Source organism: Sturnus vulgaris, chromosome Z, assembly GCF_052056855.1.
Source record: "Sturnus vulgaris isolate bStuVul1 chromosome Z, bStuVul1.hap1, whole genome shotgun sequence".
NCBI lineage: Eukaryota > Metazoa > Chordata > Aves > Passeriformes > Sturnidae > Sturnus > Sturnus vulgaris.
In genome coordinates this window covers 47,838,942-48,127,299 of record NC_142283.1, presented here as the reverse complement: position 1 = coordinate 48,127,299, position 288,358 = coordinate 47,838,942, and the positions used below count along the sequence as shown (strand labels likewise).

Below are 288,358 nucleotides of genomic sequence, written 5' to 3'. Positions count from 1 at the left end.
ACCTATATAAAATATGCTACTATTTAGTAGTAAAACATATGGCTTTGTAGTAAATCAGCTGAGTGTCAATGAGAGCCTTCAGCTCTTCACCAGTTGAACTAAAATGAAAACAATATTTTGTACTTCATATCTTATAGCACTTCTATTATATTAGTTGCCTAGACAGAGGAGAGTGTATAATAGCATCAAATTGCAATAGTCTCGCCTCTAATTATATTTTTTATAAGACATTGGCAAGCAGCCCAAAAAAATATTGATGTGAAGTCTGATTTGCCAGTATTGTGCAGTTTCTTCTGTGTTGGAATACAGCTGGGAGGTTTGAAAGTGTTAGGCAGCTGTTCTAAATTCAGGAGCTGGAGGCAAGGAGTAATTCCTATAGAGGAACCCAGAAGTTAATAGGTTATATCCTTAGACAGACCATGCTATCTTCTGTATATGCATGCATGTATGACCAGTATCTGTTCCTCACTGATTCAGACACACAAGAATTTAATTTCATCTAAAGTCAATAAAATGAATGCCTTAAGCCAAAAAGTTTCACCTTTACTATGTTATTTTTAATGAGACTTTGCAGTGACACCACTTAATATTCTAAAATAAAATAATTCAGTAAGAAAAAAATGATACTCCTAAATCCCATTATACACTCCTTCATCCGAAGAAGTGCATGATTTAAAATCTTAAAGCAAGATTTACCATGTCATGTAGTCATTTGCAAGTTCAGTCTCTAGCAAATCACTGGAAGATATAGCTAAAAAAACATGGAATGTATTTCTGCCAGTAGCCTCCTTTTTAGTAAAAGGAACAATTGATGTGGATTGGTGTGGATCATCTGATCTCAGTTGTGGTGTTGTCATGTGGGAGAATAGCGTCTGAGGCAAAAAGTACAATTTCTGAAGTAGTAAAACTTGTATCCTGACTGGAGACAGTGCTTAAACTTCAGAGGTGTATAGGGTGGCATCTGCACCACTCCATGAGATGCAAGTTGCAAGAGCATTTATTTAAAAGGACCATAAATAAAAGATTTTACACAGAAGAATCACAGAATCAAGGCTGGAAGAGATCTTTAAGATCATCAAGTCCAACCATCAACACAGCATCACCATAGTCACCCTTAAACCATATCACTATGACTGAACTTGCAAATGACTACATGACATGGTAAATCTTGCTTTAAGGTTTTAAATCATATCCAGATGCTTCTAGAACACTTCCAGAAAGAGTAAGTCTACCACCTCCCTGGAAAACTTATCCCAATACCTAACCACTCTTTCAGTGAAAACAAATTCTAACATCTGATCTGAACCTCTCGTGGTGCAACTTAAGGCCATTTCCTCTTGTCCTTTCACTTGAAACATGGCAGAAAAGGCTGACCTCCTTTCAGGTAGTTGTAGAGAGCTGTAGAGAGTGATAGGGTCTCTCGTGAGGCTCCTCTTCATTGATTCAAGCATTTGCTCTGGGGTGATGAGCCGCCTGTTTAGACCTACAAAATATATAGCAGTGATTTTACTCTCAAAGAAACTTTCCCCACAAGTTGGCAAAGTTAGCAAGGACAGAAATGCAGGAAAAGTTGTCACTGCTGCCATGGCATGAGATTTTCACTGTTGGCTTTCAACTTTGTGCATAAGTGTAATGTCCAGCATTGAATTACTCTGCCAATCCTGAAATTTCAGTCTGAAATCAAACTACCTTTGACTAAATATGTCAATCAGTCCATAATAACAGCAGCTGTAGAGAAGAAATCTTAAGTTTGTTGCTGAAAGGAACATTATAGGTCTGTTTATTTTTGTTGCACTGTTGGGCCTGATTGACAGTTTTAAATGATTGAAGTTTTATTTTCAGAAACTTCACCAAGAATTTTTCAGAAAAACATCCAGAAACTAAACAATTTAAATAAGACTATCTCCACAGGCTTCAATCTGACAGCTAAACCCTTTAGAAAAACTAATAACTTAGCCTGCTCTTTTTCTGATTGATTTCAAAGCATCAGGGAAGAGAAGCTTTTGTTTTTAGCAGGATGACCAAGTAATAAAATTTAAGACATCTTTTATTTTGAGAAGTCATTTATTGTTATGGTAAAAGAGTTGTGGGTTTTTTTTTTCCTACATTTTTAATCAAGCTTTGTACTCTTGCAGCAGAAAAGACCAACAGCTTTCTGGTCAGCACAAAGTGAAATGTTGCCAGCAGGGCAATGGAGATGATTCTTGTACTCTGCTCTGCTGCACTCTGGTGAAAAAACCATGATGCAGATGTGCCTGAGAAAAAACATCTGGCAAAACAACGGCCCCAGTTAACTGCTCTGCACAGACATTACCTTCAGAGATGGGGTGAGGAAGACTAATATGGGAACGTACATGTAGGATATAATACCTTTTCGTATGCAACTGCACTGCAAAACACAAATGTAGTAATAAAGAAAAGAGGAATGGGTTAGTGACTTCTTTGATATAAGCTGCTTTTATTTTGTCACTTTACCTGCAACATAAGCAGTCACTAAAAATGTTAAGTTCATCTTGAAATTTTTCAAAAGCCCTAACCCCAGCTGCTAATTCTACCAGTTGAGAAGAGCCATGAACTACTTTTATGTCCTGTAGCCACTGCCTGTTACTTTGCTGCACTATCACAGATCTATCAGTCTTTCCAGAGCCATGTGTAAACACCATGCAGTCATCGCAATTGGAATTGGCAACAGTAAGAGTTTTCAATAAAATTAAGATAAAAATTGACAGGGATAGCATCAACTTTTCTACAAGCCTGTCGAGCACTTAACACCTGTGATCTGTTGTAAAGCTCCTGTTGCTCTGGGTGTCAGGGTGCAAGGGTGCAAGGGAGGTAAGAGTTCCCTTTCAATAACTGGAAAAGGGTATAGATTTGTTCAGTTGTAACACCCAATAAAGGGCACACCCAATTAATTGTACCGGAGAGCTTTTGCAAATCATCAAACGTGAACGCTCAAGATAATGGAAGGCACAGAAAATGCGAATCAAGGGGGATTGTGTCACAAAGTCGTCCAGTAAAAATACGCAATCTTTTAAGTAGCTACGAGGGTCCAGAATTAACATAGGCACAGTAACATTATTGATTTTTTTTTAATTGTGCAGCAATCACCATGCTCCACTCTTTTCTGAATAACAATACCAGGAGAAATCCATGGGCTAGTTGTGGGAATGATATGGCCAGATGGCAGCTGTTGTATAAGTACAAGCTTTGCAGCTTTTCCTGAGATAAGGGCCATTGTTCCACCCACACAGGACTATCTGTTGTCCAGGTGAGGGCTGGGACATGCTGCTCAGCAGTGGCTCCTGTGATAAATTTGTTGCCAACATGAGACCCCATTAGCTAAGGCAGTCTCCTCCCCACAAAGTAACAAAGAGTGATAGTACATAGGGTTTCACAGTGGGAGGGTGACCTTCAGGGCCCTCTATTGTGACAAAATTTACACTCTCTTTTGGAATAGAGGTGCCTCCAAGCTGATGCTTGGGTCAGGGGCCAATGACTGGTGCAGCAAAATCAGCACCATCAAGTATACCAGTAATTGGCATAATTTTGATGCCAAAAATCACATTTGAGAGTGTTTCTATGACTAGAAAGTGGTTCTGCCCAAGATCTGTAACTGCCCAGCGAAATGAAAGCCACTGTTACCTGTAACTCACAGAAAACTAGTAGGGGGATTAACATGGGAATAAACAACTTGCGCAATTTGTACCCCTTCAGAAATTTGACACGGGGGTACAGAGGTCCAAACCATTATCTGAATCTCCCCAGTAAAATCCCCGTCTATGAGTCTAGGCAGAATAAAAAATCCTACTTTGAGATCAACACTCAAACAATCCCAAGTGCACTGCACCCCCGGCCCAGCGGACCCCAGACATCTGAAGGTGAACAGTCACATCCCCAAGTTACGGGGACAGTAGAGGCCAGTGCCAGTGCTGCCTGCTGTCCAGCTTGCAAGACGTTTGTGGGGATGAGAGCAGCCAGGTTTGATTTTGTATCCACACGTGGCTCCTCCCTGCACTCTGCTGGTGGTTTCCCAGAGGGCCCATACATGTAGCTGGGAGTGGCCCCTCTTCCTTATTAAATCTAGGCCAGCATTGTTTTACATGGCGCTGTCCCTTCCAGCAATGTGCGCATACGCCTGAGTCCCTGGAACCTCTTTTGTTCCTAAGGTATTTGCATCTCATGTGACCTGGCTTCCTGCATGAAAAACAAGCACTTGATCCAGAGTGAGCGCTCATCATAGCAAGAGTATCAGCAAGCAAAGTCGTGTTATGACCAGCAGTGCCAATTCCTTGACAAGCTTTAAGCGTTTCTATAACACTGGAGGCTCTCAGGGGCCATAAAAACTTTTCACAGTCAGGGTTTGTGTTTTCCACTGCTAACTGCTTCAGCTGTTTCTCACGTGGTGACATTGTCTCTTTGCATATCTAGGGTGGCTTTTAATTTATCTAGAAATTCAATAAAAGGTTCATCAGCTCCATGTCTTATGTTAACAAATGATGTTGCAACAAAACCACCATCTAGCGCTTTACAAAAAGCCCTCATAGTGAGCTCCTTTGACTGCTGAAGGGCTTCTGCAGGAGCCCAGCCTGTACTGTGGCCAGCAAGTATTGGACCTCCCCCATAAAAGCTTCAGCACTGATAGGTCACAAAACGTGCCCCAGGAATTGTTGTAAATTGTCCATGGCTTGAACAGTGCACAGCTCTCTCCACTCTGACATGCAGACAGTGAATTGTATACTCATCAGCATACTCCCTGCTATTTGCTTAAAGTCATGCAGTATGCAGTGCCAAGTTAAATGAGTTCACCATAGTTTCCAAGAGGCTAGTTGTGAAAGGGGTGCTGATGCCATTGTGTATGGCTGGGTGATGCAGCTGTTTTATGACACCATGAGGCAAGATTTCCCATCTAGGTAGTTGGTGGGACTGGTAGATAACTGGAAAATCATGTAATAAATCCACATCTCCTTCTGTGACAGCCTGTTTTCTCACCTCTGCCCACTGATTGGGAGAGAAAATATCGGGCTACCTTCCAGGGGCAAATGGATCAGGGGACCCTCTGGTTCTCCTCCCATAGCCCTGAGACACATAGGTCAAAGTCTTGTGACTCGTGCAGCAGCAGTGCGGAAGGATGGGGTAGGGCAGGAGCGAGTGCTGAAGAAGAGGGCACCTGAAGAGCCAGCGTGGCTGTGACAGTGCCATGAGCATCCTTCTTTTTCCAGCTATCTGGTGCCACCATGGGCGAGGCACACAGTCTGCTGTGAACACTAAAGCTCTACCAGCACTATGCCACCTTGCCTAAAGCTATCCTTCAAAGCATTCCCTGAAGTGTCTGTGTCCAAGGGTCAAAAATATTGGTACTATTCAAAGTTGGATCACAGTTTTTCAAATCTGTAGATTCAACTTTCCTGCCATGTTTCTGCAAAATCTGTTTCAACATCTCCACCACGTGTTTTTGTTCCTGGGAAACACCACTCACCATCGTTCTTGTCTGCTACCCTCTGTCCTGTAGAAAAGTTGATTGGGATCACGAGCTTTGTTTCAGCTGATGGGCTTCATTTCAGTCCTTGGGCTTTGTTTCAGTGCCTCTGTAAAGTTCAGCCGAGTTGTCATCACTGGTGCAATCACTAGTTGCCTTTCAATCCTTGATGCAGGGTGCCATATGTGAACAGCTGAGGCATGTGGACTCAGACCAGAAGGGAGTCTGAATTGTTTGTGTAAAGAAACAAGCTGGTTTTCCCATCTCTTCCAATAAAAGGGTTTTTTCTTAATATATAACCTGGATTTCCTCTCTTTCAATTTATACCCATTCTTCCTTGTCCTCGTACTACAGCTCCTCTCCAGCTTCCCTGCAGCTCCTCTCAGGTACTGTAAGGTTACGATGAGGTCTCTGCAAAACCTTCTCAAGGCTGAACAGTCCCAGGTCTCTCATCCTGTTTTCACAGGGAAGGTGTTCCAGTCCCCTTTTCAATGTTGTGGACCACCTCTGGATTTGCTCCAGGAGTTTAATTTCCTTTCTATGCCGAGACCCCAGAGCTGGATGCAGCACTGCAGCTGGGGTCTCACCAGGGCAGAGCAGAGGGGCAGAATCCCTCCCCGGCCCTGCTGGCCATGCTGCTTTGGATGCAGCCCAGGATACAACTGGCTTTCTGGGCTGCAAGTGCACATTACCAGCTCATGTTGAGTTATTCATCAACCATCCCTCCCAAATCCTTCTCAGCAGTGCTACTCTCAATTACTTCTCCACCCAACCTGTAGGTGTTAAAGAAATCAGTATTACTTTAATGTACTATTTCAGGAAATGAAATCCAAATGTATCAAAAAAAGCTCAAAGTGAAGCCTTCAAGAAGTCTCCAGGGCCAGGTTATCAAAAAAGTCTTAGCTTGAAGATATCCTGAAGAAACATGACATGATCTGAAGCTCTAATAGCTGCTAAATAGGAAGCCAAATGTTAAGTCAAAGACAGAAATGGATATATTAATATTATACTTTGAATTTTGGAAGCAGGCAGGTGCAAAGGAGAGCCACTTTATCGCAGAAACCCAGCTTTGTAAGGTTAGCCCTGGTTTTACAAGGCCTCTCTTTTATGATGCTTCACTTGTTGGCAACAATTAGTAACCTTCATTGTTTCCAGTAGTTCATCATAACACTATAAGGGTTAATCTGATACTGAAATTATAAATTTGTTTTATGAAAAATCAAGTAAGAGCCATTAATAACTTTCTGGTTGTTTTCCCCTAATTTAAAAATTATCTCGGTGTTGATGAAGACAAGTGTACAAGCAAGACCATTTATTTAATTGGGTAGTTAATTATGAAGTGATGTAAGACAGAAATAAGCACAGGGACAAGACTATTATTCAAATTAGAGGACACAAAACAAAGACTGTAGTTTGAAGTTCCTCAAATAGTCTTTCAGTGTGGCATACTGAGCAAGTAACATGTTGGAACTACAAACTTCTCTAGAGGGCTTAGGGTCAGCTTAATATCCAGCATGAGTGCATCTTTCCGAGTCTTATTCCACTCAAATTTTCTTTTGTTACATTTAAGAACCATTCTTCTCTTACTATTCTTAATTTGCTCTGTCTCCCATCCCCAATTCATTACTTGAAATGATACTTCCTTTTCCTAGATCCTTGCCTAAGCAGTGATAAATGAAGTGAGCATTAATTGAGGGTTGTAGCTAACAGGAGCCAGTTTGGCTTCAAGTCAACCTCCCTTGTCAAACCAGGGAAATATATAATGCTGACTGATTACTCCCAGAGAATATTTTTACCATTTTCAGGGTATATATTTGATTTTCAGTTGTTCATTTTCCCCTAAGGTTTTCTCCCTTAACATTACAAAATGGAGGGGAAAAAGGGCTAGAGATGAAAGCTTGGATTCTAGATGTGCAGAAGTAGGAAAATACCATCCAGGCTGTGGATAGAGATGAGCCTAGATTCTATTTTATGTGGAATAATAGGACGTGATATGGCAACCTGGCTCAAAACATTTATGCTTTCGAAGTATCAGTTGTTTTGTTCTTTGGGAAGATGCTAACATTTACTAAACAACCAATCTGAAAATGCTTCAGATGTTGACAAGACTAACGTTCATCAGGATCACTGATCTCTCAGGAAGGAAGAGTGAATTCTCATTTTGAAAATCCTTGTATATAAATCCTGTTACTTAATATAATCCTACACAGTAATTATATTTATATTATATTATATTATATATAATCCCATATATTAATATAATTCTATGTAGCTAATAATAAAACGAGATACATTGATATGAAATAATGAAATTAATACAATACATAGTTATTAATTAGTATATTACTATCCAAAAGACCAGAGTCTACCACAGCACGAGAGCATCTCAAGCAAGAATGTTGCCACTAGCCATACAAGACTTAGCCCTTGAACTTGACACAGTGATGATGAGATCTGGTATTTAGGAAAAAACTGTGTTAAAAGAGTCCTTTGCAATACTTCAGTTACAACAGGAGCTAAATACATGGACTGAAACCACACACAGTCTTCCTCAAAACTGAGGACTACACTGCAGAGTTCAGGTGTAGCCAGTCCCTGTGCAATTTTGAAGTCTTGTTATTCAGCATTTGTGCTGGTCCCATAATTAAAAGTTAGAACACAGAGCATGATGGCAAGCAGAATTGGACTATGTCTCCTCAGGAAATTGTGCCTACCTTCTTCCAAATGTGGGTGAACATTAATGAAATTATGCAGAAGAAGATTAATGCATAAGCCTAGAAGTGTTATTTTTTTAGTATTCTTTTCTGCAAAATCTTACTTACCTGTTTTGTCACTAGATGCCTTGAAGAATTCTTCCAAGATCTGTATATTTCCCTTAGGTAAAAATTATCTTTTCTTATAAACTTTTTCTTTTACACAGTTCAATGATAAAATGCTTTAGAAAAATAAATACCATTAAACTGCGAATTAAGTTAATAAATCAGATTTTAAAAATTGAGCAAAAAGATTGTTGATTTATGTGGGAATAAAGAAGCAAAGAATACAGGAGTACTCCAGAATGCCCATTCTTTAAAATGAGAGTCACTTTTTTACCATTGTCCTGTGTAATATGAATTTTCTGCAGGAGGCAAGTGGCCATCATTAGTCTGTCCTGAGGTTAATGACATACTTCAGAAGCCTTACACAGCTCTTGTCAACATGGAGGAGTTGACAAGAGTTAATAATTCAGTATTTTGTAAGTTCTATTAAAAAGCCCACAGGACTGAGTAGTAAATTAATCTTCATTTAAAATTTTCTTATGCTATTATCTGTGTTTAAAAGCCAGAAAAAAAAGGCAAACCAAATACTCATAATTTTAATTTTTATTTTTGTCTCTTATTTAGTCATTATGACTGAACATTAATAAGATACTTGACAAATCAATGCTTTCTGACATTCTAAATAAAGATATTTTGGTCATTTGATTCACTTTACTCTGTTAAGTGCTTTAATTTGAGGGGAAAAAAAGAAAAATATGCATTAAAATCTAAAAAAAAATACTTTGTACTTCTGATTGGGAATTGCAGTTTAAATAAGTTTGTTTTTTTTTTTAATTGAAAATATACTTTTAGGAGAATGTGCACTTGAAATTTTACCATGCTATTCTGGAGTATTTTATATGCACCTTTCTTTTATGTCTTTGGGGAGTTTTCCGTATGTTTTTGGCTTTCCATGTGTTTCTTCAACAATGGACATTTCAGGAATTCTGTTTCCACTTTGTTTTGTTGTGTTTTGTTTTGTTTTGCTTTGCTTTGCTTTGTTTTGTTTTATTTTGTTTTGTTTTAATTTGCTTTGCTTTGCTTTGCTTTCTTTGTTTGCCAAGACTACTCTCTGTGGTTTTATTTAGCAGTCAGATTACCCATCCATATGGGTTCCTCTCTCTGCTGATCGGCATATGAGCTCCAGACTGTCAATTGATTTTCCTTATAGAAAGGAAAAACTGATAGCTGTATTCAAAATTTAATTCCTAAACCTATTACTGAAGTAATGGTATGTTTTGTTTCTGAAGACTGGCTGATCCCAGGTAAAAGGCTTCCTCTGCTTCACCCTTCCCTTAAAATGGACAAACAAGTTTAGTGGAGAGGATCTTATACCATCTATATCACATTATGCTTAGCTACCTAATTAAGTCATCTTGCAGGCAAAGCCCAGAGCTGCTGGTGGCAGAATGACTTACTGTGTGGAAGTTGTGCATTATCACTGTGTCGTGTGACTGTAGCAAGTGAAAGCTTTATCCGTCTTCAGTGGAATAATTGCTTGAATCAGCTGTGTTCTTCCCCCCTCTTTTTTTTGTACAGAGAAATTATGCATTTCATAATGCTTTGGAAAAAGGTGTGCTGACAGCCTCCTAAAGATGTGCATATTGTTGGATTTCACAGTCCTGCTGTAAAGAAAATGGTATATTGTTCTTAGTTTTTCAATTATTAACAGGATAGCTGTTAATAGAAAATACTTCTATTCAGCTGTGGATGGACATCCCTGGAAACTCCTACAGGGTTCCACTGGCACTATCTTCTGTCACATGGTGTTACTTGCCATTCATCTTGGTTTTAATATTCATTGTAAAATTTAGGAAGTTTATAGACTATAGAGGAACATTTCCTATATTGTCACTGGGCACAGACTCAGGAGCAAAACTCTTGCCTGCTGAAAGTTGCTGGGAAAATTCTTACTTCATTGCATTGTCAATGTATGGACTTTATCCACTGAGAGCTGTGGTAGCTTTGCATGAGTGGGTTGATTTTTGCCTTCCCAATCTGGCAGAAAGCTTAGGCAACATTATAAAGTACTTCCTTTCTGCAGATCACAAAGCACTTTCCAAAGGGAGTAAGTTTTTAGGCATCAACTAATAAAATTATTACTCCATGTTCACAAATCAGGTAACCTAAATAAACAGAAAAAATGTATTTGATCAACATTGTTCTATGCAAAAAACCAAACCAAATCAAACGACATCAAAATACCCCACACCAAGAAACTCAAACTTCCTGACTGAATTTCTGTTTCTGCTGACTTGTGCCATCAATTCTGATGTTTTATAATTGCCAAACTTTCTTCATTCTTAGACGCTCTTAATAAGTATGCTTGGGAGGATGGAGAGACAAAATAAAAGGACATATTAAAAAAGCTGAAATGAAGGACCTAGGTCAGCACTGTAATTCTTAACTGTAACATATTTACAGGCTCCCCAGAGAAATGGTCACAGCAGCAGCCTGACAGAGTTCAAGAAACATTTGAACAATACTCTCAGGCACATGGAGTGACCATTGGGGATGGTTCTGCGAAGGGCCAGCAGTTGGACTTGATGATCCTTGTGGGTGCCTTCCACCCACAGTGTATTCTGTGATACCTGGCATGACTGTAATTCTCTGGATATTGTTATACAATTCACAAGTTACTTCTGACTACAAAGTTTTGCTTCAGAAAACATAGTCATTGATACATCACTATTTGTGTTCGCCTCATATAGTCCTTGGAATTCAAGACAGATGCATTATAGGAATAAGGTGCTCAAGGACACTGTGTTTGGAATCAGAACCTGAAGTGACTTAAAACAAGATTTGCCAGTATCTTCTTTAAGGGTTAGCAATGGCATGGGAGATGGACAGGAAATAAGCAAAGTTCCCAGCCTTTTGCTGTCATCAGGATGATTCTCTACTTTCTTATATAAAAGAACCATGTCTTTTCCTTTCTGACTTTGCAATTTTCAGTTGACCGTACTTGCAATTTTTAGTTGCTTTTGCTGCTGAATAGGCTGAATGAGAGGAAAGCCCAGGAAGCCAGCATGGAAGTTCATATAAATGTGTAATTATGAATTATCTCTATAAATTTCACAGTAAATACCGCAAACATAACAAATGTTATTCAAAGTATTAGCAGGTTACACTGGAGTTACGTGTATGGTTTCTGAAATAAGTTTTTTATTATGTTATACTTTTTTAATTCACAAAAAGAACTTAATTATCTTCAGTTTGTCAAAATCTTCTGGCTTATATTTTAAAAATCATAATCTTTCTTTGCTTTATTTTAGTTTTGTTTTACAGTTTTTTTGTTTTTTACCAGCCAAGTCCTGGTTCATCTACAGGCCATTTTCAGGTGATCAGCTGCTGTCATCATCAATTCTCTGTGTTGCTCAGAGTGTGATGCTTGTCAAGATCAGACACCTGTGTATTGTTCTCTGCAAAATAAACTTTGCATTCCGATTAAAAGTCTTTTCTGCACCAAAAAGGATCAGCCACTTTCTTGTTTTCTTTAAAAATAAGAACTAGACTATGATAATGGATAGTGTTTGAAGTTCCAGTTTTCATCTTTAGAATTTGGGAAAAAAAGATACGTTAGGAGGAAAGGTTAACAGAGTTGCTTCTGATTTAGTATCTCTGGTATTCCTACCATTAACATGGACAAAGAATAGTACGCGTCCCAGAGTTTATTAAAGTCCAGTTTTAGAGTTTGGTTTAAGCATTATGCTGAGACAATCTCTGAGTGGGGGCTTTGTGCCCTTGCCAAGTGAAGAAAGGCATGGGACTTGTGCAAGAAATGGCTAGAATGTTGACCAGGCACTCTCTCAGTAAGACTTAAAAAGTACAGATATTTTTCTCCCAGGGCTGAGGTACAGGTGCTGAATGCAGTAAGAAGTGCTTGCCTGCATTCCACAGAGTCTCAGGCATGTCACTCGTAATGGACCTGAGCTCCAGTTTTCATGCTTCTGCCATCGAAGTGCCATGGTCTATGCTGTTTTCTGGGGCAAATGGAGAGAGAAGGAAACAGCTGGTGCCTGGGCAGAGAGGGAGCCCCTTTACTTGTCTTTGCCATCAGACCACAAGAAGTATCGGATTCTGGCACTGAAACATGAGTAGCAAAGCAATTCAAATTCTTCCAGTAGCTAGAGTAAGACTCAGGAGGTCTGGGGAAGTTCTGTGTTAATCTACGTATTTTACATGTCTGCACCAGCAGTAACCCTCTTCCAGCCTTGTCATCACTGATCAGTCCTGCAGGATGTGTTAGTACTTTCTTATGTCGATTGATATTGCCATTAAACATCTGACTAACATTTTCTCACCCAGCCTTGTACTCCTTGCTGTCTTTTTCACAGCCTCATTGTTATTGTGATACTTGGTCATTTCTTTTGCATGATCTCAGTAAGAGCTAGGCAACCCTAGATAATCTTGTTGTTGCATCAAACAGCTTCCCAGAAACTTACCAAGACTGATAGTGTTCCAGAATGCAAATGTGACAGTGGTGTGGCAGAGAGTCAAAAGTAGTAGTTAGCCATGCAGACTTGGGCAACGAACCCAGAAAACAAAGGAGATAAAAAGAAACATACCATCAGAAGGCCAAATGGGTAATGGAAAATAACATTTTACATATGAATGGCCTTTAACCTGAAGATTTGCTGTTTAAGATCTTTTTGCTTTTCTGCCAGTAACATAGTTGAATAATCCTGTAGTTCTTTTTCTGTGACATAGTTTTCATTATAAGTGGAGCAAAAATAAAATGAGAATTAAAAATAAGGCTGAGATTTTTTTTCAGGGTTCTTTCCTATTTAAAAATTTATCAATTACCTAAGTAATTGCTACCGTTGTCATGAAGATAATGGAAAAAATGAAAATGCAGTATTGTTGTTATTATTAAGTAATAGGTTATTTTGGTTTTCCTTCTTCCAAACAATTTTAGAGGCCTGTACCAATAAATGTTAGCTAGATAGGTGATAGTTTGATTTCACATCATATCACAAAGACTTCTCCCACTGAATGTCTCAAATGGGAGGGACACAGCAGAAACATAAAACTGATTCCATTTGTTGTGTGGAAGGTTCTGGTTTGGGATTCAAATATTTTGGAAGTGAAAAAAAAAGAAAAAAATACTCCAAAGCATTTGTAGTTTTGTGAGAAAAGTAATGAATACAAGCCTACATAAACTTGTGGTCTCAGCTGAGTTTCTAGCAAACTCTAGCCTTCACTTCAAATTCATCAAGAACAATTATATGTAATTTGGTACAATTGTCGGCTTATACTCGGAGGCCCTTTATACTGAGCTGCAGGAGAGACTGTTTTATTTCCCATATCTAATGGGTGCATTAATCCTTGCTCAAGGGCATATCATGAATACAGCCACTGCTCTCAGATCCTCACAAAGCAAATACCGACCCTTATGGTGAACTTTGAGGAGATAGTTTGTGCTGATATTCGGGAATCAGACTATCTTCCTTACAGCAGGTATATTTTCTTGACTTTGATGTCTGGCTGTAATGCCCAGATGTAGCTCTAAGAGCTTGTGTTTAAGATGTATGCATGTATGTATGTTGTCCTTCAAATCTTACATTTCTAGATTGCAATTTTCAGGGGAGTAAAGGGCAAATAGGTGTTAAAGTGTAATGAAAACTAATTAGTGTCTTAGCCTTAATGTATAAAACCACCTATGTAGCAGCCATATAAAGTGAAGTTAAAGTTGTGATTGGTTGGCATTCCCCAGGAAGACCAGGACTTGAAATTTAAGGGTTTGGAAAGACTCATGTGTATAATCTATGTTATGCTATCTCAGGAACTTGTACTCAGTAGAAGAAACAGAAATTCACCTTCTTTGAATATTAAGTTATTTTAAGAAGAGAGGGTGTCTTATGTACTCTGTTCTTTGAGGTCCTTTAATGCCATATAAGTGTTACAGGCTTTAAGAGATAACACAATAGACCAAGATCCTGAGTGAAATAGAACGGAATTTTGAATAAACCTTTTAGAGAAGTTGGATTTCTATTCCATGCAAATTCACTGCATTTTGTTCAGTCTTTACATTATTATTCCTTGAAATCCAGGATGGTCTTCTCTGGTTAGCTTCAGAAAGCTGCAGATAGCAGCAAGATTGAAAAACCATAGTCACATTTACATTTCTGTCCCCAAACAGAGAAAATAGTAAACTTGCAATTAGATTTTCAAACTACTGTATGTTTAAAGAAGTAGCAGTGTGATGTAGATATGCAAAACATGAAAATAAATATTAACAAGTTCCTCAATAAATAAATATTGACAAATTTCAAATTTATGATATACATGTAAGTGTGAGAAAAATATTATGAGCCAGGAATACATTTATTATCTTACAAAATCACTAAAAAAATCTTCATACTTTGAGAGTCAGACTGCCTTATTCATCCTGTTTCTACTTCGCTTTTTTATTGTGACTTCTGTAAGGATGAAAAAGATTTGTACTGAGAGAGACAAAATGCATCTTTAAGGTGCCTTGAGCTGACCATGCTGTTAACCCAAACAACCTTGGTAACAAAGTTCTTCTGCAAGGCCCCCATATGTCTTTCCTTGTGCCAATAAAAACTATCTTCTTGTAATGAAATAACAGGCCAAATCACAGTAGTAAGATTTCATTTATATTCTCTCTATTTCTTTTCTGAGGCTTTAAGTTATTATCTGCTTCTTTCTTAAAGGAATTTTTAGTGTCGTTGTGTCCTATTAGTTGTGGTCATCAAAAGAACTGTGCATTCCTATGTCACAAAATGTCAGTATCATAGACTCATATATAGAGTCTATAGAATGGCTTGGGTTGTAAGGCGTCTTAAAGATCATCTAATTCCAGTTCTTATGCTGTGGGCAGAAACATATTCCAGTTGGTCAGGCTGCTCAGAGTGCTATCCAACCTGGCCTTAAGCCCTGCCATTTAAGGGATGGGGCATCCACAACTTATCTGGGCAGCCTGTGCCAGTGCCTCACCACCCTCACAGTAAAGACTTTCATCCTAATATCTAATTGAAGCTTACTTTCCTTCAGTTTGAAGCCATTCCTCCTCATCGTGTCACTATGTGTTCTCATAGTGTGTCTGCATCTTTCTTGTAGGCTTCTTTCAGATACTGGAAGGCCCCAGTTCTAAAGCCTTCTCTTTTCCAGGCTGAACAATCCCAGTTCTCTCAGCCTCCCCTCACACCAGAGCTGCTCCATCCCTCTGATCATTTTGGTGGCCTCCTCTGGACTCTCTCCAGCAGGTCCATGTCCTTCCTGTGCTGGGACCCCAGGGCTGGATGCAGCCCTGCAGGTGGGGTCTCACAGAGCAGAGCAGAGCAGAGCAGAGCAGAGGGGCAGAATCCCCTCCCTTGTAGTGGCCAGACTGCTTTGGATGTAGCCCAGAACAACATTGGTTGTCTGGGCTCCAAGGACACATTGCTGGGTCATGTCCAGCATCTTCTCCACCAGCACCCTCAAGTCTTTCTCAGCAGGGCTGCTCTCAATTTCAGTTCATCCCCGAGGCTGTGCTGATACCAGGGGTTGCCCTGACCCAGGTGCAGCATTTTGCTCTTGGTCTTGGTAAATCATCACAGACACAGGCACCCTCTTGAGTAGGTCCTTCTGGAAGGATATGGCAGGATTTTGTGTTTTTCTGTCCCTGAACAGGCATTTTGCTTTTTAACACTTGTGAAATTTCTTTATTGTCACCCTGTGCTGTTTCTCACTACCTTCTGTGTGCACAGTCCCATGCATTCTTTTCCCTTGAATATATTAGGTCTTCTAAGTTTTTAGAAAGTGCACTGCTATGTCCTGCAGATTTAGAAGGTCTGAAAGCAGATAAATATAAGATCATCAAAATACACAGTGATAAATCACAGAAAAATAGCCAGACTTTTATAACTAGATCAAAGAAATTTTTAATGTTTAATGTTTTAGAAGAAAAATTACCAAGGAAGAGGAAAAAGGCTTTTAAGTATCTGCAATAGAAATATGCTGAAGACTGCACATTAGGTTAACTTACTGTTGCTTATGAGATTTCCCAAAAAAACTTAGTTGTAAATTTGTTGCAAGGCTCTAATAAATGCTTCTTTTCCGTGTTGTGTAATTAACTGCACAAGTGTGCTGTGCTGAGACATAAATATTCATTGACACCATCGAAAAGCAGCAAGCAGTGCTCTCATGAGGGAATCTGAGCTGGGAGCAGATGGTGACTCCAACACAGACCCTGCTTGCAATGACAGGCACAGCTCTTCAGGGCTGGACCACAATAGGCAGCTAGATACTGATAACAGGCTCTATCAGCAGCCCAGGCATGGCAAGGGGATGAATCAAGGTCTGAGTACAATCAGTGGCTCCTAGATGTAGCCCAGCAAAAGCCTTAAATAGCAGCTTTGATCTTGCTGTACTGCTAACTCCAGCTCCTGACAGGTAGTGAGACCTTGTGGTAGCTTGTGATAGGCTTACAAGTGTTGGTAGATGAGGGATTTATCATGTGAATATTTCCAAGGCCTGTAAATATGGATGTAGCACATCTACACGGTAGTCCCTTCTACTTTGCCATTTTGTAGTTTGAGAAACACAAGCACACTCATTTCATTGTTCTGCTCAAGGTCCCTAAAGCTTGTTGCCATATCAGATGTAAAAGTTGAGCCACTGTAACAATCTGTATGGAGGGATTATGAGAAAATATTTGTTGGATTAGAACAACTCACAACACGCCTGATTTAGGAGAAAACAGGTTACAAAGGCTTCAAATGTCAAGCCAATAAAAGGCAAGAGGCATTGTACATCAGCTTGTGGTGCAACAAGATCAGTGTGAGATGACCTCAAGAACTACTGAAAGAAACACTCAAAGCTGTGGCAAAAAGCCAGAGCACTCTGGTGCATAAGGCTCCAGTCTCCTAGCACTCCAGTTGCTGGCAGAGAAGCTACAAAATTATAATTGGTCAGTTGGAAATACAATGTCAGTACAGGGGTTTGGCAGTATCCTGCAGCTCCATTGCCATGAAGTATCAATGGTGGTTTTCAGACTGTGACTGATGTCTGCAGTACATACAAAGCGGTAGTGCTATCATTTGTACATGCTTAATGTTAATTTTCCATTGCCATCGCAAATTAAAATTTCCCAATAAAAGAAGAATTTTATTCCAACAGTGAATATGCCCATTTTTGTGCAGTAAAAGCCAGTAGCTGCCAACTAAAAATGCCTCTGCCATCTTCTTCCTCTGAGCCAAAATTAGATATTTAAGCCAGAACCATTTGGCAATACAAGGTACAAGAGAGAAGTAAACTAAGTCTCTGTCAATTGCTTTCATACAACTAGTACCGAAGATTTTTGTAAGAAATTGTGTCTCATTTTGTGGGCTCTGTTTGGATTTTATTTTAAATCACTGTGGTAATTATTTTAATTAAATAAAGTTGAAAAATGCACATTTACTATTTTATCTCAATCTTAATATCTTCCCATTCAATCACTTTACAGCCTTTTCTTACTATGCAGATTTAATATTCTTTCCTATAGATAGGGGATGTGCTTTTAATCTAAACTTAGCAATTAATTGCCCATTACTTGCAAAAGCCAAATTTAGCCAGGCACAGTGCCTGTGCCTGACAAGGCTTCTTGTACAATTTCTGAGAAATGTGGTCTGCAATGAGATGAAGTCTCTCCTTTTAATACATAAAGAACACTAAAAGCTGGGTGAGAACTGACAGTCCATGCATGATCAACTTGAGTTGTCCAAAGAAAAATCCTGAATTTCAGTCATCTTAAGAGATGGCACAAAGAGATAGACAAAATTTATTACAATATCCTTTACTTCAGGTTTGTTAAAGCCAGGGAGTTTGAATAATCATGGGGTAACAGAAGTTTGTGCAATAACCAGCAAGATGAATGGGGGCAAACATTTTGTAAGTTTATTTGTTTGTTCCATTGGCTGAGTTATAAAAATACACTTTGACATGTGTTCAGTTTTTTGGATACAGCACAACGCACCAGTATCCTATTGAAAGAAATTGCCTTTTCAGATATTTTTCTAGGGTTTTTTTCTTTTCTTCTAATTTCGAGTGTGCAGTTGCTACTATGCTAGGCATAGCTTTTCTGTTCTCTCTTGCTTTCTACTGAAGAATAGACTCAGAGCCAAGACCCTCCAAAGCCTCAGCCAGTTCCAATGGCCAATGAGACATTTAAACTACTGAATCAGATCCTAAGATTCTGTTTTGTTTTTTACTTTGATGTTCATGTTGTATTTGTCTTCATGGTTCAGGCTTATATCATGAGCTAGTAAGGAAATATGCGAGATCTATTGTTGAATACTATACAATGCCATGCCTCCATACAATCTTGTTATTGGTTATTTATGCAGCCATTATGATTTGAGTTGGTGCTTTTCTGTCAAATGGAAGGTCTCTTCTGAACTACTGACACATGGAACTCTTAGCCCAGTGTCAGGGAAAGTAAGGATGAATTTCACAGTCTTGTGTCTCCTGATTTTGGATTATGTGTGGAGAGATGAACTTGGTTCAGCTGTGTGTACCCTGCAGTCTGTCTCCCAGAATGATCTCTACTAATTTATGTGGTACACTCCTTGTGAAAAAATTAATGAATAATAATGAAAAACTTGTAGATTATTCCTTATGTTTAAACTGGAAGTATTCTATCCTGACCAAACAAAGAGTTTTTAGATGCCCTTTATCCGGCTTTATTTTATGTAAAAAACTGGTAAAAAGGAAGAATTCATGAGTAGACATAATATGTTATCTTCTAAAACTGTATTGAAATCAGCATGTTGAACGTCATTGTCTCCCATTTGGGAATTGCAACCTTCCATAATAGTACTGGTCCTCTGCTTCTTGCATATTTCATGGCGTTGTGGTTTGTAATTGCTTTGCAATCTGAGCTCAAACTTTTGTGGTAAATCCAGCTCAGGAAAAAAAGTGGGGTTTCTGCTTTAGTATGTTGTTTGTATACTAAAAACAATTTAAATTTTTTTATTATTCAGGCAAGTTTTGATTTAACTGATAAACTTAGATCATACCTTAATAAAACCACATTCATGTACAAAAATAAGCTCTTTGTTTATGTAGGATGGTTTGTTGTTGACTTAGGCATTTTTTACAAGGTATTTGCATTTTGGGGATGAGTACTGTTATTTCTTGGATCCATTACCTGGATTAAGGTATAGCTAGCTTAAACCATGATGTGAAACTGCTTTGCTTTCCCTCTTTGATGCATTTTAGAGAGAAAGAAAAGAATCTACTACTACTTCATTTTCCTTCATTTTTCATTTAAATTTTGCAGCCAGAATTAATATTAGCTTCAGAATTTAAATGAAACATTTCATAAGTTGTTTTCTAAAGCAGAAGCTCTTTTGGTTTGAGGGCACTGCAGATCAAGTAAGGCCAAGGGATTTTAACGAAAAGCAGTCCATATCTTTAGAACTTCACTTACATTTTGCATCAGACTTGTCTCAGTGAAGATTCTATTTTAATGTCATGGTTACTCAAAGGGAAATTCAGTCTGAACAGACTGAGCGCTGTTTTCTTTTTTTTGCATTAAAAAGTTAAGTATATTGCCCTTAAAATATTCATTCTATAGGTAGATAATATACACCATTCTATATCAAAAGTTACTTTCTCTTGAAGGGATAATGGCTAATCTCAGTTTTCTGCTAAGTTTGAAAAGAGCTGTGCTTTTTACAGGAGAAAGAACAATTTCATAATTCATCATTTTTGACCAGAGCAAAAAAAGAGATTTTTAAGGTAAGAAATATGTCAAGCTATAGACTTGCTCAAGATTTCACACAGCTGTGACTTGGCCTCATTTATACTGTGGATTCTTAGAACTGAGGCAGCTGTAGCAAGTATCACACTTTTTCTTTATTTGAAAGCTTTATAGGAAGTTGTGCTGTGCCTAAGGAACCAAGGGAACAGATGCTGGAGATTAAAGATGGGAATGTGAGGGGAGAGGCAACCAAAAGAGCAGAGAAAGTTCTGGAGAGCAGATAAATGTTTGTCTCTCCTCACCACGCCTTTTGCTGTCACTGATGCTTAAGGAGGGTGATACCTATGTCTTGTTTTTTCCTGATAATCTCCTGTGAGTTTAAGATGCACTGCACTTCTTCCTTGTTTGCTGAGTAGTTGCTGATGGTTTCACATGTAAAGGTTTTTAGACCTACCGTGCCTGAGCTTATACATGGATAATACATTTTAGAATATAACCTTTGCAATTAATTTTGTACAGGAAATTCCAAGCATCTAAAGCATTATCTTTTTCATGTGAATTTAGCCTAAAAAAATATAGGGAAAATGTCAGATGAGAATTTACTGTTCAACCAACCAATTTCCCAAGCCAGAAATATAACAAAGGTTTATTTAAGTCAAAACATGGGCAACCTCCTGTGCATGGAATCATACTAGTTACAGTTGTGTTCTACCAGGGGTTGCACAGCAGAAATTCTTATAGTATTTATAGTATTCTTGTAGTATTTATTATTCAACTGCTGTTTTTCTGGGTAGATTTGCTTGAGAAATAAGTTCTAGTTCTTCTTGTTTTGTCCTTTGCTCCAGAATAGAAGGAAAAGTAAATGAAACCAAAGATACAACATCAAATCAGTTATAAGAAGTATATGAACCAGGGTGCAGTGAGAATTAAAAATAATTTCTTACCCAAGGTCTATGTGTCTGTAGTCAGAGATAATCTTCTGCACACTGCTGAAAGATGTATAAAAATTTCCTCTTTTAACTAGCTTTTAATGCATTGATAAGTTCTTCTGTATCATCCTTTGTGATTAATGGAAATTGCCTGATCAGATTTTTACTGGAGTGGGGATTGATGTGTGGAAAATGTTATTTTATGGGATACAGCAGTGAAGAAAAATTGAATAGGTACAATTTTTCTAATATCACTTATCACCTACATTTAATATTTTCCATGTATTTTGAAGCTGACCATTTTTTGAAGGTCCTATATGATAAACGTATAAGCAAAAACCTAAATGGCCCACTTTGTAGAGAACATTTTTAGCTTTAAATATCTATATTTGGGGTATAAATCAGAACATCCTTCTGAGGTGATAACTCAGTCTTTCTCTCTCTATCTCTCTCTGACATTATTACTTTGCTGTCAAAACACCAATGGTGTTTATGAACTGATTATTTAGTATTGCTTTTCACTGGTCTTTGTACAATACGGAAGACTGGGATGGAATCACATTGTATGTGATATGCAGCCTGAGAGTTTGTCGTCCACATGTGATTGTGGTCCGAGTACCTTCAGCTTGTTAGGTTAACTGCCCCAGAGAAGACTTCTGAAGATTTTTTAATGGCAATTTGTAACAGAGATAGAATAGGTGAAGTCTCAACAGGGGGAGAGAATTGCAGTGATTTTTCACTCCACTTCTATAAATTTGGTTGTGACTGAAATAGAGTAAAGGTTTTTGCCTCACTCTAACATGTGGAAGTGCTCAAATGTCATCTATGTATTCTTCCATCCTGTGAAGCATATTTGCTTTTCAAACCAATAACAAATAAGATTTCTGACTGTTTTCAGTTCATAGTTTTCTCTTTGGAGCTGAGACTCTCTCAGCTTCTTGAAAATTGTAGAATGCCTTTGAAAATCAGAAAGATGCTGCCATCGTGGGCTCTCTCCCACACCTATTAGTTATATGCTATATTGTTAGCTTGTTATTTTTGTAATATGCACTTCCTTTCTCCACCCTTCTCTTGTCTTTAAATCTTTATGTGGGTAATTGCTTAAAGTTAGCTTCCAGTTTTCACTGTTTGCAGGTGTTAATTCTTCACTATGGGAGCAAGTGGGCATTATTGAAAAGTCTGGAATTTAGCCCCTCTGTCTGCTCTCAGACTTCAAGAACTGATCAGAGCTATTAAAAGCCACAGGATCTCTTGTGGCTATGGGAACATTTTCTGGGTTATTGTGGACATATTGAAGGGACAATGATCAGAGGCACGTGAGTACATAAAAGATGAATAAAGAAAACTATTTCCTTGATTGGTGAGGTATTAACATCCTATTTGCCAAACCCGTTGCTACACAGAGCATACAGCACATGTTGACTTCTTTCCCCTCTCCCCCTCTTCCCCTGCTCCCAATTATTTTCAAGACTATTATTTGTAAATCTAAATTCCAGTGTGGGGTGAGTCTGGAATGAGATCTGCACCCAAAATTCACACCCAAGATAATTCTGAACTATTTTATTTTCTCTTACCTATGGACACATGCAGCTCCACTGTTGTTCAACATATGTCTACTTTCTTGTGCTTTGCTTCAAAAAGTCAGCACAAACTAATTAGGCAGGTGGGTCTGCATTTTGTTGCTGTAGAAGGAGAAAACTCACTTATAACTGCAAATCTGACTCTTTGATTCCACTCACATGGAAAAAAATAATCAGAATATGTATCAAATTAAGAGAGAATCTAGAGCACATGTGGAGCCTTTGCAGTACTGTAATGAATGACAACTGTTTCATTGGTTTGAATGGATGCAAAATGAATTCCCAGGGCAAACGATCCTTCGTTTATGTCAGAGCACATAAAAAATAACTTTTTTTTTTTTACATACCTTTTTGTTTTGGCGGGGATAACATAGCATCTCTTAGAACAATCAGTCTGTGACTATGCCTCTGTAGTAGTTTGGAAAGGAGTATTTGAACCAATACCCAGGAGAAAGGACATTAGAGTGTTACACAGCATAAAGTGTTCTGTGGTTCTTATTATGCAAGAACAGTATCGTGTTATGTCACATAAAGGCATAATTTTGTTGATTTAATGGGATTATTTAAAGTAATTTTTTTATAAATATCATAGAAATTTGTTTTCATGTTTGTTTGGATTGCAGTTTCAATTGGTGTTTTGAAGTGGCATTTTGAGTAACTTTCATGCTGACCTATATTTGTAAAGCATAGTACATTTCTGCATCTATTCGATGTCTTTGTAATTGATTCTACTAAATGCTTTTCAAGGTCCAATATTGTTTTCTACTTAGACACAATTTTTTTTACCACCCACATTTCTCATAATGTATGTCATGCATACTATATACCAGGTAATAAAGATTGCAGAAAATAGCAGATGCAATTCTTAGAGGTATTTAAGTTCATTTGAAGAGTTTGACTTTGTATTACATAAAGAACATGAAGTTTCCTCTGCTAAAGTTTTAACAGTATGAAGTCATTCGGTTATCTAACCCCAAAATCAGACTCCTAGTTTTCTTAACAAGATTAATGGTGTTACACAAGCTGTATCAAGAAGGCGAGTCTCTTGGGGTGGCAGGAGCAGTTTTGCTTGAGTTTTAAAAGCCAGAGAATTATCCCTAATATACTTTGTTCCATTTTTCTTATAATATGGGAGAAACATAGTACCATTCTGTGCATGTAACAGCTTCTTTGCTGAAGAGCCTCAGGGTGCCTCAAAAACTAAAATGAGTTGCTAAGACATTATTGTAATGAGAATTGATCTAGGACTGTCAGTCCTTTTAAAGAAGTATAACTTCTTTAATCACTGGCTGCAATTCTTGGAGTAAACAGAAAATTATTAGGTTTAAAACAATCAACAGCTAGCTTCTAAGAATGCCATTTTCATTTTTCTTTTGACTTTACCACTAAGCAGAACTTGTCTGACAATCTGCTTTTTCTAGTGCTTGCTACAATCAGAGCAGCTAACTAGCAACACATGGCATGAGAGAGAAGACCTAGGAAAACAGTGGCAGGGATTTTGCCTTAATGGTTTGGGAACGTCTGTCACTTTGCATATTTTTGACTTTAACATTTTCTGTTAGCTGTCCCACATCTCTCTTTCTCTCTCCTACAAGCATGTACACCCCCAGGCTGAAATAAATGCCCTCATATGCTCAGATGAGTTGCCATTCATATACTTGCAGAAAATAACAGAGCACTAATATAGTGCCCAATTCTTAATGAAGTAATCAGCTTGCTTACTAGTCCAAGGGAAAGCTGATACTGCCATGAAGCCCAGCTTCATATGAACACAGGGAATTTACTTTGACTACAGTGCAAATAGAATTAACCCAGAATGAAGGAGTGCAGTATCAGCCTGAAGATCACTAATCCTGTCCTAAAGATTTTGATATTTTGTATATGTCTTTGCTTGGGAAAGAAAAAAAATATATATATCACAATTTCAGCACTTCTGCCACCTCCTTGGTGTTATTGCAGTCTCCCCTAAGTTTTAACAGGACACATTGGAATTTATAACATGGAGCTTTTCTTAGATATCATTTTTCTTAGTGGTGCTGGAGGCACAACACAGGACTTTGGGATGACTAAATGTTAGACAGATGAGTGTATAATTAGTCTGGTACTTTGACTAAAAAAAGCATTCACCAAGTTCCTGTCCTCCAGACTCCTTTTGAAAAGTAAATGTATTTCTTGAGTATGTCTTTCAGTGTGTATGAAAAAAATCCCCAACACTGCAGTAAATTTTCTAAAGAGGTCTACTGTATATCTCTTAGAAACATGTTGAACTGCAGTAGTTCCCAGGAGTCTCGATGGGATGGTAGTATCAGTTGAGCCAGGAGAGCTGACCATACTGGGGGGTCTGGGCTATAAAATTGCATTTTCTTTCTAAGACACTCCATAATTTCTTAGATGTGGGCTTAATTCCTCTAGGATTGGTTGCTGCTAAATATTAGTTTCTTTTACTACAATTTAGAAGCAAAGAAATCATTTGAAGGGATCAAAATATATAATATAAAATATATTAATTACTCCTACTTACTTAATCAGTTTCTAAAAACAGACACTGAGTCAGATAAACCATGAGAATGAAGCACACCAGCTCACTTCTAAGTTGTTCTCAATGCCACTAATGGTTCTCAAACCTTTTTTCCCCCTTGATTTGTTTATACCAAGTTGGTGTTGAAATATAATACAAAATATTATATTAAAAAAGTCTTTAGTTACAAATCCGCATTCTCAAAATTAGAATACATTATGTCCTGTTTTAAAGTTGATGTGGTAGAAGTTAAGGGAAAACAGCCCCTGCATACTAGTTGTATAACATTTTGACTTTATGGTCAAACTGATCGTCACTTCTGCCACTCAGAAGTTAACCACTCCATCTATTTTCCTGAATTCCCAAACCAGTCAAATTCTGTGCAAAAGTTGGTTCAGTGAATGTGCAGATTACATGGAAGTAAGAAAACAACTGAGTCTTGCAGGATTTCCAGAATTTGTTAAATCAATCAGAGAAGGGGAGGTGAGTAAATATTACTTCACATAAGTTGCTGCAGTGCACTGCATTTTATTGTATTAGGGCGGAATTTCAAGTATTTTTTGTAGTACAGGATGAGGAAGAGGCAAGAAAGCCCATGCAGGGGGTGTCCATGTGTATGCTTTCTATGTGATAAGTGCAGATGGTGGTAATGAAACTGGGCAACGTTTCTGATTTACTTGTGCATTCACCACTCTCATTTCTGTCAGCAATTTAATATTCTATTGTGAATTAATATAGAAAACTCCCCAGCTAACTCAAGTTAATGAGAGATTCTGTTGTCTTACCCTGGAGAGAAGAAGGAGCTGAAGTTAAGTGGGAATAGGAGAAGGAAGACTTCCCAAAAAAGGAGAAAAAATGGAGGATTTCAAGCCTGAACCAAGTTTCAATTAAATAGTTGTATTCTGTTTACTAGTAAAAAGTTCTGAAGTTTGGGTAAACCTGAAATTGAGCACCTGCTACTTCTTCTGTTCTAATGTGAGATTGTTCTTTTACCTTTAGCTGTCATGAACCTTTTTTTCAGTGGTCAATAAAAATATAGGGGCATTTTTTAAATGTTATGCTGTTCCCAGTGTTAGAATGTGGAATGGAGAGTTTTGGCCCGTCTGTTTTATTCACCTTGGTACTGCTGAGCATTCCTGGAGGAATAAATAGTGGCCTAAGCTCATTCACTTACCAGTTCTCAATTGCTGGGCTGATGCCAAAGGACAGGCTTTTTGTGTTTTTATTCTGTAAATACAGCTACCTTGCTGTGATAAAGCTAAGGAATAAGCCCTTTTTACATTGGCTCAGAAATCCCCTCTTGTTTGTCCAGTGCCCAAGTTTAAATGTTGGAGGGCTGATATCTCTGGTTTGATTGACGTCAAGGCACAGACTCTTTACAAAGTTTTGGCTGAATAATTACTAACTGGGACGATGTCACAACCCTTTTAACTCATTGGATCATCAGAGCCTCATTTTAGTAGCCTGATGTCAAGGGACATGTGATTTAAACATAGGAACTGTTTTGCACTGGTAATCTGGTTTGCTGTCAACAGCCAGACTGCTATACAGGTTCCCATCTCATAAAAAGGAGCTGCTACCAGAGCATTTCTGTATTTTTTTCTGTTACTGGCTCAGCATTTCCCACATGTCACTTTAATTTCTATGGTTAGGCCTCTCCTTGTAGGATTACTGGCTCTGTAACCTGAATTTATTCAGCTGGTGTCAAGATCTAGTGAACCAAAAATCTCAGTTGCCCCCAGTATGACAGAACTGGCCTCAAGTCACACGTTTCACTGCTTGATGTTCTATGTTAGCACACTTGGACACAGACATTTTCAGCTGCACAGGACAAGAGTTCTTCAATTGTTCTATAGTTCACATATTACAGAGAGCTTTATCAGATCCTGAGGCTTATTACACCACTGCTTTTAAGACTTCATACCACCACTAACCAGCCAATTCTGTTGCTAACTGTGCATTTGGAATAAATCTAATATTTTCAGTTGCAAGACCAACAGATGGATTCTGTACCTAGAGTTAGATCTTTCTTCTCTATTTTCATGATTTCACATTCTTTGCAACTCTACAACATAAAGTTTAGTGTTCAAATGGATCTAAATGCTCTGACACTATCTGTACCCACAGCGCATCATATAAGGATGCAAATATGAAATTTGATCTGTGGAAGAGACATAGGTTTTAAAATAAATCTAATTTAAAATGGTCTGGTTACTGTGGTAGTGGTGTGTGGGAAATAACACATGATAAAGCTGGAAGAAGACAGCAGGTAAGATGTTTGGCTCTTGCAGTATTAGTGAGCAAAAAGCTTACCTCAGTGTATTGTAATTACATCATTCCCTTTGATTCAGTACAGGTTGTACATGTACAAACAAAAGAGCTGACATAATTCCATTTGGTCAGAAAACGAACAGACACCTTGTTTGAAGAAAGCATTATTTGCATCATGTTATTAAATTGAACACTTAATCAGCTTCTTTGCCAAAAGAAAGCTTCCCATTATATTTATTATATATAAACTATTTTAGAAGAAAAACATAGAAGAAAACTGAAGTGCTGTAATGCTGAATATAATGTCCACGGCTCATCTATATGCTAGTCTAAGGTACAAAGAGCAGACTGAACCTTAAGTTTAGGGCTATGTGTTCTGGTAGGTTTTAGTTTCAGCTTTTATAAACAATTCAAGCAATTCCCTGAATGGTTTTGTCACTTGCACTTTTTCTGAGCTTTTTCCAGGTTTAGTGTTATTTCATCCAAAACAAATTACATCATGGAAAATAAGTACTGTCCCATGAAGCTGGTTTCAAAACATAGTTCACATCAATTTTGTATGAAATTATATAGGATTAATATAAATCTGTTCTAGATCTTACTATCTAAGTCTGCTTGGATCTTTCCAAGTCTGCTTTGCTCAAAGGAGGCAGAAAGACTGGGAAAATTTTACATCAGTCTAGTTAGAGCCAACTAAACTCTGGTTTGCCTTCAGAGACACATAAAAAACCAAGTACTGCATGCTATCCTTTGTTTTACCCAAAAGCACTTTTATGGTACTATTATTTTTATACACTTACTCTAAGCAGAACATCTACTTGATTTTCTGTGTCAATCAAAATGGTAGTAAGACAGATCTTCAGCAGTGTTAACTAACTTTTTGGTAAGTTAGTGGAACTTACTACTGATTTACTCTAGCCAAGGATCTGACCTTTGCCACCTTGCTGCATCAAAGAGAAAACATTCAGGCTGTGAGATGTTGGGACTAAGATACCTCAAAACCAAATGGCTAATGCTGTAAAGACTAAACTCTGACTTCTCTGGCATCAGCTCTTCGTGTAGTCATTCTCTCTGTTGTGTAAATAATTTCTAAGAGGAGAATCATCTTCCTAACAACAAATCTGTGAAGTTTGCTCTGGGCTTGGAGTAGAAATGCACAAGAATTTGGATTGAATTTGCTAAAATAATCAGTGTTTCTAATAGATCAGAGAACATATGGCATGTTTGGGTGGCATAATGTAACAGAGGTGAGAGGGACCATAAATATACACTTTTAAATAGCTAATGAAATTGTTTCTGCTGAGGCAGTGGTAGCATTTATTTTGGGTATAAAGAAAGTATAGCTGTAGTATTTATGTTTAACCTTTCAAATAAATGCTTTTTTCTTAGTGTTTTCTAAAATTTTCAGTTGCTCCCTTTTAGTCATTCTGTAAGCACAACTTATTAGCATTTGGCAGCAAAGGAAATAGTACAGTAATAGCCTACATGTGCAAAATACCATCTTCCCCTCCCTTTCCCAGAGGAATTAGAGACTAATGTAATTCCTCACACATGCAAGCTATATATTATAGTATATTTATTCATGCAAGCTGTATATAATATTCGTGTATTTATGAGTACCCTGTGGGCACACCTTTGCCAGCATAAAATCAATCCCAGTGCCATTACATTTGGGGGATACAGCTTTTGTCATTTCAGGGGGTGTGTGGTAGCCTGATGGAAGTTCAGAAAGTTTTGGTGCTTAGCATGTGATAGGATTGTTCAGTCTGACTGTGGAGAAAGGAACAGAGCAAGTAGAGAAAGTAAGCATGTCATATTTAAAATTACAGTTTATGCCTATTAAGACAAATATTTTGGTGTAGAAAGAAAAGGACATTTGCCAAAAGGCAGAAAATACTTCTTCAGCAATAGCTTGCAAAAAACTGCATAGTGCTCATAGATTTGCATGCTAAGGTGCTGTTGAAGTACCTAAACTCACATATGCATGCAGAACATACCCAACCTCTACCCCTTCTGTAGTTTGGAAAGCTCTTAAAGGATCCCAGTCATAATGGGACTTTGTTCATACGTTTCAAATAAATGCAATCACACTTGAAATCAAACACTCAAGGGCATGTAAGGAACTACTCCTGCACTGTTGTTGAAACAGGCAACAACAAAGGTTTCTTTTATTTCCTGATAATTAATTTTCCTACAACAAGTAAGCAACATATGTACATTTTAAATGAGTATCCATTTAAAAAAGGAAGTCAGGAATAGCTGAAACTTGTAAGCAAGGCAATATCTGCTAGAGATTATCCAATTCAACAGAAATAATCTTTCCCGTTTTTACAGTATATATTTTATGGTTGAAGGCTTTCCTTAAGGTCAAGTAATGTGCATTCTGACTGATTTTTTTTTTCCTGATCTTGGATATTCAAAGCATAGAGTTAGCACACGTTTGGAAGCAGGGTCTAGAAAAATAATTTGATTTGTCAAGCTCATCCCATGTAATTTTTGGCGGCGGAACAGAAGATATTTAACGAAAAAGATCCACAGAACAGCCATGTACTAGAAGGCATCAGGTGGAAGCACTCTCCCAACAGACAGTGTTGTCTTCATTGCCTCTGCCCTTACTTCTTTTGATCCTAAATAACTACACTTTAGTTCTTTACATGCCTATCAGTTCACTCTGCCCCATGATAGTCTTTTGATAGGTTCTTTGTGTTCTGTATGAGAATTCGACCTCCTCTGGTTCTGTTGCTCAGGAGTCCTGAATTGACAAGACAAAATATTTTGACTTCTCTCAAAAGAAGATGGGAAAATTTATTACTATATGTAAAAACAAAACCTGGAGATTATTTGATGGAAAGATTACATGTTTTGATGTAATACATTATATGAAAAATAAGAAATGCTACCCTTATGTCCAGAATAGAGGCCTTTCTCATCTTGTACAATCTATGTGTTGCAATTTATGTAATATTAAACTTGGCCTATGTTTCTGTTGATCCTCTCGGAAAAAACCTTTTCATATTTGGAGAAAAGTCAAGGAACATACCAAGGCAAACAAGACTATTCCTGCCCTCTGTTTCTGAGATTTTAGTGGATGATGATGCGTTCAAGATTGTTTTGTTTGGGATTAAGAGGACAAGACTTGATCCATTCTCTCTTCAGGCAAAAGCTATATGGCAGAGAATATCTTTATACTTGTGCCATAGTTGGTTTGGGATTTTTTTTGTTCCCTGTGTCGTGAACAGTTCAGTAATACTAAATTATCCTTAAAAATTAGTTCACTCTATAATATACAGATTTCGAGAGACAAGCAATGATACTTCATGAGTAGCAAATCTCACTATTGAGAAGTATGTTTGCTAATGAATTTTAATTGAAAGAAAGCCTAGCAGAAACGCTCCTACCTTCTATCTTGTTTTGAAACTTGTTGCTACGCATTTTCTAACCACTCTGTTTCATGCTTTTAAAATGCAATTTGTAGTTGAAAATATGAGAATCTCTGCAGCTGCTGCTTGCCCTCTCAATTTTGAAGGTGACTCTCGGTGTTTATTCTTGGCATATAATTCAGAATTCATATGGACATCTCAAGAGACTAATCCTCAAGGGTTTCATTGGTAGGTAGGATTCATTGGTCATCTACAATATTGGAGCACATTGTCATCCAAAAACAGAAAAGGAGTTCAGAAAATGGAGCATGAGGTAGCCCACCACTGTAAATTGTACAATCCTGCTGCATACTCTAGGCTGTCCAAAAGTCTCGAGTTACTTTGGCATTTAACACTGCACCCCACTCAGAGCTGGTGGACATCAGTTTTGAAAGGAAGATTCTGTTGGGGTAAGGTGTATTTAATGTTAATATGGTGTAACTTGGTTAAGTGCTAAATTTCTTGCTTGTACTCCGTAATGATGTGTTCATTTCAGTGTAAGCAAAGACCAGTTAAGAGTCATAGAATTATAGAATCATAGAATAATTATGTTGGAAGGGACGCACGAAAATCAAGTCCAACTCCTGGCCCTGCACAGGATACCCCAAGAGTTATACCAAGTGCCTGAGAACACTGTCCAAATTCTTCTTAAATTCAGCCAGGCTGGTGTTGTGGCCACTTCCCTAGGGAGCCTGCTCCAGTGCCCAAACCCCTCTAGGTGAAGAACCTTTTTCTATTATCTAACATAAACCTCTTTTGATTAATGAGAATGCTATGCTTTGTCTCCTAACAAGCAATCTTTACATGTAGCTGTTTTTTTTGGAGCAGGCACTAATTAAGGATCAGGCACTAGATCCACTGCTCAGTTCATGCAATCTTGTGTATTTGTGTAGACTGATTTATATATTTGATAGTTCGGTCTTGAAGTTTTCTTTTACAGTTATGTTCTTTGAGAATCAGGCCACTCAAAACCCAGTCTATTCTTTTCCCCCTAAAACTTGGGTTAAACTCAGCCCTTATAGAGACGGGTTTGAGGCAGTCACTTAATAACTGCCTCCCCTTATGCGTAATTATATACAGTGACTAGAAGCTTTCAAATCCTTGCTTTGTGCTGAGAAACAAGATCTGTATCATCTAATGTTTAATATAAACTTAAATAATAACTTAAATAACTTAAAGTTATTTTTGCTTTTGTTTCAAATTTTGTATTTGTAAATTATTATTGGCATTTGCACAGGCACTTTGAGAAGTCTTCTTGGTTGTAACATTGAAGGAATAAATTTAAAAGATAAAGAAGCAGCAAGAAGAATATCAGATGAAAAGTATCACGAATCTCTGATTTGCAACCAAAAGAAATTAGTCAGTCATGTCCACACTAGATGTGTTCCAACTGGAAAATACTCTATTTTCTGCTCTGTCTTCAAAAAGTCACAAATTTGAGTTATCCACAAAGCTCTGTGTCAGTTTTTTGGCTCAGATATAGCCTGTAAAAATATTGCTTGAGTACTTTTTATTGTGTTTTAATTTTGTGTTGATGAGGGAAACAAGGGAAGATACATTATAAAAATTTAGAAATTCATAATCTGTATTGATTATGAGTACTAGTTATATTTGTGGCATGCTTCAGTAAGGAGCACATACATGTACACTTACATTTGTTCCTGTATTAATCTCTTCTTCTAGACAGTCACTATTGGCTGCTTTTGGAGGCAGGACAGTAAAGAAGACCTTTGTTTTGGCCCAGATAATTTTTACAGGAACAAATCTGCTAATGAAGTACTGGATACCTAGGAAGACTTTAAAAATATTTGGCAATAATATTATGAAGGTAAAAATAGGCCAAAAAATGCACATGCATGTGTGTTCATTATTGTATTGCAAATGGACTGATGACTTGATATTCTGCATGATTAAATGTACATTCAGACAAAATACCCTTGTGAGGTTTGTACTGTTTTAAAAGAAAAATGTGACTAGTAAACAGCAGCTTATAATTTGTAACTTCCAGATTAATTTCTAAGATACTGTAAGTTATGTTTTGTTATTATAGCCTAATCAAGGAAAAAGTACTCAAAACTTCATTCAGATAATTTTTAAAATTCAATACAAGGATCTATTTTGATTTTTTATTTAAAAATTATCTTAAATTAGACACCTCGGAAAGCAATTTTTTTTAAGTTGTTAGTGAGTAACTAAAAGAGTGCAATAATTTTCTATTATTAAAACGGGGAAAAAAAGTTATCCCAAAAACTGATCAGTAAAAAAGTAAACGGAATATCAACTATGATACATGTAACATGTACCCGCAGCTAGAGGGATACATTCCTGTATATCACACTTCACAAAAAGGAAAAACATGACTACAAGACAAATAAATATTCTGTAAACTTTTGCCCTTCAGTATTGAAAGGAAATGCCCCTGTAACTTGATATTTTACCCATAATTATTGATTAGCCTACTCAAATATGGCTTCTAATCTCTTTACTCAGTGCATTCTTGTATCTCAGGAAGTAGAGTAAGACTATTCCTTACTTAAAATAAACCATTATAGGAAATGAATAATATCATATAGAAATTTTATAGATAAAGTGTACATATATGCCCCGATTTGAAATAAGTGGCTTGGTTTTTTTATTCAATTTTTTAAAAATTGTTTGTAATGTTAATGTTTCCTTTGAGAAAAGACAGGAAGTAATTAATGGGAAGAAAGCTGTGCTGCAGGATAAATACCAGCTATCTGTTACTGGTTATGCTACTGCTTGCATAGTATGAGGGTTAATTAACCAACCATCATTTGTGCAAGACATTGGCATCTCATACCTGTAAGATCCTTATAAGTCAAGTCTGTCTCTCTTATTTCATGGTGGCTAGCTGGATCAGCTCCCCAGTTCTTCCTGGAACCCACTTTTACTAATTTCTCCAGGGTGTTTCACTTACATCCTGAAGGTCTACTGGCTTTTTGTGTTGTAGAAAAAAATCTGGCTACACGCCCAATTTTCATGGTGTTTTTATTCCCTCATAGAGATAAATTGCTTTCTCTTTAATTTAAACATGAATCCACATTTCTACTTTGATTCTGGAGAAGGGAGATAATATCAAAGAAAAAAAAAGTTTTTAAATAACAACCGAAGTGAACTCAATGGTATCCTCCTCTGGTCTCACCCTACTTTTTAGTCTGATCCTTTTCTTTAGGAGTCCCCAAGTCTGGAGATGTTTTTCCTGTCATTTGGAGAGGACAATCAGGATGTCAAGGCAAGACTATAGGTGATATCAAAAGACAGAAGATTTTCATTTTGTACTGTCTTGACCCTTTTGGGATAATTTTGGTTCATCTTTCTTCACATGCTGATCTGTCATTTGATGAGCTGTGTTGGTGAGATATCAGAAAAGTGCAGGGCTTTGCTTTCTTTTCTCAACACACTCTCTCACTGTCATCTCTTTCTGTCCACCTCTGTTATCTGATCTTCTTTTACCTGCCTCTCTGAATAACCTGGAATTTTTCCAGTAAAATGTGGATTTTAGTCTCCCTGTATAACCACTGTCCTCCTAATGGGTCTGTGTTAGTGTCAAGAGCCCTATATTTCCACTTTCTCCAGCTTAATGAGAGTAATTATCCACAACTGAAGAGTTTTCTTAAAATAACATCCATTAAAAGCAGAAAGCAGTTACAAAAGGAGTCACAGTCAAAATACCAAACACGCTAATGAACAAATCAGTATAAAAAAATAGTTCATAGTTTGCATGCCAGCCAGATTTCCAGGAAAAACTACTCTCTTCACAAGCTGCCTGAATATAACTCCAGAAGATCTTCAGGCACAATAAAGGTGACCTGGTGATTGGAATATGCTATGGACCTCCTGGTTGGGGTGAGGAAGTCAGCAAAATGTTTTTTGATTAACCCAAAGACTGGTCACAGGCTGTAGGCAAGGTGACCTGTCAGGGTGACCTGAATTTGATGCCCAGGAACAAGCTGAAAATGTGCAAGGATGTAATGGGGCTTTGGTTGCAGCAGACATGAAGGAGTAGATCCCACTGTGGGTGAGGAAAACAAATAGCAGCATATGGATCCTTTACTCATAGGGAGCAGATTTGGACATACTTTGGAAATATTAGAAAAGAGTTCAGGAAAGCTTGCAGGACAGCCTCCTGCAAGCACAGGAATATTCTGCCCCGGCATGCCAACTAAGAGATCAGTTTGTCTAAGCAGAATAGTTGGGAGGGTGGACATGGGGAAAAGATACAGAAGAGAAGTAGTAAAGCATTACCTGGCGTGCAGCTTACCAGTTGGCTTTGGCTTTACTGAGGCAAAAACCAGCTCCATAAGAAAAAGCTTCACAGCCTTAAGTGAAATTACAATATTTGAACCAGATCTCTGAACCTGGTCAGTGCACCACTGTATTGTTCTATCTGTGCATCTATTGCATTCCTGTACAGTCATATTTTTGAGACTTTTTTTAGCAGTTTAATAAAATTGTTACAACATGAGGCTTAAGGACATTTCTATAGTATCTTGTTGAGGAGGAGTGTCAGGAAAGATGCTCAGCAGTAAAGGACTGGGGAGTGCTGGTCAACAGCTGGCCAAACATGAACCAGTGCATGCCCAGGTATCCAAGAAAGCCAATGGCATCCTGGCCACTGGCCTGGCCAGAAATCGTGTGGCCAGCAGGACCAGGGCAGTGATTGTCTCTCTGTATTCAGCACTGGTGAGGCCACACCTCAAGTACTGTGTTTGCTTTTGGATTTCTTACTCCAAGAAAGACATTGAAGTGTTGGAATATGTCCAGAGAAGGACAACAAAGCTGGTCTGGATCATGCATCTTTTAAGAAGTGGCTGAGGGAGTTGCAGAGGTTTAGTATGGTGAAAAGGCAGCTCAAGGGAGACTCTACTGCTCTCTACTGCTATTTGACAGAAGGCTGTAGTGGTTAATCTTTTTTAATCAAGTAAAAAGTGATAGGACAGAGGAAACAGCCTCAAATTGTGCCAGAGAAGGTTTAGATTGAATATTGGGAAAAATATTTTCACTGAGATGGATGTCAGGCATTGAAACAGGCTTCCCATTTAAATGACACATAGATGTGACACAATGCCATGGTTTAATGGTGGACTTGGCTTTGCTGGTCTAATGGCTGGACATAATCTTGATGATCTTAAACATCTTTTTCAATCAAAATGATTCTATGGTTATATGAGTCTCATCTCTTGCAGATAAATGTTTAGTTAAAATTTTGTAATTTTGCTAAAACCTGGGTATCCCCTGGCTGGCAAGGTCTAGTCTTTCTGCCCTGTATTATTAATTCTCCCTTACACTACATGTAACACTTCAGTCTCCTCTGAGCACATAATTGCTTTTTCTAGCTTTTTCTCCAAAACTGGTGAGAAATACATAGTAACAAGAAGCCTACATCAGCCTAGCTGTTTCAGAAATGCAGGGCACAGCTCAGAAATTTTCAGTAGGATCATGTTAAACTGATGACAAGTGAAGTTCAGAATCACACAATACTTCTCTGTGAGCTGCTTTTTAGATTTGGGGCTATGGAAACTGTATGCCTTTATAATATGTGAGCACAAACCTACTGTGCTTCTCAGGTATAGTATACTCATTTTAAAAGTGTTTTTCCTATGCATCTGAGTTATATTTAATACACAGTGAAAGAACTTATCTTTTTAAAAAGTGTTTGGGTACATAGCACTGACATTTTAAAACAAACATTTTAACTGCTGCAGAACGGGGTAGTATTATGACTTCAGCGAGCACAAAAAGATGAAAGGAATGCTAACATTTTAATGTAGAGAAATTATGTGAGTTTAATTTCTTCAAAAAGAAATGGAAAACAGTCTTTTGTCAGTACAACATTTGCTGCTTTTTCTTGTATAGGCAAATTATTAGATACGTGAAATCAAGCTCTAATGTGATTTCTGAATATCCTGCATCTCAATAATTTTTGACATTCTTATCAGTGGAGTTTGATGTCAGGCTAGACAGCAATCGCTAAAGTAGATGCAACTAGTATGGAAGAAAGCACATCTAATCTATTACAGTATTTTCAAGAAAAAACATTATCTAAAATAATGACTGAACTAACATAAATGGGAAAAAAATAACCTGAATTAATGAGCACATGTGTGTATAAGACACTGATGTTTGTCTTTTCAAATGTGTAAGCTGAATGAGGGGAGCAACCATAAAACACTGGCTGCAGAAGAATTAGCTGGATTTTTGACACTCCTTAGACAGCTTTAGACTTGTGAAAGTGAATGGATTACCTGGAGAAATGGATATAACATTTCCCTATGTGACAGATATAAGATGGTCATAAGATGTCAGAGAAAACCATATTCATCTTCCTCAAAAAACAAACACTTCTATATCTCAAGTGATAAAGGGCACTTCAAAGCAGACATAAACTAAGAAATATTCATGACGCTTAATCTCTCATAATCTTTTAAGGCTGTATGTAAGAGCAGAGTGGGTGCTGTTTTATATTTATGATTTTACAGAACCATGTGTGGGCAAAAAATGCAGGATTTTACTTATTCAAAGTCATAGATTAATTTCCCAAATGTTACAGCATGTCTTGCACGTAACATTTAAAATATGTGTCACAACGAAGTAAGTGGCATCCACAAAATAATTAATCAATGGAGAACAATTTGCCAAAATTATTAGACAACCGTCTTTTCCCTCAGCATCACGTCTGACTTCACTGCTGTTCAGAATTACATGGTGACATAATTAGAACATGCACAGGAAACTCTAACCCTTTTTTACCTATCTTTTTTTGTTGCCTTGATCTGCCAGGGCAGCTGTTGATACAAACGTGGGTCACTCTTGGGCAAGTGAGAAGTGCCCATTCAAGGCCAGTGCCTGTGGTGGGACTGTCTGGAGTCAGGCTTTATCAAACCTACGATCTTCAGTGCTCAGGTGTGGATGGCAGAAATTTCTCCAAGGCAAAATTTTAGCAGTCCAATCTGCTGCCTGGTCTGTGGGATAAGCTAGAAGAACCAAAGTTTCAGCTGGCCATTCCTGGTACATGACTGCATACACCATTTCTGGTGAAGATATTTTTAGCTGATATTTTCTTATTGATAAATTTCCAGATGTCAATATATGCATTTCCCCCTGCCCCAGCATCGTAGTGGTGTTTATAAAAAAATGTTATTTTATGTTGTGTTTTGCTGAATTGTACTTAGATTTGTTGTTTTTGCTTGGACTTAGTAGTTGCATATAATATGTGAAACCTTATAGTGCCCGCTGTTAGTCCTCCAAACACAACTGAAAGCATTAGTTCAAAAAATTCATTATTCAGACACTATTTTTCTGTGCTAGCTCTGTAATATGCAGTTCTTTGAGCCTTAAAACTCTGTCAAAATAAATCAGAAGCAGTATACTAAATTTAGGGGTTGGCCAATATTTTATACTTAGTATGTGTTGCACATCAGATTCCAATCTCATAAAATTGTAAACAAGTTTACTGGAAGATTTTTTTCATTTTCCTATAAGTAGATGAATTTTATCTCCGTTGCTGCCAGAGTGCTCTAACTGTTTTGGGCAATATTACACAACTGTACTTTGAATCCACAAGTTTAGGTTTTCTAAATTTGTCTAAATGGATTTTATCATTTCCACCACATATTATATTACATTTTGCACAAACTTTGCTTTCCTTGTTTAATAAATGACCACGTTGTGGTGTAATAGAAATCTCTATCATCTTTAAAAAAAGCAGTTTACATTCTCCCTTTGGAGGAATTTTTATAAGACAGGAGTAGGAAAAAGGGATTTTGAATTGGGCCGTGGAGGGGGAGGGGGGAGAGGGAAGGCTGGAGCACAAGTGATGAATTTAAATTAAACGACATTTCTGGATTCCTAGTTCTCTGGCAAGTATTTTGATTAAAGTTGAATCACACTTACAGAAGCTTTCAGGGTAGCTCTCTATTTCATGAAGTAAGCTAAATGCTTCAGGTTTCACATTAAAAAAAAAATCTACTGCTTTTACATGCCCTTTTGGATTTGCTTCTGTGAGCCTTTTATACACTGAACTCCAGCTGATGCGGATGGAAATTCCACATATGGAGGACCTGGAGAGTCAAACCCCTTGCTTTTCGCATGTTTTTCTCTCTCTTTCAAATATGCAGGAATGCAGTCATTGTACTGGTGTTTTATAAATTTTATTACTATTTCCAGAGCTAGCTTCAGACTTCTCAGCAGCAAATGCAAAACCCTGTCTTCCCACCCTCCCATCCCTCAGGAGTAAAGGCAGAATGACTTTTTTCTCAGTCTTAGGTCAGAAAAATTTGACTATCTCATGAGAGATAATCAGCTGAGTGGTTTCTGGAGGAGGCAGAGAACCAGCCTGGGTCACTTAGGGGACAAGGGGCAGTGAAAGGTCAGTGGGTCCATGCCTTATTCTCCCTTTTTTTTTTCCTCTTCTCATTCTCCCTCAGCTGCTACTCTGTTACCTTCTCAAACCTCTTAACTCTACTGTATCTATAAAAAAATTGCTATGAAATCTCTTTAATTTGAGACACAGCAAAAGGTGTAAGAAAAATAACCATAATAAAAGCCATCTAATGAGGAAACATTTATCTTAATTTTTTTTTCTTTTTAATTTTTTTAGCAGACAAGTGACAGAATCTGTGAAACTGTCAAAAAGAAAAGATAATGCAGACACTCTAGTTCTGGACATTTTTTTTTACATGTTTTTAAATCATAAGAGTGTAAAACCTGCAGGCGTTGAGAAAGGATGTTCACCTTAAAATTTTTATTTTAAAAAAATTGCAATTCTGATTTACAGTGCTGTATGTCGCAGTCATAAGTCAATACAACTGATGACTTGGACATGACTGAAGACAGGGAAATTTTTTAATTTTAAAATTTTTGCCTGGATGATATTTTCACTTTTTCTTCTCATACTGTCCCATGTTAAGTTGTTTAGACAGTCAGTACACATGTCCCCTCTTTTTTTTATTAAGATGAATGTTTTGCAATAATGCCTTTGTAACTAACATTTTGAGAAATTTCAAACAAAACCTGGCCAGTATAATTTTTGTTTGCAGTTAATGCCTGCAATCTGTAAACTTGCAGTCTGTATGCTTGGCAGTGCCAGCAAAGAATAAAAAGTGCTGTGCTCAAGAGTGTATTTGATATGCAGTGCCTCAGGTCTCAAGTGATTTGCAATATGTAAGCCATCAGAGCTGAAAAAGCGTCTGTAAGGAAAGCTGTTCCTGATTCTACAAACATTTTCAAACTCTTCAGTGTTCCACAGAGGAGGATTTCTAAGCAGGAAAATCGCTTCTCTGATGTGCATGCAGGTCTTGTCCTGCTGTGGGACTTCAACCACCCCAGCATCTGCTGGAAAAGTAGCACAGCAATCTGTAGGCAATCCAGGAGACTCCTGGAATGCATGGGGGATAACTTTGTAAGGCAAGTGATAGAAAAACTCACCAGAGGAAATGCAATACTAGATACCATAGTCGCCAACATCCGTGAGCTAATCGGGGATGTCAGTGTTGGAGGCAGCCCAGGCTGCAGCGATCACACACTGGTGCAGTTTGCAGTAAGGAAGGCAAGAGACAGCATGACTGAGTAGGGAATTGCTGGTCAAACTAAAGAAAGAGAAGAAAATGCACAGAGAGTGGAAAAAAGGACAGATGGCCTGGGGAAGGCATATACATGAACCACAATTGTGTAAGGAGGGGGAGAGGAAAGCCAAAGCAAAACTGGAACTGAACATGGCAAGGGACACAAAGAATCACAAGAACTTCTACAAGTATGTCAGTCAGAAAAGGAGGTTCAAAAAGAAGGTGTGCTCCCTCTGATAAATAGCACCGTGAACAAGTAACAGCTAATCAGGAGAAGGCTGAGGTACTCACAAACTTTTGCCCTGTTTTCAGTGGCAGCTCCTTTCTCACACCTCTCGAGGAGATGGCCAGCAGGATGGGACTGGGGGCTCAAAGTGCTCCCAATTTTAAGTAAATATCAGGTTCTTGACCATCTGAGAAATTTGAATTTGCACAAGTCTATGATGGGCTGCTTCCCAGAGTTCTGAGGAAATTCCCTGATGTAATTGCCAAGACTTATCTTTATGATATTTGAAAAATCTTGGCAGTCATGCAAAATCTCAGGGGACTGGAAAATTGAAAACATTGTACTCATCTTTACAAAGGGAAGAAAGGCTGTAGTTCATCCTATGAGCCTGCCCTCTGTGCCTGGGAAGATCATGGAACAGAAGCTGTGCTAAGGCACATGGAGGATAGGGAGGTGATTCAGGACAGCCAGCATGCCTTCAGTAAGGTCCTGCCTGACCAACCCACTGGCTTTCTGTGATGGAGTGATTGCATAAGTGGGCAAGGGAAGAACTACAAATGCCATTTATCTGGACTTTTGTAAAACCTTTGACACAGTTTCTCTCCAAATTGGAGAGCAATGGATTCAATAGGTTGGTAGATTAGGAATTCGTTGGATAATTGCATCCAGAGGGCTGTGATAATGCCTGAGTCCCAATGGGTGTCAGTGACAAGTGATGTCTCTGGCTCCATATTTGGACTAATGTTATTTTATATCTTCATTAATTACATAGATAGAATGATTGAGTATGAATTTGAACCCTCAGCAAGTTTGCAGATGACATCAAGCTGAGTGATGCTGTTGCCACACCTGAAAGATGTGCTGCCATCCAGGGGGACCTGGACAAGCTCAAGCAGCGAGCCCATGGTAAGGAGGCTTACCAAGACTGAGTACAAGGTGCTGCACCTGGGTCGGGGCAATGCCCGGCACCAGCACAGACTGGGGGATGAAGAGATCAGAGCTGTCTGGCCCAGAAGGACTTGGGGGTGCTGGTGGGTGAGAGGCTGGACATGACCCAGCCATGAGCATTCACAGCCCATGCCTGGGCTGCATCCAAAGCAGCGTGGGCAGCAGGGCCAGAGAGGGAATTCTGTCCCTCTGCTCTGCTCTGTGATATCCCAGCTGGAACCCTGCATCCAGCTCTGGGCTCCCAGCACAGGAATGACATGGAACTGTTGGAGTGAGTCAGGAGGCGGCCACCAAACTGAGCAGAGGGAGAAATCACCTCTCCTGTGAAGGTAGTCATTTTCTCATTATTGGGGCTGATAGAATTGGAATTGCTCACACTGACAAACAAAAGGCTTTGGGATGAATTAATTATGACTGTCCAGTACCTGAAGAGAATTTACAGGGAAGATAAGGCAAGACTATTTACAGGAGCACATAGTGACAGGACAAGGAGGAATGGGTGGAAATTGAAGGAGAGTAGTTTAGATTAGGTATTTAGGAAGACAGTCTTTACTGTGAAGGTCGTGAGGTGCTGGAACAAGTTGCCCTGGGAACAGCTGTGGATGTCCCATCCCCAGAGATGTTCAAGGCCAGGTTGCATATCAGATTCTGAGCAACCAGGTCTAGCTCCAACCCCATATGGCAAGGGTTTTGGAACTAGATGATCTTCAAGGTCCCTTCCCAACCCAAACCAGTCTATGATTCTATAATTCTATTCATCTATTTTGAAACCAAATCTTGTGTGCCTTTTCCTCTTGACTTTATAAGGTTCATTTGAAGGCAAAATCTAGCCTAGTGCATATTACAGCATCAATTACAATTATTTTGCTAAATAAGGACACTTTTAGTATCTGTCCTGTACATACTTTGAAGTAAGTTTGAAGAACGTCTAAAGAAGTTTTTTCACTTCTATTGGTATGACTTCATGTGAACACCTAATTTATTTGTTTTTTTAAAAGCAAATTGAATTCAAGTGCCACCCAGTTAAAGACATGTAATTAGTAGTGCTATATTGAGAATCTGACATAGTTATTTTTTCCCTGGCTACTGAGAAGTTTCATGAAAAGAAGTGAATAGCCCATGTTGAAAGGTTGGTAAAGTGGCACATAGTACTTCTTCTCATTGTTATTCTCAGAAGAAATCTTTTAATAAAAACACAGCTATTGACCAAACAATGCAATGAGAGGCATGTTAATACCAGAGGACCATGTGACATTTGTGTTGCTCGGTGCTGCTTAGAAAGCAGCATCCATGTGAAACTCATGCTACTCTGAGCACTGAAAATTGCCACAGAAAGTTGTGTACCCTCACTATTATTTTTGCTCCTTCCTCAGAGAAGGGGAATACGTCATTTTCAGGATGCTTCACCAGCTTCTCTGGATTCTTGAATTCTTTAAGAAAGGAAAATGACAAGACCTCATTAAGGAGCCCATTATAGAAGTTTAACTGTCTATTTTGTAACTTGAACACTTTTGCTCTTTTCACCTGGGAAAGCAAATGTGCTACCCTCATAGAGAAAACCACCTTTGGCTAGCACAGCAGCTTGCCACTCATTTCAAACAGCTGGGAGTAAATATTTCAGTTCAGTAAAAGTAAATTAATATAGCTATTTTCACATTCCTGTGGTGGGGATACTTTCTTCTACTGCTTGCTGTCTTTCAGCTCTCTGATCTCATTTTCACTCTGTGACAGCCCTGGCCCTTCCTGGGTTGCCAAGGGGACATTTTGGGGGGGGGGGGGGGGGGGGGGTGGGCCTTGACTGCCAATTATACCTGAGGGTGCTCCTTTTTGGAAGGGTGAGTTTTTCTTTATGTACAATAGAATTTTGGGGGTTCGTTCATGGCTGGTCTGTTAGTTTTTCTTCCTTATATTTACTCCAAGTTGTTTCTGATACTGCTGCTAGGCCCTGTCAGAACTTTTAGGCAGAGCCTAAAGGGGGCTGCTGCACTACTGGCATCTCCACAGCAGTCAGCTGCTAATCTGAGTACTAAATCAGTCTATCACCATCTTCAAATTCTTGCACTTTCCTCTGACATACACTTCACATACCTGCATTTATATGCCTGCATGCAGAGGTGCAGGATTAATCCCTGACTGACTTCTAGTGGCCTGTCTTGAGACCATTTTGGGAATGAGCAAGTAGAAGACAAACTGCAGTGACATTATCATTCAAAATTTATACAAATAAACTACTCCTTGAAAAACAATTATCGTGCCTGAAAGTGTGAGCAATGTGTATGAGAGAGAGCATGCAGCAACATTTAATGGAGTTCGTTTCAACAGCAATTTCTACATAACAAAATAACAGATACTGTAAAAATGATGAAAGCAATCACCATAATGACTTCTTGCCACAACTCTGCCCCATTCTCTGGGCCCCTCATTGTCAATGAGGAATGTGGTTTCTTACAGGCATAGATTAAATATTCAGTCTGGGTTTAAACTGTTCGGCCCACAAAGTTTAATATGCAGGCTTGATGGCACTAAAAATACTGATGATTTGGTTTGCAGATTACTGGTTGTTGTGGTTGTAAGTCTGTTGTCATGCAAATGCCCAGATGATCCTGTTTATGAAGGCAGCTACTTTTTCATTTTCTCTGGGGCTGTATTTCAAAGATGAGACATTCTTCTCAAATAAGCTTATAAGTGGAAATGCTTAGCAGGAGTATAGAAAGTATATAAAGTCTGATCCTAATGCTGTTCTGTGGGTTTTCAGAAGACATCAGTTGTCTTGTATACAGGCTTTTAGGCAGACAGGTTAATGTGAAAAGCAAACTGTGCAAACACAGTCCACCACCCCTTGACAAATCCACTTTTTGCAAAAGTGCTCCAATGAATATATATTTGCAATATATATTTTCTGGGTCAGAAAAAACACATGTTATTGACTACTTATGTGCCTTATATCTTTGGCTTAGGACCTTGGCAGGGAATATGACTTAGGACCTTATTGGGAAATATGTCTTGCTATGTTCCCTGAGACTGTATTAGTTGCTCCAGTCATGATACAGGAAGGAGCAGGATAAATCACAGCCAGTGTTGACACATACACACATTGAAGGAGCATGTATTCATGCGTTTTCAGAAAAAACCCATGAGAATATTTTAATTACACAAGGCACTTCAAAAATCTTGTGATGCAGAAGCCAGAAACTGCGTGTCTAGTGCTGGAAAATCTGGCACTATTTATTCCAAGATGTATTTTTCTCTGTTTGCCAGCTACATGCAACTGAATCCTTCCTCTCTGTACTGCTCTACCTCCTGTGTTGTCTTCATGAGACCAGTGAGCTCAAGAAGAGGTCAAAATTACCCAAATTGCTGTTTTTAGTTGATTATCATTGGCATAGCCTTATGTCTTGTTCTTACTTAGAATCAAAAAAGGATTTTCTGAAATGCAATCAACCACCCATGTTCCTGAACCACAGATTCATTTAAAACCACTGCTTGAAAAATGCTCATTGTAATGGAAACAGAAAGAAATTATTAAGAGATAGGAAACAAAAGTATAAAAAACTTTGTACAAAATATTATTAGGAATCCAACTATATACTGTTTACTTAAACTCATAATTACTTCTCCCCTATGAATCTTCACTTAAATTGCCAATAGCCTTAAATAACATGTAAGATTTTTTGACCTGGAGTGTAGTAGTTTATAAATTGGAGAAATGGCAAGCTCTCTGCTTGCCTAGTGATTTGTGGAACAGTAGCAGTACAGTCCACATGTTACATGGTGATGCCATAGTAAAACATTCATACTTAGTGTTCCCCAGAAGAATAAAAGAAAACATACAATGAGCGGAAGAAAAATATAGCTAGAAAAGGATGTCTTTTTCCTCCAGTACTGAAACTCAGCTGTAGAGTTTGACTCTGCTCTTAACAACACTCCATTCTTACTGGAATCACTAGGCTGTTTGTCAGGCCAGAGTGAACTGCTATTTTTTATTATGTGGTAAAGAGCTCCTTTTTAACTCTTTTTACAACATTAAAATGCATAAGGGAGCCTGAAGTCAGCTCTGTCTCTCACAATTTAAGTGGTGGAGCTACTGCTACATTCATAATTCAGGAGAGGGGTATAAAAAGCCTAGGCTGAGAAAATTCAAACCAGTAATGTACCTAGTGTTTTATAAAATGCTAAAATGCTATCCTTGGATTTCCGAAAGGAACCTCTGTGTGCCCCTTAACAATATGGGGGAAGAGGGCTCAAAAATATATCTTCATCTTACATGCACATAACATTAACTAGTTTTATTTTATCCCACCACATCCAATCACTATAGAGGATGGAATAGTAGGTTTTACCTTCTTGGACATCAAATAATAGGTAATCAAATTTGTTTAATTAAAGTAGCCCTGAGCAGCATTTATTCGAACACAAAGCTCATGACATGTGGGCATATGCTTAGAAGAATTTTCTTTATTTACCACTGAGCCAGTGTTGTAAATGCTTATAAATGGCAAAACCTCTGTTTATTGTCACACCAAAGAAACTGGCTGATTTTGTAGTTAGTTAGACACCCGGCACAGTGATCCTGGCACATGCAGGATACTCACCAGGCAACCTCATCGGTGTGTGGCAACTTTGTCACTGAGGTGGCTGTCTCAGGAAGGGCTGCTCTACTGTGAGCAGTACTGGGACAGCAGGATTAATGGCATACAGCTCGCTTCCCTACCTGCATTTTAAAGATTCCAAGCAAAGAGTGCCTGTCAGTCAGTGGAAACAGGGCCTTATTGGACAGAAAGGCCTTAGAAATGTAAAGCCTCATGATTACAGATGGCACTGAAGGAAGTGTATCCAAAACTCCTGGTGTTACAGTGTGGTTTCTGTGCTGCAGAGAGGGGGAAAAGACAGCAACACACACGGACCTCTTTGGGGGAAAAAAGGCCAACTTTATTGTACAGACATTCCGTATTTAAAGTGTGTTACATGCAGCTAGGACAGGACAGTAGCTCATTGGACAATTGGGAAAAACATCTCTTGGGACAGCATGTCCGGATGTCCCATGGGAAAGACACCAGGTGTTAATCTTTATTATGAATTCCTTTCTGTTTTTCACCAAGTTATCACTCTGGGAGACTGCCTCCCTAACTGAAGCTGCAGTCAGCCTTGTCAGCCTGGGAATGGACCTGAGAGTCAGGAGAAATCCAGGCATGAAAAGAATTTCCAAGCTGTAATTCCCTAGCTCTCTAAATGTGTGTGTCTGCATTACAGCCTCTCCTGCTATGTGATGCTACAAAACTATAAATCTCTAACCTTACCCACTGCTGTTGCACAGCATTTCTGAGCAGTTTTCTTCTGCCTACCAGGTAAGAGGTTTTTAAATAGCACATATATTTCCACCTACATACAGATTTTAGAAAGCTGAGCCTTTAGATAAAGAAATCCATATTATAATAAACTGTAATAAGCATAAATTTTATAGCTCTGCCAGTATGAAAGCTCTTATTTAATCTCTAGCTTCTTCCACCCTACCTGCATTAGTTTTTGAATTGTTGATGACTTGATAGGAAGTTATTGGAAAGCTGACAGTATTCTAGAATGCAGTGAATGCCATTTTCTCTCTCCATATAGTGAAGATCTGTGTTCATAAATCTTAAAACATTACAAAAAAAAAAAAAAAAAAAAAAACGCCAAACTGCTGCCTCTGTTCACAAAGATACAATGTAGACCTAGAATACAAACACGCTGGTTCTGCTTTATCTTTTACTCTGGACTTTGGCAGAAGAACAAGACAATATACTTGTTATACAAAGCCAGGAGGGAAGTGAGGAGAAGGAAGAAGTAATATGGTAATATGTAGCAGGGAAATGTAAATCTTAACATATAAATAATGATCTAAAATCACAGTAAGCAATCAGGATTGCTTAGGTAATCTCCTCCATAGCCTTTCATGGTTTAAATACAGTTCTTATTATATCAAAGCTTTTTTTTTCAGAGCAAAGACTTCCAATCAGTAGCCCTCTTATACTTTCACTTCACAAAGACACAGTACAGCACAAAAATATTTCATATTATCTTCAATGATGCTGAATAGAAATTTCAAATAGAATTACAAACCTAAGTGGTCAGAACAACTGTTAATGCCAAAGAGATATAAAAGAAAATTTTATAAATTAGGATTCGAATAACAGAAAGAAGGTTAACCCAAAACTGCATTAAGATAGCCCCATGAAAGTCTTTATAAGTTAAGCATAGGAGAGATTATGCATCACAAAGGACTAGCTTTTGAAAATAAGTATGCATGAAATACAATACCCATTTCAGTGGATAAAGTGCTTAAATAAAACAAATGGCATCTGATTACAGACAAAGTATAATGATTACTCTGAGAGGTTTTTTTAAAATATATATATGAAGATATCTTTGTTACAGCTATGACTTCGGGCAAGAAAGAAGATGTTGCAAAAATAAAGGTCAGTCTGTCATAGACTGTCAAGTGAGGTAGCTGAAAAGACACTGTAAAAAGATCTCAGAGAATTTGTGACATACAACGATTGTGGGACTTTAAGCTTCTCTTGTATAGATAAAGGAAGTTCTTTCATTGTCTTACATTTCTCATAATTTTCTTGATTAAAACATACATAATGCAATAAGATACCTGGAAAGAGAAGATCCTCATGAGAATTCATCTGGTAAATGGCCTTTGTGGTTAAAGCTCTGAATTACAGGATTCAGAACTCAGTCTTATCTGCTTTTCCCATGTAAAAATGGTGGCATAGCAGGCTTTGACATGCTGACTGTGTAAATGAATGATGGTTCTAAATAACCTAGTCTGAAATTCAGTTAGAGATCAACTGCTCCCTGATATGCTGGAAAAGTTAATATAAATCAAAGTACTACAGAACTAGAGCATTTGACTTCTGACTTTGAGTAACCCCAGCCAGAAAAGTCCAGTTTGCTCATCCATGCAGCATTATCTGCTGTCCTTTCAGCGTGTCCTTTAATACATCTTGATAATATATATTGATCAGTTTGACAAAAGCTGACAGATAGGAAGTTCTTGTATGACTGAAGGGGTTACTTTTTCATTACTAAAACTAGTGATGTTTATTTGCAAATACTCCCTGCATTGCTCAGAAATTTGTGTCTACTTCAGCAATTGATTCGACTGGAAAATCACATCTTTCTCAGAGGGAAGGTTTCATTCTCTTACTCGAGATGATTTTCTTCAGTTCCTGGTATTTGCATACTTAGTGCCCTGATCATCTTTATTTTCAACTACTACATGAAAGGCTTTTACTTTTGAAACTCAGATTCTATGAGCACACATTACATGATAAAATAAATTATAATGCAGACTAAATATCAAAAAAATTAGGATTTTACTTCAATTTTTACCTGTTTTGGTTTGCAAAAGACCCTACTGAGTTCCTTTACATTATTCCTGATTTCTTCCTTGAATAAGAGAAGTTTTAAGCACCTTAAGGTTCTGTCATCTACTCGCATGCCTGGCTCAGTACAAGCTAGTCAGATAAATCTACCACTCACAATCATTGTTTAAATATATTTTAAAAGTTTTTCTGTGATTATTCAGTCCACATATGGATTTGAATTTTGAGTTGGCAACTGCCATTAATTCAAATTAGAAGGTCACCAGATCCTACCAGTTGTAAACCCAAGAAATAAAAATAATTACATTTTTTCACCTGTTTCTCTGATAGTGAGAATATTTTCTGCCTTGCTTGAAAGGAAAATACTATCTGTCTTGTTTCACTGATTCCTGTATTTCTACCATTTTGCAACTGTTTAATCCATCAAGTAGAAACGGCTGCTCTTTGCATAGTGAGCTGCAATGCTGAGAAATTTAAGATGGAACATGATAGCCTCCTAGTTATTAACATTATAATCTCTTCCAGTATTTTACTGGTTGCTTAAAAATGCATTTCTGTTACAACATAATAGTGCATTCATGGTCATAACTGTATACAGGTAGGAGTTGTTCTCTTTTCTCAAATATTTGCAAGAAACATAAACAAAAAACATATGTTTCAAATATTTCACTGAATACCTTTTTCCACTCCTATGTATACGTTGCAGCCATTTGAATACTCTGCTGTTTCAAAATCCTATCATTTACTCTCATGATTTATAACATATTCCTTATCTTTCTATATTTTAAAATGTATTTTGTGCCCTAACCTGAAGATTTTCTTTCCTCAACCCTGACTGTCATATCTTCTCCATCTCTACAATTGTCATAAGAACAATTCCAGTTTTCAAATATGCCATTAAGTGTCTTTGTGCCATAATCCTTGCTGTTTGTCTGTATTGCTAATCTTTATGAACTTGGCCAACTTGAGGGTAAGCAGTCTGTACCTTTTGCTCAGAAAAACACATTGTGACTGAGTGGGTGTTTCATCCATGGGGCATCTTCACTATTGTTTTGATATTCAAAACCCTCTTGCTAAGAAAGAAATTTCTCCAATACTCAAATGTCTTGCTGGCTCAACATTTCAGAGTATGCTTTGTGCTGTCCTGGCATTTTCATTAACTGCTAGCACAAGAGATGGGCCAAAACCCAAAGACTTTGAAACCAACTCCTCTCCTTCCTCCACACCTCCTCTTGTGGAAACTTTGGAAAGCTGAATCCAGACATAGAGCTGAGTAGTGCAAACTGGCCAAACATAAACCCCACCTCCATCTTAGGGGTTTTCCAAATCCTGATCCAAAATGTACTTCCTAGTCTTATTTTTTGTCTCATTTCTTTGTAAGATTCTTAAAACTTGCATATTCTTTCCTTCATTATATTTTGGCAGTTTCATATTACTAGTTTTAAGTCCACTCATTGTGGTCTAGGCTTGCTTATAGAATCTGTTTTGATAAGGAAGAAATGGAAATGTAATTGAATCCCATTTGCATTACAAAAAGCAATATAAGTAATTACCTATGTTTTACTTCCATAGAAGAGAAAATGAGACAAGACAACAGCCTTCTAAATTATGGATCCAAAGGTGCTGAAAACCCTATGATTTTTTTGTTTGTTTGTTTGATTTGGGTTTGGTTTTATTGGTAAAGAAACTTATAACTCATGCATCCTCAACTGACTTCCAGACACAAAAATATAAGCTTTGCTTCTTCAGTATTCAAAAGCAATATCATCTGCCCCAAGTGTTGCTGTGCAATCTCTCTAAAATCACAGGCTTGACAGTTTGAATAATGAGGCTTCTCATCAATTACATGTGGTCTGTTTGTATCTTCTGTCAGTATCTGCTTTCTGGTTAATTTTTGCAAACAGTGTGCCTAGAAACTTTCACAAAAAACAAAACTCACATACTGACTTGACATCTGAAGTCAGGCCTATGATTTAAAAACCATGGCTATCAAACTGTTAATGGATTTTTAAGAGTTATTGACACAGAACAAGTCTCTTACTTGCTTGAAGTTCATTGCAAGGTCTGGATGTTCTGTAAGTCAATGGAAATGTTCTGCAATTAATGTCACTTTGCCATACATATTTAAATCAGATTTACTTTCATGTGATTTCTCGTGAAACTTAAGGTGCATATGGGTCCATATAGCTAAGGCTGCTAGTTTGCAATTTCAGAAATGTTGTACAATTCTGTCCTCTGTTAGTGCCTTCATGTAAAATCATGGATAAATTCCTTAATCTCACTTAATCTTACTGTATTTACAGTGGCCTGTTTGTAAAACAGAAACTGATTATTTTCTGTGTTTTATGGGCTGCTCAAAGAGTAGGGCAAGTTAAGTTTCAGAGCAAGCTGAGATACAGCACTGGCTGGGAGGAGAAAGACATGGAAATAGTGGAGATAAATAAGGTTTCTTGAAAAAGCTTCTGAAAGGAGACTTCAAAAGGAGCATACAGCAGCACAACAATACAGGAAAATGTCTTTTGAGAAGAAATAAGCCTGAGAGAGAGAAATTATGTTGGAAGAATGATATATAAGTGGTTATCTTTCTCACCTGGAATTCTCTATCAAAACAGGAGAAGGAAGCAATTTTGCATCTCCTGTTGTAGAATTTCCCTATTTTGTTGTTGTAATTTAGGTTCTCAAGCATGTCAGTTCAAGATGTTTGGCTCATCCACTAAACTGCCACACCCTTACAATGAAAAAATGTGAACACAATGTTAAATTGTTGTGAAAAACCCTGCAGGAGTCTATAACGGTTTAAGTATTTTGATGAAATTTCGGTTTAGATTTTACTGCTGCTGAAGGTCTAGGGCTATTATTGAAATATAGCAGATATCATCATTTGTAAGGTAAATGGTAATAAACTTGCAAGGAAGGGAGGAGTTCTCTATAGCTCATTACTTCAATAAGTACAGTTAAATTTCAAGAAAGAAGCAGTCTCCATATAGGAATTCACTCCAAGTTTTTCCATCATTCCCATGGAGGGAGCAACTGTTCAGCTTCAATATTGAAAGCTCAAAATGTTTCATGTGGAAGAATCTCATTCAGCCAAACAAAATGGATTTAGCAATGTTACATATCATCCCTTTCTTGAGACCTTGCCTCACATTAGATGTGAGTGTTGAACGCAGAGAGATCACAGCACACCTGTTCCAAAGTGACATCATTTCAGTCCACTGCTCATGGCAACCCATTTCTTGTAAAGGGCAAAGACCTGGTGAGTCTGAAGGCTGAACTATGTATCTATTTCCCTGCTAGATGTGAATAAGGAATGTCTTACTACTCAGAGCTGTATTGTTCCTCCTATCATATTGTGAGTTTTATCTGAAGTTAGAGGTCTAGGCAAAGGTGCTTTCATATTCTCACATCACGTATATCTAAATGACCTGTACCTAGATACTGCAGTATATTACAGTCCCTATAACTTTCATTCTAGTTTCTTTCTTAGCTTTGGAAGGCACACAGAGACACACACACGTAAATGAAAAACCTGTCTATATCTCCTTATAAAGCACTGCCTCCCTCCCGCTTCTCACTTTCCATATTTGCACAAGCTTCCAGGTTCCCAGAAATCAATCCAGGCTTAAGAGCAAAAAGGGAAAAAAAAATCTAAGAACAACTGCTAACTGAAAAAGTAGAAAAAAAATTTAAAATTCTGGTTGCTACAGACTGTATGGCAAAAAAGAGGTCCAGCTACCAGGAAGAGACAGGTGTCTTCTGAGTGACGATGGTAACATATTCTCTCCAGGGAGATCAGCTCCAAAGCTGAGTTCACTCTTTCCTGCTATAAAGACTATTGATGTTAACAGTTTTCTTCTGCCCACACGTGTGTTTTTCAAATTAAGTGTTGCTAAATATGTGAAGCTTAAAATACTGCTTCAGACACCCGCCTTGGCTTCTACTTCCATTTCATATAATATGTAATAGGTAGAGTACAGTGTTGATAAGCAATTCTATTTCTCTCAAAGAGATGCAAACGGATTTAATTTAATGCTGTCAGGGGTGAAGGAAAACTGGAGTGAATAAACGCTTCAGAAAGTGGAATAATTTTCAGTACACAGAGTAGCATGTATTTGTGCACTCTCCCTTGAGCTGGTGAAGGGCATGCATTTGTAAGGTCAGGGTATGGAGGTGACATACTTGCATAAGTATACTCTGAAAGTGATGCTGAATGCAGTCCTAGATTCACCAAACTCCAGTATCAGTTTTTGCAAATGATTTTGAGTGTCTCAGCATTTCATCTGTAGCATCAAGGTTTTGCTAAAAACAACCTCTGTCTTCCTGGAGAAACAATGGTGCTGGGCACATCAGGCACCATCTGCATTGGCTATTAGATCTATTAAAGTTTCAGCTATTACTTCTGCTGCAGATAACAGTCTTCTATTGCTCTGAATTCTTGTATTCACTTGGGATATACAACAAAGAAAATCTGGACATGAACTGGGCCTGAGTTTTTGCACTCTTCAGGCAGTGTTATTTTGTTTAGAGCATATTTTCCTTTGTAGTGTAGGCTTTATTTTTTATATATATGCATCCAAAGAAGAAATACCACACTCCATACTCCCAAACTAGTGTTCCCTATATAGAATGAAATTTCAGCAAGACAAATAAATTAACTTCATACAAATGCATATATGCAGTATTATAAAGTCCTGGACCTAAACAGCAGGATATGGAGATGTTCGGAGCACTTTCAGGCACTTGATGCCTTTAAGTAATTTTTCAGTAAATCTACACTTATATCTAAGGGGTTTTTTTCCTTTTTCTTTTTTTTTTTTCTCCCCAGTCAAGAATAATTCAAATGAGCCTTTAAGTAGATGCAATACTGCTCTGTAAAATTGGCAGATATTGTGCATGACTGCTCATTAAAGCTATATGCAATAATTTGAGTAGACCTTTCCCTTGGACTTGATTCATGTGAGTTTCCATTCCCTGAATTTCACTTTGATTTCTAAGTTCAACTATGTGCAGAAAACTGAAAGCCAAACTGCTGGAAGAATGTGGGTTTTTATTTATAGTGGTTTTTATTAAGAATATTTATGTGGTTTCATGAAAAAATTACACGGTTTGCATGAGTTCGTTGTGAAAACAAAATTCAAGCTGCATTTTAGACTCTGGTCTAAATTTTAAATATGCAACAAAGTATCAGTCCGGGTGAATTTCATACATATTGCAATGCTATTATGAATATTGTGCTGCTGTGCTAGCGATTAAACACATATCTTGAATAAACAAACCTCTTTAAAGCTAAGTCACCTTTTCAACATGTCTGAACATTGCAGACCACATAATTTTTTAAGACATTCAACTTACTACAAGAAAGAAGTTGAAGTTCTGGAGCACATCCAAAAAGGAGCAAGGGAGTTGGTGAAGAGTCGGGAGCACAAGTCCCGTGAGGAGTGGCTGAGGGAGCTGGGGTTGTTTAGCCTGGAGAAAAGGAGACTGGGGAGACCTCATCACTCTCTGCAACTTTGAGTGGGTGGTCAGTCACTTCTCTCAAGAAACAAGTGGTAGGAGAAGAAGAAACAGCCTCAAGCTCAAACAGCAGATGTTCACGTTGGATATTGGGAACTGAGATGATTGTCAGGCTCTCCAGGGAAGTGGTTGAGTCACCGTCCCTGGAGGTATTTAAAAGATACGTAGATGTGGTGCTTAGGGTGCTATGATTTATTGGTAGACTTGACAGTGTAACATTTGGACTTAGTGATCTTAAAGGTTTTATCCAACTTAATGATTCTACGATTTTATTGTATAATAAACTCCTATCTCCCACCATCATTCTTCGTGGAACATTCCCATCAGCTGCAATGGAGTTCCATGATCAGAACACTGACAGAATATATTGAACACAAATATAATTCCAAAAATATTACTCCATCTTAGATGATACAGTTATCTATTGAGCCTTCTGTATATCCTATACTTCCTTTTAAAAAAGCCAAACTTGAACAAGAAATACCCAAAATGAGGCATTCAGAAATGGGTTTGCATAATGTTAGTGCAACATCTCCAGTTTAAAGTCAGACTAAGAGAAAGAAAGAAAATAAAAACAAACTACACAACAAAAAACCCCAAGCACATGGTTATGAAAACATCTTTGTTAGTTTTTCCATCCATTGTAAATCATGTAATCATAATTATAATGGTCTTTTTGTTTTGTTATTTTTAATAAAGCAGTCATGATTCATCTATTCAATATTACAAATCTTGCTGTTTACATTTTAAAGATTGTCTTGAGAATTTCATTTACAGGAATTTCAGGAACTACTGTAAGTACTTTCCAATGACATTAGTCTTGTAGAAAAGGAAAAGAGTATGGTGGAAAACATAGAACTGTAGCTAGAAGATGTGTGGACAAAATCCTTTTGTGCTGCTCTCAGTGTGTGTGTTGACACTGCTGGTGAAGCAAAAGATATGAGAGCTTTACTCTGGGGGGATAATGGTGTTATTTGTTTAAGGTACACTAGATTCTTAGTAGATTTATATGTTTAATTTCCTGAGTTTTTGAGGGCAATAGGAGAAGTCATAATTTCTCCATTGATGTCATCCTGTGGTTGCTTTCTTGCTTCTGATGGTGCAAAATGGTTCCATCAATCTCCTTTCCTCCATGAAGAAGTCACTGAAGTTGCTGTAGAGATACATTAAAATGTACTAGAGGAATCTTAGAACCTGTTTCAGACCTTGTCCTGTCCCTGCTATGTTCAGTCCAGCTGGTGCATTTTCCATCATAGCCCCTTCTTACTGAGCCTTTTCAGTCTTTCTGACCCTGCTTCCTTGCCTGCCAAGTCCAAAGGTACCCAACCAAATGACTGCTGGGGAGTGAAGGCTGAGTTTCTCCCACTGTTCCTAATTATTTTATTATTTAAATTTCTTCTTCAGCCTCATTTCCTAAAGCCCATCACCATCTAGTTGATATATTTTCTATTTTGACCTTCAGATGTCTTCAGTGTTTATATTTATGTTTCAAAGCCAGACTCTTCTATCCTCCTATCTGACTTCTCAACATCTGTGACTCTTTTTTTATTTTTCCACCCAGTTCCTTTTGTTTTACAAAGCCAGTATCACTCTCCATCTGTTCATCCAGCTTTTCCTCCAGGCTGGTTTTAATTTCTACTGATGTGCAGTTCTCTTAAGTTGTCTATAGTCTACCCTTGCTCCTTTTTCCTGTCTGTCCACAGTCAGAAAGACTTCTGGCCCTTGGCAGAGTTTCCTTTTCCTTTGCTAACTTCTGACTTCAGTCACTTTTAAGACTCATGGCTAGCATACTCTTCTCCATCCCTAACACACACACGTACCTTACTTTTCTCCATTGTCTGAGCTTGCTGACATACCAGAATCATGACTTTACTGGGCTTTCTAAATGCCCATGTGGATGTGATGTGCCCTGCAGCACCAAAATGTTGTAACTGCAAAGCATCCAGCTCAGTCCCATGTGGGAGAATACCTACTGCTTTTAGAGAATTCTTGGATCCAGTTTGCAATTTCTCCTTCAGAAAATAAAATAAACTAAACAGATAGTTAAAAAAAAAAATTAAAAATAAAAAATGCTGGAGAATTCAGGCGATACAGGAGCATAGGCAGGCAAACTAAATGAACTCTAGACGGAGTGAGAGCAGTTATTTGAAACTCCTATCTGCCAAATTAATACTTAAAAGGCAGAGTTCCCAACTCTCCTGAGGTGCATTAGTCTTTGCCTTTCTGTACAGAATTCTTCCTCCAATAATCTCTCTTTCCAATTCAAAATAGGTTAGGTTTTAAATTTCCTCAACGAAGAAAAATGTAGTTACAGAAAGACTGTCACTCAGTCCTGTTAAAAACATTTTTGCTTTACAGTTTTAAAGCGGAGTCAGACCCCTTTATTGCCGAGCAAACGGTGTAAAAGCGAGCACTTTTCTGAAAAGAACACAAGGCTTTAGCAAACTGTGCATTCTCCCTGGAGGATGTAAGCATTTTCCGATCGGTGCTCTTTATGGCATGCGTTATGTATGGACACAGACTGAGTTTCCCTCCTGCCTGGAACAATGCTCGCTCAGGAGAGCTGCTGCCCCAGCAATAAGCGGGAGCCGCTGGTGGCCAGCGCTGCAGCGGAGCTCCGGGAGCCGCCGGCAGAGCGCTCCGCTCAGCTCTGCCATTCTGCCTCTCTCCTCCTCCTACTCCTCCTCTCCCGCTCTCCTCTTCCGTCCCCTCTGTCTTGAGCTGCTACGCTCTCCCCAGACCTCTTGGCTTTGTTGTGCTGCACGTCTGAATAGCAGGAGGGGGTTTGGCCGAGCGCCGGCTCGGGAAGCGCTTCCCCGCAGCTCACGCCAACCCACCCACCCACGCCTGGGTCAGGAAATGTGATCGGAGCTGATGGAGGCGGAGAAGCAGGGCTGAAGGCTTGCACCAGCGCTGGATGTGACAGCAGGCAGCCCAGCGCTGCGCAGCTTGCGCCTGTCCCGCCGCAGGTCCGGCTCCGGCCCGACAATGGAGTGCTGCCGCTGCGCGACCGCTGGCACCCTGCTGCTGGCTGCCCTCATCCTGGTAAATGCCATTGCTTTCCTACAATATCTACCGCCGGTAGCTGATACTGTATCGGTGTGAGTATATACATGTGGGCATGTTTTTAATCTCTTAAGATCGCAGTTGGAGAGCGTTTGTTCCGAACAAGTCGTTTGAGTCTTCCCCTCTCTACAGCACTGCAGACTTGGAGCCGTGATACTGTGGGTTGCTGCAGGTAGAACCAAGAAGCTGATGTTGGCATCAGCTTTCTAAACTTGGAGAGCAATGACCTGCGAATGGTGATTTAACTGCTTGGGGTTTCGAGAGGAGCTGTTTCTCTGCTCCTTAAATCAAACTATATAACACTATAATGCTCCTGGAATTTTCTTCCTTAAAAAAAGAAAATAAAAGTATGATTCAGTTTTGCACATGCAGAGAAAACAGAGAAAACAGCATGTACTGAACTTTTTCCTGAAACCAACTTAAATGAGTTCTCGTTATTTCTGTACTCCATTACAGAGTCAAGTTTATGCCAACCTTTGAAAGTTACATTCTGTGATATCTGGTATACTTCAGGGCAGTAAACTTGATCATTGCTATATTATTTTCTTGCATACTTCCCGTTTATCCTGATAGGATGCTTACAGCTGAGAGATGTACCTATGCTGTTTGATTGACATTTTATGTTCCATTTTGACTCATACTTAATTTTATGAGTGGTATGTTGGCAATCGGAAAATCTGCAGAAAGGATATTAATATGCATAAGCTTTTGATACCAGAGTCATCCTGTCATATATATGTTGCCTTTTTCTTAGAGTCTGATTGAATGTTCAAATAGCAAAACATCTTTTAGAAATACATGTATTTTATAGCACCTTCCATCTCATTTATCTGTGTCAACCAGTCTGTAGTAATCATTGCAAAATAATCTTAACACAATAGCCACATGCAGACTTAAATATTAGGATAACCCTGTTCAAAATGCTTATTTTAAATGACTGTATTATTTTTAAAAATTGAACAGCCTTTTGGACATAGAGTCACAAAATACTGTTTGAGCATTAGAAATAAGAATACTATCTGGACTGATCTAAAAGTCTTACTTTGTTTAAAAGTCTATTTTCCATTTATAGTACTGAATCCACACAAAATGACACAAAGCATAGATTCTCCTTCATTTATGAAAATGAGATGTTTATAACCTGATGACTGTAATAAGTAATGACTGAGAATCCTGCAGGACTAATTTAAGGAAGATCAACAGGAGATATGACCCAACAAGAATATGTAAAGACTAGAATTAAGCCCAATGTTAAGATCAAACTCGTAATATTTGTACATCACTCTGCTGCTTGTGAATTAAATTTTCAGTCCCTGATTCATGAAAATAAATAGTGCAGTCTGCTGCCAACTATTATGCATTATACTCGTTTTTATTTGTATGACTTACCCTGTCTCTAGAGATTTCCCCCCACCTCCCACCAAATCTCTTTGTACCTTAAGAATAGTGATGTGAAGCAAGCTTAACTTTCTTTTTTGAATCAGACCATTCTTTTGCTCCTTCCATAGTCAGGAAAATCTCTCACTTGCTTTCAGCAGGAGATTAGGTAAACATTCCAGTATTTGACTTACAGCTTGGCTACAGATAGGGATAAGTTGTAGGATACCTTGCTATATTCGTTTCTACAGTAGTTTATTGCAGCACGAGTTCACCAAAGGCATGGTAGAAAGCTCATAGATGTTTTTTGAGAAAAAAACAAGAAGTCATTAAATCAGGCTGTGACCTGGCTGTTAGCATCCTGAATGTTAGCCTTTAGCCAAGTAGATAGAATGAGTTTGAAATCTATGACAATCTGCATTTGGACTTACATGTATCACCTTGCATCTCTTCTAAAGGCCCTATCTTTTCTACAATAACCAACACCAGCAGCTTCTTGTTGTGTGGCACTCTAGTAACATCAGCAAAAGTTCACAGTTGTAATCACTAATGTTACTCAATACATGCTTACAGGATTGGTCTTAGAATAATTTATCACACTTTCCTAAATTTCAGTACAACACAGTAGAGCAAGGTATCAACTAAATTCTTCATTCAGCATGCTCACCTCAGGAAGGAGGTTGCACAGCTCAGGATTGTGTACAGCCTGTGTACATGTGATGCTAATCGAGCCTTAGCAGCCTCACAGGCTGTGACAAGTCCACGGGCTGCAACAGAAATAACCCCTCCTCTTTCTCTCGCCAGCGGCTGCCTGGAGCGGTGTAGCAGTGAGTGCAACTCACTACTCGGTTGGGGTTCTTAACCTTCTTCTGAAGGAATTGTATTCCTTTTCAGTTGAGTCATGCTTGAGTAAGGTCACTGGGGGTCCCTAGTGTGTTTTGTTAATTGTCCTGAGACTTGCTCCTTACTCAGAGAATCAGTTTCTCTGGCATTTATGTGGACTAAGTATTTTCATGGCTACTCTTGAGAATCTGAGCCATAACACTAAGGTGCTTGTCTTGAAAAAGCAGTATGAAAAGTTTCTCTTTCCAGAGAAAGACCAGATATTTGTAGAATTTTGCTTATTGTTCCATGAACTTTTGCATGCTAAGGAAATACTACTTTAAAGAGCAACAAAAGAAAGCAGACATTTTTTCCCAGAGATTTGCCTTTATGTTAGTTTAAAAATAAAAGCCTAGCACAAGCAAATCACAGTGGTCTAACTCAAAGGAATGTGGCCAAAACCATAACCAGCCATGAGCTCAGCCAAACTAGAAGTCAAATCACGTCATGTCAGAAGGACATTTAAGCACATTTGCATTTGTTATTTGCATCTTTTCAGCAGCTTTTTTTTAGCTCTTTGTTGCTGTTGTGATACTTGCAGAAGTAACACTAGTGACTCCAATAAAGTACATGTGTTTTTCTTCAGAATTTCTTTATTTTGCTGTGCTAATTTGTACATGGAAAATAGTCAAATACAATAGTGCATTCCTTCCAGGCTCTTTGGCATTACACTCCCCTATTATCTAACTGGGTCTGTCTTGGATGACCACAAGCGCAATTAGCCAGTGAAATGAATATGTTTCTTGTTTACATCTGAATGTATAAAGCTTGATGGTTTTTCCTTTCATATGTAGATAGGTCTACCTATTGCTATGTCTGCTTGTCTGTCTCTATAATTGTAGGTATATTAAAGGGTTTTTTTCCAGTATGAGATCCAAAGAACATATACTTTCATGCAGGATCATATATACATACAGACTAGCATTTGCTCGCATCGGTTGGGTGAGGATGAACTGAAATGCAGAGTTCAGTTATACAAAGCTGAGATTTAGTTATACTAAAGTGAAAATATCTCACCATTGTGGTTTGTGACCCACGCTGCCACACTTCAGATATGTCATGTCTATAAAACAAAACCATTTCTTATAGGAAGGACTAAATGCTACTGTTACTAAGTATGTATGATTATAATTTCTTCCTATATTAGAATTCTGTATTAGAACATATTTTACTAGCCTCTTCCTTCAGATTCTTGAAGTATAAAACTTATTTATTTTTCTACTTTTTCAAGGTGCAGAAGCTTGCATGAGCTAAACTAAGGTTGTGTGATGAGGGTTTTTTTGATTTTGGATTTTAGTGAAAGAAAGTCAGCACTTAATGTAGGTTGTTGAGCTACTGTTCTGCTTCACCAGTGCCACTAAAGTTTAATGTGTTCTTTCGATGACTTTGCTAGATTCATAGGGCTGAAAAAGAATAATGAAAGAAGGTATGACAATAGAACACTGTGGAGAGGCTGAAGATTGGAATGTGGTCACCTGTAGTCATGGATCTGTCAGCTGGACAACTTTCAATACTCAGAAGGTTCATGAGTCAATGCAAAGTCTGAGAAGGGCGCATGACCAAATAAATAATTCTTCAGAAGAGGAATATCAATCTCTGCATGACTAAATTTTAACTGAAGCAAATGACACCTTAATCCCTTATAACTGAGATGTCCAAATAAAACCTCGTGGTTTCTGTTTTATTGTCAAATCTGCTGACAGCAGTGTTGCTTCTATTGCTTTTCTGTAGCTATTTTCTTAACCTTGTAAGAAAACTCAGAATTGTATGGGAAACGATGGGAGAAAAATGGGAAATTGCAGTTGGAGGAAGGAAAGAGAATGATAAAATCATCCTTATGGAAACAATTAAAAAGCTAAAGGTATTGAAAAAAAGAGTGAAGACCTACCAACCACCAGGTGCTATAATAACATGATAGGGAGCAGGAAAAAGAAAATGAAATTATTTGCCTCAGCCCCAGCCAAGGACAGTTCTAAAATAAGTCTTCTTATCTGGTGGACAACAGCTAATCCAAAAATTGACATGAAGTGTTTATTTCATCAGAATATTGTACTTGGGTATGAACCACGACTTCTTCCTAACTCTTGTGCAGAAATAGCTAGTTTCTGCTGTTGGCTTCTCTATCTTTTTGCATCACCCTATGGACAGCAGGCTTGTCTTAACAGATGGCTGACCAGTTTTGCATACTCAAGGTGTTACAACATGTTCTAATTCTTAGATGTCTGTTTAGGCAAACTGGGGGAAGTAAGCGAGGGATATATATTTCACAGAGTGAGATCTTCTCTTAGGTCCTTAACCCTGCATAGTGTTGAACACAGACCAATAATAGTCAAAGCTTAGTAAAATCAGGTCCCTTAGATGTCCTTCTGTCTCAGAGAATGTAAATAATTTCATCATAGGTCTAAGATTTTTTATCATCCGTCTTTTAAGCACCCTGTTTAGAATTTCATTCTATGTGTGACCACTTTTTTCTTTTTTTTCTGTAACAACTGAACTTTTCCAAACTTCTTATAAAAGTAGCTAAAGTTGGGTCAAATTGGAAGGGGAAGGAAAGCAGTGTGTGGATTTGTGAGATTTGATTTTCTTACAAAGCCAGCATATGTAGAAGTTTTGCCACCTGTGGATTTTTTGGTACAGGGGCAGTCCTCCTAGCTGTGCAGAGAAATAAGTGGTATTTTCACTGATTCTACTGTAGATTAATTTTCACATTGTTCCCACTTTAGTCTTCACTACTTTTATGAGATCTCTTCCAAAGTTTCAACCGTTAAAATTTCTGCTTTCCAGGGACTTCTCATAGAGGAAGTTGAGTAGAGAGGGTGTCAGGGCAGAGGGAAGGGTTGTGTGATAATGTAAGACATCCTGAAATAAATTCCAAGAGTGCTCAAGAAATGAGACAGGAAATTATATGCAACTTATAATAAATTCAAACTGTCGCATAAAATAAATATATTCATTTTGTTTCCATATGAATATACTGTGTGGGTGTCGAATTTCCCCTTCTAGCTTTGTTGGACATAATCTCAGTCCCTGTTTGAAGTTTGCTAGTGTATAGTTCACATTCTGCACTGTATCAAAAGAGGCAGATATGAAAGAAAATAAAGGAAATAATAAGGTCTCCTACTGTTTTGATGCTGGCATCAGGTGGGTGAATTATTTATTTACTTACTTACTGGTTTATTGAAATCCTGTATTTATTTCAGTCTGAATTGTTAAACGTGTGAGTTGCTCAGGGTAAATCTAATGGCCCTTAAAAAGCTCAAGGGTGTCTTATTTTATTGTAAATGTCTTTTGAGTATTTTTTGGATAGTATTTGGATAGCATTTTTCATACTTCCTTAACTTTTTAACGGACAGAGGATTCAAGTTCCTGTGGTATGTCTGATATTCCCTTAAAGGTCCAGCCATGTTTTAAAAATGAAATATCTGAATTATCTGAAGGGGAGAGGGAAGTATTGTAACAGAAATATATGAAACAAAAAACTTGAGTTGTTATGGCTTTATTCTCCAAAGGGCTCATCCAGCCATCAGTGCTGGTAAGCACCATGTCAAGAGGGAGTGTCCTATCGCCTTACTAGAGCTGCAGACTGACATAGAGAGAAATGCATGTCCTTTCTGTGTAACAAACTGGTTAAAAATGTGGATGTGTCAATTCTGTGATTTGAGTACAGTAAGGCAAAAAAAATATTTTGATCACACGGGATTAGAGGGCAGCATGAGAGGAGTGGCAGCAGTTTATATCCTGGTAAGTGTTTAGACACTTCCATGCTGGCAGTTCAATGTAAATTCATGGGAAGGGGAAAACAAAACAAAGCAAAACAAGAGCAAAAACAAACAAAAAAGCAAACAAAACCAAAAAACGGAGGGGGGGGAAATACCCTTGGTCCTTCCTTCCTGTCTTCCTGCCTGCATTCCTGCCTTCCTTCTTTCTGACTTCTGCCTGCGTGCCTTCCTGCTTCTCTCCCTCCCTGTTTTTTGCATAAATATTTCTCTTTTGGTTTTCATGCCTCCACCAAGGCTTAATGTTTCAACTCTTTATAGGGCTTTTTGTTGTTAAAATAAACACATACATATCTCCAGGAGGTAACTGAGGGGGATGGCAGACCATCAGAAGAACAAGAGGCTTCTTTTGTTTGGAATAAAGCTCATAATTGCAGATGTTGTCTGAAATGGCACAAGTCTTTGGAAAATTCTCTTCCTTTCTGTCATCCTACATCCAGTGTCATCCTGCTGTTGCAACCTATGTCACCTTGCCTTAGTGCTGTCATCTGCTTCAGCAGAGGCTGGGCTGTCCTAGGTCTGAGTAAAATCTATGCTGATCAAAATCTGTGCTGATGCAGCAATGTTTTCTAGTTCAGAACCAGGGTTTCTAAAGCCAGATGTCATGGTGTTTTGTGAGGGGACTCCTGTGGAACATTGTGATCTCTACAGAGAGTGAGGTTAGGAGGGTGAATATATGAAGAGTAAGGTCACTTTACTGAACAGGAAAATTGCCAATATAAATTTCTTCAATATAAATATCTTCCTTCTTGGGAGACGTGGTGCTTTCAGTGTCAGGTGTAAATTAGCCATTTTCTCTTAAAGCTGATGAGCACAGCACAGCTAGAGCATGCTTGCATTTCTCACCACTTAGAAAACACTTGGCATGCAATAGGCCTCATCACAGGTTACAATTCTACTTTTTTCTCATCTGCTCTCTGTGTGCCTTGTGGGCTTTTTCCCTGCACACAGCTCTTGCTACATGGAAGACAAACCTAAAGTCCTAGAGTGCGAGATGCACTTTTGAACCCGTGCTCTTGGGTGGGTTCCGAATTCTGAAAAGTGATTTCACCTATCCTGTATCTGAACCAGTCCTAGCCTTAAAAACCCTGAGTCAATAAGGCGACAAGTCTGAGGCTGAGCCAGCTTGGACTTGCTCTGTATTGGATCACCCATGCCTGGTGTTTACACAAGCACGGCAGGATTTAAATACAACAAAATGTTACAACTTCAATCTATGAGAACAAGAAAGAGAATTCTTGCATTCACCTTGCTCTCCTGGCGTGTTTTTACATATGGGTAAGAGGGGCGAGAGATAGGACTGATCTGAGGTTTATAAGGCACTACTATAAAATGTTGCACAGAGCTCAGTGTGCACACGTAGAAGCGATATGGTGTCAGCTCCATCCTCTGCCAGCAGCCCCCTTCCCCGCCCCTCCAGCTGGCTGCTGCCCTTCCATGAGAAGAAATGAGCTCACATTTGGCACATTTCTCCTGGGATACAACTTCCAGTCCAGGTTTAGGAATGGCTGTTTAGCTCTTAATGTCCTGAGATGTCTGTTAATCGATTCCTCCCGATGTTGTTGCATACGGGAAGCTGTGTCCTCCCATATACACAGCACAGCTCCATGGTTTGCTTCAGGGCATTAGGAATCCCTCGGGACTATGAGGACGGCACTGACAGTGTTCTTATCCTTCTGAGATTAATTGATGCGTGGACATATTGATGTAAGAGATATTGTGCAGCCGTGTACAACACTGAGTAGACTACCGACACAGTGTTTTCTGGAGTTCAGTGTGACACTTCATCCTATTACTTGTGCAAGAGCCATTTCAGGTCATGGTTAGGAATGAGGTTATTGCCCTCTCAATAAAACTTTGCTTTCCTGTGCAAAAAGGAGAACATGTATTTTATCTTTTTCTTCCCCCTTAGTAATGAGTCTGTCAAGGATAAGAGAAGACAAAAAGAAACACAGCACTGAAAGGACTAACACAGCAAATTTTTACTAATGTCCCTGAACCAAGCTAGCTGTATGTATATCAGGTGTTTTCCTTTAGGGTAAAGAAAAATCTACCTATTGTTCTTTCCCTTTGTTCACAGGAGCAGAATAAGCACTGGGAAACTGCAAGAATATCTTGTTGAGATTTCCTCTTCAATCCTCATCAAGGTGTCTTGCCTTGTTTCTTTTAAGTGATGGATGATTTGGGGCAAGAAGAAAGAGTTAATAAAAAACTATCCAGAAAGAGATTTGGATTTTTTTTGTTGTTGTTGTTTATTCCCTTTTAAGAGACTGAAAAATTAATTCCTGGCCCATTTATCTGCACTAGCAAAAGCTGAGCATAATTACCCAAAGTCCAGAATACATGCTCACTTGCCTGTGCTCCTGTGCCAGTGCCTTCTTGGGGTTTAGAGACACTCAGATCAAGGATTCCCTGTGCCAGGGGTTTTCCGTAGGAAATACTCCCTTGATCCCCTCAGAAGCCTTTTGCTTTGACTTGCAAGTGAAAAGGAGGCAAAAATTCCTAAGTTAATTTCCAAGACTGTGGAGCCTGGGGCAAATGTGATGATGCTGTTCAGCTCACTGTTGCATCCCCAGTAGAAGGGAGCCACTAGTCTCTCCCAGGGAACTGAATAGACAGTGTTTGAGGAATAGCCACTTTAACCTCAAGATGTCTGATACTCATTGCAGCTGCTTTTCTTTCCACATTGTTTGCCAGGGAAAACAGTGTTGTAGGAGTATTTTGAACAGTTCCATAGGCATCCTTTTGATCTGGCCATATGGAACAGCATGCAGTTGTTCATGGCAGCAATGGCACTTGTAGCCACTCAGCACCTCAGGTGCAGCAAACAACACAGGCAGATTGCGTACAAGGGCATTTTCTCTTTCCATCTTTTAACTTCTGTGAGAGCAGAACTTCCATTACTTTGGTGAACATATGAGGTAGGTGGGATTTTCTGGTCTGTGTGGCCCTTCTGGAGGCTGGCTGGGGGTCAGGTCTGATGGCAAAAATCCTTTTTTCGCTTTTACATGGGATACAGACAAGACAATGGGAAGACAGTGTTCATGTGTCCTGACCCTGAATCTGACCTTTGGGAAAAGAAAATAGGTTGAAGTCATTGGTTGCTAAAGCTCACTTAGTCACCTCTGGTTTCACGAGGTGCATGAAATGGAAAGATACCTGCTTGGAACTGAAGAACTATTGTCATGGGAAATCCTAGTGCTTCCAGGGAATCATGATCCTCAGAAGGATAAGGTTTACTTTCATAAGCCCTTTCTTCAGTATGGTAGGTTATTCTGGAAGAGTCAATGAGTTTTGGTCATATTGTACCATTTAAAATGATGTGCAACTCTTTGCCTAGATGATTAAACATTTTCTTTCTTGTGCATTCAAACTTGATATTTCAGAATATTTTACGTATTAAATTTTCATGATACTCACTTTGAAAACTTTCAACAGTTAGTCAGAAATGTCTTGAATGTTAACTTTTTTTTTAATGGTAACTACCAATATTAATTCAACTGGCTATGAATTTGTTCTGCCTTGCCTTTTTTCCAAAGCCAGAGATTTCCAAACAGTTTCCCACGTGGACTTTAATCCAACTGTTAACTCTCATGGAATGCAATAAAAACACATGACATTGTGCAAATGAAATCGTATAAACCATATATTTACATTGGTTGAAGCTTTGAAATGCATGGTTTTTGTGAAGAGTTGAGGTCACTGGCCTTGTCCCCTTCCTTTACACACCTAGGGAAGTGCTGATAGCAGTTTCTTCCTGGTTTCACTGCAGACAGCATTTCAGTGCTGTGTGAAGTATATATTTAATCTCAGTGACAAACTAACATCAAAGGATCACTCGAATAAGAATGTGTGGCTTATCAAGAATTCATATAGGGATGCATTTAAACTTATCTGAAAAGTCTGGACAGAAAGACCATTATAGAAGAAAAAATACTAATTTTCTGTCCCTAACATAATTTTTACAGTAGCTAAAGGCAAGTTTAGGCAGTGGCCTCAGAGGAGCCTTGCATATTGTCACTGACACTTCATCATACCCTGAAACAGTGGGGATATGATAAGAACCAGATGATATAAATTTATTAACCAAACTCGGTGGTTCATATTATCTGGGAAACAACTGGCCTAAACTCTGTATCAATGCTGTAGTCCAACAAGAGTTTAACTGCATTTTTCACTATCTGTATTGCTGTTTAATCTAGGAAACACATTGGGTGCTTGAAAAAAGGACTTCAGCAGCATTTTGCTGAATGAGGAGGAAGAATGGATGCCTCAGAATCAGAGGAGAAATGAAACCACATGATCTGCATTTATACACAGACTCTTCTGTGTGACACTGAGAAATGGTTGGATTCTGTAGGGGTAGGACTCTTCTGAACAAAATTTTAAATTAAATTCAAATATGCAACTCAGATTTATTTTCTTAAGCTTGAACTTCTTTTATAGACTTCAGGACATGAACAGAGGTCTTGCTGCTCTCCATTTTTCTCCCTCTATGCATCCACACACATGTGTACACATATGCTTTTAAAAGAAACCTGGTTCTTATCAGAGATGCAACTCCTAGATGCCCATGTAGCTGTTGTGATTTAAGGATGTTGTGAGCATTTCTGTGTACTGTAAGCAGAAAGGGTAGGAAACACTGCTGAATATAACATGAATGCCTGACAACTCTTTAGTAAATTCAAAAATTACTATTAAACACTGAAACTGGATTTTTTGAAGAATCAGATTGGATACCTAGCTTTATAAGTCTTATTTGATTACTTTTGTTTGTATTATGAAAAGGCCTTTTTTGATTTGTAGTTTAAAGGATTTTTTTTTTTTTTTTTTTTACTTCTGTAAGCATCTTCACCTGACTACCCTCTCTACTGACAGTAATTTCATTTTTAACACATGATCTTTTTGCTTTCTGGTCCAATAGCACAAGGTGTTCTTCATGTTTCTCATTAGACAACTCTTTGAGCTGAATGTCCTCCTGCACATTCCCACAGAAGCCAAGGTCTGGGGTGGTAGATGCAGAATCACTGTCAGATTGAGAAAGTAAGAGATTAAGGAAGATCTGGTTTTTATTAGTACTAGGTGATTTATTTGTTTATATAGGTCATCAATAAGCAAATTTCTTAAGGTTGCCATTTCTGACTTGATACTTCTGACGTCAGGGCATCCTGAGCTTGTCTGGACAAAGCAATGGGTTTTTCCCAGGAAGTTCAGGCTGACATCCACTTTGAATGGACAGAAGGGATAAGGAAGGCGTTCTGATGCCAGCAACAGGGCATGATGAGCCTTGATGATTGCATTTTGCTTCTTTGAAATACACTGGCATTTTGAGAACCACCAACCTGGAGTGTTGCTGGCACAGGTAAAAGAGTTTTTCTGCAATGGAACTGTTACTTAAAGAAAAATTTAAGTGGTTGCAATTTTACTGATTTCAGCTTTAAAGACATGTACTCCCCTCTGCATTTTTTTTGCATTTTTTGTTCCTTCTCTTTACTCTTTATGACAGGAACTTCAGGGCTTTAAAGAAGTATTGTAGGAGGTCTTGCACTGCAGAACTCTTGACTGCTACTTTAATGTAAGATCTTTAGTTCATTTTGTCAAAAGTGGGTAGAAATTATTAGCTACCAGTATAAGCTACTTTTGAAAAATCTATGCTAGACAATGAATTTTTAGCTAGTAATTGTATATATATCCTTTGAAGCTGGAATAAATCTGTATGAACAGTTGTCTTCCAATTTGAAATGGCTTTTTGGGTATTGCTAGAATTTCAAGCTCAGGCTTAACCATGTAGCTCACAGGAAAGAAAACACTCTATTTTCTTTAACATTAAACATGGATGGCCTTGAAATTAATTATGTTTATTCCACTTGTTAAAAGAAAACTCAGAGCCTGTTCCAGGTTGAGATCACATGTTTTTTGGGAATGAATAGGTCTTACAGCAAATTTTGGAATGCAATAATAGGCTCACAGATCTCCTCTGGGTGGGATTACAATTTATGACAGAAAAACTTGGACCCATTGAATGTGTAGTTGTGCTGATGCTTATAATTTGTGATGGGGTAAGAGTACTTGTTTCATGTGAATCTACCTTGCAACTTTTTTAAATTATGTCTTTGGGCTTTCAGCCAGGGCTGAATGATCAGGTCATGCACACATCTGCAGTTCAAAGATGTTTGTTTTCCTTTAAACTGGAAGCACAGACATGTATTATAATTTAAGTGAATAAAACTGCAAATATTCATTTTCATTTCATAAGAATTACTCTTCAAAAAGCAGTCAGGTGAAATAACCTCAGTAAGTTGTCATGTCTTCCCCTATCTGAAACGTAAATCTGGAGACTGAGTCACATGTAGGCATAATCAGAATGTAATCACTTCTGAAACTTTAATTTTTACATTTACCCTTGCAATTGCTGTAGTTTGTGGGGGGAGAGAGGTTGTGGTTTTGGGGTTTTTTTTGTGGTTTTTTTTGTTTGTTTGTTTGGTTGGTTGGTTGGTTTTTTGTGGTTTATTTTTGGTTTTGTTTTTGGGGTTTTTTTTTGTATTTTAATAAAGGTAAGATAAAATGAATGTGTCAAATAATTGTTACACACTCATTAGACAGGCCCCATATTATCTCTCACAAACTGAATTAATTCTCTTTTTTACTCATGAATAACAATATGCAAGCCTGGTATATTTCACCATATTTCATTACTACTACTCAGCTTCACTGAAGGTAAAATTATTTCAGTGTTGAGTTATCCCTTTGTCTCAAATAATCCTTTAGTGTTGCCAGCAATCAGGAGGTCCCAGTTGATGGCACAGCATCACAGCCAGGCAAGGGAGGGGATTGTCCTGCTGTGCTCTGAGCTGGGGCAGCCTCACCTCCAGTGCTGGGGGCTGGTCTGGGTGCCACAATATAAGACAATAAATTATTAGAAAGTTTCAAAAGAGGACGACAAAGACAATGAAGGGCCTTGAGGGTAAGGTGTACGAGGAGCAGCTGAGGTCACTTGATCTGTTCAGCCTGGAGAAGAGGACACTAAGGACAGACCTCACTGCTGTTACAATTTTCTCGTGAGGGGAAAAGGAGGGGCAGGCACTGATCTCTACTCTGTGATGACCACTGACAGAACCTGAGAAATGGCCTGAAGCTGAGTCAGGAGGAGGTTTGGGCTGGATATCAAGAAAAGGTTTTCACTGAGAGTTTAGTTGAACACTCTAACAGGTTTCCTAGGGCAGTGGTCACAGCACCACCCTGACAGAGTTCAAAAAGTGTTTGGACAGTGCTCTCAGGAACATGGTGTGACTCCTGGGGTGTCCTGTGCAGAGCCAAGAGTTGGATTTGATGATTCTGATGGGTACCTTCCAACTCAGTATCTTCTACAATGCTATGAAAGCTGAAGCTGACTGCTGTAACATGGGCCAGCAGTGATGCTTGCCAATGTCTCTCCGTTTAAGGTGTACCTTTAAAGTCTCCCTCATATCATTGTTGCCTTCTCATTAATTTCAAGTGCAGTTAGAACTGCTAGGTCATGACCCACAGCACAAGTCAAGCTTTGAAGGAGAGCACTGCCTATCTCCATCAGACACAGGCATTTTTGGTGCAATTTTGCAAGGTTAGTCAGTTTTTCCAGCAAAACCACATCGTCCACTGGGGACAGCATCTATCTAAATGGTTAAATCATTTGTGTCCTTTCGAATCTATGTTTCTGCGATGCATTTGCATGAATGAAAATGAAATCCTGAATACTGGTATGACTGCTTTATTTGAGGCAGGTACTGCTGTACGTTTATGACTTAATCCTCAAAGAGATGAGCATTTCTGAATCCTCCAGTGCTGCTTCTCTATGAAGTTATTTGAGCATAGCCACTGGCATTAACAATAGCACTGTCTATGTCTGCACCTGATGTTGGTAACTCCTGCTCTTCAGGGAATGTGCATTTTCTTTTTAAAGTTGGCAAACAGTAGGGATGAAACAGTTAGGGAAACTTTGTCCAGCAAGTTTCATAGATCTTTAGACAGAGGAGCAATGATAGTTCAAATTCTTTATGATAAGTGCATGAAAGTGATTATATTGAATGCCTTTTTAGCACATTGATTCACTATTTTGTGTTTCAATTTTTCCTTAGGAGCATTTTGGAAGGCACCTTTTCATATATGCCTTTTCATAGCTTCTAACAGAGCAGCAAAACTTCAGAGCACAAGGTCTATAATACACCATTTCTTAATCAGAAAAAATCCTTTGTCTGTTGTTCAAAGAGCTGTCTAAGAGCAGTCTTCACTAGCCTCAAACTGAGACAAAGTAGGATATTCAAAAGATGAAAGTGAATTCATACACCATTCACTACTAAGGATCTGGTTGTCAACCAGTAGGCGCATGCCAGAGAGGAACAGATTTATTCAATTTATTCAGTGCTTTCAATAACCAGGATGATATCCAGTAAAAAGAGAGGTTAAACTAGCAACAGTAATTATGATGCCTAAATGTTTTTATATGATTTTTTTTTTCCTTTTCCCTCTCCTCAGAGCTCCAGAACAGCTCGCTCGGAGGAAGACCGGGACTCACAGTGGGATGCCTGGGGCTCGTGGAGCGAATGCTCACGCACCTGTGGAGGAGGAGCCTCCTACTCGCTGAGACGCTGCCTGAGCAGCAAGTAGGTGGCTGAACGTTTTTTTACTTCATTGGTGGAAAAATTCAACCTACTCGTACGTGTCAGACCGTAAGAAGTAACCAGTGGGGGTCTTGACCTACATTGACCAAATCTTGACCAAAATTTCCATCTCGGTGTCAAAAAATTACGGTGGTGGTTGTTTTTCTGTTTGGACAAGCAGCCGACATGCTTGATAAGGCAACACCCTTTAAAATATAGCAAGAACCCATAGACATAAAAAAGTCGTCTAGACAGCTTGAAAGGCTGCCATCTTCTGAAGCTGAGGCTTCCCTCCACTTTCACCCTATAAGCAGTAAGAGTTGTCATGTACTCATACCAGAATACAGATAATTCACTACATTTAGTACTCCATAGCATCACCCACACTGACTATAAAAGCAACACATGAATCAAATGTGGCATCCCGAGCTATATAAGAAAGACTAACAATTCTACAAAGGCCATTTTAGAAATTAAATTTCAGGTAGGAAGTCTTCAATACCAGCAAGGCCCCTCCCAACAAACAGAAATAAAATGGTCTGGTATAAGGGTGAATTCTAGGTACCCTGTCAGGCACCTGAGATTTTATTCCTACCCAATTACTAGCTTGCAATGGACATCTTTTCCACTCTGTATTTTATGTAAGTTTTACCAGCAAAATATTTCTAGCAAATATTATTTCTATCTACTTTAGGAAAAAATTTACCTGCAGTAAACATGGTATATGTTATATGGTGATAAATATTAAGAGATTTCTGATAAAAGATATGAAGGGAAACTCCAGACCCAAACTTTATGGCTTATTGCCATCTCTGATATGTTATATATTGTAGGATAAAAGAAATATAATACAATTTTCCATCCTGCATACTTTCTTCCATATTTTTATTCATGTGCTTGTAAAACTGATGTTAATATAACAAACAGCGGCCATACAGTGCAAATAATTTCCTCTGTCTGACATTTTAATATGTGCTGTTGTTTAGTGAAGACCGGAAACAGCATAAGGCATTGAACCATAACACCAGAATAGGATATTGTGTATTTTAGCTTTATCTGTGAACAGTCTCCTAGCAGCCCCATTTATTGAGTTGACTGTGTGCAAAAGTCTGCTGGAAGAAAAGATAGGCAAAGGTGACTGTTGAAATAAGTAGAAAACAAGTATTTTGCTATTCCATTCCCATACATTAAAAAAAAAAAAAAACAACCAACAAAAAAAAAAAACCCCAACCAAACAAGTTTTAAACGTGAGACCAGATTCTAATACCTTGTTAGTTTCATGGCTGGTTGTGATTCTGAATTCACCTCAAAATCTGAAATTTGAGAGACAGAAACTTAATTTTGATCACAGTATATCATTTTCCATACTTAAAAAAAAAAGTGACCTTCAATACGTTGCTTTAATGTTAACATGAACCCAGACATATCAGGAGATCTGGAGAATCTGAGAAATAGATTCTGCATTCTCTCCTCCCTCATGAGAACTGTCTCTGTAGGTTCTAGAGGGTGAATCTCAGTGTTACAAATCGTAGTAGTTGTTGTCATAGTCTTCTCCAATATGTGAGTAATAACCATTTCTTCTGGACACTCTTTGATTATTGTGCTATTCAGGACGACCCTGAAGCTCCACCAGTGGAACAGGGAATAACCTCATAAATCACATGGAATTGTGTTTCATACACTACCTTACTACTCTTTTCAGCAGACAAGCAATGCTTCCTGCCTTAAGAAACCAAGCACAAACTATGACCCATTCAGACATGGAAACCTCCAATTTTTGGGATAGAAAGCAAGGAGTTAATTAGATGTGTGGCTTTTGGCAGCCACTAGCAATAAATCATAAATAGTAATATTTGTCCTGGAATTAGCACTCCATCAAATTTGTGATGGTTTTTCGTTTTTCCTGATCTATGTGTAATTGTTAATTAAGTAAATGGTTGAAATTATTAATTTTCCTGCTAAGCAAGCATTTTAAGCTGCTAAGTCAGAGAGGGAGCAGGGTAAAGAAACTTATCAAAGGTTTCCAATAAGCCTGTTCCCAAGAGAACTTCAAAGCTGACAAGGCTTGATCAAAATGTCTGTCTCTGAGGGACAATTTCTTGGTCAGTACAGTTTATCTCATGTATTTGTTGTTTGTTATTTCACTGCAGCTTGAAGGAGGATACTAGATTATTCTGGAATATGAAAACTGGCAACATATTTAGAACAAATTGGAAAAAATTAATCCTAAATATTTCTCATCCTGGAAGGAATGTTTATAACGCCTAGTATCTTTTTGTTCTGTATGAGATGACTTTCAGACCATCACATGAATAGAGAGAACCTAGTGCATCTGCTTTAAAGAATGCAAAGACTAATTGCCCATTCTTAAACACCATTCATATATATAGCTAAATAAAGGAAACCAGCTTTCTTTCTAGCTTTTATTTGCCAAAGATATGTTCGTGCTTGTGTTGTTTGTTTTGGGAACATGTTTTGTGTTAGGCCTTCACAGCTGTGGTGAAAGAATGGAAAGTGTTAGTGAAAAATTCTGTATTCTTGTGTTTTAAATAGCAAAAATTTCGGGGTAGTGGCTGTTTAACAGTACATTTCATTAGAACAACTGGTTCTGATTATGCTAAGCACATTATGATAGTGATATAAATACATATGCCAGTCAGGGCATATGTAAATACATATAAATACAAGCAGACAGAGTTGTCAGCCCAAGTCAAATGTATGTCCTGGTATCCCAAGCTGACAGCAAGCATTGGGTCACTACATGGGCAGAATATACCCCAGGAAAATTAAGTTTTAGTAATTAAAGTACCAAAATTCAAAGGATTGCACTTTTCATGCTCTTTATGCACATTAACTCTATAACTTCTGATATTGTTGTTATTTACACAAAAGGACAGACACCCTTTAAATGTTACTGGGTTTTGCCTCAACTCACTTGAAAGTAAACCTTGCAGACTAATTATATATTAGGTGGAGGGGTAAGTATTTTTTGTCATTTTATCATCCTAGAGTGTTTTGCCCTTCAGTTTTCCTGTTTGTTTTTTTGTTTGTTTGTTTATTTGTTGTTTTTTTTTTTTCATTAACTGCCAAGCAGCACTACTCATGAAAACCTGTATAAAGGAGAACCACAGACCACTTCTGTTTTTCTTGAGGGCCAAACTACCAGCACTGGAGCTTCTATAGAGAAGCAAATTTTATTAGCTATTGGCTGCTTTGGGTACAGGGCTTATGAAAATACAGGTAGAGAGGCACTGCAATATGGACTTTGCCCTCTTGCTTGGAATCCAACTCTTATCTGTTGCAATCTGTTGATTGTGCAGCACTGCTGGCATTTGTCATGTAGCATAACAATTGATAATAACTGAAATACCTTCCATTCAGGTTTTAATAAGTGTCTATATGGATTCAAGCAAACTCAAACAAAGTAAAAGTAAATAGCTAAATTAAATATCTGAAATTCATATGCATTTATTTCCTATACTGAGGTACAGATTCAAATTGTAAAAGAAATTATAAATTCTTCTATTCATTTGTTCACCCATTCTGATCTAAAAATATTCTCTTTTCTGGAATTGTACTTTACATATTGATGAGTACTACAGTGGTAGTGATACCATTTCACTCTGTCTAGGCTTGGCAAGAAGATAATTGTGGGGTTTTTTCCTATCATCTTCCAAAATTACTATCACTTTCTTTTAAAGTTAGGCTTCATGTAGCAGAATATAAGCATGTCCTAGAGACTTGAAAATTATTTTTGCTCATAGTAGATATATAGTCTATTCTTCAAACTGCTTAGAAACCCTTCATGTTACTCTTGCTTCTGTTTATGAAAAAACATGAGAATAGTTTCAGTGTACAGCAGAGTGCTAAGCTAGTTAGGGAGTCCCAAGGTTACAGAATCTGAGCTAAAGGGCCAAAATTTCAGATCATAAGGGAAATAAGGTGTAAATTTCTGAATAGAATGGAGGTTCTCCACCACTGAATGAGGGTTTTATATATATCAGGTAGCAGAAGAAAGCCAACATTAACATTTTCCTGACAAATTTCCCTCAGTATAAAATTGTCCAAGATTTTAAAAAGTCAAAACAAAACTAAAAAACATTAATAGGACAAAACAAACAAACAAAGAAAGAAAAGCACACATTTAAAAAAAAAAAAAGATGGAACAAATGCGAAAGGGTTAATCCCAGGATTATTCATGCGCTTCCTACTGGCTGTGTTACTTACTGGAACATATTTTTCTCTCCTTTTGAAATATCTCCCTTTCTTTCTTCCCCTAATGTCTGCCTTTTGGTAATGCAAGTGAACTATAAATAAGAAATTGCCTTTCTGCTAGCTCAGGCTGCTAAATTAGCTGAAGTGATTCACTGCTTGTTGTTCAGCCCATTGCCATTGCGTTCTGCAGAGTGAAAACAATAGATCTGCAAAAATAACTCTCTATAAAAAGACATACCTTTGAAGGTTAGGTTTCATAAACCAGCTAAAATAGCTAAAATTAGGTCAACTTTATGATATGTGCATTTTTAATAAGACAGAAAGGGCCTAAAATAAATCATATTTTTTTCATTAAGTAATAATGTTTTCTAATTTTGATCACACATATTATTGATTTACAAATCAAACATCCAATAATTTCTGTTTGTCAGACAATGATGGAATAGATGCATGTCATTCATGTTAGTTCGAAGTTAAATAAGAGAATAAGAAACTATAAATAACATTTCTGACTGGCATTGAAAACAGGATACATCAAATACTGGATATTTGAAGAAATATTGTTTTAAGTTTCGTCTGTATACGAATTTGCTGCCAAAATATTGGCTACTGTTGCTGCTTCACAAATGAATTTAGAATGCAGTCCCAGCGTCTTTGACCCTTATTTTCAGACTGCATTCACAGAGTCATCTGTCTCAGATGTGAAAAACTTCAGAATCTCCAGGAATCAAAGCCCCTAACACTGATAAAAAGTCTTTTAAAATTTCTGAGTGAAAATTACAATGGTGCTGTTATGTAGGTTGGGAGTTGCTTCTTCAGATAGAAGCTGACATATATTACTGTAATTGTTGTGTAATGATTGACATAAATGCAGTTTGCTCTATTCTGGCAGTACTAAATAAGCCAGGTTAGGCTTTTAAACATTTATGAAATGTTCCTATACTGGTCAAAATAATAATTTTAAGTACTGTGGAGTTTTATGACTTTGAGAATAAGCCCTTTTCTAGTTTAAGGTCTGCAGAACAAAGAGCTAAATATTTGTGCACAAATGCTTTCAAAGTTGAATGCATCCCCAAAAATAAATGGCATTCTTTTGAAGCATATCACATCACTCATACAAAGTACAGCCAATGTCATAAAATTCTTAGGTGACCTGCACTATGAAATCGTTTAGGAGGCTATTTCTCATTCCCTTGTTTAGAACTGTATCTGTATACTAGTGTAGTATGTATAAGGACCTTCAGGATACCTGAATTGCTGGGGTTTTTTCTGCTTCAGTTGATAATTCTAGATGGTTTCCTCTGTAAAGGACATCCGCCATGATATAGTGTATGATACCAAATAGCTGGAAGAAATTTTTAATTTCTTTAGTTTATAAGTGCCTCTAGCTAAGTGCCACCTAGCAGCATTTTAAAAAGGAATTTATCATTCTCTTTACACCGCGATTAGTGAAATCTGTAATTATGAGAAGTTTGAAACCATTTTCTGATTTCATTTGATGGAAAAATCTTTCCAAATTTTTGGGAGAGACTACAGGTCTCTTTCTAATGGCAGAAGCAGCAGGCAACATATCTGAGTCAACATGTCAGTGGTATAAGAAACTGCACATTTCATGCAATGTAAATCAGCATTGTAATCTGTGGAGTGACTGCAGGTGGTCTTCAGAAAACCAGTTAGACACACTGTGATGGCTGTCCTAATTTCTGGCTTCAGTGACTTACTGAAATTATATCTAAAATTATAGAAAATGGTTTCCTAGTGTTGTTTTCCTGTGGAATCCCTTGCTAGAACGGACACAGAGATGTTATGTATTGGTGTTTTGGGTGAGAAACTGGTGTGTAGTAGAATGAACAGCACTCATCGTTGTACATACAGGTGAGTGATGGATGTGGTCTCCATAAATGCACCTCTCTGTTGAGAAGTAGCCTACCAAACAAAAATGTCTGTGAAGCCCTCATTCAGATGACATACTGTTCATATGTCCAGGATCACTGGAAGAGCTCTCGACTATTCAATAAATCTGTTCCTGGGCTCAAATTTAAAAGAATTAAATCAGTGAGGCCTTTGCATGATGTAGAGTTTTTGTAAGCCTTAATTCCTATAAGAAACTGAAGATGTGATTCTTTAAAGACCCAAGCATTAGAATGTAAATAAGAAATTTCAGTGGAGGTAAGCTAACACACATGATTTAGATGTTGGTGCAAACTTCCTCAGAGAATGGAATCCTGTTCAGTGTGTTTGTTTTATAAAGACCAGCTGCAAAACCTGGATTCTGCTCTAATTTCTAGAATGTTCAGATTTGGGGTGCTGGTACCATTGGGCCTGTGTTACAGTCTATATGGTATATTTGTAATACACTACAAGAGGTGAGATTTTGTACTGTAGCTCTTTCCACTTGGCTTGTGACAAGACGTCTCATCCTTGTTTTTCTGAAAGGCTTTTTTTAAAATTTATTTTTGCTTTTATGCCTTTCTTGCATAGTGAAAAACATTCACACTTAACAATTCACAATGTAATTGCTTTCTGTATATCTGCAACATATGTTGTATGTGCAAATCTAAATACACTTCTTAAAATATTCCTATGAAAATAAAAAATACTGCAGTGATGAAAACATATATAAGACTGCTCAAAATAAACAGTACCCTGAAAGCATTATGGCAGGTTTTCTTTTGTATTTTCCATTTTTTTCTTAAATTGGATCTTTATTATTCTAAGTGGACTAGCCAGTCTTATTTTTCTGAGTTTAGGGAGTGTTATTTAATGCCAGATGTTACTTAGAAAACAACAATAAGTGACTTAGAATGACAAAAAGAAAAACTTAGAAATAAAAATTTACCAGCATGATAGTGTGAAAACTATATTTAAAACTTTGCTAAATTCTATTTAAAATACACTTACTAGTCAATGAGATGGCTGGCCTTGTTATATAAGGAAATTTAGTTAAACATTACTTTCCCCTTGTGAGCCCATCTGTAACCATCACATTCCCAGTCTTTCTTCACAGGAGAGGTGTTTCACCCCACTAATTATTTTTGTGACCTGGATCTGCTTGCACAGCTCAGGTTCTGCCTGTTGCTGGGGACACAGACCTGAGCACAACATTCCAGATGGAGTCTCATGAGAGCATAGTGGAGGGAGAGAATCATCTCTCTTGACTGGTGGCTGTGCTTCCCTTTATGCAGCCCAGGATAAAATTGTCTTTCTGGACTGTAAGTGCACACGGTCAGCTCATATTTAATTTTTCATCCACCAGTACCCCCAAGCCCTTCTCTGCTCTTGGTCAATTCATCACTCTGTATTTATAGTAGAGATTCCTCCCGTGCAGGATCTTGTGCTTGGCCTTGTTGAGCTTCATAAAGTGCATATGGGGCCATTGATGCCAAGTATAATAACATCATTTACATCAGAATTACTGATTGTCTAATACCACGGTTGTGAAAAATGTTATTTATTTTAAAAGTTGGCCTTTCGTGGCCCCAGATCAGTACACATATTTTTATTTACCTTGCTGGTTTTCTTCATGTACTGACTGAAGTTAGTATTTTACCTCCTGGTTGTTTATTTTTTTGACAGCAGAAGAAAGAATATTCCTATGATCTGTAACTAAACTTGCCAGGAAAATTTGGCTTGTGCATCCATGCCCACTTTTCTTGTCTCAAAGTTAACTATTTATGTAACTCTTCTGGTGTTTCACATTTCAACAACATGCAGGAACTTGTAGGACACAGTCTTCTAAACACAGAGAATAAAAGATTGCTACAAACGCATGGCAAAACATACCAGTGGATGTCAACAACCCACGGTGGCAGGCAAAGTGCTTGTGAACAAAAGGGTATGGAAAAATATTTTTAAATCTTTGCAAATTATTGTTGATTTAATGATTTAGACATGAGTTTAGCAGATCCAACAAAATAGTTTCAAAAAGTGAACTCCTTAAAGTCAATACAGTCCTGATGCATCTTTTTGTTCATAACAATTTGGCATTCAGGGCCTTCCTTCTCATTTCCTTTACAGGAGAAGGAAAGGGTAAAAGAGACAGGTTATTCCTCAGAGAAGCAGAAACACAGAAATTGTTGCATTGAGGATGACAGGGGTTCATAACACTGTGCCACGTTTGGGAAAGAAGTGGGAGCACCAGTGTGAAGAAAGGGCGATGCAAGAGGGTGTTATGGCTGTGTGTGCAGCCTGGCTTCACCCACAGCCTCCCTAAGGTCCCATGGGGAAAGACAGACCCACAGCATACTTATCTCACAGGTACAATGCAGAAACCAGAATCTGTCCCATAAAAGTGGCTATCAAGGGGTGTGAAAATAAAATAAAATTATTCAACATTGCCTCAACTTCCAAACCCTGTAGTGAACAGCTGCATCAAAATTCATATGCACAAAAATAACCCACCCGTGGTTCATAGTTGCTTATTTATGTGCAGGCTTGTTTCTTAAGAAAAGCAATTCAAATTGTGATGACTGCTGAGAGTGGCAGGAATTGATGAGGTCCTCCTCTGAAAATCTCTTTGATAGTCTTTGGTAATTACAGATAAAGGCAACTTTGGCAGGAGGTTGCTATTCTTTCTGGCATCGATTTTTGCAAGGCTTCTAACTCTAGCTGAGCACAAATACACATCTACTTGAGACCTTGGAGGAGGGGGGACTAGAACTAAGTCCCTCTATAAACTGGAGCCTGGAGAAATAAATACCAGGGGTTTGGGTTGTTTACATTAAGAGAAGTGAATATTTTAATATATTAGAAGTTGTTAACCTCTTTCAGAAACTTTACTGGAAACAAGTGACTAAGTTTAAGGAATGAAACATGATTCCCAACAGCTTGCTTTTCTTTCATATTCACATGATAATAATTCCCTGTCAAGCCAAACCCTCAGCTACCTTTTTCCACTGAAAAATCCCCTGCAGCGTAGATAACAGAGAAGGCTAGAAGTACTGCTTATTTCTCCCACTCTTCCTGTGCTCTTCAAGATGAACTTGGCATTTTGGTTGACTTCTGAGTTTTCCTACTGGCTGTGTGTACTCCTTGTTGGTAGGAGTTGTCATTTATATCCTGCAGAGATCAGAGGATAAATGATGACTGTATCTCACAACATGGGCTCAGTAATCTGCCATGATCCTTGCTTGCATGTTAAAGGCTCAGTGCTGTGGAATTCTGCAAAGTGTCCATGCTGAGATATGCGTGTAAATCTCATGAGTTTGAATTCCAAAATAGTTGCTTGTGCTTAGGAGACTCTGGAATACTGTCCTGAGGTAAGGTAGACTGGAAACAGAAACTACTATGCAAATCTGTTGTGAAAATATATCATCTAGGTCTGAAAGCTGTTTACCTGTTTTTGGCTGATGGGTGATAACTAGGAAACAAATGAGTTTAAACAAGCAAACTCAGAAATATGGTCTTGCTGAGGAAACAAGGAGAATTTTCCAAGAGTGTTTCCTAGTCTTCATGAATCATAAGAGCACTAGCTGCATCCAGAATTGCACATTTTATCTGAACATCCCTGGCCATTGGACACAAGAAGAAAAATGGAAGAAAAGAATGGAATAGTTGTTTTGTCCTATATCTAATGAAAGAACCTATTCTTTCCCCTAATGCACAGAATAAGTGAAAATTAAGTGTATTTTTTATTTGAAAAAAGATAATATGAAGAAGCGGTGAAAAGAAGAAGAAACTGAGAAGCCGCTGATAGAAAGGATGCTAAAATTTTCCTGGATGTTCAGTGGTTCTAAGATTAATCAGTTACAGTATTTGAAATTGTACTAATAGTGAGTCCGTGTGAGGCAAAGTAATGTCTGACAAGTTGTGTGGCGTTTCTGAGAGACACATGGGGCAAGTATGAAGCTTGATGAACAAGCTATTCAGTGTGGTAAATGAGGCCTGAACTAGGGCTGCCTGCATTCTGCATAATATACTTTTTTATTTGCTATCTACCTTAGCAAAGTACATTTATTGAATGCGATATAAACGGGTTTCCACACTATTTTTCCAAGTTTGCCTGTATTGCTTAGGAATTACTGGAATAGTGTGTGGGCGAGGGGGTGTTGCTTCGGTTTTTTGTTGTTACTGGGTTTTTTAGTTGGGTTTTTTAGTTCACAGTCTATTATGAATATAATTTTATTATTGTACTGCCAAAACTAATTTTTTTCTACTGCTAGATACTCTGTGCACATTTTTCACTTCTGTGCAAGGTTGTAAAGATCAGAATTCACTGAAATTAAATATATAATGCTACAAAATCATTGAATTAGTGGTAGTGATAGCGATTAGTGATATTTCTGTTGCTCTTTTAATATTATTTTTATATGCCAAATGCTACACAACAGAATGCGTTATCTTTCCATTTAGATTTATTCTGAAAATGTGATGAGGTTTATTTACATGTTTGTCTCCTCTTGTGATCATTTAGAGAACTGAAGTCTGTGACTACTGGATGAATTTCACAATTAAGTCTTGTGAATAATGAAGATAGGGAGGATGACTTCAATAAATTAAAGGAAACTTATTCCATTTATTTTAGAATTAACTCAGTATGGGAAAAGTTTATCTGCTTTAAAAAAAAAAGGTAAAAAAAATCAGTGCAGATTCTACTGTCCTTTCTCTTGGATTGTTCAAAACGGTTTGGATTCTAAAAATCAAGCTTGGCAGGCATTTATTCTTGAAGGAATGTGTGCTTGTTAAATTCTGGCCCAAAAAAAGGAAGGGGGAGAGGGGAGAAAGTTGTGAAATTAAGAAATTAAAACGGTTAGGAATTCTATTCTTTTGAAGGATATATTTTAAAAGCCAAACCCTGCCTTCTGATTTGCACGAGGGCCTCAGCAGAGTTTACTGTCTGAAGTCATGAAACTTCACCTCAGGTCAAATGCTCAGAGTACATGCTGCTGACTGCTAGAAAGGTATCTGGCTGTTGACCTTTCTTTTGGGAGCCCTGCCAGCATTCGGGCTGGCATGGGTCTGCTGTGGGACAACAGGAGGAGAGCCATGAAGAGCACATGTCAGGGTATGTGCTCTCCTTGACCTCATTGGGCCCGGCTGCTCTTGGAATGCTGTTCTGCACCAGCAGAAACCCTGAATTGAGGGGAAGATTTATGCTCTCCTTCTTCCCTCATATCAAATTGGGAAAAAGCTATGTCATGCTAGCCTGAAAGAGGGTAAATCTAAACCGAAAGAGAGTAGGTTTAAAGGTTTAAGTTAAATGTTATGAAGAAATTTTTTACTGTGAGAGTGGTAAGACAACGAAACAAGTTGTCAGGAGATTTGGATGTCTCATCCCTGAAAGTGTTCAAGGCTAGGTTGAATGGGGCTCTGAGCAATCTGGTCTAGTGAAAGGTGTCCCTGTCCATGGCAGTGGGATTGGAAGTAGATGGTCTCTTCCAGCTAATATACTATGAGATCAAGTTGCTGCAAGCATAGTTCCTTCATCCCACTGCCCATTTGTTCCCAAGAAGACAAAGCCTGCCTGTGCAGACTGTGCCAGTGCTGGAGTGTGCGCCCAGGTAGTCACAGAGCTATGTCCTTGTGATATCATTAGGAATTGCTTGGAGACATGAGACATTATTCATATCATTCAAATATTGTTTTCCAGTTAAGTTCTGTATTCTTGCTTCTAATCTCATTTACAAGCTGATGCTACCTCCTAGAAAGTAATTCTTAAAGCAAAGGTAGGAAACTTAGGAGTTGTAGATTTCATACCTCAGTAGGGACACATAACCCTTTACTTTGGGGAAGAGAGTTGGTGGGGGACTAGGTGGTTAGAGATGCATATGGGGAAGTTAATAACATAGTAAATATTATATGTTGGCTTTTTGTATTCAGCTATTAACATTTTTGGGTTTGTTTTTAATTTTTGGACACAGGACCTGTGAAGGGCGAAACATCCGGTACAGGACATGCAGCAATGTGGTAAGTGAAGCACAGCTTTGATGTGATACAAATCATCACATATGATAAGCACATCCATATTACTGCAAACAATTTGGTAAAGTGATAGTGAGAATATTGTAGCTATCTAAACTGCTTTTGTGTCAGAGGACCACAGGACCACAGGCAAACCTTTGTCAGTTTCTTGAAAAGTGGAGAGATTACAGCGTAGCCTGATGCTAAAACTGTCTGGAAGTGATTGCAGTCACAGCCACCATGAATAGAGTCAGTGAAACTTCAGAGTTGTTGTTGACCTTCCTTGCAGAATCACAACATATTGTGTTCCCAGTAGTACTTTGATAACCAGCTGGTTCACGTTGGGTAGTCTGTCAGGCTGGAGGATTAAGCTGTTAAGAATTGAAGACAAGTTAGTAGAAAATATATGATTCTATGATTCTATGTATTCCTGTTCACTTGTGTCCTCACAGCATTTTAATCCTGTTGTATGTCTTAGAAAAGCAGTTTTACATAGCTTGTACTAGTGTTTTGGCATTTCCAAAGGCTCTTGCTGGTTTTTTTGGGTATTTTGTATGTGGCAACTATAGTTTTCAATACAATAAAGTAAGAAACTTCAACTTCTGTCTCAACAAAGTGAAAGTGTGTTTTCACTGGTGAAAATTGAAATAGAGGCTTTCATATGGAAAGTTTTATTGGGTGCCAAGAATAGTAAAGGTTCTCAAGTTACATGGAGAAATGTCAGTTTTACCAGTAAAGATGGAAAATAAAATCAAACGTACAGCAGGCCAAGCTTTCTCATGCCTGATAGGGACATATTCAGGAGCTTTTCAATACATGGCTTTGTTTAGAAAGTTTAAAAGTTTAACTTTAAAAAAAAGGAATATATTTGCTAATATTTAGCTTATCTTTTCTTCAATAGAACACAGTTCATAAAGAAAGAAACTGCTTCTATCTGAGTAGCAGTCTCCAATGCAGTAAGATTTCTCTCTGTTCTTTAGGAGTTGGGCTTTGATAATCCCTGTGAACCCCTTCTAATTCAGAATATTCTGTAATTCTGTGATTCCTCTGAAAGTTGTTCTGATTGTATTGTTTGAGTTCCTGAAATGTCTCATCAGTCTACCCTTCACCTTCCCTGGCTGACAGCAACTGGTGTAGTTAATAAATAGATTTGCTGGCAGATTAGCAGTCCAGTTTTCCTCTGAGGAACTTAGGCTACACCACATCTGTGCAAGGAATGGGAAATTTGATTTCTGCTAGTCAAGTTGCAGGCCATAGCTCTGCTATATGACACAAAAAGAAAATAAAAAGGAAAAAAAAATAAAAGGAAAGAAACAAAGAGATACTGTTAAAGGCTAATTGGACTACAATTAAACTCATTTGGTTTGTTTTGTTTGGGCATTGTGTGCACATTGTGGCAGTCCCTTTCTGTGTCTGACCTGCCCTTGTATATGTTAAGAGCAGAGAACATCCTGCTCTGCTGCCATTGAATGTTCCTGGATCACTCTGATGAAAGGCTGGGGCTTTAGCTGGGTTGCAACCCTTATTTTGGAATCACGAGTTTCCAGGATAAGGAATATTTCTTTAGATGTTATTTTTAGCTTAGGTTCTGCTTTGCAAATGTGCACCTGAACAGTTTTCTTTCAAAATAAAACCTTGCATAGTTTTGCAGGCAATTCCTTTATGTGTCTTGTATTAGCAATACTGGCTCCAGCAGTGAGGCATACAGCTGCAGAACTCTATTTCATACCGAATAATCCAAAATGAAGCCTTCAAGCTTTCAGCTTTACTATGATGAAATCAGTGACAGTTTTTCCAATGAAATATGAACACCCAGAATTGCTTTTATGATTTCTAACCATTTTGGGGGGGGACCATAAAAAATGTCTTGTTGCTTTATAAACCTAAAGCTATTTAGGAACCCCAGACTGCATCTCTAAAATCCCCTCTGTTACTGAATTGTGCAGCTGTAACACTGAAATACTCTTTCAGAATAGTAAAAAAGAAAATTAAAATTAAGTCAAGTACTTTGTCATTAATGAAATCTACTCTTTTGTCTCCACAATCCAAGCCTGCATACACACAAATTGGATCTTGGAGGCAACTCATTAAGCTCCTAGTGTGCTGTGAAATTGTGCACTAGAAAAGATCCACAATATTGTGTGTAATTTTGTTAACTCAGATTTTGCCTTTAAAGATTTCATCCAAAAAGACATGGAAAATTCAGAGGATGGAAATTCCAGGCTCATGACACCTACGTTTTCATCTCTTACCTGACAGTCCTTGAAAGCAGAAAAGATCAAATCCCCCCTTTGCAAGCTTTCATTACCATTATCTTGTGCATAGCATTGAGGAATGATGTTCATAAGTGGTTTGTTTTGGGGTTTTTTTTTGCAAGCTGTCTTTCTGTGAACTTACGTGTTTTTTTAATGACCATACTCTTGCAGGAAAGGACGGGTAGTCACATATACTAAAAACAAATTATTTTAAATGTGAAATTGGAGAATTGGAAGAATAGTTTTGGAGTCTGGCAATGAACACGTTTTATAGGCACTATCATTTGCAAGATTTTGCTACAGCTGGTTTTAATTCATCTTGAAATTAAATTACACAAGGGGAAAAATATGAGATAAAGAAAAAGAGGCGAGGGGAAAGAGTGGCATGCCTGTTTTACCAGTGACCTATATTCATTATTCCAGAGGTGCTGAATAATTTTGCATAATAAATACTGCAGGAAAGACTGATACTGCTGTCTGTAAAGCTTCTGAACAGTCCTTGAAAGAATAAATCCAGTCCGGTATATTTGCCACTTGCATTGCCTGTTGTTGATCAGAAACTGGAAAGATTATGAGTATGAAGCCACATGTGTAAATAGTAAAAGAAGGAATGAGAGAATCTGAGGATGATTTAGGGTTGAATTGCATCTGCGTTTTTTCTTCTTAGTATTCACATTGACTTAAGCATATTTCCAGCCATTTTAGAATATAATCATGGGAGAGAGAGGGAGTAATTTGTTTTTCTTTAGAAAATCAATCTGAATGCAATGAAAACATGTTTTTGCAGTATCTGGGTTGTTATACTGAACATTATGCAAGATAAACAAATATAATTCCAAACTCTGAGTAGTGTTTTTTAACTTGTTCTCTTTCTATTTTTTTTTCCAAGCTAGCACACTCTTTTTTATTTCTTCTACGTGTGCTCTTGGTTGCCAGGTGCTTTCCAGCTTTTGTACCAGGCTGTCATGCACCTCATATGTCCTTTCTCTTTTTCAGTCCTTCTGCCACTCTGCTATCTTTTGCTTTCTCTTGCCTTCATTTACATGAAAATCACTCTGAAGGTTGGTTGTTGGAATATGTGCTGTCTTTATGCTTTTCTTCTCAATTATCAAAATTATTCTTGTGACTGAACGCATTTTTATCTTCCCTGATATTTTTCCTTTCCTTGCACTGCTTTCTGCATCAGAAAAAAATAAGAGAAAGAAAAAGAAAAAAAGCTGAGACTGACACTGAAGCTGGGCAACATAATTAGCTCTTTCAACAAGGTTCCTGTTAAACCTAAGATAAAATTTGTAGATTGTAGATCCCATTAATCAGGCAACAAAAGCTTCTAAACACCACCTGCAACTCTTTTTATATATACCTCACTTTCTTCACTTGGCTGAAGTACCAGCTGTAATGTCATCCCCCATTTTTGGCTTGCATTCAGACAAGCTACTTCCATCCCTGTTTCTTATCAGTTCATGCTGCATTTTGTATACACCAGAACGAATGTTGTTCATCTTACTTTCTACAAAATAACACAATCTCCTTTCATTGCTCTAAACTCCAGCCTGGAAAGTATCAAACCTAAACTTCCATATAAGTACATAATTCTCAGAAGCACTGGTTTATGTGTATGAGAAGTATCATCACCAAGTAAATATTATCAGACCTACAAGAATGATTAGCAGTTTAATTTTTCTACCCAGTGGTGATTAGAAATGCCATTTTGCAATTAAACCTCACAGTTTAAATTTTGCAATAAAATATTTTTTAAAAATTAAGCAAATTATAGGCACTACACATATCTCCTTACTAACATTCAATTTATTTAATGTTAATTTACTTTTTAAATTGATACTGAAATTCTTCCAAACTCAGATAATTTATTGTGACTACAGTCTGTCCTTCAAACTACTGGATTTTAATAGCTTCCATCTTATTTCTGATTGGCTGCATTTTAAAGCCGCAGTGTGTTATCAAGAAATTATGTCTTCATACTTGGCAACAAGTGCTTTTAGTATCTAGCAAATGACAGAAGCCTGGACTTCTGGATTTGCAATCTTCTCAGCAAGCAGAACTGTGAATCTGTGACAATTAAAAAATAGAACAAAAAAAGCCCCACATTATGTCCAGTTAATATACAAAGAAACTTTGTTGCCCAAATAACCTGAATTGCTTTCCTTATAGTAATATTTCATGACTTGTCAGGTCTCTGGGTAAATCACAGTTTTAAACCCGGTACTTCTGACAATAATTTTTTTAAAAAATTTGAACAGCTCCTTTTTAAGCTGTTGGATAATATAGTACTCTCAATGCCTTTAGAAAAGTATGCTTTAATATTATATACTTTTATTAGCTTTTGACTGAAGTTCTTGGAAGTTTTCATGCTGAAATTAAACTTACTGTATCTACAATTAAAACACTTGCTTTAATATTTAAAAAATATGGACAAAAAAGAAAAAGAAATTAAAATTACATGGAAGGCTACATATTGAATTATTTGCCAAAATGGGGACATACTTCCAAAAAAAAAAAGGCATTTTTAAGTGAAAAAAAAATTATAAATATTTATAATCATAAATATTAATGGAAGTTTGCATTATAGTTGACTGACAGTTTTAGCTCTCATCTCCATGCCATGTTTATTTAACACAGAGAACATTTGCTGATATTTCTCCATTTTCTTTGTATCTATTATTTTTCTCAACCTTCTCTCTGTCAGGTATTGCAATGTCTTGGGGTTCTTAAAGGAAGCTTTAGTACGAGCCCATCTCAATCTAAGCAACTAAGTATGATCCTAAGTTATTTCTAAGTTTGTGGGATTAGCCTATTGAAAAATCTGGCTGCAAGAAAGGTAATTCAGGCAGGGCGCTCAACAAGGCTTCAAAGCTGAGTGAAGTTTCTGTTAAATCCCGAGATCTCCTAAGTCTCTGTGTTTTTGTCTAAAGTTCTTTTTTGGTCTTAGACAAGCCCCTGCTTGAGGACTTCAGGTTTTCTTTCTCAGTAGGGAAATTGGTGCAGCTGAAACACCGTGAGTACTTCATGGAACTGGTTCAATAAGCTGTTCTGTCAGATGCTGCACAGAGTACTCCAGTTGTTAGGCATTTTTTGCACAGAGGAAAAGCTCCAGGTATAGTAAATCATTCTTGGCCTCTGCAAATATACAAGCAGATATATTGTAAACTGTTTTAAAGTTCCTCAACTGTTTCCACCTATCACTGCTCAGATAGGATCTTCTACATTTCATCCACTAAGTAAACTTTTAAAAGGCTGACCCTCTTTTGTCCTATGAAATCTGATCTACCTATCACCATCAAGGGACATCTGGGATTCATCTTATCTTTTCCACTGGATTGTTGATTAATAGAAATTGTTTTGAATGGGATTCAAACATGGCAAAACTCCATGGACCTTATGAATTACAATAGGGTAAAATAGGAGGTCAAGTTAAAAAAAAAAAAACAAAGAAAATGGATGCGAGAAAGAAAATGAAGCCATAATAATATGGGCCTCATTATATGTCTAAGAAGTGAGGATGAAACTCCTGCATATATTTTTAAATGGGTTTTATAGACCAAAAGGATTTCTGATCACCTTTAAAATAATACATATTTTCATTGCAGTACAGGAAATCTCAGCCTGACAGGATGAATAGAGATTATAGGTATCCAGCATAGGCTCAGTGTTTCAGTAATATCTCATGAGCCTTTGTGAGCTGAAGGCCATAAAAGACCTACCTAGGACTCAGAGTTAAAAAGGAGGAACAGTTGTTTCCTATTCACTGGAATTTTTTTGTCCCTAAAAAGCCTTAATGAATAGGAAGTTTGAAGATAAATGGACTTAGATGAAACTTTCAAGTTTATTAGTTCTTTCTGATTCTTCAAGGAATGCAATGGAAGCAGTTCCTCATATCTGCAGGGGCCCATAGATAATTTCCAAAAGAAAACAGAACTGGTAAGACTTGACTGTAGTACCAAAATTGGAATAACCTGAAGCAGGACTGTAGTAGATTTGTGGCCAGATACCAGGGCTGCCACGTGCTCCAAGCCAAACATAGGCCATGCTGAAATCTCCTCACAGAGCTGCACAGCCCCTGCAGAGATGCACTGCTCGTATTCACCACTGCACTGGCTTGGGCCATGACTTCTGCCTGTCTTGAAGGGTCTGTCAATCTGTTGTGCAGGCAGACGAGCTGCCTACTGTTATACAGTTCCCAAAATCAGACCCTTAGCTGGAGGAACACGTAACTTCACTCAGGCCAATAGACCAGTGCTAGCTGGCAGCTGTAGAGGGTCCCCTTCCCCTTCCCATTCCCCTTCCCCTTCCCCTTCCCCTAAACCACTATGCAAGTATCAAAAGCAGGTTGATTTTTTTCAAGAAGACTTTTTGGAGTTAGTCTATAGTTTCTCTTGTCCAAGAGCCAGAAGTGTAGAAATAAGGCACAGCAAGACTGCCTCAAAACAGTGGCTTTATCTAAAGGTGTGCAAAGTATTTAGAAGAAAATAGCAATTTACTGCTTAAAAATATATTCAAAAAAACATCGGTTTTGCCTTATCTTCTGTTTTCAGCAAGTACAATTCTTTTTATAGGCTGAGAACTTATATCTGGCTTTGATCATATGTTTACACAAATGTAAGCATCAAGAGGCTCTGATCCCCACTGACATATAATACAAACAAAAAATAATAAATTTTAAATGAAAACAAATAGATGTGGAAAGTTTTGTACAGATCCTATATTCTCGGTCTCAGTGACCCGCTTCTAAAAATAAGTAATATTCAGAATTCAGACCACAAATTTTCTCAATATTGTCACAAAAAATATTATACAGTTTTTGAAGGTGTTATACATGTACATGCAAGTACTTGTGCTTTCATAACCAGAAGGAAAGATCGTTCCTGAGAGAAAGACATCTCCAACACCTTCACTTAAATTTAAGATTCAGGATTTCAGAGGAGAAAAACTACTGTAGCAGGTTGTGACCTTTTTTAACATCTGTGTGCCAAGATAAGTATGTGTTCCTGTGTTTCTGACCGCTTGCATGTATTCTTAATCGCTTCAAGTTTCACATGAAAACTTTTAAAAACACAAGCTCTGCTGTTTAAATCCATTGTTTTATTTTGACCATAATATCAAAGACTGGAAGTATTTAACATCTGTCCTTGTCACCTGCCACGTCCTGAAGGCTTGTTATGTTGGAGAACGTTTTTTACTTCTTTGATTTAGAAGCAAAATCCAACACAACAAACATAGTATTGAGTTCTGTACAAAGCAGGATTATGAATTCTGTGTGTTGTGTGCTTTATTGGGCCTTTTTCTCTTTGTAAAAATAAAGCTGTTACAAGCCAGGAAGTTCTGATGGTAGAGCCAAGCTTGAACCAAACAAGAGAGTTGGCTTCGATTTCTGCAACTGAGCCTTGGCTTGGGTATCTGCCAAGCCAATAGACCTGACTGTATTCATTTACAGACAGAAAAATTCAGAGAAGGGTAGGCACCAGAAGATTTTGTGGTAGGAAAGAAGGCCACTGTGTTCTTCTTTTCTTTTTTGAAAATAGAACTAAACCAGATCATGGGTCAAGCAGTAACTGTCTTGTTGTTCATTCTTTGTATAAGAGCAGAGCATAAAGACCACTTTTTCTCTAATTACAGAGCTGTAGAGGAGCAATGAATTTCCCACATATTTTTCTGCTCGCTTCAGTGTCCAAACTTTGTCCTGTATCAAAAGTTTGCCCAGATAGTAAAAAGAGCCTGATTGCCCCTCAGTTTTTCTTTATATTTTAAAATCTAACTTGAAAAACTTGTAGCATTTTACTTTTTTTTTTAATCTTCTCTAATATATTGATAGAAAAACTCTCTTCTGAGTTCTCCAGCAGTAAAATACCACTTACAGATTTGGACTTTCAACCTCCACCTTAAAAAAAAAGGAAGAATGAGCTCTGGGTTATTGTTCTTTGATACATATTTTTCTAGAGCTAGATTTAACCCACATCCTTTTTTTCTCTTATGTCTTAATCCATTGAACCTTTTGTAACAGGGTGAATATTGCCTTCTACTTAGATCACAGAACTTTTGACTGGAGTTTGACTCTTTACTTTTGGGGTGCATTAGACTCAAATACAAAGTGAATTAATTGAAAATTTGCTCACGTGGTACAAAGAAAATTAGATGACAATCTGTGGCTAAGGCCACAGCTTGTATGTGTATGAAGTTAACAACAAGAAAGGTGTGGAGTATTGTGATCCAAGATTATTCAGCACTCAAACAAAATAGCCATAATAACATTCCAACAGTGAATGAGAGGCCAGAATGGCTAACCTGGGTTTAAGCCAAGGGCTTACAAATGACAAATTCATATCCAAGACTGTGCTATGTTCCTTCGAGAGGAGATTTGAAAGCTTAGTTTTTAACACAGATTTTATTTTAAATTTTTATACTAAAAAACTATCCATTAATGTCATGAAGTAACATGCAGCTTCCATATCTTTCATATCAAAGCTGTAATAATTTGCCCTTTAAAAAAATGAAGAAAACTGTTAGTGAATAAAGAAATAAAAAAAGGTCTGAGAAACAGAAATAATTGTTTAAATCAAAGAAGAGATATTTTCCTTCAACAGCAGTAAGACTTTCCTGACTGGGAGCATAATAAGGTGAATAAGGTTGTCATTAATGATTCTCTAATAGGAAGAAGTAGTTTAAGGGCAAACAGAGAATACAAATATCCTATAAATATATCGTCTAGTTATGCAGTTCTGTGTACATCAAAGACTTTTCATACCAAATCTATAATGGACATTTAAGATTGTCTGTGATTTAGGATTTAAAAAAATGTTATCATTCCCCAAGCAGAGGGTGCAACAACTGTTCATTTAATCTAGTATTTTACCAGATGTCATCCAGAAGCAGATCTCCTTATAGCAGTAAGGTAGAGGACTCTGCAATCTTAATAATCTGAAGCAGTCATATTGCCAGCATTTGTTGGTTTTTTTGTCTCAGTTCTTATGATGTTTAATGTTTTTCGTAAAGCTTAGCTCCTGTATTCCTGTAATTACGTGAGAAATTCAAGTTACTTCTAAGAAAACCCTAGTGAATCCCTAGCCTCTGTGGTTGCTTGCACAAGAAGACTTGAAATATCATTCTTCAAGGATCAAATACTGGAAAGGAAATAAAAAGAACTCATGTTTATTTTCCCTGAAGACTCATGGCTCCTTTAAAGCTCTTCTTGCTCTCTTGAGAACCCATCTAATGCTCTTCAGTGCTAAGTGGCAGCAAGAAATTGTATGTGGCTAAGAATAGCCTAAAATTCTTGTCAACAAGGTACTTTATGCAGTATGAGTGGTCTTTGGGTTTTATACCAGTTAAACTGAGTTCAGAGTTAGATTTATTTGTCTCACAAATCTCCTGAAGAATTAAAAAAGGGCTTTTTTAAAGGTCTTCTCAGTTGCAAGTCCCTAATTACATGAGCTATGAAATCTTAGGTTAAAGAAATGCAAATATGTATCAAATGCTTTTGATTCTTGTTGCCGCAGCAAATGATTTTTGTCACTGAGAACAAAAAAAAAAAAAAAAAAAAAAAAAACTAATGGCAAGAGCTTAAATAAAGAAACAATTAAATCACATAATTCTTTTTCTTTCTCCTCAAACAAAGGGGAAAATCTGGAGTGGCTGTGTGGCTGTGCACGCACGCTTCTCCACATATGTGCAAAAGTGGAATGAGATCCAGCAAGAGCATTGTGACCCTCTTTTGCTTAACCACAAGGCTGTGGTTAAGACATGTACAATGCGTTTCTTATTTCCCATTTACATATGGTGTTGGTGTTCTTTCAATACTTTCATGGAAAGAAGAAAGAAAGGTATAATTATCTGTTGAACTATGTGTAGCTGTAGCTATTTCAATCACAATTTTTTTTGTCTAAACAGAAACTCCCTCCATCTGGCAGCTGTGGAACACAGCCAGCTGCACGGGACTGCAACTGGCTGTCCTGAGCAGCCCTGCTGATCTTCTCCTCTTTCTGTTCTGCAGGAGTGCCCCCCAGAAGCAGGTGATTTCCGTGCCCAGCAGTGCTCTGCTCACAACGATGTCAAGTACCAGGGGCAGGTGTACGAGTGGCTGCCTGTCTCCAACGACGCCGACAACCCGTGCTCGCTCAAGTGCCAGGCCAGAGGAACGGCTCTGGTCGTGGAGCTGGCACCAAAAGTTCTGGACGGGACACGGTGCTACACGGAATCCCTGGACATGTGCATCAGTGGCTTGTGCCAAGTAAGGAGAGAAGCCCTGTCTCAACCCCTCTGCTCATGACTCGTCTCCTCAGGTCTCTCCCACGTGCTCCCTCTCTCTCCTCCTCCGTACTCGTGTCGTTTTAGGGTCTTTATTTCAATAATCTATTTCCATGCACTTACATTCTTTTACCTTTTTTGTGGTGGTGGACGGGGAGGGAATGTATAATCTCAAAGAATATTTTCTCACTTTATGCTGCTTCCGTGGGGTTCTTTTGAAGGATTTTACTGTCTGTTTTTGAACTCTTCTCTGTAGTTAGCTGCAGTAGCATATCTGATTTGAAGTATCAGTATAAAATAATGTTGTAGATTTTATTTCGGACACATCAAAGTTTTCCAGGTCTATCAGATTACATAATGTTTGAGGATTATTGCTCCCTATAAATCAGAAACCTGCATGGCAGTAGATGAGGCACTAAAGTGAAAAAAATTGCCATTCTTTCTGTAGGACTAAGCAAGCTGCTACATCTCCTCTTGTTACCAGTGAGAAATGGTGACTTTTTGACCCTTCGCATCACAGTGTGTGGAGATCTCTTGGTTATTCAACCAATTAATTTGCATCCTAATTGGTTTTTTTATTACCTTTATGCTTCTGTTTATACATTGGTACCCTATCGTTGCTCCTCTTAAATTACTTTATCTACATCAGACTTTATTCTTCTAAACGACATGTAGGCTAATGGTTGATGAAGGGAAGGACTTTTTCACCATCTCTGCTACGTTCTGAGCACACCTAAGTCTCAAAAACAAGTGTAGATTCATGTTTCATTTCACGGTGACCTTAAAGTCTACAAAGACTTGATTGTTGTTGGCTTTCTACTGTATTTGAACCACTTTTCTTTTTGGCTTTTTTGGAAGCTTTCCTCCCTGTTTATTTTGTCTTTGATTTTCTGCTCTGAGCCAGAAGCAGTCCTGAAGTGAATGAAATAGAGTAGATTTTTCCTGGGCTAATTTAATTTGTGATCTGAAGAAGGCAATCATCTAGACCTCTTGACCTAAACTAAGGGCATACATCTCAAAATTCTAGATTGCCTAATGAGACAGACTATTTTTAGTCTTATTTTCTGTTTTCAAATCTTTTAAAAACTTGACTAGAAGCACAAAAATCTGGATGGGAAAAAGATGCAAAGTTTTTTGTATATAGCGGCCTAGGATTTAGGAGCAGGCTGATTACTGGCTTAGTCCAAACATGAAGCATACTTTTTCTCAAAAAACTTTTCTTCAGAAACAGATTTCCTAAGCATCTAGTACTAAAACTCATCTGCATTCTCATGATAATTCTTACTTGGAAGTCTGAAGGTAGCTACACTGCTAAAACCATAAAGGCTGATGTTATTTCTCTGTGTCTTGAGAACAGAAAAATACTACCACTGAGTAATGTCCCTGAGTAATTTTAGTTAAACGAACTCTTTTCTTATGTATCCTAAAATGGTAGAATAATTTTTAATGCACAAATTACTTTATACCTCCCATGTTCTTCAGCACTCAGTTTCATCAACAAATTTGCCATATATTTACAATTACTGCATTTTTGAGGATGACCAAAAAAAATTAAAATATAAATGCTCATACTGTATTCCTTACAGTGAAAAATGGGTGTGTTAAATTTAAAGCAACTTAAAGTCTTATTGTCTCAGTGCATCCCTGTTAGCCAGTCATATCTTTGTGACAGTAGAGGTAAAGCATTGAAAAAGCCATAATTAGATTTGCCCTGTAGGCTATAGGAGAGCAAGTGCTTTACTTTCTATCACAGCAATAGCTAGTTCTACATAAGTAGTCCAGAATGGTAAGAGTATGGAATTTACCCAAATAAATAATGGGCTTTCTTTAAAAGCAATGATCTTCCATTTATTCTATAAAAGTTATTTTGAAAGATTAGGAAACCACAGTGTTATGGAAGAACAAGTGGAGCATTCTTTCTCTGTAACATTTATGTGAACAAACTTATTTTTATAAGTATAGGGAATGCATGTAAACTTCAAGAAGACAAAATATGATTTTAGGAATTATTTCTATTCATTTGCAGCAGGAGCTGCAGGCTTCTACACTTCCCTAAAGTGGTTGACACACTGTAAACATAATAATTATGGGTCTCAGTAGTTTGTGAGAGTTCATAATGTTCCTGGAAGAAAAGCAACATTTTTATGAGATGTCTCTGGAACTGCATGATTTGGGGCAGTGCAGCAGACAACTGTAATAATACACATATTTGTCACAACTGCAAAAAATGAAGTCTCTTAAGATGTATATTCCCTAAAAGGTCTTGAAGATTCAAAAGTGGAGTATATTCCTTATGTCGTTTAACACCACCAAGAGCCAGATTCCTCACCTGGTACAGGGCAACCCTGGTATTGTGTGCAGATTGGAGAATGAGATGCTGCAGAACAGCCCTGCAGAAAGGCACCTGGGGCTCCTGGTCTATGGCAAGCTGAACCTGAGCCAGCAGTGCCCTGGAGCCAGGAGGGCCAACCCTGTCCTGGGGGGCATCAGGCACAGCATCACAGCCAGGCAAGGGAGGGGATTGTCCTGCTGTGCTCTGAGCTGGGGCAGCCTCACCTCCAGTGCTGGGGCTGGTCTGGGTGTCACAGCATGAGAAAGATGTGAAACTGTTCGAGAGCGTCCAAAGGAGGGTGACAAAGACAGTGAAGGGTCTTGAGGAAAAAGTGTATGAGGAGTGGCTCAGGTCACTTTTTCTGTTCAGTCTGGAGAAGAGGAGACTGAGGGGTAACCTCTTTGTGGCCTTCTGCATCCTCACGAGGGGAAAAGGAGGGGCAAGTATCCATCTCTTCACTCACATGACCAGTGACAGGACTTTGGGAAATGGCATGAAGCTGAGTAGCAGAAGGTTTAATTTGGGTATCAGGAAAGGGGCTGTTCACCCAGAGGCTGGCTGGGCACTGTAACAGGCTCCCCAGGAAAGTGGTCACAGCATCAGCCTGTTTGACTTTAAGAAACATTTGTACAGTGCTCTCAGGCACATGTTCTGATACTTGCAGTGTCCTGCACAGGGACATCTGTTGCACTATGTTGAAAGTGAAGAGACATGTTTTCTGGATTGCTCAGAGCAAAACTACTGAAAGCAACTTTATATTTACCCTCCTATCAGCTTGCATTGATCCAAGTGTTATGGCAACCAAGAAGGAATTGAAAGTTCTGTATATTATACATGTAATTTATGTATATGTTTTATGTATATTATACATAAAACATATATTTATTTAATTATGTGCAAGAATCCTGAATTAGAAAAGTGTTGTTAAGGTCAGTGTATGCTTACATGCTTGGTTTGAAAGACAGGTGTCTGCCAAGAAAGGCAGGAGCCTTTTTTTAAAATGGAAAATGTAAATCCCCTCCCTCCAAATTACTATAATTTTGACATTAAGGGGGCTTTCACACAAAGATATGGGAATAGCAATAATAGTTCTTTACTAGGAAAATTAAAATAGAAATACAGTATTACAGAGAACATTCCCAAAACACTGACAGAGTCAGAATACAACCTGACACCCTGTCAGTCAGGCTGTTGGTAGCAGTCCCATTAAATGGTGGCTGCAGTCCTCCTGCAGTGGCAGATGTGGTTCAGTTGAAGCAGTGCTCCTGTAGAATGGTGCAGTTTTCCTCCAAAAGTCCAGTGATGATGTGAAAGGCCCTCTGGAACCCAGTGGAAAAAGGCTGCTTTGGTGCTCCAGAGCTCAGCTTTTATCTAGGTAGGACAGGCTTGGCTCTTCCTGGCTGGATCATCTCCCAGTGGGATGATGTAATTTTATCAGTCATGCAGTGGGACTCAATGGCCCATTAACAGACGATACCTTCCTGGAGGACGGATGGGTTGTGGAAAAGATAAAGTTGACTGCCCCACCTGATTTTAACAGATGGCCCATTAGCAGAGAATATCTCCCACAGAGATAAGGATCACTGCTCCACCTGTTTTCAACAGATGGTGATAGAATACATACTTTTGGTCACAGCCTGAATTGCAACCAAGACAATAGACATAGAGCATGTTTCCCAGTAGGTCAAACATTATTTATTTTCTTAGCTAACCGTAAGAATATATTTCTTTGTATGCAAGATTTGGGTCAACCCATAGCCTATTGTGGGCTCACAAGAGGCTCTTCAGATTACAGAAATTAAAGGGTAGTTGTATTGCTTCTGTGTGCCTCAGTACTCACTCCTGATTTAAAGGTGATGGATTTCACTCTCATTGACAAGAATGCATTTGTAAAAAGGTGCAGTATTTGGAAATTATAAGATCCCTCTCTCATATTTATTTTTTATTTTTCATATTTTTTGGAGGATTAAAACTACCAGTACCTCAGTGGCATATTTATAAGTCTTTGTTTAATTATGAGATTTTGAGCTGAAGCCTTTGTTCTGCCTGCTGGCCACTTAGTAGTTGAAGTCAGAAGAGACATCTGATTCTACTCAGGGCAAGCAAAGCCAATTTTGTGTATAGAACAAGTTGTGTCCCTGAATCATTGATTCAAGAAGGAGTATGGTTAGAGATCTTTAAAACTAATTTTAATTTTAGTTATGGAGATAGAGTTTTGAAGAATTTATTCAGGAGCTGATTCAGATATACTTCAGGGCATAGGCCAGTACCCATGACCGTGATAGTTCAGAAATCATGAAAGCTGTGGGCATCTTGCCTCTCTCTGTATTATATAAAAATAAATGTATTTTTCCCATGAAGAGATGTGCAACTTGCCTTTGTTCTTTGTGTTAAATACCTAATAAATCAATAGAAATTAATAGGGATTAGTTTCTGAAAGTATTTTTTCTCTCCCTGTAGTTTTACTCTTAAATGCATAGTGACACAGACCAAACAGCATTTTTTCAAACAAAGAAAACTCAGTATATTTTCTAGTTTTTCCTAATTGTCTTGTTCCTCCTGAACATTTTAAATCCCTTTCTCTGTGGGTATATGTGTAATTTGGGTGTTCTTTTCTTTATCCCCTTTTTTAAGAAATACAGATTACTTCTCAGATCTTTGGGTCTCATTTTGAGTTTACCTCAGCTTATAATATGTCCCATTGGTATATTACAGCTAGATTGAACCTCAGTGCTGAAATCAATAGAATGATCTTTAAAGAAATAGTTATTTGAAGTTCTGCATTATGAAATGTCTTTATAGATAGAATTAATGGGTATGCCGAGGCCAATACATTTAAAACTTCCAGCTTCTAGTTTAATTTTCCCTGTTTGCAAAATAAATTCCTGTACTTCAAATCCTTTTTTAGGGTTTTGAGAGTATAAGCAATTTCTGAATACGGCAGTTGAAGATGGAAAGTTGGAGAGTGGTGGGTTGATCCTGGCTGGATGCCAGGTACCACCAGAGCTGCTCTCTGCAACCAGATGGGAAAAGAAATAATAACTGAAGGCTCATGGGTTGAGATAAGGAATGGGAGAGGTCACTCACTGATTACCATCATGAGCAAAACAGGGGAAATGGAGTTGAATTTATTGCCAATAAAAAATCAGAAGAAGATAAAGAGAAGTAAAACAAATCTCAAAAACATCTTCCCCCCTACTCCTCCCTCTTTTTCTCTTCCTCCTCCTTGTGAACAGCAAAAGGAGATGAGGAACAGAGATTACAACCAGTTCATCACACATTGCTCCTGCCACTGCTCAGGGAAAGGAGTAATTCTCTCACTCCAGTGTGGTATCCTTCCCGAGGGAAACAGTGCTCCACGCAATTCCTCAGCATGAATTCAGCAATTCTTCTCCCATCTCACGAGCTACAGCTCTTCAGGAACTGCTCCAATGTGGGTCACTTTCCACAGGGTGCAGTCCTTCAGGAACAGCCTGCTTCTGCTTTTATTTCAAATCAAGCTTATTCTTTGTCATCATGCTCCACATTATCACAGCAACAAAAACAGGAAATTGGCTGCAGTGAGCATGTGTGTTAGAATACTATTTATACACTCTGTTTCATGCAGCTCACACCTCACATTTAACCTCTCTGAAAAGGAAGCAACATTGGTATTTTCGTCCTTCCTTCCTTCCTTCCTTCCTTCCTTCCTTCCTTCCTTCCTTCCTTCCTTCCTTCCTGCCTGCCTGCCTGCCTGCCTGCCTGCCTGCCTTCCTGCCTGCCTTCCCTCCCTCCCTCCCTCCCTCCCTCCCTCGCTTCCCTTTTAGTAATGTAGACAAAAATCTCCTCTCTGTTATTGGGTTTCCCTGTCACAATTTCTTAGTGATTCTGCTGCAGGGGAAATATTCCATTTTGATTTTTGGTTTTTTTTCTCTTTTCCTCACCCTTTTGACTTCTTCTTGTAATCATAGTCTTCATACTCAGTTCTCTCTCAACATAATTTTTGCCTTCTGCTTGTGCAAATTCTGAAAAAATTTCTTAATTCTGGCAAGGAAGAACAGCAAGGTCTTTGCTTCCTCAAATGGGTGATCAAGGATTATTCAAGGCTTCTTGTATCTCCAGTATGGATGTCAGAATCTGTGTGTTGCTGTATAACACCAGATCAGGTTTTTAAAAAAATAATTTTTATGGTTTTCATTAAATACGTGGCCAAATAATAATTTTTTGTGTAGTTTCCCAAAAGCATGTCCCATCAATATCATATTCAAATCCTCATCTCATATAAATGAGCACTGCTTCCCTGAAGTCACAATCGTGAACAAGATGCTTTCAGTTAGGGCAGTCTCTTTTGCTTACACAGCCAGAGTGACCCTTGTCTTCTTCTATCCTTTCAGTCTCTCCATCCTCTGGGCTCGGGGATCCCAGGGGAACACACGTCATACAAGCTGCTGTGAAGTGCATGATTTGTGGGTTTGCTTTAGACATTTCAGCCACAGCTCAGGACAGCAGCAGTTCTTCTCTGTGAAAAATCATGACAGCTGCACCATTTTCATGCTGAAAGGTTAAACACTGAACATGTCCAGAGCTAAACCCTCAGCTGAAAGGATGAAACTGTTTTACGCTTCCAATCAAAGGCAAAAAGTGTAGTTATGGTTTATGAAAAATAGAGTAAACTTTAGCAGAAAATGAAAAAAAATTAAAATTGATGCTACAATTAACAGCGCCATTTGGCTGAAAAGTCACAAACAGTCATACTAGTCCAAGAAGTTGATGAGAAATGTATTTGGGAAGAGTTATATATAAACTGACTTCTTGTACCTGTAGAAGTGTAAGACCTATTGATTCCTTAAATTTCTCTGAAGAAGTAAGATGAAAGAGTTCTACTTTTGCTTTCTTCTTTTTACATAGAACTTGAAAAGCTATTCTTCTGTAGATATCCTAATTGTATGAGTGTTCTCATTATTACAACTATTATTATTACTGTTACTATTACTATTACTGTTGGAATTTTTATTAAAGATCCTAAAATTATCATCTATATGATGGAATTGCACAATGAATCATATTTTAGCTTTAATTGTAGGATCAGATACAATGATTATAAACCTGGGGATTTTTAAGAAGGCTGTTAACTAAATTTGTTACTACAAAAAAGCTGTTTAGGATCAAAACCAGCCTTTCGTTCCTTCTCACAAAACTGCCCAACTTTTTCCTTTACATTCTCTATTTTACAGGTTATTTGTTAAAGAAAGCTGCATGCCCGAAATGCCTATATTAATATTTACTATTTACAGAATATTAAATTTCTCTTTAAAGATCTACTTTCACATAATACTGGAGACAGTTTTTAAAAAATTCTGATTTATTCATTCCCAGGACTCTTTTTTTTCTTTTTTTGCTGAGCTGCACAGTGAATTCAAGTCAGCTAACAAGCTCAGTTATCTTTAGCTAACTCTAGTTACCTGTAGCTGACCAGAAGTCAGACTTAGTGATCTTGGAGATCTTTTTCAAAGTCTGTGTCCAGCTCATGGTGGGGGGGTGGGGCTGATCTAGATTACCTTTAGAGGTCCCTTACAGCCCAAAGTAGTCCATGGCTCTATTTTGTGGTTCTATATACCAAATATATACAAAATATATACAAAATATACACACCAGCACTTAAATGGGTCTGTGTGTGAATATGTGTCTGCATTTATGCTTCTAATTTTTTTATCAGGGACAGTGGCTATACCAACTGGTGCATCATTTCAGAAGAGTGGGAAAATCTGCTCTACTTTAAATAGGGAACTGTACTGTATTCCCTGTGTATCACAAGTTCAGGATGGAGAGTTTCACCTTCTCCCTTCCATGTACAAAGTGTTGCTGCACACGTCCTCTTCTGTTTCCAGTTCAGCCCAAAATAAAAAGTAGTCAGGATAGAAGTGTCACATATTTGGGGTTTAGTGCATGATGTTTTACTCATTGATACAGTAAATCTGCAAAAGACTGGTAAAAATAAGTTTAGGTGGTCACCTCAGCAGGCTCTCAAAGGTTTACAAACCTGCCTTGAGCCCTGACTGTCCATGTGGGACACACTGGGGGCATAGCTGCAGGAATTTGCAGCTGGGCCCGTGGCTGTTTCTAGCCATTCCTTAGTTTCAGATCTGATTTCTTTGCATGCCCTGCTTTCAAATCAACTCCAGTTCCGAAGAATGAGAGCACCAGGAGTCCATCCCTCCCCATGTTAACCCCTGACCTGCATTTTTCTGCCCTGCAACATTAATTGGTTTAATATTAGAGGCTGTTTTCATCCTCTTTACCACTGGTAACAAGGAGGATCATGTGCTGATTTTTGCAGGGTCTCTTTTTTCTACACTTTACTTAGACATGTTATCTAACTGTTAAAACTCTGAGACAGTAACTTCTAGTAAGAGATTTTTTACCTGTGTTTCTGTCTTTCACAAACAGACTGACAGTGCTGTTATTTGCCTGTTTGATGTCAAAGTGGAGAAATTAATGGCCTTTGTTTTATTAATTCTCTACAGACAAGCACCAGTTGTGCTTCCACCAAACTGTATTGTTTTAGAGATATTTTGTCCCCCATGACAACTTCCAGTAATAATTTTTTTGTTCTGCCAAGCCTATGACAGAAATCAGGTTAGAAAAAAGGAAATTATTTGGGGAAAAATATGTCAAGGTATTTACATAGTGCTGGGATTTCGGTCTTGTGTAGTTCAGCTATTTCTGCCCCCAGTTTGTACTAATTTTTTTTTTTATAATTAATTGAAACCTAGATGTCTTCTGCAGACATACATTTCAGAAAGTACTGAATTCTTGATTTCTGTTGGTTATATGTTTTTGAACCTGTGTTACACTGAAGAACTGAATTGCTGTTTGAATATTTTGTCTTGCACTGTCCTCACCTACCTCATGTTCTACAGCTAGCAAGTCATAATTTTGTTCTCTTTTTGATGAACTTCAGTTTTTCTGGGACAAAAGAAGTAGCTTTTCCCCTAGCATGAGATCTTTTCAGCACACAGAAAGGAGTAGGGTGGAGAACCATGATTCATAAGAGGAACAGCCAAATGCTTAAATTGCTATCATCATGCCAGGTAGCAATGTTTTTCGTGGTGGAGAATGGAAGGGAAATGGGATTATTTTTTCTGTGTGAAGGAATCTTCAGTTGCATTATTATAACTCCCCTGCCCTGAATTATCAGTTTTTTACTTTTTAGACTAACAGGGGTTATCACCTCTGCTTGGAGACTTCTAAGGGTTCTCTTTCAGTTACCAGGAGGGAATCTCTGTTTGTGTATCACCTTAGCACACCTAAAAGCCTCAGCTGTGTAGAGTGGTGCAGTGGTTTTATTGATGCATGAGGATGGCAAGCTGTCTGCAATGGCTGGGCAGTTTTGAGAGTCCTCAGCAAAATGGATATTTGGTTCTCATTGAAGACCTTGAAAAGTGGTCCAGTTACTGTGAAAACCCAGGATAGGTGTTTTGCAGGTATTTTGGATAGTTTCCTCTGTTTTCCTAAATGTCTTCTCCTAGGCATGCACTCCTCTTACACACTGAGCAGCAGGCTGGAATACCATATAGACTAGCTAAACTGTTTCAGCAGTAGCCTGGGGACATGTAGCCTCTCTCAAGTATTTGAACTGTGAGGGATGTCTGTTCCTTGATAACACAGATTATGTGACTGCCCGAAGCACCAGAAAATCTTTGCTGGCACTGGTATAACAGAGCTCTGCAGCTGGATCCCCATTGATCCAGCCGACAGAGGACCAACTCCTGCCAACAAAAGAAGCCTGTACACCCATCAGAAGAGAGCTCTGAGAAGCAATTTCAAGCGTGTCATGAAGTCACCAGAGCTTACAAAGAATCGCAGTCAAATGTAATGTGTCACAAGTGTCAATTAAATGCTTTTACAATTAGTGTTTCATGTTCTAGGATAAAAGAATAGGTCCAGCAGGCAGAATTTACTCTTGGTTTCTCAAGCGCATTTCTACCAGGAAGCTGAAGGAGAGCTGCCTCGATTAATTTTGTCTTAGAATGGCCTTTGCAATCACTTTCTGATGCAGTGTTCTAATATTCTTCAAACACTGACAAATCTTTCCCCTGAAACTGCTAAGATATCCAGACAATACATGTGATTCTTCTGGAGAAAAGCAAGTAGTTCAGTAGTGATCTGCTAAAGAGCACTAGCTAAAAAAAAAAAAGTTAGGTTTTTTCCTTCTCCTTCAAGAAATACACAAGCATGTAAGGACAAAGGAGAAACTAATTTTTACTCTAACTCAATATGGATATGTAAATGCAGTGAAAACCAAAGAAAAGTGTGAATGAAATGGTAAGCGAATATGAATAATCACAGAAGTTTCTTGTCTTTCCTATTGTTGTCTGTTTATAAACTCTTGGAAGTCAGTTCTGTTTAAATGTTGCCTCTCACACAGCAGCAGCCTCTGCATTTCTGTATCATTGGAGAATGAACTAGAGAGAGCTTTGTTCATACATCTATGGATTCTCCTATGGTGGCCACACAACAAATTGGTTGGTAATAAATGACTAAACTTGAAAAATTCAATCCTTTATTTTTATCTTGGAAGATTCCTCCTAATTTAATTCACATGTAAGGAGTTACCTTCTCCCCACATCCAAGATTTTAGTGTGTCTGTAATCCTCATTTAGAAGTGTCTGCTTTAAAACTAGTTGAATTGCTATTTGTTAAATCAAGGGTAGCATCAGAATGAGTTTACTTTTTTTCCTCTGAGAGAAAATTAAGAAATAATTCTCCTCAGTTCCTTGCACTGCTGGGTGTTTGCTGTTTGCTTCTAGAGCTTTGGTTGAACCATTGATTCCCAATGTGCTGTGTCTGCTGTGCTGTTGAGTGAGGCTACATAAGGGTCTTTGTTTAAATATATTAATAGCAGAGAGCTCTGGCTAACTGAGAATAATGGGACAGATACCAAGCAGGATCTGCAAATTGGTTGCAGTGGATTAGTGGTACATAAGGCAACCAGCAGCAACAAATCAACAAGCTGGCCAGCCATGTTTCCATGTATTGGAAGGTGTATTTTAGCCACTTGAGTGGCTGTGTTTAATAATTACTCATCAGTAACTGAAGTTTGTTTCACACTGCCTGAACAGTTGCAAGATATTTTTCTCTCAAGTACCAAGCAAGTACACTTATTGCACATGCCACTGGGCCTGATGTTACCAACATAGTTACAAATTGCCTTGCCATGGTGAAAATCATCTCATGGTCTTCAGTTATAGTTGGATTGTGGTGTACCTCCATCTGAATTGCTGGGGACCTGGGGGAGTCGTGCCTAGTGCCTGGTGCTGGTCAAGATTGCCTGTGGCAGGATAATGTCACGAAGCTGTGCCAGAAAAATGTTGGGGCTGTGAAATGTCATCTCAAAAGTGTGGGGGCACTGAAGGGCGGATACCTCCTCAGCAGGAGCTGCAAGTCACCTCGTCACAGACACTAACTCAGATCCAGTTTGCTGTACAGGCTCAAGCTTGTTCTCTCCCCAGTAATTTGAAGAGTAGAGCAGCTCTTAATGCTGATTCTGTAAAACGGGATTTTGAACCCAGTTGAAATGATGGCTCTGATCCAAAACTTTTTTCAACTGAGCAGTGACAATACACACAAGTCCCATATTGAGCCCCATGTCAGTATCTATGTGAAGGGCAACTTTGTTTTTTTCAGATTCTCAGAACTTCTTGCATTTGAACTACAGACATGCCCTTTGAAAAACAGAGAGATTTATTTATAATTGGCTAAATTTGCAAGCTTGCTTTATTACATTATTTCCTGCCCGGGATTTCTTAATACTGAATTGAAATTATTATGAAAACTTCTTACTTCAGGGCATTTCCAGACTAGCAGGGCTGGAGCAGAACCTGTCATTGCTGATCCAGTTTTATTTCTGGAAAAATCTGCTAAATTGAGCCAGAGTTCAAGTCCACAAGGGGAACACATGCACTTATAACACTCATGCACGCACTCAGTGAGTTAGTTCCAACTCCTGTTGTGGGACTTTTAGTCTGATGCCTTTAAACTACACACAGACGGCTGATCTGTTAACCATAGATAGATAGCCATCTCTTTTCTTGCAGTATCCTGTAAAAATTATTTTGCAATGTGTCTCAGAGTCAGGAATATCCTTATTTTTCTGTTTTGTCAACCCATGAGCTGTCAAGTGGAGTAAGGGAAGGTTTGAGGGCAGGGGAGAGGGGGGGAAAGAGTCAAACTCAGCATGAACTCTGGGACTTCAGCCTAAAATGTAATATGGAATCTTTACCTCTGAGTAGAACTGTGGTACCTTATGCCAGAAAACAATACAGGCTTGGCCAACTAGGGATTAGCTGTTATTATTCTGGCTTTTTGTTGCTAGACTTTCTATACTAAACCCATAAGGAGAATAAAAAATCAGCTCACTTTAAAGGTGGTGAAGAAGATCTGTGCAGACAGTTGGTATTCACCTGTGATGTCCTCTCTCTGGTACCACATGGCTGACATTTTCCATATTCTGAGAGACCTCCAGAGCTTTGCCTTTACTGCTTTAAGGGCATTTAACCACAATAGTAATGAGCTTCATAGAAGCACCTCTAGAAATGCACAACAGCTTAATCCAAAACTTATCAAACTTAAAAGTAGATGTTCTTGATTTTAATGGAGTTTGGATTAGATTGTCAGGGAACTTAATGGAGCTGCTTCTGACATTTTGTGCAGTAACAATGTGCAGTTCAAGCGTCTGACCACACTTCAGCAACTTGAAACTCAAAAGATTTCAGTGTGGAAAGTCTGTGCTTCATTACCCTGCTTTAAGGGGAGGAAGCTTAACATGCTATAGAGATGTGTATTAAAATTGCTTACTTCAGAACATTTCCAGGCACAATTTGTTGTAGTAATCCGTTTTCCTTCCTAGTGGGGGCTTCCTTCCCAGACCTTTATGAATTGAAAAATATTTCATCTCCCTAAACTGCCCAAGATATATTAAGATCAGAACTAGAATGCATTGGAAAGGGAAGTTTCTATCTCATAGACTTCAGAATTTCAACATTGGATCCAGCTTCAAACCAAGATAAGGAGTTGGCATTCCAAAGCTTTTCAGAGTGAAATATTCCCTAGACTTCTGATTCAAATAAGTCATTATTTTGTTTCAAACTGTGTCCCCCAAAGCCATTACTCTGAGCTGTGTATCAGAGGTATAGTATCCTCATTGTATCCTTTGCTTACCGTGCTGATGAAGCATGCCTTCCAAGGTGCTTATTTTCATGGGGAGGTCCTCAACCACCTGTCGTCAGGTAAGTATGCCCATAGGTCAGTGTCTTGGCAGACTTTTCTTGTTCTGCAGACCAAGTGAGTCTACTTTTCTTGACAGCCAGCCTCTTCTAATGTCTTGCATCCTTGACATCTCTGATAACAGCCATTTTAAAACCTTCCCTCTGTGTTTTGTTCATGCTATGGGTGGATGCTGAAAGAAACAATTCTGCCTTCCTATTCCCTGTAACCTTTTGCAGATTTCTGGGGGAGTGGTGATACATTTTCACCCATTCCATAATCTTTTTCAATGAGTTCTTTGCAGCCTTGATGGACAGTGAAAATAATGTTATAGAAAATGTTGGAATGGAATGGAAATGTTATGTTCTCAACTCAGCCAAACTTCTGTTTCTTCTGCTCAGAGATGAAAGATATTGTTCTCATGAACTGTGTATTTTTTTCAGGAGCACTTTAATATTTCCTTGTCTGATTTTTTTTGCTCTCATAAGAGTCCAGCCTGCAAAATGTTCTCATGTAAGAGCTACTAAAAACTAATATAGGAGATGTGGAGTAGTGTTTTTCATTTTAAAGCATCAGATACTCCATTTCAAACTCTAGTTACCTTTCTAGTGTATGTAATTACCTTCAAAATATGGAAGAATTTCCCTAGGTAGTGAAAAAAGAAGAAGAAGAGAGAAGAGAAGAGAAGAGAAGAGAAGAGAAGAGAAGAGAAGAGAAGAGAAGAGAAGAGAAGAGAAGAAAATATAGCATTTCAACAGAGGAAATATTTTTATGCTGTACACTGGGTGATGACTGTCCAACTAAAAAAAAGAAACAAACCACAATATAACTTCCTTTCACACCTGAGATTTTTTCCTGGTGTTTTCCTCCACAAGCTGTGACCTAGCTCCAAATTGCTCAGTCTATAAATTAACTTTAATCAGGGTATTGCCTATGGCAACATGTGAGTTGGTGATTCATAAAGTTAAAAATGCTTTAAAGTAGTAAATGCTGTTTTTTGAAATTGTTTAGCTCATACCTGGATTTAAGATCCAGCCTATTTCTTATCCAAGCAGTTCACATATTTGTTTCAAAATAGGCAAAGGCAGAAAGATTTGTGTACCATTCTAAACTGAATTATTGAGCAGATATGAAAGGGAGTTCTGACCTTTCTTCTGTTATCTGGGCTCCCCAGCAGGACTCTTCTCCCTGTGGGTGCTAGTGATCTCTAATGCACTAGAAGGAAAATCTCATTTGTAGGCATTGTCATGTCAGTTTTCAGACCCTACAAGTGATTCTTTTTACCATCTTGTCTACACAGTGGCATTCATGGAAGTTAAACCATACCATTCTGTGTGTATCAAAGGTGGTTCAGCTCCTGTAGGGATATTCTTATTCAGAAAAAAAAAAAAAAAAACCAACTTAAATCTTACACAGTACTGTGAATACAATTTGTACATCTGTACTTGGAAGTTTTGTATGGAGTAGTCATAGTCAAGATACAAGCTTATCTTTGCTTCAGTTTTCTAACTATTATTTGTTGTGGTGTTTCTAATGTGTTAAAATGTCACTTGCAGTCATGATACGACTAGCTTTTCAAGGAAATGTATAATTTTTGTGACTGTTACTTCTTTAGGCTTCATTAATTTTCTTAGAGGGATCATAATATAAAGTGTAACCATAGGAGGCTTGACCCGGTTCTGACCTGGACGAAGTAGGTAAAATTTAAAAAAAAAAATTGATGGTAGCTTTCATCAAGCTTGGATCTATAATGATTTAAATTAAATTAATTATATTATCAATATGGCAGATAATCAAGGAAACAGCTTTTCTACAGCTTGTAAAATAATGTTAGAAATGGGAGTTGAATTGTTAAAAGAAAATATTGGTTATAAAAGCCTGCATTTTCATAGACAAATGAAGAGAAAGTGTCAAACACAGGAGTATATCTAACCCTAGCAGACACGTGTAATTCTTCACACTCAGATTTGCACAAATAAGAAATACTAGTCTGAATGTTTAAGTAGGCAATTTACACATACAGCTTTTATGAGTGTTGATGAAAAGTCCTATTTGTTCTCATCATTTTCTAGGACCTAATTCTCTGATTTAACTAAAACTCAGAAATGCAGGAAAATTTAAAGCTGAAAAAACACTTTATTTAAAGGTCCCTCTGTTTATATATACATTCTCTGTTTGGCTAAGAGCCTTAGCACAAACTCATTAGAAGTTATAGACAAATATTTGTTCATCACTTACTCTTCATGCCAGAATGCTAGAAGGCCTTTCATTTTCTAATACTTTCAAAGGTAATTATAACACTGTAAGGACTTTCTTAATTTTTTGGATTTTAATTATTTATGTGCAAAATTCATTACTTGGATGCAGAACTCAAATTTCAAACAAAAGGCTGTTTAACATTGTGTTAAACAAATAATCCATTAATTAATTTTAAAGGTACTTAATTATAAATTACTATTTGATTCTCCTCAGAATAACAGAGGTTTTGCTAACTGAGAAACCTAGTTTATCTATTTAACTCCTAAAATTTTGAACCAAACAATTTGCATGTAGGAATAAAGCCAATTTCAGAGCAGGTAATTACATTCATGCAATGACTCTCAATTCTTTTGTTGCAATCATTCCAACCTTCTTTATCAGATCTTTTACAATGTCTGAACACAGGCATTGACAGTGTGGAATGGGATTATTGTCAAACATAACTAAAACCACATGGCTTCCCCAGCTGCATAGCAGGTAAAATTTCAGAGCCATGTTACTATTGATCCATGCTGCTCTTTACTTTTATCTATCTGTCTGCTTCCTATCTGTCTTTTTATGTGTTTCAGGAATTTTTCTTTGTGAAACCCTAAGAAGTGAAATTTGTGATAGGATTCTGACCAAGAAATGTTCACAATGCCCTAAAATAACAACCTCCAACAATAGTCTTTTCTTCCTCTGGACTGCAAAAGCCATTGAGTACTAACCTGTTCACTATCTCTCGCCTGACTTCAGTGCACGCTCCCAGCCAGATTTGCTCAGCCTCTTTCATTGCTAAGGTACTTTATGGCCCTCTAGAGATTCTAAGACAGAAATTTAGAGTAATTAGTTGCAGAGATGGATTGAGCAGTCAGTTGATTCGTGCTCACGTTGAACTGCACGTCTTTCTTTCTTTCTTGCCAGATTGTTGGCTGTGACCACCAGCTGGGAAGTGCTGTCAAGGAAGATAACTGTGGGGTCTGCAATGGAGATGGGTCCACCTGCCGGCTGGTTCGAGGCCACTATAAGTCCCAGCTCTCTGCAAATAAATGTAAGCTGTTCCTTCTGGTAAAGTGCCACCTTCCCCTTTTAGTGATGTTTTCATTTCTTGCAAGCTAGTTTCACCCCACTCTTTCTCAGGTTCTTGAATAATCGTGGTCAGCCTAGTTGTCCCCAGAGGTGCATGCCTCTAGGGTTAAAGCAGCCTTGCTCAGACTGTTGGTCAGGTTGTGGGGGTGGACAGAGGCTTGTGGAAAGCTGTCATCACCATATTCCCCATCTCAGACAGCTAGTTGCTTGTGAAGAGCAGGAGAGCAAGAGGAGGTGGCTCTTCACCACTCTGGCTGTATTACTGGCTATGCATGGGCCTTAGTACACTCTGCTCTGAGCAGAATGGTCTGTGCTGCTCTACAGCAGAGGGGAACCTTGAGGGGCTGGTGCTGCCAACCTGCAGAGTGCTCTCTCCAATTTAGCATCGCTTGTGCCTGCATGCTCACTCAGTTCTAGGGAAAACCTAGGTTGTCAGAAAGTACCTACACAAGCATGAGAGATGTCTACAGAAAAACAAGGCCTTTCCTGCATGCTGACCCAGCTTTAACCCAGAGTGGTAAATTAGCATTAGTGCATCCCAGTGAGTGGGTTAGTTTATCCTGACCTCAGACAGGCTTTTTCAATCAGTTTACAGCACCACAGATGGAGCTATAAAACTTTCAGGGTGAGAGATAGGGTGTGTCTGGTCAGTTTTGAAGGAAGGATTAAAAAGCAGGTGTATTTTAATGCCTATGTAGACACGCCTATGGAATCACATGTGCTAGCCTGAAAACCTGCCCCCAGCCTTAGAGTTTAATCAGACCAGCTCTACCATTCTGGAGCAACTTTGCAACTGCTGAATAGCCCATAACTTTAAAGATTCAAATAGCAGTGTAGTGTCTGCTGAAGACTGTGTGCACACTTGTGGGTTCTATAACAGGAAGAGCTGCTTTTCACAAAAGCTCCTCTCTGTCAAAGGGTAACTGCATTGGTATGGAGCATGTCACACAGAGCAGCTGATAGCACAGTGCTGCTGTGGCTCCGTGTTTGCTGAGAGGGAAAGTAGAAGGAATGAAGGGGGAAGGGAAGGGAAGGGAAGGGAAGGGAAGGGAAGGGAAGGGAAGGGAAGGGAAGGGAAGGGAAGGGAAGGGAAGGGAAGGGAAGGGAAGGGAAGGGAAGGGAAGGGAAGGGAAGGGAAGGGAAGGGAAGGGAAGGGAAGGGAAGGGAAGGGAAGGGAAGGGAAGGGAAGGGAAGGGAAGGGAAGGGAAGAATAATCCTCATAGCTTCATTGTTTCATTCACAGTTTCATTGCTGAAGTAGAATTGTACATTACAGGACAAAGGAAATAATTCACAAAGATTTAGGAATGGAATTCCACCTCATTGTTAAGTTTTCTGCAATAGGCAGGAATAGATTTGGAAATCTCTAGGCCACTTGAGACATAACAGTGTTTGTGAACTTTCTTGGCAAATGTCTTTTCCTGTAGGAGCAATTAATTGTTTTTAGTTGCCTTGTGATAAAAAGGTGCTCATCTCTACTGAGGATAAAGGGATTAATATATTATGCGCAATACTAAAATGTTAGTAAAAAACAGTAACCTACTCCCAATGGTTTCCTATTGAATGTAAAGAATGTTATATAGGTAATAGAGCAGATGACAGAGAGTACAATCTTAGACTGAGATAAATGTGAAAAAATGTTAGAGAATGGATTTTTCAGACACATTTGTCTGCATATAATTGTTAAGCAGGTCTAGGAAAACCACAGATTTTGTGTGCAGTCTGTATAAACCGTGTAGCATTATTCCCTCCCCTGCTGTGAACATATATGTTTTTATGCAACATTATAAACTTTGAATCTAAGAAAAGTAAGTCTTTTTTTTAACTGGTTTTTTTTTTAAATCATAAAGACACAGTTATGAATCCCCTTCACATGTATGAATTAATATGAATTCTTTTAGAGATTGGCTTCAAAATGATTTATGTAAATGTTGTGAAAATTTGAGATTTTAAATGTTGAAATTCTTTCCAAAATCTATTGTGGTCATTTTCTGCATTTATCTTCCCCAGCATTGTTGGCACTTCATCTGTCTCAGCATCTTGTTTATTTGTCACTATAAACATAAATACACAAACAAATCTGAGATCAGGACCGGATTAATTTTATTAATCCAGTCATTTAAATGACCGGATTCACTAGTTGATAGCTAAATTTCAAATTATCTGTATAAAATAATCCTGTTTTTCTAGAATTATGTCTCCTTTATCTGTGGTCTGAACAGGAGACTAAAAGCCAGACTGCCATGCAGCATTAGAAAAAGCAGAGGGGAAATGTACATCACTGATTAGATATCAGCAGAGGTGTTCTTTGGCCTTGCACAGGATTTTTGTTTCTCTAAGAACAGTATTCAGTCTTGAGGACTCTTCTAGGGGTTGGACAGTTGACCTTTACTCCAGAGTATCCCAATAGTTTCTGAAGCTGTTTATATCTCAAAACCATTCCAAACACAGTCTTGAGGTCATCATACTGAAGTAATTTTCTCTTGGTGCTCACATCCAGTTCTATGCAAAGGCATAAGAGAATGAAATTAGCATTTCCTACAGAAACAGCTTCTTCACTGCCTATAGGGGTAGTATGCATGTCTCTGTGGACTGAGAGACAGAAACATAGCAGGGCAGGATTTAGTGTGATGTTGAATTCTCACCTACATTTTTATGAAAAACAAAGCACCTATGTCTCTACTTTTGTAAGATGGATAATAAAAAGGCTACAAAAACCTTTATTGATTCCAGAAATATTATTTTTTCTTAGGTGGCTTGGGTGGGTCTTTAAAAGTATGCAGAAAATGCATCTTTCTCTTTTTATTTAATATCTTCTTTAGGGAATTGTGTACATCCTTCCTCTGAAGATAAGCTGCATTTAAGCAGGCTTCTTTGTATTCACCAAAAAGCTAGAGAGTTAGTCCCATAAGTTTTGAGTGCATTCTGCTGATCATCTAGTGCAATGTTGGTATTGCTCTGAAACAGGATTGACATCTACTACCAAAGCAGATTAGTTTTAAAAGAGACTTTAGAAATTATAATGCTGTCTAGATATTCACCTAATTACTCTTGTTATGGCTGTCAAAAATAGATGTGGCTCCAGATTTCCACTGAATATCAGTAGTAATCAGGAGATAGAAAGAACTCCATTTTTCATCATGAGAACTGACAAACCATTTAACCATTTGGACAAAATCCAAATTAAAAATCCAAAACTAGAAGAAGCTTCTCTCTCGTGGGAATCTGCTGTATGCACATGACATTTAACTTTTGCCTAAAACCTTACACTTTCTTCTCAGTCCTGAGCCACTCTCCTTTCAGTTACCTGGGACCTTCCTTTTCTTCCCTATGCATGGTCTCCAGAGAAAACCAACCACCTGTTAAAGCGTTTTGTGTCTTTTCCACACAGCTGCTCAACAATCTGTCTCTCTGCTTATTGTTGGAGAGAGTTGTGACTAAATGTTAGCCTGCTTGCTTTCACATCTCTTCACAGGAAATGTCTCCTCCTTATCACTGTTAACCTCAGGAAATTATCCTTCAGTCCCCACTGCTTCTGCTTTGTGAAAGCAGGAAGCACTGCGATAAGAAAAAAACCCACTGAGCTTTGCATTTCATATAAAGCGTGCTAGGACTTCAAATGGAAAGCAGCTAAAAGATCAGGTGAAATATAGTCCTAGCAATACCCTGGGGCAGAAGACGCATGCTGTGGATATAAGCTCACATGGTCTTTAAACTGTCCAGGTTTTCTGTGACATGTCAGTGAGTTGTTACCTTTGAAGCACAGAGCTTGTAACTAAGAGACAGTCAGATATAATAATGGCATGGGATTGTCTTTAAATAAAATTTGTGAAAAGGCCATTAATATTGGGGTTTATTAAATTGAAGTTTTTGTTTTTCCAAACTCATTCCAAAAAATCTATTTATCTACAGCAAAATTATACATCATACTCATGTATTTTGTTCCACAAAATGGATAAAATAATTTATCCTACTGAGTATGTGGAATCTGAATGCCAATAAAGTAGTATTAGAATATCAGTATTTAATTAATTTTTTGGAAATTGAATTTGTGTCTTTCCAAATAGAAAATTTGAATTATGTATTGATATGAAAGATTCCTAGCTTTACTAATCAGTGTGGTATCAGAGATGTCTACAAGCAAAACATGTATTGAGTTTAAGCCCAGTATTACAAAAGACTTAGGCACTGAAATTTTGGATTTGAGAAAACATATCAAATCGGAGCTTGAAAATGGGACATGGTTCAGAAGTGCCTGAAAATTTAAACAGTCTTTATGTCCACACAACTTTTGTGGTACTTAGAGAGACTGCTTACATATCTGCCTCACTTTTGGGATAGTAAGAGGCAAAAAAAGTATGAGTATTTCATCCCATAAAGTTCTGAAATATGAGAGTGTCAATAATTCCTGTGATGCATTTGACAATTTAAAATGTCAAAGGGTTTTAGTTAACAGTTTTTGAGATATTATGGTTTTGGATGCATGAATGTATTGGATGAATGAATGTATTGCTTAAAAGTTCCTGTTTCTGGTAGTGTTTCCTCTCTGTGTCAACTCTTCACCTTTGATATAAAATGACAACATGGACAACTATTTCGCTAATAAGTGAGAATCCTGATTTAGCTGGGTTCCAACAGTTTTCCCAGTTCGGTCTGGTCAGAATTGTAAGACCCCAGCTCATATCTCCGAATGAAAGATAAAATGCTTTTATTGTCTGAGTTAGCCTCACCTGACAAAGCAAAACATTGTTTTGAGAGCAGAGCTGTAGCTCCTGCTAGAAGGCCTTTCATGATAGATGTGAGCGATTCTAATGAATAAATAGTGAAAGAGACTTTGTTCCTCTCATGTCTACCACCTTCTCACTCCCCAGAAAAAATCCTTTTAGGCATGCATGCTTTTTCTTTCCCAACTTCCAGTTATATGGGAAGAAGGCAGAAAGGACAGGGAAAGATGAATGAAATGTACTGCTTAGTCCAAGTCAGTGTTCTCTGGGCATGCCACTTCATAACCCAGGTATAGCATTTTATATCATCTTTCTGTGTCCTTCCGTCTCCCTTCAGGACATTACTGAGGTTACTGCCTCTTTAGAAATGCTGACCTAACTAACTTCCACAGCTGCCTGTGACCTACATGTTAATTCACACCTCGGTTTAAATGCAGTTGGCAAAGCTCCCAAGGGCTTCATAGGTGCAAGATCCTGATTTAATGCCTATTTATATGGCAATCTAATGGGTTTCTGCTTTTCTAGGGGATTTGTGCTAGCAGTGTAGAAAGGGAAGCAGAATTATAGCACCTATGCTCATTAAAATAAGAGGTGTGAAACGGATGACATACCTGAGAGCAGCAGGAGACCATCACATGGCATTGACAGGATTTTGGAGAAACTGTGGGGTTTAAGTGGGAAGAAGTCAAGTCAAAAATGGGAAAGCTATTCTGGTTAAACATCAGAATAAGCATCCGCTTCTCTACTTCACCACAAACACTGATTCAAAATACCAAAATACTTGAGAGCTTTAAGTGGAGTTGTGATGAAATAGAAACTTATTAGTTACTCATGAAAATCATGAATAGTTGTGATGGAGTTGGGGATAAATAAAATCAACAGGTTTGGATTCTTCTAAGCAGAAGGTTCTTACTACATTTGACAGGTTCTTTTTCCAGATTTTTAATAATAATTCTTGGTGTTTTAATTGATACTAAGGCTTTTCTTTTGACTGCCTTGTAAACACCTATTTCAATGCTTATTTGAAAACAGATGGGAATTTCCTTGCTTATTTACTCCATAACTTTTTACATTCCCACAGTGAATGATACAGTGGTTGCTATTCCATATGGAAGCAGACAAATTCGCCTGGTGCTGAAAGGACCCGATCATTTATGTAAGTAAAATAAATTGGTGTACACTTGTTAAGAGAGCCTTGGTAACCTGCAGTGCTCTGTTTACATCGTGTGTCTGGTTTCCCTCTCTCAGATCACTGATTTTGACACACAGATGAGTCCTGCTCTCAGAAGTTTTCCTCAGACCCAGTTACCTCAGTGGTACACTCGTTTCAAAGCACACCTTGGCCAACAGTGCAGAGTTCTTTGCCCCTCCATAATTCTTCTGTCATTTCTGTTTGCTTATCCTTTGGCTGGCTCACTTGGTGTCAAGTGCTTTCGTTTAAAATTAATAAAATACATACTGAGTGAAATATTGAGAACAGTAAACTGTAAGCTTCCCTGCAGCTAAACTCAGCCAGCAAGCTGCTCATTACTTTTACACATTTCTGTTATTATCTTTCTCTCTCCCCTAGATACACGTATGCACTCACACCATGTGCGTGTGCATGCATACACACACAAAATCACATTCTAAAGATCTGAAACTGCATACAAAAATGAAACCTTGTTCTTTAGCAGTAATGCTGCTGCAAGGAGTTAAGACCCCTGAGTTCTGCTAGTCCATAGCAGAATTCATAGCCACTTGTAGTGGCTATAACACTTTCCTGCTTCATCTTTGTATCCCAGCAACTGTGTATCCCTCTTTTCTAGGAGGAATCTTAGGATTTGAGAATACTTTGTTAGAGCTGAAGGCAAATCCATTTATTCATTAATGGAATCTCCTTGCACCCCTCTCCCTCATCTTCCAGTGCAGTAGCTCACAAGCTGCTTCCTTTCTCATCAGCAGCAAATGAATATTAGAGATCAGAAAATACAATTTACTTATCAGAATAAAACCCCAAAGTTGTACTGCTTGATCTCTCAGTACCAAAAATTATTGTAAGATAAGTCGAGCTACTCTTCTCTACTCTTCTCCTTTCCCAAAAGTCTTTAGGAATTTTCTGCAGCACAGACCATTTATGTCTTCTGTGTTTGTCAGTATAGATACAAACATAAGTATCAGCAAAGATGTGAAACACCAAATCATTTCACTGTCTTCGTATTTTCTTTCACCCAAAAATTTCATGCAGGTATCAAAATAAGGGATGGCTTACTAGTCCAGAACTGTAACTCCCTTCTTGTCCCTACTTGAGAAAGCAGTGGGTTCTTCAGATTTAAAGTCGTGGAAAAAGACCAGCAAATTATAGGTTATAAACCAAGAAAAAATATATTATGTTTCTGTTAAAAGTTAAAATGCAGCCTGTACCTCAGTTTTAAGTGGCCTTTTGGGTATCCCTGAGCTGCTCCGGTATGGCTGATATTACTATCCCAGTACATGACATGCACTCTTCTTTTCTCTCCTGTCTTCTTTTCCAATATAGATGCTCTCTTCCAAGGTAGAAAATTTTGTACTTTTGTTATTGTTTCAGTGAAATTGAGTTATAAAACAGCTCAGAGAGAAATGAGATTTTAGCTGAAGAGATGGATCTAAAGTTTCACTCAGGCCGTATCATATTTCATGACAAAAATATTTGAATCAGCAAGGTCTGCTTCAGTCAGTGGTTGAGATTTAGATTAACTGCACTGTGTAAACATGAATAAGTCCAAATATATATCTTTCTTGTTTCAGATGTCTCCATGAATCTTTCTGTTCACCCATCAAAGGATTTTATATGTGTATGAGCTACAGTCGGTTGCAAGGGGAGGGAGTATTTTGCCCTGAGAACTTTGGTTGTGGGAGAAATCAACGGGAGGCTGATTATATATACACAAGTCTTAAAACCATCTTTATTCCTGATGCATGCAGCCTTGCCAAAAGCAAATAGATGGCCAAGTGCATCACAAAGGAAGAGATTGGTCTCACTGAAATCCAAGGAATTCATCATTACAGTGAAAATTCCTAGTGTACTGCCTCAGCAACTTCATTAATTAATTCCCTTAATCCATCATGAAAAGCAATCTAATTACTGCAATTACATTTTTGTTCTCTGATTAGCAACTTAATATATGCAAATAAAAACTTTTTTTTCTTTTTATTGTTTTTGAAAATATATCTCCATCATAGATTAATAGAATGGCTTAGCTGCCTCACTATGTTGGAGGTTTTGTGCCTATATTCATAAATACATGTTAAAGGTTTGCAGTTTTGCAATCTTTCATAATTAAATGCCCTGTCATTTTTAAATAACTACCAGAAACAGTTTACTGGTGAATGTGCTGTAAAGCATAATGTAGAGTTGGTAGGGATGCTAGCTGAATGATGAAACAAACCTACTTTCTGACTGTTGATTTCTATTTAGAAATTATCATTACTTTTAATATGACAATCGGAAATAGCTACTACAAAACAGTATTGGAATTAATGCCCACTTTTGGGGAACTGTGAATACAGAGAGAGCCAGATGGAGAACTTAGAAAGGTTCAGCACGCACCTTCCCCTTCTACTCCACTGGGATGGGTCAGACTGCTTCTGGAGAGGAAATGGAATTGCCTTCATATTGATCTTTCTTTCCTGGATATCCTGCTTTCAGTTAATTGTCTTCCACAACAACATGTGGTTAGTGACCCACCTTTGAACTGAAAGAGGGTACAGCAACTTAGCAGTGCTCATGGGCCAAGGTCTGAGTCACGCTCCACATAGGAGCATGACTTACTGAGGATGAGTTAAACAACAGCAAATATGCCTAACAAGGAATGGATTAGTATAGCTGGAAGAGAATGAAAACATGACCTATGGGTGAGGAGGGGAATGTGAGCTAAAAGTCTAAGGGTTGAACGAAGACAAAAAGCAGATGGAAGAGAAAAAATAAAAGGAAAGTGTGCAACTGTGAATAACCATGGGAAAAGAGTTGCAATATTACTAATTTGTGCTGGATTTTTTTTTCTGCTCTCACTTCAAATTGCAATGCTTTGGTTTCCTGACAATTTTTTTCTATTTGTCAGATTTGGAAACTAAGACTCTCCAAGGTGTGAAGAGTGAAAACAGCCTCAGCACCACGGGGTCCTTCCTTGTAGAAAATTCTAGCATTGATTTCCAGAAGTTTCCTGACAAGGAGATCTTAAGAATACCTGGGCCTCTCACTGCGGACTTTACTATCAAGGTGAGGGTCATTGGTCATTGACATCTGAGAGCAGCATAAAGTAAGACAAGATGTACTAGGAAGATGAAAGAGATTTTTCTATATCTTAATTTTCCAGTAGATGTTTATCACAAAGCCTAATCCAGGCTATCTCTTGAGCTCTACATGTAATTCTTTATGGTTGTATATTTGATGAAAGCCTCACTGGAAACTCCTCAGGAGAGAGAGATTGCATTTATGTCAAGGAAGGCATAGCCAATATGTGCCCTAAAAAGAAAAGATTAACTCATTTCAAGAAAAGACAGATTACTTTCTATATGCACTACTGAGGTACTTAAAAATCAAGGACATCCAGTTTTCTTTGTCTGTGATTAAGTAAAAAATATATCTTTGGCCCACAGTTTTTTAGGTGTATACTAGTGTAGTTGCACGGAAGACTGTAAGAGAGTGAAGAGTCAAGTCCCCAAGTTCTAAAATAAATGGGATAACTTTGCTTGAGAAGTCATGGCATCATTTTGAAGTTCTGCTTTTTCTTGCACTGGCAATAAGAGGAAAATTGTTTCTTCCCATTAGAGCATTTCTATTTTTCCAGGTAATATAAAACACATTGCTGGAAGCAATGCACACATTCTGTGGAACAACAAACATAGGAAAAACAGCATTTGGGAGTTGCAATAAAATAAAGTCTTTTCCAGTAGGTCCAAGGAACCTGAAGGATTTCAGCTGTAAAACTGCAAAATCTGTATCATGTCCAGGACTATGTAAATTTTCTACTATGAGTCCCAGAGGCAGATGACATCTGCTTTAACCTTGAGCTAATGGCAGCAAGAGGTTTTAACAGTGACCTGGAAAATGTCCTAAGTGATTGTTCTGGTAAGCTAAGCTGGGCTGGAATGGGTTAGCTTCAGAAGTAGCACAGTCCTGTAGACTGTCCCCTGCCCATCGTGGTATGTTAGCAGCTGAAAAAACAAATTGCAATTTTCAGAACTCGGTCACAAGGAGAAGCCTGAACTAAGGAGTATGTTCCTTCCTCTTTGAATGGCAGAACAAAAATGCCTTACTAAAATAGATATGGTTCAATTCAAAATACCTGAAACTCCTTTACCTCTTTTACAGATGATAGAGAGATGGTGAACATCAGTGCAATGTAAACAGTATTTCTCACTTTGTTTTATTTCTGCTGTCTGTGAATTTCTGGCAGCCTAGTTATAATAGATTTGTGGGAAATAGCTAATCATGTAGACCAATTGTCCTTAAAGGGTAACAGGAGGGTTGTACTCTTTACCTTATATTTCGACTGTTGTCTTTTATGACAGAGAAAATACCTTTATCTCTTAGTGCTTGCATTTCCTTCCCTATCAAAGCAAGGTAAGAAGTTCTGGTTAAATCGAAGGAGTACCCTTTTGAAGTGATGACAGTCTGAGCACCTGAGTGTACAAGTTTGCTAGGCATGGGCAGAACATACACTATGGAATTGAGATGAAACTATTTTGAGTTCTTCTATGTGTTTTCACCTTTGAAAGTCAAAGTAACATGACTCATTAAGTGTTAAATCTATTGTCTTTTGTGAATATAGAAAAATACATCAAAAACTCCCAACCAACTGTTCATGGCTATAGGACCTTTTCTAATGTTAGAATTAAATTTTGCATGGGTTTAGGCACTAAAATATTCTTTTCTCTTGAATCATGGTTAATATTTTTAATCAACAGCTATAGAAGATACTTCAGTTACTACTTCATGCAATACAGATATTACTCTGCATTATTAAATTATTTTTCTAACAGGTATGGGTTTTTTTCTGGATATTTATTTTATTAGATTTTACCAGATATGAGCATACACAGATGCATGTACAGATGCATGTGATCCAAGATGCTACCTCTCAGTTGTGTCAGGCTTGGAATGCTTTTCATACTTGCTTTAGCTATGATGATTTTGCTTTCGGGTTTTGAAGTTAAAGTACTTCTCTTTAAAAAATCAGATGAAATATTTCTCTGTGGTGTTAGTAAGCTTTCCTTATGAAGTGGGATCTCTTTGGATGCCAAGATTTACTTTCCTGGGCCAAAGCAGATTTTTATGCAAGCAGATCTAAGTGAATTTGTAGATGTAACAGAACTCTAGTTTTAGAATCATTGTCTCCAAAATTATTCTTGTAATCCTTTTCACTTGACCCTGAATGCTCTTATTCAGACAGGTCAAGTTAGACACCTGGATATAATTCAGAAGTAGAAACTCAGTGTGAGACTTGAGACACTTAACTTTCTTTTAGGAGAAAACTCCTCCTAGTTTCTATTCCTAAAATCTACGTCACTATGTTGTATGGCGCATACTCTACTAATGGGTTAGGGGGTCTCTCATCCTTTTGAGGGCCTTATTTCCAATGAAGGCTCATCATCTTCATCAATGACGAAGGTGTGACCTGCAGGTAGCACATGCGCCCTATGTAACTGAGGAGATGTTTTCCATAACAAGACTCTAATTAAATCCCATACCTGGAATCATCCCATTTTGGCCCATTTCAAGGTCGAAACTCTATTCTAGATGCTACTTATGAGACCTACATCCTTCTGCTATTCTCTTCCAACATCCTTGTTCGACCCCCAACATCTGGAAAATGTCCTTTGCCCTGTCTCACCCATCTCCCCCCTCACTCTGTAACAGTTGTCTTCTATTGATCTAAATACAATCTTGCTAATATAGTTACAATTTAATTAGCACATTTAATTATCCCATTGTGATACATTTACCTTCTTTAGCTGTTCTCATTTCAGTGTCACTGGCAGTCAGAAAGGTGTGCTCTGCACAGCAAGTGCTGCTCTGCCTGTGACAGGATCATTGCACACTGTGCCAGGTGAGCACTGTGGAGTTTGCATGGGCTGTGTGTGACCTCTGGACTGGCTCAGCCTTCACACAGGCTGATGAACACAGGATACAGCTTTACTTAAACCTGACCTCACCATGGAACCACGAGAAGCTCCTTGAGCTGCTCTGTAAAGACTGAAAATCGTTGGCACTCGAGGCAATGACGTGAACTGAGCTGTATTTTGGTCAACAGACACTACCCATGAGACAAAGTCCTTATGGTTCGTACTTTGATTTGGTTCTTGGTCTTCAGATGTTATTTTCTTTTAGTTCACTGGCTTCATACGATTCAAAATACTAATGCCAAAAGACCATCCTAGTTACAGCTGAGGCAGAGAGGGGGTTGTTTGTTTCTGCATCTTGACTGTGCTTGGCCACAGTTTAGGGTCTGAGATTAAATTTCTTAGATTCCCTTGAGATGCTGAGATCAAGCATGGACAATCCTAGAAGAATTCCTTTGTTTGGAGCTGCACTTAAATCAGAATAAATTTAAAAGTAGTTTAAAATGCAGAGAAATGGACTCTGAGTATGACCATGGAGCCCTGTCAGCTCTAACGTTCTGCTTGTCTGATTCTGAGCTTCCCTTATGCCAACTAAGCCTCAGTTTAGTGGATTCACTCTTGGCTTTCTTGGAATAATTTAACCACAGCCAAGCTGCATGGCACTGAAATGTCTTGTTACTGAAGTCCCAGGCAGGACATGGAGCCTCAAAAGCTGTATAATTAAAGGAATTGTGCTTTGCTTTACTTTCAACATTATTCTAACAAAAAGCAGATTTGCTGTTCGTGTAGGTAAGATCGAATTATAGCAGCAGGCTTGGATTTCCCTTTCGGTGCAGAATTCTAGGGTGGTGTGGGTAGTGATTGAATTCTGTGGATAGCAGATGTGGTATGGGAGTGTCTGTATGGGTTTGTGTCTGTGCACAGCCCAGAACAGGCTCCCAGCACATATGCACTGCTCTCTGCAGAGATGAACGTGTCTGATGTCTGTCTTGGTGGTAAACCTATGAAATTAATTTTAAAGGCAACATAAATGCTTCTCCACTACCTCAGCAGAGCCTTTTAATTGCCTGTCACTGCAGCATGAGCAGGCATGGGGCAGCATTAGAACTCCTGTGGTCCCATATCTGAGAGCTGGACTGCAAACAATACATCTGTCTTGCTGGAACTGAACACCTTCACGGTTCTTAGCAGAGCTTCAGCTGACACCAAATGGACCACATTCTATTTTCAGACTGATCAAATGAAATCAGAGAGACAGCTGAAAATCCTAATTAGTCTAGCACTTAGTATGGGATTTAGCAGCTACAGCTGAAACCAATATTCAAAGGGTTTATTCTCCTCAGATACTGGGAGAGTTGTTACTTCGTTATGAGCTGCTGCTCATGAAGCCAAATACTTCTTCTGGTCCTCTTAGCAAGTTTATGAGAATTTTTGGTCTGTGCTTCTTTCTTTCCCCCCCTTAAGAAATAAGGAACCTTTCCTGCTCACCACTAAGAGGAAGAAGCATCATGTACAAGAGATACGAATATTCCCTTTATTGGTCACACAGATTAAATTGAGGCCTTTAGAAAACAAACAGAATTAACCTGCAAATAAAATTACAGCTCAGCCCATTCCTATTTACCGAGAGGCCATGTGAGATCACAGGGCAGTGGCTCCTGCAGGCTCTGAGATCACAAGAATCAGCCAGGTGTGCAGTGATTTCCTAGTCCCCTGTTTGTCCAGCAGAATTTTCCTAAAATCACCAAAGTGGAGCTGGATTTACAGCAGATTTACATGTTCCTGAATATTGGAATAAGTGAAACCAAGGGGATCCAGTTCACCTGAATGGCTTTTCCTGAGGTGAGATCACACACCACTGAGTGGAAACGTGGCACAGTGGACACTGTGGGACTGTGGAGGGGCCTGGGCACACCAAGGGCAACAAGTGCCCAAGTCCAGAGGCTGCTCCAGGGGCTGCTCCATACAACTTCCAATGGACTAAGCTGCTGAAGGGGCACTGGATGTGGCCCTTTGTGACACTTGGTGATGTGGAACACCGTGGTGTCCAGAGACCTTTGTGACATTAGAGAGGCCTGGGGTGCCCAGTCCCAGGAGAGCCACTCTCACAGAAGGAAGCAGCTCCTGGGATCTGTCCGAGCTATAGGACCTCAGAGATAGGGTTGGCTTTTTCATTCTCCAACTTCTCCCGGCCACCCAGCCTGCTGCCCAGCTCGGGCAGCACCAGGCCCTCGGTGGGCCCTTGGTGGGGGCAGTGGGTGCCTCAGTCTGGACACAGTCAGACACTGAGGAGAAGGAGAGGCCCTTTGTCATCATGGAAGAAGAGAAGAAATCTCACATGAATGTCGAGCCTTCCCAATGGAGAGAAGTTCAGGCCCCAAAGCTTTACCTGTGGGAACAGACAGGACACCATGAATTCGACCTATCGGTACAGGTAACACCAGTGTCCCCATGCAGAGTGCCGGATTTGTACCACCATCCATCCGAAAAACCATACCAACAAACTTTTGTTGTCCTATCAGTGGCGACAATAGGTAACAGTCCAGGAGCTGTCCCAAGGGAAAAAGGTGGCAAGTGACCCAAAGCTGCCCCAGCAAGGGGTAAGAAGTGTGAACAGCCAGGAGAACCAGGCACATTCTCCTGCCTCTGGTGAGGAGGTGCCATCAGCAGGGGCACAGAGCCCAGTCTCTGCCCTAAGCAGCTACAGCTGCCACCCCAGGATCTCACTCAGCCCACTGAGAATCCTGGCAGATGGAAGGAGTGATGAGACCTCAGTTTGGTCTAATGAAGACTGGGAATGCCACATCCAGACAGAGCTGTCCCAAGGAGAGGCCAGCAGCTGCCATGGCCTCTCTGACCACTCTGACTGGGATGACTGCTTCGAGCCAGAGCTGTGCTGTGAAGAACTCATTAACTAGGACTCTACCAAATAAGATCTCCATGTTTTCTTGGAGAAAGACAGCAGCAATGACTTCACAGACATCATCTCTGACTCACAGCTGAGCATCTTCAGCTTTGGGCCCACTCCCCTGCCGCGGGAGGAGGATGACTGGGACAAACTCAGCATCCTGGAGCAATATGAAGAAGGCGGCAGGGCCCAAAGCATGGCAGCTGTTGTGGCAGACAGGCTGAAAGTGCCTGTCCCTCAGGAGGCCTGGGTGACCAGAGTCACTTCATGCCTCGCTTCCCTCTGTGCACAACCAAGGCTCCGTGGCCCAGCAGGGGCCCAAGGCAGGGATGGCTGCTGCAGCAAATGGCCTGGACGCCTCAGACAGGCACAGCAGGGGCCACGGGGACTGCAGGCACTGCAGGGACTGTGCTGCTGTCCCTGCCTGAGACCACAGACACAGGAGTAGTGTTTGTGCCAGTGCTAGGCTGGCTTGTGGATGGTGCTGGCCTGGGACTGCACAGGGCCCCAGGGAGACACATGGGCAGCCTTGGCCTGGGCATGGCTCCGCAGCCTCAGCCACCCAGGTGCAGCTGCAGGTGTCGCCGCTGTGGCCAGCCCCAAACAGCACACATGGGGCACACTTGGTGCCAAGGGGCTCAGAACTGAATCCCATGGAATGGGATTCAAATGGAAGTTGAGTTTAAGAAGTAGTAGCAGTAGTAGTAGTAGTAGTAGTAGTAGTTTAAAAAAAAAAAAAGAGACTAGGAATAATAATAAGAAAATAAGAAGATGATGATGCAGAAGAAATAGTAGTAGTGGTAAATTAAAAAATAGTTATTAATATAAGAATATTAAAAAGGATAAGAATGACAGCAAGCATAACAAGTGAACAAGATTAATTAGAAGAATAGAAGAATTAGAAGAATAGAAGAATATGCTAAAGAAGAAGAAATAGTAGTAATATATAAGAATAAAAATTAAAATAGCAATAAAAAGAATAAGAGTAAGATGAAGAAGAATATTAGTAGCAATTAAGAAGAAAGAAGGGAAAGAAGCAAGCAAGGAGGGTGTTGGGGGTTGAATTGTTCCATTTTCTTTCTGTGGAATTTCTCCCATTGTTATGCTAAGTATTTATGGCTACACCTTAGTAACTATAATGTTCTCTCGCAGGGGGGTGGGTGGATGGGGGGAGACCAGAAAAGGAAAGTGGGGAGAGGGGTCTGGGGGGGGAGCTCTCGCTCTCACTTAGCTCATGGAGTGAAAGGAGGACAGCCTGTGCTCTGAGCTAGCATCTCCCCTGCCATCCCAGCGCCGAGAGCCATGCTCCCTGCCATTGGACATCGCTCTGCTGCTCTCCCACTTCATCCCACTGCCTCCGGGCACTCTGCCGAGCACCACGACCGACACCGTGAGGGGGGAGCGGCTCCTCCATCCCTCTCACCCCTAGGCTGCTGCTGCCATCACCCAGCCCTCTTCGACTGCGTGGGACCTGCCCTGCCCACAACACCGGGAACTGAGCACAGGGAGAGAGGGCCTTGGCCAAAGGAACTGGAACTGAGCTACACTGTTCTGTTTTGTTGTCAATTTTTATAGCTGTTGTTGTTTCTGCTATTTTGCCTTGTTAGATATCAGTAAAGAACTGTTATTCCTATCCCCATATCTCCTGCCTGACAGCCTCTGATTTGAAAGTAAAATAATTAAAAGGGAGGGGGTTGCACTCTGGATCTCAGGAAAGGGGTTCTCACCTTTCCTTAGAAAATACCTGTCTTTTCAAACCAAGACAGAGTCTAGTGCCCAGGATGTGGGGCATTGCCTGAGGGCATTGAGAGAGGGGTAGAAAAGGGAATAACAGTTCTTGAATTACCCAAGATTGTGGTAGGTGACACCATGCTGTCCAGCTTACCCTGGATTGGCCTCCATGTGGTCACTGCTATAGCTCTCCCATTTGCAAGCCCTTTTTTAAACATGAGTCTCATAACCAAGGTTACTGTGGCTATTATCCAGTTCATTTTGTGGGTTGATCAGTTGAGGAATTCATGGATTTTTAATTTTCTGTGGAAGATGGCCACATGGATTCAGAGCTATCGCACTCTAAGTGTGTGTTTCTGGGGCTACTTCAATAATGGTACTTACTGTGAGGAAGTGGCAGCAGGTGAAATTTTCTCCCAACCCATTACACGGTTTTTGAAGTTCACCCCACCAGTCTTCAAGGGGTTCAAATCCGCTCTAAATGATAATGACATTGTATTGTGGCTGGTGTTGCTTATATCCCTGTTAAACCTGTTGTATCTAACATTCAGAGATAAGGGGAGATCGACTTGGATAACAACCCTGATACCTACCCCGGGAAATAGTGATGTTACCCCAGAGCCTGATCCTGTCCAAGAGACTAGGGATGTTACCCTAGAGCCTGATCCTGTCCCAGAGACCAGGGATGTTACCCCAGAGTTTGACCCTGCCCCACAGCCCACCTCAGAAAGGAATCACCCAGAATGGGTGGGGGTGCTAGCGAAGGAGATATATGAGATGGGCCAGATGCTGAAGGAGTACCTTTCCCCAACTGGTGAGAAACCCTCCCCATGCCTTAAAGAGGGAGACTCTGATGGTGCAGCAGTGGGACCCACAGATGTTACATCTGTCCAGGTTCCAGCTGAACTGCAAGGGCACTCACAGCCAGCAGCAGTTGCCCCTGTGGAAACTAGGAAGTCTAAGATGAAAACAAGGCACCTAGATAATAAGGGTCAGGAAGGGGCCCCTCACAACCAGCAAGAGAGCCAGAAGTTGAGATCATCACCGAGTCCCTGTCATACGAGAGTCTCTGTAACCTGCGAAAAGACACTGTACAACGGGGCTGTGAGGCTTTTACAACCTGGTTACTGCAGGTCTGGGACCTTATGGGTACAGGTGTGCAACTGGATGGTACTGAGGCAAGGAATTTGGGAGCCTTGACCCAGGACTCAGGTGTGGACCAGGTATTTGTAAGGGAGCCAGGCCTCCTTTCCCTCTGGGAGCGACTTTTAATGAGTGTGAGAGAGAGATTTGTCCACAGGGAAAGAATGCAGGAGTACCACCAGAGAACACGTTGGAATACCCTTGAGGAAGGGATCCAACAGCTGAGAGAAGTGGCAGTACTGGAGGTGCTCTTTAGGAGGGATGGACAGCATGACAATGACCCTGACAAGGTCAGATGCACAGGGCAGATGTTGTGGAATCTGGCAAGCCTAGGCCTATCTCAGTATACCACCTTTATTGCAATGATTAATACTGATACCAACCAAGTGACAGTGGGTTCTGTTGCCAACAGGCTCAGGAATTTTGAGAGTATGATGGCTGGCCCAGTGCAGACTCATGTCTCTGCTGTGGTTAAGGACCTCAAAGAGGAGATGAAGGAGATAAGGGAAGAGGTGAGGAAGATCAGTGCAGCACCAGTGCGAGTCATGGACCCCAAAAGTAGAGCACAACACCCCCCAGCTAGGGAGAGAGGGTACACCCCACGTGCTGACCTGTGGTTTTTTCTACATGACCACGAGGAAGACACAAGAAGGTGGGATGGGAAACCCACTTCTGTCCTGGCAGCACGGGCACGCCAACTCAGGGAGGGGAACACTAACAGAGAGAACTCCACTAAAGTGAGGGTAGCCTCAGCCTCCTATGACCAAGGTGCAGGGTATTAGAGAAGGGAGGATGATTTGTCAGATCCCCTTGAAGGAACCTCCAGTATGTATGCCCAGGAGAGAAATAATAACCAGGGCTAGAGGGGCCCTGCCTCTAGCCAGGGAGAGGCACGGGAAAACCGGATCTTTTGGACAGTGTGGATTCGATGGCCTGGCACATCAGAGCTACAGGAACACGGAGCATTGGTTGACACTGGTTCACAATGTACATTAATACCATCAGGACATGTTGGGAAGGAACCTGTTTCAATTGCTGGGGTTACAGGGGGATCTCAGGAATTGACTCTGCTGGAGGCTGAGGTGAGCCTGACTGGGAAAGAGTGGCAGAAACATCCAATTGTGACTGGCCCAGAGGCACCATGTATCCTAGGCATAGACTTCCTCAGGAGCGGCTATTACAAAGACCCAAAGGGACTCAGGTGGGCTTTTGGAATAGCTGCTGTGGCAGCAGAGGGCATTAAGCAGTTGAACACCCTGCCTGGGCTATCAGAAAACCCATCTGCAGTGGGACTCCTCAGGGTGAAAGAGCAACAGGTATCAACTGCTACCTCGACAGTGCACTGCCAGCAGTACCGGACGAATCGAGATGCCGTGATCCCCATCCACAAGGTGATCCATGAGCTGGAGAGCCAAGGGGTGGTCAGCAAAACCCACTCACCCTTCAACAACCCTTCTGAAGGAGAATGGAGATTGACCGTGGACTATGGTGCATTAAATGAAGTGACTCCACCACTGAGCGCTGCTGTGCCGGACATGCTGGAACTGCAGTACGAGCTGGAGTCCAAGGCAGCACAGTGATACGCCACCATTGACATCGCCAATGCATTTTTCTCCATTCCTCTGGCAGCAGAGTGCAGGCCTCAGTTTGCTTTCACCTGGAGGGGTGTGCAATACACCTGGAACCGACTGCCCCAGGGGTGGAAACACAGCCCCACCATCTGTCATGGGCTGATCCAGGCTACACTGGAGAAGGGTGGAGCTCCAGAACATCTGCAGTACATTGATGACATCATTGTGTGGGGGGACACAGCAATGGAGGTATTTCAGAAAGGAGAAAAGATCAGTCAGATTCTGCTGGGAGCTGGCCTCGTCATTAAAAAGAGCCAAGTCAAAGGGCCTACCCAAGAGATCCAGTTCCTGGGAATAAAGTGGCAAGATGGACGGTGCCAGATTCCCAGTGAGGTCATCAATAAGATCACTGCAATGTCCCCACCAACCAGCAAGAAGGAAACACAAGCTTTCCTAGGTGCCATAGGCTTTTGGAGGATGCACATTCCTGAGTACAGCCAGATTGTGAGCCCTCTTTACCTGGTTATCTGCAAGAAGAACGATTTCCACTGGGGCCCTGAGCAGCGGCAAGTCTTTGCCCAGATCAAGCAGGAGATCGCTCATGCAGTAGCCCTTGGCCCAGTCAGGATGGGACCAGATGTGAAGAACGTGCTCTACTCTGCAGCTGGGAACCATGGTCTGTCCTGGAGCCTGTGGCAGAAGGTGCCTGGTGAGACGTGAGGCCAACCACTGGGATTCTGGAGTTGAAGCTACAGAGGGTCCGAGGCCAACTACACTCCAATGGAGAGGGAGATCTTGGCCGCCTATGAAGGGGTCCAAGCAGCCTCAGAGGTGGTTGGCACGGAAACACAACTCCTCCTGGCACCCCGACTACCAGTGCTGGGGTGGATGTTTAAAGGAAAGGTTCCCTCAACCCACCATGCCACTGACGCCACATGGAGCAAATGGATTGCCCTCATCACACAACGCGCCCGTATTGGAAACCCGAATCGCCCTGGGATTTTGGAGATAATTACCAACTGGCCGGAAGGGGAAGACTTTGGTCTTGCTGACGAAGAGGAACAGGAACAAGTGACCTGGGCCGAAGAAGCCCCACCGTATAACCAACTGCCAGCAGATGAAACATGCTATGCTCTTTTCACTGATGGTTCCTGCCGCATCGTGGGGATGAACCGGAAGTGGAAAGCAGCCGTATGGAGCCCCACACGACAGGTCGCACAAGCTACCGAAGGAGAAGGTGGATCGAGTCAACTTGCTGAACTCAAAGCTGTTCAGCTGGCCCTGACATAGCTGAAAGAGAGAAGTGGCCAAAACTCTACCTTTACACTGATTCATGGATGGTAGCCAATGCTCTGTGGCTGGAAAGGTGGGAAAAGGCTAACTTGCAATGTAGGGGAAAACCAGTCTGGGCTGCTGATGAGTGGAAAGACATTGCCAACCTGGGTAGAGAATCTGCCTGTGAAAGTCCATCACATAGATGCCCATGTCCCCAAGAGTCAGGCTAATGAGGAACACCGACACAATGAGCCAGTAGATCAGGCAGTGCAGATACAGGTGTCGAAGATAGATTTAGATTGGGAGCACAAGGGAGAGTTGTTCCTGGCTCTATGGGCCCATGATGCCTCAGGCCACCAGGGCAGAGACGCCACCTATAAGTGGGCATGAGACCGAGGGGTGGATCTAACCATGGACAGTATTTCTCAGGTTATCCATGACTGTGAGATGTGCACTGCCATCAAGCAGGCCAAGCAGGTGAAGCCCCTCTGGTATGGGGGGCGATGGGCCAAATGTAAGTATGGAGAGGCCTGGCAGATTGACTACATCACACTGCCTCAAACCCGCCAGGGCAAGCGCTATGTACTGACCATGGTGGAAGCCACCACTGGATGGTTGGAGACCTACCCTGTGCCTCATGCCACTGCTCAGAACACCATCCTGGGCCTGGAAAAACAAGTTCTTTGGAGGCATGGTACCCCTGAGAGAATTGAGTCAGACAACAGAACTCATTTCAAGAACAGCCTTACGAACACCTGGGCTAGAGAGCACGGCATTGAGTGGGTGTACCATATCCCCTACCATGCACCAGCTGCAGGGAAAGTTGAACGGTGCAATGGCCTGCTTAAAACCACCTTGAAGGCACTGGATGGGGGACATTCAAGAACAGGGACATTAATCTACAAAAGGCCACCTGGTTAGTGAACACCCGAGGTTCCACTAACCGAGCAGGCCCTGCCCAATCTGAGCCCTTGGGAATATCAGATGGAGATAATGTTCCAGTGGTACACATGAGAGGTATGCTAGGAAAAACTGTTTGGGTGAATCCTGCCTCCAGCAAAGACAATCCCATCCAGGGAGTTGTATTTGCTCAGGGACCAGGTTGCACCTGGTGGGTGATGCAAAAGGATGGAGAGACCCGATGCATACCCCAAGGAGACCTTGTTTTAGGGTGGAATACCTATAGTACTGTGCCTATGTCTCTAACTGCATGTATGTATATATAATGTAACAGTTTAATTTGATATAGCATATTAGTATGGGAGAAATTCAGGAGTGTATAATGTTGGGGGTTGAATTGTTCCCTTTTATTTCTGTGGAATTTCTCCCATTGTTATGCTAAGTATTTATGGCTACACCTTAGTAACTATAATGTTCTCTCGCAGGGGGGTGGGTGGATGGGGGAGACCAGAAAAGGAAAGGTGGGATGGGGGTCTGGAGTGGGCTCTCTGGCTCTTGTTTGGCTCATGGAGTGAAAGGAGGACGACCCGTGCTCTGAGCTAGCATCTCCCCTGCCATCCCAACGCCGAGAGCCACGCTCCCTGCCATTGGACATTGCTCTGCTGCTCTCCCACTTCATCCCACTGCCTCCGGACACTCTGCCGAGCACCGCGACTGAGGGGGGAGCGGCTCCTCCATCCCTCTCAGCCCTGGGCGCTGCCGCCATCACCCAGCGCCTTCAGCTGCGCGGGCCCTGCCCTGCCCACAGCACCGGGAACTGAGCGCAGGGAGAGAGGCCTTGGCCAAAGGGACTGGAACTGAGCTACACTGCTCTGGTTTGTTGTCAACTTTTATAGCTGTTGTTGTTTCTGCTATTTTGCCTTAGAGTAAAGAACAGTTAGTATATAGGAATACATATAGTATATAGGAATAACAGTAAAGAACTGTTATTCCTATCCCCATATCTCCTGCCTGACAGCCTCTAATTTGAAAGTAAAATAATTAAAAGGGAGAGGGTTGCACTCTGCATCTCAGGAAAGGGGTTCTTGCCTTTCCTTAGAAAATACCTGTCTTTTCAAACCAAGACAGAGGGAAAGAAGCAATCAAGGAGGAAAAGAAGAAAGCAAGGAGGAAAAGAAGGAAGCAAGGAGGAAAAGAAGGAAGAAAGCAGAGAAAGAAGAAAGAAGAAGGGAAAGAAAGGGAAAGAAGAAGGGAAAGAAGAAGACTTAGATGAAGATGAAGAAACAGTAAATATTTCTATGTCTCTAGCTCCCGTTTCTTATTCAATAAAATCCATGTCCAATAAAAGCCATTTGTTGTCCTCCTATGGTCACAGTGCACCTTCACTGGAGAAGACGCTCCTCTCCCTCACAGCATCCTAACCCTGGATGGAACCACGGGCAGGCTTCCAGCCACAAGCATTTCAGGATTCTACCAGGGACTCCCTTCCCTACTTCCCTCTGCTTCCAGCTGGATAATATACAGTAAAGCAACCTTTGCTGTATGCTCTGGGACCATTCTTTATTGATAACACAGAGTGCTTTAAAATTGCAGGAAGAAACCTCATGCTGTTCCTGGAGGGGCTGAGTTGTGTAATTACTGGATTTTTTTACTGTATAATGGTCAATGGTACATTGCTCATATGCAAAATTCTTGACAATCTTTTCACAAAATGTGTAAAGAGTAAAAATAATTCAGTAAAACAGCTGCATTTAAAAGAAAAAGGTGTCATCACAAAATTGAAGAAGAAGCAAAGGTTTTAATTTTCTTATTTTTCATATCAATCATTGGAGAATTATAAGTATCTACTGTAAAGTTTGATTTTTGAAAGGCAAAAGACCTGGAAAACGTGGCAGTAAACTTAAATCCTACCAGAACTACTTTTCTGTAAGAAAATTGTGACATATTTGATATAATCCTGAAGAAATGAAGGTCTATTTTCACGTTTCTGTGGTCTAGAGATAAGAGTAGTAATATCACACAGGAGGGCACGCCCTTCAGGGCAGAGCTGCCCTGATCTGCTCTGTTGCCAGTGTCATGTTTGTTCGCTTATCTGTGCTAAAACATCTCCTCTGCTGATAGCAATGTCTGTACTTTTCAGATCCTAAACAGAGAATCTTAGGGTACTCAGTTCATGTCACATGTTTGCAGTAAGTACTGTCAGGTGGAGTCTAGAGATGACCATATAATGAGAACAGTCATCACCAGATGACTGTAAATATAAACTACATTAGTGGCAGGCTTAGGGGAACCACCTATAGAGACTTCCAGTGAGGAGTGAGGCTGGTAAAGCACACACAGCCTGTTTAGAGTCTGCTTCACAGGTTGATTGCTGCACAGCTAGGGCCCCAGCCCTGTGGCTGAGGTGTGAGCAAGCAAAGACCACTGGGTTTAAAACAAGAACTAGTGAAAGGTATTACCTAGGCGTGGCTTTATTTTGGAAGAGAAACAATTGCAGGCGTAGATCTAGGCTAGACTATGTTTATGTTGGTTTAAAATCCCTGATATCAATGAGGGTTCATTCATAGTGCCTGCCCAGACCAAGTCCTGTGCATGAGAGATGCATAAAGTTGGATTGCACAAATGTTTGCCTGGAGGCTTTTAGAGGTATTTGTATTTGGACCAGGAGTGCATTGTATTGATGTTGTCTTTTTGTAGTGCTAGGGGTGACAAGCTTTGGCTAAGGGCTTCTGCCAGGAAAAACTGTCTGGTGCTTTTTTTTGTGCTGGTGGCTGGCGTGTGCTGCTAGCTGATTTGGAAATGGTGTGGACTGGGTTCACTTGGGCAGAGTTACTGCTGAAATTAGGATTTTGGCCACCAACTGTCCAAGAAGTCATAAAAAGCATCTCAAAAGTGGATGCTGAATTACGCAGAACTCTACAGCTAGCCAGACAACTGTTGGCTCAGCTGCAATCTAGCACTGGCAGAAGGTGCTGATGAGATAAATGCATTTGATAACAGTCCAGGTTTGCAAAAGAAAATAAGATTGGGACTTAGTCTAGACTTGCAAGGGCATGCAAGAGATAATGTGTGTACAGGCAGCCAGCTGGCAGAGAGGTTGATGAACGTTGTCAGTCTAGGGCCAGGGCTGGATTAAATATTATTTTGAACAAGGAGCACATAGTGATTTACTTTGTGGCATGAAATAAATTATTTCAGCATTCACTTTAAGGCAGAGGTCAAATGATGCAAATTTGCTCTAGCAGCAAAGAGCTACTGTTTATGGTTCACATATTGTTGGATATTTGAGGTATTACCATATTAGGACTGAGAGGTAAGACAGTAAGGGTCTTCAGTGCAATTCAGCTCTGATGCTGGCAGAGGTTTCCAGGAGATTATTTGGGAGAAGGCTTCCTATCAAGTGGATAGTGGGGAAGAATCTTGGAAGCACTGACATCTTGGGATTAAGATGGTGTCCCTGGAAGTGGATGAGATAGAATTAAGACTGAGTGCACAGAAATAGTAATAGTTAACATTTAACGTGACTGATTCGGCTTTTGTGCAAGCAAGGTCAACTCACTGAAACACTTTGTTTCATCTAGAAGACATCAAGGGAATATTGTCTATCTGTTGTAAAGCAAAAATACCTCTTGAGATATGTGTCTTCCTGAGGTCATTTTGGCACACTGCAGGTTGAATTTAGCTGGAAGCATGTCTGTATCAGTGGATTTTATAAACCTATGTTTGCATTCAATACTTCTTTTCCAAGTAATAGTAATAAAAATCTAATTTCCTGATATTCAAAAAATATACAATTTTTATAATAATTTCTAGGTCAAACTCACAAGTAATGACCAGCCTGAAAAGAGATGCAATTGTTAATGAGCTTGACTAGATCTTGTGACAAGTTCAAGGAAATTATTTTTTCTCCTATTTTGGCAGATGAGATGAAATGTATGGAAGAACTTGAACTAGACCTTTTCAAAACGATGTCCAGTTTTTATTTCATATCAACCTTTTTTTTTTTCCTGTTCAATATGCATTATTTCAATTAATAACATGTAGAACATGATCATTCTCCTAATCAACATCTTTGGCCTTTAGGCTATGCCGTGATTCCATAATGAATGATACACTGTATAAAATAAGAAATACATCTCATTGTTCAAACCTTGGTGCAATACTTTCACTGATTCCTTTTGGTTTTCCCACATTGAGAAACAGGAAATTGTTACTACTGTTTAGCTCCCTTCTCCTTTACTACTGTATTTGATATCTCTTTCATCATCATTTACCTCTTTCCTAGTGTCTGCATAGACTCAGGATGGTTTGGGTTGTAAGGAGCCTCAAAGATTCTCTAGTTCCAACTCCACTGCCTTGGGCAGAAACACCTTCTACTGGATCAACTTGCTCAAAGCTGCATCTAGCCCGGTCTTGAACATTTCCAAGTATAGAGCATCCACAATTTCTCTGGACAACATTTTACAGTGTCCAACCATGCTTACACAAGAATTTCTTCCAAATATCAAAATTAAATCTACCCTCTTGAAGTTTCATAGCTGTTTCTTGCTTTAAACAATTATCCTTCATCCTGTCTCTACATGTCCTTGTCAGAAGCCTCACTCCAGCTTTCTTGTAGCCCTCTTTAAGTACTGACTGGCTGCTGAAAAGTGTAGAATTGTACAATGGTGCAAATTCCCCCAGCTGAACTACCCCAACTGTCTTGGTGCCTTAAGAACCTAAAAATGAAACAACACACACTTTCAAGATAACATTAGCATAGGAGGTAATTTGAAGGCTGGTCTTTATTGGAGATGTCCAGGGGCAAATACGGAAAATGTCCACAGAAGCCCACCCACACACCGTGAATACAGATTTATAAGTGTAGCAAATTAGCATATGTGACAAAATCACACATTAGGAGCACAAGTGGTGATATAATTCCTCCCCTAGTCCAAGCCCCTTCTAAATCTTCTCCCTCAGATAAGCCTAAACTTTGTTGATGAAAATGTGTCTCAGTGAGCTGCTTTTTAACCTTGGGTCCCAGAAAGATCCAAGATTGGATGGGGGCTTTGGAATATATTTTGTCTTTCTGCCTAGGAAAATATTGAAACTAAGTTACAATAATTACAATTGAAGCTGCAAAGCTACAAGTGTATGCATAAAGAATACAGAGAATATATAAAAGAAAAAAGACAAAAATCATTTGACATCAATGTCAGCCTTTTCTCATAGGGGTGCTCCAGCCCTCTGGTCATCTTCATGTACCTCCTCTGGACTTGCTCCAACAGATCAGTATCCTTCTTATGTCTTACTCTATTTAATCTTTACTTTTTTGTCAAAGATGATCCATAAAAAGTTTAATCTTATTTCCATTTTCTGTCCTTTTCCTGGCTTCACTGTGATTATACAGTCGCAGTTTTTAAAAATACATATAAACATGTAATTTGTGACTAGTGTTTAATTACATAAGTATATTTAAATATACCTATATATATAGGTATACTTAAATACATAGGTGTATTTTGAAAGAATAAATTTCCTATAAATAGATCTATAGACTAATAAAATGTAATAAAATTATTTAATGTCTATTTTGTATGAAGACATAACTGTACATAAATATATATGTTATAAAAGAGTGAACTTACACTCTACAATTACTTAAAAGGAAGTTGTAATGAGGTGGGAGTCAGTCTCTTCTCCTAGGTTACAAGTAATAGAACAAAATGAAATGGCTTAAACTTGTGCCAGGGGAGCTTTAGATTGGATATTAGAAAAAATTTCATTGTCGAAAGGCTGATTAAGCATTGGAACAGGCTGCCCAGGAAAGCAGTGGAATCACCAACCCTGGAAATGTTCAAAAACTGAGTAGATGTGGTGCTTAGAGACAAGCTGTAGTTGTGAACTTGGCAGTATCAAGTTAGTGGTTGGACTGGATGAGTTTAGAGGTCTTTTCCAACCTTGATAATTTTATGATTGCATACACATAATAATCAGGACAAATGGATTCTACTTGGCTGTGTACTTTCCTCTCTTTTTTACTTCCTTTCTGCAAAATTCTATTGATGTTTTTAACTGATGCTGCACACTGAGCTGATATTTTCAGATGAATATTTAAAATAACCCTATTGCCATTCTGAATGGTAAAAGCTAATGTGGACTACAGTTTTGTATATAATTAGCACCTATAATTACTTGGGGCTTCCCATAGGCATTATTTCTTTTTTTACTGAACTCGAATTTTAGTCAAAACGTAGAGTGCTTTCACAGGTGGTTTCCATTTTAGGAACCATTCATAAGCTTTTTCATTAGTCAACTTGGCAAGCTCATGGTTGATCCTTTATCCTGCTCATCTGGGCATCTGGCTAACTGTTCCTGCTGTAGCACGTATCCCTGAGGGATTCCGCAGTCCTTGGTCCTTTGCAAGAGTAGGTTGTTGGACCATTATTTGTTACCCAGTTGTCAGTTCATGGGAGGATCTTCTAGGAGGACCTGTCTAGGACGTTTGGTGAGAGACCTAGAAAAAAAATTAGAATAATAAAACTACCTTTATTTTTTTCACAACACAAACCAGAATGCTCAGGAAAAAATCACCTTTCTCAGGATACTCTTGAAGTTCTGTTCTCTTCTTACATCTACTTACCCAATAATTGAGTTAGAAGATAATGGACTGAAGTTTTGCTCATTAGTCATGAAGCACCTTCTGAAAACTGTTACCAATTTCTATCTATATTTATGTGTTTTAAACCACAGTTTAACCATGTAAGTTGACTGAATATGATCATATGTGATTTGGATTTGTGATTGCTCATCCAGTGCATCATTTGAAACAACTGGGTGGATGCTGTTTGGATCTGAAGGTGTGTTACCATTAATTTTACATACTTCTTTAAAATACTGCTGTTTGGAAATGTACTGGCAAGTTTTAAGGCAGTAAAGACAGTTTCGTAGACATTAAATTTTCTATTCCTCTGAAAAATGCTATTTGTAATTTTTTCTTTTCTTATTCTGTAACCCTTGGTTAAATATCTCATTCAAAAATCAGTCACTTTTAATGCTATGAAGACATGGTGGCAACCACGTTCAGTTTTCACCATTTTAACAGCTCATGTGTTTGTGGTGAAAAATGCCCTTTCAATTTGTTAATTTTATTTTTATACAATATCTATCAGAATAAGATCCCCTTTTTACATTGATTTCTTAGATATTGCCATTAATAAATATTCTGCAGTGACGATTAAGGTGGCTTCTTTGAAGGTGAATTCTCTTACCCTGGAAGCATGTTGATGGTGGTAAAATGGTCATTCCACAATGGCTGGGATATTGGTATCACAGCAGAGATGCAGCACACCTGGTTTTGGTGTATTTGGGGTTGTCTTTGGTTCCATGGAATGATTTCAGTCTTCTTGTTTGAGAAAAACATCCATATTTGTAGCACTTACTAGTGGATTCTCTACAGGTGGTTAATTGTTAATAGCTGCTGCTCCAGCTTCCATTACTCTCAGCTATCCTAGCCAATCCACTGCAGTGATTTTCTCTTTTTTTTCTTCTTTTGGGCAGAATGATGGGACTGGTAAAAGATTTGAACCTTCTAGTTTTCTATTTTGGTTTGTGAGAGAATTAATCTAAAGGCTTTTTAGCACACTCATCACCTAAAGGAATACTCTTTAATCCAAAATTGGGTCAGGGTGAGCTACTTCAATTCAGAGATACGTTGTAAAATATGGAAATCAATGAAAAGGTAATTTCAGAGAGATTTCCCTGGCTGATTTAAAGGTTTAAATTGACAAGCTGACTTTCATAAGAGAGACAACACTAAAACCAAGCTGATCCAACAGAAGACTATCACAACCAGAGGATGTGAATGCAGAAGTGGGCAGTATACGTGTTACCTGGACCTCTAGGGCAGAGCTCCTTTCAGCATTCCAAGGGAATGACAAGGCAAAATCAGAGGTGTTACAGTGTAGTCCTGTCTTAAAACATATGCTTGAAAGCCTTCAGCATCTCTCATTATTTACATCTTATGTACTTTTTATGTTACTTTAAAAAGGCTTGTAAACTTATTTTCCCATGACAATGTCTGGCTTCTATTTCCCTCATGAACAAATTCTTAGCACCAACAAATTTCTTGTACGTCCTCCTTTATTTTTCAGTGCAAGATATTGCTACATACAATCAGGAATATTATAGCACTCAAGGTAGAATATTTTTTATACTGACATGAGAAGCACAGAATTTGTCATATTTCTCATTAATTACTTTCATTAGTATCAATCTGATGATTTGGTATTTGGAACTTGCAGAAAGCATTCAGAATCAGAATCAGAATCGGAATCAGAATAATAACATGGGAGAATCCATTAGAACTTTTCTAGTAAGTATGGTGGCATGGAGATAGTTTGTGGTAGACCAGATCAAATAAGACAAAATTTTCTGGAGCACTTCCAGAGAAAGACAATAAAGCTGGTGAAGGGCCTAGAGAGTAAATCCTGTGAGGAGCAGCTGAGGGAGCTGAGGTTGTTAAGCTTGGAGAGGAGGAGGCTCAGGGGTGACCTTATCACTCTCTACAGCTGCCCGAAAGGAGGGTGCAGCCAGGTGGGGATCAGTCTCTTCTCACAGGCAACCACGGACAGGACAAGAGGACACAGTCTTAAGCTGTGCCAGCGGAGGTCCTGGTCAAACATCAGGAAGAACTTCACTGGAAGGATGGTCAAGCATTAAAATCGTCTGCCCAGAGAGGTGGTGGGCTCACCATCCCTGAAAGTATTTCAGAAACAATTGGACATGTGCTTAGTGCTATGGCTCAGTTGATATGGTGGTGTTTGGTCAAAGGTTGCACTCCATGACCTGGGAAGACCTTTTAGCCTTCATGATTCTCTGATTCTGACAAATAATAACTCCCTTTCTCTGTCCCCATTTTGGAACACACACACAAGAAAGAAATGCTGTCTTTCTTCCTCACCTCCCCCCAGTTACATAAAATGATAATATTTTATTGAATACGCTTTTCATGGCTTAGCTATACAAGTATCTTAAATAATTACTTGGTTATGACTGCTGGTTATAAAGTGCTGATTAAATTTTGCAACTGTCCAAGTAAATTACTGAAGTTTTGTAGGTCAGACCATATTGTTCTTCAGTGAACAAAAAGAAGTGGTTCAGGCATACACTGCCAAAATCAAGCAAGAAATTGTTGGGCTATTGGAAACTTTATTTGTTTGGTTTTATGTGAACTGATCACATTTTGGAGCTATAGGAAAAACCAACAAAGTGCAAAGGTTAAGTCAGATGTTGCAGTCTCTTGTTCATAGAGCATATCAGAATATCTCAAAAAGATCACACAACTTTTGTGTTCAAATTTTTATTTTACTGTTTTCATTTGACTTTCTGTGACATCTCCCAAACTAAATCTATATTTTATCAACTCCAAAGTTCACCCAAGCAACAGTTTGTGCTTCTCTTGCATCATCTTAGGCAGGCATTTAAAAAATCAGTGTAAAAACAGTCTAAAAGAGATTATTTTTTTCCAAGGTCTTCCAACAGAGAAAAAAGGTGTCTCTGTTGATAGTGACTTAGGCTAGGCAGTAGGTATTCTGAGGATTCTAGTTTTAACCAATTCCTTAGATGATTGATGTTATTCTTAACAGTGCTTAACAGCTGGCTGAACATGAGCCAGCAGTGTGCCCTGGTGGCCAAGAAAGCCAATGGCATCCTGGCCTGTGTCAGGAATAGTGTGGCCAGCAGGAGCAGGGAGGTCATTCTTCCCCTGTACTCAGCACTGGTGAGGTCACACCTTGAGTGCTGTGTCCAGTTCTGGCCCCTCAGTTTAGGAAGGACATTGAGATGCTTGAGCATCCAGAGGAGACAACAAAGCTGGAGAGGGGCTTGGAACACAAACCCTGTGAGGAATGGCTGAGGGAGCTGGGGTTGCCTGAAAGGAGAGTGTAACCAGGTGGGGATTGGTCTCTTCTCCCAGGCAAATAGTGATCGAAGGAGAGGACACAGTCTTGAGCTGCACCAAGGGAAGTTTAGGCTAGACATTAGGAAAAAATTATTCATTTTAAGAGTGACTGTGCACTGGAATTGTCTGCCCAGGGAAGTGGTGGAGTCACCATCCCTGGATGTGTTTGACAAAAGACTGGACATGGCACTCAGTGCTGTGGTTTAGTTGATGAGGAGGTGTAAGGTCATAGGTTGGACTTGATGAACTCAAAGGTATTTTCCAACCTAGTTCATTCTGTGATTCTCTGATTCTGTGAAAGTGGTAAGAGCTGCTCTGATGTTAGGAATGCTCCTGAAATTCCCCTGAAAGTTAAAGCAAGTCAAGGATGATATCTGGGGAGTTGCTATACACAAATGCATGATGAGTGCTCTGCAAGATCTGGGTACTTCTGACTTCAGCTATTAATAAATTTACACAGGATTTTATTTGCAAATATAATGATTAATTGCCATTTTCTCTTGTTCAGATACCTAAGTGTGCAAAACTCATTGTTAGTTAGCGAAATAGCTTCAGATTCTTAGGTGATGGCCATCTCTATTTGGATCTTTGGCATTTCTCATAGCTACAAGGATATTGCTAATTTCAAGGATAAAAAATTTCATCATATTACAGAACTGAGTATTTCACTGTGTGGGAGTTGGCCCGGTGCAGTCAAAGCACAACATTTCTTACAGCATCTAGCTATCAAGTCTCACTCTGAGTTTTTCAGGGCTCAAGTAGCCAACGATGTTTTTTCCTGGATAAAGATCTTAGCTTTAACGAAGAGTCAAATAAAATCAAAAAGAAGTTTTTGCTATGTGGAATCACCGTTTATCATTCCTCTTCTGCTTACAATACTCCTCAAAAATACAAATATTGTGCATGCTTCTTTTATTTACTTGTTTTGTATAATTTGAGCTTATGACTGTGGCTCATTGTAATTCTTCCCCACCTATGCTGTTATCATTGGCTGTATGAGTGACTTCCACATTAAGCTGCAAAAGACGGTACATCTGTCTTTTCTCTGTGTTGAAGCAGACAGTTAACTCCAGACATGCAGGAATAGTCTGCAGAGAGAGAGGAACTCTTCTTTCTTCCTGTTTTTTTTTTCAATGTAAAACTCTTTTTTCCTCCCCTTCCTTTTATAGTAGCTCATGTGTGAGCTCTTGTTCTTCATGATTCACTGCAGACCATACTGCTGAATAGATCTGAGTTTGGGAATCACTGATGATCCTTGAAAAACACAGAGTAAACCAGAATTCTCCCCAGAGAATGCCTTTCCTGCACATTGAGATCAGAGACCTCCCCAGATGGCTTCCAGCACAACAGAACATTATTCCCAGGAGTGCCTGAGGCTTTCATGAGCCCAGAAAGACCTTTCTGAAGTGTGTAATTAATGCACCATCCCTGCACAAGGAATTAGGTATCCTGTTTCTGACACACACATTCAAACAATATTGATCTGTGCAAAAGGCCTCCCAATTGCTGAAGCATTTGTATTGCTACAGCTGCTTTGAGTTTTTCTCCTTTTGAGAATTGACATCACTGTTTAATTAGAAAAGGGCAGCCTGAGTGGACCAGACCTCATACACACATCAATATTCTTGCCCTCCTCCTGCTCTTCAAGATATATCTTGATTTGTAATCATATTGCTCTCCATCTACAGGGGAAAACTAAACAAACAACCCAAGTTACAAAGTTCATCTCAATTTGTCATGTTTTTACTTCTGTTTCACAGACCATTCTTTGGCAGTGTCTTGGTGTTTGGAAAGAGAGAAGAGTAAGGGGGAAATGGTGTTTCCAAAACTAGGAGACTCATTTGAAACATGAGAGAAAAAATAAGAAAATAAGGAATTGGTTAAACAGTTTAAGCTGTCTGAAAAAAAAGGGAGAAGGATTTCTCCTAAGAGCAGCAGTACTGTCTTGTAGAAGGATGCATATTTTCTAGTTGTGATTAGGCAGTTTTGTCTGCCAGTGATGCAGAGATGCTCAAGCAGCATCGAAACGCTGTGTCGTAGGACAAATCATCAAAGAGCAGAGATTTTTAGTAGCATATTTTTGTTCTTCCCTTGCCAGCTGTTCATGCAGAAGCATAGATGTAAGGACAAGGGATAACCTGCTGAGATTTTGAAGCCCTCATAACTGGATTAATCAGCACAGATATCAAATATAAAGGTTTTTTTACTGGGCTGGGTGCAAGTGGTGCTGCTTTACCAGTGTGAAGGTCTCTCACATTGCAGTCCTTGCACTACAAACTCTTGTTTATGTGGGACATCCGTTCAGCACACCTAGTACAGAAAGCATGATAGCTTTTAAGCTCAGGTGGCTTGTATGCTCTAAAGACAGTTTTGCAGACATTAACTTAGCCCCAACCAGGATGCCATGCCTATGACTGAAAGAAGCATTTTTACGAGCAAAATAAACAGAAGAACAAACTTCATAATAATGACAGTGCCACAAAGGAGAGTAAAATAAAGACCTCACCTCAGGCAAAAAATGGTGAATTAAAGTTTTTATACAGTTTATTATTTTTTGCAGTGCAGCCTCCCAGGTTTTATTCCATACTATCAAGTATGGAATATTATAGTATTATAACTGGCCAGAGAATGCTTTTTGGGAAACATTAAAGACTCTATGTCTTTGTGTCAGGGACAGTAGATAGTGGAAGGTAATTTTCTGATTCATTGAACATCAGTCCCTTTCCTCTGTCCCTATAAGATTATTCAATAGCACTAATCACACATTTGCCATGCACTCATTATTTCAGAATGTGGCCTCAAAATGATCACTGGTCAAGCCCAGAAACTTATTTGACTGTGTTTTGAACCCAAGATTTTGCCACCAATCAATGCTTTGGTTTTGAATTTAGTTTTCATATTGCAAAGTATATCTGGTATTTCATGAAGCTTCAAGATATCTCCAATCTGCAAGATACTTGTGGTGGAGTACTTCTTCCCAGCATTTTTGCCAGGTTCACTCTTTGATATAACCTCTTTTTCAGATCCATTATGCTGGTGCTGCTGACAGTTCGGTCCAGTTCATCTTCTACCAGCCTATCATTCACAGATGGAGAGAAACTGATTTTTTCCCTTGTTCAGCATCCTGTGGTGGAGGTAATGAATTACCACTGTATTTCAGAAGCTGTCCTCTGCATACATGACCTGTGTCAACTCCTGCCCTGAGTTTTGGACCTTAAAAATTGTCAAAATCTAAAAATTTAAATAGTTTCAACTAAATGAAGGGAAGGATTTAACAACATGGTAGTAGCCTGTAGATTTTCAGCATTTTGCCAGACTCTGTAGATAAAGTACATCTTGATAGCTACATATCTGCATTTAATACTACAGCTGTCAAACATAAGGGCTGATGGGATTTGGGCCTGGTTTTGGTAAAACAAGATATCTCCATTCATCCCTATTCCTACCAGGAGGTTTATTCTCTACACTGAAACTAAGGGCACAATTCTTGGTGACTAAGGAACGTCAGCCTTTTTTTTTTTCTTTGTTTTTTCTAGACTTATGAATTTTTGTTTGACCATACTGGTTATCTTGTGTTTCTTACCACATATGATTTACATTGTTGTTTTCAATCTGACCTGAAAAATAACAGCTGTTATGCCCAAAAGCCCTGAAGGAAGATTAAATTATTTTTCTTTTCCAAACCAGAACTTAGATACATTTCAGAGCCAGACAGGAAGAACATCACATCTCATATTATTTATTCCTCTGTGTATTGCAGGTTATCAACTGACATCTGCTGAGTGCTTTGATCTGAGAAGCAATCGGGTAGTAGCAGATCAATACTGTCACTATTATCCTGAAAATATCAAGCCAAAGCCGAAACTTCAAGAGTGTAATCTGGATCCTTGTCCTGCAAGGTTAGTTGGCTTTAATTTTAAAGGACACTGAGCTCTAAAGAAGTTAAATAAAACAGGAGAACATTCTGTTGCTGTTTTTCACAGAGCCATTTATCCTACCTTATCAACCTCTCTCTCATTCTAAGAATGCACTGTGTAGAACACCTCTATTTAGCTACCTTTACATTGCAAAGACTGATTTGAAATGGTTGTTTCTTCCCCTCAGAATGTATTTCGCCTCATTAATTGTTACCAAGTATGACAAAACAAATTGTCCATGATACCATCCCCCTGATAAATACAAGTCTCTTAAGTGTTAGTGAGGTGGAAAAAAAATTATTTTTGCATTAAAATTATTGTCATCACAATTAGCTGAACTACTTTAATGCTTTTTTTTTTTTTTCACCATAATGAAAAGTCTATTTGCATTTATGGCAGCTTGTAACATGTAATGAGTGATTTTGCTCTAGTTAACAATGTCCTTTGGCCCTACATGAAAGTCTTATCTCTGCTGCACCACAGATTCACAAAATGAGTCAGGTTGGAAGGCACCACAAGGGGTCATCTGGTCCAACCTCCCTGCTCAGGGAGGGTCATCCCAGAAACGTGGCACAGGACCGTGTTCAGATGATTCTCGAATACCTCCAGTGAGAGACTCCACAGCCTCTCTGGGCAATCTGTGCCAGTTCACTGGCACTGCATAGTAAAGACATTATTTCTCGTATTAAGGGGGAACTTCCTGTGCACTCTTCCTCAGAAAGATTAATAGTAAAAATAGTAAGATCAGACAGTCAGATTTTTCATTTATAAGAAAAGAAAGAAAACCACAAAAAACGACCAATCCTTTGTTGCACTGGTTGCCCTGAACTTCAATAGGAGTCCATCTGTAGCCACTCAATAAGTAGCAAACGTGTATTTGTGCAATCTAAATCTTGTGTGGCCTTGCTAAAAGATGGTTAAACATAGCTCAGCAGGCATGACAAGGATTCCCTAAAGCCATTTTACCACCAGCTCCTTTCCCTCTAGGCAAGTTTCTTACACAGTTTCATAAAGTGAGTTCAAACAAGAATCACCTAAAGAGTTTCTGTGTCACTTCATTGATTCAGATTGATGGAGGTTGTCAAAGAAAAAAGATGTCCTGATGAGAAAAAGGATACTTAAAAGGAAGTTGGATATTAAAGGATACTAAAAAGGGGCTATGTATCCACCTGACTGAGGATAGTTGCTGCCCAAGCCAGGTGCACCAGCTTTAGGCTTAGAGGTGTCCAGCTACATCTAGGCACTATCAAAACAGAACAAATCACTCTAAGGCAAAAATAGATTTTACTTCTTAGAGAAAGTTTTCACTGAAGTTAACTGATCTTTTCTGGAGTTAACACTCAGATTTCTTTGTCATTGAAGACACCTTTACCCAGAGTGCATGGCAGTTTATATGCCTTTGATCCTATAAGCACATTTTGTTAGAGAGATATCAGTAGAGCCAGGTATGAACAGATAGAAGGCTGAAACATTAATGTCTCAGGAAAAGAATTGTTGAAAAATATGAATCAATATGGAACTTATCTTCTAGAGTCACCTATCACAGTCTGAATGAGAAAGTAACTTTATGTAGTTGCTTTTGTATTTTGTTTGTTTGTTTGTTTGTTTGTTTGTTTTTGTTTTTTAATTCTAAAATGCTATTTTAAAAATATACTGGTGTGGTCAAATAGGTAAGTTGCCTCTGGAATTTACGTGGTGGGTATTTTCCATACTTTTCTCAATGATTTTAAATGACATAGTCTCAAATGTTGATGCAGATGACTGCATGGTACATGGGAGGAAAGAGAAAAAAAATAATATCTGGACAGATGTCAGGAAGCAATTTTGTTTTATACAAGACATAATAAGGCAAAGCTGTTGATATAAAGACGCTGAGGGGAGGGAGAGTCATTTAGAAATACAGTTATGCCATCCCAGAGGAACTGGCTTTTTGGAAACATCTTCACAGTATGCCAAATTTAAAATTACTATTTTCAAAAGTGCCTTTGTAGAGAATTCAAGAATCAACAACCCAGAGGGGGGAAAAAAAAAACCAGAGGAAATATGTGGTAACCTCTGGATTCCTGATGATTTCTTACAGGCAGGCAGAGGATAGCTGAAGAGGAAACATGGGGTCAGGAGCATGGACAAGGAGGGTGTCTTGGCTCTGCAGTGTCTCTACTGTCTTTGCTGTGTGGGAGCTGCTCTGCTCCACCAGTATAAAATTAAGAAGTTAATTTTTCCTGGCAAACCCAGTTCCAGTGAGGCATAGCTGATTAGTGGTTGCTGTTCCTATGGTGTGTTAACAAATGCCACAGAAAATAATCGTTGAAGACCATAGTAGCACTGAATAAAGGAACAGAGAGTGGTTTCTGTAGGAGAGTTTACACCAAAATTTTCAGCAAAGAGTAAGCTGAAACAAAAGTTTAAATGAATACCACAAGTATTGTGTGAGCCAGAAATAAGTTGCATCTTTAGTTTTAGTGCATAGAAATGTTTACTTTATTTGGCTGACTGTGGCAATAATTAGCAGTATTGCTGGCATCATGAATAGCAAAAAGATTTGTCTCAATAAACATGGGAAAGCATGTGGATGGTTATTTATCAAACATATGTAATTTATACATACTCATTTTCCAGGTTAAGCAGAGGCAGCCACATATACTGTTCATTCAAGTCAGACCAGTAATTTGTGTCACACGGAATATATGATATATGATGACACTTGAGTGCCTTTTAATCCCTACATATCAATGCTCAATTCAGCCTCTCATACCAAACCTGCTTTGGATCCATCTCATGCCTTACAAAGTAAAAAGGAACAATTTGTTCATTTGCAGTTCCATGATTTTACAGCAGTCTGCCTTTGACTGGCAACAATAAGTCTATATGCATATTATCTACTGCTGCAAACAGCAGCCAGCTCAACCTAGTCCGCTCTCCTTCTATGTGGAAAATTCCAGCACTAGTATTTCACCTATTTAATTGAGCGAAAATCTTTTTACTGCCCAAAACTTCACAGGCTGGAAGGTATTTTTAGCTTTCATTTTTATCCTCCTTTCTGGTATATTTTAATAAAAAAGAAATTGAATATTTTTTTCCTGCTTAGAGAAAAGGTTTGTTCAGGTTTATTAGGTTTGTTATTTATCAAAAGGTTTATTATACACTTATTTAGGATAAATCTAAGATGCTATAACCAGAGGATACATTTGCTTTATAATTCCAAGGCTTCCTCCCAAAAAGCAGTTTTGACAAATGTGAAAAAGGCTGCTGCCCCATTCATCATTCACTTTTTCACCAGGATACTCTCAGTATTATTTCTAGATTTCATCATTTCATCTTCAGCTTTTAGGTGACCTACCCAGTCGTGCCATTCTGCATTTTTACCAATCTCCCATAATTTTTGGCTATTGCTGCTACATGTTAGTGTGGGAGTTTCTAAGCCACAAAAGCTCTAATTGTTTTTTTTACCAGGAGATTTCAATGTTGTATAAAGATTTCTAAAATCAACTTCAGCAAAGATTCTAAATTCATGTAACAACTGTGTAAAAAATTTCATATTAGCCAGCCTCTAGTAAAGAGTGTTCTTTTTAACGCTTCAGTCCCTGGACGTCACCTAGAGTTTTATCTGTAAGCCTACCACTAGAAATAATGTTAATACCTGTGGAAAGTCTGAAGGAAAATCTCTCATTTCAGCAAGTTTTTCAGCATCCAGAGACCTGAAGGAAAACTCTCAGATATACACTATTTATGGAGTCGTCCAGCAAAATTGCAAACTCCTCTTCCTGCTTGTCGAAGTTTTTCTTTTAGCATTCTCATTTAAATATCCATACTGAGTCGTGGCAGAGGTAGGCATTATCAAAAAGAAATTTAAAATTAAATTTAAATTTTAATAACATGGTAGTTTTTAGTTGTTAATTTTCAGCTAACTTAACAAGAGCACTGAAGTACAAGTAAAGGCATACAAAAGACACCAGAATGTAATGACCATTCAGAGTCATTCTAAGTAATGAGAAGTCCATAATATACTTGGGAATGTGAAAGTGGAGTGGTAGATGGAAAAGGAACTGGTAGCAATGGCAGTGTTCTGGTAGTAATAATCAGGGTTACCTGAGTTCAGGAGCAGGATAAAGATGAGCAGCAGATAATTCTAATGCCTAAAGCGGTACATTTCTTCTCATGACAAGTAGTTGAAACCTTGAAATTTTGGACAGGGCAAAAGTAATCTAAATTAATCTAGAAAATTTGTCAGAATAGGCAGGAGGTGGGCCAGGAAGCACTTGTCAAGCACTTAAAAGATATGAATAGCAGAGCAAATTCAGCTCTAAGGAGACAATATATATTAATGAAACATGGAAAGAAAGGCAGAAAGGAGCTGCCTGGATAACGAGCTTCCAATAACAAGCTGTAAGGTGGGAAAATATATCATGTACTGCTATGAGCATCAAATACAGGTATCTGTCTGCCCAATATGAAGTTGCAGGAAATTTAGTCTATTTTAAGTCCTAGAAGACACCAAAACTGCAGCAAGTAAATGGTCGTTTACAGAGATTTTAACTGGGTATTCAGTTATTAATATTTAGTAGTGTCAACTATTATCAGCTCATTCCCTCCTTGTATCAAACACTGCTCATCCAAATCACCATAAAATATTGAACTGAATAAAAAAAGGAGATGTTTAGAAGCATTACAGTCATGCTACTGGGAGGAATTACTTTTTCTGCTTTTGACTAAAAACACTTCTTTTAAGCACTGTGAAGAGATTGGTTTTTATCAGTCTATGGAAATGATAATTAAACCATATGTTGCTTAGAATTTAAAATCTCTTCACTATAAACAAGACATTTTTTATAAAGTTAAGATACTGTCATGCCAAACAGACATTCTGTTTAAAGCAAGAGGGTTTTTTTGGAGGCTTACACAAAAGGATGCCTTTCTCAATAGGGTTTTTCATTCATAAGTAGGTTTTTTAAGTATCCACTGACATACCGTTTTTAAGTATTTAAGCGGCAGACATTGGCTACTGCCAATCTGTAAAGTATTAAGAGCATATAAAAGGACATATAAATACAATTGATATGGTAGTTCTTCAAAATTCACATTGATAGCATCCAGAAACCAGAAAGGTAACTCATACTGGTGGCGTAACTGAGAATTACCATTTCACTGCCTGCAGAAGTAGGCACTGAAACCAATGTATCCTGTACCTGTCATGTTACTGTCATCAACTCCAGCTCTGAAGGGAAAAAGTAATAGATTCACAGAATAATACATGGGAGGCATTAACAGATATCATCTCTTTGCAGGCCTCATTAACTGTTTCTGAACACCAAGAGTGTTCTTGTAGCACAAGGAGATAATATCACAGTGTGGCATCTTCAGAGATCACTGAAGTGCAGCATCACACACCATCTTAGTGTCAGGATCTGAAGTGTTGAAGTGCAATCTTTTGCACAAGTTTGTTGTCTGTCTAGTGATAGTCATGGCTTTCACAGAGATGCTGGCTTGGATGCTAAAATTGTCTTTTGTGGTGAGTGCTTTCATGTCTTCCAGCACAGCCAACTCAAGCTACTTTATTATTATTTATTAATATTTGACAGAGCCCTCAGCAGAAGTGAAGGCTGTGAGCCAGAGGCACGTGAGCATCCTGCAGAGGCTGGGCAGTGGCACAGCAAGGGTGCAGGATACCAGCACAGGAGTGGCAGGTTGTCCCCATGTGGGTCACACCACCCAGAGGCACCTTGGGAGCACATGGCTTCTCTCTCAGTTCTAGCACCCATGCCCCTGTTTGGCTCAACAGGCTCCAACCTGAGACTCATCAGGAGAGAGAGTGGGAAGGGCTGGCCTTGTCAGAAAGATGGAGTCACCAGGGAGGTAGGGGAGAAAGGCACTTGAGCTTATCATCTGTGCTAAATAGGGTCAAGGGGGAAAGGGAGCAACTGGGGACGAGTTGACCAAACATGTCTTCCAAGGAATGCAGCTGTGGAAACTCATCTCAGGAGAAGGCTGAATCTTTGCAGAGATGGCAGATCTGATTGCAGCACTCTCACTTCTGTCACGTGCAGCTCCTATTCTAACCATACATGTGCCTTGGAAGAGCAACTGTGTTGAGTCTGCCAGCCCTCAGGAGGGAAAAAAACCCAATGTGTAGAATATGTGACAGGACTTGCTGAAAGGCATGGGAGATTGCAGACATAGGAGACAGAACAGCTCTGCAAAATAATTTGCTTTGTGCTCCTGCTCCTGCCAAATCCCTTGATGTCTTGTGTGTGAGTCCTGTTAGCTACTCGCACATATTTCAGTGAAGGAATTATTATTTCCTCTGCTCGTTTAACACACCATCCCCTTTGCATTCTCTGGGTAATGTGCAGTAAATAAGCCCCATAAAGTAGATCTCTTCCATCTTGTTTATAGGAGTATGATGGACTGATAGATTCATGGAATTTAAACCACTTTTTCTCATCAAAAAGTAAGAATACACCAAAGTAATCTCTTAAGATTTTTTTTTAAGTGTTATCTTAGTCTTAGGGGTTTTTTTATAGAACACATACAAAAGTACCTCACACAAGACTAGCTAGAAAAGTGCAGATATCATTAATGATATGATGACCATCTGCTCTTTTGTTTTATCTTTAAGACAATTCTTTTTTAAAGTCATAAATTAAACCATTGTGTATTATTGTGGGGGCCTTTTTCCTTGCTCTGACTTCGTGGCTGTGATTCATTTTCTTGTAGTTACAGAATGAGAGCCTTTGGCAGCCCCTCATGTATGTACAAAGACAGTGTCAGTAAATCTGTAGAGCTCAATACTGTTTACAGAAATGCAATTTTTGCATGCAAAATTTTTTGATGGTCAAACTTTTCCAATCGCAATATTAATCTAGTGCTTTGTAAATGTTATTTAATATTCATAACAGTGTTTGAATGTGGTACAGTTATTTCTATCTGAACAGTCATGGAAGTAATTAATTCTAAAGCATACAGACTTGGATTATGCATAGGCATCATGTTTATTAGAAAAAAATAATTTTCACTGCAATGAAATGTTTTGAAACCTGCTTTTTTCTTAGCCAATAGATGCTTTTATAGTGTAATTATTTCATTTTTTAACTCACTATTTTAACCTTTTTCTCCAAACACTTATCAGCAAGCTGATGAACTGGAAAGTGCAAATAGCTTCAGAGTGGAACTTCAACAGTAGTAATAGAAGAGTCAGGAAAACAGCAAATTCCCAAAAGCAGGGGCAAAAAACCCTCACAAAAGGTTTCCTTCCATCTTCTTAGAATGCTAGTACACAATTCCTCCACATTCTCCAGATGTCTACCCATCAAGCTAAGTCTGAAAACACTTGTCCATTGACCATACTTTAAATGACCCAGTTGTCTTTCCCAAAGTTTCCCAGTGCCAGAAAAACCTCTCCTAGTTTTTTAGAGTTTTGTGGGGACAGGCAGCTCTTCGAAGATGCAAATATGCGCACTCATGCAGAGAGTTCCTGTGACTGCAGTGGCTGCTGATCTTAGAGAGAACTGTCTAGTCCCTCTCACACACTTCCAGGGCTCCAGCTGCTTCCCATGCTTTAGCTGGAAAACTCCAGCACACTGACCTGGCGCTGACTCCTTGCTGTGGAAACACAATGGAATCCATTCTTCTATCTTGGACAAGTTATGCATATAAAACCCCTGTTGACTAAAAGGAGAATAGACCCCTTTAGGCCTGGCCTGACAAGACTCCTTTGAATGCTTATAGCATTTTTCAGTGAGCTGTGTCCAGGATGGAGAATACTTTCTCCCTTCCCTCTCCTCTGCTCCTTCCCCCTTGCAGAAATCCATAGCAGCATAACTACCACCTCTCATTTGCAAAAGGCTCCCAAAAGCCACCTTTATTCTTGACATTCAGTTTCATCTCTCCATAAATTGGATGGAGACACATTTTTTATTTTAACGCAATTAGGATTCAATCCTTGATTTTTCTGTCCGCTTGCCCCATTCAAATACCCATGTGGCTTTGATGAAGGTGATAAATGAGGTCCTCTGAGATCATCTGCTTTATGTTAATAGATACGCCTGATAGCTGTTAGACAACATGGTTAAAGTTACTCTGAGTCAAAATTATAAACAATTTTTTTTAAAAAGTGCAGAAAAAATACAAAATTTCAGACTAGCAATTCAGTGAGATCCCTTGGAGATGAGACAAGTGGCATCCATCTCACACATAACTGGTGTGATAGTATTGCAGATAATTCATAGTTTTGATCTATAGAAGGCTGTTGCCTTCTATAACTTTTAGATGTTACATTGTAACACGAATAACAATACAGCAAATCAAGCCAACCAGTAATTACAAACAAAAAAAATCCAACTTGACATGTTAATCTTTTCTGAGGCTCCTTCTTCCTTCCAGGGGAAAAAAAATGCAGGTCTGGACTCATTTTAGGTGAAGAGACAAGAATTGCAGATTTAAATTCTTGCACTGTGATTACCCAAATTTTTAATCCTGTCCCCTGTAAAGGCAGAGGTTTTATTTGATGGGCAGAAACAACCATACAATAATTATAGAAAGCATTTTATTTAGAGGTCTCTGAAGCAGATAGAAGTTCCCCTATTGTCCTCAGTGACTTTGGATCCAAGGTCCAAGAAAGTATTAAGTATAGAAACATTCTTTTTGGTGCTAGATAATAACAATATAAGTTAATATAATATTTGGGTCACTTTTAGCAATAGATGGGTTATTTGTCAAACAATAATAAATGTATAAGGAAAAAGTAGTAACCAGTAAAGCAGTGATTTATTCTTTGAATTACTCAAAAAAGTAGGATGGGAACATTTCTTTTTAAAGGGATGACAACTTAGGTAAAATATCTTGTTTTGTTGGTTTATAATACTGTAATACAAGAAGTTGTGTTATGTAATACAATATTGTAATACAAAAGTTGTATAATGTAATCATTTAGTGTTTATTTTATTATGTGTACCTTCTACTCAGAGGGTTGGCATTATTGTTCCTAACAGTGATGGATACAAGCAGATCATGCCCTATGACCTCTACCATCCCCTTCCTCGGTATGTAAAAGTCAACCAGATTCTAGGCTTAACAAATCCATTTTCTTTTTCTTTTATTCTTCTTTCACTTCTGCTTGGCTCTCAGGCTAAATTAACAGATGATGCTTTTCTCTTGCTCTGGACTCTTACTTATCATCTTAATGTAGAGATGTTAAGTGCTAACCTGTTGTAATAAATTCTGTCAATGCAGAATTAAAATAATAGCCTATCTGAAGGAGAAATACAGATTTATTGTGTCATTCCTTTCTTTCTCTCATTTCTCAATCCCACTTTCCCTTTTCTCTCACAGCTTCCATTTTCTTGCCTTTATTCTTCTCTGAACAGAACTATAATTTGTGGCTTTGTTATGAACCACAAGATTTTCTCTCCCTCACCCCCATTTTGCTGCTTCTTGCATGCCTATGAATTTGTGAGATTTTGGATTTTGACAACATTAGTGTTGTTTTCTGATCCTACAAACCCATGCTAATGCCTGCTCCAGGGGCATTAATTCATTGGCTTTTCTAAGAAAAAGGTTATCCGGGCAGGAATAGGATCAAGGCCTGATTTTTATCATTAATTATCTCACAATTAAAATGTCTTTAATGTAAGACTCAAGATTCTCATGGAAATAATCAGACGAGAAATTATTCTTAAAGCAGTGAATAAGACTGTTGATAAAAATGTTTGATAGCTGAAGGATAATAACCTCTGGGTTTTTAAATACTGCCTGGACATGCTGAGGTATTGTGCTGTGTTTTTTTCTTCATTAATTCATTGTGTCTTGGACTATGAAATCACAGAAAGAACCCTCTAGGCAACTTGATAGTCTCATGCAGGTGAGGAAACAATCTCCCTCCAACTATACTGAGGCCTGATGCACAGAGCGTTCAGCATCAGTGTGCAAAGGCAGTGCGTTCAACTCCAGTCTCCAGCCAAATCATGGAACAACCTCCAACCGAGTAAGACAAGGAGCAGAGCAGCTTACTAGCCAAGCACTGTGGCTGCCATTCGTGTTCAAACCCTTTAACATCTGTGCCATTAGGACTAGGCTATTCTCTTCCTAAATAAATGCTTATGTTCATGTGCACATAGTCATCGTCATTATCATAAAATATTTTTGAGATACACTTATGAAATGTATTTTTGCATCTAATTCCTTGTTTCTTGGAAAACGTTTTTATTTGTTATTTATTTTCAAAAACATCCACATGCAATCCTTATAGCCTCAAAAGTTAAACCTAGTTCCTGTTAGTAAGGAATATGGAAGCTAAAATACAAATACGGGGTTTAACACTCTATCTTTAAAATAAAAATTCTATTCTGTACAAAGGGCATGAACATTGACAAAGTACAGAGAAAATTTTGCATCAGGAGATGATTCAGCAGTAGTTAATAGTGGAGAGAGGGAAGAGAAGAGAGAGAAGAGAAGAGAAGAGAAGAGAAGAGAAGAGAAGAGAAGAGAAGAGAAGAGAAGAGAAGAGAAGAGAAGAGAAGAGAAGAGAAGAGAAGAGAAGAGAAGAGAAGAGAAGAGAAGAGAAGAGAAGAGAAGAGAAGAGAAGAGAAGAGAAGAGAAGAGAAGAGAAGAGAAGAGAAGAGAAGAGAAGAGAAGAGAAGAGAAGAGAAGAGAAGAGAAGAGAAGAGAAGAGAAGAGAAGAGAAGAGAAGAGAAGAGAAGAGAAGAGAAGAGAAGAGAAGAGAAGAGAAGAGGAAAAAAAAAAAAGAAAATCAAAGGACTGAGCGTATTTCTCAAGCTGTTCTGGATTATGGTCTCATCCTGCAACTGTTCTGTTGCATCCACTCTCCCAGCCTCCCTACTCTGCTTGAATCTGCTCCCCATCAATTGCTCAGGGTGCAACAGCATCCTGGGGCCTCTGACCCCCTTTTTCTGTCTGCTCTTTTGCTGCTACTTCCCCTCTTCTCTCTCTGCCCCACTTCCACCTGTGCTCCTGTGTACCCACAAACAGGGCTCAACTGTTCCTTCATCACTCTGACACGGAAGACACATGTGTTTTCTCCGAAACTCTGAGGCAGCTGAAACTGAATAGACCATGAGGCTGGCATGAGACAGGGCCAAGTCAGAGGGATAAAAATGCCTTTCCTCTGAACTTGCACAGTTAAGGAAAAACAAACAAAAAAAAACCCCAAAACAATAACACAATAAAATTTTAAAAACAAACAAAAACCAAGCTGAACAAAAACACCAAATCCACCCCAAAACAAACAAACAAACAAAAGACCGAAAAACCCCCCAAACCCCCCCCCCCAAAAAAAACCCACAAAACAACATCAAAAACAAACAAACAAACAAAAATATACAAAAACAAACCACACCACCAAACCAAAGAGGCCCTGGTTTGATTGCATTACCTGCCTGAGACCAGCATCCAATACATCCAATACCAGGGACAGAGAAGAGTGATAAATATTCCAAAATAGAGAGCAAATCTGTGGAGGCATCTTTTTAATGCACCAGCAACTCTGTTCACAAATCCTCAACTAATGTTGCACCCTTCATACCTTGATAGGAGATGTGACACCTGCTTTAAGAGGTGTGCAAAAGGGAAACTTCATTTTCCTCTTTTACACTCTTACAAAACCTGAGAACCAAACTGTCTGCTATATTTAAGATACGTGAAATTGCTAAGGTTGCCTAAGGCACCTGGAAACTTGTACCAAAGACTTCAGGAAACTCCCTGGTGCCATCAGTTTTTAAGGCCAGAAAAAGATGGCTCAGGTGGACTGCAGCAAATTTTGCAGTTAGGGGCCTCTTGTTTGTGGTAGTAAGAAACCTTAGCTACACGTTGGGAAACTTGTTCAGCAGAGCCACAGGAAAGACATTTAAGTAGAAGTATTCCTAAAATTACATCTTTGTGAAATATATGGCTTATGAGCAGCACACTTTGATGGCTGTGCATGGTATAATAATGTTTCCACCACTCCTAGTGTTAAGTCATAGAATTAATCAGTGGCTTTACTACTCATAAACAACTTTTAATTTAAGCCATTTCACACTGAGTTTTATGGTGCTACTAGAAAGTAACCAGGTGAGGATGTTGCTCGGTATACTGGAGCACATGAGAAGAATGATTGGCTCATGATGGAAAACTGGAAAATTGGGCTCATGATGGAAAATTAGAAAGATAAGCATTTTTCATATTACTCAACAATCTTGGTAATGCTGTATTTTTTTATTTAACAAAAATATTTTCTTTGTTTTAAGTGAGAAAATAAAAGTCCTCACTTTTCACTTGTTTTACTTCTTGTCTAAAGGAGGAAACAGGTGGGGTGTTTTTCACAAAAACTATTCCTTGAGGTCAAAAACTGAAATCTTTTGACCAAAATCATTGTTTCAAACAGTATTTGTAAAGTCATTATGAAAAAGACATTTGCCTTGTGGGGTAAAAAATGATTTTATGGAATCTTTCCAGGTATACAGAACACACATACTTCTGTACTTCAATCATGCACAGTAATGCATAGGAATTACCACACTGGATCGTGGGAATGGTCCCACATCCAATCTGTGACAAGGGCTTGAATATAAGAGAGGCAATACCAGACTATTTTGTGTGGACAGGCATGCACATATACAAAGCAATGCATATTTTATAGCATATGCATCACTTAAATAAAAGGTTATTCTCAAAAATATGCATAGCTTTTCAGAACATGCATATATTGTTCTGAGGATTTTTCATAATATTCTCAAATGGCACTTGTAGAGAAAAGATGGTTTCTCAGGTCCTCTCACTGTCTTAACTGCAAGGAAACAAGGTCCATCTGGTTTATCCATCAGAGGACATGCATCTCAGTATAGTCACATTTTCTTTTTGGTGATTTCCTCTCATCTTTCTTTCTTTTTTCTCTACAGAATTGCTTCATTAGAAAAAACACTGCTCTTTCCCTTTATGTTCTGCAAAAGGGGCATCAGCCCCACAGCACACTGAGTTTCCTGTGATTTGTGACAAAGATTCCTCAGAATATGAGAAATTATTAAAATATTATAATCTCATCAATTAAAAAAAAGAAAAAACACAGCTAAATTAAAAGTATTTAGATTTTCTATGGCAGTAGTAATTGGATTAGTGGGAGAGAGGACATTTCATATTATTAACTGTGATGTAAAAGACACCAGCCATGAGCATGTTTTGCTGCTGTGGACACATAGGAAAATAGATACATTAATAATTTTTACTGATGTTACCCAGGTAAAAAAAACCAAACCAAGCCAAGCCAAACTAAACCAAACCAAACCAAACCAAACAACAAAAACCAAACCAAACCAAACAAAAAAACCTGCAACCAAACAAATAACCCCATGCAAACAAACAACCTTGCAGATAGTTCCTTATGCATTTTGGGGGTACAGGTGGGGGTGGGAACAGCAAGGGTAATGTTTTCTGATGCCTCTTTGTTTTCCCAGATGGGAAAGTACACCCTGGACTGCCTGTTCCTCATCCTGTGGAGGGGGCATTCAAAGCCGCAGCATCTCCTGCGTGGAAGAAGACATTCAGGGGCACATCAGCCCTGTGGAAGAATGGAAATGCATGTATACTCCAAAGATGCCTGTTGTCCAGCCTTGCAATTTATTTGACTGTCCAAAGTGGCTTGCTCAAGAATGGTCTCCGGTAACCAACTTGGTTTTGTATTTAACACACTAGGGAAAATATCTTAAATTATAATTTGTGAGTTTTTGGAAGTAGGAACACTTACTGTTTTCTCTCATTACCAACACCTCTGTTTTAAAGTATGTTATTTGTCTAACCACAAAGTAACCACTCAGGAAAAAAATACGTTAATAAGATGAACAGGAGCAAGGAGAATGATGGAAAATAAATCAGCTCTGTAACATTAATTTGTGACCTTCTACTACTAATAGACTGTAGACTGGGAATATAAGTGAAATACACAAAAAAACCCCAAACCAAAACAAAAAACAAACAAACAAACAAACAAACAAGAAAACCCTGATAAGCATGTAACGTTGTTTCTGTATTACCATATTTCGGTCATAAATTGAAACTCAAAATCGCTGAGAAATTTCAAGAAGCAGATAAATCTATACATGACTCTGCTCTTTGATACCACTATTTGTCTGTTCCTGACTCGCCTTTCCTTTTGTATGAAAGTAAATGTCTTGGAAATGTCCTTCCACAAAAGTATTGAAATATTTTAACTTTGTATATAAAGACTTAGCTTGAATATAATTTCTCACCACCCCAGCTCCTCAACAAGTAAATTCTGCTTTAGAAGCTAGGCTAGCTTACCTACAGATGAGGTGTTCTTGAGTGATTGCAAAGTGTTTGCTAATTTCCAGATGTCCAAGAGCAAAGTAATATTGATAACATCCATAGATAGCACTTCCAACTGATCGGTAGTTTTGATCTTCTCCTGTGCAACCAATTTTGACACAATCTGTGCAGGGGTTAAAAGATGATGATGATGATGAACCAGAGCAAAAATAAATTTAAAAAACAACAAGAAAACAAACTTAAGAAAGTGTCTGAGGGAAGAAAGCCCAATGGTTTCCATTCTGTTTGTGGTGCTGTTTCCAGAATTGCTGAGTGTAAACCCTGTTGATGCATAAGCCGCAGCATTTTGTCCAAGCAAAGCAGAGTGGCTCCAAACAAAACTGACAGGGTGTTACTGAGCATATCCAATATGGGACAGATACTGGCTACAAGCCAAGTAGGCAACATTGCAAGAGTGACACTGCAAGAAAAGTCCAGCGGCAAAATGTCCAAATCAAGCAAATGTTCTTAGCAAAAAGACAAAAAAAATCTGCCAATTTTATACCCTGTCCATGATTATCAAATATTATGAATACTTTATTTTCAAGTTTGGGTGTTTCTGCATCATGTTTAGCTCTCTGATGTGGCATATTCCCCTTATATTTATCATTGCTATGTGTGACTTTTTCTTTCCCCTTATAATTTTCTCCTTTCATGTTTTGTTTTCAATCCAGTGCACTGTGACCTGTGGACAAGGACTCAGATACCGTGTGGTCCTTTGCATTGACCACAGGGGGATGCACACAGGAGGCTGCAGTACTAAAACAAAACCACACATAAAAGAAGAATGTGTTGTACCCACTCCTTGCTACAAGCCCAAAGGTAATGAGGCAGAATGTCTCTCAAATTTTTCAGAGTTCTTCCATGTTTCACTGCTGGCATCTCTGTTTACACCAGCACTGAGTCATGATTTTGCACCTATCTGTTCCTGTCTGCCTGCCAGCAGCATGGAGTGAGTGCTGACTTCTTTCATCTCACAAGCTTTGGGCTTTTCATAGTTAATTTGTTGTCCAGCAGACTAAGCAATAGAAATGTAAATTTGGCTGTGTTTTCACTGTTCGCATCCAAGCTAAATTTGCCTTGTGTTTTAAAATAAATTAAATTAAATATATAAATAATGCCTATGTTAAATAAATGTAACTGCCATTACGAAAGTGCCTGTTCATAACTTTTTGCAGGAAATAGATCAGAAGCAAGCATATCTCATCATGAGGTTCTTCTTACTATCTAGGCTGCAAAATTTGTCAGACACAAACATCTTATAGCAAATTATACAGCAATTGTGTAGTCGTATTTTTCTTGCTTTGGCCTTAACAGAGAGTAATACTGGGATAAAACCCCCATAGTTCGTTGAAAGAAGGAGGAAATACTTCTGCATTTGTTTGGAGGTTCTTATGGAATAGGAATGTTAGAAGGAGACCTGGAGACCAGGCTGTGGTCAACAAGCAGTGACCAAGTGCAGGAGATGCATGTATTTGGTGATTTTCACAGATATATGAGCATGCATGGAACCATGCATGTATACAGCTTTATTGTCACCACCTCTGGGCCCATACACTGAATAATTTATTGAAATTATGGAAATTATTATTATTTCCATAATTTATGGAAAGCTCTAGGCTACAGCAATTCATCTGGACTTAACTTTTCTAAACTTAAGACTTCCACTCTGCTATAAGAAGAAAACAATTACTTTTTAAAAAAATAATTGTTATCTGAAACATATTAAACAGAACTTTTTATGAAGCCCTGTAAAATAAGACTGATCCAGGATCTTGTGCTGTTCTAAGATGGAACAGTGAAACATGTAATTTCAATTTCTGCATCAAGAGGTTGATGATAGGCACACATAACAAGTGTCAAAATTCCAGTTTATCATGACCATAAGAATTCATGGTATCTGCCAGGCACCGGAGTGGTAAAGCCCAGACATGGAGTCTTTGGGAAGTAATGAGTATTTTTGCACTGTATTTTAGTGGCCAATATGAGCTGACTCCATCCACTTTCCAAGATGCAAAAAAAAAAAGGCAAAAAACGGCCCTGTGACTTTGTTAGCATGACTCTGAGCCTCACACAGATATTTAGTGGATTTGAACTCATTCAGACAGCTGTTTTTTTGGGGGCATTGTAGGTTTATGTGGAGGGAGCAGAAAACATTCATAAAGAAGGAAGTCCCTCTGCATCCTCAGAACAAGCCCCTTGAAAACCATAGCTTAAAGATAAGAAATGGCTTGTAAAATGACAACTACAAAAAGGAATCCAGGTTGCCCCCCTTGGTAGACCTTCTTATCTTCAATATTAGTGGTTCATTTTCTTTTAGTATCCATAGTCCAACTTTGAATGTAAAATTCCTCAGGGATTGGTTAGAATGTAGAATTCCCTTGGTAATTGGTGTAAACTGCAAAACCCTCAAAAGTTATAAAAACTCCTGTGAAACCCTAACTGTTGTATATGCTAGATAGGATGCCTTCATAGAATAAACAATGGATCTGTGCCTTTCTACATATCTCGATCTCTTCACCCCACTGGTCTGAGAGCTCACCACGAGCCAAAATTCTATCTGGGCAAAGCTCGGGAACGTGCTCCGTCACTGAGGGCTGCAGAAGCAGTCTCAGGGATCCCAAAAGGACCCACAAAACCCCACCAGCGACAGGTTTATGGTGTTCAGAACACAGATAGTGCAAGATCCAGCCTGCATCATACACTATTAGCAAAATGCAGCAAGGCACAAAAGAGATCTTGTGTTGCAAACCATCCAAAACTGACTTCTGCTTAGAAGGGTGCTAGGCCAGCTAGGAAAGCTTTGCTTACTTCTATGTGTCATGAAGTGCCATCAAATGGAACTTGTTAGGGAACAAAATAAATTACTCCTTTCTGGAAGCCCATCCTTGCAAGAGCATGGCATATTTACCCTGCATAAGATCTTGTGCTGCACTTTGCAGCACATACATGATTAATTTCTGATTGTAGAGTTACTAACTCTACAATCTGTAGATCTTCTGACTGTGGAGTTACTTCCTTCTTCCATTTTTTCACATGGAATGAAAAGTCCAGTGCAAAGCTTGGCTTAATTTGGTTTAGTTTTCCTCCTCATCTTTATTCTGCAACACTCTCACAGTTCTCCCTTCATAATGCAGGAGGTAAGGTTTGAATATCCATGTATCTGAAGGCTGAACAGTGGTTTCAGAAGAGTGTTGGACCAGATGGTATCCAGAGGTATCATCCAAACGAAATTATTCTGTTTATAGAGTAGAAATGTGTCCTTTTTATTTCACACAACTAGAGTTAGAAATTTAGAGCAGTAGAGGTAATGAAGTTCCTAGACTGTTTTATTTCCTTCAGCTGCATTAACACAAAGCACAAAACAATCCTCCTAACTGACAGAAGCAGCAAGACAAAAAATGTAGTCTCTCTTCTCTTAGCACACCCTGCAAAAAATAAATAGAAGGCAAATTGTTCATGTAAGTGATTTAATTTTAGTTTATTCAATCTCTAAGGCACTTTATGTTATACCAATAATGGGAAAAAATAGGGTACCACTAGATTAAGTGGTGGTACTTAATCAGTGGATTAAGTAATGATTTTCAGTTTTTATAGAGAATGTATATTCATCTATTACATCTGTCTGTATAATATAAGATATAATTGTTTATTACTTGAAGTGTTTTATAAAAGAAAATATTTTATCTTAATCTCTAAAGGTAAAAATTTCTCCTTAGCTTATGTTAGAAGTGCTTTTTGTTCATTTTTCCATTAAAGCATAGTGTACAACATCAACATTTCTAATCCTCTAACAAGTTTTACAGTGTAGATGATAATTAACTACACCTGTAAAAAAAGGGAGGTCATTTTAAAAGTCACAAAACAGGCTACATTAGATAAGAATTTTACTGTTTACAAGCACTTGCATCTAAGAAAAAAAAATCACAGAAGTAAGATGTGACTTTCCAAAACCCATAAAAGAAATTGTAGAACATATAAACAGAAATATTTCCTGCATATTCTGGATGAGTAGTAAAATAAAGACTAAACTAAGAGTTGTGACAGCAAACATTCTTCCTTAAATGGAATTAATATGTTAGATGAAGAGCTTGACAAGCTGTTTTTAAGATAGAGGAATAGTAATTCTATTACTGTCCCTCTCTTCCTCAATTAATAACTTGCTCCAAGGAAATTTTCATGACTAAAGTTGCAGTAGCTGTGCAGTCAATTTGTCATTGTTCCTCTGTGATACAACTGAGAGATGGAAAATTTCATATGCATATGTGAAATGTTCATTTTTCTGCACAGTAGAGTCACAGAGAATTTCTGACTATTCTGAATGACATTAACCTTCTCTTCCTGACGAGTACAAGTCCATCCTTACACAAACCCAAAAGGCTTAGGTGATTTGTGAGTGGCAAATAGATTTGGCTCTGGTTCTCCTCAGTGGTCTGAGTCTCACTGCCCTTTGTGGTTTTTCCCCCAATCCTAGCCCAGAATGTTCTGTTGAAGTGCAGAGCTTCTTCTCAACTTTAGTACCAAATTTTCTCTTGCTTTATACCCCTGTAAAGCTAAAACAGCTCTGCTGCCTTCAGCCCAACTACTCTGCTCTGACACTGCATGAAAGTGGAATTTGGCTTGCAAAGCAGCATGGCCCTTCACTCCCCAGGGCAGAGCAGCTCATTACCCTGTGTGCACATCCCAGAGGGGAAGAAAAGCAGCTCCACTGTTTTCCTTCAGGAATGACAGATAAAGTATCAAGCTCATTTTTTTTACATCCACATAGATGATTAACTGATAAACAGAGTTGAAAAGCATAGCTGGAGCATTTAATTATAGTTTTCCTGTTGTATCACTCATCAAAGCAGAATTTTCTTTATTTTTGTAATCTACCAAAACCAAGCTCAGCATGTCTTCTGAAATTCTATAATTTAAAAGTAGATAGAGGGATTACACAATTTGCCTTGTGCAATGGATGCCTTTTAGACTTTCCTTCCCAAAAAATACTTTCCAAAGTGCCTACATTTACAGTCCCGTTGTATAGTCTGAAAGGTAACAATTTTAATTTGCCTGTCTGGCTTTAGGGCGCTTTAGCCCTTCTGCCTGCAAGAGTGAAACATCTGGCCATATAGCCTTGTAAGCAATATAGTCCAGGTGATGAAAGAGTTTGTTTCTCTCCCCTGCGTTCTCATTTCTCTTTTTCTTCTTTTTGCTCAGCCTCCATGTGTGTGAAGGCACCCACCCATACATCACACATGTGCCTGGTGAGAACAGGGAGGTCAGCACAAATAGCAGTGTTACCACACACTTCCTACTTTCACATGCTTGTGTTTGCTCCATAGAGAAACTTCCTGTGGAAGCAAAGGTGCCATGGTATAAGCAGGCTCAAGAGCTGGAGGAAGGAACAGCGGTATCTGAAGAACCCTCGTAAGTCTCAAAAATTTGCTTACACCAAGTTCTCATTATGTGATCCTGAGAAGCTGGGTTGCTCCCTCTCTGGAAGTGTTCAAGGCAGGGATGGATGAGGCTCTGAGCAACCTGATCTAGTGGAAGGTGTCCCATGGCACAGGGAGTGGGAACTAGAGGATCTCTAAAGTGTTTTCCAATCCAAAGCCCTCTGTGATTCTGTGTTTCCATCTGGGAACCTGGGACTTGCACAGAACTAGCACAATCTCTTGAATGCATTTGGCTTCTGTCAGAGTGTAAAGGATGAACCCAACTCTGTGGAAATCCATAAGGTCATTACAAGAATATTATAATGAAAGTGCATCCACCTATATTTATACGTATTCTAGTACCACTATATCTTCACAGCTTGGCAAATGTATTTATTTTCTCAATACCTCTGTGAAGAGGCAAAACAAAGCAGCCAGTGATGATTTCCCCTTGCCTTTTTTTCACAAGGAAAATCCAGCTGCCATATATATGCATACCTACATATAGACAAATATATGTATACTGAAGCATTTATACACGCATACACACAGACAAAAGTATGTTCATGTGTGTTTATATCTATTAGTAGCAGCTATCACATATAGTATAATGAGATCTTTAATGGCTTCCAGAGTTACATAGACTGTATAGGTTGGTTAATTCAGAGTCAAAGCCTAGAATAAATTTTTATTTTTAAAGTGCATTTTCTTGTGATTTTTCTCATGACTTTACTAAATTACTTAGCTAAATGTGCATTTGTCAAACCGTAAATAAACCTTGGGAACACACATAAAATAGGAACAGTACTGATATGTTGTTATCTGGTCATATTCGGAATAATTTGTTGCACTAAGAAATTTTTCATCAGTTTTGTGAACAAGGTTGATTGCACTGTAGAAAAGGAGTATAGGTATATATGTGTGTGTGTGTGCATGTGTGTATGTATTTATGGTTATAAGTAGCTTTAATATTAACAAGAAGGAATTTGTAGAGCATAGGTATAACCTATTTGTCATGATGTGTACTGCAAGAAAATATTTTGGAAAACCTTATAGATATATTGCTTGTGATATTAAAACAGTCCTTGAGAGATCTAAAGGGAAAGGGGTTTAAGAACTTCACATGGTTTTCAAGTGCAGTTATGACACCTCCATACTTTATGTCACTGCTCTGCTGCATTGAAGGTCTTTTTCTGCAAAGACTGCTGCAGCTACTGCAAGGCCCCAGTGGTGCCAGTGGGATACTGTTATTCCCATTCTGGACAGTGGGCCACAGTCCAGACTAGGTTCAGTTTGCCATGAGGTGACATTTCTTACACTTGTTTTCTCCCTGCAAGGCAGACCTCTTGGAGTACTTCTAATCTTTATTTTAGGCTAATGAGAAATCTACTAAATATACGTCCAAGTACAGGTTTTTCTATGTGTTGATTAATAGGAAGAATAAAGGGCATGAAGTCAAGAGTCTTCACACAAACTTTCCCAAAGCTCAAAGAGTTTAGTTTAGAATTATTTTTGGTGATAAGGCATGAAACAGGAAAGCCAAAAAAAAAACCTTGGAACTTGGTGCCGTGAACTTCCACAGGCTTTAAACAGTTATTCATTTTAGGTTCTGATTATTAGATTGAAAAATCATATCTAAGAATATAAAAAAGGAGACAAAACATTTAGAACTCACCAAAATACAAGGAACAATCAACTTTGGTGCCAGTTTATAGCATCATTTCATTCAGTGTAGGAATTTCAAACACACCAAGAGCAAGGTGTATTCCTTGATAATGCATCTTTTGGACAGAGACACAATGTAATACCCCATGGCCCACCACCCTTACAGATGGCAGGCTATCACCCACATATTTTGGCTGATGAATGATCAGTCTGGAGTGTAGGTACATGGTAATTTGAGGCGTGTAACAGTTGAGAGCTTTTTAATGTCAGATCGAGCACTGGCTGGTGTAAGACTGTGTGTGATGTGGTCAGCTATTTTGCTGACTGTGGACTAACCAAAATGTCAGCAGCTGTGGGGCAGGAGGAACAGCAGAAGGCCTCCAGTGGCATGGTAAGCAAGATGCTGAAGAGGTAGCATTTTGTTCTTAACTGTGTTTACTTTAAATTGCAGCAATGGAAGTTTCTTCAGACAAGCTATGCTTATATGATTTTCATATTCACTCTGTGTTGGTAATTACCAATTTAATTTCTCCACTTGGGCAGATATCAGCAAGGATTCATTCTTTTCCCTCACTTCATCTGAGGCTCTTGCCAAGCTTTCTTATTCCACCAAGTCCCTGACTGCCCTCATTCTCCTCTACAGACAGGGCCATTCCTTGTAGCCAGTAGACCATTCTTCCCTGACCACGGTGATGCTTTCTCCTTTATTCTTCCTCAGGCAAAGAAAACAAACCTCATCCATAAGCAATTCTATTGTCTTTCTCAAAGTTTTATTTGATTAGAAGTTTACAAGCTAAAACTCCAAATTTTCAGCATATTATTTCTATGAATTGAGTTCTCACATTTGTGAATCTCTGTCTTGCTGTCTTCTGATTTTTGCAACTTTCTATTGAATATTATTTTTGTTATGAAATTGCACATTATGATTTATAAAGCTACAATATTTCTCATACACTATCCTTCCACCTGTAATTTGTGATCATTCTCTGATATGTGCTGCCAGAGCTCCAGATGCTGCAATTTTATTCCGTGTATAATGCCTTCCATTATTTATATCTTCAGGAATTTCTAATGCAAGCAAGCCTTACAGTTGAATTTTGTCTGTATATGTCTATTTGTCAGTTGCCTTCTTTTCCTCTCAGTAATGTCTGAATTTATTACTATTAACTGATTCTGACAGAGGTATAAAATTATGGCAGAGAATTTTACTCCTCTGTCAAACTTGGTTGAAATTCTTCAGGAAATTCAGTGGAAATGTTTCCCACGTGTGTCACTGAAATAAATGACTGAGTAGAATTCCCCAGTTGAAGGAAAGGTTTTTAAAGGAGTTCAGTCCTTAAAAGATAGCAGAGAATCCACTTGGGCACTCAGCCTTCAAATGAAAATCCATGTTAAATATTTCTTTATTGGTTCTGCTGCTCGAAGATTTAATCACTACCATTTCAGCCACTTCAAGTCTAGAGGGACACTTGTTTGTGTTGTCTGACGTACTGCACCCCAAAATGGGATCAATTAAAAATTAATTGCTGACAGAACTACTATGAAATATTCCATGTTGGTAACAAAATATTGTAATCTTTGTCATGACATATCTTTAAGGTAACAAGGCCTTGGTGTCCTGTGTTGAGGTACATATTGTTCTCCTATTGCTGTCCATCCCTGAAGTGACCATCCACCAGGCATTAGTAATTTTATCTGAGGAAGGAGCCACCGTATCTTTCTGTCTGACCTCTTCTGCTAGAAGTCATTACATCCGCCAGAGTCAGAAAGAATTTCAGTCATGATTAAAAAACATGAGGTTTTCTATGTAGAATGAGATTGGGTTTATGAGTAGTGGATGGTTTCTTAAAAGACTTCTTTCTCTAACTTTTGAAAAATGATCTTACGTTAACACCATATCCAATGTTTAACATACTGCCGTAAATAACTCTGGTGCTAGCCATTTAAAAAAAGAAGTGGGGTGGGGGGAGGGGGAGAATGTGGATGGCAGAGTGATGGGGGAGTGGGCAAACAATAATATCTGGATGCCAGATGGCACCATCATAGTTATGGGGCCAGTTCAGCAAACAAAAGGAAATTCCTGATATGCATTAGCAGAGATGACAGAGCCCCCAAGGAACTGGATATGGGCAGAGAGACAAGTGTAGCAGAGGCACCCAATGTCTTTCTTACTTTTCAGTAAGTATTTATTCTTCTAAAGACACATAAGCTAGTTTAACTTGATTTTCCTTGTTGAACAGTTTCCATCATGTTCTCATCATGTTCCTCGTACCTGATTCACAGATTAGTCAGTGGGTTTAAAACTTCCTATTATAGCTTTACTTTAGAAAGAAAGCATGTTATGATTTTTGGATTGCCAAAAAAAGGATAGTGAGGACAAAAATAGCTTTATTTGCTGGGCCATTGCTTGTCCACTTTAGATTCATGTAGTGAAGAGGAAGAAGAAGAAAAACTTATTCATATTGAGGTCTGATATACGTGGTTGATCAAAAGGAAGGTCAGCAATGCAGCAGGCACACATTAGGTAATGATTTCTCTCTACTCATTCAAGAACCCACTGTACACAGACACAAATACTTAGGATTTATGTATATTAACAGCACAGGACAAACAGTTATCTTTCTCTGTGGAGAAAGGCAGTAGTGAATGAAAAGCACCAAAACATTGAATAAAGAGACAAACCTGAAGGAAAATCATATTCAAACAACTTAAAAGGAACTATAGAGGGACAGAGTGTAACTCTTATTGGAATTGGACCTATGCAGCTGCCTCCAGTGTTAATTCTCTTACAGATGGAGCCTGATATTTTATTGATAAGTGGTAATGACCACTGTTTCACATCTCTGAACAATGACACCAGCAGCTATCTAGTGCTGTATGGGAGCACCCTGTGGTGTTAGCCATGCCTTAAAATCTGTGGGAAGGTGGTGTTTCCTGGAGGAAAATAATGGATTTGCATTTCAGCTCAAGACAAGGAGTCTGGAAGTCTGTGGTCAATTCTAGATCTATCATAGAAAATTTCCAAGCCTTCAAACAAGCCCCTGAACATTTCATTTAACTAGTAGTATCTGAGTTTAGATACCTTAATAGATGGGTGTCTCTGCCTTAGAACACTCAGTCCCACTGGTATGTGCGTGTTTCAAAACCTCAGACTTTATCTAAACCATGGATTTAACAAGTGGTGGTTTAAAACAAACAAATAAAGCAAGAGGAAAAAAAGCAAACAAAAAAACATTAAGCAATAAAACTTAAGGGCAATATGTAATTATGTGACGAAAATTAGATATTTTTCTCTATAGCTCAAAGCACACTAGTATGTATACACTTGTTTTGCTTCATAACACATATTGTAGGAAAACAAGTCGTAGACAGAAGAGGCTGTTGCTACATACATCAAGAGTTTTGAAAATCTCTGAAACACTTGGCAGAGCTCCCCGTGGGTCTCATCCTGAACCCACTGTGACCTGTTGTGAAAGGTCTCCAACTGCTGAGTATTGGCATTGTCTTCTACTTTCTCTTCTGACTTTCCCAGTTACATATATGCTGCTGTATGGAGGGGAATCTAAATCAGTCCTTAGCTGAAGGAATGAATTATTGCCTTTGTCTTGTTTATTGTTATTAGAGGCACAATTGTTACAGTGAGATTTAATTAAACAATGTGGAATGACAACTGAAACACCTCAATCATTTCCCATTTTCTAAAATACTATTTCCCTGTATATCTATTCCACTACTTCCATTTTCCAAGTAGCTCAGAGGTTAGCTATACATAAACACCTAATGCTGAGCAGTGGAAGATGAGCTATATGCAGGGCAAGTAACTTCAAATCCATGAACTGCCCCCTTTTTATTCATATACTTTTTGGTGGTTTGTGCTCAGCATTTGGCAACATTTGCCATTAATGACAAAACAAAGATATCTGAAAGCATTTATAACTGTCTGGTGTTAGGATAATGGAAATTCAGAAACATTGTAAATTTATGTTAGATGTTCACATTACATAAATTTTCTATTTTTAATGACAATTACTAAATGGAGATTTCATTGCAGGGTTATCTTGAATTTCTCCTCTTTTTTCTGCTTGTAGCTCTTTTGATTCTGCTAATTTTCTCTTTATCAGCTAACAGTTTTATTAGAATTAAATCACATTTCCAAACTTAGCACTTAAAATGTAGAAATTGGGTCTAGACAGCTGAAAAAATACCATTTCCTGAAGGTGTTCTATTTTTTCCATAATGAGTTTCTGACTCGGGTGAAATAATATAATATGTGGCATTTATAGATCAACCCTCCTTTCAAAAAGGATCCAGTATTCTTTAGTGATGTTCCTACTTTTCTTTTGTGTCCTCTCCCTTTTTTCTCATGTTTGTGTGCCTGATACACATCATGTGTAAATATTCCAAGTATTTGAAGTATCTCTGTTCTTGTAAATGAATAATTTTGATACCTTGCTGAATATCTTTCCTTTTGGTTTGGGGTACAGCAGGTCTTCAACAAAGCAAAGTTGTACAATTTACAGTGTTCAAAAATATAAGGAAGACCGCTTCTAATGAAGACCAGGATCTTTTATTTTTTTCCATAATCTGATTAGGGTTTCTACCTTTCAGTTTGCCAGGTTAAGAAGCTGTACATTTCAACTAGTCAAAATATCTAAGTCATTGTGGCTGATGTGAACTGCTTAATCTCTGACAGGACATTTTCCACATCGAAATAGAATTAGAGTAACTGCAGTCTTTAGCCCCTGTACCTCTAAAGAGTATAACCCTCTCAAAATGCAAGATATCATCTTGGAAACGAGACAGATATTTTAAGTTCAAATGTTTTAAGAGTAGGAAAATTGAATCAGCTTGCATCATTAGTTTCCCAAAAGCTTTGCTCCTTAAAGAATTCTCAGAGTCTTTGTAGAAGTACAATAAATATTTTCAAATTTTACCATAATATCTGCAATTAATTTATTTCCTTTCTGTTACTTTCTCTGTATAGTGCTAGTAGCGGATGTCAAGTTTATAACTGACAGGTGTTATAAAGACACAAAACACAAAAATTGGTTAAAGAGATGCATACACCTTGCTCCAAAAGACTGAGATGTCCCAGTCAGGGATCCTGATATATGCATCCTGGGAAAACATTCCCTTCCTTTTTAGGTTTTGAATTTTTTTAACTTCAGCATGGAGGGACAATCCTTTTGTCAACTAGAGAAAGGCAGTGGATGAAAGGGGGAAGAGTGTAAAGTGTTTTCAAAGATGCTGATCACAAAACTAAATTTTCCTTTTCTTCCTATCAAAACTGTTCATGGGTTTCTCAAAGTAAGAAATGAGTTTTCTAGAGCCCCAGACCACGGTAAAAGCAGACAGGTGTATCTCCTTCAGCCCTGGGCAAAGCTGTGCATCTCTGGTGTGGCCTACCAAAATAAAGACCAGAGGAATACCATCAGTGACAGCCAGGTTTCCATGAAAAATACATCCCAAAAGCTGAGTTTGCAGAAGCAGACAGATTCCAAACACTTACTGTTAATGAGGGAGTGTTGTCAACAGGGATTGTTCCTGTGAGATTCAGCAAGGATCAGCGCCTGATCCAACTGTTCATTCTTTTGTTCTAGTCCTTGAAGTATAGCTACAACCTTTGCCTTAGAAGTTGCCTGTGGCAGAATGTTTGGAAGAACGGCCAATGGAGAAGGCAAGACACTCAGATAAAGCTATCTAAATTACCCTGCATTCATAATTTTAGTGCTCCACTGACATCAGGTACCAGGGCATGGTGTTGCAGGTTATGGAGTGATCTGAAACTATTGTTTTGGGATAGATTTAGGAGTCAGCTTAATTCCACACCAGATCAGCAAAACAAAATATGTTACATTATTGCAACAAATTAAATGATGTGGTATAGAGTTGAACATGACTCTTAGGCTTGATAACTTTGAATAAAATGCTAGTCCGTTTCCTAGCACTGGCATTGAAAAAGCAGTGACAACACAGAGAAATTGAGAAATTATTCCATTGTTGAGGAAAGTAATGAGCGATGGAATTCAGTCTGTTTTATTATAATGACAGCTGCAAAGTGCTTTTAATAAAATATTCATGGACTTCCAGAAAGAAAAATTTGGAGCATATAAGGGTTATTGATCAGTAAGACATATGCAACAGATAAACAAACCTACAGTAGAAATGAAACATTGTTGGGGTTTTTTTAGTGAGAGAAAGTTAAATGTCCTAGGGAAATAATTTTTTAAAATTTATTTAAATTGTTTAAAATTTTGTTTAATTTAAATTTTAAAATTTAAAATAAAAAGAAAACAAACAACAAAAGAGCTAAAGAAATTATTAATTCTCTTCACCTTTTGCTAGCTTCAAACTAAGACTTAAAAACAGTTACTGTGACACAAGAACACTAACTGAAATAATTTTCCATGTAGTTCTGCAACTGATCAGCCTGGTCAATACTTACTAGCAAAAAAAGTTCAATTAAGGCAAAGATTATCTAGGTTGAATACTTGCAAAAGGTAGCTAGTGGGATCATCATGTACATTGGGCACATTGGGAGATAGCTGGATGCCTTGCCCTGAGATGTTTTAGGATCAAGGTGGCTGCTACAAGGTTTTGTCTTTCTTCTTGGATGTGAGACCTGCCACTGAACTGTCAACAGAACCTCCCATGTGTATTTTTAAATAAATGTATGATGAGATGTAGTACTTGTTTTTCATTAAATAAAATTTGACCTGGGGAGGACTATTCCTGCTTTTGCTTCCCTGGGAATTTGTGGATGTAACTTGCCTTGCTCTTTTCTTCTCCCAGGTTTATTCCTGAGGCGTGGTCCACGTGTAGTGTCACCTGTGGAGTCGGCAGCCAGATGCGGCTTGTGAAATGCCAGGTGCTCCTCTCCTTCTCTCAGTCTGTGGCTGATCTGCCCATCGATGAGTGTGAAGGTCCCAAACCTGTGTCTCAGAGAGCCTGCTACAGTGGTCCCTGCACGGGGGAGGCAGCTGAGCACAGCCCAGAGGAGACTCGGGTTTTGTACGGCAGCCTGCAGGAGTTGGATGAGCTCTATGACTGGGAATATGAAGGCTTTACAGAGTGCTCAGAGTCCTGTGGAGGAGGTAAGGGCAAAATGTTCCTGGGCTGGATTTGCTTTCCTTCTTCAAGTGCCTGCTTGGCACTTAATACCTATAGACATGCTGCTTTGCTATGGCTAGTTAGAATCATGGAATCATTTAGGAAGGAAATAAAACTTTAAGATTGTTGAGTCCAAACATATTTGAAAAGGCATGGATAAGAAATGTAAAAAATCCCATGTGCACAACATATTTTAGCCCAGGCCTTACAGTTCTGTGCTCAGACTCTCACAAGAGTGCTCAATTTATCATATATTTCTGTTTCCTTTATCAGCTGAATACCCAAAGGCAATTACCAAAAAAACTTCAATGTTAAAGGGGTCTGGTAGTACATGCTAAGAATCACATATAATTTTTAGTTTTATGTCTTGTTTGCTCTGTACAAGCAAATACATATGGAAGTAAATTGTCCTCCCATAGAAATTGAAATAAATAATGGATATTTTAAAGGCTCAGCCATTCCCTAACCCCTATCAATAAGGGACATCAGCTCCATTCCCAGTGCAAAAGAAAACTTATGGCAAAATAGCACAAATGATGTGATTGTCTAAAACGAGCAGGCTTGGCAATTGTAGTTTCCCAAAGTTAATCAAGTTCTCAGGTTGCACATACTACAGACCATTAACACACATTTCTGATATCCTTTTTCCCCCCATCATTTTATGTAGCTAATTCTGAGTCCAGTATTTTTTAATTAAACCTATGTTTTTCCAGCTCTTGTCTTTTTACTTTACAACTCTCAGGCAATTTAAGAATGGATTACTACAGAAAAATACAAAATATATACTGTAGAACTGAAAACAACTCAGCATTTTATGAGTTATAATCTGTACAGATTCACAGGTAATTAGTTACAGTCTTGAAAACCAAAATAAGTAGAAAATAATGCAAAGGTTTTCTATGCTTTTGGCTTGCTGATGATAGTGTTTAGAGCAGTTCACAGCTATCAGACCATTGACACTTCTGTTTTATTTCCTACACAAAATAAAAAAAGTGACACACTTAGTGTATGCTAAGTGGTGACAAACAGTGATGTTACAGAAGTATATGTTATGTGTTGAGGCTACTGGTGAGCAGTAACAATTTATTACACTTTGACTACCAAAACCTGAAGAGTTCCTAGAGATATCCTCTTGAAATTAAGTAATGTACTGGAATACAGAGTTTATGTTTGTATTTTTCAGATGTAACTCACAGAGACAGATTTTTAGGAGACATTTTTCTTTATAAATTTCATCTCTTTCAATTGTCAGCAAAAGAATTTTGCCAAGATTTCTTTTTGTCTGACATCAACTCCAAACTTTCCAGATTAGCAGATGCTATGTCAGGTATTTTTGTAGCCATAGGTGCAAGACTGTTCAAACTAATTTCAATGGTTTTAGAGTCCTGGGAGAAGAAACTGGATAGATGCAGAAGTAACCTTTCACCTCCCAGAAGCAGCAACCAGAAGGAATGAGTTAGTCATACAGTCTGCTGGTGGTGGCTTCATTTCCCAGAGCTATCATCAAATATCATGTAACAATTATTCTATCCTGGTAGATATAAACACAGAAATTCTCATTTGATGGTGTTTTGAAATGAACTTAAACTGCCGAGATTCATATCCCACCATTACATATTTTTATACTGCGATTTCCTATTGAGAACTGATTCCTTTTTTTTCCAAGGAAAGCAATTTTAAAGCAGATAGCTTTTGTTCTAATAATATTGTGCAGTAAATAATTGAATTTGAATTCAATTACTTGGCAAATGAACTTCCTGAAATTCATGTACCTATTTTAATTATCTCTGTGTTGTGGAACTTCTGATTTACGATCAAAAGTTTTTATATTCTCTAAATGTTCAATGAACGATCCTAATTTAAAGCATTTTCTACACTGACCTATCAAATAGAGAGACAGTTGTTATCATTATGCTGAGACACACTAGTGTGAGATTCAGGAAGAAGCTGAAAAAGTGATTCTGATCACATTTTTACTGTTTTTACTGGTGGAGCAAGCCAGAATTTTTTTGGTTTGGTTCGGGTTTTTTTTGGTTTTGTTTTTATTTGTGCTTCCTTGCACAAGCTATTAATGCCAAAAACTGTCAATAAACATTCTAGAAACTGTATTCAGACAGGAACCTTTTCCTTTGATATCTGTGCTGTCAGGCAAGATTACCAGTCCTACTAGGACCTTTCAAAGATAAAAAGAAATTTTAATAGACAGAGTAGAATGCCTGTAGTATGGACAAGAATTATTAGAATTGCAATTGGAGATGACTTAGATGAGAGAAATAAGCATGAGGAATGAACTTACTGGGAGGTTTAGGGCTGTTTGGGTCCTGAAAATTAAAGAAGAGTAGTATTAGAGTTTGGCTATATGAATTTGATAACAAGAAACCATTAGCATGAGAAATGGAGAAAAGGCTAAATTCAAGACCTCATAGTCATCACTTTTCAGTGTCCAACATTGAAACAGACAATGGAAAAGTGTTAAATTGATAGTAATTGGTCAAGAGCTCATTAGTGACACCCTTCAGAGAGGAGAAGCTGAAACTGTAGAAGCAGTCAGATTACAAATTTTATCTGAGAAGAACACGCAGAAGGTGAGTGAGCTGTATGCCTAGCAAAAGAAACATGTCAAACAGCATGTGGTGGGAATCAGTGGTTTCTTTCCACAGAGTTTGGAAAAATACTTTCATGGTTTCCATACCTCTGGATCAGCAGTCCTTATTTCCTGGCTTCATCAAATTGGTCTTGATGTCTGGCCTGCACAGATGTTCCATGCAAAATAGAGACCAGTAATTTGAACACAGTGCCATTTCCTATCAGGTAGAGAACCACCTCTGTTCTTCAGCCAGGAGCATTCCATTCTGGAGAATCCATATGCCTGTGTTTGCTGCACACAATATTATTACATGCTCAACAGAAAAATTATTGAGATAGAAAGATAATGAACATGACAGAGCAGTGAACATCTTGCTCATATATATATAAGTTTTGTAAGTTTCTTCTCCTAGATATAAATCACTACCATTTGTTCTATCTTTTCAATAGGCTACCATTTTTACAATTTTTCTTAATTCTTTTGAGAGATGACTTGAGTAGCAAAATGGAAAATATGGGGCCACCTTGTGAAGAAGGAAACCCCAACAGCATTGGCTGACTACTAGGACTTTGGTAATTTTGATGTTGGTGTCCATGTCCAAAACTGTCAAATTTCTTTCTTTGTTTTCAGTACCGGGGATACAGGAGACACACTGCATAGCCATGACCTTATTAGGCTTACACACATAGCAGCCAAAAAAATGGTTAACAAATCTTTTTTCTGGGGGCCTCAGCCTATACTGAGATTAAGGTGAATGAATCTCTGTATAATGTCAGGAATACAAGAACTATGATCAGCTATATAACACTTTGATCTTCTTGAAAGATATAAAATAATTTCTTGCCTAATGACATGTGCTCTGGCATTAGAAACACCAAAAGATATTGTTATCTCCCTCTGTTTTGGGAGGGTCTTTAGGGTCTTACAACATTTTGTTTTGGTTTGGGTTTTTTTCCCTTCACATTAGTGTCTTTAAATAATTGTGAAATTTTTTGTTGTTTGTAAAAGTGTTGTTTTTGAAACGGTAATGTAATTGTTGGGAGTTCAGCTAGTCTTTTCCTATCTCAGGACACAGGAATGAATGTAAAAAGCATACTTTCGTTGTATTTGATTCACTGTGGATTCGATTTTCAGGAAGTTCAGGCCAATTATTATCCTCAGACCCCTTTCAGACCCCTTTTATCCATGGGAAAATAGATTTTTTCTCATCCAGTCCTCTTCCCTGTGGCATATAATGTTGCAACCCCTGATGCTCAAGCTTTCTAACCTTGTGATCCAAAAAGCCTGTGATACCCCTAGTCACAGGAAAAGTGAGAGTACCTGGTATTCCATAGACCACATAAGGATTTTGGATTTAACAGGGAATTTCTGAGTTAAACCATAATAACCAAATCTTCCAGTTTCTCTCTGTCCCAACAGCTACTGTTCTTTCCCAACTCTCTCTAACCTGTTCTTTTCCAGCTCTCAGATATACTCTACAGGTTTGTATCTTTAGTTTGGGTGCAGGCCCATGGATGCAGAAGAGTAAACTGAGAACAGCTGAATTGTCTGGCCACGTTTTACTTTGCTTTTGCATGTGTAGAAGTCATACTGTTGCTTAAAATATAGCACATGGAAGCCTTGGCCATCTTCACACCCTAGCCTGCTTGGCCTGAAAAATAAAGTGCTTCATTGCACTTTATGCAAAATAAAAAAATGAGAGCACTGGACCATTTTCTGTCCAGGGACTATTCACTGCAGCACTGAGAAACCCTTCGCAGAGGCTGGAAGCAAAGACGAGTCTGCGCTGGGGCTGCAGCCGCCAAGCTGCCAGCCCAAGGCTGGGTGTCACCATGTGCTGCTGGTCCTGCTGGTCCTGCTGGGCCCACCCCGGACCTGCGCTGCCCCTGCAGGGACTGAGAGCTGCCTGTGACCATTATTTGTTGTGTGCAGGTGTCCAGGAGGCTGTGGTGACCTGTCTCAACAAACAAACTAGGGAGATTGCAGACGAAACCCTCTGTGTTAGCAGCCGTCGTCCTCCACAGCTGCTGAAGGCCTGTAGCCTGGACCCCTGCCCCCCACGGTAAGCATAATTTCAAGTGACCCCAAACTCTATTGCCTTTCCGTCTGGAGGCACACCCTCAAGCATGCCTTTCTTAGTCTACAGGGGCTTACATCCTCCTTCTGCCACAGCCGTATTGACCAGGAAGTACAAAGCAGCAGTAAGACCAAAGGGCCGACTTCAGACTGTTTGCCTCTGTCAAATCCTTCAAGTAGACAGTTTATGGATTGGCTTAACTTTACCCAGGGTTTTGTCAAGTCTAAAGAGACTTCTCCAACCTCCTCTCTCAGAAAAGGTTATGCAGAACCTGATTGTCCCTGGCCTCAAGCAGTTTCCACAAGCATGACCAGATGAAAGCAGATCTTTCTCTGCAGAGATTCACATCTGCACCCCTGACAACAGAAAATAGCTGTTATGACATTCTTATGGTTTATTTAAATAGGACCTGTCAAGTCTGTAAGATGTACTGTATACATATTGTCTATTTTTCCCAGCTATACACAGGTGCATTTACTCCATTGTGACACTGCAGCAGATTTTAAATGCATTGAAGTATAACTTTGGACTATTTAAAACACTCAGCGTTGTCCAGGTGGTAGATATACCTTAGAGCATTTATTGATGGTGTATGTATGATTTATAAGACAACAGGCTACAGAGAGGTATGTTGTTATGAATAAAAGTAGACTTGAGATACACAGAGAAGGTCCACATTAAAAATCAAAGATGGCCAGCATGAAATAACAATAAGGACAAAAATAATAGTTTGGCTGATAATCAGGATTTTGAATTTGTGACAAGTAGAGACAAATAGATTGGAATTTCTTTACCAAAGCATTACAAGTATTGCTTATGAGGATACTACAACCCTAACTTTGTTAAATTGTTTTTATTGCTGCAAATAACACATAATTATATATGTTTTAAAATTACTGTGGAAGTTTTGGAGTAGGTGGAACTCTTGTGGTAAGTCATAGGTAGAAGCATCACTGTTGCTGAGAGTTCATGGTAGAAGATCGATCAACCACCAATTCTGAAATTAAAAATAAGTAGTGAGTAGCTGAGAAAAAACAAACATATTCATGTAGGCCAGTATTTATGTGACTTCTGTTACAAAAGTAATCTGAGTTATTGCATGAATACTCCTTGAATTAATCTGCCTGGTTATCCATAGCACTGTGGCAACCTTGGTACCAGTGTGGAGGTAGTTTAAAGTAACCATAGGTGTGCATTTCCCTCCATGAGTTACAAGAGGACCACGCTGTAGGTGAGAACCAGCCTGTGAAGCAGAAGTGAAAGGGGATTGATGCAGAGGGGGAAAACTAAGCAGCTTTAATCCACCCCTAGGGCTGCAACTGAGAAGAGGGGAAATTACTCTCTCCCCTGTATACACAACTTCTTCTCCCTCCAGTCTGGAGGAAATTGCCTGTCTGCAGGCCCAGGATGAAGAACAGCACATAGTCTGCAAAACGGTTCCTCTGGTCAGAGCAAGTAGGCCTGCAGACTGCAGGCAGCATGGCTAATGGAAAGAGGCAACAAGGCAAGTTGATGTGTCTCCCAGACAGGCGTGATAGGATAATTACTTTATTTCCTTCAAGTTTCTGAAGTGCTACACCTAATGTCACTGTGTTAAATACAACGGCATATTAATGAAACAGGTAGTGTACAAAAATCTTTTCTTTATAATCATTATTTACAGCCACTTTAATACTTTTTTGAAAAGGAAAAATAAAGGATTATTTATTTAAATTAGGATTTTCTCCTTATTCAAATCATAAGATACTTCAGAATTCTAATTCAAGAGATTTTGATCCAGGACTCTGATGGAAAGTTAGGCTAAAATCATGTCCTTATGTACGCTGATGAAGGCATTTCTACCCACTGACATGTCCAAAAATTGTAATATGCTGTGGCTGTGAACTTTGATCTCTTCAACAGGAGTTTCCAAAATCTGTGAACCATTGATACTTCCCAGAGCTCTTGCTGATGACTTATAGAGAGAGCTGGCTGGTCTCACAATGCTGGCTCTTCGCTCTGTTTTCCAGCTGCTTAAGTGCGTTAACAGAAGCTAAAATAATAAAAACCACTTTCCTAAAATATGCCTGATGTGTAAGTGACTGCTGGAGCATGCAGTTGTTGTGGGTAGAGGAGGCATTCCACTGAAAAGGCAACTGAGATAGTTATGAATGTCTTGATAGGCAAGGAAATATCGTCCACAGCATGAAGAAAAGGCTAAGAAGTTTTGCCCAAGAGAAAGAAAATTATCTCCTAATATATTTAAAGAAATTATTCCAGCAACATTTCTTGAACCTAAACAGCCCAGCATGCTTAGAATTTAATGCTTATGTCTAAAATTTAGTACAGTTAAAGATCTTGCTTAACTGTAGAGGGAGAACCTTTAAATGTTAGAATTTCAAAGCTTAATGTTCTTCTGCTGCAAGCATTTTTGATTACATGTGAGGCTACTCTGTAGCCTCTCAAATGGTTAGTGGAGGGAGCTGTAAACAATTTTATCTGTGTTTTATCTGTTTTACTATAGATAGAATCTCATCAGCCTTTCTGGAGGGTCAGAAGGCATGGACCTCAAGAAAGATATTGTAGAAGTAGTAGGCAAAGAGTAATTTCATTCTGATTTTGATCCATCTTTTTTTCTTTTGGACACTTTAGAAGAATGATAGTAAAGGATCTGCACTGTTACTCTTAATTTTGCTCCTTACTGAAAATAGGTGTGGATTGACTTGAAAAGTTTATAACTTAATACTTGAAATTAACCTATGGTATCACCAGCCTTTTCAATCCCTAATTTCCCTGGTCTGTCTTGTGACAGAATATGGTAAAAGAATATACTGGCACTATGCTTCACATTTATGAAAACACTGAGAGGTGATGGTGCTTCTACAGCAGCTGAGAGTGCTTTGAAATTTTCTTTGGAATTCTGGCTTAATATCTTAGCACTATTACTTACTATTCTGAGTACATGGAAGAGAGACAAAAACTAAACCACAGAAATCTGTCTTCAGATATTCACAGCTGTATGGAGTCAGAAAAATCCCATACTTAAAATTCTTATGGAAGAAAGATTAAGAATCAGGAAGAACTGCACACAAAAAATTGGAAGATTTCCTCTATATTCAAATCCCAACTGAGTCCCCTGAGGTTTCAGATTTTGTTGAGAGTTTTTGCTTATTGCTTCAAGAACAATAGCAGAAAAAGTGTCCAGACGATTTTCTCCTGGAAAACAGTGTAAAAAAATTTCCCATTTTGAACTGAATTAAGAAAATGGGAAACATTGCAGAGCTGATTGCTAAGTTGAGAGCTAATAACTGACTTTCAACACAATAGTTACAGACTGAAATTTGTTGTCATTAACTTAGTTTAATATTTCTAGAAGAAGGATATAGCTTGTTTTGATGTACCACTTGAAGAATTACGTGGCAATAATTGAGAAGGGCAGAGTCTTCCAGAAGTAAACTCAGAATAGCTGTTCAATGTCAAGAAGTTTCTTCTCTAAGTGAAAAAAACAAAAGGAAACATCACTCAGTTTTGCTAATTGCTATGTTTGTATTCTAAATTACCAAAAAAAAAAAAATTAGAAGAACCCTCTTTCAATGTTAGCTTGGCTGTTTTCAACAACAAAATAACTCAAATCCAAAATGTCTTTTCCTCAGACTCTATAGCCTGAATTACAGAGGCAGTCATCATCTAATCAGATATAATTGCTCTTGTTTATAAGAGCAACAGCATGAGCACTTAATGGTGAGCCAACAAGTTCTACCAAAGGGGTGAAATAGAATGTTGTAACTCTGTTATTAATTATAACTGCTCAGTAATTTGGTCAATGTGTTTTGAAAAGATTTGGTAAACATGTATGGGGTTGTGAAGAGAGAATCAAAGCAATGAAAACCAGATGACTGAAAATGGAGGAAATGACAGGCAAGTTTTATGACTTTGTTCATGAATATTTTCAAAACTGAAGTTTTATTTCCGTGCAATAAACAACAGCTGAATTCCACAAAATGAAGGGGGAAAAAGAAGGGAGAAAAAGCAGGTTCTAGGAATAGCCCAAGTTCACCCCAGCACTCACCATTTACCACTTCAAGTCTCTGTGGTTTGCAAGAAAAGATAGGAAACCATCTGAGTGGTTCTGATACCTGACCAAAAATGTAAACGTTGCCTGAGTTAGTCTGGGCTCTACCTCATTGCATAGTTTGTTTCTTTTCTCTTTCTTTTTCTTTTCTTCTATGTCGGCTTGATTCATGTTTGTGTGATTAATCACCTGTTACTATTTTAATGTTTATTTGGTAAATGTGGTATTGCCATCTATTTTTCTCTATTTCCCAGCTAAAGTTAAACTACAAAGCGTAAAAAAGTCAAGTTTTTCAATGCATTAGATTGGTGATAGGTTAGACTTAGTGTAAGACATGTTCTCATCAACAATCTGAAATTAATTCAACATGTGTGAAAGAGCCAGAGCGTTCTCTAATCCATTAAAAGTGATCTATGTGTGGAAGGGTGTCAATGCAGATGCGTTTTGTATTGGCTGTGTGAAATATTAGAACATCTCTATCTAGTTAATAAAAGGCTTAAAAGGTCATTATGTCTACAGATACTGCACTATAGCCTTACTTGCAGGGGTTACCAGTTCTTGTTATTACCAAGAACCACCAATTCTTGCAGTTTGGGGGTTTTTTTCAGAGTTGTAAGGTAGAGTAAGTATTAATGAGGCAAAGATGGTATTACTGTCTCTTTGTGATGACATAGACAGGTTTTCAAATCCTCACAAACAAGTGGCATATTTTTTAAGTGAGACACATTTAGGTCTATTTTTAGCTGAAGTGCATTGAGAATGTCTTTGAGAGCCTCTTAAGATGTGGCCCACAGAGCTTCCTGGGATCACAAAACACAGCTTGGACTGTGGAGGAAAAAGATGGAGAATCAGACATTAGAAGGAATATGCTGTCACACACGGTAGATTCACCCTTATTTGAAGCTTTTAGTTTGAGAAATGTCTTAGAACTCATGGACTCGATGAGGGAATCATAAGGTCATTTATTCCCTAGCTTTACTATGCTAAACACTGAGCTATACAGGGATGTCTAAACAAGCTGCCCACCCTTGGTGGCTCTGTTATGCTCCTATCTGCATTACCTGCATGCCTACCCCCACCACTGTAATACCACCCTGGTCTTAAAACATATTGATCTGTGACCTAAAAACATTTATTTTCTTTCCCCTTGCCTATAATATAATCTCCTGCTTTGCCCCCTTTCCAGCTCCCAAGAGGTTGTCCAAGATGGGTCTGACTGTCTGCCTTTCCCTTCTCTCTGGTTGTTCTCTCTGGCTCCTCAGTGTCCTTTACTCAGCTACAGTTACAGTGAAGTCCCCAGGGAGACAGCCATGCATGCCATTCACATCAAAATGTGAAGCAAAGTCACTTAAAATTTCAAAGGCTCAGAGGTGCTCTGGAGCCTCCATCACAGCCTGCCTCCAGCTCTTCTAGTCTAAAATTTCAAAGGTCTTCCCCAGCCATTTTGCTTTTTAAAATAATATGATGGTTCCTACATTAGATAGGATTATATTAAGAGGCATTTTCCTTCATTTCAGCTTGTATTCCCATCAGACTACTATTTTCACAAAATATAGAGTGCAATTACAATTTTTTTAGTAACATACCATATATGCTTCTCACTTTTAGTGATAAATCACACTTCTTCATCAGAATACTGTACAGCTAGATAGATTATTTTCCTCTACACATATCTCCAATTCACAAATTTCTCCAAGTTAGTACACTCTAGTGTTGAAACAATTTTGCCAAGCCCTAACACATTTTTGTTATAGCTTGGTTTGGGATGAGTATTAGCTTTAACTCATGCTAGGGACTTATTGAGCTCCTCTGCAGAGTGGACTTACTCTGCTCTTTTTTCCTGTCACAGTCAATTTTGTGGGTTTCATCACTTTAGTACAGTCCACATCTCCTAACCCATTTCTTCACCGATGCTAGAATTTAGGATTCACTGCCACCTGATATTTTTCAGTACTTTGAGCAAATACCATCTCACTCTAGTGTTTCATATGTTAGATTCTACTCCCCATTTTTTCACTAAATTTATTCTCAGTCTTCTTGAGTATTAATTTACTGCCTGAGCATCAGGATTTTTTCCCGAAAGAAGCTTTCCCAATAGCAGCAAAAAAAGCATGTCTTTCCTTTTGTGCCAAATATGAAGTCAAATATTTTGTAGCATCATGAGGTGGATTAACTTTTTCACTTCAGCATTAACACATGAAACAAGCTACAGGGTTGTATAAATGGTTGATTTTACAGTGCCTCTTCACTTCCTTTAAAAAGGGGTGACATTAACAACACCATTATATCTTTCACTTAGAGTATTGCTGAAGTAATTTGTAAGAGTCTGAGGAATACCTAGCACTTTCAACCAATAAACCTTTATGGATTAAAAGATATGTTTAAAAAATGGCCAGAATCCTTGAAAATATATTGTACAGTTCTGTAACATAGTTTTTTATCAGAAAATTCACACGTGAAATAAATGGAGAAGGTGCCCCTCACTTCCATTCAGTTTGGAGTGAATTAAGTACCTATTAAAGGAATCAGACTGATTAAGCGATGAATTCTCTACCTTCCAAGTAGGTCTGTCACATCTCCAAAAGCACAGCAAGACCTGTTTGTGTCCATGAAATTTCCATCTTCAATGTGCAATTACCCATTAGAATTGTGACAAAGATGATGTATTGTGTATTCTAACCAGCTGTTAGTAGGTCTTAGTCATTCATAGCTTTGGGAGACACTTGAAGCACTTACACAGAGGTCTGTGCATTTAATTATGACACAACGGATCCACAGATTTGTAGTATTGTAACTATATTGTGTGGAAGTGTGTTTAATTATAATAATTATAATGCTTACATTGTTCTGATCTGAAAAAAGATTTTCAGGTGCATCAGACAAGTTCATTTTCCTTCCCTGGAGGAAACAAACTGTATTCTCTTAAGTTATTATTTTCTGCAAATTCTAAGAAACCAATTTCTCACTCAGGAAAATTTGGAGAAGTGTGGTAAGTTGCCATTCTGTAGTATGTGGATTCTGCACACAAATCTATGTAGATACAGCAATTAAGATGGAGATATGACAAGTTTCAATACCTTTAAGTTTGCCTACATCATAACTTTTATGATACCAACACTTTGAATAAAACTTTTCCTTCCATTGAGTCAGAATCACTTGATACTTCCATGAATCTGACTACTTTAATATAGTAGTTTTTTAGGGTTTGTGGCTATAACATGAGTTGAGAATCTCCCGACTCTAAGTAAGGAGCACCTCTATTTTGAGTCTTTGAATGTCAATGTGAAAAAAAGCATCTTTTAATAGAGAAGAGTAAGTGAGCTACTAAATATATTATTGGTCACAGTTTCAGGATCCCAAAATACAAAGTAAAAAGGAATAAAATCATAGAATGGCTTGGGAAAGACCTTAAAGGTCATGTATTTCCAACACCCTTGCCATGGGCAGGGACATCTTCCATTAGACCAAGGTGCTCAGAGGCTCATCCAACCTGGTCTTGAACACTTGCAGGGATGGAGCATCCTCATTTTCTCTGGGAAACCTGTACTCGTGTCTCACCACCCTCACAGTAAAGAATTTCTTCCTAATATCCAATCTAAACATACTTTGAGTTTGAAGCCATTTCCCTTGTCCTGTCACTACATGCTCTTGTAAACAGCCTCTGTCCATCTTTCTTGTTGGCCCTTTTCAGGTACTTGGAAGGCTGTGATTAGGTCACACCAAAGCCTTCTCTTCTCCAGGATGAGCAGGCACAATTCTCTCAGCCTTTCCTCATGGGAGAATTTTTGCATTCCTCCAATTATCTTCATAGCCTCCTCTGGACTCAGTCCAACAGTTCCATGTCCTTCCTGTGCTGGGACCCCAGAGCTGGGTGCAGCACTGCAGGTGAGGTCTCACAGAGCAGAGCAGAGGGGAAGAATCCCCTCCCTGGCCTCCTGCTCACATAAAGTCATCCCTGCTTTGGATGCAGCCCAGGACACGTTTGGCTTTCTGTAAGTGCTCATTGCTGGGTCATGTCCAGCCTCTCCTCCAACAGCACCCCCAAGTCTTTCTCAGCAGAGCTGCTCTTAATCTGTTCATCCCCCAGGCTGTGTTGGCACCAGGGGTTGCCCTGACCCTGCATGAGATTCCCATGGACCCATATTTTGGTTTATTCCAGGTCCCTTATTATAAATACAAAATATAAAATTCAGTGTAAAATACTGATTCTGGATGCACCCTTGGAACGAAATCCTTGCACTGCCTTTTAAGCAGTATGTTGCAAGAAGGACATTGAAGGGAACTCAAAGCAGAACATAAGGGAATGTAAGCAGACATTGTGAGTTTCCTGAGTTCAATCAAAATGCCATATAGTTATATAGATATGTTCTCAAGTTCTACCCTTTCTGAGTAGATACTTTAAGTTCTTCCCTTCCCCTACTAAAAAACTAGAGAAACACTGTGCGTGATTTTGAGAGACAGTCTGTTTGTATCTTCTGCATTGGTGAAATAGTTCAGGAACAGTTCATCCTGTTGAAAATATTATCCCTATAATGCTGCCAGCCAGGTCAGCAAGAGGCTCATGTTATCTGCTGGTTTTGTGGCAGTACTGCTCATAAAACTTGGACTTGCTAGGGAATTACTGAAACCCAGTGACTGTTATCTGAACATTCTTTCATTCATGAATATGCTTGCTTTGTCCATTCAATCCAATGACATCTTTACTTCTTTCCTATCATATCAGCAAAGGCTTCTTTAGATTTAGGGAGAGTAGCTGTGGGGCAAAATCACGTGGCTCATAAATATTGATCTTACAATTTGTGAAGTTAGGCTTTTTGTATATTATTTCTGTGCTATCTACATCCATTTCCAACTATATATATTTTTTTAAGTTTAGTTTTAGAAGGAATTTCAGATAAAAAATTGTTGACTGCACATCTTTCTCACCTGTGAGCTTTTTATTTATCTTCTTGTCTTCTGGTGTCTGGAAGGTTGTTGATGACTTCCTCAGGAATAGCTGCGTTTAATATTTTCCATTTGATGCAAAGGTAGGTCTAAAGCAAAGGTGTTGGCTTATGACACAGTTCTGCATGGAAAGTACCAGTGTGAAAAGAGCTAGGGAGCTTTCAACATAAAGCAGCTCTGTCAAGGGTAGCAGGGTATTAAACTATCTGCTGTGATTTAAGCCCAGATGGCAGCTCAGTATCACGATGATTTTCACTCACCCCCTCACACCTCAGTGGAATGGGAAAGAGAATCAAAAATAAGATTGCAGGCTTGGAGAAGAAGGGTTTAATAATTGAAACATAAATAAAATATAATAATTATAGTAGAGAATGAGAATGAGAATGAGAATGAGAATGAGAATGAGAATGAGAATGAGAATGAGAATGAGAATGAGAATGAGAATGGAAGAAAAACAAAAAAGGAAGAAGAAGAAATGCACAACACTATTTCTCACCTTCTGACCATTGCTCAGCCCCATCTCTCTACATACCAAACAACCAAGTTCCAGGTAACATCTCCAGTTTATATATCAGGCATGACATTCTGCAGTGTCCGATACCCATCTGGCCACTTTGGGACATCTGTCCTGGCTATGCTTCGTCACAGTTTGTGGGGTTTTTTTCTGATTTTCTTCATTGGCAGAGCATGAAACTATTTATTTATTTATAAAATAAAGTCCTTAACTTCGTATAAACACTACTTAGCAGCAAACAAAATATCAGTATGTTATAAACATTATTCTCACACTGAATCCAATCAACTATAGAGAACAAATTAACTCTACCTGAGCAGAACTTTTCAAACCTAACCTGGTCTGTGTAATTATATTAAAGACAGCCACTGCTATCAATTATCTCAATGCTGCAGTTACCAACCATAAAAGTCTTGTGTGAGGCACTTTTCCGTATGTCTGCTAATCCCTTGTACAAGTTCTCTGCCAAACCTGAAGCAGCATTTTCATGTTCCTGTGTGGTTCGTGCAATATGGATCTGCAGAAGTCCCCTGAAAGACCCACTGCACAACCTCCCACTGTTCAAAATGTTGACAGAGGAACACAAACTCTCTTTTCAGTGCCGCCTGAATAGTTGATGTTCTCTAACTCTGACTCAAGGGACAGCAAGACTTTTTTAAAGTGCAGAACACTATAAATACTGCTTGAAGCATGTCATAAGGTTACTCTAGCAATCAGAATTGTTGGTTGTAGGGTTCATGAATATTCGTTTTACCCTCTGTACTTCTCTGACTGGTAAGTTCCTTCTCTATGTTCCTCTGTTTGGCTCTGTTACATAAATACTGGCTCCCTGCCACAATCAGCTATAATGAGCTGCAATGTTAATTGATATCAGTAAGTTTACAGAGTGCAGGCCATTTCTGTCACCTGCCAGAGCACTTTCATTGAGCCTTTCATCTGCTTATGTATGTTGTCTGCATATGTTTAATGGACTTCCTTCACTTTAAGGATGATACTTTTTGAAAAAAGCACCTCATTCTCCCTTGTGCACCAGAGTTCCCTGAAACCTTTTCTGTCAGTTCAGTTCCCTTGTTACAGTGCCAATACTGTGCAATGGATACTGTACAGTGGATTTTGTCAGGCTGGCACTTAACAACTCTAAGGATGAATTGTTTTTCTGTTTTTGCTGGTGATGATTTAAAAGTACTTTGCATTTTCATTTTTATTTTATGATGAGCATTAATTTTTTCAGAGCTTACTTTTCTTCTGAGGTGTATGTGTACCATATGTGTATTTATAATGTTTGCTCTACTACAAATTGAACCACAGCAGTAGGGAGATCACTTCCTAGAGAACTCAGGTCTGTGTTTGAACACTAGGGTTGAGATCTTTGCTCTCATACTTCATTTCAAAGGAGCAGTCAGATTTTACTGTGAGTAATTTAAAGTCTGGATAAAAAAATTACTTGTAGTTAAATTTTTGGCTTTTGTGCCGCTTTCTTTGAGACTTCTTTGATCATAAAGTCAAGAACTGACTTGGGAGTTCTCATCTCAGTCCCATAGCTTCACTGCAAGAAAGTATGCTACCCAAACAGAATGGATGGTATGTTTTCCTGCTGTTGAGAGCATAAGATCACATTTCGACATATTTAAGATGTGATACTGAGCGTATTTACTCAACCAAATACGTATCTGTTAAATGAGCCTCCAGAAAGTCTTTCACACCTGAAACAGGAAACTTTGCCCCAAACCCTGTTCCAGGTTCATAAGTGAAAAGGAAGGGAGGAGATATATAGAGCAGACTGCTCAGTCTTCACAGCCAGGTGGAGAATGCACAGGTTGACAGAGGAAAAGAGGAAGCCAGTATTGATATAATATGTGATTTACTTAGCCTGTTGTATGCACATACACACAGCTGCCTCACAGCCCTTGTGCACTGAAGAATGTCTTTATGCAGGCAGGTGTCAGATGTTAAGTCAGATGCTGCCAGGCAAACCTTTCTCCACACTGATGAATGTTTAGTTTAGAAATTTAAAAAAATATATTTTGTGTCACTTTCATACTGTTTAACCACATAAAAATGCAGTAATTTCATTTTTTTGTACGGGTTTGGGAGGTCTTTTTCTACGATAGTGTTTACTTTTCCTGCGCAATGTTCAATTGTCTTAGCAGTGGTGAAAGGGACTCTGTCAGCATTAAACCACATCCCTAGATAATTTTCTTATAACACCTCTCACCTTGGAATGATTTGGGGTTTGCCATATATGTTGTGCATATGGGAACTAATCCAAAGTTGTCACCTACATAGCGCTTTGGCTCAAGACTACAAGTTCTACCTACATCATTTACTTTTTCCAGACAGCTTATGGGGGTTGAGTGTTTTGTTCTGAAGGCTTGTAGCCCTACTGGGGCAACAACTAATTCTAGCAGCTTGTCTTACAATGAGTAGCTGCTTACTAGCCAGTGCCACTTTCTGGTCTCTCTAGCTAGCAGAAGTATTGTCTGATCTCCAGTTCTTGTGCTAATGAGAGGGACATTTCAAAACTGAGGTAACAGTGCATTATTGTCCCTGTTGTTTTTATGACACAATAATGCCTTGAGGCTTCAGTCAAGAGACTCCCATTGTGCTAGCTGGTGTAGAAAGACAGAATAAGATGATATCTCTGCTCTAAGGTTACTACCTAAGCAGGCAGCATGGATGAATCTCAGGAAAACAAAACAAAACAAAACAAACAAAAACCAAACCAAACCAAAAAACAAACAAACAAAAAACCCAAAACCAAAAACAAACAAACAAACAAAACCAAAAAAACCAAGAACAAAACAAAATCAAAGAAACGAAAAAAAACCCCACCACACAAAAGGATGGTTTTGTGGCCCATGTTTCAGCCGTTCTGGTGTCACTCATCTCTGGAATCCAGCAAAGAACCAGGAACAAGATCCTGTTCTCTTGATTCTCCAATTCTTCACCTGAACTGCTAGGGCACAATATGATATTCATGCTTTTTTTTTTTCTATTGAAAGAAAGAAGGAAAGTTTCTTTCTAATTAAAAATTAGGTGTTTAGGACTTTACAGGTTCACATGTTCATGTCACATGTTGGAATATTTTAAACAACCTGAAGCTGATAACAAATGCCCAAGTTTAATTCGAAGACCACAGGCAAGATTTTTGTTAACTATGTCAAGATCATTTCCCGATTACAAATGGCATAGTTAAACTGTTTTTTGAGAGAACTGCTAACATTTTTAGATTTACATTAGTAGTATGGAATAAATGTCCTGTGGTGGTAACTAGGTTTTTCAGATTATTGAGCCTTTTTTGGCCACTGGAGCTTCAAAGTTTTTCTCTTTCTTTTATTCAGGGGAACTGTGAGTCTTTACATTTTAAAATGCACTGACCATGATAATTGCAGAAACTATTTGTTGACATGGAATTAAGCATATGTATAATCATTCCTTAGATAAGCCAAATTTATTAAAAGAGAATGTTTCAGAAAATAGCAATTTATTATTGGTCCTTCAGCAATTAGACTTATAATTCATAAAAGTGATGGTAGATCAGATTGTTAGTGTAATTCATAATATATATTGGCTGATAAATTTCCCAACTGGTGTTTTCCTGTTCATAAAATCTGTCCATTACTAGTTCACTTTGTTAGTTTCTAGTTCCTGGAAATGCAAGAAATTTGGTTTCATGGGGTTTTCATTAAATTTTGTCTAGTTTTTAAACTACACCCTTCCCTTATCATTGTGTGTAAGAGAAACTAAAGGAAAACCATTGCCTTGAGCAGTCAGATCTGATACTTCTGAAACTATTTCAGAAACTGAGTCTGCCTATCTTCATGTGTGACCAACTCATAAAAAACTATTAAGATATCCTTATGGAAGAAGGAATTTGTTCATTCAGAAAGTTAAGTTTCTGCGATCAGTTTTGGTTTTGAAATTTTGATACTTGAAAGAAGTTGTATTTTCGGACCATCCTCTGCTCCCAGTATATTTCCAGTAGAAACCTGTTTTCATCCATGTTCATTTGGAAAATATTCACATATGTGTGACACATGTGATACATGCATCAGAGAAGACATACTGATAGACATACTTATTTCAACACATCCAGCCCTATGAATTGCCTTTCCTCTTACATTTCTCCTTGCTACCCATCTCTAAGTGTCTCAGTGGTTTTGAATTAATATAGTTTTTGTTCAATCATTTCGAATATTCAATGTAATTTATGTATATCAGTAGAGTTAGGTGTCTATATCCAAAAATATGCAAAGGATGAAAACGTTTTGAAATCTGCTTTATATTAAATACAGTTGTTGAAATATTTTTAAAGTCTCATTTGTGCTTACATACATAACCTCTACTGTATTTAGGAGGTGGAGATGGACAACTGGTGAACTAATAAACCTAGAGCTAGGATAAGCCAGAGGTTTAGGAGCAGAGATACATCAAAGTCCTACAGTATGACAAGGCTAAAAATACGTTGCTTCTCTGTTGCCACATTAGTACAGATTTGGGCAGTAGTGAAGGAGAAAGGAGAAGGGATAAAATGTATGTTTTGGATCAAAACTATGCAATCCTTTCACCAGGCTCTGAAAAATAATATGGGAAGTACCAAGCAGATGACTTTCAGCTGTTCTATAAACCAGCAAGTATGCAGATTGCTCCAAAAGTCTACCTTAACAGCAGCCACAGTCAGCTTACAAAGATACCAGTTCCATTTGTGCAAAGTTCCTTTAGCTTGATTCTGTAACTACTGCATTCACCCTTTAAAGTGTAAGACTCTTTCCCACTTGAATTTTAATTCTGGTATTGACAGGTGCACGTAGGACATTCTCTTTTGCATGCCCTGTGCATTGGAAGAGCCAATATGGCCAAGACACTCAGGAGAAAAAATAGGCAGAGGGATTCACAGCTAAGTACCACATGAAATAAGACAGGACATATTTCAGTTAGCATAACATAACACTCTACAGTAGGGGCAAAACAGCATTACTACAAAAATATCCAGTGTTATATATATATATATTTAAGATTATTATTTCCAACAGTACAAGTAGTCTAGAAACCAATTGGTAAATTTAGTAGGATAATATTAATTCAAAGTGCTGCAAGCAACGTTAGCTGTTATAAAATAATTCTACAGCTCTGTAATTTTATAAGATTATTACTGAGGACTTCAAAATTCATGTGTATCATTTATGGGTTCAGTTATTTGCACATCTCTACTCCCTACTTCACTTTACATATGTCTGCTCTACATTCTTTACTTTTCATCTGTGGAAGCCCATAAAAGTCACTTGGGACTATGAAAGTACTAGGGTAAGAGGTATTTGACCTCACAGTTCTTGAGCTCCTCAAAGGAAACTCCTCTTTAATGCAGCTGGAAAGAATTGTGAACAAACCAATGTTAATTATGAGTAGGGCAACAGATGCAACCTGCAACATTCAGAAATTTCAAACACTGGAAAAACAAGTCCTTTCTCTTTATGAAAACATAGCATTTCTTTCTGGAAGAGGAAACAGACACCCTCTTCTGAAGAAGCCAATATGTCCAAAGCGTTTATGTGGCTTGCTAGCCACTGAAATGTGGATTTCCAACAGAAATATTTTGCACTTATACCAATAACAAACAAAATGTTGCTGGAGGCTACTGCCAGCACTTGAAAAAAATGAAACTCTGGCAACTAACCATGTATCAAAATAGATTCCGAACTAAGAAATGCCTTCTTTTCACCACCTACTCAAATGTCTTATTTTAGATTGTGCCAAAACTGAAGAGTGGATGATATTCCCATTAATTCTGACAATTTCATGGGAAAATCTGGGAAGACCTCTCCCCCTGCATCATTCATATGGAGAACATACTCCAGCTTAGCTTAACTGGCTGCCACATGTCACTCCTATTCCACTGATAAATAGCTCCCAGTACATATGTACAGATTAGTATCCTTCAGTGTATTATGGCCTGGAAAGTGACCACGAGAACTTCTAACTTAGTATGAAAGATGCATTTATTATTAGAAAGGGTTAAACAGTTTGTTGTCTTTGCTACTAACAGAACCAAAAATATTGTCTAAAAGCTAACTACACCATCATTAATGCCGACAGTGAGGCTCGGGATGCATCCTTTTATTAAAGCAGGGAATGTCACCAGCAGATGGAGCACAGCAGGGGAGCAATTTGGTGCCTTTGGTCCATCAGGATATCATCTAGTGAGGAAAAAAATTTCTTACATGCTAGCTGTTTAAATTTGTTAAGAGTGTTACTTGAAAGGGAGAAAACCTGCTCAAAAAATAACTTTATAAAATAAAAGGAGGTGAGAATTGTTTCGTGATTGTAGGATAGCACAATCTTAAATGGTTATTGGAGTAATGTATTTGCTAATATAATATATTTTACATGCACCAAGCTATTTCCATTGACTGCAGATCTCAGAGCAACAGAGTGATATTTCTCTGCTTCTTCCACAAAATCTGCTTCATTCTGCTGACATGCTTCATAACTTTTCTTCATTATCTGCCTCCATCCTGTTTGGAGCCTGAGAATATCCTCCTTCGTAATCACTCTCTTTGAGCTTCTGCCTGGATTTTTTCTTGTATTTTCCTTCTAGAACAGCATATAAGGCTGATTTTTTGTGTATACATTTCTACGTATCTCGGAAGTGCTTTCTAGCTGACACATGAGTGGAAGGCCTAGTATTTTAAACAAATTTTTAATTCTATATTTAGCTGAGAGAATTAGGGGTTGTACAGTTCAAAGAGCAGAAATCTGGTTTTAAGGTGATGAACACTGAAATACAGTTATCAACAATCCTGTTGATACAGGATTTACATAGCTAGTTCAGGGAAGATCTAGTTCAGTGACAGGTGTTCATCTGGGGTAGAAGGTGATCTCTTGTTTTCCCATTGCATCTCTCATATCCTTAGTATCTCCTACCTCAACAGCACAAAAAAGTCAGTTAGGAATACCAAAGAAATTTGTGCTCAACATTTCAGTTTTACATTATTTTAATTAAACGTTTATTAATATCTCCCTTTATTTTTTGTGTAAGATAGGGGGAGAAAACCAGTTAATTAAATCCACTGTATTTTGGAATACATTGTCCATGCTCCTACAGACAAAAAAATCCTACTGTAAGACACAAAACTTTTCCTGTGATATTGCAGAAATCCCAGAGACTTGCAGTCCAAGAACTTCTGACAAGAGATGAAAATACAGAACTGCAAATATTCATCTTAGCCTCATCCTCCAGCTACCATAGTGACATTGATCAGAGAAGGAAAATTCCCTTTCATTTACTGTTTCTTCACTCCATCTGTCATTATAAGAGAAAAATTAAGGTGAATTTATTATGTACTTAAGATTTTCTCTGCTGACCCCTTCACAGATGGGAGATTGGGAATTGGAGCACTTGCAGTCTTACCTGTGGGGTTGGTTTGCAGACACGAGATGTCTTCTGTTCTCATCTACTATCAAGAGAGACCAACGAGACTGTGATTTTGGCAGATGAGTTGTGCTCTAAACCCAAGCCATCCCTCGTGCAAGGCTGTAATCGCTTTGACTGCCCACCCTCCTGGTATCCTACAGAATGGCAAGAGGTAAGAATTTATGTGTAACCTCATTTTATGACTGCTTAAAGTCCTCATTGCACATATTTCAGCGGTCAGAGGGCTGGACACCTCTGACATAAAGACAGGCTGGAGAGCTGCAGTAGAGAGGGCTCCAGGGAGACCATAGAGCAGCCTCACACTTCATCAAGTATGCCCACAAGAAAGCTGAAGGGGGACTTTTGACAAGAGCTTGTAGTGATGGGGCAAAGAGTAATGGGTTTAAACTGAAAGAGGGGAGATTTAGTTTAGGTATTAGGAAAAAAAATTTTAGTGTGAGGGTATGGAGGCACTGAAACAGATTGCCCGGGGGAGATGTGGATGCCCCATTCCTGAAAGTGCTTCTGAAGGCTAGGTTGGATGTGGCTTTGAGCAACATGGTCCAATGGAAGCTGTTCCTGCCCAGTGGGGAGGCAGAGGAGCAATGGGGTGGAGTGGAACTAGAAGAACTTTTAGGTTCCTTCCAACACCAACCATGCTATGATTCTATGGTTTTGCTTCAGCCCATCAACAGGAATCATTAATCTTTCTGACATACCATTAAAAAACTGCAAAGTGTGCATTTTTTGCTCTTTAAAAATTTACCAGAGGTAAATAATGACTGTAGCTCTTTCTAATGCAATAACATCTGGCTATAGAGTTCAAACAAAAATATCTGGAATATATTGGTCAGCTGCAGTGAATGCACTACTAAACTAGAAGGATTAAGGATAAAAAAGTCTTTCAAGCATTTGGAATATTTCATATATTCTCAAATAATAATTTAGTTTGGTACAAGAAACATTCCTCATGCTTCAGATTAAGAAATGTGTGTTAAACGCTTTCCTTTGGAGGATGGATGCTTTATTGTGCTAATTATAAAAAATTATAAAGATTCCTGTCTACACAATGGGTCTGTACAAGGCTTTCCATCTTTAGAAAGCACCCTGAAATGAATTAATTTGCTGAAATCTGGCTGAAAATTAAAGTACTTGTGTAATTCAAGACTTAAAGATGCTTTCTTAAATGGTTGTAATTCTACCTTTTTAGTAATACTACTTCAGGAAGAAAGGATCGTGCACTATTGTCAAGACCACTGCTGTGTGGTGTATGTGTAAGCAAAACACCTGTTAGTCTTCATTTTTGATGTGTGCAGTCTTCATTCTGTCCTATGTGAAAACTATGAGCATTTTGCATAGTGCTTGCATGTGCCTATTCACTGTCTGTATATAAAATCTGGTCTCCACTTAACAGGCAGGAAAACATTAATGTACTCACCTAATGAACTCAGCAAGTCCAAGTTTTGGATTGGGGCAACTAATACAGTAAAAAATATTTATTCCAGTCTGATGGTCTGTCAAAGCTAGGTAATGAGCCTATTGCTTTAGTCCACTGTTTAAAACAATTCAGTGGTACTTCATGCTTTAATTAGTCTACTGATATTCTCACACACATATGTACTTAGTTGTACTTTTGAAAATTTCTTAACTATAGGTGCAATAAATCTTATATTTGGAAATAACAAAGAGTAGTCTACTAGTTCATAACATAGTAACAGAAGTCAAACATTTTAAAATTAGGATATACTAGAAGTAGTACCTATGCTGGTCTAAATCCTGTAACTGGCCACAGTCCTTACAGAAAACAATTTTCTGAAAGTGTATGTGAACAATTAGAAGAGATACATGTTACAGTATGTAGAAAAATTTATTTTCTGCTAACAGTGACCATAGGCCACACTAGATTGGTATCAAATTGTTTCTGCTAGAGCTATCTCCAAACAGATTTTTCAAGATTGTAACATCTTCTTCAACAGTTTAAACACACGTACTGTCACCTGTCTACACTAATTTTTCCAACTGTTCTCAAATGCTTGAAAGGTTTAGCAGATCTTAGTGAGGAGGAAGCTTGATTAAGTACAAAAGCTTTAACAACTAAAACAAATAGTTCACAAGTTCACACTTGTGATAGCTGGTATCTTCTCCGGGCTGAGAGAGAGCCTGCGCTGTGATTCATTGCTACAGTTAACAAAGGTCATATTGTAGCTCTTCTGCCTTAGTTCCACAGACTTTTCAGGCTGTCCGCTGAATATTTCCTTATAAAGGTGCTTACCTTTCACAGGAGGAAAACAGCACAAAAAATGTGCCTCTCTACCTACTGTCTTCTGCTTCTGTTCAGATGAGTACTGTGCCAGAAAAAAAACCAACCTCTAATCCATCAAAATCAATTTCCATTCTCTCATTTTTTAAGGATGTCTGTGTTCCCTCTTTGCAACACCATCATCTTTACAGATATTTCCACCCTGCAGGAAAGCCAGACCTTGCAGCTCAATCTCACACAGGTTTCCCATCTGAAAACCTGCACCATGAGGCTTGTGCATTACATTTAGGGATTATTACAGATGTTGGCTTCTGAGATGTGGAAAGAAAAAAAAATATTTGGAAAGGATGTGAGTGGCTGAGACAACCTCTGAAGGTGACCTCCAGTCATGCAGCAAAATTGCTGCAGATCCTCCAGCAGAAGAAAACCTGAAGGATTTCTTTTCTTGCATTAAGGGACCCACCTCCTTTCTCTCCAGGCTCCTGAGAGGATTCTCCCCACACAGGGAGATGAAGGGCCCTTCCTCACCCCAGGGAAGGTCCTTTAAAGCTTCACGGACATGAGAGTGCAAAATCTGTTCTCCACACTGCCCGATTTCAATTCATTTCTTTGGCCTCATCAGTGGAGTTTGTGATGCTTTTCAGAACACTCACTCACTCTGGTTTAATGCAAACACACACCCACAAAAAAAACCAAAACCACAAAACTAAAAAAAAAAAAAAAACAAAAACCTAACAAAACCAAACCAAACCAAAAAAATAAAAACAAACCAAAACAAAAAAAATCCCAACAACAACGAAAAAGACCACCAGAAGATTTAAACTGTAATTATGTAATTACCAGTGTTTTCTTTTCTAAGCCTTTTGTGCTTGTAGGGAAGGATTGTCTGAATTAAATGCCATTTGAAGCCCCAGTGTTCCCAGCAGATAATCACACAATAATTATCAGTGTTGTAACATCGCAAACAATTTTTAAAACATCTCTTCACATATTCCAGACTATTTCTTTTTAAATATTTCAATATCTTAACGAAATACTTTAGGATCTTTATAATTTTCAGTAGTGCTCTTCTGGAGCAGAGTTTAAGTTTTCATTTTACAAGGCCTTATAAATATCTGCTCTGCACGCCTGAAATGGGAGACATCCATTAGTAAATCTTCATCCACCTTTGTTTTATTACTGAATAAGTGCTATAGTCTCAACATTCTTTATTTGCTCTTGAGTGCTGTCTTTACTCCAACAATAATTACAACAATGACTTTTAAACAAAGTTAGCATGGGAAAACTGGTAATATTTTCTTATATTTTCCTATCTATTTTTAATTCATATCATAAAATATCTGTTCTAAATCTTCAAGTGTCAGGCCTTAAAAAACCTGAGAGACCTTATGAGAAAAAAGCGTTTACTCCTTTTGCAGGTGCTTTATCTTGCAGTGAATTCTTAGAAGAAAATTAATTTTTGAGAGTAAAGAAAAACCTGGTCTATGGCAAGTTGAACCTGAGCCAGCAGTGCCCTGGAGCCAGGAGGGCCAACCCTGTCCTGGGGGGCATCAGGCACAGCATCACAGCCAGGCAAGGGAGGGGATTGTCCTGCTGTGCTCTGAGCTGGGGCAGCCTCACCTCCAGTGCTGGGGACTGGTCTGGGCTCTGCAATATGGGAAAGAGATTAAACTGTTAGAGAGCGTCCAAAGGAGGGCACAAAGATGGGGAAGGGCCTTGAGGGGAAGCCGTGTGAGGAGCAGCTGAGCTCACTTGGTCTGTTCAGCCTGGAATAGACTGAGAGGAGACCTCATTGCAGTCACAAATTCCTTGTGAGGGGAAGAGGAGGGGCAGGCACTGATTTCTGCTCTGTGGTGACAGTGACAGGACCTGAGGGAATGGCCTGAAGTTGAGTCAGGGAAGGTTTAGGTGGGATATCAGGAAAATTTCTTCACCCAGACGGTGGTTGGGCACTGGCACAGCTCCCCAGGGAACTGGTCTCAGCAGCAGCCTGACAGAGCTCAAGAAGCATTTGGCCAATGCTCTCAGGCGCATGGTGTGACTCTTGGGGCTGTCCTGTGCAGAGGCAACACTATGTAAGTGAATAAAGTCAAAGAAGCAAGAAAAGATATCTTTTGTCTTATCTCTGGTAGAGTTGAAAGGGCAAAGAGACTTTCTGAGATTTGACTGATTGACAGTAGGAACATTCTTTGTGATATTCACAGTGTGTAACCCATTTTGTATCTTGTATATGATAAAAGTCCTTAGGCAATGTTGGAATAATACTTTTAATCATATTTTTCTTCCTCCTGGGGAAAGAATTTCCCTAAAATGAGAGGCTGATAGACATTTTCTTCTGTTGAAAGCTAATGTTTTCCTTGCTTAATTTTTTTGAAGCCTTTGAGCTTTGTGATACTCTAAATAAGTAGGACAAAAGCTAATTTTACACATTAAAAGAAACCAAATATAAAAATGTCTTTCTGCACTTCCTTTCTGTCTCTCAAAGAAAATGTTTATCCTAAATATTCATGCTAGCATTAAAGTTCATGAAGCTCTTTAAGAGAGAAGGGCCTTTCATAACTGCAAGATCTTTTAAAACACTCACTTTTAAACTCTTAAGTATACTTTTTAACACTTCTCCTTATTATTGTCTGCGTCTCTTGAATAATTGCCATGTCACAAGCTATAAGCTGCTGGTTATGTCAGTGTAATGCAAGCTCCCCCCTTCCTTCACTAGAAGAAAGGAGGAAAGGAGTTGAGCTGGCTGAACTGAGCAGAACTGGGAGCCTGTTACCAGCCTCAGGAAAAGGATTCTCGGGAAAAAGGGCTGAGCAACTAAATCTAGAAAAAATATTCAGGAGAGCTACTAAATTTGGTTACTAAAAATTTCCTGCCCTGGTTGACAAGAGAAATTGATACAGAGGGGGGTATTTAGATTAAAGACAGAAAGGAGGCTTTTTCTCTGGATATTAATCATCTCAATTTACTTATCTACTCCTGGACAAGAGTCTTCCACTCTTTCTGACATGTTAGTGTCAGACCTCAGACAGACATATTGGTATTTAGATTCTCCATATCACATGCAAGTGTCTCATTTTCAGTGGAGAGGACAAATTTCCCACCTCCATACTGCAATGCTGACTCACTGTTTCCATGCCTTTTGAACCAATACCTTAAAACAGAACGCTTCAGAAATACTGAGACATTTTTTCTAAATATTGGCAAACTAAGCTGCTTCCCTTTTCCAAAATAAATTTGACATTTTTAAAAGCAGTCTCTCTGAAATTTTTGCATTTATTTTCTATTTGGCCAAGATAAGTGTTGATTTCTACAATAATTCACAAGTAATTTTTGCAGCAAGTGGGATGGTGCAGGTGTGATATCAGGTGGCTGTGTCTCTTTTCTCACAGTGTTCTCAGACCTGTGGTGGTGGTGTCCAGAAGCGAGATACACTTTGTAAGCAGCGCCTGGCAGATGGAAGCATGGTAGACCTGCCAGAAACCTTCTGCCCCATGCCAAGGACTGTAACACAACAGGCCTGCAAAAATGAGGATTGTCCCAATGAGTGGCTCCTCTCTGACTGGACACAGGTATGCTATTTGTATGCATGAGTACTGTACAGACTCCGGAGATGACGCTCCTAAGCCAGTGGGGATAGAGCCAAACAAGCTCAGACTCCACAAAGCATGTTCTGTCCTGTAATCTGTCCTTATCATCTTGGTTCAGGATGTTATCACTAGCTCCATCTTCCTCTTTGATATCCACCTCCACAGACATGCTTTAGCCATCTGGCCAAACCATTAAGACCCTTCTGGTACAAACACAAGTCACGCTCAAAGCAATAAATTCCTATCTCTGTCCATGTCTATGCTTATTATTTCATCTAAGGCATAGATGAAGAGTAATCTTTATTATCTCAGATTTCATGCTCTTTGTTGCCAAAAACCTAGCCCTCCTGATATCAATAGTTTTTTCTTCTTGGGGTCAGTCCAGCCCTTTCCTATGATAAAGAGAATAGAAAAGAAGAGGAAGAGAGGGAACAGGAGAAGAGAGGAATGGAAAGGGGAAGGGAGGAGAGATATAAAAATATAATTTTAATTTATAAGGTCAAAGCAAAGGCAAAGATTCATGCCAGTAAGAATGAAAATCATTCCACATCTTGCAGTCTCTGTCACCACTCTTCCAGTCTTCTTTCATGGAAGGTTGTGGAAATTGTAAAAGAAATGCTAATCACTCTACAGAGCTGTCCCACCTGCACCCTTCTTATGGGGATCTATCTGGGCATTTTACTCAAATTAGTGGGTGTTGTCATAAAGCCTTCTGCCAGGAGACACATGCTGGCAGTGAAGATGGTAATTACAGTGCTCTACCCATTTTCTAGCTCATTTTACAGACTGTTACATGGGTTCCAGTGCAAAGGCGCTACCTGTATTTCATTTTCCACAATGCTATAAACATAAATATGAAACTAAATAGTCATGATGAAGTCCATCAAACAATGTCCACCTTGTGCAACAAGCATTGCAGTCTAGTATTAGAGGGTTTATACTATTCTGTGTAAGCCATGTGTAGCAACTACAAGGCTGAGGTAATTAATTGGTGACTAAAATATTCATCTCTTTATAATTCCTAAATAGATTTGCAGATCTAAGATTCCTTAAAGATTAAGTTGGGCCAGATTTTATCAAACCAGAATGCAACTGTGATCTGCAACTCTGTGAGGTCTGGTCTTGGACGTGAGCCGGAGTTTTTCCAGCCAGCAGACACAGACACAAAGAAACAAAGTTCAAAGACTGGCTTTAAACTATAGCACAGTACCATTAAAACAAGGGACACTATCTGACAGAAAAGAAGTGGTAACAGGAGCATGGAAAGAATCTAAGGCTTACAGGACAGAAAATAACAAGTATTTTATCTCCCTACCGTGCCTGCATGGTCAGGTGCTGCTCTGCTTTACTCTGCTGCACCATTTTGAAAACTCTGTGTGTGTATGCAATGTGGATATGGGAGGTGAGAAGGCAGTGTGTGACAAGGAGCAGCTTTTTCATTTCTGCTAATGTTTCTTTTCCTGTTCCTAGTGTTCAGTGAGCTGTGGAGAAGGCACACAGAGTCGATATGCTATTTGCAGAAAGATGCTGAAAACCGGGGGCTTTGTTATCATCAATTCCTCACTCTGCCTTCCTTTGCAATTCCCATCCTTGATCAGGCCTTGTTCACTAGGTCCCTGTGCAAGTAAGTGGAAAAGGTGTTTGGCAGTGTCTGGGGAAAAGGGATTGGAGGTCCTTCACTAAGAAACCCATGCTATTTCCTGCTCCACAGCCTTCTTTCGCCCTAGTATTACTCAATCTTGTGGAGTGGGTTTTTCTGTCTGTGAACAAATCAAGCCAGTGGAGGAGCACTGCAGATTTCACTAATGGAGCTGGATGTGAGCCAGTGTGCTGGAAAGGAGCTAGTAGTTTCTGGAAGAACTGGCTCAAAATTCTGACCAAAATCTAGATCTGAATTTCGCAGCTGGAATGTAGAGACTCAGAGATACAGCACAGCAGCCTGAGGGCTGGAGCAAATAAACTGTCTGCTAGAACAGCTGCAAGGAAAATGGTTGGTAAGGGATTTTGCTGAAGATCATTTAGGAACTTATTATTTCATTATGTCACTCCAAATCCTCTATGACCTGAGATTTCTAATGAACCATGGAACACAAGTTAGATGTATTTTATGTTGGTAGTTCATGCATTTTTTTTCCCATCACAAGCCCTACTGTATCCTCTTCCCTAGTTTGCAGTAAGCCAATTGAATATATGAAAGTCAGCCTAGCTTCAGCTTGAAACTGCTGAATGTTGGGTATGTAGGGAGAAAAGAAGATCTAAGGTTTAGAACTAAAGCTTGACCCAAATGTTGCATGGTATTTACTAATAATATGCCTATGCAGCTTAATTTAATGCTTCGTAATAAAGATTTCTGACACAGAGATCATGAAACCGGAGGGACACACTGAACTAGTGCACTTTAATAGTACTAACTTTTTAAGCCTGGCCCAGAGATTCTTGTTCTGTTCAACATTACTCCTTGAGGTGGCAAGGCTTTCATTCTTCCTTACTGTTGTGAGCTGCAAGACCATGTTGTCTTTGGAAGTTTGGGTGGTAAACACCTGTCTATTCAGTGCATTTCTTAAATAACAGTCTTTGTTTGAGTACTTTAACAACAAGATCTATGTTTCCACTCAAATTTCTCTCTCTCATAAAGCTTTTATCCCTGGCTATTTGGTTTCTGCATATACTCTTAGCTACTTTTGCATTCTTGAAGTGTGTCTTCTTATTCCTCTTATATTTATTGTTCTAGTTTAACGTCCTGCAACTGGTGGCCACTTTCTCCCATTACTGTCTAATGGGTCAAATGCTGCTCACAACAATGTAAACTACTTGTTTTGTTTAATAGTATCAAATACTAATTTTATAATGGTATTTCAGGGCACAACAGACCAGCTCATAAGCAAAGCCCCCATATTATGGCTGTAAAGCACGTTTACATCCAGACAAGGAAGCAGAAAAAATTGCACTTCATTGTGGGTGGGTATGCCTACCTGCTGCCCAAAACTTCTGTTATCCTCCGATGCCCTACCAGGAGGTTCCGGAAATCAATGATCACTTGGGAGAAGGATGACAAGAGGCTTGTCAGTTCAGCTCACATCACCATTGCACCCTACGGGTACATGAAAATCCATCATCTGAAGCTTTCAGACACCGGGACATACACCTGCACAGCAGGGCCAGCCCGGGAGCATTTCATAATTAAACTGATTGGAAGCAACAAGAAGATCATTGCTGGGCAGCCAGCTGGTATGAGGGAAGAAGAAGTCATGAGAAAAGCTGGCTTAAATGATGCCTCGCGAGCAGAGGATAAACATCTCAATGGGATTTTCTTCAATGGTAGCAAGGCTGAAAAGAGAGGGAACCTTGATAACCCCAGTAGATGGTATGACAATATCATCTCGAGGCTGCTACAGCTCAGGGGCTGGCCAGGGGAAAATTTAGAGTCCTGGGAAGCCCAGGTGTCCATGGAAAGAAACGCATCCTCAGAAGAGGACCAGAGCCGGGAGCATAGCCTGCCATTTACTATGGTCACAGAGCAGAAACGTTTGGATGATATCATAAGGAATTTGTCACAACAACCTGAGGAGCTTAAAGATATCTACACTGAGCATCTTGTTGTGCAGCTGGCTCACGAGGTTTTCAAGAGCTCTTTAGAGCACCAGGAATTTGTCCTCAAAGCATCAAAGCGAAAGGTTGATTCAGCCTCAGTGGAATACCCTTTCCACAGACGTGTTTCTGGATTTACCAGCTCCCTGAGGACATCATCTGCTGAAACATTTATTCCCACCTCTGTAGACCTGGCAAATGGCTTGCACAGGCCTCATCAAAAGCCTGCCATCCTCCGAAAGATTTCAGCAGCACAACAACTTTCTGCTTCAGAGGTTGTCACCCACCTGGGACAGACAGTGGTCCTGGCAAGCGGCACACTGAGTGTGCTGCTTCACTGTGAAGCAGTGGGAAACCCAAAGCCCACCATCAGCTGGGCTAAGAATGGAGAGGAAGTGAAATACAATGATAGGTAAAGCATGTTATTTAACTTTTAAGAAAATAATTGATATTTTGACTCGTCACTTTCCATGTTTTACTACCTGTCAGTCCCATGGATAAAACCATATTTTGGTCTAGTCTGATTTCATAACAGAAAGAAGGGCAAGTACACGTGAAGTGGTAAATGGGGTGAACAGAGCACTGTAACTCTTCAGTAGGGTCTGGATGGTGGGTCAGACTGGTGTGGCAGACAGGAGCCTTACTTCTGTTTGAGTAAGTGAAAGAGACAGGATTGTAAAGTACAGAGAACATAAGTGCCTAATACAGTAAACAGAGCACCCTGCATGCAGAGATGGGGAGCCTTAGTTTATTTTCCCATCTAAAAGGTGGAGATTTTTGCTATGAAGATTGATATTGAGATATGAAAACTAGCCATTGATTGTTACTATTATTCTCTGTTGGAGCTGAAATTGCATTTATCCTAGTGTTCCAGGAGGGCCTGACAGACGTGGCTGTGGTAAGAGAAGATGGAGGAGATGAGGCTTCGGCCTTCCACATATGTATCCGTGCATTAAACTGCCCCAGGATAAGCCTCAAAGGGAATTACAATCACCATTTACTGCATATGTTCTGATGAAGGCTGTAAACTGTGGAACCACACTTCATGGCTGTTTGCAGCTTTGCTGTCATCTCAACAGTCCGATCATTTAACATTTGTCTTCTCATGTGAATTGGTGAATCCTCATCCGTTTAAATTCCGGAATGCTGGTCCCAGGTGTAACCTGATGAGTTGACATAACAAAATGCTTTTATTGGTATACAACAAAAATTATGCTGCTTTTCTTTCAGGTAGCCTTTACTTTCAGATCACTCCACATTATTAATTTGTGTGGAAGAGCATACAGGAAGAGGTTATTTTCAGTAAAAGTTTTACGCTTAGCTGTGTTCATAACATACATTCTTCTCATGTGTATGCTTGGGATTTTATAGTTTGGTTCTGTTCTGTGAGAAATCAGTATATAAGAACAAGAAAAGCCTGCAGTAGGCAGTCATAATGAGCAACATAGTGCAAAAGCTGTCCAGGGATCTGCTAGCAACTCATTCTGCACTGCCAGAAACTCATTCTGCACTAGATAGTGACCTCAGCTAAGACATATACATTTAGTCATAAGGTCATGAGAAAAGATGGAGTCAAGACAAAAATTAATTTCAGTGTGGTGCCCTTGGATCATCCAGTAAAGTCCTGATATAGGCAAAACTGCCCCTTCTATTCAGTTATGAAATGAGTTTATTAGCTCCTTCTTTATTTTGACTATTGAATCAATGAAAAAATAATAGCTTTCTGTAATGATCTGAGTTTCATGGGTTTTGCCTCTCTGTCTGAAGGCTAATAAGGTATATTAAATTTAACACAAAAAATAAAAAGGTAACTTTTGAAGGAGTAGAGGTCACTGAGAACAAGAATGTACCTCTGGTGGAAATCACATGCAGTCATAATCATGACTTGGACATACAGAATCCCTTCATTTGGACATATTCCTGTGAAAATATCTGTAGGCTGCCCCCAAAGCAAGTTTCATATATAAATTTTCATCTAGTAGTTATATCCCATTAGAATTGGGTTATTAAGTTGGGGTTTTTCTCTGCTTGAAATGACTGTAACTTCTGTGATATCCATGAAAGGAAAGGGATGTTACATAAAGTTCACATATGATGAATGCTAGACAGTACAGTCATGAGAAACTGGGAAGCTTATTTCACACCCTATAAGCTGTCATGTTATCACAACAAGTAGATTAGTTTAGCTGAAATAAAAGACACATGATTCCTGAAATTTTAGTTCGGATTTTTTAATATATAATTTCACAATTCCTTTTCAATCTTTTTTTCCTATTCAGTTTGGCTGAAATAGCCTTAAATGTTGTGGGTTTTTTCTGAATTATTAGTCAGTTGTGTGTGTGCTCAAAATTCCTATCAGAAAGTCTCGGGAAAATATAATTTCTTTTCCAGTTAGTGGCATAAGTAATTGACAACTCTTCATTAAATGTTGAGGCAGTTTTCACTTCATGAACTTCCTTCCATACACATCATTTGTGTTCCCTCAGGCTAGTGTGTGGGGGAAGAAATGACCATGCTCTGAGCTTCAGATGTAACTCAACACCTACATCTTTGGAGTTAATTGAAGTTTAGAAATTGTAGTCTGTAAAAAAATTGTTTTGTTTTTTTTTTTTTTTACTGGGCTCTTTAAGAGCAGTATTCTGGTTTTGGCTCAGAATGCTCTTGCTGCCTGTCAGTCAGCCGTGTCAATGGAACCTGCAGTTTAAGCAGTCTTACAATATACTGTTGTAAACTGCAAGGCCACAGATGTAAACATGTGGTGATGTCTGGTATGCTTGAACTGTCCTTCAGCTCTGCAGTTTATTTTCTTTGTCCTTTGCCAGCCATTGAATGGAGAAGAGGATTTTTCAGCCCACCTCTGTCTTAATGGGAATAAGAAAATAAATAGAGGTGGGCTTTCCTGCACCAGTATCAAAGAGAGACACTTCTGCTGAGAATGGCCAGAGAATAGTGCTGAAGTTCCTCAGGTTACATCCTACTGAATATACTGAGATTTCAGAAGTACTTGCTTGGTATTGCAATTCTCAGAGTATAGGCTGCTGGTTTTAGGTTGGTGACAGCTGTTTTGTGTATACAAACCACTGAGATAAAGGCATTCGTTTTCACACATTGTGGCCATGGATTTTTTCTGAGCCAGTGATGTCCAGTAATGGCGGTTGATGTATGGCTCTGTTCTCATTGCCCCATCCCATGAGCTGTTTCATCCACCTAAAAGTATGACTCCTACTGCACAGCTATCCTTGCAAAAATTAATTGTCTTTAGCTTTAGTCTGGCACAGTCACAAAAAGATATAGCACAGGCCCCCAAAAAGTGCTGGTTTTCAGTTACTCAGTAGAATGAAAATATACAACACAAATAGCTCCAACATTTGAAAATGTCTGTGGTTCCAGTAAAAGATCCCCAAGCTGTGCCTGCATATTCAGCCTGAGTGCATATTTAACAGAAGAGTCCATTTTCTCTCCTAACGTTAAAGCATCAAGCTAATGCTAGCATAGGTTCTGAATGTCATTTCAGAGCCTACTAGTATGACTCTGAACTAGTGTACTAAAGTTTTTAGACTGCTGTATATGTTGGAAAATGTTTTATTTTAGAGAAAATTCAGATTAAGTTCCTTACAAATCAGTTTTTAAAGTGAAAAATCTTTGTCAAATATATGCATTGTTTAGTAAGCCTTGCAAGTATGCTGCAATTTCTGGCACTGGGGATCTACTGGTACTTGATAATTCAACTTCTATAAAGAAAAATAAATTTTATAAAAGGACATGAAGCAGCAGGTGAACAGTAAGTGGTATGGAGTTAGGTGTTTGAGCTGCTGTCTGATTTAGTCATTGATATATGTCCTGCAAAATACATTTTTATCTTGGAGGCAATGCAGTGTGGAGCAACTGAGATGAGACTGATTAAATATTAAGCTGTATTATTTTCAGCCCATAAATGAGATTCTGAAGACATGCTGGTGACATAAAGAATTGCTACAGCTGTTTTGGGTTTTTTTTCCATGCCGACAAGCAACTCAATACCTAACTAAAATAGCAATCTATGAGCAAATAGGGAATTCAGCCAAAATAATTATCTACAAAGAGGAATAATAAAGGATCTGCTTTCAAGAAAAGCAGCTACGCCAAATTTCGATGCACAAATAACATAATTATTGAAAATAAGAGGACATTATGTTTATTTCTGGAGAAGGACATTAAAACTTGGGTTGAGAGGATAGGAGGATGGAGAGGTGTTGGAGTTTATTTTTTTAAAAGGCAAGTATCTACCTGGACTACTTCTGTTTCTAAAAATATTTGTGCTGGATGTTGAGGTAATTTAAGCTGAAAGAGAGAAATTTATGTCAGGAGAGGTGATTAACAAAAAACAAATTATGCATCCTTGTGTTTTATAAGGTGTAATATTAGGCAAGATTTTTCCTCAGCCTGAAGATGTCAGAAACATAAATTAAAATTATTTTAGGGGTCTTGTGAGTATTAGTTTGGTGTACTGGAAGATCTCCCTATATACTGTATTTGCAGACATGCAGACAGAACACACAGAACTTTTAAATGCTACAGGCTGTTGTAATTTGGGGTAACTTCTGAAGATTTAATTAATTCCATGTAATGATTGAAGCAGTCAGTGTTAAACCAAAAATTTATGTGTGAGATACTGATGCATGCTAGCATTAGTTCTGCAAGTAAAAAAATCTGTTAGTTACTATCGCTACTAGCAGTGACTATCTAGTCAGCCCTGCTTATGACTAAGAGGTAAGAAAAACATCCTTGACTACAAAAGTGGGAAGGGAATTATTTCAGCCATTGGTGAATTTTTGGCTGTGCAAGCACAGATGCAATTTTAAAAGTATTATTGTTTGTTTTGCAAATGTGCATTTTTCTAAGCATTTAAACAACTTGCCTGTTGTTTAACAGCAGGCAGCTCTTTTATTGATAATGACTATTTTTGTTATTACTCACAGAAGGGTAAAAAATAATGTTAACTCAGGAGTTTTTTGCTATAATAGATTTTGCTGGGTGGCCCTAATCTGGTTTGTTTTAGAGATCTACCACCCACAGTGTTGTACAAAATCCAGTATCTGTGGCTTTTTGGTCCATGAGACAACAGTTTTTATTGTGGGGATGGGAGTGTAAAGAAACTCATCAATTCCAGGATCTGTGAGGAGACTTTTATTGCATGTGTTTTACAAGCATATCCCTCCCCCAGTTTCACCCTTGCCACTGTCAATCACAGCCTCAACTTAGAGTTTACAAGCAACAGCTGCGGAAAGTTGCTGATGAGAACAGTATGATTCGATTTTATCAAGAGTTTCAGCTAAAAAGAAAACTCAGAGACAGGAGCAGTAATCATGAAACATAGTGTTGTGAATATAAGGGTACATAAGCATTGACACAAACCCGTGGACTGAATGCCTGCTGAATTGTATGTCAGGACCTTATGAGTTACACCACTGCAAAACCAGACAGTGAAAAGAAGTAGTTCATAAAATCACTAAGACCATATTAATTCCATTTAACCATAGGCAGTACACTGAGCTCGTGGTTGGCTCCTCTTACTGGCAGAGTAAAGAAACAGTAGGTTCAGGCCAAGGATGAGCTGAGAACTCCTCTCTATCTTCACTGACTATTAGGGAAGAATCAATATTGCCGAGTTTGTACAAGCTGCCCATCAATAAAAGAATCTGAACCTATTTCAGGCTTTAACACTGACCCTGTGGTTAACTTCACTTCTTTCTGCATAGCTTCAGCATGTTTCATTATTTTCCCTTTGCAATAATTTGCCTTTTACTTACTGTTGCTATTCCTATGTTGCAGAACTGGAAGACAGCAATGCTAGGGAACTCACTCAGCGTTATGCAGAAGTGGTACAGCAGAGGAGTAGGTTTCACTGGGCAGATGTCCTAATTAGTCGGGAGCCTTTCTTTAATACACATACCAGCAGTAGAGGAACTGAGAATGAGACTAAAATTTAATTTAAGTAATCACAACTTACAGTTTCAATGTAAGAATTTAATTTCTTCATTGATTTTTAAGTATAACCTGATCTATAAAAAATATTACCTAAGCCTGAAAATTCCCAGTAAATATGTTCGTGTTCACATGGCCTAACAAGAGTATTACGTCTTTCTTTCTGCTTTATGCCAGGTTGCTCCTTCAGCCTGATGACTCCCTGCAGATTCTAGCACCCGTGGAAGCTGATGTGGGTTTCTATGCTTGCAATGCATCCAATGCCCTGGGATCTGACTCTGTGTCCATTGCTGTCACCCTAGCAGGTAATAACTTCACCTCTGTGATTGCAGGATGGTCCATGTTACTTGTGTGAATCGGGACAGAAGGTGTTTGTGGGGAAGCAGGTGGCTACTAAAGCTGTGTAACCTGCATCAACAGAAGTACACTGGTGAAAACACAGGGTGTGAGCTCTGCAAAAACCTGAGGCATAGTCCAGCTTTCATAGATAGTTTGTGAAGTTTATGTGTCTCTGGAAGACATCACTGCTTTTTCTCACTTGCATATGACATGCTCTTAAAACAGTGCTTATCCTGGTTATTTGCAGCCTATAGGGGCAGTGCAGTCCAAGCCTCCCAGCTTCTGTGCTTCATTTTAAACCTAACTCTGACCTCTTCAAATACAACAGATGGATTGCAGGACTTACTCAGGCAAGCCAGAAAACTTCCAGAACTGAACAGCTATCTTTTACAGGATCAAACACTGTATCATAATCACAAGCGTAGCTGACACTGTCTCAACTATAGCAAATAGAGGTTCTCAAAAAATTAGACTACGTGTTTCTATTCCTCTGGTAACAGGTTCTAAAGCAGACTAAATATCCTGTTCTGGTTTAGAATTCAATTCTAAAGAAAACTCGTTCAATGGCAAAGGGAGTTAGAGGTATGAATCCAGCTTCTTCCAGGTTCCCTAGCAGACACGGTCAGCAGGCTCACAACCACATCAGGACAAGCAGAAGGGTGGAGCAGCAAACATGAATGAAGACCTGTTGAGAAAGAGATAGGAACAGAACAGACAGTGACAACTAATGACTGTGACAGGGCAGAGAGGTTTTACAGAAGGAGGATCCTATTTATCACCAAAGCAGAAGGAGGTATGCTAGGATTACTGGAAAATTTTGCAGACTTACCCATTTCACTGCTTCAGCATGTGGAAACACTTGGCGGCTTCCAATGCATAGGCAGCAAGCACCAGCTGCCATTGTATCCATGTCTGACTAGAGGAAGGAATAGCTGTTTATAAGCTTTAATTTTTGAAAATATTTTTTACACCGAACACAGAGAAAATTTCAGCTAAGAGAAACATAAAGAATATGTAAGAATGCAACAGTTGATAACAGTGAAGCTTAGACCAGTAAATCAACTAGAAAGAGACTTTGTCTTGTCCTTTAGTAGAACAGGTGAATCTTCAGAGCAAAAAAGAAAGATCTGCATCAGAGCTACAAATTCAGTTTGCCTGTAGGCAAAACTGAAGAGACTGATCTTTTTTACACTACTACCATCAGAAATGCCTTTGCTGGACTCCAGGCAGCAGGGTAGCAGTGCTGTTAGGGTAGTGTCATATTTTAGAAGAAGCAACTTGACAATAAACCTCTTATGTTGCACCAGCATGAAGCTGAACATGAGATTAAAAAATCATCAGTCAAAACTGCTATTCTGTCCACATTGTTCAGTGAGTGTAAAAGCCATAGTTTTTGTACAACATGTTGTGGAAGCAATTTTGTATGTCACTATAAAAAATAAAGTGTTAGGTATACATGTGGCACAAAAAGACTTTTAGCTTTTTGATTATAATTAATTATCAAAGCTAAAATTTAAACCATTAGGTGAATTAACATTCATGCTTCCCAGAATCAAGTAGAACTCCTCTTAAGACCTGGTATACTTTTGCGTCTCACATCCAAGGCAAAGAGCTGAAAAGCCTATAAAATGAGGCCATAAATATCAAAGTGAAATACTGAGCAGCTTTTGGAACAAAGTAACAGTCTTTTTGGCATAATGGAAGTATTTTCCCCAAAAAACCTGGAAAGCTGAGATCATCTTTAGAGGAACCAAGAGTGGGGCCGAAAGCTTATTTCATTGAAGAATTTTTTGATTCATTTAACACATGCATGGAAAAAAAGACAGGGGAATATGCTTCTTTTTGTTTTCTTAATGGTTTCCTACTCATTTATGGGTTGAACAGCTAAAAGATTTTTAATCTTGTGGTAGGGTTATGGAAACCAATCAGGAAAATAAAAGGCTGATGGATAGCTGAAGAATTTTTCTTTTCTTTATACTTTGCCAAAAAGTATCAAAACTTTTGGAGGTATTCCAGCAATAAAATATAGCATTTTACTTAGCTATTCTTGGGCATTAAAATCACCAAAATAAAAAAAAAATGTAAAGTGCAAAAAAAAAAAACCAAAAAAACCCCCAAAAAACCAAACTGATATGACAGGAGTTTCAGATGAATGGTATCTTTTAAAAGCCTTGAAAATACAGTTCCATGGAGAGATTTATATTTAAGACTGAATTAAATTCTCAGAACTCTCCATGAGCTTTTTCTCACATCCATCTTTTCTTCACCACCAAATTGATATACAAATAAAGATAGCAATAGACATTAGCCTAAAACTGCAGCTTTTGGAGGTGAACAATGATATCTGGTTTTGTATCTGACCATTTATGTAAAATAGCGGGGGTAAAAGGTTTTTATAAATTCTTGGAAAATTATGTCTTTGAAAATGCAACACTAAGTAAAAAATACCCAAGTCCCATGCTATTTAAAGCAAGTGTGTTATGTTCTGCTACTCCTGCAACATCCTGGCTTGCAGAGCACTTTCTCTGAGGCAGCTTAATTCAGCTCTTGTCAGCTCTGCTGCATTAGTCCTCTCTCTCAAAGCTAAGCTTGGGTACCTCTGACCTGTTTTGTAACCATCCCTTTACAGTAGCCCTACGAAAGGATCTGCAGAAGGCTTCTTGAGCCATTGATGGTGGATAACTTTGTAACTCATCTCACAAAGACACAACAGTAGTGAAACACTCTTGACTTGCTGTTACCAATGTTGAAAGCACACTTTATTGTGCTTCCCATCAGATAACTTGTTTTGTTTTATCTAAAACGAGTAGTAACACTGTATTGCATTGATACAGTTTATATCCCTCATCTTGTGCGGGGCATTATGAGAGAACTTTCTGGTTTGATCTGGTCTTCCTCAACCCAGTGTTTCCCCCGTAGGTGAAGGAAACCATGATCAATGTGTAGAGACAGCTTGCATGTTGCTCTAAACTTTCTCCACTGTGCCTGTAGCCGTCACTCAGGCTCCCGTGTTTGGTCTTTACCAAAGGGTGGTAGCACAGTTGCCGTGCCAGTCAAACATCTTGCTGCAGCTCCAGTTGTGCTGGTGTTTATTGACTCAGCTGGTTCTCCTGTGTGTCCATATGGCTTTAATGCTATTCTTCCTCTGCTTCAAGTGTGCTTTTTCTTTTTTCAAGGCAGCTTTACCCATGGAATTTGGTGACACTGAAATATTATAAAAAGCAGGTGACCTCACATTTCTTTTTCCCTTATCCGCCTGTCTGTTGTGTGTACTTTCATAAGGAGTGTTCCAGCCCATTATCCCATTGTGAGTCCAATGTGCTTGGCATGATAAACTGTGCTGCTTCTTTTATGCAGGAAAGCCACTGATAAAGGCATCAAGAGCTACCGTGATCAACACTGAATCACCTGCTGTCACTGTTGATATTGGAAGCATGCTGAAAACAATCCAGAAAGCAAATGTTAGCATTAACTGCCAGGTAGCAGGTAAAAAAATATTCTCTCTTGTGTGGGTGCCTTTGGCTACAAATTTCTGTGGGACTCTGCTGAACAGGTATCTCGAATTGCAGCTGAGTGAAATTGCAAGGTTTTCCTAGGTCTCCAGCAAACTTCATAGCTTCCATTAATTCTTATCATAGAATTTGTCTCCCTTTTATCCATATCAAACAAGGGAAGTGCAGTGGCTTAAGAAAATTGGGCTAAAAAAAATATCAAGTCAATGAGACAGGCCTAATCATAAGAGATACACCGTATGGCATGGATAAAACAAAACAGATACACATGGCTGCTTGTTGGCAATGTTTGGTGACAAGCATGGACTGATTAATTCCGTTACTGGTGGGGTTTCTGAAAATCACTCCACCTAGTTTTGTCTTTTCCTGCCAAACTTATTTTACATTAAAAGCATGTTAGCGCTCTTTTTTTTCTGTTTTTTCCTTCTTTTTTTTTCATCTTGGAAGTCCAGGAGTTCAGAGGAATTCTATTGAAACAGGATTTTCCCTAAAACTTGTCCAGTTGCAGACTGAATATCCCTCAGTCTTACAGTGGCAGTTTGCCTCTTCTGAATGGTAACCAAAATAGGCTGACCTTATCTGTGTGTGGCAGTCCTGTGGCTCTTGGTGGGAATGATGTTGGTATCATCAACAGGGAAGAGAGGGGGAGGTGGGAAATCTCTGAAGACCTGGGCCATACCATGGATTCATTACTCTTTTATGCGTCCTATGGCACTCTCTTGTAACTAGACTGATGTCCAGTGACTTTCAAAGAAGATGAAAGTGATACTTGTTTTTTTCCTCAGGCCTCACCATGCTCACCTGTGTGACACTGTGTGAAAGAGACTAAATAGTACATTAATACAAAATGTTTTGGAGTTCTCTCTCTGTGTTCTCTTAGCTGCCCTGACAAATAACCCACAGATTCAGACAGTTATTGCCTGTAGCCTTTCTCTTCAGTATAAAAGCACCATGTAAACAACGGGATGGGGCTAAACAAAGTTGCCACAGTACTTATAATATCAGAAAACTACAGGAGGGAAGCACAAAATGGTAAGAGGCAAAGATTCAAAATCTTTCCTGAGAGGAAAATAATCTCTAGCAATTTTGTGAAACTCACCCACTATGACAACATCCAAAATGGAAAATTTTAGCAGTATCCTCTCATGTAGGACAAGGCTTTTTGCTGTCTAATATCTGTATATTGGAATCCTCTGTGACACAGAAGAGATCTTCTTAAATCCTAATTTTTCCCATGGGTGAAAAAAAAAATCTTCTGCTACTGTCTCCAGAGCAAATGTAAACTATGTTGATACCAGAGATTAATGCTCTTGAAATTATCATAAAATCATAAACCACAGGCTGAATTGTTACAAAGGGAATAAGAGAGTGAGTATGTATGAGGGCAGATATGTTTTATGGGCTCTAGAATCCTAACTTCATAAAAATAGTGCTAATAATTCAACAGCAATTATAAAAAAAGCTACCTGGAGAAATTATCCAAGAACAGCAATTTCTATCAGCTGTCCCACCTACATTTGGAAAATGAACCATCTCATAAAACCTGTAGCATACTACGAGAATAAATGCAACTTTCTTCCTAATGTAAGCACAACCTTTTTGTTTTAGCATCAACTTTATGATCATCCAGCCTTTTACATGTTTTTGATCATCCTTAGAACAATCAATTCTGAGGATAAAAGTAACATGCACTATTTCTGCAGTCAGAAAATGTGTTGTATCCTAGTGATTTCTTCAGAGTAGATGAACTTTACATCTGTACAGTTTGCCAAAGTTCCCCAGAAAACATTAACAATGAAATGGCTACTAAATCATAGCAAATTAGCATGCAACAGTTAATACAATAATATCTGGCAATAAAAAATTGATTAGAATCTGAGAACAAAGTTAACACAGTTAGAAAGCAAACTAGCATATCCAGAAGTTATGTGGAGACTTGTCTGGATGAAAACAGTTCTTCACACAGTCTTATAAAGCTATAGTTTTTTTTCCTTCTAATACTTTCTATCTAATCATGTCAGGATGTCCTGAACACGCACAACTAAGGAGAGTTGTTCTAGGTCAGAGTTCAGTGACAGTTAATCTCATTAATATAAGCTGTGTTTCTATCACTGTGCTGTACAGTCATGTGTGCCCTGGATCTGGATAACTCAGCTCATGTAAGGACTCATCTTTACTTACAGTCAGCAAGACAGCAGAACAGATACTTACAGGAGAAATATTAAGGACCAGTTATGATATTTTCCAGAGCTGCAATTTCTGTCAAGGGGCCAGAAATATACATTTGCTGCCGACAGATGTTGATAAATCTGGAGAAATTTTCTTAAAAATAAGAGATAATGGAAGACTATGCAACCAAAGCCTAGCGAGTAATTTCATATTGCTTTTCAACTTCTTAATACAGGCATAAGCACTGTCAAAGTCTGTCTTCTGAATTGAAATCTACAGATATTAGCTAAAAGACTAGGGAAAATAGAATAATTCTGGATGCATCAGAGTTTAATTGTAATTTATGTCAAGATGAAACTCTGTTTCAGTTTTACCTTGAAGACAGTGTTGTGGTTTTGATCAAGATTGAAAACCAACGTTATTTCGCTTGCCATAACTTCACTGCTTTGTCTATAGAGGTGAAGGAGTATATTTTTTAACCATGACTGAAGTCAAATCCAGACTTCTCCAAAACTAATTCTAGGGCATCTCCCACCCTAAAGTCGCTCAGGAGTCTTGCAGACGCCTGACTTCCAGCTGGAGGATTTGCTCCAAGCTTCAGAAAGTCAGCAGCATTTTTGGTCACTACTTTGCATCATTTCACTTTAAAATAGGATGTGAGAGCAATTTGGATCACATCAGTACCAATAGGGGGTTTTCTGTTGATTTCAGCACTCAATTTGTGTAGATACTCATTTGCATACCAGAAGCTTCAAACAATATGGCCCAGACTGTTACTGAAAATACAGTTTGACATGTAAGAAGGAACTAGTTTTAAAAATCTAGTTTGTAGGGCATTCTGCAAAATGTCATGTACAATTAATGACTGTCAAGTCAGAACAGGTTTGGAAGGGTGGCTTAAAATATATTACCTTCCTGTCCTTTATCTCTTTGTATCTTTGTTGTTTCAGTTTGCAGTTCTCTTAAACAGTCCTTTCCTCTGTATTTAACCTACATGCTGAAAGTTTTATTTTCTTGTTCTTGCCTTGATTTATAGCCCACGTTTATTCATCAGCTATACCAGATTGTGAAATATAATTCATTATTTCAAGAATATTTTGGCATTGGAAACTAGTCACCACTGTTAGAAACTTGTATTGCAATGATTCCTTTCTCCCAGAGCCACTGGTTTAGCAAAATTATCTCAATTAGCTTACACAATCCTGCTTGCTAATATCCCAGGTAGGCTTTTTGTGCTGGATACAATGCACATTGATGGAGGGGAACGCTGAAGAAGAATAGACTTGGGTAATTACTCACTACCTAAAGTCTTGCCTGCCCAGCAAACTGAGTTCTGTTTCCAGCTGCCACCTCTCAGACTTTGAGTCTCTGTGATATTTCTGCAAGGGAAACACTCAGCCCTCTGTGCTCTGGCACCCAGCATTATCCAACAAAGCCGATTGAAATGCTCTTGCTACCCCTTGTGGCAGTGATGCGACATGATGTGTCTGCTCATCCCTGTGCAGGCTGCCTCCTGTTCACATCTTGAGGCTGCGTGTGTCACTGAAGGTGGGAGCTCAAAAGAAAATGAAACCTCTGCTCATTGACATATACTGCTCATCTTGCCCAAAGCAAACTGTAGGAACAGCTGTACCTGCAAATCTACTGTTAGTGTGGAAATATTGAAGACTGGAAGGACACACTTGTAGAATACAATCAGAAAAACATTTTTGTAGCACTGATGGACATTTTGTAGGCAGAGTGCATCTTTCTTAGACTCAACGGCAATACATCGACATTAAGGGGATCTCACTTTCAACCCCTGTTTCTTCTGCTGCTAGTGAAGTGTGGAGGAATATGACTTTCTAGACTAGGACTATCTAAGAAAGTGCCTGCAGGAAGCATATTAATTGTGTCAATCTCTGTATTTATTTAGTTGTTCTATTTGAGTCAATGCTCTAAAAGACTGTGGCCATATGAAATCTTCTTTGTCCCTTCCCCTTTTTCTTTAGCCTTCACTCAGTGTTTCTCATCTCTTCTTCCACTATTTGCCTCAGTTTTTTCCTTGTAATTCTTACTTGTGTTAGTTACACTCCACCAATGTTTTTCCAGGTGTTCCTGAAGCAAAAGTCACTTGGTTTAAGAACAAGGTCAAGCTGTCCTCTACTCACCATCTGCATGACGGGTTGCTGTTAATAGCAAATGTTTCCCTATCAGATCAGGGGTTATACTCCTGCAAGGCAGCCAATCTTCATGGGGAAGTAACTGAAAGCTCCCAGCTGCTGGTTCTTGGTAAGTCCAGGGTATTTTGGTATTTTGGACTTGTAACAATAGTAATGTTGCTAGTGGCACATCCAGATGGCAGAACTAATTGGATGTTGTGGTAAAAGGAAGAAAGCCCTCTTCTAAGAAAAGCATCAGTCTCCATTTGTACTCTGGGCAGCATCACCTGAAGCAAGGCAGTGGTAAAAGGAAGGTGTCTAAGGACAGGGATTGCACCTCCTAGTCCCAAGATACTCAGTATAACTCTTTCAGACTTGCTAGCTAAGAAAAGCATTTATTAACTGTATCTTAAAATTACTATCTTATATTAACCATATCTTAAAATTACTATCTTAAAATGATAGTGATGCCACTTTTTCCGGGGAAGTGGTCTGTCTCTTCTGAGCAGTCTTTCCATTAAAAGCTGCGTGATATTGATCCACTTCAGAGCAGTTGCATAAAACCAGTGCACTTCTAAAAAGTACATCCTAAGTTCAGTGAATGGTGAATTTTACTTTCTCCTGTGTTTTTAAACACCAGACAGAAAGCCCATCTGGGTGATTTGAAAGAGAGTGGTACCTGTGAAATATGAGTGGAAGTGGTACCTGGTGGGAACTGGAAGTGTTTCCTCTCTTAGTAACTCATCTATCATTTCTGCATTCCTGGCAGATGAATGATCCAGACAGACTTTTTAAGTACTTTAGTAGTGCATTTGATGGTGAAGTCTCAAATTTTGAAACCTATTCCCCACAACTGGGGCAACACCATTAGAGCATCCACTACTGCTCTCATCTTTCATAACTAGTGAGCTTCCAGAGGATGTGTAATAGTGAGATTTCTCACTTTCACAGACAATACTAAAAAGAAGGTTCACACTTTTCTCCTACTAATCTAGACTGAGTCTAGAATCTCAGACTAAAAAAATAATATGGAAAAAAATCGGCTGAATTTCAACCTTTAAATAAAGACTCACAGATGATCTCTAAATCCTTTTCTGATCATTATAAATGGCTTAGCTTTTAAAGATGGTAAGTTACTGTGAGTTATGCAAGCTGCTTATGTTTGTAATCAAATTACATTTTTAGCTCCTTGATGGAACAGAATAGTTCAGGCATCCTTGACCTATACTCCTGGTGCTGAATGCTATCAGCAGTAGAAAACTTGCATAATGTGCACCATGATCTAATTTAAAGGGGATGAAGCCACTATTAATTTCAATCGACTATCACACCATTTTCATGACAAACAGAATTGAGAATGCTAGGCATTACCTCAATTTTTAAAATAGCATTCTGATTAGTAAACAACTAAATCCTGCAGTTCTCAGCATAGACTGATCCTCTTGAGCTCTGAACTCTTAGTCCTTTGGAGTTCTGCCTAAGTATACCACAGCATCTGGCAGCATTATAACAATATTTAATTAGGGCTTGATTCAGGTTGTAGCAGACACTAACAGTTTTTCACTAATTGTCATGAACTTTTGATTTTATTTCTATGCTTGTATACATTTGCTTTTTCTTCCAAGCTGCTGTCTCTCCTGATACCATGTAACTCTGTCACATATGCATAGGAATGCTGTGGTAGCCTTCAAAAATAACGTCTTTTAGTTTATGGTAATTTTGATCCAGTTGTTATTTTAATAATTTCTCCAGCACCTTACCTAACATGAGGCAGAATTTCAGTAGTTACCCAAAGTTGCTTAATCTGCCCCTCTGAAGTGGCAATGTTGCAGCATAGTGAAAATTGCAGCAATATCTGGGAGGGAGATAAGAGGAGGGGAGGGGTCTATATCTCGAGATGCTTTCTGCTGTGGTGTTGCTCATCACTTCATTCTCCCAATCTGTAACCAGAGCCTCCACGACCCCTTCCTTACCTAGAAGACTTGACAGCAGTGCTTAGCAGTGCTGGGCCCAGCACCCATTCAGTGCTGACTTCTCCTTCAGGAACAAAACTGACTGTCAGCCCTGGGAGCTCTGCTCTCATAGGTAAGTCAAATGCTTTAAGATTTTTGGGTTTTAAAGTCTTTACAGCTTATATTACAGTTATGCATCTGGTTAACCATTACATTAAGGATTTGGTTATCCAGGCATGGGCGCTGAGACAAAAGACATCAAACCAATGGTTCATTGTGAGTCATAATCACTGCCAAATACTTTTTAGACCTCAGAAATTAATTCTTAAAATGAAGGTTCTTTAATTAGTCCAAAGCTGCATGCAGAATAAGGGCTCAATGGTACCACTCTTAATATATATGCAGCAGCCTGTAAGAAGCAGTCCTTGCCCTGGGGGGCTGGCAATCTTATTCAACACAAAGACATGGCAGACTGGTGTGCTACTTGATCTAGAAGAAGAAGCACTGGTGGCTCTGTTTCAATTTTTCTTCTACATTTGGGTAGTTGCCTTGCCATATGCCTGCTACTCATGTTGTATTTCCTTCTCCAGAACTTTTTCATAGTTTTGCCTATGCCTCTCTACATGTTTTGGTCTTCCAAGCTCTCTGTTTATATCTGTTCATTTTATTTCTCTTTCTCATTTCACACAGCCAGTGTTTGCACGAAGCCATATAAGGAAATCATCCCCCATGAATGCTTTTCTTCTATTCATCGTTTTCTGCCTTCCATATATCTTTATCCTCTTTACACAGCAAGTTCTTTTATAATCTGTAAACTGCTTTCAGATCTGTGTATGTGATTTGTTTGCAAAGAGATTCTCATTCTCTTCTAAATTTCAGGGTATATTTATTTTATTATTTCATTTCACGGGCTATTTTGAAACTCTATTAATTGTCAGGCTTAGATAGGCAAACAGCTTCCCTAATGAACACATTACTACATATCATGAAAATTTGTCAAGCCCTACAATTTCAGGTCTATCTTTTCTCCTTTTGGAAATCTGAAGGGATCTGAAGCCTTTATCAAGGGTGCTGCAGATGTGATATCCTGAGTGTTAATACATCTCTGCACCTTCCAAAGCATTTTTTCCTCACATTTAACAATTTTAAGATTTTATTTTCACAATGGAGACCATTCTAATTATGTTTTTAGTTTTGTGTGGTTTACTTTACCATACATCTGCATACATTTGAAATGGCTTTTAGCCTGCAGCTCTGGATTACATTTCTGCTTGCACAAAAACTGCATTGAAATAGTCCTTAGTGGGGAAAATATAGGTATTTATTAACATTGAATAAATCATTTTGAGTATGGTTTTATTGTGTCACTGATTAAAGACTGGGTCATACTCCTGTTTCATCCATTTCCTCTCAGATTTCCAGAAAGAGGTCTTTAGGAGTTTCAGGCGGTTTTTATTGTTTAAAAGCAGTAGTTGAATGTCAAGGGGTATTCTACTCTGCCTGTATACAACCATGTCTAGATCAATTTCATTTGACCATGTTGCTCTGTACCCTGCTGTTTCACCTCACAGGCAAGGAAATTCCATGGATTGTAATTGCAAAATAGCAAAACAGTTTCATTCTTGAGGCAGTTCCTTCAACTTCACTGAAGTTTGAATTTGAGCCTTGTTATTATTCAAACCTAGGAAAATCTTCTGAGATATTTTTTCTAACAAAAAATAAACACAGAATGGGCTATCCAGTCAATTAGATTCTTTTCGTTCTACCATTCTGTCCATTGATTCTTTCCATTCTACCACCCACCCAATCAACTTTAATCCTGCTAAGCCTTTCATAATTTATTATGTTGAGGTGTTGGCTCTACATTCTCTAGATGTCCTGTATAAGAACTTTGGGTATGTAAATTGCTATGTGTAAGATCCCTTGTCTGTGCTACTGTTAGGCACCAGTACCTCCTGAGACTCAAAAGGCATTGAAATAAACATGTATTTGGAAATCTAGGCATATGAGGATTTGTTGGAAAACAGGATATGTGCAAAAGAACAGAGTGAAATGTGAAGGAAATGAGTGATAAGTAAGCTCTGGGAAACATTTTATTTACAGGAGTTAAAGACAACAAAGGTGAAAAATTATGTTAGAAACCTGGATAAAGTCATGCATGGGTTTGCCAGAATTTGAGAAAAATGGGAGTCAAAACTTCTTTAAATGCTGATTTCATGCCTTGGGAAGCTAACAAAAATGCAAACATAAAATATTAACACATCAATGGAAGTCTAAAGCTGCAGATGAGAACTTGTTTGGAAATTAAAAGCTGTACCAAATACTTTAAAATTCATAAACTGAGCTGCAAGGAGGGAAATAGAACTTCCAGACTGGATTTGTGCAATGCTTCCACCATCATTTCAATCATGTGGAATTATTAACTTGCTGTCTGGAATCATCTACTATGGGCTTCTTCTACTCAAGTTTCAGGAAGGTTGCAGAACATTAAGATCAGCGTCATAAGACAGAAATCTGGTTTGGAGGTTTTCCTTCTCATTGCAAGGGTCGTTGAGCAGTCATTTATGTGCCGTCATAACAAAAGTAGGGTAAACTATCTGTTAAAAGACTCTTCCAAACAGAGTCAGCAACATTTTATCTTATATTCTTCTTTTGCTTCTAAAGTTTTGAGATTCCAGCCAGCTTTCTAGGCCCAGCTCATCATCCAGTTGAAGAGCATGGTGTAGATGGTGTCTTACACAGACTGATGCTTACCCTGCTCCTTTACAAATGTTGAAAATATGTACAGAGTACTGCAGTCCTCCCCAGTCTTCACATTCATTGTCAGGTTGTGTAATAACTTGTATGTTATCTGCAGGTGACACACCTGAAGGGCAGGATTATCCCCAAAGCAAAGATGGAACAGCCATGAGCTTGGAAATATTTCTGGGTTTTACAGTAGTGCAAATTGACAATCAGTGATGAGCCACAGACTGTCATGCACATTCTGATGTTCTTGGTTCATGACAGACACACAAAAAAAAGGCTTTACATTACACTGAAGATAAAACACAGTTGATTTCTGAAGTGACACAAATTTACATTTCTCTGGAAAGTTTTCAGATTAGATCTTAATCTTAAGGTTTCTGTCTTTGGGACTTATAAAATTTTAATTACAGTTTTCCTGAATGTTAGTGATGAAAATATTATAGGAAACATCGCTCTTTTCACCACAGAAAAAGTATTTTGTTTGTCCCCTGATAAGAATTTTTGGGTTTTAAAATTATTCATGGCCATTTGACCTCTGTCAATTCTGATTACTTCATGGTGTTATCTTTTGGAATTAAAGGAACATCCTAAACTCATGTATTTTCAGTAGTTTATCTGTGCTGCAAGTAACAACGAATTTTTTTACACTAGTCCTTAGACACATTTCCGTGAGTCTTCAGCTTTGTAAATGTTAATATTGGCACAAACCAGTGTTGTAGGATCCAGTGTTCCTGACTTCTAACACTCCTGCAGAAAAGACTTTCGGCCTATCAAGATTATTTGTTTTCACTTGAGTTCAAGATTGTTATTTCCTGTATTTGAATATAATTCAGTGGGAAACTGAGGTTCTTACAAATCCTTGTGGACATTCACTACAACTTCTCATATGTATTGTATTATTATTGGAGACCAATAATCAGCAGACTTGGCAAAAGACACAAAATATGACTTAAAAATATATCCTTGTTTCAGCACTGAAGAATACTGAACATGTTATAATTGTGTTGCACAGTGAAAAATGAAGCTTTAATGACTGGCATTTATGCATTAGTTATTGAGAATTTTTGCAGGAACATTGGAAGAAGTTTCAGAAATGGGTACTTCTAGGAATATGAACTGTAGTACTCCCTGTAAAATTTCAGACTGAAGTAAAGAGGGCAGAAGGAAAATGTTATTTTAGGGAATCTGATAATACAAATTAATGGGGGAAAGCCTAGGCAATTATTTGAATTCTGGTTCCCATAGCTCCTTACTTGTAAAGGATACTGAAAATTACTGTGAAGTTAGATCACAGAGTATATTTTTCTATGACCAGAAAAGTATAGTCAACTTAAAAAAAAAAATATATATATATATATTCTGCTGCACCATATTTATTGTGTTCTCGTTGATTACTTCCTTATTTACTCACTTCACAAATCAGAACATAATTTTACTGTCAACACTGCAAACATAGTCCTAAAAAGCACGTTTCTTCCTGGTTTTCTACATTATCCCAAATGACCACAGAATTAGAGCAGCTTTGCTGCCAATTTCACTACTGCTTTAGAAGATGACCAGCTGCACAGCAAAGTCTTGTTCTGCAAATATCAATATTTAAAATGCAGCTCTTTTTAAGACAAAGTGATAGCAAAAACTTTTCACTTAAAAATACAAAGGATTTCTCTGTACCAAATTTACTGTATTTCACCCTCATTTTTCTTTTACTGGCAGCAGCATATCCCATCCATTTTCTAGTAGAACTGCTTAGATTTCCAGAAGATCACACAGAAAGAAGAATCAGAAAAGAGTCACCTTTCTTGCAATAGTCAGCCTTTTGAGTATAAATAAATTACTTATTTAAGAGGTCCAACTGCCTTGGAGCCAAAGCCCAAAGTTCAGGGTGGGGTCAGGTTTTTTATTATTTCAGATGGGATCTCTTCAAGCCTGTGACTAGTACTTGCCAATGGGTTTAAGGGTTATCTGGGCGTGACAGTGGACAGAAAAATCAATCTAGAGGTTTTTGCATGTTCTTGGGTGCATTATAGTACCCAAGCTGTGCAAGTGTACAGCTGACTACTTCAGGAGAAGAACTAGATTGGATGGATAGACTAATATCAGGATCAAATTCTTTCAAGGAGAGCCAGAGAAGTTAACACTGCAATTGCTTGCAAAGTACTGTGCCACAGCATCTGGCTCTCCTAGGACTGACACTTGTTCAAAATCAGTGTGAAAAGTAATAAATTTTCCCAACGAAGGCAACTGATCTCATCAGTACAAATTTTTTTCAATGTTTGGTGATATACTCCAGAGCAAGAGTATATCTTCTTGAAAGTATGTTTTCTTGTAATTCCCCTTTGGTCTTCCCATCTCTACCATGAGCCTGTTTTAAATTTTCCTATATTTGGGAATTATTGCTGTATCAAAATTTGAAGCAGAAATGCAAAATATTTTGCAATCTGCACAAAGCCAGCAAAAAGAAAATTCATGAGTAATTACAGCTGAACTGGAGTCTATGCTCCACTTAAGGAAAAAAACAGCTGCAGAAGATGTGCAGTGGGATTCAGATAAAATCATGACTATCTGAGAAGTTATTTTGCACAACGTCATTTTTTTCCTCCTCATTCTCTGCAATAAACTGGCCATTATGTTTGAAAAGAACTTCTAATGTTAAAGAATATTTTTTATCAACTTTATTTGATATTAACATTATGTCTAGTGTGACGAGGATAAAGTGCCAGGTACATTCATAGGATATTCTGTACTTTTAATTGTGTTATCTGTTCCTTTCAATTTTTGTCTCGGTGAAAAGTCTGCCTTGTCACAATATCAATATTTGTGAGAATTCCCAGGTAGGTACATGACCTTTCTGTAAAGACTAGAATTAAAATTTATATCAATACTATGGCATTATCTTTTCATTTAATTTCCTATCAAACACTATCACATTGATTACATCCTAAATATTGTATAAATTTTATAGAATATTGCATCATCTTCCTTCTACATCAAAGTCCAGCAGACTATGTCAGACTACACTGTAGTATTGGATTGAAATGTAAGGCTTTTCTTTTGCATATACACACTGCATACATTTTGGGTTAAAAATTACATGATGATACCTCTGAATGGTTGAACATTTTGAGTACACAGGGTTTGTTTTTCAGGCAATCAGACACTAGTCCAGCCACTGCCAAGCTCTGAACACAGGGTCAAAGGAGTGATGTCCTCTAGGCAATCTGCTGCTTTGACTTTTTTCCTGCCTGCTGTTGTGTGCCATGAATGATCTAATCTGAACTACAGTAGTGATTGAAAATGCTTTCATATAAAACAATATCACTGGCCTCTGAGGCAACATCTGCTGAATTTTGTGTTTGTTTTAAGAGTTGCAGCCCTTGAACTTTTGTCTCTAAGCTTTGCCTGAATCACTGACTTAGATTTTTTCTAATGAAAGTAATGCAGAGCTCCACTGAGACAAACCTTGGTGGGTAAATAGGAGTATCAGACTTGCTGCAGGTGTCCTGATATGGAGACCTCTCATTCAGCTCCCTTCACATAAAAGATCTTTTAGACTCTTGCAAAACTTGAGAGTCATTCTAGAGTAAGTGTTAAGGGAGTTTGAAACACTATGGGATTTCTGACATGTTGACTAAAGGACTTCTCGATTTCAAGTTTTGAAGCAACCTCTCCTTCTATGATAGTCCTCAAATCTTCAGAAGGACAGAAATTACAGCCTCTCTGGAGCCTTTGCCGAACATGTCTGCCCTCCACCTGAGATGCTGTTCCAACATGTAGCAAGTTTATATCGGGTTATGAAATATAGAACTTCTACAGCAGCACAGACACTTGAAATTTGGTAACTGCATTATGTGCCAGCTCTTGCTCTCTCTTTTGTTGAACTCCTTGTGCTGTACTGTTATTCAGTGCTTGTTCCATGAGTCTCATCTGACTGTCATTTTTCTCCCATAAATGGACAGTTAACCTGGAGCTGTGGCAGTAGTAGGGTAGAAGTTCACAGTTTAAGTCCTTTTCCATTTTTGTCATGAACTTAATAAACCTATCAGAGTTAGCTTAGGTGGTCATTTGAGTAAACCATATTGATTACTGTAGGCTTTTATTTTTGACTTGCTGTTGCTGATTGTATTCAGAACAGTCCTTATTAATACATGATTCTCAGTGTGTAGGATTTCTGTTGTCACACTGTTTTAGGAAACAGCATTAACTACCAGAGCCTGAAAATTCCCTTGCTTTTTAATGGGCCCACCATGTGTCTGTGTACTTGGGAACATTTTTTACAACCACTGTGGGGCTGGGAATGAGCCTGACTCAATTTGTGTTGAATACCGTGTGTATTTGCAATGCTATGTAAGTGATATCTAATAACAACAACATGTGTGGCATTGGGTAACCAGTTTAGGTGTTTTGAGAACTGTTAAAAACCATGTCATATGTTTAGCACAGTATGTTTCAACCACACCTTTGCAGCAATAAGTAGTTATTTAAAATGCCTTCCTTTTTTTTTTTTAAGTGCTACTGTTATCAACTGAATTGGCTTATTTCAATAATTCCTAAATCTATGGTTTTCCTTGTCTAATATAAATGCAAATGTTATTTGCATTGCCTTAAGGAATTACAAGTAAAAGTTGTATTTATACAAACATTAATTCTTCCTTTTGGTTTTTTTTTTGTTGTTTTGTTTTGTTTTGTTTTGTTTTGTTTCGTTTTAAGATTCCATTGCTTTTTATAAATTTTATTTCATTCAGTGTGTGAAAGCAATGAGAATTTGTATCTATTCAGATTGATTTGTGGCTTCTCCACAGTTTGTTCTAAGCATTTTGTCCCTCACTTCATCCTTAATATGGTTCCTATTTTGAAAACATACTTTATTTCCTTGAATGTAGAGTTTAGAGTGGAAATATTGCAATGCTTCAAGTCTTGTAGGAGCATTACATTTTTTGCTTTAACACCACGTATTGTGGTCCACAACTCATTTCTCTTAGAGTTCAGCAAAATAACGCAGAAATACAAAGTCAAAGAAACTACCTGATCTTGACCTGAACTCTTCACTTACATTCCATCTTTAATAAATATTAGAAACATTTTCTGGGGCTAATCATGTCAACGGTAAATTAGAGAGTTATTTGTTAGACAAATATGAAGATGTGAAAATAATCTGTATTTTAAGAATATTTTAAAGGCAGTGCTGTAATTTTTTTTGTTTACATTTTCAAATGTATTTAGTACTTGTAAAATTCAATTGACATTTTTACTGTTGTTTTCCATACAGCATGAGGCTGCCAAAAAGAAAAGGAATCCTAAAACAAACAGCCTTTGCACTTGTTTTTATCAGGCCTGAAAGTGCAAAAGTGATGCATGCTTTGTATTTTGTTCTTCTAGTATTAGGATGTTAGTCCAGAGCCATTCTGCAGATACAGTCATTCAGAAACTGCTGCAAAGGTGTAATGGGGAGCTGAATTTGGCCTGGAGTGTACGTTTATTCTTTCCTCTCGAGAAACTGTTAGAGTTGTAGTGTAACATTGTTCTTCCCTTTCCAAATACCCCCTAGTTATCCTTGAAACATTAACATTTTCCCTACTAGAAGATGTCATTTTTATTAGATTTTTTGTTTCTATCTCCAGCTTTTGCACATCAGTGGCTCATCCTGGCTTTAAATTAATTCAGAATCCCACTAACCTCTGGAAGGGAAGATGAAGGCAATATTTTCTTTCTCTACTTAAGAAGGACTGAAGGAGAAAGGCCCTCTCATGCCAGAACTTTGACTGCTCAAAACAATCCCAAAAATGTGTTCCCTGATCATCTTCTCAAGGGTTCCAATACCCAAAAGCTCTGCAATAGTTGTGCTGTCTGGAAACAAAGCCAGTTTTTCTTTCTTAGTTATTATAGGGATGGGTTTTGAGCTTCGAAAGGATAAAAGAGTCAATGTCCACAGGGGTTGGGGAAATAGAGATTAAGTATTAGTAATCTGCATTAAATAGTATTGAAGTTATTCCTGAAAGATGAGAAAGAGATATTTATCAAACATGCGATTTTATTGTAATTCTCACTAACTGTGCATAAAATATCCCACAGCCTATGATCCATACACGTGAGAAATGTATAGGAATGTATATTGTGAAATGTGATGGATAGGTATTACTGGTAAAGTTTTACTGTTAAGTAATAATTACTCACTGGTAGTTCATATCTAGAGAGTAGCTTTGAGGAGTTTTCCCCATATTATTGATTACTGGCTGTTCCTTTATCTAATATTTTATACATACATTTTGGAAGAAGAAATATTACATTAAACTAGTAAAACAGTCAGTACTAGGAAGACGATATTGTTTTTCCTGACAATATTTTTTAAAGAAAACCAGCATGAACCAGGACCATCTGCATGCTGAATTTAGGTTCAGCTCCTCTGTGTGTAGCATCAAGCTGACCTTCCTGCTTTCTGCATTTACACTCTGCAGCCTGCTTGCAAATGCAAACAATAAAATTGGGCTCACAGCATGCCTTTTTTAGTTGTCGTGGCTATATGCTGACCTGTGGAAATCACTACACTTATCTCAAAAGACAAGTAAACTACAAAAAAATTGGAGTAATCTAGGCAAAAGCCATAGAGCCAGCTTTAAAATTTGTCCATGTCCTCTATATTTCTTTGTCTTCTATTGTTGTTAACTTAGGCAGTCTTTAAACTGTGAGGTTAAAACCTTTCCTGTCACTCATTTACTTCAGAATGAGTATCTTGGACACTGCAGGAGTTATTTTTCACCATATGAGTGGAGAAAAATATGAAACAGCAGGAATAAATAGAGAGCTTACAAAATTAGGGGAAAGGACTGAGCAGCAGAGAATTTTGTGTTTTTGTTGTCAGGAAGGGAGTGCTGGGTAGAGATAAATACCAAGGATAAAACTGCATTGGATCTTCCCAAAGATATTAAATCAAATACCAGACTCTTCACCCTTATAAGTGAAAAAAGGGAAGAGGTGAAACCACTGGGGGCAGTTTGCACTCTGTCATTCTTCTTCCCTACTCATCCCCTTTTTCCTTATTTTTAAGCATTTATCTGCATTTACGAGTTCATTTCCCGTGCAACTTTGTCATTGTGGCTGTAGAGCCTGCTGTGTGTGTGTCAATCTTTTGCCACAGAGCCCTTGCTCTCTGAAATACCAGTTTCACAAAGTCAATGAGTCCCAAAGAGCAGTTGTATACAGCCTACACCCTTCCCCACTGTGGATACAGGCAGGATTTGACAGCAACAAGACTCATGTAGCCACAGCATCAGTGAGAGCCCCAGTATTTATCCTCCTGAGTGGCAGACAGTTTCTCCCCTGTGCCTGGATCCACCCCTCAGCATGAAAGCGGCTGGGGCATGCCACAGGTCATCACTGGCCTTTTCCATCTTGAGCGAGATCTTCTGCTTTGTAAGCAAGAGAACCTCAGTTTTGCTGGGCAAGAGAGTACCGTCTGTCATAGGAATAGTGTAGTTGGAGGTCCCCTAGTGTTAGTTTACAGGTATAACCAAATTCAAAAGGATCCCAGGGGTTCCTAAAAGTTCTTTAAGTCTCAAGGATTTGGCCTCAATGATGTTTGAAAATCAAACTCTTCAACCTTCCTGAGCAGATTAATGACAATGGTATTTCGTTGTAGGAACTGTGCTTTCCTATTATATGTTAGTTAAGGTTCTTCTCAGGTGGACAAACAACGGAGAGTAGTAACAAAAATATCACGTAGCAGCATCTGTTAATTGTGTAGTGCAGCTACAGAGACTTCATGTTCACATCTTAATTTGTCTCGGTGAATAAAAATATAATCAAATTACATGGAAATGGCAGTGAAGAAAAACCAGCTGATGGATTATTCCTTCATCTTAAAAGAGTATTCTCTTTTTAGTATTTTAAATTCATACTCTTTCCTTTTTTAATCCCATTCCTTTTGAACACTGTTCATGTGAAAGTTGATAAATAGATGTTATGTTTGTTTATGCAGGACAGTTCTTTCAGAAGGGATATTGTATACAATATCCATTCACATACATATTAATATAAACAAAACAATATAAAGCTTCAGTGTAACCAACTAACCACCAGAATAGATTGCATTTGCAGAAACTTTCATGTCTGAAATCTTTCATGTCTCAGTGGCATGCACAGCAGTGCAGGACATGCCTAAACCACAAGCAGTCCTAGTGATATATGCCATCCCTCACACACAACATTTCTGCCTCCCCACTCCTGCAATTGGTGGGGATGGGTTATACTATGGAAATCGCCTAGTTCTTTACTTTTTCCTCAGGAAATAGGCAAGATAACTTAGCCAAGTTACACTAGTCTTACAAATTTCCTGCAATTCCTCATGAAACTAGCAAAGTGTTCAGCTGAGAACCACAGTAAAAAGTGTCTTGTAGGTACACTTCCTTCAGGTCCACAGGCAAAGATCTCACTGAGAATTTAAATCTCATCATCTGTGCTGGTGATCATAGACCTCACATAATGCTTTAGAACATCAGGGTTTTTTCAGTTGCTGTTTTAAGTTGATTATTACTTAGAGAATGGCCCATTGGTGTGACAAAAAACAACAACTACAACAACAACAAAACACACCAAGAAAACCCACAATGCGACCAACTCTGTAAAGGTTAAATTTTATCTCTTTGGTTTTACAACAGACTTTTTTGTGGAACAAAAATTCCTGACTTTTAATATAACACAAACAATAAATAACATTTTAAAATGTTTAAAAAAGAAAGAGAGGGAGGAAGGTGGTCCTGTGGCTTATGTAGGAAATTTGGAGACCAAGTTGTGTTCATATTGCATGTTCAAGAATGGTCTTTGAGTTTGTGCCAGGTTTATAACCTCCCTGTCCCACTTTCTTCAACACCAAAATGAGGATAATCAAAATAATGGGAATCTTAGAAGGTCTGATGTAAATAATTCCAAACTGATCAGAGATTTTCCATATTGCCGATTATCTGGCTTTTGGATTTTATTCTGGATGATGAGAAGGCATTCCATATTACAGAATTACTTTTATCATTATGAGAAAATGAGGAGAAAATCGGATGGAATTGACTATTTTCCCTAATTTCGGCCACTTCAAAGCATGAACCCAAGTTTAGTACTCAGCAGCTTTATCTCGTGTACCTGTTTTTTAGGCTGTGCTGTCGATGGGCATCCAACCCCGAACATCACCTGGCTTTACTCCGGTGAGCCTCTCAGTCTGCAACATCAACTCCTGGCAGCAGGACGGATTCTTCAGATATTCAATGTCAGCGATTTCACTGATGGTGAATTCAGCTGCCTTGCTCAGAATGAGGCTGGCTCGCTCACACAAGTTATGTTTCTAGCTATACAAGGTAACTCTTCCGTTTCAGTCATTTCACCTGGGAAAGCTCTTGCCATGGATTTCCCTGCACTACCTTTCTCATCCTGAATTTCTCCCCTCTGAAATCATCACCATGCATATCAGGAAAAAGACGTCTTAATGATTTATTGCCATGGATATAGATTTGCAGGACTGCTAGATACCTTAAAGCGTATTAAGTTTTACTTTACCAAAATGACACCAGATATTTCTGACCTGCTGAGCATAAAACACACCTTACGGATTCAAGCTATGCTTATGTTGAGCCTGAGCAATTTTCTTGCCCAGAAATTCAAGACAGAGCCAGCAGAGTTTAAACCCCTTAAACAGAAGCCCCTCTATTAATACATGAAGGTCAGTGCCTCATAGTCTCTTTTTCCTTGAAAACTCTTCACTTGTAAAATTTCTAGAACTGTTATTGTTAGAGATCTCCTAGAAATAAGACAAAGGTGATAAAGCCACAGAACACTGTGGTGCAGCTGGGTTGGAACAGAATATGCAGCTTTCATTGCTCCAATTGTCAGTGATGGAGAGGTGAAGAATTTAACTTTTCCTTCACTTTTGCTATAAGATTTTGAATGTGTTGCAACTCCTGCATTTATCTTCAGGACAGATGATCTGTGTGAACTGTCTGGTAAAAGATATAGTGTTTCAAGATCACAGAGTCATAGATACTGCTGGGAACTACAGCTAACCATACGTTCATTATATAACACACCTTTAAAAGTATAGATGCTCATGGGCATGTGGCTTCACTTAATTGCCATACCATGTTATTACCTTTCCATGCCTGATGCTTCTAACCACCAAAAGACTGTGTTTGGTACACCAAAGATAGTCAGGGGTTTGCATGGAGCACCTTGCAGGGGTAGGTAGCCCCTTTTCACTGAATCCCTGTGTTTCACCCTGGAGAGAACATCTTCAACTCTTTCCTTTCTAACTGAACTCCTGCTGCCAGTTTTTCGGTGCTAAGGTGCCTCTCCCACCCCTCCTGGCAGAGTACCGGTGGTCGGTGGACAAACTGACAGCCTGCTCGGCGTCCTGCGGGCACAGAGGGCTGCAGCTGCCCCAGCTGAGGTGCGTCCTGGACGGCGCCCAAGTCAACACATCCCACTGCGCCGAGACACCCAAGCCACCTCTGCAGCCCGTGGCGTGCAACAGAAGAGACTGCCCTTCACGGTCCGTCTGCCTCACGTAAAAATACATGCTTTTATAAGGTGTGCTGGAAGAGTTCTTGGTGCAGGGCATCATACCACTGCAGCTTCTCTGGTGCCTGCTTGGAAAAGACATGGCTAAAAGGGACTTTTTGAGTGCTTAATCCAGACAGTCGGGATTTTGTAGCAGTATTTGTGGAGAACTTTGTCAGCACAAGGTAGAAGGAGAATTCACAATTTGCAATGTCTTGAGTGATGCTAGTCACACCCATGTTGGTTATAAATATAAATATGCCTGTTCTGTATGCACTCAACGCATGAAAATTTTGTCACCCATGAAGGGATCATTTCCTTTTTTTGTTACACATGGCTTCATAGCAGTTTAACATTATAACAGACAAGAAGCTTAGTTTTGCAGCTATTTTGTTATTTTATTCTGAGTTCTTCTGTTGCTGGAACATCAATATGGGCAGGACTGTAGCTGTAGCTGCAGCTGCAAAGAATTGCCTTAGCAGGGTGGAAATATCTTTTGTAAAATGGGCACATCTTATCAGATCTAGTGGGCATGAAGGGGGCTGAGTTCTGCCTCTTTTTGGAGTTTGCTAGCTTGTGGTAGCCTTGGAATTGTAAATCTCTGCCCTACTAGTCCCCTGGTTTTCACTTATTGCTAAACATAAATGAGCCAGGACAGCTTGAAAAACTTCTGGCTATACCTAGGTCTTCCTGTGGCACATCTCAAGTACTGTGTTCAATTTTTGACCCCTCACTACCAAAAAGAAGAAGGACAGAGAAGCTGCTGAAGGGTCTGGAGCACAAGTCCCATGAGAAGTGGCTGAGGGAGCTGAGGTTGTTTACCTTGGAGAAAATGGGGCCCAGGAGACCTTATCACTCTTTACAATTGCCTGAAAGGAAGCTGTAGTAAGGTGGGGGTCAGCCTCCTCTTCCAAGTGACAAGACAAAAGGAATCAGCTTCAAGCTGCACCACGAGAGGTTTAGATTGGCTATTAGGGAAAAATTAATCACTGAAAGGGTTATCAAGCATTGGAACAGTCTGCCTGGGGAAGTGATTTAGTTTTCATCCTTGGACGTATTTAAAAGATGTGTAGATGTGGTGATTAGGGGCATGGTATAATGGTGGACTTGGCATTGCTGGGTTCATGATTTGACTTGATGATATTAAAGGTCATTTACAATATAAATGATTCTCTGACTTCACCCCACAAAAAGTCTTTTTTTTTTTTTAGACTCTTTGGTGCAAAGAAGAGTACATCCAGAGCTTATCCAGAGAATCAATGTAGTGTTATGCTCCCTTCATATTAAAAATGTCCTACTTCTGCAATTCAGTATCTCTTTAGCTGAGATGTGTAAACATGTTTTTCCATATTTTTCCAATTTCCATATTTACTCCCTCCTCTCCTTCATTTCCAATGTGGATATGTTATGTTTCAGTATACAAGCACTTTAAAGTAGTGAGCATCTCAAGAGAAATTTAGGGCAACTTCCCTCATTCAACAGTGATTTGGGACTTGTATTTAAAAAGGACAGTCTAAGCTGAGTCAAGGAGAGGTGCTAAGCAACCTGATGAGAATTGGCCAGATTTACCATTCTTGCTGTGTCTTGGGTATATTGCAAGTTTCTGTTTAATTACCTTTTAAAATACATTCCTACTCTTCTTTGCAGGCAAATGTTTCTGAGTTGCTAGCTGAGTCATAAGAAAGCAACCAAAAGAGATTTGATGAAATATGAAACACGCTCATAAGCAGCAGTTTTCCTTGCTGTTGACAATAAATTCCATGGGAATGGTTTATGTCTTTTTATACCTTTCCTGAATTGTGACATAACCCCAAATCCTCCCTCAGCTCCTGAGAAACTGCTGAGATGTAAGCTTGGAAATAAAAGTTGATTGACATGCAGACCAGAGCTTTATAAGCAGTGCGGAAATTGCAGGTTCAACCTTGCCAAACAGCATTAAAAAGTACCAGTGTTCTTATTTTCCAGGCTGGGAATATGTTTGTTTATACTTGTTTCTGTGACTGCTGGAGTTAATCACCTGTAGAAGACAGAAAAATAGAAACGGATGTCTCTCCATGGGATTGGAGAATGACTATTGCCTATTTTGTAAAGTAATCATAAACACTGCTGGTGAGGGACGTGATAGGCAGTATTTTATTCCCAAAACCACACAAATCCTGCCAAGTATCCAGAAACTTAATGAAGCAAACTTCTGGCTTGACCATAAAACTATTCAGAAAACTAACAATCAGTTCAATTCTCCCTATTCCAACCTAACGCTTTCCCAAACTTGACTGCATGAGTGTTTCACCTAATGATCCTTACAATGACAAAATGTATTAGACTACTATTTTCCGTTATTTACAGACTTTTAGCTAGTAGGACTGGATTTTTTAAATGCCAGTATGCAGGGGTTCAGAGCCTCAGCTGTTGAATGCATGGTCTGAACTCAAGAGGAAAGAAGAAGAGTGTCCTTCCTTCCCTGGGCTAACTGTTCCTAAGCAATGTTCATCCATTTTTGGATTATGCCAGCTGTCAGGGGTACAACAGAGGAGGCAGGCACTTGCAGGACCCAGCAGGCTTTTGGCTATTCCCTCTCAACAAGTTTGAAATGGCCTGTGAGCTACTCCAGCAATTACACAGAAATAGTTTTCCCTACTAAGGAGTGCTACTAGTCCTAGCACTGTGACTGTAGCTTGTGAAGAAGGCCTCCATGGCACCATGGTATAAGAGCAGACTTGCCCAACAACGCCTGTACCAGGGCTACAAATATTTGCTAAGCCTCTAAAAACAGTTAGGGCTAGAAAATTAATTCTGGGCCCAGAGAGCCTTGAGAAAGACAAATCAATGAAAAATTTGCTGTTTTCTCAGCTTTCATCCTCTGAACAGTTTTCAGTGAAGACTATGGGAGGCTGAGACACTCAGACGTCCCAGGATCACACCCTAAAATGAGCCAACCCACTGCCTGTCTTTTTTCCCAATCAGTAAAGACAGGTTGATGCCAAGGATTCTGCAGACAGTGGCACGTGCCTGCTCCCTGACCTCTTTTCCTTCCTCTCACAGGTGGATGGTGACATCCTGGTCTCCCTGCACACGGAGCTGTGGTGGAGGCACACAGACCCGGCGAGTGACATGCCAGCGCCTGACAGCGAAAGGCAGCTCTGTCCCAGTGCCAAACGAGGCTTGTGCCCTGGTGTCCAAGCGCCCTGTGGACATACAGAACTGTAACAGGCAGCCCTGTGTTGAGTGGGCAGCCTCCTCCTGGGGCCAGGTAAGGACCAAAGTAACATTCCAAGGACAGTCCCACAGTGTGGGCTAGAAAAAAGACACAGAAAATGAAGGTAATCATTTCACAACCTAGTACCTTTAGGTTACAGTTTGCAGGCTTTTGAGGCAGCCAATTTGTTCAGCTCTTTCTTTCTGTATGTGATGCACTGCCTGCTTGGATTTCAGTAGCTTTTCACAATGACTAGAAATGCCACTCATGAACAGGGCTTTTACTGCAGACCTCGTGTCCTCTAGCAGGAAAATCTGCAGTTCCTTGCTACAGCGATTACTGACCCATCTGGGAAATAGCCTTCTTCAAGTCTTAATCCCCCTTATCAGCCAGTGAGAGTGCTTCAGTCTCAGCTGGCTGGAGTCAGGATTTATGATTGTGATAAGGTTTAAGGCAGGAGGATGTATAATAATTCAGTTTTACAAAGTTGCTGATGTTGCCTGAGAATACCAAAAAGTGTGAACTTTCTTGATTTAATTCCTGATTAAAGACAGAATGGAGGGCTAAAAGCATCTTCAAACTACTTCCTGCTGCTTTGCAGATCTTCAAGTTTTCTCTTAGCAGATTGTGTTGCATCACATTTGTCTTGATTTGAAAGACGGGTGTTTGTTAAGAAAGGCAGGAGCCTTTCTTGAAATGGACAATGTAAATCCCCTCCCTCTAAATTATTATAATTTTGAAATTAAGGAGCTCTCAGGCAAAGATATGGGAATAGGAATAATAGTTATTTACTAGGAAAAATTTAAACAAAAATACAGTAATACAAAACAACAAAACACTGACAGAGTCAGAATACAACCTGACACCCTGTCAGTCAGGCTGTTGGTAGCAGTCCCATTAAATGGTGGCTGCAGCCCTCCTGGAGTGATAGATATGGTTCAGTTGAAGCAGTGTTCCTGTAGAAAGGTGCAGTTTTCCTCCAAAGGTCTAGTGATGTGGAAAGGTCCAGTTTTTTCTCTGGAACCCAGTGGAAAAAGGCTGCCTTGGTGTTCCAGAGCTCAGCTTTTATCTAGGTGGGAAATTCTTGGCTCCTCCCCTGGCTGGATCATCTCCCAGTGGGATGATGTAATTTTATCAGTCAGGCAGTGGGACTCAATGGCCCATTAACAGACGATACCTTCCTGGAGGAAGGATGGGTAGTGGAAAAGATAAAGAATATTGTCCCACCTGGTTTTAACAGATGGCTCATTAGCAGAGGATATGTCCCACAGAGATAAGGATCACTGCCCCACCTGGTTTCAACACACGGTGACAATACATACTGTCGGTTACATCCTGCTTTGCAAGCCAAGAAAACATTTTTTTATAAAAAGTGGTAGTACTGGTAGTAAAAAGTGCCTTCAGCTACTATAACAGGTTATTCTTCACTACTTGAAAGCATCTTCATTCAGATCTTGAGAGGTGACTGAGTTATTATATGGCAAGTTAAGCTTGGAATTATCACTTCATATCAAAGAAGAAAATTTTCACCCCCTATGGCATTTCAGGAAAGGATTGGATCATCTTTGCAGAAACCATTATGAGCTATATTGTTCCCCGTGACATCATACTCAGCTGAGACAAATAGTTCAGAACTAATTTCTGAATTTTAAATGTAATCTCTGTGCATTATCATATATTTCTTCTACCTAGCTTACAAAAAAAGGTCAAGTTCCACGTGATTGCATACTGCCCAGTCTCCAAGCCAGAAGACTGTTATACATAGTTAGGAATGTACCACTGTCTCAGTGGATCAATGACCTGCTTGGTAGTATTGTGGGGTATCATTGTGCAGCAGTCAACTTCCCCAGTTCACAAAGAAAATAAACAGCCTACCTGCTCTATCCCTATCTCTAGAAATTCCTTCATTTAATGTTCCTGGCATTTTGTTCTTCACTGTGTGTTTTTAAACTCAGGCTTGCTGGTGATGAGGACTGCTAACCCCTGCAGATATCACAGAAATGCTCCACACACTCCAGAGAATGACATTTCCAGCAACACATTTGCTAGGAAGCAGCTGGAAGCCTGGCAGTTACTGCTTCTCTCTCTCAGTTGTCAGGGAGGGAAGAAATAGCATGTGGAAGGGCATATTATTTGAAGAGTACATGGTAGTGTGGAACAGGGCTTGTCACCTCTCAGGAGGTGACAGAGGGATTGGTCAGCAGCCATCCCCCACCAAAAATTCCTGCTTCACACTGATGACCTCTTACTCAACCCTCAGTTTCTTCTTGGATATAATTTCCAGATACTTAGAAAAACAGTTTCCTAATACTTGATGTAATTTTAAAATAGCACAAATACGTGCCAAGTTATGTTTTAATCGAAGGAGAGGATTAGGAGAGTTAAACTGTAATTGTTAAGTTTGAATATGTTAGGATAGCCTCAATTTTGGACCAAGCTTGCATATCTTTTTTGCTTCTCATGCTTCTTGCTTTTGTTTATTGTCCTTCAATGCTTTTAAATTATTAAATGGAATGTAATATATCCTTGGTTCAATGCATTCTTAGTTATTTGGCCAATTCATATGATGCAAAATGCGCAGTAAAAGTAATGCATTGAGATTTCCTGTAAGGATCATAGGCTCTTGGCTAATGGTATGGGAGCATTTAATTTCCTCTAACAGATGTATTTAAGATTAAATTATTGAAGAGAAGAGGCAATGAATCTACAGAGCATATACAGAAATGTAGTTTAAATGCTGCTGGAGGAGAGTGAGGTAGAGCAGAAAATGACTGCACAGTCAGCCTCCAAAGCCCATAGAGGTGCAGAAAGCAGTTGAAATCTAAACAGTCTCAGGATGGCAGTATACACTTTATTTCACTAGCAGTTTTATAAAACTGGAACTGGCCCTGTCTTGTGCCTCCCCTGAGTGAACCTTCTGTGTTCCCAGTGTAACGGGCCTTGCATTGGACCACGACTGGCTGTACAGCACCGACAGGTATTTTGCCAGACCAAAGATGGGACTTCTGTGTCATCTGATCAATGCAGTTCCTTACCAAGGTAGGACAGAAATGTCTTATGTCTGGACCCACAAGCCTTTTCAGAGATATTTGGTGGACTAGTGACTTACGTGAAAACTTATGGGTTTCCCCTATGTAATGAAAAGGTCATGCTGCAACCTGTACAGCTATGTGTAACAAATCTTACCAAGCTTATAGCCCAGACTTCCCTGTTTGTTCCTAGGAGCTTCAGGCCAGTTGGCCAAAAACTGGAAAATCTTCTATGCATGCCAAATCCTCACTGCAAAGCTATGCTATATCTTCTTAAGAAGCCAGTCTTCTCACTTATTTAAACACAAACTAACAGAAAAAAAAGAGTCTCCACAGATTTTGTTTTCCTGCAGATAAACTCCACTGTCAACATTGTAAAGACATTTACTTTACATGAGACAGGTATGTAAATCATGACTGATCATGACTGAATATTAATGTAATTGGCTTGTTGGCTCCCTCTCATGTCTTTTCACTACCTGTGTGACAAATAGATATGAACAAAGTGTGCTTATACATCTTCTGTGAGACTGTCTTGAAAGAAAGTTTCAGAGAACTGATTCTGTTCCTACTGGCTGTAAAGCCCCAAAAAGTTACAAAGTCCTGCTGGACCACGTTGGTCACCACTCATTTCACGTTTCAGATCTCTGATTTGGCCCTTTGTGGAGAGGGCATTTCAGCCAAATCCTCAAAGTGCTCAAATGGTCATTTAGCCTGGTGTTGGTATACCAGTGTGTACCCACTGAGGGTCTGGTCCTTGAGAGCTGTTCAAAACTGCTGGCTTCACCTGGCAGCTTTTGAAGACCTGATCCATACAGTGCTCTGAGTGAATTACCTTTGGGATATGTAATGTTTGCTGTCCCTCCCTCCCTCTCTCTCTGCCTCCTGCCCCCAGGCCATTGAGCACGCAGAACTGCTGGACTGATGTCTGTGGTGTGCACTGGAGGGTCAGCCTATGGACCGTCTGCACGGCTACGTGTGGAAACTACGGCTTCCAGTCGCGGCGTGTGGACTGCGTGCACGTCCGCACCAACAAGCCCGTGATGGACCACCACTGCTCCTGGAGGCCAAGGCCAGCAAACTGGCAGCGCTGCAACATCACACCCTGTGAAAACGGTACTTTGCTGAGAGGGGGAGGCAGAGCGGTGCAGGAGTAGGAAAGAAGGGAGAGCCGTCTCTCAGAAACGCAGCACTGGACTTTGCAGATTGACATCCTGGGGAGCTTCCAGCCCAGACCTGTGCAAAATCCAGTGTCTAAAGCTCAGCACCCCAGAGAGGAATGCTGCCCATTGTGGAGGCTTTTGGCAATGGTGTTCGTGCTGGGATTGTGTCCCCTTTCTAACAGCGTGAGAAATAGTTCATGCAGTCTTCTGGAGCAAGTCCAGAGTAGGCCACCAAGTTCAGAGGGATGGAGCACCTGTTGTATGACAAAAGGCTGAGGGAAATGGGATTGTATAGCCCTGTTTTTAGGTGACCTACTTGTGGTCTTCCAGTACTTGAAGGGTACTTAGAAGAAAGATGGAGCAAGACTACTCACAAGGCCATTTAGTGGCAGAATGAGGAGGAATGGGTTCAGATTGAAACAGAGTAGTTTTAGATTAGATAATAGGAAGAAAATCTTTTTACTGTGAGGGTGATGAGATAATGGCACAGGTTTCCCAGAGAAGCTGCAGATACCCCATCCCTGAAGGTTTTCTAGAACATGTTGGATAGTACTCTGAACAATGTGGTCCAGTGAAAGGCATCCTAGTCCACAGCAGGAGGGCTACAACTAGGTGATATTCAAAGCTCCCTTATGATGCAAACCAATCTATGATTCTACGATTAACTTTCAGTTAATGGTAGAGACAGAAAGAAAAATATGAATCACAACCATACTTATGGCTGTAGTCCAAATCCAGTGGGTAGGTGGATGATGGCAAATCCACAAGCAAAACTGCTTTCTTTCAGATTACAAGCAACAAAATTGGGCCTGCCACTGGACTAGAAAAGTTACTAATTAAAAAAAAAATGAATGAACAAAAGAGAACAGACTATGTGCCTGTTTGGAAATTAGGCTCGCATCCTCTATCTTGCAGGCCAGTTACTTTGCAAGCATTGCAGATGCAGTAGCAGAACCCACATGTACTTGCCTAAATTCACACCAGCTCTAATGCTCCCTCTCAGCAGAGACAAAGTGGACTACACAGGTCCAAACTCATGAGTTTGGGGGGCCCTAATGGAAGCTGAAGCAACAAGGGAGTTCACAGGTATCAAGCAGGACTCCAATCTCTTTCTGCTATACAGAAATGTCTCAAATCCCAAAGTCTTGCAGGAATGCTGGATAGTTTTCCAAACTACAAAGCAGAAAGCTGTGGGCCTCAAAAACTGTACAAGTGACACCAGAACCTAAGCCCTAGAAGAGTTCAAAAGATGTCTTAACATCTTCATGCTGGGTGGTTTCTAACCTGTGAAAAACACAAGACAACTCCCAGTCAGCTGGGGTAACACTCCCACACACTGGCTCTTCAAATGTGGAAAGCTGGCCAAAGTGTCTCTGAGCTACTCCATTAAAACAAGTATCCAGTTTCATTTACTTGTTCATCTTTGGTTTAACTGTTAGGAAACTCCTAAAGCCTCTCTAAAATATCGGTATATGACAAACTAACAGTGTTGGAGCAGCCTCAGAAGCACCTTCCCCAAGCTCTGAAAGAAAATGTTGCCCACCAATTCTTTACTGATCCTGTGGACATGCAGTCCACATTTAGACTTTGCAGCAAGTCAAACTCATGCTCACAATAAGACCTCCCAACACAAAGGTCCTCTTGGCCACCCAAGGATGAATGTTCTCAGGTAAGAAATCCTTTGTTCATAACTTCATCACCATTTCTTCTTCTTGTTTCCCCTTTGGCAGTGGAGTGCAGAGACACCACAAGGTACTGTGAGAAAGTGAAGCAGCTCAAACTCTGCCAGCTCACCCAATTTAAGTCACGTTGCTGTGGGACTTGTGGAAAATCTTGAAGACAGATGAAATGAAAATGGAGGAACAAGGGGATCACAGCCTTTTCTTCACTGAGCAAAGGCTTTTGCAGAAAATACAGATGGATGGAATTATCTTTTTCATTTTATTTATTTATTTCCCTTTAAAAAAATCCCTTTAACAAATCATTGTTATAAAGGGACTTGACAAGTTTTCCCTTCTGTGAATCTAGGAGACAGAATGCAGATAAACATGGTCATGAGGATAGACCACAAAGAGTCAGAGAGACCATGACACCAAGAAATGGGTATGAGAGGAGTGAGACTTCCCTTCAATCTGTGTACATGCCTGAGGGACACACCAAGAGACAGATGAGGAAGAGAGTCAAAACCGAGCATCATACTACAGAATCAAAGAATCATCAAGATCAAAGGAGATCTTCAGGGTAATCTAGGCCAACCATTAACAGCACTACCATACCCACCCCTATACTATCTGTGGGTGCCACATCCAAACTCTTCTTGGACACTGTTCAAGTCGGTGACTCCACCACCTCCCTGGGCAAATTAGTCCTATCCCTAGCCACTTTTTCAGTGAATAATTTTTCCTAATATCTTATCTGAGCCTCCTCAGCACAATTTGAGGCCATTTCTTCTCATCCTATTGTTTGAAACATGGCAGAAGAGACTGACCCCCACCTTACTACAGCCTCCTTTCAGGCAGCTGTAGAGAGCAATGTGGTCACCCCTGAGTCTTCTCTGAGCTAAACAATCCCAACTGCCCCAGCTGTTCCATATAGGACGTCTTCTAGATCTTTCACCAGTTTAGCAGCCCTTCTCTGGACATGTTCCAGCACCTCAGTATCTTTCCTGTAGTGAGGGGCCCAAAACTGAGCACAGGATTGGAGCTGTGGCCTCACCAGTGTTGAGTACAGGGGTACCATCCCTGCCCTGGCCCTGCTGGCCACGCTATTGCTGGAACAGGCCAGGATGCCATTGGCCACCTTGGGTACCTGGGCACACAATAGCTTATATTTAGGTATTGACCAGCACCCCCAGGTCTCTTTCTGCTGAGCACCTCTCATCTCTCTTAGACTACCTTGAAAACACAAGCACGTGATTTTGCTTTATAAGCTTTATTTGTCACATCCAAGATTAGAAGCCTTTTTAATTTCTAAACCCCTCTCTCCTTCCTACACCAGGCAAGGGACATCCTTGTTACCTTTGAGAATCTGGTGTCTAGAGAAGTTGAACAATGGTCTGTAACGTAAGTGGGTCTAAAACACACCTTAAAATGTTTCCAGTTTGAGCTTGTGAGGGAGGATTGGGCATTGAAGTGTTGCCCTCAGCACAGAGGTGCAGTGATGTTAATAACTGACCAGCAAAAGGAGAACACAAATTATCTTCTTGACAGACTTTAGTACAAACCTGCAAACACTGTTCTCTAGAGAACATAGGCAGGAAAGAGAGAAATTGCATGTGATAAGCAGGAGACACTTTGCATACTGCATCCTACTAACAACTACTTAGAGAAAAGAGGTACTACTTCCCAAAGTTCTCGTACTTTCAGATTTGGAGTTTTGGAAAAGAACTTGAGGAAGTGTTTTTTTCTATTCTGGTAACATGAAATTTCTCTTTCCCGGCAGCCAAGCCTTTCGGTTAACTGGTAGACAAGAGTTTTATTCTGATTTTTCATGGTTGTTACTACTCAGTTGAAACAGAATGGCTTCAGCACTAGCATCATTGTCCTAATACAAATGATTTGTAAGCAACTTGCTCCTCTCCAGCTGCCTCCCACAACAAAACAGGTGCTATAAAGTAGATATTTAAGTCTATGTATAATACCCCAAAGGTGCAGTCTAAAAAATGAGGCTCAAACATCACACTCACAGCAAGATTTTGCATGCAGGCCATGAGACTTTCCTCCTGGCCAGCTGCAGTGAGGTGCTCCATGATTTTAATTCCTGGGGATTATCTGCTCTGCTCAGAAAAAAAATTTAAAATTAGAGGAAATCTGCAAAGAAGAGAGTTTGAGAATTATGGAAGTTTAAAGGTGAACTACCTGATCTCAGGTTTTGCTTCAAGACTTTCTCTAAATGAAAGGCTAGGTTGTGCCTCTCCTGTAACTCCTGTTGGGCCTTGTGATATATTAGTGAAATGCTGTTCAAGTTCTGCCATGCTACAGCTTCCATGACATGTAGATTTTTCCGGTAAAACTAGGGGTCCATTATTGAGGTCAGTGCCAGGTTCATTACATTAAACAGTCTCAAATTGGCTTACTTCAAAACACATCTGGGAGTGAACGCTTTTGGTAGAAATGGGTCTTCAAGAAATAAGCAGCAGTGCAACTTTTTATTTAAAAAAAGAATAATGACTTTCTGTATATGTAAATGTATATCTTTTCTGTATATTTATTAGAATTTCTTGTATAAAAAGTGCAATATTAATAATTGTACATTATTTTGTCCAGATAAAACTATTTTGTTTTTCTTTTAAAACTCCCCAGAATTTTGTTCCTCTAAAATCAACAGTAATAGTGTATTTCTCTTCATTTTAATAGCACTTGCATTTAATTGGGGATCTGCTTCACTGTGCACAGTGCTTTTTCGATTATGAGGGAGGGATGATGTTTTTAACTTGAGAAATTATGATTATGCATGGAATGAAGGACAATTCCTTAATAACATAATAATAGCAATGATGATGATGACGATGTGATGGATATTTTTGATACATTAGTTAACAAAATGGGGAAGTATTTTATTTTGTGTAAAAGCAAAATATGTTCAAGCTATCACATGTTCCATTGTATCTGTGTAACTGTGCACAGGATAAACACAAAGGATCTGATCTGGAGGGATCACTGTGTTGTCTCTGCACAGTGTGGATTTAATTTCACATGTCTGTCTTCTGAATTGTAACTTGGCAGCATCTCAGTAATATAAGGATTACTGGTTATTTTTAAAAAGGATGCTTTCCTTCTCTAAAGAGAAAACAAAACAGCCAGCTTGTATTTATATAACTTTTTGTACAAGTAATGCAGGTTACTTATTTAACTACAACTGTCTGATGTGTTGTTTTTTAATCTTAAAAACAAAAGCCAAAGCAGCAAAGCTGTTGGAGTTCTCTGTCCTTATTCTGTATTATGATAGCAGCACACACCTGTTAAAGTACATATGCTGTATCTGCCTTGGGAAAATAGGATGTCTTATCTCTCCTTTTAAGTTTTCAGCCATTAAGATTCTGCACCCTGTCTTGGAGATAAGTTTTAATTCTCCATTTCCCGTGCTTTATTCTTATTTGCTAATGGCTTGCCCCTACTGCTCTTGCAGAAATATAAAGCTAGTCCAAGGACCATAAAGATCAATAAAAGTATACTCCTTTTTTTTAAGTAGCAATGCTTCAAGACATAACTTTCCTCAGCAATATATGGCTCGAAGAAACACCTGTTAATTCAGTCTTTCCTTGCAGATTGCTGCTGCCTTCAATAATGGAGCTGACAGCTACCTGAAGCATCAGGTGTGTGTGCAGAAGGAATTATGGTAATGGTCTGAATTACAAGGGGAAAGAAGAAAAAAAATTAATGAAGCCAAAAGCATTTTTTCTTAACAAAAAAAACCCTGAGTTTTGAAAACTAAGCTGTTACCCTTTTGAAACAAACAATATGTCTCTGCTGAAAGGAAACAGCAATTTTGCTCTGATTTATTGACAGTTTCCCTTGTATGATGTTCCTGCAGATGTTTTTTAGATACCCAAACTGCAGGCAAATAACACTCACACAGTCAAGTAAGTCAAAGACGAGACCTAAGTATTCTAAGCAAGAGTACTGAAGGCAATGGGAATTTCATAATTCATTTCAGTAAAAGAAGTGTAGAAGCTGTTGTGAGTGTAAAATGAACAATAGATATGTTCTCAAAAGAATAATTATTGTCTCTTATGCTTATGGCTTTAGTTACTAGTCAAGTCAAAAAGTGTTCAAAACCTTAGAAGCAAGCTTCCAGTTTTGCTGTCCTGACTAATTTTCCTCACAAAAGAAAAACAGTTCTGGACCAAACAGAAAAATACAGTGCTGAAAGGCTCCCCACAGAAGATCTACTCCTAGCCCCTCTTATGTGACAAGGTAAGCACAACTGAACTATTCCAGGCACCTGTGTCTGCATGCATGATCTCAAAAAAATAGAAGGCATAGCCAGTTTTCCAAAGTAACCTCTAGCAGGAAAACCTTCTTCCTGCTCTCTAGATGTGGACTGCAGTTGGAGCTTGTTTAGTTTTAAAGTTAGGATTCTTCTTGCAAAGTACCTTATCAAACAAAAAGGCCTTACCATTTGTTTGGTGCTTCAACATTGATTCATAAATTGATTACATTATTCTAGATCAGCATCACCTGACACCTCTATTTGTAGAAGGTCTACCAAAAGCTTAGTCTTTTCCAGATTTTCAGAACCCTAAAATTCTTCAAAAGTTTTTAATGTCAGCTTTCAGCGAGTGTCTGATCATTTCTGCTAGTAGTTGAGTAAATAAGCTTCATTCAGTTACCTTTTAACAGACATGTCTTCAAAGTATTTTAAATGTCAAGTTTGCTCCCAGACCAGCAGTGTATGCAGATGGGAAGCTCAGAACTGCTAATGCTAGCTATGGCTGTACATATTAACTGCAAACCACAGCTTGGGGATCATCCATTTAACCATTCCCTTCATCGTCTTTTTAAAGGCATGCATATATATATATATTCATCGATAGTGTCATGTATTAACTATCCAGTTTAAATCCAAAAAACTTATCAAATATTTGAGTTAGCACAAAACTGAAGGAGGGGAAAATCAGATCTCCTTCTTCTACCAATCTTATACATTTCGCACACCAAAAGCATATCAGTTGATCATTATTTCACCTATATTGCTTTTTATCATCTCCAGCCAACATCTCCTCTCCAGACAGTCAGAATCAAATCTAAAATCTGTTCATATACATAGTCATTTTGGTATTTTTTAATATAAATGTTTCACTAAGGCATTTCAGTAACTGCAACCCAAGTTATCTAGATTTATGAGTAGAAAATACACATATTGGCACCTCCTTTTCCATTTGAAATACTTATTTCTATTTTCACCTGCTTTTTCACTGAAGTATAATACTTGTTCCTTCAGCAGAGGCATTGTTCTTGTCTCCACACTTGTCCAGACACACAAAAAACCCAGGGTATCAGTTGACAGACCAGGCTAATTTTGTAACCTGTGAGATTTTTGGAGAGATGCAGCATGGCAGGCAGGACTGCATCAACTGAGGCCTCAGCTGAACAGAGACTGAGAAGGAGACTCCCCACTGCAAGCAGAGCAAGTTTGGATTGCACTTCTCTATCCTTCCTGCTAACATGCCGCTTACCTCTCAGAAGAGGGGAAAAAAGGGAAAAGCAGAAATTTTGTCTAACCTTTAAAGCCTTTGCAAAGAAAGGCTTTATATTTGTGTAGCTATAAATAAAAGAATGCTGTTTTATGCAGCTAAAAGGAAAAGGGATACCAGAGAGTTGCACTCTAGTTACATATAAATACTCTTTTTTTAAAGCAGTGGCAGGATGTGAGCGATTCCACAGTAACCATGTAGTTATCCACACATGCTTCGGATGACATGGGTGTGGGGACACCACTCCTACTACTACTACTACTACTACTATTACTACTGCTACTACTACTACACTCTTTAGTACCATAAAGTAGTCTTCTGCTTCAAGATGTTGCATGGTTTGTATACAAACCCCCTAGGGACAATGGGAAAGCACAATAATGAACCAGAAGAGTCACACCCGACAGGCCATGAACAGCTTGCTCTCCAAGGAGGAGCCAGGATGGATTTCTTGTCTTAAGGAAGTGCTTAATAGTTGCACTGAGGAATAGTTTATTTTGAGCTATATGCAGACTTCCCCTCTCCAGCCTTTTCAACATGCTGGTTGCTTTGGTTTTTTTAAAAGCATAAATTATTAGTCTGAATAAATGGCCAATAATGTTGGTGGATGCTTGTTAAAACACTTCACCTTCTGAAACATTCATGGAGTCAGTTTTCAAGTAATAGCATACAACCTAGTGATTTTATTACCAAAAAAAGAAAAGTCTCACTGTTAACCCACTACGTACAAATAACAGAAAATTAAATCCAGCTGTGCAGGGAGGATCTCACAGGAACTTTTTTCTTTTTATTTTTTTTTTAAACAGAGAGCAAATCAGAGTAGGGACCTGCTTGCCCAGCAGAGTAGCATGCTTGAGTCTTTGTAATGGTGTTTGGCAGTGCCACATGAGCCCTCTCACCAGTCTGGGGACAGCTCACACCAGCAAGCACAGAACTAGTGAGCTAGTGGAAACAGGGAACACAGAGATGAACACAGCATTGCCTTTTTTAGAACTACTCTATTCCTTCTCTTCCAAATGCAGCCAAAAGCCTTTTGCTACAACCATGCAGCCAGATAGAGTAGTGAAAATCAGACTGCCCCAAAGCAGTATTTCCCCAAAAGACAAGAAGAGAGGCACAGGTCATCAAACCAGTGCTTCCAAAGTGGGAAGGACTCAGAGAGACATTACTACAGAAGGGAGAAGAGTGATTTTTTAGAGGGATCAGCCAAAAGTAAACTCTGTTCAGAATATTCATTATGGAAGTTTCCCATTCCAGTGAACTCAGTTCTCTGCCCAAACGCCTCTTTCCAACTGAGACAACACAGTCTCTCAGGGAGATCATAGCCATGCCTCAGGAAAGATCTTTTTTTTGTCTTCCAAACAAAAGGTTTGTTTTTTCACACATTAAATTCAGTTGCTTCCTGTCTCCTGAATAGCATGCCCAGGATCTATACTGCTTCCCTCTGTGATATGAACACACTCAGTTCTTGCTGAAGAATACCACCTATCTTTCAACACTTCCTTCATAGTCCTGAAACACTTGAGGTGCTGACAATTGACTCTCCTTAGTAATCTATAGTGTTGGGTGAAGCACTTTTTAGAATTTTTGGTGGTAATGTTTTCACAAATTTGCTGCTGGTTCATATTTCTAGACCATAAGTACATAATTTGCTCTCGTGTGTTTTCAGGGATGTAGGTAGAAACTATCCTTCCACACAGGCTCTGCACTGTACATATATGGAAATGTTCCTGTGCATAGGTGACATTTATCTTTGACAATAGTCACAGTAATCAGTTCCAGTGCAGTAACTGGCTTTGACAGTGATGTTTTTCATCCATTATTGCTTAGCAAAATCCTCCTTGCTCTTTTTTGTGTGCTTCAAGGATGCCTTTTTCAACCCTGCCACGGACAAAGTCCCTTTGTTTCATCCTTTCATTTTGGTTTTGGAAACACTTTTTGATAGTAGGCTTTGTACTTGAGCCAATGTTTAGGTATTGATGCCATTATCCATTCTTCCAAAATAGGATGTTGACTCCAGCTATTTCCTTCTTTCCACCCATTTGTTCACTGAGTGAGAAGTGTTGTCTTGTGCTGCACCATGAGTGCAAGGTCACAGAATCACAGAACAGGTTGTGTTGATAGGGACCACAGTGGGTCATCTGGTCCAACCTCCCTGCCATGCACACAGGTATAGTTTCATTTTCCTCTTCTGTGGAGACCTTGAAAGGCACTCTCAGTTAGAGAGAGGCGAGGGGCCTCTCTCTCAGTTATCTCCTATTGATAACAAATCCTGTTCTTCAAGTCAGAACCATCCCTGTCTTACTCCAAACCCGTGCCCTCTCCCTGTCTGTCAGCCTTTTGGTCACTCCCACCCTGTTCCCTTGTTAGCCCCCATGCCCCAATCCCACTCTTGTGACACCCCCATGTCTCCTTGTAATTGGTCTCTGATACTTCTTCCCCCGCCCTGCTCATCCCAGATATCTGACCCAAAGCCCCAAACCATTGCCTGGGCTTTTTGTCTTTGAATGCTGGACTGTCTCATGCGTGGCTGAAATAAACATCTCTGTAAAACCCCTGCAAAGGCCCATCCTGTTTCTTCACCTGCATCACTTCAACAGAAACCTCGACCACAACACTCCTCCTTCACTGTGTAACTTCAAAAGCAATTGCACAAGCCCATAGTGCAGTTCAGTGACATTTTGAGCTGTTTCTCAGGGTGTCTGACTTGCATTTCTCTCTCTCTGAGGATGTGATGACTAAGAAAAAATTAAATTTAATTGGCACAAACATCAGATAAAAATAACTGCTCATGGTTGCCCATTAACTCATTCTGCATGAAAACAGTAACCAAATCCTGTGTACTGTAGAGCACCCTAACTCTATTTTCTGTATTAAACACCCCAATTCTATTCCAAATTATAATTATATAATTATCTGTATTTCTTTTATGCTGATTTTCTAATGACACTGCATAATTCAAACAAAATTAAACTCCAGACACAGAAGATGTTGCTTTACTTTAAATGCACTACTGAGCAAAAGGAGGACTGTCAAGTCAAGTCTGGGCTACCTGAGCCATGTGATTCTTCACTCAACATCTGCACCAAAGTAGATAATAGCATGTCTGTGTCATGTACACGTTCAGGGAAATTAAACAAAAGGGGTTTAATCTTATTAAAACATTGGTTTGCACCCAGCCAGGTAAGCCTTCTGATTTAGTCCATCATGCAGTTAGACAGCATTAATGTTATTGCCAAAAGAGGGACAATGAGAAACCATACAGCTATAGGAGGACAAAATGTGAAACTGCAGCAGCCCAAGCTTTAATTGGCCTTAACTTCTGTGGAACCACACCTTAAGTCACAGAACAGAAATCACTTTTTTTTTAGTGTCATCATATATTGGTTTTAATAAATTCTTAACACATAGGGGCACAAAGCAGGAAAAAAACCCAACAAAACAAAACAAACAAACAAACAAAAAAAAAAAAAAGAAAAACAGAAACAAACAAAAAAAACCCCACAACCAATCCTGTGTCTCATGCTCTGAAAGTGTTGGACTTAAACCAGTTGTGTCTGCTTGATGCTGGTGTGAGCTGGCCCACTGCATGGAAAATCAAGATTCCCATTGTTTATGTTCAAAATCCAGCAATTACTAGTGCTAAGTGGCATACTGCTTTGCTATTGAACTTGATAAGACTAACTTCCACCCAGCAAAAAAATATCCACACAAACCTGTAATAAAGATAATTTTACACACTAGACTCTCCTTGCTTTGCATTTCCTGCCAGTCTCATATCAAAGAGTTGAAAGAACAGCTGGAAAGCTCTTATGCATAAAAGAACAATCTTTTCTGCAGTCACAAGCCTCAGCTGGTTTTTTTCATATAAATTCTATTTCAGAATTGGCAGGATTACAGGTTGATAAAAAAAATCAGAAAAACAACTAGATAAAAACATGGGGAAGAAAAAGGGGTTTTTTTTAAGAAATTCAATATTAAAGAAATGAAGATTCAGGAAGACTAGCTGGTAAAATAGGATGAGTTAAATAAAATATGCTAAACATAGTCTAGGTCAATACCTCACTATAGGATATCCAGGGCTCCAACACAGGTGAGTGAATATTTTACAGATTCCTGAATTTCTGAAGGCTGTGTGAAGTCATCAACGACTGCATAGTTTAGTCCTTTTGTACAGTTTAATTTGTAGAGATTTACCTAGTTGTTGCTGCTGCAAGGAATATAATTTTTCATTGAACTAGGACATATTTTTAGAAAAAGCCTCTAGGACTGATTCGAGGACTTCAAGTGAAGCAGAACCATTGTGCCCCTAAGGTATTGTTCCAGTGGCTTCTCACCCTCACAGTTAAGCATTCATGTTTTCAGATGCTTGGCTTTAGCTTGCCAGCACTTAGAAAGAATTTCTATCCCAACAGGTTTCCAAACTTTTCCAAAATTTTAAAATACCTTTATATGGAAAATTATCTTCCTCTTTAAATGCTGCTTTGATGGTCAGACACAAGCCTTTCACAGAATCATATATAAATAAAATATCCTGAGTTGGAAGGGACCCACAAGAATCATCAAGCATGCAACAGCTTTAGCTAGCACTTGAGCTAAATACTCAGGAAACAGCCAGAGCTGCCAGGAGTAAGGGAGAGGAGGACTTAGGAAAGTGGAATGTGCTTAAGAAGTCAGGAAGTTTCATAGTGCTAATAGAACACTCATAAGCCGACAGAAAACACTTTGGACAAAGAAATGAACAGTTTGGGTCAGAAGCTTAATACTGGCCTTATTCAAGACATAATGCAGCTCTAGCTGCTGTCTGAGCTGTAGCAACGTGTGACAATTTCAACTCTTTGATGTTTCTGGTATTCATCCAGAACTCTGAAGTGAAGAGCTTTTACTTAAAAACTTCTCTTGCAAGGTGTCGGCCTAGGGTGATATCTTTGGCACAAAAACCTCCCATCTGATAGCCTAGTTCTGGGCAAGGCAGTAACACAATTTATGAAAGTGCAATATTCAATAATACTAATCCCGTAATTGTACCTTTTGTTTGTGTCTTTGATGGGAATACTGAAAAAGGCTGGATCTCAGACTTTGTTAACCTGCAATGTCACTTCACATCATGCAATTCACCTGTTTTATCTCTGTTTTTATGGACATGGCTGAACCCCCTTTACATCAATAACACAGTTAATTACTAAGAGATCTTTTTTTACTGTCTCAGGAGGACAACATCTCTCAATTAATGAGCTAGAGTTAAGTGGGAAAAACGAAAAAAAAGTCAGAGAAACATAAATCAGTATGTCTTTTCCCTCAATTTTATGTTCTTCACTTGTACAAATTAACCAGAAAAAGTCAGTGCCGGGGAATTAACTTTATTTTAAGAGTTCTCTAAATAAGAAACCAAGACTAGTTTAAAAGAAGGTCATAAACAGAATCAAGCTGTCAGCATCAGTTTTCTGAAAGGTGTGACTGGGGTAGGTCTTTGTAAGGGGCCAGACATCTAACAATGCCCTTTGTAACAGGCAGTGTAGGTTGTTTTAGCATCTAGGAGAGTGGCATGCTTTGGGCCTGACCAGACAGGTTTATAGGTTTACATAACAGTGAGTGAATGAGGCCCATGATGGGTCCAAAATGTAGTGAAGAAATCTATTGGTTTTGTTGGGAAAGTCTGGAGCATGAGTGATAGGTTTTAGTCTATTTCATAGCCAAGGCTTACAGTCTTTCTTTACTATAGGAGTGCTATTAAATGGTTCAATAATTTTATTAAACTGGGCTAAAGCTTGACACACCTTGGCTGCATCTTTTCATTTGGGTGCTTCCAATTTGTCCAAGTAGTGTTGTGAAGGTCCATTTGCTCCAGAGGAGGAAGATATGCATCAGGTTTTCTGGTGAATACAGGAGGCTGTAGTCAAGTTTTGGTTTTTTCCTGAAATTCAGTTGTAGTGGAGAAAGGAAGACAGGGCCTAGCTTTTCCTGGTACGGTTTTGGAAGCTTGGTTGGCTGACCAGCCCACCCCTGGTAAGATAATTTGTGTGCAGTGAGGCCATCAAATGAAACATGATTGTCCTTGTATTTTTGAATTTTATAATATAGTGCTTCACCAGAGGAGGTGGCTCATCACAAAATCACAGAATTACTAGATTGGAAGTGACCTTTAAGATCATTGAGTCCAACCCTTGCCCTAACACCTCAACTAAACCATGGCACTATGGTGTGCTGTCTCCAGTCTTTTATTAAACACATCCAGGGATGGTGACTCCACCACCTCCCCAGGCACACAATTCCAGCACCTTATCACTCTTTCCACAAAAAACTTTTTCCTAACATCCAACCTATACTTCCCTTGGTGCAGCTTAAGACTGTGTCCTCTGGCTCTGTCAATTGCTGCCTGGAGAAAGAGACCAACCCCTCCTGACCACAGTCACCTTTCAGGAGGTTGTAGAGAGTGATGAGGTCACCCCTGAGTCTCCTTTTCTCCAGGCTGAACAACCCCAGCTCCCTCAGCCATTCCTCACAGGGTTTGTGTTCCAAGCCCCTCTCCAGCTTTGTTGTCTCCTCTGGATGCTCAAGCATCTCAATGTCCTTCCTAAACTGAGGGGCCAGAACTGGACACAGCACTCAAGGTGTGACCTCACCAGTGCTGAGTACAGGGGAAGAATGACCTCCCTGCTCCTGCTGGCCACACTATTCCTGACACAGGCCAGGATGCCAGTGGCCTTCTTGGCCACCAGGGCACACTGCTGGCTCATGTTCAGCTGGCTGTTGACCAGCACCCCCAGGTCCCTTTCTGCCTGGGCACTGTCCAGCCACACCATCCCCAGCCTACAGCACTGCAGGGGGTTATTGTGGCCAAAATGCAGGACTCAGCACTTGGACTTATTAAAATTAATTTTCTTGGACTCTGCTCATCCATAATTCACTCTGTAATTGGTTATGTACTCAAAGGGAGCCTAGCTTTTCTGGACCAGATTCAAAGGTTAGCAGCTTTGAGTGGCAACCAGTCCCCTGTAGAAACAGCTGTTCTGGACAACTGTTCTGTGGTAAAATTTCTCTTTTGATGGGCCAAACCTATTCTTTGGTCAGATCTGCTCTGTCTTTGTTTCATTCTGTAACACACAGTCATCTGAAATGAAAGAGATATCCCACTTAAATGGTCAACTGAAATTCTTGGACAAGTTTAGACATATATCATATTACGATTATTGCATTTTCTACTTTAATAAATATTTCTTTATGATGTAGTGTTTCACAAATCTTATTCAAAGACCAAGTGGAGAATACATTATACACTAGTGTCCTGGTTTAGGACAAATTTGGGAGGAAACCTCTGAATGAAGTCCCTCTGGAAAAAAAGGAAAAAAATTGGAGAGAAGTGGAAAAAAAAAGAAAACTTTTTATTTAACAGGCAACACACCTCCCAGCACAACAATGAACAATATCAAACAGCAAAACCTCTCGCTGTTCCGAGGAGATGGCAGATTTAGAAGAGTTCTCTCCGTGGCTGCCCGGCTCACTCAGGCTGCTCTCAGTCCCTCCTGTGCTGGGGATGCCGCGGCCCAGGCCAGGCCCGGGGGGCCACAGGTGTGAGCTCCCGGTGCTCTGCTGGGTTTTCAGTCCAGAGCAGGTTCAAACAGTTCCAGGAAAACAGAAAAAGGGAAAAAAAAACAATCCAGGGGGGCTTCTCTGCCTCAGCTAGCCAAAAACTAACCAAGAGCAAAGGAGAGCTCTCTCTCTCTCGCTGTCCACCGCAGACAGCACAGTCCGAGAGCAGCAATGCGGGGGAGCCCGGGCAGTCTCTGATAACAAACTCTGCTCTTCTTCTTTCCCCCCCTTCACTCCTGGAACCAGTCCTAAAGTTGCAGAATTTAATATTCAACACCAACAGAACAGACGATTTGGGCATATAGGCATCATACAGTCACCCCAAGACAACTAGTGTGTTAATGCTCTGGAAGTGCTCTGCATCTATGCAGAAAGTTGAATCAAATAGGCCTGTATTCACTCATGCCTACAGCGGTGGTGAAATACCATGAGGGAAGATTAAAGAGTATTCTCAGTCTCACAGAGACATTTTCTGCAGGAAACTTGAGTGGGTGCTGTCCTCATGGCTCAGTAAACCAGGAATCATGAAAGTGTAGCATCAAGGCAGTTCCTTCAGTCTGTTTCAAACACCTTCCTGCTGCTGGTTTGTGCCTGGCTGTGAGCACAGAGGATGCCTGTGTCTGCAGAAGGCTGCTCAGATGTCTCACGCAGCACCTCTAGGACAAGGAGAACCAGATGTCCATCATTCCACTCTAAAAGCTAAGCTGCAGTGCTATCCTTCCTCTTTCTACCTTCTCACCCGGCCTGGTGTCTTGACCCGATTCCTCAGCTGCCCAGCTGGGTTGCTGCCAACAGTTTGCCAAGTTCAGAGGCTTGCAGGTCACCTTGGTGTTAGCAAGCTGTGCTGTGTGGCATCTCCTTGACCTTTGGCTTTGCTCTCCATGGTGCTCCTGCTGTCAGAACAAACAGAAACTGAGAAAGAACTTGCAACTCTGTTCCAGTTCTTCCTTATTAGAAAAACTGTGCTGGAATTTGCAGAACAAGTCTGCACTAATGTGAAACACTGAATTGTATTACAAAACCAGCCTATATTCCAGAAATCTTGCTGCCCAAATTTATGACTAATAAAATATTTTAGGTGGTATTTTAGGGACATTCATATGTTCCTTTCTTGACAGAATATCAGGGAAATAGGGAACCTATTGCAAAGCTGCCTAACTCTCTGACCAGTGCTGCAGTCAGAAGACCATAGTTTTTTCCCCTACTAGTAATTTTGTGCAACTTTCCCTAGAGATCATTATGGTTACTGGTAGGAAGTTGAAATGAAATAGTCTTGGAGCTAACCCAAGGGGTGTTTTTTGTTTTCTTTTTTTAATTTTCCTTCCTTTCAAACCACACTAAAAGTCATGAGGCAAATAAGCTTCCAGCTGATTGCACAGGAAGGAAGTCTGGATGTCAAACTACTGTAGAGTAAATGATGCAATTAGGATATTTGTATTAGGATATTTGAACTCTTCAATCCAATCAGAATTTGGCACTCATGTTTCCCTTGGGAAGTAGGAGAGGCCCAGGCACTACCACACTGGTGAGACGCTGACCTTGTGCCCATGCCTAGGGTACATCATGTTCCTGGAGAACAGTCCAACAGAGTGAACCAGGAACATATACTGATGTGTTTTTACAGGAAATGCATTAATAAAGTGTTTACAAGTGAGAAGCTAATGAGATTCAGACCACCTCCAAGAAGAGGTTTGTTCAGAGATCTCGCATTTCAGCCACCCAGCCACAAGTTATTAAAAAACTTTTCAGGTTCTCCCATCATCTTTGCTGGAGAACACTCTGTGCATTTTGGATGTAACCACAGCTCTTGCAAAATATTCAAAATATGATAAGCAAGTCCATCTGTCTTCAATCTTTAAAATTTATAAGCTCTACACGTTTGGAGACCTCATAGGCATTATGAATTTATTTTACTTAGTGTAAGCCAGCAGTGCTACTATTCCTTCAAAATATGTTACAGTTTTATTGTAACTCTAATTCTTAACCATAGATATTAATAGCTTCCCATGTAGCACAATCTTGAAAACATTAGGGGATACAGGAGGGAATGCAGGATATGAGCCATATGTTGTTGGCTTAGGCACATCTCCCTACAACCAAGCAAGACTACATTAAAATTAGATTACCTCTCTGGAGATAGGTAGTAACAGTTAACGTGTGTAGCCCAAGTAGGAGGAGATGAGAATTTTTAAACTTTAAGCTGGAAAAGTCATCTGACATGAACTGTGATAAGTAATAGCATCAACTTAACCCTACAGTGTAATTTGGTATATGATGTGTTCAGTGGGAAAGAATATGACAATACAGTAGGAAAGGTAACATAACACCAAAGCAGCACTATTTTAGATGCTGTTCCAATATTTCAGTTATGATAATTAATTGAATACAATGTTCTAAAATTTCACACTCGAGTAGGTGGTCTGGTTTTGGCTGAGGTGGAGTTAACTTTCTTCAGAGTGGCTGCTATGGGGCTGTGTTTTGGACTTCTGCTGAATACGAGAGTTGATAATACAGGGTTGTTTCTGTTACTGCTGAGCAGGGCTTACACACAGCCAAGGCCTTTCCTGCTTTTCATTCTCCATCCCGGTGAGGAAGCTGGGGGTGCATGGGAGGCTGGGAGGAGGCACAGCCAGGAGAGGTGACCCAAACTGACCACAGGGACATTCCAGATGATATGGCATCATGGTCAGTACATAAAGTGGGGGGGTAAGGAGATTGTGGACAGGCATTTGGAGTGATAGTGTTGTCTTCCCAAGTCACGGTCACCTGTGATGGAACTCTGCTATCCTGGAGATGGCTGAACACCTGCCTGCCCATGGGAAACAGTAAATTAATTCCTTGTTTTGCTTGACTTGTGTGTGCAGCTTTTGCTTTCCCTCTTGAACTGTCTATCTCAACCTATGAGTTCTCTACCTTTTACCCTTCTGATTCTCTCTCTGATCCTGCTGGTAGAGGAGTGAGTGAGCAGTTGCATAGGGCTTGGCTGTCAGCTGGGATTATACCACAACAGTAGGGATCACTAAAAACTTAGCAATGCTTAGAGAACAGCACAATGAAAACTTGTTGAACCTGGGCCTTTAAGACAATTCATTCAGTATGCAACTCGATCTTTGAGGGGACTTGGACAAAGATTTCCATTTGCAGTGTTTGGAAAAATACTGTAAATTTTAACCAAATGTGGCTGTGATACCTTTTATTAGAGCTCTGGAGTTAAACTTAAGGTGCTGACCTAAACACTGAAAAAACAAAAAATATACATATGTTTCAGATATAGAGAAGTTAAGGATATCTAAACAGAGACAAACAGATCCTCCACTTGCACATAGCAGCCTTTTTTATTGGTTTCACTGCAGCTATTCCAATGAATACCATCTGGTGACATTACCTATGCAAAATAACGTGTTCAAAAGTATGTAGATATGGATATTTTGCATCTGTGAGTCATAGTCTTCACAACTCAAGTAATTCTAAATGGACATTTCCTGTGCCTTGATGTACAAACTGCAGTTTATGCTGTTGCAAACATGCAGTTGCAAACAAGCAGCAGCTAGAATAAAGTTTAACTCTCAATCATTTCAGCCAGGTAATTTTAACAATGAATTTACATGCCTTTTATTCTCCAACTTCTTTTATCATTTTGACTTCCAAGAAAAATATTGTCTGTGTTAATTGGGACAAATCTGCAATAATAAGCACCAGTCACAAGCTATTTTATTTGCACAGCATAATAAAATAAAATACAGAAACACAAAAACTGTCTATCTGCCTACCCGTGTTAGCTAGCTGAAAGGTGAGCAGAGAGGAGGTAAAATCCTCTGACTTTCTACATATGACTTATTACCAAAACTAGTAGGGTTGTTGTAACTGTATAACTGGAAGTTTTCTCCCAGTGCAGAGGGAAAAGAATTTGTGCTGCTGAAGAGGGAAAAAGCTCCCACAAAGGCAAGCCATCAAGTTAGTGCAACTGAGAAACAAAGGCATAGTTAGATGTGCAGCTCACCTGTTTTACCAGCAGTAGAGCTGGAGTGTATTGTGTGTCTAAATTTCCTGCATGCATCTCTTGTACATTCATGGAATAACTGCAGCAAACACAGAAAAGGTCTCTTGCTTCATCAACTGGTCAGACCTAGGAAATTCTGTATATTTTAGATGGGTATCATCCACTGAATGTGTGGATCAGCTATGCAGTGCACCCGGAATATGTTCAGTACATCCTAAATGCTGTTTTTGGATCAACATACAGGAATTCCCATGGCCCTGCTTCTACTTGGGATTCCTGTAGGCCTGTTAGATATGGAAAGGAGGTGAATTCAGAGAGATCTCAATGCTACCATTAATGTAGGGCTGTATTACCAACTACCTCTTTCTGTCTGCAAGGCTCCTGCGCAGCTTGTTAGTATACATACACAGAAGGAATAAAAACTGCACTGTTTTGATCTGTCGTCTTAAAACATGAAGTTACCTGTGAAGTCCTGAACAAAGTTGCAAGGGCAGCTTTGTAAGTGGTTCTTATATCCATCTTGTTTCTGGAGATATGTCTCCAGGAGACACATGGAGATACTTGAGACATAGTGTAGGAGTTATAATAATGTCTGTAAGTGCAGGTCAATCATATTCTCATGTCTCTTGACATGCTTTTCAGATGGTTTAGGTTTCTGTGGCAGCACTTCATGAGCTATGCTATCCCTTCTGTGAAGAATAATTTCATTATTTCTTTTTTGCTCCAGAAGAAAACATGCTCCTTTTTCTGGACATAGAAAGAAATTAATACTTCCCCTTATCTCCACCAGCTTAAAAAGTCTGGATATGATACAAGCAGTTAGTGAAACACATAAGCCTTTTGCATTTGAAAACACGGACGCTGCAAAAGGAACAGAGGCAGCTCTTGATAACCACAGCCAGGTCAAGTTTCCCCTTCTTTCCACCCAGCAAGGGTAACGGCTTTACATAGCTATCTCTGTTCTACAGTGCAATTATACCAGAAGACATAACTCGTTTTAAAGGGCAATAATTATAGCAACCTATCTGGTGTGTATATGAAGCACAGGAGAGAGACAACAGCAGCCTTCCCAGAAAACACGCTGGACACCAGTTCAGCCAGGTTGGGGAGGTAACATCAGAACAGTTTTACTGCAAAACACCAGTTGGGCAAAGAAGCATCAGCATGGCCAGATAGTCAGCTTTTCTCAGCTATCGCTTTAAAAGAGCTACTTAACATACTGGGGTAGTGTTACTTAATTCTAGGACAACCTTGCAGAATCACAACTTTACCAACATTCAGCACCCTGAACTATTTCACTGCCCAAATCCTTTGGTACAGAGCAGAGAGTCTGCTGCCTGGCACAAGCAAATTCATTTTCTTACATCAGAAGTTCTTCTCCACTGGTGTACAGATCTGTTTAGACCATTGGCAGCTAGCCAGGAGAAACAGTCAGTATAGCAGCTCTTCTAGTATTAATACTTTGTTTCTGCAGCGATGCTGAGTGGGTAAGAGCCTGAGCCTCTGAATACACTGTATTAGTGAGGCATTTTAACTCTCAAAAATCTGTGTAAAGCAGAAGAAAAGAGGAATCACATTACAAAGTATTAGGTAGAGTGGTAAAAACGGAAATGCAGAATAAAATAACCAAGAACATCAAGGGGTGCTTATGTAGATGTCACACATGTTCCAGCCCCTTGGCAAACTGTTTTCAGCAATCTAAAGCCAATGTATTTTTTAAGAAAAGACAAGCTGAATACAACAGGCATTCAGCATCCTCAGCAGCAGGGAGAGCCCTGTAATGGAGAGGGTATTTTCTAAGCCAGTCACTGCACGGTTCCATGTTTGAAACAATCAATAAGTACCTGAACCAAGTAACGGGCAAGTACAGGCATTACTTTACCAGAGCAATGAAGTATTTTCTAGCAGTAGTTATAAGAAGGGGAAGGAGTCAGTAGAGTTTTGCATCATGATGGGTACTGTGAGAGCTGGAGGAAGTCCTCACTGAGCCAGTCTCCATCATTTACCAGTTGCCCCGGCTAACCAAGGAGGCCACAAAAGACTCGAGGTAAGCAAATTTTACCCCTGTCTATAGGAAAAACTGGAAGGAGGATACGGGGAACTACAGGCCTGTTAGCCTGACCTCGGTGTCAGGGGGGGTCACGAAACAGATCATCTGGACTGTCAATATAAGGCAAATGCAAGGCAACTGGAGGATAAAGCCCAGTCAGCATAGGTTTGTGAAACACAGGTCCCAGGTCCTGCTTGACCAACCTGATTGTTTTTCTATGACAAGGTGACCTGGTTAGTTGATGAAGGAAAAGCTGTAGATGTGTCTACCTGTACTTTTGTAAAGCCTGTGAGATCATCTCCCAAAGCCTTCTCCTGAGAAACTGGGTGCTCCTGGCTTGAACAGATGCTAAGGTGGCTGGGTCCCCAGAGTGTTGGTGAATGAAGTCAGAGCCAGCTGGGGCCCAGTGACCAGTGGTGTTCCCCAGGGATCAGTATTGGGGTCAGCCCTGTTTCGTATATTTATCAATGATGTGAACGAGGGAATTGAGTGCACCCTTACTCAGTTTGCAGACAACACCAAGCTGGGCAGAAGTATTAATCTGCCAGAGGGTGAGAAGGTTCTGCAGAGAGATCTGGACTAGCTGGCTCTGTGGACTGAGGCCAGTGACATGAGGTTCAACAAGGCCAGGTGCCCGGTCCTGCTCTTCAATCGTGTGAGAGACTGAAAACCTGAAAGACTTCATGTAAACCTGAAAGAGCCAATGTCTCAAGTATTTGAAAGAAGAGAAAAGGAATGTTACCATGCCAACTAGATAAGATATGGTTAGAAAAGAGGGTCTTGCAGAGACAGCAGAGTGCTTCTCTGGGACCAGCTTCCTTATCTTGGATAACTATTTTAAAAAACAAATTTGAAACCATGAGACTGTGCAACATCCTTCCGAAAAGTTGTAGAATAACAAAATGTACATGCAAGGACTAGTCTGTAAATAGCTCAACAGAGAAAGGCAAGAGTATGCACCCATCATCCGTGCACCTGCCATCCAGAGGAACGAGACCAGAGGCAGTACTGGAGCCCCGGGTGGTGACACAAACCTGTTTTCACTACCTCTATTTTCCTATCTCTCCTTCCTTTCTTCCTCTGCTTAAAAGTTTGAATCACTGCTGCTGCAGGATGTTCAAAGATCACTATTGTCACGTGCTGTTCAGAAAAGTTTAATCTGTGGCTGTCCAGAAAAGTTTAAATTATTGCTGCTGCAGACCTTTCAACCTACCATAAGATTTAAATCATTCCTACCATAAGTAAAACTTTTAAACTAATCTCATGGCATTGTTTTGCCATAATTCAGCCCCTGGGTGCCCCAAACCTGGGCTCCTCAGAGCAGGCAGTGTAGGACTGCCCTCTGGGGACCCAACATGTTACAACAGCTTCAGGCAGTGCTGCAGGCTGAGAGCCGAGTGTCTACAAAGGTGCCCGAGGCAAAGAACCCAAGGATGCTGGTCAACATTGGCTGAGCATGAGCCAGCATGTGCCCAGGTGGCCAAGAAGGCCAATGGCATCTGTCCTGGGGTACAATGCAAAAATGTGTATTCTATCACCATCTGTTAAAATGTGGGAGGGGTGGTGATCCTTATCTCTGTGGGAGATATCCTCTGCTGATGTGCCATCTGATAAGATCAGGGGGATGATCATCGTTATCTATTCACAACCCATCCCTCCTCCAGAAGATATATTCTGTTAATGGGCCATTAAGTCCTATTGTGTGACTGATAAGATTACATCACCCCATTGGGAGATGCCCCAACCAGGGGCAGGAGCCAAGCCTTTCCTACCTAGATAAAAAACTGGGGTTTGGGACCCGAGGGCAGACCTTTCTACTGGATCCCAGAGGAAAGTCGGACCTTTTTCCACATCATTGCTGGATCTTCGGAGGAAAACTGCACCTTCTACAGGAGCACTGCTTCAACAGAACCACATCTGTCATCCAGGAGGACTGCAGCCACCATTTATACGGACTGCTACCAACACCCGGACTGACAGGGTGTCAGGTTGTATTTCTGACTGTGTTGGTGGTTGTTTCTATTATATTATTGCATGTATTTTATTTTTTTCTCTTTTCTCCTATTAAATTGTATTACTGACTTGGAGTCTCGCACTGGTTTTACTTTCAAACCAACACATTAATTGGCGCCCAACGTGGGGCACGAAGGGTACTGAGGAAAGTCAGTATTACAATTTTGTTTTCACCATGATTCTCAACATGCTTACATGGGTTTTATATCTTGCTCTCTATATTTTTCCACACATGGGGAACTATCTGCCAGCTGTAATGCTCCTGTGTAGACCAGGATATGGTATAAAAATTGCTTTACTGGCCTATTATGTCTACTGCATGATAACCTCTGAGGCAATGAACATAATCCGGAATATATACTCGACTTTGTTTGCTTGTCCTAGTCTAGGTTGCTACATCCGGGGTTTTAACAATCACACCCAGCCCTTGGGGGGAGGGGTAAAGGATGATTTTTTCCAATCTTTCCGGCCTGATACAGTAGTTTTTGGAAATGTTGAGTTCCCACTGGATGCTAAGGACAGCATAATATTGTTGTTAGTTCTGCTTTGTCTCCTCTGCACAGCCTTTACAGCCTACAACATGCTTAGAAACAGAACACTACATGGCGTATTGATGCGTATTCTTGAGGAAGAGGAAAAAAGAAACAAATCAACTTCGTCCACGACTGCACAGAATGTCACAAAGAGGAGAAGAACCAAACAAAAAGCAACAGTGCCCGTGTCTATGCAGACTGCCACAAAGGAGGAAAAAGCCAAAAGCAAAGCAACAGTGTCCGTGTCTACGCAGACTGCCACAGAGGAGGAAAAAGCCAAAAGCAAAGCAACAGTGTCCGTGTCTATGCAGTCTGCCACAGAGGAGAAAAAAGACAGAAGCACCATCAGCATCTCCACACAAACCATCACTGAGCCAGAACAGCCTAGACCAGTAGCAGTTGCGCCCGTTCAGAAGAAGAAATCAAAGAGCAAATCAGTTCGCATAGTGACTGATGAGGACGTGGCAGGACCTTCGCACCCAGCAGAAGTGACAGAGCCAGAAATCATCACTCGCTCTCTATCCCTGGGTGAGCTGCGTGACCTGCGGAGGGAATTCACCCGCCAGACAAATGAGTCCATCTTGACCTGGCTGCTCCGCATCTGGGACGCTGCAGCCAATGACACCATTCTGGATGGATGTGAGGCCAGGCAACTGGGATCTCTGTCCCGGGATGTGGTCATTGACCAGGGGATTGGGAGAACCCAAGAAACTCTCAGCCTCTGGCGGCGACTGCTGACAAGTGTGAAGGACAGATACCTTTGTAAAGAAGATCTTCAGGTGCACCAAGGAAAATGGAGCACAATAGAACAAGGTATCCGATGCCTGAGGGAATTGGCCGTGCTGGAGATAATTTTCTCAGAAGATGAGAGATTTCCTAAGAGCCCAGACTGTGTCCGGTGCACGTCACAGATGTGGTTGAGATTTGCACGACTTGGACCAGAGATGTATTCCCGTTACCTGGCAACGCTGCAGTGGAGGGAAGGTGAGGACATGGTAGGCGTCTTGGCCAATAAACTAAGGATTTATGAGGACACTGTCACAGCCCCATTTCGTACCCATGTCTCATCCGTGGAAACAAGGCTGGTGGAGCAAGTCCGAAGCCTGATTGAAGAGGGCCATCAGAAACTAAAAAAAGAACTTAAGGAAAACAACTACCAGATCTCTCCTGAACCAACAAGAGTTTCTGCCATTAGGAGCCGGCGTTCCTCAGGCAGGGAGAGAGGACACACTCCACGAGGTAACCTCTGGTTTTTCCTTCAGGAGCATGGAGAAGACATGAGGAAGTGGGATGGAAAACCCACCTCCTCCTTAGCAGCCCGGGTACGTGAGCTGAAAAGAGGGACACCTACCCCAAGAAGTTCATCTAGAGTCAATGCTGCTCCAGTCTCTCGTGTACAGAACTCCAGACAGTATCAGAATGATGATATGACTGATCCTCTTGAAGGAACCTCAAGAACCTATTTACAGGGAGAGAGCAACGTGTACCAGGATCAGGAATAGAGGAGCCCTGCCTCTAGCCAGGTAGAGGAGAGGGATAATCGGATCTATTGGACTGTGTGGATCCGATGGCCTGGCACATCCGACCCACAAAAACATAAGGCTTTGGTTGACACCGGCGCCCAGTGTACTCTGATGCCATCAAAGTATGTAGGAGAAGAATCCATCTCTATTTCTGGGGTAACAGGAGGATCCCAGCAGCTGACTGTAGTGGAGGCCGAAGTGAGTTTAACTGGGAACAGGTGGCAGAAACACCCCATCGTGACTGGCCCAGAGGCCCCATGCATCCTTGGCATAGACTATCTTAGAAATGGATACTTCAAAGACCCAAAAGGATATCGCTGGGCTTTCGGGATAGCTGCTGTAGAGACAGACGGCATTAGAAAACTGAGCACCTTGCCTGGTCTTGCAGATGACCCCTCTGCTGTGGGACTACTGAGAGTTGAAGGGCAACAGGTACCAATCGCCAGAACAACAGTACACCGCCGGCAATACCGTACTGACAGAGACTCAGTGATTCCCATCCATGAAATGATCCGTAAACTGGAGAGCCAAGGGGTGGTCAGCAAAACCCACTCACCCTTCAACAGCCCCATCTGGCCTGTGCGTAAATCTGAAGGAGAATGGAGATTGACCGTAGACTATCGTGCATTGAATGAGGTGACTCCACCGCTGAGCGCTGCCGTGCCGGACATGCTGGAACTGCAGTACGAGCTGGAGTCCAAGGCAGCAAAGTGGTATGCCACTATCGATATCGCCAATGCATTTTTCTCCATTCCTCTGGCAGCAGAATGCAGGCCTCAGTTTGCTTTCACCTGGAGGGGCATGCAGTACACCTGGAATCGTCTGCCCCAGGGGTGGAAGCACAGTCCCACCATCTGTCATGGACTGATCCAGGCTGCACTGGAGAAGGGTGAGGCCCCCGAACATCTACAGTATATCGATGACATCATTGTATGGGGCAGCACAGCAGGGGAAGTCTTCGAGAAAGGAGAGAAGATTATCCAGATTCTGCTGAAAGCTGGTTTTGCCATTAAGCGAAGTAAAGTTAAGGGACCAGCTCAGGAAATTCAGTTTCTAGGAGTCAAGTGGCAAGATGGACGTCGTCAGATCCCAACAGAGGTAATTAATAAGATCACTGCTATGTCTCCACCTACCAACAAGAAGGAAACACAAGCCTTCCTAGGTGCCATAGGCTTTTGGAGGATGCACATTCCTGAGTACAGTCAGATCGTGAGCCCTCTTTACCTGGTTACCCGCAAGAAGAACGATTTCCACTGGGGCCCTGAGCAGCAGCAAGCCTTCGCCCAGATCAAGCAGGAGATTGCTCATGCAGTAGCCCTTGGCCCAGTCAGGACGGGACCAGATGTGAAGAATGTGCTCTACTCTGCAGCCGGGAACCATGGTTTGTCTTGGAGCCTGTGGCAGAAGGTGCCTGGTGAGACTCGGGGTCGACCACTGGGATTCTGGAGCAGAAGCTACAAAGGATCTGAAGCCAACTACACTCCCACAGAGAAGGAGATCTTGGCCGCCTATGAAGGAGTTCAAGCTGCCTCAGAGGTGATTGGCACAGAAACACAACTCCTCCTGGCACCCCGACTACCAGTGCTGGGCTGGATGTTCAAGGGAAAGGTGCCTTCCACACATCACGCCACTGACACCACATGGAGCAAGTGGATTGCCCTCATCACTCAGCGCGCCCGTATTGGGAATCCAAATCGCCCTGGGATTCTGGAAATAATTACAAACTGGCCTGAAGGTGAGACTTTTGGATTGTCTTCTGAAGAAGAAGAGGAGCAAGTGGCACGTGCTGAGGAAGCCCCACCATATAATGAGCTACCAGAGACTGAAAGACGATATGCCCTCTTCACTGATGGTTCCTGCCGAATTGTAGGCACTAACCGGAAATGGAAAGCTGCAGTATGGAGCCCCACACGACAAGTTGCACAAGCTACCGAGGGACAAGGTGGATCGAGTCAGGTCGCAGAGCTAAAAGCCATCCAGTTGGCTTTGGATATTGCTGAACGAGAGAAGTGGCCAAGGCTCTATCTCTACACTGACTCATGGATGGTAGCTAATGCTCTGTGGGGTTGGCTGGATCGCTGGAAAAAGGCCAACTGGCAACGCAGAGGGAAACCCATATGGGCAGCTGAGATTTGGCAGGACATTGCTGCCCGAATAGAGAAACTGACCATAAAGGTTCGACACGTGGATGCACATGTACCCAAAAGCCGGGCTAATGAAGAACATCACAACAACGAGCAGGTGGACCGAGCTGCCAAAGTGAAAGTATCACAGGTGGATCTAGACTGGCAGCACAAGGGAGAATCATTCCTAGCTCGTTGGGCCCATGATGCCTCTGGTCATCAGGGGAGAGATGCGACGTACCGATGGGCCCGTGACCGAGGGGTGGACCTTACCATGGACAGTATCTCACAGGTCATCCACGACTGCGAGACCTGTGCCGCAATCAAACAGGCCAAGCGGGTAAAGCCTCTGTGGTATGGTGGACGATGGTCAAAGTACAGGTATGGGGAAGCCTGGCAAATTGACTACATCACCCTTCCCCAAACCCGCCAGGGCAAACGCTACGTACTGACCATGGTGGAAGCAACCACAGGATGGTTAGAGACCTACCCTGTGCCTCATGCCACTGCCCGGAACACCATCTTGGGCCTAGAAAAACAAGTCCTTTGGAGGCATGGTACCCCTGAGAGAATTGAATCAGACAACGGAACCCATTTCAAGAACGGCCTTATCAACACGTGGGCCAAAGAACATGGCATTGAATGGATATATCATATTCCTTACCATGCGCCAGCTGCCGGGAAAGTTGAACGGTGTAATGGACTCCTTAAGACTACTTTGAAAGCACTTGGTGGTGGAACCTTCAGAAATTGGGAAATGAACTTGGCCAAAGCCACCTGGATGGTTAACACCCGAGGGTCCATCAATCGAGCCGGTCCTGCCCACTCTGAACCCCTACACACAGTGGATGGGGACAAGGTCCCAGTGGTACACATGAAAGGTATTTTAGGAAAGACTGTTTGGATTAATCCCACCACAGGCAAAGGCAAACCAATCCGTGGGATTGTTTTTGCTCAAGGACCTGGTTGCACTTGGTGGGTAATGCAGAAAGATGGGGAAACCCGTTGTGTACCACAAAGAGACCTAATTTTTAGTGAGAACTGTATGTAAGGTTTCATTTTGTATTATATATCTGTAAGAGGGTATTGGTTTGGGTGTGATGTAGATGGTAATAGAATAAGGGGTGGATTATGTCCTGGGGTACAATGCAAAAATGTGTATTCTATCACCATCTGTTAAAATGTGGGAGGGGTGGTGATCCTTATCTCTGTGGGAGATATCCTCTGCTGATGTGCCATCTGATAAGATCAGGGGGATGATCATCGTTATCTATTCACAACCCATCCCTCCTCCAGAAGATATATTCTGTTAATGGGCCATTAAGTCCTATTGTGTGACTGATAAGATTACATCACCCCATTGGGAGATGCCCCAACCAGGGGCAGGAGCCAAGCCTTTCCTACCTAGATAAAAAACTGGGGTTTGGGACCCGAGGGCAGACCTTTCTACTGGATCCCAGAGGAAAGTCGGACCTTTTTCCACATCATTGCTGGATCTTCGGAGGAAAACTGCACCTTCTACAGGAGCACTGCTTCAACAGAACCACATCTGTCATCCAGGAGGACTGCAGCCACCATTTATACGGACTGCTACCAACACCCGGACTGACAGGGTGTCAGGTTGTATTTCTGACTGTGTTGGTGGTTGTTTCTATTATATTATTGCATGTATTTTATTTTTTTCTCTTTTCTCCTATTAAATTGTATTACTGACTTGGAGTCTCGCACTGGTTTTACTTTCAAACCAACACAGCATCCTGGCTTGTACCAGCAATAGTGTGGCCAGCAGGGCCAGGGCAGGGATTGTACCCCTGCTTTCATCACTGGTGAGGCCACACTGTATTCACTTTTGGGCCTCTCACTCACTACAGGAAAGACACTGAATTGCTGGAATGTGTCCAGAGAAGGACAGTGGAGCTGGTGAAAAGTCTGAAGCATGAGTCCTGTGAGGAGTGGCTCAGAGAAGTGTTTCGACTGGAGAGGAGGAGGCTCAGGGATTACTCTATTGCTCTCTACACCTGAAAGGAGGGTGCAGTCAGCTGGGGGTCGGTCTTTTGCCCTTGATATTATGACAAGAAATAGCCTCAAGTTGCACAAGTGGAGGTTTAGAATGATATTAAGAAGCATCTCTTTATGGAAAGGGTTGTTGAAGATTGGTATATGCTGTCCACAGTTGAAACCCCACTCCTGGAAGTATTTAAAAGCCATGTAGACGTGGCACTTATGAATACGGTTTACTGGTAGACTTGCTAATGGCTGGACTTGATGTTCCTAGGGGTTTTCTGGCCTAAAGGATTCTCTGAGAATAAATGGGTGGTGTTAGCTGTTAGGACTTCAATAGCCATTGTCTTCTCTTTGGTCTCCAGCAAAGGCAAGATTGTGCCTCTGATGACAAAGGAAGTAAACATCAAGATCAGACAACAGCCACCATTTGAGAAAAGTGAAGCTCTCAGATCCGTTTTAAAGGATCAGATTCCTACTTTCCACTAGTTCCTTCTGTGGACAAGTACTTGGAACATCATTCTCCCAGAAGCAGAGAAAAGCCTCAGAAGTAAATTCCATCAGGGAAATGGGGACTTCTTCTAAACATCAAGACTGAGGCATAACATAGCTGAGAAAAATAAACAGCCCAGCAATCCATAGTGACTCCCTTGAAGAAACTATCCACACCTTCTTTCCAGTCATCAAGATCTACCATATTCAGACCTTCCTGAAAATCAGGCACTAAGGTTACAGTATACAAAGTACCATACAAAACACAGGACAAAAGGAAAATACTCCAATATTCTAAATACTTTCCCAGACAACATTCCTTCCAGTTTACCAGAAACCTTCCCCAAAAAGCCAAGATCTTGACTGTGCTTCTATAGCCCCTGTATTCTCTGATTAGATGACATCTCAACCTCCACAAAGTGCCCATAAACAACTCTAATAAACTGTCAATAATTTTACTTTTAAGGAAGAAGCTGATATAGTCTATTTTGCCTCACTCTTCAATGGCAACCTACTTCCCCACACCTCTCAAGTGGACGGACAGCAGGATAGGGACTGGGGAAGCAAGGTGCTTCCCACTGTAAGAGATCTGCTATTTAATATCATCATTAATGACATAGTCAAAGGGATCAAGTGCAATCTCAGCAAATTTGCAAATGACACAAAGCTGAGTGATGTGCCTGACACATCTGAAGGACAAGATGCCATTCAGAGAGACCTGGACAAGCTCAATAATTGAGCCAATGGGAACCTCATGATATTTACCAAGACCAAGTGCAAGGCACTGCACCTGTGTCAGGGCAACCCCGGTACCAACACAGGCTGGGGGATGAAGAGATCCGAGCAGCCCAGCACCAAAGGACTTAGGGGTGCTGGTGGGTGAGAGGCTGGACATGACCCAGCCATGGGCACTCCCAACCCAGAAACCCAAATGTGCCGTGGGCTGCATCCAAAGCAGCGTGGGCAGCAGGGGAGGGAGGGGATTCTGCCCCTCTGCTCTGCTCTGTGAGACCCCACCTGCAATGCTGCATCCAACTCAGGGGTCCCCAGCATAGGAAGTACATGGATCTATTGGAGAAAGTCCAGAGGAGAGTCAATAAGATGATCAGAGGGATGGAGCAGCTCTCCTGTGAGGAAAGGCTGCGAGAAATGGGGTTGTTCAGCCTGGAGAAGAGAAGGCTTCAGGGTGACCTAATCACAGCCTTCCAGTACCTGAACAGAGCCTGGAAGAAAGATGGAGAGATACTTTTTACAAGAATATGTAGTGACAGGACAAGGAGGAATGGCTTCAAACTGAAAGAGAGTACTTTTAGATTAGATACTATGAAGAAATTCTTCACTGTGAAGGTCGTGAGGCATTGGTACAAGTCTCCCAAAGAAGCTGTGGATGCCCTGCCCAGGGCACCACTGTTAGCTGCCTGGGCGATCCGTGGAGATCCGATGCCCCAAATCCGGGAAGCCACCAACCTTCCCAGAGAGAGAATCCCGCAAGGGACTGCCTTCTAAGAGTGTCTTATGGCAGGTCTCCTATCCTCCAGATAAGCCTCAGCAACCAGTTGCCTGTGGCCACAAGTGATCAGTCTGATCAGTGATTTCAGTTCAGTGATTTCAGCTTTGCTTGTGAGGCTATCCCAGACCCACTCAGGGACAGAGAGAGGGGAAGTGTCGTATGGCAAATTCCACAGAGATTCCTTTATTATCCAGCAGCTCTGTGAAAGGAACCAGGATCGACAGCTCCCTCGAAGAACTGGGGGAAAACAGGGGTTTTTAAGGGGGAAAGCAAGGGTGGTACCAACGGGGAAAGACCAATGGGTTACAAAGGATTAACATGGGTATCAAGGCATTGTGGGATCACTGAAGCCTTTGGGAGATAACTCACCATGATAAGAAAAGGCGTGCCAACCTAAGGAGCATCCTTCCAGGAGGGCTCACATAAACTAATCACAGCCCATTCAAGTGACATCCCTCCAGAGCAAGGCTGCGGGCAGAGCCCACTGGCCTCCACACAACAGAGTTGGAACTAACTGGTCTTTAAGTTGCCTTCCAATACAAACCATTTTATGATTCTATGACATCTCTGAAAGCAGCTCAGTCTGGGTAGTGCAAGATGTCTCCATTATACCTCCAAAAATTAGGACAGTGGGAACAAACTGATTTTTTGAGTAATCTCCATACTAATGAAGCTAAAATGCCATCATGGACTATCTATCATTGGTGAGTTCCTTCTTTCCACACTGGAACCAAGCTAGAACAGAGTGGGCAATGTTCATCCTGTCTAAAAGAGGTTTGCGATCCCACCCTCAGGTTTCTTCCCAGAGACGTAGAAGTTTGTGTCCCTCTCTGGTTTGAGTCAAATACTCTACAGTGAGTGTGATTTACTGATTAAGGACTTCAGGAACCAGCCCACATGAATTACCGTGAGAGGACGAGACCTCTGGTTTTCTGTCTCACATATCATTCTTGCAAAATCAGTATTCCCTCCTGAATATATGTTTTCCAGTGTAACTTTTAGTTAAATATGAATTAGTCATTTGAAAGGACTTCTATACTTAATGCAATCCCTATTAAATTAAATATACAAATGTAGACAATTTAGGGTTAGCAGCTGACTGCCTACATTTGTACAGATGATCTTTGGTCTATATCCAAGGGTCCACCTCCATACACCAAACCTTTGTCCAAAGCAGCACAACAGGAGAGGAAGGGCCCAGAGGGGTCTGAAGCTACAGCTGATCTTAGCCTGGAGATTAGGATCAGTGGCTTCATGAAACTCGGCAACTTTGAGCAGGAAGAAAACCTAACCCAATTGTTTGGGAACTAAAAAGCTTTAATAATACAGAAACAACAAACTGCAATCTGAACAGCTTGCAATGAATGAACCAAGAAAGGGGTACAGGGACTTTTGCACGAGGGTAATGACAAAAAGCAAGGGCCAGGGCAAAGCAGGGGTATTTATAATATGGAGGAGGGGAGAAGCTAGGGCGGAGTTTAGGGAGGGGTGCCAATACAGAAGGGCGATTAGGAATATTAAAATTTTTGCACCAAGAAAGAGCCAATGACAATAAGGAGAACAGGGAACTTTCTGGCAATGATTAACATATTGAACAGGAGAATTCTGGGGGTGATTTTTCTACTCACCCTTACTGCAAAGAGGTTTCCCACAGCCTTAAGCCTTGGTCATTTATTCTTTTATTTGAGCTTACCCCAACATCTTCCCTGTTGGAGTTAATAAATTAGGAGTCTCTCTGAATTATTCGGAGGGAAATAAAATGCAGGGATTGAATTAAAGCTTTTGGGTGGATTGAAGTATGTTAAGCTATTTATATAATAAGACAGAAGTGAAAGTTTAGGTTTTAGTATAAGTGAGCAAGCAAGTAAGTAAGTGGAATAAGTTTTAAGTGCTTTTAATAAATAAAAGGTCTTAGATGCTAGAGTAGTAGTACATGTTTTAGTGAAGGTTGAAAAATGTAGTTTTAGATATTAAGAGTTTTGTGGAAGTTTTAAGAACATAGTTTTAGGCATAATAAAGCTATAGTAAAAATATTGCTTTCATTTTTCAATTAGAATAAGATAAACTATATACATAGTTTATATGTAGCCTGGTGTGCTAAGAAACTAGAATTTTGATGGGTTAAGAAATAGTGGTTTGAGTTTGTGTTTTAGCTTGTTAAGAAGTTTTTATATGAAAACATGTATTAGGGAGAGCTGGTGCATTTTGCAATTACATTTTGTCATTGCTTTTGCTATTTGCTTTTTGTTATTGTTTTACTTGACTTTTACTTTTGAGATTGATGTGTTTCTGCAATAAACAACTTTGTAACAACTATTAGCTACTTAGCTCATTAAACAAAACAACCCGACAAGCGTGTGCCAAAAGCACCCAAAAGCTAACCTCACAATTCCCCTTTTTTGTTTTTCAAAAGTCTTCATCATAAATTTTAACAGGCAGGAAGAAACAATAACGACCAATATTAGTATTAATAAAATCAATGGTCCGGTTTTGATAATGGAGAAAGCATAAGTAGGTTCCATCCTTTGAAGATACGGGCGAGCCAGTTGCTCACCTGCCCAATCTGCAGTTTCTCAACTCCCTCCTTTAGAAAGCTTATGCTGCCGGAAATAGATTCATTGTGATCTGACAAATACATGCAACATAAGCCTTCAAAATCTCCACAGCCGTGACCATGTGCTGGTAACAGAAAGTCAATTGCAGCGCAGTTCTGGAGTGTGGCATGGTGAACCGCATTAACATCTGCTAACAGCTCGTGGAGGGTGACTGATGTCGCATTGGTTTGCTTACTAAGCCAGCATCCAAACCCACCTAATTGCTAGACGGCCTTAGCAGCAGCTACCCATGGTAGTACTGAAAACATGTTCTTGTCCAATAGATTCAAACTGATGAATTGATCTTTTTGTTTGTGTTAATATGTGTGACATGGAAATATTGAATCCTAGCACAGTAAGATGCTCCAAGCTGCATGGGCCACCCTTGATTTTTGATGGGATAGCTGGCCAAGCCCTGTCTCTGCAAATGAAAAAGATACCACGTGGTAGTTGGATTGGGTATAATTTGGACCAGACTGAAGTGTGAGCAGGGTAATTGTACCATAAAGTTTTGTTCCTATATAGCTGATTATTTGCTGAAATATCCTGAAAAGACATAAAATGCCAAAAATTTATACAATAATCCATTCTGACTGACCCCAATAATTCCAGTTCCTGAGGTTCAGTTGGTGCATTGGCAGCTTTCTGATACAATGGCCCCAATAGTCTAAGGGGTTAGGTTTTATAGTTTTACCAGTTTGACTCCAGATCTGCAGAGTACGGATGGTATCCGCTGGTATTGGCCACACATCCGTAGGTAACTCCACTAGACAAGTGGAAGTTACAAGGAATGAGGTTACTAGGGCTGACTACTGAAAGGCACCTGGTGTCTTGCTTGGTAATATTAGCCAATGTAACCCAAACATTTTGTTTTGGCTGTGGGACTGTCCAGGTGTTACTTGGAAGGAGGAAATTGAAGCAGATGAGCAGGGCAATCCAATGTTCATTCTTCTGGCTGGTCCTTAGTTGATGGGGTTTTCTCTCTGAGTCTTCCCTGTCTTCTTTTGACTGGTCCTCCTGGGTAGTGGCAAGTCCTGGTAGTGGCTGTAGATGAGGCTTGACGTTGTTTGCAGGGATCCATCTGGGTCCAGCACCTGTGGATACACAAGCATATTTCTGCCCCATGTGATTAGTAGGTAGGGTCCAGAGATTTGTGAGGTCTCTGGATTCTTTATTAACACAGGAAGTCTCTCTTTCAATTTTGCCTGAGTGGTGTTACTAAAATGTCTGAAAATGGGTGGTAGTAGCTCCATATAGGAATTATTAAGGAAATTTAAAACATACACTGCCTTGGACAGCCTTTCCACTGTTGGGAGGGAGTCCACTCCCCATTTTTGTTTTTCTTGAAGATCTTTAAGGATCTGTGTGCTCTTTCTATGACTGCTTGTCCAGTGGATGAATGGGGAATGCCTGTGTGATGTTTTTACCCCTCACAGACTAAAAAATTGTTGCACTTTTAATGATAAATATCCCCACCCGTTGTCAGTTTTAATATTCTGAGGTACACCCAATGTCGAAAAGGCCTGTAAAAAGTGTTTAATGATATCTCGGGCATTTTCTCCCACATGAGCAGTGGCAAAAATTGCTCCTGAAAACGTATCAATGGATACATGTAAATACTTAAATTGACCGAATGAAGAACACTGCATGATGTCTGATTGCCAAATTTCTGAACTATTAAGTCCCCTGGGGTTTATATCACTTCACACCGAGGGGATGGATTGTTGCTGGCAATCAGGGCAGGAGCTGATGATCATATGGGCCTGATCTTCGATTAGATTAAAGGATCTCTTAAGGGATGAGGAATTTGGGTGAAAGAAGGAATGACTTAAATGGGCTTGTTCAAAAAATTTGGGAGGGTGGTTTGAATGGGCATGGTGAGGTGGTCAGAGTGGATTTTACCTTCAGCCATGAATCCAGACAGCTTAGTATGGGAATGAATATATGCAACAAAATAAGGTTGTTTCCTTAAAGACAGGAAGAAAATTAAATTTTTGAGCAAATTATACCATTTTTCATTGGAAATAAACTTGAGAAGGGGACCTTCTGCTTGCTTCACGATGCCTGCAACGTAAAAAGAATCTGTAACTAAATTAAAAGGAATTAAAAATTTAGAACTGCAAGTTCCACAATCTGTGGTGATCCTTCTACAAGTTCAGTATCTGATTCCCAATTACTGCTGTTAGGGTCTTTCCATGTGCTAACTGATTTATGTGATTTGCCAGAGCCATCTGTAAAAATAGTAGGAGCATTAAAAGGGGTGTGACTTTCTAGGGGTTTTTGGATGAGGTTCAAAGGAAGGTGTAATAACTTATGCTTTGGAAAATGAACTGAGATCTGTCCAGTAAAACTTGCTAAAGCAATTTGAAAAACCTCGGATTGCTGAATTAATCATTCTAAATACAGAGAAGTAGTGGGTACAAACATAACAGAGAAATCATTTCTGGAAAGGGCTAAAACTCAGGATCAGGCTTTCATGATCAACTGAGAAAGGATTTCAAGGCAATAGTAATTGTTTTGGGCATTTGATAGGATAAGAAGATCCATTCCAAAATTAACAAAAGCTCAGACAAGTCCTTTTTCCATTGAAAAATTAAACCATAAAAGCATGGGTGTTCTCCTAAAATAGCAATAAAAAAGATGACTCTGGGTGGTACTGATGGGCTTGGCCAGCATGCAGTGTGGTAGCCACTTTATCCGACACAGTTCTGGTATCTGGTGTTAACTCTCTAGGAGCGTTCAGATTCTTGTCTCCCCTTAATAAATCAAAGGAGCCAAATCGTGGTTTGTGATCTTGAGGAGGGTCCTAACACAATTTATTGACCCAATAAGTTTCTGCAGATCATGTAGGGTGGTGAGTTCCTCCTGCAGATGGATGATCCATCCTGGAGATGGGTGGTGTAAAAGTACGCTCAGTGAGCCTATTCCCTAGGTACCTCTAAGGGAAGGATCACTGCATTTTATTTTTGGCTAGTTGTAGACCAGACTTGCGGATCTCCTCCAGTATGTCAGTGGTTCTGACAAGTTCCAGAGTGGTATCCTTTTCCAAGGCAATCAAGATGTCATCTATGTAGTGTAGTATCATTTTACTTGGGGGAACTTCTCTCAAACAGGTGAAAGGATCCTTGCCACATACCACTGACATATTGTCAGGGAGTTCTGCATAGCTTGTGGCAGGACAGTACAATGGTACCTTTTCAGTGGTGACTGTGGTTGATGGAGGGAACTGAAAAAGACAATCTTAGTGCATCCTCCAGATGTAAAGGGATGCTGAAAAAGCAATCTTTCAGGTCTATTATCATTAACAGCCAGTCCCTGGGGATCATGTTAGGAGAGGGCAATCCTGGCTACAATGGTCCCATTTCCTCAGTGATTCCATTGACTTTTCTCACATCTTGAAGTAGCCTACACTTCTCACTATGTAGCTCTCTGATAACGAAAATGGGGGTATTCCAGGGATTATTCATAGGGACAATATGTCTTTTTTCCAGTTGTTCACGAACCAGAGACTAGCGTGGGCAACTTTTCGATGGGAAGGGGCAATGATTGACCCAGACAGGTTCGTCCGAGGTCCAAGTGAGTTTTTACGTCACCATGTTAATCAGTGGCCCTTGATAAAAATTTGTCTCAAGTCTCAGTCCCCATTGGGATAGGAAATCCCTACCCCAAACAAGCACTCTGTCTTTGTTAATGATAAATGGTTTGGTGGTGGCCACACTGCCCTTTAAAGGAAACAGGATGTAAACTTCTCAGAGTGTTGCTGTGCTCCCCAATTCCCACAAGTGTGGGGAGGGAAGGAACAAGAGTCCACTCAGGTGGCCAGTACTTGCGTGAGGTAACAGTCACATCTGCTCCTGTGTTGACGCGGCCTGTCCTGGTGATGGTTTCTCACGGGCAGGTAGGTAACATTGCAGATGATCTTAATTTTAGCCAGGCCAATCTGCTGGGTCCGTGCAACGCAATATTTGTCAGCGGCACTGTCATAGACTGCGAGCCACAAAAGCCTGAGTGGAAACTATTCCTTGGGGAATGAAACAAGGAGGGTTAGGGTACCACACTAGCACTGTAATCTCCTGATTAGAAGTAACTATTAAAACAGGCAACACATAAAAACCCTCAATACTGTGCTGATCCAGTCCAATAATGAGGAAGTCCCTTGGCTGTGGTTCTGGTCCTAGCTGGCCTGTAGAGACAGCATGATGAAAGAAATCAGTTAACATTGCTGACCCAGCAGCTGACAGCTCCAGTTGGGAACTTGGTGGTACTGAGGCAGACAGGTTCCCAACGAGGCATTGCAAATAGAGGCTTGATGGCTGCCAGTGTTTAGTATGGATGTGACAGGGGTTCTTGTGTCTCCGCTCACCCCCGCGCCTTGCCTGGAGTTTCCCGACTGGCAGCAGCAGCTGACCTGGACTTGATGATAAGAGTTAGTATCCGGCCTAGTTTTATTGCAGTCACATAGTCTTTGAAAAATCTCCTCTTTGGGTTTGCAGCAGCTCCTCACCCAAATCCCTTCTGGCCACAATTAAAGCATTGTCCTGGCCTCTGGCTTTGCTTGTCTTTGAAGATCCTTTTGAGATTTGACTGAGGTGTTAGCTAATACCTACACTTGAAGAGTGACAACACGCTCCAGAGTAGACAGCTTATTACAAGCCTCCACTATCCAGGGGATGGTGGGCTCAGGGTCAGAGAGTAAAGCCTTTAGGGCCTTCTTACATTTGGGGTTAGCATTGACCACTGATAGCTGTTTCAGTAGCCTCTCCTGAACCTGATCCTCGGCCACTTGTTTATCAATAGTGAGTTTAAGCCTCTTCAGAAATGTCATATAAGGCTTGGTAGGGCCTTGCCTTATATCAGTGAAGTCCAATTGCAGTTTACTAGCTTCGGGTACCTGCAACAAGGCTCTTTTAGCTGCTTCCATAATGTCATTTAACACCAGCCTTTGCAGATGTCTGGCCTGCTGGCTGAAGCTGGTATGGATTCCCTGCCCCACCAACTGGTCAAGTGTAATGCCAGCCTGTGCCGGATCCCTGGCATAATCCAGAAGCAATTTGTTTAACTGTCTCTTCCACCCCAACGCCCACAGAGAAAACTCGGTAGGGGACAACAGCTGTTCTAGTGTGGGGTTTTTTTAATGCTTTGCTCCTGTTCCCCTCTATGTTGTTGGCTTAGCCTAAGTTGTGTCCTCCTATCCTGTTATACCCAAAGAGCTGCTCCTTGTTGTGGAATGTTCTTTGCCCTTCCCCCTGCCTAGCTCTCAATCCCTCCTTGTGCCAATCCCCTGCTTGGAAATCCCCTTTGGAAATCCCCTAATCTTCGAAGCCCCATTGGTTGGTTTGATCTATTCCCCTCCTCCTGTTTTCCCCATTGGTTTGTATATTGTGAATCCCGCCCTGTTATCCTCTCCTGTGTTTTTCCTATTGGTTAAAGAGTGTACCCTCCCCCTGAGACCTCCCCCATATATAAGCTATTGTATACTTATGTTCTTCGTCTTTCCCTGGACTGTCCTTGGAATAAACAGACCTTGATTCTACAAGAAAGATCCTTCCCCTGACTTTGCCTCTGTCCTTGGCTCTTCAGTGTATCAGTGTGCTGTAGAGAGCAAGCCCTGCTCTACTGCTACCCAGACCAGTCTTGGTCAGGGAGCAGCCACTCTTGGTGTGGGGTCAAAAGCTAGCCAGAGAACTCCAGCACCGCGTCAAGCAGTGATGTCAAGTATTTAATGTCATGGAGAGTAAAGATATGCACAGCAAAAGTTGCTGAAACCATGCTTGTAAAATATGTAGAGTTCCAACCATGATGTCTGGCTCCTTTGCATAGTTCCTTTATTTCACTAAGAGCCAAAATCTCTCAGTGCGAGTCACCTCTCCTGTTATACCTTACTGGTATGACATCAAGTTTAGAAGCCAACTCCTATTCAACTTTCTTCAGGGCTGATCTTTTAATTTCTTCCCAATTACTCTTCCTTGACTCCAACCAGCAGAGGTCTTTCTCGGAAAAGGAAAGAGAGGAGAACAACCTGGAAGAGTAGCCCTTGTCAATGAGCACCCCCTTACTGGGCCTCAGTGCAGGCCAGGGCAATCTGGATGCCACCATTTTTGGGCTGGGGCCTACTGGAACTGCTTTAAGGGTAGTTCTGGTCTCCTCACAAGGGGAGTGGCATTCAGTGCTAGTTCTGGCAGGGGTGGGAGTGGGCGGTCCCTTAGGGTGGTGGGTCGGCAGTGAAGATGTGAGGGTGGACTGGCAGGCAGGGTTGGAGGGGGGACACCTGACAAACTGGGGCTTTGACTGATAGTATTAGTTGTAGTTTTAAGATGACTATCATTTGCAGTAGGGCAGCCAGTAGGATAATGTCATGGGTGCTTTTTACTGGATGGGGACTGCATGGTTGTAGAAGGACAAAGGAGGCAAGGAGCATATGAGGGCACTGTAAGGACAGAGTGGGTGAAACCAACCATGGCCTGCACATTGCCATTGTGGGTCCTGGGTGTCCTTGGACAACGGATATCGGGTATCAGGGTCACCAGCAGAGCAGCATAACTCCCTGGGCCAGCTTCGGGCACAGGCAGAATCCATCTCAGCCCCATATCTGTTATTGGGTTCAGTTGCAGGACAAGAGGGTGAAGGAGAAGGCAGGCTTGACAGTACTGGACTGATCCAAATTTTGAACTTTTTTCAGTCCTCCAAATAATTCTTCCCTCATGCTGTGTTCTCTTTCTCCCAATTTAATCACGTTATATAGTTTCTAAAAGATAAGAATCAGTTTTTGAGCCAAGCGATCCCGATTTACAGCTGAATTGTACAGCTTCCTCCCAGTTAAGTCCCAAATGTCCACCAAGTACAGCCTGTCTTTGGTAGCCTCCAGAGAGTTTTCATAAGCCAATAGGATCAAATTTTGGAGTTCCTTCTTTTCAAATTTCTTGCCCCAATAAGCCAATTTGAGCTTAAAATCCCTGTAGATATCTTTCTACTCTACAGACATCCAGGAACCCATCTTGGTACAGAAATTGAACTGCCAACTTAAACGAAAGAGTAGACGGGATGTATATTGCCCTTCCTCTTACCTTCCCTGGAGGTGAATACTCTGAGGCAGCCTCCTCCTGATTCCACAGCTGTTGATGACTTCCCAATCTTGATCTGGTGCCGGCACAAACCACCAGAAAGGGCAGGTCCTACTCTTGGCTCCCCAGAGGTCAAGACCGAGTTCCGACAGGTCTCCTGAATTTCAGGTGTACCTGTTTGGGCACCAAGTGAAGCTACAGCCGAGCTTAGCCTAGAGATTAGGATTTGTGGCTTCATGGAACTCAGTGACTTTGTGCAGGAAGAAAATCTGACCTGATTGTTCAGTGTTGGAGGTTGAGTTTTTCCCTTTTATCTCTGTGGAATTTTCCCCATTGCCATGCTAAGAATTTGTGGCTACACCCTAGCTCAGATGGCTAGTAACAGTGTCTCTTGCAGGAAGGATGAAGTGTGTGAGAAGGGAAAAGAAGCATCAAAACATTAGAAAGAACTATCGTTTGGGAAACTTGGATTTTGCTTTCAGTGATCGATCTGATTATATAATTAGGCAACTTGCATTAACTGTTGAAAAATCTGGCAAAATATACACTATGTCTTTGGCCTGTTAAAGCACCCTTATGGTACTGTACTTACTTACAGGTGCATGAATTGATGATAGCTTACTAGCCAGACGTACTTGTCCCCTCTAAAAAACTAAGTAGAACCTACTTGAAGTGCACCATGTGAAGCCTTTAAATGCTAAGCAGTGTGCATGAAAATATTTTTAATAGTAATATATATGAACATTTGAAATCTGACATTCTCCATTCCTGTTTTTTGGCTTCCACAAAGTTGGTCATTGGACATGAAAGCCTCATCATGAGCTTTAGTGGGAAGGTAAGTACACGTCTTAAGCTAACCAAATGTCACAAGTGAATGATGTCTTGCATGGTGAAAGGAACTGTTTTGATAATGACATTGTGATTACTTTTTCATAAACTATTACTTTTTCATAACTATGCCTGGAAAGGCTGTTTTCATATAACAAAACTTGAAGTTTTCATATGCAATATTCCTAATAAGCCTGGTCCTGGTTTGGGACAAAACTTCCCGAAGGGGTCTCCTCTAGAAACGAAATTCCAGCAGCCCCTTCCCCAGCCGGTTCGGGAGAAAAATCTCCTTGGAGAAAAGTGTAAAAACCTGTTTATTTAACAAGCAAAGTACTCAGAAGTACAAAAAAATGAATCATGTTAAACAATGTCACCTCTCGTTGCTCTGAGGAGATGGCAAATTCAGGAAGTCCTTTTGTAGCCCAGCGAGCCCTCCCGCGGGTGCGGCTCGGCCCGCTCCGTCTCGCTCAGGGCCCGCGGAGCTCGGGCGTGGCGCCCAGGCCGCGGAGCAGCCAAACTGCTCCACAAAAAATACACGGCCCTGGGAAAACCTTTCTTGCTGTAGCTAAGAGCTCCCTCTCTTTCTCTGCAAACCAAGGAGAGCGCTGCAGTCCGTCTCTCTCTATGCTTTGAACACCAGCGGCAGGAATTCCACCCGCTTCCCACCTCCTCCTCTCTCTAGGCCTAGCTTAAAGCCACAGAACCCGTTTCTGGGCAGGAAAACAGACGATGGGGATACCAGCATCATAAACCATACATAATACTTGGGCCTTATAATACAGAACCAGAGGTATGAAATGTAGGCTTTAGAAGCAAAAAAATACTGAAATTAAGATTGACTGTAGCAGATCAGTCTGCTGTCAATATGGAGTTTGGTGCACAACAAACATGAAATTTTTCACAGATGAAGAGTCACTTGAGAGCCACAGATTAAAAGCAGTTAGATTTTTTTCTTTTCTTGGGTTATTTTGGAACTGCTACCATGTTTTGTTGTCAACAGGTCATTGAAGATAACTGCAGGCACACCACTGTTTTGGATATGGATAGGGAATCAGCATGTAGTAATAAATAAGTGGCAAGCAACACTTAGACTGTGGCATCTTGGACTCAATCTGTAGATTGTTAACAGACAAGTGGGTCTGGGTAAGAGCAAGGGACCTTAGGTTGGTTACCTCTTCATACATGTCTGCCCATACTGAAAGTGTTAATGTAACTCAGCCTTCAGCACACAGGGAAATACAATGGTTTGACAGTAAGCATCATCAACCTGTGGTGCAATGGTTCACATTGGTTGGGTTTGCTGTTTTACTTCTAATCTAACAAAAAGACCTGCACTTTCCTGTGTTTCCATTCTTTAAGAGGATGGGTTTGCAATGGTGAATTTATTCTGCCATATTTGAATGCATTGAAAATAGAATATTCATAAGTGTATCTAATTCTGACATTTTGAGTATATTAAACATATACTACTGCAAAGATTAATCTATGGCTAGAGGGTAAAACCTATCTTTCTTTCTCTGGCTAACCTAGCTTATTTTTCATTAAAGATACCACAAAACAGATACTGAAATTTGTGACAGATACTGAATTCCACATATTTTATCGCTATTTACATAGGCTTTTCAATGAAAAAAAATTATTCTTTCTGCACCATCCAATATCAGCTCCAGTCCTTTCTCCACTTTTGCTGGTTTTGTCACAGAAAATGTGCATTCATATTGAACTGAAGTTTATTGCCAGAAAAATTAATTCTAGGAACAGAATGAATTATTTCCTTGAGCTGAAATGCAATATGTAACAATTCAAACTTCTTAAAGCAATAGTTCTACCTGCTTTGATTTTTCTTCTGAAATAAATGCTCTTGAATAACTGTCAAGTGAAAGGACGTCACTGAACAATGGCCAGGACTTGCAGAGCATTTGCAGGCCAGCAGCCAGCCAGAGCTAGAAACTCATAAAGAGGCTTGACATGTAACACTTCGCCATGCTGGGTTTCTTGGTGTCAGCTCTGATAAACTATTCGATTTCAAGCATCTAGCACACAGGATACAACTTTATTATTATTATTATTATTATTATTATTATTATTATTATTATTATTATTATTATTATCATCATCATCATCATCATCATCATCATCATCATTATCATTATCATCCATGTATATGCATGAATAAGCAGCAGAAGTATTTGTGACAAACATCAGCCTGCTGCCATCTTCTGGTGAAAAGTTCAGGACATTAAACTACGGCAGTTACAATTGTTCCCATTATATTTGGACTTTTATCCCACAGGAAGACAATGTGATGTTACTTGTGGAGTAATTACTTAGAGAGAAACAAGAAAGTTAGTGATCTCACACGGATTAAGGATCCTTTTCATAAATTCCCTTTAAGTGACCCTTTACCATACATGCAATAACCTGGACTGTCAGAAGACAAGATGTCTTCAGCATCCCTTCTTAATCCACTTGCACTACAATTAACTAAGTTATTATTTTTCTATTCAGTAAATATTTTCAAAATTTCTATTTTGAAATAACACTTAAAAATATATTAATTTAGCCTTCCTACGTATGCACTAAGGTAAAAAATTATTGCCAGAGCATTAAACTGTAAGTCCTTGATAAAGTCAGGATTTTTTTACCACTAGCACTTCCCACTAACTGCAAAAAAATGGTTGCAAGAAATATTAACTGTTGACTAATGCAGGCTTCCAAATCTAAACCTTCTAAGCAGCAGGGAGAGGACTTAAAGGCAAGTGGTGAGTAAAGCTTACCTGCCTTACCAGCATTAACACACAGATTGTCCCTTCCTACTGCAGAAAATCAGCCTGAAATGGAAGTCAGCACAGTTGGTCAACCCCCAAGAAATAATTTCTTGGCTCACACCAATGCTTTTATCAGTGTTCAAGATAACAGCTTTGATTTGCCAGAACTGACTGTTCATGTAACCCGAGCACACAAAAGGGAGTGAAGAGTGAAAGTGTGACCTGACTCACAGTCTCAGCCCTGGTCTTTACTGGTATAACTAGCTTTCAGCAATCCCATGTCCCTGAGATTAATGGAAAAGACGGGGTCAAGGAAGAGGAACAGGTTAGGAAGCACTTAAACAAATAGCATGCTTGGGTCCATGGAGTACCCATAAGCACTATAGGAGTTGATCCATGTAATTTTGAGGTAATTCTCTCTATCGTTAAAAGGTTGTGACAACCAGGAGAAGTTCCTTATGTCTGGGAGAAAGTAAACATCGCTCCTATCTTCAAGACAGGCAAGAAGGATTTCAACCTCTGTTCTTTTAAAGATGGTTGAGTAAATAATTCTGGAAAATCAATTCCAGACGCTGGCTGTCAAGTCAGCTGAAGGAGATCATTTGGAGTGGTCAGCATGAAGAGGAAATCCTGCTTAAACCAAACTGAAAACCTTTTACAAGTAGACTGGGTTGGTACAGTCTTCTGCAGGATGAGGGACAGAGCAGTAAATATTGCATATCATGAGTTTGGTAAGGTTTTTGACGCTGTCACCCACAACAGCCTCATCAACAAACTGATGGAAATACAGGCCAGGTAAGTAGACCATGAGGCAAATTAAATAATGTCCTGAGCTGCTGAACTCAAAGAGTTGTGATCAGTGGCACAAAGCCCAGTCAGAGGGCTGCCACTAGATGTGATCCTAATGACTGGGAAATAGGGTAAAGCTATTATATATCTTTATAAATTACATATATAATGGGAGACACAGCACCTTCCATTTGTAGTTTGCAAATGTTACAAAACTGGGAGAAGTGGTTAATACACCCA

General features: G+C 39.5%; 1 protein-coding gene across 3 annotated transcripts; it reads left to right on the top strand.

Annotated features, from left to right (window-relative positions):
- Nucleotides 1-57,249: 57,249 nt before the first annotated feature.
- ADAMTSL1 (ADAMTS like 1) lies at nucleotides 57,250-248,237 on the top strand. 3 transcript variants are annotated; one of them, XR_015799574.1, is made up of 29 exons: nucleotides 57,250-57,364; nucleotides 71,932-72,059; nucleotides 84,131-84,176; nucleotides 94,431-94,667; nucleotides 111,423-111,549; nucleotides 117,392-117,466; nucleotides 120,390-120,547; nucleotides 145,888-145,999; nucleotides 146,625-146,763; nucleotides 155,769-155,819; nucleotides 160,224-160,428; nucleotides 161,766-161,913; nucleotides 166,416-166,500; nucleotides 174,966-175,267; nucleotides 179,803-179,932; nucleotides 196,829-197,039; nucleotides 202,517-202,696; nucleotides 204,185-204,338; nucleotides 205,574-206,714; nucleotides 212,444-212,571; nucleotides 215,963-216,091; nucleotides 220,378-220,557; nucleotides 222,378-222,512; nucleotides 234,265-234,465; nucleotides 235,472-235,652; nucleotides 238,703-238,910; nucleotides 241,786-241,895; nucleotides 242,079-242,287; nucleotides 242,781-242,916. XR_015799574.1 is itself a non-coding variant. In XM_014871904.2 (29 exons), the coding sequence occupies exons 1-29, from the start codon at nucleotides 57,308-57,310 to the stop codon at nucleotides 244,883-244,885; spliced, it is 5,286 nt and encodes a 1,761-aa protein (XP_014727390.2). In that variant the 5' UTR covers nucleotides 57,252-57,307; the 3' UTR covers nucleotides 244,886-248,237. The 3 variants fall into 3 exon arrangements, 2 of the variants coding, with proteins under 2 accessions (XP_014727390.2, XP_014727476.2); XM_014871904.2 differs by lacking the exon at nucleotides 242,079-242,287 and adding an exon at nucleotides 244,779-248,237 and having other exon boundaries at nucleotides 57,252-57,364; nucleotides 242,781-243,001; XM_014871990.2 differs by lacking the exons at nucleotides 155,769-155,819; nucleotides 242,079-242,287 and adding an exon at nucleotides 244,779-248,237 and having other exon boundaries at nucleotides 57,252-57,364; nucleotides 242,781-243,001.
- Nucleotides 248,238-288,358: the final 40,121 nt, after the last annotated feature.

What these genes read in the sequence shown, in the direction of transcription:
- ADAMTSL1 (XM_014871904.2), top strand. Translation starts at nt 57,308, where the DNA reads ATGGAGTGCTGCCGCTGCGCGACCGCTGGCACCCTGCTGCTGGCTGCC. An exon ending in GCATCAGTGGCTTGTGCCAA is followed by an intron (nt 94,668 to 111,422) that starts GTAAGGAGAGAA and finishes CTTTCTTGCCAG; the next exon opens with ATTGTTGGCTGTGACCACCA. An exon ending in CTGGACCCCTGCCCCCCACG is followed by an intron (nt 179,933 to 196,828) that starts GTAAGCATAATT and finishes ACCCCTTCACAG; the next exon opens with ATGGGAGATTGGGAATTGGA.